This window comes from Pseudonaja textilis, chromosome 2 (genome assembly GCF_049901715.1).
Source record: "Pseudonaja textilis isolate UNSWEBS1 chromosome 2, rPseTex1.2, whole genome shotgun sequence".
Taxonomy (NCBI): domain Eukaryota; kingdom Metazoa; phylum Chordata; class Lepidosauria; order Squamata; family Elapidae; genus Pseudonaja; species Pseudonaja textilis.
The window spans coordinates 73814365-74037920 of record NC_141991.1 but is presented as its reverse complement, the minus strand read 5'-3'; the positions used below and the strand labels follow the sequence as shown (position 1 = coordinate 74037920).

General features: G+C 38.0%; 5 protein-coding genes across 9 annotated transcripts; 2 read left to right on the top strand and 3 right to left on the bottom strand.

Annotated features, from left to right (window-relative positions):
- Positions 1-9367: 9367 nt before the first annotated feature.
- On the top strand, positions 9368-23513 carry LTC4S (leukotriene C4 synthase). The gene is made up of 5 exons (XM_026696582.2): positions 9368-9671; positions 13309-13408; positions 17223-17293; positions 19556-19637; positions 21199-23513. Exons 1-5 carry the CDS (start codon positions 9614-9616, stop codon positions 21290-21292), a joined length of 405 nt encoding a protein of 134 aa, XP_026552367.1. The 5' UTR covers positions 9368-9613; the 3' UTR covers positions 21293-23513.
- Positions 23514-24994: 1481 nt separating this feature from the next.
- Positions 24995-141263, bottom strand: MGAT4B (alpha-1,3-mannosyl-glycoprotein 4-beta-N-acetylglucosaminyltransferase B). 2 transcript variants are annotated; one of them, XM_087924306.1, is made up of 16 exons: positions 141073-141263; positions 65809-65988; positions 64313-64453; positions 62448-62581; positions 57169-57215; positions 52998-53111; positions 52290-52365; positions 50123-50237; positions 48831-48961; positions 45468-45590; positions 43308-43415; positions 40439-40632; positions 36158-36236; positions 35058-35145; positions 29256-29368; positions 24995-26344 (listed from the first exon to the last, which is right to left on the bottom strand). In XM_087924306.1, exons 1-16 carry the CDS (start codon positions 141167-141169, stop codon positions 26321-26323), a joined length of 1764 nt encoding a protein of 587 aa, XP_087780432.1. In that variant the 5' UTR covers positions 141170-141263; the 3' UTR covers positions 24995-26320. The 2 variants fall into 2 exon arrangements, with proteins under 2 accessions (XP_087780432.1, XP_026552365.1); XM_026696580.2 differs by lacking the exon at positions 45468-45590.
- Positions 141264-164197: 22934 nt separating this feature from the next.
- Positions 164198-174815, top strand: SQSTM1 (sequestosome 1). Of its 2 annotated transcripts, XM_026696586.2 has the most exons (8): positions 164198-164501; positions 168474-168569; positions 170599-170825; positions 170940-171096; positions 171351-171437; positions 172087-172319; positions 172780-172987; positions 173622-174815. In XM_026696586.2, the coding sequence occupies exons 1-8, from the start codon at positions 164318-164320 to the stop codon at positions 173780-173782; spliced, it is 1353 nt and encodes a 450-aa protein (XP_026552371.1). In that variant the 5' UTR covers positions 164198-164317; the 3' UTR covers positions 173783-174815. The 2 variants fall into 2 exon arrangements, with proteins under 2 accessions (XP_026552371.1, XP_087780429.1); XM_087924303.1 differs by lacking the exon at positions 171351-171437.
- MRNIP (MRN complex interacting protein) lies at positions 174258-183279 on the bottom strand. 2 transcript variants are annotated; one of them, XM_087924305.1, is made up of 5 exons: positions 183053-183279; positions 181180-181239; positions 179206-179303; positions 178568-178640; positions 174258-174939 (listed from the first exon to the last, which is right to left on the bottom strand). In XM_087924305.1, exons 1-5 carry the CDS (start codon positions 183110-183112, stop codon positions 174439-174441), a joined length of 792 nt encoding a protein of 263 aa, XP_087780431.1. In that variant the 5' UTR covers positions 183113-183279; the 3' UTR covers positions 174258-174438. The 2 variants fall into 2 exon arrangements, with proteins under 2 accessions (XP_087780431.1, XP_087780430.1); XM_087924304.1 differs by lacking the exon at positions 181180-181239 and having other exon boundaries at positions 183053-183232.
- Positions 183280-184877: 1598 nt separating this feature from the next.
- Positions 184878-223038, bottom strand: TBC1D9B (TBC1 domain family member 9B). 2 transcript variants are annotated; one of them, XM_087924300.1, is made up of 22 exons: positions 222729-223038; positions 217135-217245; positions 216708-216826; positions 215323-215551; positions 214752-215010; positions 212058-212265; positions 211641-211850; positions 209221-209373; positions 205618-205768; positions 204964-205178; positions 204003-204120; positions 202447-202732; positions 201523-201652; positions 200809-200907; positions 199314-199382; positions 198161-198398; positions 195809-195874; positions 191381-191452; positions 191008-191058; positions 188477-188530; positions 188258-188361; positions 184878-187131 (listed from the first exon to the last, which is right to left on the bottom strand). In XM_087924300.1, exons 1-22 carry the CDS (start codon positions 222844-222846, stop codon positions 186472-186474), a joined length of 3720 nt encoding a protein of 1239 aa, XP_087780426.1. In that variant the 5' UTR covers positions 222847-223038; the 3' UTR covers positions 184878-186471. The 2 variants fall into 2 exon arrangements, with proteins under 2 accessions (XP_087780426.1, XP_026552372.1); XM_026696587.2 differs by lacking the exon at positions 191008-191058.
- Between the last annotated feature and the right edge of the window lie 518 nt (positions 223039-223556).

The following is a 223556-nucleotide window of genomic DNA, read 5'->3' as shown; positions in this document are numbered from 1 at the left end:
CGTCCTTTCAGAGGTTTGAGGGAAGGCTCTGAGCTTCGGGAGGCTGAAAAATGTGTTTTTTTATTTAAAACGAGCAAAAAATGGTTTTTCGGCCTCCCAAGGCTTCAGAGGCTTCCCTCAAGCCTCCAGAAGGGCGAAAACAGCCTCCCCTGGGCTCCAGAGGCTGAAAACAGGCACTTCTGGTATTTCCAGAAGGCCCATTTTTCAGCCTCCCGAGGCTGCAGAGGCTTTCCTCGAGCCTCCGGGAGGAGAAAAACTGCCTCAAATGGACGAAAAATCAGTTGGGAGGTGCGCACATGAGCAGTGCAGGTAAGGGGGTGGGGGTGTTGCATGTGCAGGGGGCATTGCATTGTGGGTGCTGGTGCACGCGGTATCGCGCGCATGCGCACTTTTGGCACACCACAACAAAAAGGTTCACCATCGCTGGTTTAAGGCTTCCATTTGTCGTGTATGCATTTCCATGTCAACATTATGTATATATTTTAAATTGTATTTTTATTCTTTAACAGAGTGCTAGACAATGATTAATGCCAGTTTTATATAGCTTTGGCCATGAAAATTAATGCAACAGTTTTGGAAAAGCCTTGTCTTTCTTGCGTTTTTTTTTTTTAAAAAAAACTGTACTTTAGAATGTAACTGAGGAAATAATCAGAAGATAAATGAGAACTGGGCGGTTTTTTGTTTTGTTTTCTCGGAAACAGACTGGCTCTCATTTTAACCTTCAATTAATCTAGAATTCAGCAATTTGTCTTTTAGCTGGCATCCATTGCTATATGCATGTTATACCTGTGCTCTAAACCAGCGGTCTCCAACTGGTAGTCTGTGGACCACTGGTGGTCTGCGAGAAAATTTTGGTGGTCCCCAGAAAAATTATTTGCATTTTTTATATTGCACTAAATCAGGGGTCTTCAAACTACAGCTCCTGGGCCCTACGTGCAATGAACATTTGTTTTGCTGCAGTCTCCCACTTTGGGGGTTTTCTGTGCGGGTCGAAGCGGGGGCAGAAATTTCAACTTGGGGTCTGCTTCAGCTTCCTGGTGCGGGCTTTGGGCGAAGGCTGGAGGGAAGTGCCGCTGGTGGCAAAGAGCCAGCAGGACTGCATCATGGCCTGGAACTGGTTGACCATCTCAGCTCACTGAGATGGTCAACTCCCACAGGTCTTCCCTCTGCTTGGAAAGCCTATGCTTGTAGTCCTCAGGTGCTTCTCCTGAGCCCCCTTCTTGGTCAGATCCAATTTGAACTGAGCCAGCTGTTTTGCCAACTCTTTCTCCTGGTGGCTGCTTGTTGGGGCCTGGCCGGCAGGCAACAAATAGCCAAGAGGGGAAGGGTGAGTAGAGGCCGATGAGGCGCCCCTCAATGTGAGTGACATCGAGTTGGCCACGCCTACCCAGTCACATGATCACCTGGCCACGCCCACCCAGCCAGTCATTAGGCAGATCATATTAGTGGTCCACGGGATTTAAAATTATGAATTTAGTGGTCCCTGAGGTCAGAAAGGTTGGAGAGCCCTGCTCTAAACTCTGTGCTGGCTTCCATTTAGGCTCCCGGTGCAATTCAATGTGCTGGCTGTCACCTCTGAAATAAAATCACATGACTTGGCATCAGGGATCTACAGGACTCCTAACTGGAATTGTAAACTCAACCCAGATGTCCTAAAAGAAACTTGGTCTCCCATTTCTTGAGGTATGGGCTGGAAGAGCTTAGGGACAGCTTCTTGCTAGCAAATGCCTGTATTATGAATATTCCCCCCTCCCTTATAAGTTAGATTGTGCAGCCCATTCTGACCTTCCCATTCTGACGCTCCTGAAAAATTTGAGTATGCAGTACAGCTTGTACTGTACTTTTATCCATTATTTCCTGTTTCAAGCTGTGGGATAATGTTTTGCATCGGAACAATGAACAATATGTACCATTTCTTTCTTCTTTTTTATTGGTTTTTAAAAACAAACATAAACAAACAAAACATAAAAACATCAAGCTATCTTCCATAGGTGTACATACAGTGTGCCAGTTGGTTTACAAATTGTTTTGTGCTTCCATTTCGTAGTCTTCAATCACAATTATATTGCATATAATCTCATATTGTCAATCAAAAATTAAATACCTTAGTATCATTATTACTGAATCATTTGACTATACTTTTATTCATTCAGGTTTTACAAGATAATCATAATTTTATTTTATAACAGTTCATATTATCATCCCAAATCTATCCTAAAATCATTTTGTAGATATAATAAGAAAGAAGTACATCTTTATATATTTATTATTTTCTAAAAGTCTACATATTTCATTACTGTATTTTATTGTCTAACCATTGATAGAAAAGATCCCAAATTTTATAAAATTGTTTATCCTCTTGTTCTCTAATTTCAAATGTCAATCTACTCATTTCAGCACATTCCAATATTTTCTTATTGATTTCCTCCTGTGATGGTATTTTCTCATTTTTCCAGTTTTTATCAAATACAATCCTAGCTGCTGTTAATACATTTACAATCAGGTATTTCAAATCTTTACTATATATTTCAGGTAAAATTCCCAATAAAAATATCTCTGGTTTCAAGTCTATATGTTTTTTTGTCATTTTTTCCAACCACGTGTGGATTTTAGTCCAGTATTTTTTAGCATCCGCACAAGTCCACCACATATGGTAATATGAGCCAGGTGTCTGATGACATTTCCAACATTTTTCGGATTTATTCTTGAACATTCTTGCTACTCTTGTTGGGGGAAAATGCCATCTGTAAAACATCTTATACAATTTTTTTTTATATGCTGTTGACATTGTCATTTTATAATTTTGAGACCACAATTTTTGCCATTTCTCTAAATCAATCCCATATCCAAAATTCTTCCCCCAAGCAATCATAGTTTCTTTAACTTCTTGTTCTTCTAGTTTAATTTCTAATAAATATCCATACAATTTTTTAATCACCTTTTCCTCAGTACCTGTCAAAATCTTATCTAAGTCAGTCAGTTTATCATAGAAACCTTCTGTTTTAGAATCTTTATCATACCTTGAATGTATTTGCGCATATGAAAACCAATTCATCTTTATACCTTGTACCTTGTTCACCCTTTTCATTCAATATTTCACCATATCTAACTGTTTGTTCCTTTTTGTATATTATAGGATACGAAAATACTTCAATAGTCGATAACCAGACTGGAATTTTCAAATAACATTGTCTTTTAATCTTCTCCCAGTTTAACCACAGAGACTCCCGTATATAATGTCTTCTAAAATACCCCTGTGTTTTAGTTCCTTTATACCATAAAAAAGCATGCCACCGCAACAACAAATCATGTCCTTCTAATGTCAACAATCTAGCATTTCTTAGTGTTATCCATTCCTTAACCCACATCAGATTTGTAGCTTGGTAATACAACTCCCAATTAGGCAAACCAAATCCTCCTCTAATTCTAGCATCTTGCAAGAGTTTTAACTTTATTCTCGCTTTCTTACCTTGCCATATATACTTCAACACAATTTTATTTAAATCTTCAAAGTACTCTTTTCCAAGCCTAATTGGAATTGTTTGAAACAAATATAAAATTCTGGGTAATATATTCATCTTGATTGTTGAAATTCTCCCTATTAGTGACAATTGTAAATTTTCCCATTTCGCCAAATCTAGCGCTATCTGCTGTTTAAGTTTAATCTAATTATTCTCTTTTAATGTACTACATCTTGCTGTCAAATATATCCCCAAGTACTTAATCTTATTCATGACATGAATTTTCAATAGGTCTGCCAGTTCTTCCTTTTGTCTTAATAGCATATTCTTTGTCAAAATCTTTGTCTTTATTTATTTTCAAACCAGCCACCTTTCCATGTCTCTATCTTTTCTATCAATTTTGATGCTGTTTCTAAAGGGTCTTCTAAGATGAAAACCAGATCATCTGCAAATGCTTGCAAATTAAATTCTTCCTTTTTGATTTTCATTCCTTTTATATTCTTTTCATCTCTAATATTTCTGTTTAGCACTTCCAAAGTTAACACAAACAACAAAGGTGATAGTGGGCACTCTTGTCTTGTTCCTTTTCTTATATTGATAGAGTCTGTCAGTTCTCCCTCTATCTTTACCTCTGCCGTTTGCTTATAGTATATAGCTTCTATTGCTTGAATAAATTTTCTAGCAAAACCCATCTGTTCCAACAATAATAACATGAATTTCCAATTCACATTATCAAATGCCTTCTGTGCATCTAGAAATATCAGAGCCATTTGTTTTTCAGGATGTGCCTCGTAGTATTCCAAGGTGTCCATGATTACTCTCATATTGTCTTTAATTTGTCTCTTTGGCAGAAATCCATTTTGATCAGGATGGATAAAATTATTAAGTCTTTCTGCCAATATTGAAGCAAAGATTTTATAATCTGCATTTAGTAGAGAAATGGGTCTATAGTTCTTAATTTATAATGGGTCGGCCTCCTCTTTTGGAATAAATGTAATATAGGCTTCTGACCATGATTTAGGTATCTTCTTCTTTAACATAACTTCATTCATAACTTGTAGCAATGGAAGAGTCAACGATTCTTGTAATGTTTTATAAAATTCTGCCAGAAGTCCATCTGGGCCTGGTGCCTTTCCATTGTTTTGCTTCTTGAGTGCTTCGGTTAACTCCATCATCGTTATATTGCTTTCTAATGTTTTTTCAGTCTCTTTAAGTATCTGAGGTAAATTAGCATTCTGTAAGTACTGTTTAACTCTTTCCTCATCAATATTCTCTTCCATATATAATTTCCCATAGAAGTCTCGAATGATTTCCTTCTTCTCTTTGCTACCATGGCAAACTTGGCCTTGGTCATCTATTAATTGCAATATTTTCCTTGATTCTTTCTCCTTTCTCAATTTGTATGCTAACCATCTACCTGGTTTATTTGCGTCTTCAAAGTAGTTCTGTTTAACACCTCTAATTTTCTGTGCTAATTCTTCTTTTTCTATTTGACCCATTTTGTGTTTAACTATATCCATTTTTAGCTTGATGTCCTTTTTCTGTGGCATTTTCTGTTGCTCTTTTTCAAGTCTTTTATGCTCATCCTCTAGGGCCTTAGAGGCTAGTCTTTTCATAGTATTCCTTTTCCTTGTATAGTCTATTATCAAGTCTCTAACATATGCTTTCATTGTATACCATAGATTCTGAATTGATGTATCTTCTTTTTTGTTTTCTCTAAAGAAAAAAGCCAATTCTTTCTCCATCCACTGGGTGAAGTCTTTTCCTTTAAAATAGTATTATTTAACGTCCATCTAGATCTTCTTTTTTGTCCTTTCCATTTAATTGTCATTGGATTGTGATCTGCCCAAGTACTTGTTTCAATATTTATTTCTTGAATGTTAGTTATTAATTCTGTTGACATCCATATCATATCTATTCTGGACCATGATAAGTGTCTATTTGAATAGAAGGTGTATTGTTTAGTTTTAGCATTTCTTTCTCTCCATGTATCTTTTAAGTTTATTTCATCTACCATTTTAAAAAAAGATTTAGGGAGAGTCTTTCTGTTTTGCTTTATTATTTTCTGTGCTGTATAGTCCAATTTATTGTCTACAATTCCATTAAAATCTCCCATCATAACTATATTAGCATAGTCCAGTTCGATTATTTTCATATGTAATTTTTTGTAGAATTCTTCTTGTTTGTCATTCGGAGCATAGATTGCAATCGGGAGTGTTTTCATATTATTGTCCATTATTTCCACCATTAGTATTCTTCCATCATCATCGGTATAAATCAATTTTGCTGGGGTGGTCTCTTTAATATATAGAACCACTCCCCCTTTCTTACATTGTGTCAAGGAAGTAAATATTTTCCCTAATTTTGTTCATAAACAATATGTACTATTTCTATTTAGAACATTTGTATAGTCACCCATCTTCTGGACAACATGCAAAAGATGAAAAGCAAAAAACCATAACATAACATAACATGCAAAATAACCCACACCCACATCTAAACTATTCCATTTTCAAACCATAAAAACAAATTCACCACCAGGGCTGGTTCAAACTCCCAACCCAAATGCCTGAGGGAACTGCAGCTGAGCCTCGAAAGGGGCTGAAAGGGACCCCCAGAAAGGGGTCCATCCTTGTGCTCCTTTGTCTCTTGGTGGCTCTTGAGCAGCGTATCCTTCTGAGCTAGGAACAACTTCCCACCCAAAAACACTTGTCCGTTTCTTTTTTGTATGCATAATGCATGCCAAGGGCCACAGAGAAAGTAGCCACTAAAAGGATGGCATCGCAAAGTGAATCAAACTTTTTTCTTTTTAATCCCTTGGAAATTTTAAGGCTTAAAAACCTACCAATGAAGGAGAATATTTGCAGTTTGAAATGAGGAGTCCTTGGTGCTCCCTGAGCTTGGTCGTTTTCTTGCAGACATTTCCTCAACCAAATTAGGTAATATCAGTGCTAGTAAGGAATGGGGTTTACTCTCAGTTTATATTCTAGTGGCTTGCCCTCTCAGTGTTGGTGGGGATGGTCTTGGAGAACCTTTGGTTGGACTGTTTACCGTTAGCTTGTTTGACAATTCCTTGACTGGGTATTGTTTCTCTCTTGATTGTTGGTCTGATGTAAATCTTGGTGTTAATCATCTGGGTGTTGATTTCTGGTCAGGGGTTGTTTTGTTCTTTTTGTTCCTTTTTGGCTTATCTTCTTTTGCACAGTATCTAGACATACATTTACATACTGTGCAAAAGAGATTATTAACAAGCCACAAAGGGAATGAAAAGCCACTAGAATATAAACTCAGAGCAAATGCCATTCCTTACTAGCACTGATAATGTTACCTAGTGTGGGTAATGAAACATCTGCAAGAAAACCACCAAGCTCAGAGAGCACCAAGAACCCCTCCCTTAAAAAGATGTAAGGTATTTTATCCCTTAAACCGTCCCCAGTGACACTGCTTGTGCTGAGAAAGCATGACCAGTGTATCAGGTTTTAATTAAAAGGAGTAAAGGAAGGAAGGAACACATGTGAAAAAACCCATGCTATACTGTCAATTTCATGAATTAATAACAAGTATTCCTTCCTTCTCCTTTCAGAAAAGAGTCCATTTAAATATTCATCAAATCCTTGTTAATTATTAACTGCTACAAATTAACCATAGATTGTTTCTTCCAATGTATTCTTAGCTAGAGTTTTTACTTGAAGGAACCATAACTTGCTCTTCATTTCCTAGAATTCCAACTGACTTCAGATGAAACCAAAAACATTTTAATTCCGACTTTACACTTCCAGATAACAACATGTGCTATTCCTTTTCAGCTATTTTTACACTGAGGTTCATTCTGATTCATTTGCCAGCTCAGTGAAACCCACAAACCCAACATTCAGTCTCCAAATTGTTTATTTGTGATGGTCTGCAGAGCCTCACACACAAAACACATTAGCAACATTTTCAAGGTGAAAGACTTCCTCTGGTAACCAAATACAAGCTGTATCTACTTTACAAGAACAAAGGGACTCTCATTAGAAGCAGATAATTGGCTACAAGTAAGGTGTCCAGCAACTCTGTACTCAGATACATTTGAATCGTGGTAAAATAAGCATACATATTAGAAAAATATGTACCACATTTTTAAAAATCTACCGTGCTATGCACTAGGCCATGCAGAAACTTCTCTATTTTTCTTGACTCCCAAATGACAACATGGACAACTTACATAATTTATGTAACTTGCATAAAAAAATGATGTAAATGGTATAAAGTTTGTAATTATGCAATTAACAAATTATGCAAATAATGTCAGTAATAGACATTTTCACTTGTGGACGTTCTTGTTTAGCAGACTTTTTTTTCTCACCTTGTCTATCAAATCAAGATTTTATGGCATTGATCAATTCCATATATTAAGGATATACCTTGAGAAAAATATTTAACAACTGTTACTTTTTGTAGAGCAAAGGCGGTATAATCTATGAGTCTCCATGTTATTGAAGAAGAAATAAGTGAGAGGCAGGCATATTTAATATACCTAATTAACATAATGCAGCCCTACCTTTCTATCTTTCCTTCTTTCCAGGCAGATAGACACATTCTCAAACTCAATGTGTCAAGTTATTACCACTTTCCAATTTTTGTTTTCTAAAGACACTCTGGTTTGGCTAACAAGAATGGGATTAAATTCACTGCTTGCATAGAATTTACTGGAGACTATTTAATGCACAACACAAACTTGAGAACGTTTCTATCCAGCTTCTTGCTAAATATATGCCTTTTTTTGACCTTTCAAGACAGTCAACTTGGGCCAGCAGTGATGGCTTCTCCGTCCAACAAAGGATGGGCTAGAAAGACGCATAGGATTCAGAGGCTGTCTCATTAAATCATTCAAGGTATAGTGCTCAGTTGCATATTAACCAGCATTATATTAAAAAATACTGAACAAAGGACCTGAAAGGCACTAGGGAAGACTCCATAATAGTTATCCCTACTGAGGTGTTAAATGAATATTAAATGCTTTTTTCCAAAGTGTTAAAATAATTTTAAGAACAAAGACTCTTTTTTCAAAGCAAGCTGACCTTATGTAAAAAACCAGAACATTTAAATATGTTGTTCCAAGGGTTATGTAAATTTGAAGACTACTTCTTGCCTGTGCCTTTCAATTACTGATTAAGTGCTCAAACTAGTATCCACAGTTTAACGTGGAAGATTCAACTTCCTTAATAAAAGTTACATTTCACATGGAGCACAGGTATAAGGACCAAAAGCTTTGAGAGAATAAATCGTTTGTAGTATTCCTGGATACACAAAAGATGCGCCTTAAATAAAACAGCAGCAATTACAGAAGTAGCATCAGAGGAGACCCCAGTTAAAGTGGGAGGCTAATGTTCCTTTAGACAATTAGGCAATTTCCTCACCTCTGCCAATGTATATAAGAGAAGGGGAGGAGGAAGACCAAACTAACTTTGGGAAGTGACACAAGTGAAAATGACCAAAGAGGAAATTAGATCAAGCTGTGTGGAGAAACACCAATGTTTCTCTGTGGTGTTTAACCATCTTCAGGTCATTCATAAAAGAGAGACAGCACTTCTTAGTCATTCTCATATTCAAATGTGTATATTCTGTCTTTTCATTCCACCCCTGCCACGCCAAACACACAGACTACTTTGAATGGAATTTGCATTGCTTTAGCCAGAAAGAATAACAAGGTTAATGTGGGGGAAGAGTGTTCCTTATCATCCCCTTTGCCTGGTTCCTCAACTTTCTTTGTGTGATTGGTTGAGCAACTATGTTCCAAAAGATAGCATAGAAATGGACCAGTTTTTGTAATCTGCTCCATAAAAAGGCTACTTATAAGCAATGTTATAAAATGTTCAGATGATCACTTCTCCCAGACATAAAAGGGCAAGCTGCAAGAAACGTTTGCTTTTATAAGCCCACAAAGCTTATCTTTTCTCCAAAGAAAAACATAATTGATGTACATGTTGGGATCCATTTATAGCACCAGCGAGCAAGGAGTTAACTAACCAGCCCTTTAAAAGAGGAAATGAAGGCGTCCACTGTCTAATTATACTGAAAGCACTGCACAATTATGACTAAAAGCAGAGAAGTATCAAGGAGTGTCTAACTTTGAGCTGATTTACTTTCCTGGTGCCTTTTGAAGATTTAAGATGTTGCACAATATAGCTCTGCTGTCCACTGTTACTGTTTTGGGTGTGCTGGAACAAGGTAAGGGATGCATTCTGCTGTTACAGAAACAAATTGAACGTAGCTTTACACACTGTAAATAAAACCTGGGTTGTTAAGCTATGAGATGTATATTGTATAAGAAATTTAGCAGTAGGTTAGCCACAGAGCCAAAATGATTTGTGATATTCTAGTAAGTCTTTTATAAAAGTAAAAAGTAGCTCATGGTTCCTTTCAACTATTTGGAGGGGCAAAAGCCAAAGACTGGGTTATAGAAACAGTGATTGTGTATTGCCAGTAGTAGAGATGTTTAGTTTGTCTAGTACGAGAACAAAAACTAGAAAAAGAAAATACTTCTCCCCAAATCAAGGGAACATTTTGCTATTAAATGTAACCTTATTCCATAAAGCACCTTCTTGAGTTCAATGGGACACAATTTAAGCAGGGGACAAGCCCCAGAAGATAAACCAAACTATTGTACTGTACTCAGTAAGATAAACATAACTTTTTGTGTGAAGTTGAGATGCGAAAGCCATCCTTTGCTTGCAGCCTCTCTCATATTGCAGAATGTTTTTCTGCCACGTGCTCTGTTTCTCCCCATTGCCCATTTTATAACTGTCTCACTCCAATGGGACTAGCCTGCCCTACTTGTGCTGGCAGAAGGGGCATGCTGTGGAACCTATCAGTCAACTTCAGCTGGTGGGGGGTCCAGAAGAAGAACCTGTCCTGCTATGGATTTTGCCCTCTGGAACTTCATGGTCCCTGAGGCGACATCCGCATCCACCCTTTTGGCCTTCTGGAAGGGCATGAAGACCTGGCTGTGCCAAATGACCTGGAGCTCCAATGGGGATGTGGCATTTTGGAGATGGCTAATGGGGTAGATAACACCCCAGTCACCCCACCTCCTCCCTTCCTATCCACCTTGGTCAATTTAATTTTAATTGAATTTTGAATTTAAGATTTCTATGTATTGCTTTAATGTTTTACACCATCGTTTTATTGAATGGTTATACACTGCTTAGAATCACCTTTGGTGGGATGGGAAACATATTTAACGAATAATTTTATGGAATCATAGACTGGAAGAGTTGGAATTTACCTTGGAGATCACCTAGCCCAAGTGCCTAATCAATACCCAAAATCCATTGCCAGGGCATTCCTAGCCGAAAGCTACCTAGTCACCCACCATTTAAATGCCCCGAGGAAAGATATCACCACCTCCCAAAGCAGTCTGTTCTGTTGCCAAACAATTTAACTGTTTAGCATTTATTTTTCCTGCTATCTAGCCAAAATTTACTTCTTTATAATTTAAATCCACCCTATTCTGTACTCTTGAGTACTTCTGTCCCATTTTCTACATAAGAACTTTTCAGTTATTGAATAACTATCAAGTCTTCACACATTCTTCTCTCCTGAAAGATAAACATCCCCAACTGCTCCTCTTGAGTTTTTCTGGCCAGGTTTCTTATTGTCTTGGTTACTCCTCTTCTGGACCCACTCCAGTGAGTCAACTGTTCTTCCTAAGTTGCTGGACCCACAACTGGCCCTAATATTCTTGGGGCTGTTTAACAAATGCAGAACCAAAAGGACAAAGAACAACCATTTTTCTATTGCCCTTTCTCATACTTGCCCTGGGCAGATTACAAGGCTGGTGAAAAAGAAAAGATGGAAGTTGTGAGGAGAATATTGGTTTGGGACAAAGTTCCCTAAGTGTGCTGTGTTGGAGCTTTCCCTTCAGGTGACAACCAAGAGGAGGTAATAAGGAAAGCTGTCCTGAAATATGCTTTATGTTTCCTACGATATCTTGGCAGACTTCAAATTCAATACAGCAATTGATCCATGTGTACCAATGTATTTGATACCCTCTGTTTCCCTTCTTCTTGCATATAACAATACCTTGTCTAACATTTCCTAGTGTAACCTGACTCTGCACATCACAGTGAACAGCAATTCAAAACATATTAATAAAATGCACCTTTAAACGAAATGTTCGTTTTTATTTGGGTTTGAACCTGGGGTGGTTTTAATACTCAAATATTGCACTTTTTTAATGCTATGGTTTTAATTTCCATTTGAGGATTAAAAATGGAAAGAAGCATAGATCATATCACACTATAAATTTGTGTAAGGCTGCAAATTACAACTTGTTTTCTGGCTTCTGTTACGGATTTTGATTTCAGCATTTTACTGGAATGTTTTACTGACTGACTTGCTATTTAGAGGTCACTAAAGGGTTTCTTGCCACTCCCAAATGGTTGGAATGCAATGCTCGTCTTTTAGAATTGCCCCCAGTCTGAGGGAAGAGTGCAGTTTTTAAAGGTGTGGAGTCAAAGCTTTGCAATTTGTTCCTTCCAGTTTGTTCCTACAATTTGAATATTAGCATATGAAGTGGTTAGGTAAAACACAAACACACACTTGGTTAAACATTTCTAGGGACACCTTTGTCGGTATTTTTGTCATGTTTTCTTTAATTTTCACTTGTGGTGTTGATATATAATATTTTTTAAAAAACACATTACATTAACCCTTTAAAATGGCATGTTTGTGGGCTCTAGGGGTGATAAAATATATTGTTTTATTTATTTCAAGTGTTTCTTAAAGGCTCCACAACTATTAGTTATAAGGCTACATGCAAAAGAAATATGGTCTTTTAAATTTAAAATATAAAATATAAAATGAAACATTGAAATAGATGCCACATTTTTAAAAAAATACAGCAGAAATAAAGTTAAATAACATCATAGGACAGCAGCAGAAAAGAGAAATGACAGGAGAGGAAAGAGTTTTCAGAGGTGGGGGTGGATGAGTTTCCCCACTTGGGAAGGGATGGTCTCATTGAAGGTAATCTTCCACTCTTGCTCAACACAAGAGTCTGGGCCTCTACTCTGTCAATCATCTTCCTAGCCATTGAAGAATCTGCCATAGCAGATTGCCCATAGCAAGTAAGCCAAAGCAAAAGTGCCTGGTCTAGTGGTGAAAGCACCAGACTAGAAAGTGAGCGATTATGAGTTCTAGTCCCTCTTTAGATGTGAAAGCCAGATGGGTAACTTTGGGCCAGTCTTTCTCACAACCCAATCTACCTCACAGGATTGTTGTGGTAGGGAAAATACGAGGAGGAAGTACTAGGTTATTGAGTTATTTGTAAAAATAATAAAGGCAGGATACAAAAAAAAAAACCCATTTCCTTCTTCTGACCCTGTAGTGTCTATTCAGGGTAGAGTTATTGCTACTAGATGGAGATGAGATTTACTGGCCAGATGCCCTTCCTGACACCTACATGGGAGTTCTCAGCAGATATTTTTTATTCGCACCTTAGGAAAGAAACATCTGCTGCTACCTAGGATTGAACCCTCAACCTTTTGAGTTGGAGGCAAGAGTCTTCACCATTAGGTCTATAGAAATAAATAGAATAAAATGTGCACAAATGTAAAATAGAATCCTTTTGCAGAAATGTGGGTACTTTGACCACTTGAAGGTAAAGTTCTATCCATCCTATTAATGTTGAAAGGGAAGAAGAAGCCGATAAGAATCAAATGATGTCTGGGGGTCCTTCTGAGGCTTTCTTGGGTTCTGCTCTTGTGTATTCAGTGTGAGCTGTGTTTGCTGATACAAATGACTGAGCTGTTTTCCTTCACAAGGAGAAATAATGAGCTTTTCTTTACCTTTTGTTTACCTCCAGCCTATTTTGCCATTCAGGTGATCGCCTTTCGGAGGAAGTTCAAAGTCTCTCCTCCCATCATTTCAGGCCCACCAGAATTTGAAAGGATCTTCAGAGCACAGTAAGTTAAATTCTGTTTTTTTTTTAAAAAAGAATATGTGTTGCGTTTGAAATGCATTTAAGAAGAAACAAAGTATTCCCTTTCAAGGTAAATGATGTTATGCAAAGTTCATAAAAGATGGAAAAACTCAAATAAGATGAACTGGGGAGAGGGAGAGAAGAAAGCATAACTAGATCTAGTTTATAGTAACATGTTTGCTACAGCTTTTCATGGTTTTCTGACTTGGTGACTTCATGCTTTTTGTTCTTTAAAAGTACTCTTTTTTCTCTTTTTTTTTAGGATTTCATCCACTCCATCCAACTGTGACTTTCTCAGCTTTCTTCCTCTCAATCACTTGACTCTCTCTTCATATATTTCCTCTGTGGTTTGATTTTCATTCGTTCTGTCTGTATGGTCAAGCCACGTCAGATTTCTTTTTTATTCCGAGGCCTTGCTACTACATTCAACTTCCTTTCATTTTTCTGATGAATTTATTTTCAGACCACAGTCTTGAAATCAACTTTGGGCATTAAAATGTCACCCTTCTAATTCTAGACCAAGGGGAGGATTTTGACAAATATTGGTTATGTGGAGTAATTGGGAAGTCTGGGGAATGCCTCTGGCCTCTTCCTCTATTTTGGTTTCCACAAATGTGTTCAAACTGTGTTAGAGTATTGCACATTCTAAGCAGAAAATGCCCGTAACAATTCTCTCTAATGACATAAGATGGAACACAATGTTCAGAAGTTTAGAAGAACAGAGTTTGAAGGGACCTTGGAAGTCTTCTAAGGTCAAGCAGGAGACCTATTACCATTCCAGACAGGTAGCATTCCAGTCTCTTCTTAAATGCCTCCAGGGATGAAGCACCCACAACTTCTGGAGGCAAGCTGTTCCACTGGTTAATTGTCCTCACTGTTAAGAAGTTTCTTTTTAATTTCAGGTTGCTTCTCTCTTTGATTAGGTTCCACCCAATGTTTCTTGTCTTATCTTCTGGTGAGTTTGGTGACTGCTATGATGTCACCCCAATCCTTCTTTTCACTAGAAAATGTGCTCCTTCCTCACATTTTCGAGAGAACATAATTTCAGAAGCAAAGCTTTAGAGTCAGTCTAGTTGCTAAAGCATCAGGCTAGAAACCAGGAGGCTGTGAGTTCTAATCCTACCCTGGCAAGAAGTCTGGCAGGAGACTTTGGACTGGTCAGCCCAACCTATCTCAAGGGATTTTTGTGGGGAAAAGAGGAGGAGGAGGAGGAAGGAATCTTAGGTATCCTCACTGCCTTAAGTTAATCATAAAAATAATAACAGTGGGATATAAATAAATAATTATTCAAGGCATGGTAAAGCTTTTCATGAGTGGCTAATGGTAGCTGTCCTGCCTAATTTCCACATGGCTGTAACTGTGTTTGGTGAGAAAAGGTAAACACATAAAGGTTCTCATAACAAAAAGCTGTTTTGTGATAACTAACTGCAGTCTACACATTTCAGGCAAACATCCATCTCCTTTCCAAAGTACCAATGGGAGAGGCTGATTTGCACTCAGCAAAGAGAGAGAGGAAATGAGAGCGTTGTTTTCAAGGCTGTGGCTTTTTTTTTTTTTTTTTGCTAAAATAACCTGCTTTCCATAGCTTGTTCAAAATATGGGATGCTCCAGATAACCTGCTCCAACATGGGGCAGCCTTCAAATTTCCTAGCCAGCATGACCTCTGCTGGGAATTCTGGGAGGTGATGCCCACACATCTGGAGGGTGGTCAGGGTGAGAAACACAGCCCCAGACCCATCAAGTCAAATAAAAGTGTCCAGTTCCTTGCATCTGTTCATAAACTGAAGCATTTGTTGTTTGCTGTTGTGGGAAGAAAAATCTGGCCCAGTTCCAAACTGGGAGAAAGACACTAGAAATAAAATCAAGGCTGGCTGGTTGGAAGGAAAGGCTTCCAGAAACTTCAGTGATAGCAGCATGTTTCTGGAGTGGCTCACAATGGCTGAGTGAGTGGATGGGTCTTTATAGGATTCTGGGGTTTTGTGACTGAGATGCTCTAATAGCTTTATACAGTAGAGTGAGCCTTGTGTCTTTTACAAGCCTTTTGGCTGAAGGTGTTTTGTTTATGAATAGATTGGCCCAGTCTTTCTGAATAGATACAAAATCTGCATTCCTAAAGCCAGCCTCTTCAACCTCTTACAAGCTGGCAGGAAAACTGGGGCTGCTCTCTGCCTTTCTTAAGATTTTTCTCCGTTTCTCCTTGGGGAAATGTAATATTCTGCCTCTTTTAATATTATCTCAAATATTTAACTCTCGAGGTGGTGGGGGTGCTTCCCACACTAGCTTTAAAATCAATGGACTGAATTTTCAAACTACTCTCTTCTGATTTTGGCTCTTCCAATGAGAGGTGCACTTACTAATCATCTGTTTGAATTATTGCCACAAGATATTTCTAAGATGACTGGCAGCTCCAAAATGTGATTTTGATTGGTTCAAACTGCTGCCAGAGGAAATATATATTCCATTCATACTGAGTGAACTGCACTGACTTCTTGCTGATTTCTTGACATCATTTAACTTGCTATTAATCCTTGCAGTTCAGCCTCACTCACAGATCAGCTGATGAAGTTCTGTTTTCATCTTCCTGTTTTGTCATTTGGTTAGGGAGAGCTTTTTCTTGGAAATACTTACACTTTTCAAATTTACCCTCTAGGACAAGTTACTTAAAATTGTTTCACTTTTCTTTGAAGGGAGGAAATGATCAAAAGGTCAGATCAGGTCAGAAAATGAAACTCCTTCTATCTGATCTATTGCAGCTCAGGTAGTATTAAATAAGGTAGGTAGGAGGCCATACATGGAAGTGAGCAGTTCTGCTTCCTTTATGCCAGTGTTGGAACAGAAACCAGCTTCCCGTATTCACCTACAAGATCCTCCATGCTAGACACCATGATCTAACAGACATATCACTCTCCCATTTAGTGGTACCTTATCTACAATTGGAGACTCAATTTTGAGTGCCTTTGACATGCTTTGGCAATAAACTCTAGAATATGGGATTTTTTTAAAAAAAATAATAGAACCACCTCCCCCACCACCCCCAACCTGCAACAGCTAGGGAATACCATCTTCAAATGGGCTACAAATGCTTACTTTGTTATCTTTCCAGCAGCAGACAAAGCTCATTTGATTTTCCTTCACCTCTTAATTGCCTTGTGTGCAGAGTATTTTATTCTTGTGATGCTTCCTTGTAACTATTTTTGTTGCCAAAAGAGACTCTGCTACAGAATGATAAAGATTAGAACCAATTACGAGCAATTCCTCTTCAAAACTTATCTTTTCTATAAAACCTCTGAGGCAAATCTACAGTTTCTATGTAATTATCTCAATACTGTAAATATCACATCTTCAGGTTTTTTTTAACCTCCATTTCAGTCCCATTTTTTTCCTTGTCTCTATAATTTAGAATGTAAGCCCACTCTTAAAAGGAAAACCTTTTATTTCTATAATCAAAATGAATTTTCAATTGTTACCACCCACCGGGCATGCAATTCAGCAATAAGGATACAAACATAGTGATTTTTTTTTTTTAGACTGGAACAAAAAAAATCCACTTTTCAGAAGTAGGGAAATAATGCATGGTTGCAAAAATATTGTGGCTGCAAAACTGCATAGATGGAAGTGTGTACATGTGTTTGTCTATAGTGGTTTGAGATGAATTTGTGATTGGATGCAGAAATGGGCTAAAATGACCATAGAGGTCCAGAAAATGAGAATCGGAGCAAATCTGACAGATTTATTCAGTCCCAATTATTTTTTCCCCATCAGTGGCAATCTGATTGTTTTCTCCTTTGTTTTACCAGAGCAAACTGCTCAGAATATTTCCCAATATTTCTGTCCCTGTTATGGGTGGCTGGAATCTTTTCCCATCAAGGTAAGAAATAAAATCCTAATTCAGAATCACTCAACTGCAATGTCCTTTCTGCAGGTAAAACTATGGAATAATAAGTGAGAAGCTGAGAACGTTTTAAAAGACCTCCACAGCTTTTTTGTTTTTTTTTTTATTGTTAATGTTTATCTAATGTAACTGCATTGCAAATAAAGAGTTAAGTATTAAACGCTGGTAGCTGGGTAGAGTTCTAATCAAGGCAGGCACCACGCTTGCAGTGGAAGAGATGATGGGCCTTGGGTTTCCCTGGAGTATTTTCTGTACCTACTACTTGCTATCACCTGCACAAAGGCTCCCACTTCTCTTGTTTGCCTCAAAATGCTGTGGGGCATCTATGGCAACCTGATGCTTCCCACTGTTCATCTAAAATGCACCACTTGTAAATGATGTAACAGGCCAACACACGTGATTAGAGTTAGTCCTCAACTTACGACCACAATTGAGACCAAAATTGGTTGCTGAGCGAGACGTTTGTGAATTTTGCCCCATTTTACAACTTTTCTTGCCGCAGTTGTTAAGGGGATCAGAGAAGTTGTTAAGCTAGTAACATGGTTATTAAGTGAATCTGGATTCCCCATTGACGTTGTCTGTCAGAAGGTCACAAAATGAGACCACATGATCCCAGGACATTGCAACCATCATAAATGTGAGTCAGTTGCCAAGCACCTGAATTTTGATCATGTGACTATGGGGATGCTGCAATGGTTATAAGTATGAAAAACAGTCATGTCACTTTTTTAGTACTATTGTAACTTTGAACAGTCACTAAATGAATTGTTGTAAGTTGAGAACTAATTGTATGTGTGAGATACTATTACTACTGAAGTATGCAGTTATTGTGTCTTGCCATACTCCCAGATTTGTCAGAGGTTTCATGAGGAGTTTGGGTAAAACAGATCCCATCTGCATCAGGCTAATGTAAGGAAGAACAAACACTATATTCTATAGGCTCAAGCTACATGGGAAGCCAAGAATTAATGCTATTGCTTCTTCCTAAAAATCTTTACAGTTGTGCTGATATATAATCGGAGGATCCAGGGGAGGGATTCAAATTTTTTAACAACTGGTTCTGTGGGCGTGGCTTAGGTGGTGGGCGTGGCTTGGTGGTCATGTTATTGGCTGGGCGTGGCCAACTCAATATCACTCACTTCGAGGCATGCATCTCCTCGCCTAGCCTCTCATGACTGTGGAGATGCTGCAACAGTCGTAAGTGTGAAAAATGGTCATAAGTCACTATTTCAGTGCCATTCTAACTTTGAATGGTCACTCCACACAAGCAAAGTACCAGCAAAGGAGGAGAAAAAAAACTCCAGAGAAGTTCCAGAGACAGGAAGTCTAGTCCTGCCAAGAATGTAATAAGGGTTAACGGAGAGGCAGTTTCTGTAAGCAACAACAGAATGTTTCCTTCCTGCCTTCCTTACAGGATTAGCCCAGTTTTATTCTAACAACCGGTTCTCTGAACTACTTAGAATGTTAACAACTGGTTCTAGCAAATAGGTGCGAACTGGTAGAATCCCAACTCTGGGAGGATCTAGATAATAGTACTCCTTTACATGATTTAATTCCCACAGACCTGGCTACATTAAGTCTGTCAAAGCAAGCAGCAAAGCAAGAACATCTTTGGTGTTTTTCTTTCCAAATATGTTTATGATATTGGTTTTGTTAATGTCCCCCCCGCCCCATTTTTCAGAAAGGTATACTTCCTAGAGTCACTTTGGCAATTGAGACAGTTTACAAAGAAATTAATTAAAATATAAAGTTGATAAGAGAAATTGCGATTTAAGGTTTCTTTTAATAATTTGTCAGTTGTCACAAAAGATCTTTTTTAGCAGTGACTTTTGCAGAATTTTACTGTATGTTTCATTGTTAAGGCAAGGCCGGTGGGAGTCCCTTTAAACTGTAAAAGTGTCTGCCACCCCAAGTAGCTGGTGGATGAGTATCTAAGCAATTTTGTTTTTTGGCTGGGGAAAAGACAAAACTATCCCCTTCACTGTGTGTGTGTGTGTGTGTGTGTGTGTGTGTGTATTTAGTAGTGGTAATTATGCCTCCCTTAACACTCCATCAATGCAAAAATGATTATGTATCCCAGCATCAGTCTGCAAACCTGATTTGCTGTATTTGTGTCCTGCCCTTGAGTTGCCTCAGGAAAAACTTTTTTTTAAGAAAAAAAAAGCCCTTTGTTGTATTTCTTATTGAAATTAGTATTTGATAAACTTTCTAAATACCTGATTACTTCTTTCTCTGTAGTTTTGGCTGCATTCTGTGGAGTAATTTACCTGTATGCTCGCTATCAATACTTTAGAGGATATGCACATTCTGCTGAAAGAAGGTGAGGAATCCTTGTGTGAAATACCTCAAGTAGGCTGTCTTTCAGAGGAGTAATTTTTTTGATGTTCAAACTAGATTTTGTAGCCTTGAGAGCAACGCAGATCCATCTCTGCTTTAGGCTAAAGGCAGGTAACACAGTGTAAGATGTTTTCCAGTACAAAAACCACCCCTTGCATAAAACAAATTAGGTGATTTTCCCCCCTCCCCTAACTTCCTGTCTCCTAATAGCCCCCAGGAATATATTAATTTTATATTTAACCCCATGAGCTCTCAAGGAGTATAGATTTGACAAAGATTAAGCACTTTGTTGATAATTAAGACAAAGAAAACACAGCATCTCGGAACATCTCTTTAATTCCACATCAATGGTGGGGAATTTGGCCCCTTTATGACTTGTGGACCAACTTCCTCAGGAATTCTGGGAGTTGAAGTCTACAAGTCATAAAGGGGCCATAATTTCCCACCCTTGTTCTATATCATTTACCCCTTATAATGTTTTAAGAAAAGAAAAGAAACTGCCAGAAACTGCCTATCATTCTGTGGTTAGTCCTAGAAGATAAGATGCATTTCTATAATCTAGGTCACGGGTTGCCAACCTTTTGGACCTCAGGGTCCACCAAACTCATAATTTAAATCCCGCAGACCAGAGACCCTGGGAAAATCCCCAAAAAAGTCATCAAGAAAATTCCCCACCCCGTGTTCCTACCAATCGATCGTTCTTTATTTGGGATTTCAGGATACTGTCTCTAGCTCCGTTCTCGGGGGGAGGGGGGAGAGACTTTTGGCTTCATGCAAGGAAAGCAGCAGAAGCAGCAGAAGTCTTTCTTTCTCTCCCCCAAACTCCACCAGAAATGAGTCTTTGCTGGCACAGCCTCTTGGAGCAGGATGCCTCGCAGGGTTCCAAAGACTCATTTCTGGTGGAAAGACAGACTTTTGCTGCTTTCCTTGCATGCAGCCAAAAGAAGAAGAAAGAAGCAGAAAGAAGCAGTGGCCAGGCCAGGCACATGGGGCAAGTTTCCCCCTCCATCCTTTCCCCCCTCCCCTCACTACCTCGTGTTGTTTACAATGCGATGCAAGCCTTGTGTTCCCACAGGCCATGTGGGCGGCACAGCCTTGTGTTCTGCGAAGCCTGGATGAATTGCTTTGGGAGGTGCTTTGGGGCTGACATTTCTCTGCGGGCCACCAACATTTTCTCATGGACCACCAGTGGTCCCCAGCCCACTGGTTGACGAGCACTGATACAGGTAGAATATCCCATGTCTGGTGAACTTGGAAAGACAAATGTTTGGACTTGAGAGGTTATTTTGGGAAAAACAATCAAAGCCAAGGATGTGGGTTCAGTTTGTTACCATCCCACAACACTAGTAGTTGCAAGTCAGTCAGTTGATTTTGCTAAATGGCATTTTTTAAATCTTTCCCCAGTAATGCAGCTCATATCTGCAGGGTTTGTCTCAGTCTATTTACCAGGTTACTATGAAAGTTATTTGTGAGAACACTGGCATTACTGTGGCAACAGCTAGCCTCAATTAACTCTAGCTGTTTTTTTCTCTCTATTTGCACAGATTGGGCCCCATGTATTTCAGCGCTGCAGTTCTTTTCATTCTTATTGGCTTGTCCATGGTGGGATTACTCGTCCATTTTGTGCGATACTTCTGATTTCTCAACAGTGCTTTGAAATCCCTTTCAACTGACAAAATACTCAGTGATTTGCGCCTTAGTTGTCAACTTTCATTTCTCCTTTTTCCCCCCAAATTAAAATAGTTTTGCACACCAGCCTTTTCAAACTATAATTTTATAGAAATCTATTTTTGTTTTCTGTTAATGTTTCCCCATAGTGGTATTGTTATATCTATTTCCTGTGGTTAAAAAAAAAAAAGTTAAGTTGTAACAGATATACTTACAAAGTAAAATTCTGAATAATACATGATATACCATTAGGCTAGTCTGATGCTTTGAACAAGGACCGTGAGGTATCAAGGTTTGGATTTAGTGCTGTTGGAATCAAAGGCTTATATTAAGATGTTATGCTCACGTTATACTGGAAGACAACCAGAATTAAATTAGTCAAACTAATTTGAAATGATTGGTTAGGAACCATGGATGAAACTGAGGTTTCTTTTAAAGAACCCTTATTGGGCTTTTCTCAGAAAAGGCACATCCAGTTGCAGGAATTGGGTTAGATATGAATAAGCTGATGAAAAGGTTTACTTTTTTATTGTAGTTTTCAATTATTAAGCTAATTTTGTCTTCATTATTATTCTAATTGTTTTCACCTCACAGGAGGTTGTTAGTTCAATCCTAGGTAGCTTTGACAGATATTTCTCTCTGTGGGTGTAATGAGAAAATATCTGCTGTGAGCTCCGCATAGGCAGTGGGAAGGGCATCTGGCCATTTAAATGCTCAGCTCCATTCAGTTGCCCCGACCCAACACGATGAAAGGGACTAAGGGGTCATTAAAAGAAAAAGAAAAATCTAATTGTCTCGATTTTATTCTTTTCTCTCTCATTTTCATATTGTTTGAAAAGAGTTAAAAGAGTACCTATAATTCCCAATCCTTTAACTATAGCTCCATCCCACATACTGGGGTGGATCCAATCTGGTGAAGGAAGAGTCAAGTCCTAGGAGACACTATTATGGAGTGACTTGGGGCTTCTTTATCCTCTTTACTACCATGCGAAGTTGGAAGAAGTCATGGAAGTTCACAATGTGGTGAATATACTGATGATCCCCATCTCCATTTTGGGCAAATTGAAGAAGCAGAAGGTATCCTGTGCAGTGCCTAGAGGCTGTCAGGATTTGGATGTGGAGAAACGGGCTCACAATCCATCAAAACACCTGCTAATTTAGAAGCCAATATTTTCTATGTAACATTTTAAAGCTTATTGAAGTTAAACCACAGGGAGAACAGATGGGCAACTTGAGAATCCTGCTGAATTCATGTCTATGGTGATTCTCAGTCATCCAGGTCATGGTTGTCTCAAAGGTGCTTTTCAAAAGGCAACTAGACTGGTTTTGTTTTTTCCATGAAGATGCTTCACTTTTCATCCAAGAAGCTTTCTCAGTTCAGAACCAAAGTGAACTGAACTGAAGAACTGAGGAAACTTCTTAGATGAGAAGTGAAACATCTTCAAGGGGAAAAAAACAAGTCCAGTTGCCTTTTGAAAAGCACCTTTGGGACTCCTGAAGTTATAGTACCCTCTAGAGGAGCAGTTGGCCATGACTAAGAAAACCTTTGCTTAGCTTAAGCTAAGGTACCAGATTAATGGAGGTCCCACTGGAAGATTGGCAAGGTAGAAATGTAGCAATGTGTGCCAAATTCTATATTTTTATGTAATAGCTGCACAGTGAAATGCATTTCAGTATTTGGCAAACTAGTTCAGTTAACTTCGAACTTCAAAATACTGATAGAACTCTCTGTTCTTGGCTAGAATCACCTGATGTAAACAAGGCACTGCTTGCCCTTGTGTGGCCTTTCAAGGATAAGAGAAGATAAAAGGCAAACTTCTCCTTGTTCTTGGTAAGGATAGGTGGACAATCGGATAACATACAACAATCCACACTGTTCTTGGCAGAGATGAGCAGACATACTGTATAGAGGTGTGATTACAAGGGCTTCTGATTGGTTTTTATATAGTAGATCATAGGTATATGATCTACTGTATAAAAACCAATCAGAAGCCCTTGTAGAGTGGAACTTTAGAACAGACCAAATCTGGGAGTTAATGTACATTTGCTGACCTGGAGAAGTTTCCTGACTAACAGCAGAAATGCAAGGTTTCTTTGTCTTATACATTAGTATTATGCTCTTTGTAAGTTGTATTTGATCGTTTCTTCCTTTGTTTTTCATATTGCCTTGGAATAAAACCTTGATTATCCATATTATGTCCTTATTTCCCTTGAATCCAAAAGTAGATGCAGCTCAAACAGAGCAGCCACCTTCCTGCAATAGGATGTATGGGTAACTCTTGAGTTGTAATAGCAGTCAGGACTGCAATACTGATCACTGAGTGATGTGGTTGTGAAAGCAACAGCAATCCCAGTTAGTGTCATAACCCAGAGACTATGTGGGTCATTAAGAGAGGATTCAACTGAAATCCTAGGCAAACAGTGCTGCAGGAGGGTTCTGCTGAACATGGGTGAGATGGCAGGCACTTTGGAACATGGGTGGGTGGGTGGATGCTGTGGAATAGAAGATTCCTGGGACCTCATCCTCTGCAGAAGAACTCTTGGGAGAAAAAGGGTGGGGTTGACTTTGGCCTTCCCTGCTGGTTTCTCCTTTGACTCTGCTTGTGGGAAGCTGTCAGGGAAGAATGCAAACGAAGATCATGTGGCTATAGCTCACTAGCAATATTGCAATCATAACTTGGGCACCTGAGTGCTCAGATTGTGATTATATAATGGGGCGGGGGGGACATTGCAGTAGTCAGAACTCCCGATGACTAGTCATAAATCCCCCTTGCTCAGCGCCATCATAATTAAACAGAACTGACATAATCCAAGGACCAACTTTAGTGAGGACAGCAAGTCATAGTCGGGTCATCTCTTGTTTAAATTACTGTAATTCACTCTATCCAGGGTTGCCCTTGGCTGCTGAGCAAACATCAGCAGGTCTAAACTACAGCAGCCCATATTTATATTGATCAGTCCTATTACTGATAAATCACACCACTGAGTATCTGCTACAAAGGATATAAGCATGCACAAGCCTCTGATTTATCAAATCACTACCTGCCATTTGTATGCTACCTGCCTCTGTTTATATTTTCCCTTTCATATCTATTTGAGGCCCAGAAGGCTTTTGGAAATAAAAGTGATGCTGGAAGATAGCGGCGTATTTTAGGGCATGCCAGTTTCCTATTTCTTTTAATTAAAATAATGTCTTGGAAATATAAAATGTCAACTGAATCAGAAAGACTAGTGAGTGGCCTAAAGATGCCTAAAAATATACTGATATTCCCCCAGTGCTAAGTTGGGAATTGTACTTCTAGATCTTTTTGACAAATTGGAGAAATCGCTAGATTCAGACAAAGTTAACTAAGAGTTTTAAAAAATAGCAAACATGAAGTTGCAGTTCTTCTCACAAAATATGTTCCAGGTCTTTAAAATCTTACCGAAGAACTGAAAAATGACCAATATAAAAGATTTGATAAATTATAGGCCTGTTAGATTGCTTTGCTTAAATCGGTTGAAAAGAGTAACTTTAGTAACTTTCATGTCAGATAAATGTTCTGCAATTCAAGCAGAAAATTTTTCCCAGTGCCCAATACAGTAGATGAGATGGGCATTCAGTTGGATCCAGCAAGGCTGCTAGTTAAGTAAGATTATGCAAGTTCATGGCCTAGGAAAGATGAAGGTGAATTATAAATTATAAAAACATTTATTATGGGGAAAAAACACCTATCTTCTTGTTTATAATGGGTATTTTTAAGGAAGTAAAATGCCCAGTTTTGGTATGCTAATATTCTTCATATTGCACAGACACTGGCATGCAGAGAAAATGGCTAAGTTTTGCTTTTAATAGAAGTTTTCCCCCTTGCAAAAATATCTCTTGGCTAGCTATACCTTCATGCAAAAAGACAAATCATTCACATACTTATAATATACCTGCAAAATATTTTCAGTTTGTCAGAGTTATCTGCTTAAGGAAAATGCAGTAAAACACTTTCTACAGTGTACCTTTATATATATATGTGTGTGTGTGTGTGTGTGTCTGTGAGTGTATGTGTATTCACACACACACACACACTCTTGAAAAAAACCAAATGTATCCAATAATTAAAAAATACAGCACATGAAAGTAGTATAATGCATTCCAGTGTATAGTTAAAGACATCGGGTTTTTGCTTTAAACTCTAACCCCTATCCTTTGAGAATTGACCGAAAGTTTTCTTCTTTTTTAAAATTCACATCAACCGGTACATTACAGAGAGATGGATTTAAAGGGGTAAACTTTGTACTGATTCCCAAGGCATGAAGAGACTGGAGAGTTTAACATGATCTGTATTTATGAAAGAGGCAGGTTCAACCATGGGTGGCTCTTGCACGTTGTTGTTTTCTTTTTCTATCCCTGCCATTTGCCACCTCTGCAATTTTTGAGAAGGGTCCTCCTTTGCATTTTGTTTTCAGGTGTGGACACAGCAAAGGTTACTTGAAAAGTTGGAGGTCAAGTATTATTATATCTTGACTGTTTTCCATAAGTGCTCAACTGTCAAGTTTCGCTTTTGTTCGCTTCACATTCCATAAACCTGCACTTCTAAATGTACCTTTTAATGATACATTCTGGATTAAATGTTCAGGGAGGAAGAAAGAAATATAGGAACAAGACTCAAGAGAACAAAAAACAAACCTTCTACACTGAAAGTTCATCCCTATGTTTCTATGTTTGTGTTCTAGCTGCAAAGGCAACTGACTGTAAGGTAAGCCAGCAATGGTGCTTCTTGTAAGAGTCTCAGCACCCATGTGTGAAAAATTCTTCTCTTCCTCATTTAAGAATGGTAAGAAAACTCCAAGGTTCTCCCAAATTTCACCACAAGATTTTTCTTCCTGTTCTTGGGGCAGGAGGTGCTCTTTACGGATCTAGCTTCGCTTCATTAGTAGCCCATTCATTCTGATGCATCTTCACTGCCTTGGAAGAATGGAAGAGCTAGAAAGCCATTGGATATGTTACTCCCTGTATCTTCAAGGTCAGTCTGCTTTTTTCAGGAATATCTGAAAGTACATGAATAACAAAAGAAAGCTGATCAGAATTCAGCCAGTCAGCATTTGGGCTTATAAAGGATCTCTCTTACAAAAGAGTAAGTTGCATAACAAAACTACTGTCCAAACTACAAGTTATCTCTTTATGTATAATGTGGAAGGATATCATTATCTGACAGAGTTCAGTGGTTACTGTAAACCCTAAAATAGATCCAAATACTGCTTGTTTACAGAACATGCTGAATCATAAACTATGATTACAAGCCACAGTGGTTATGTTCATGTAACCACCTAAATGAAACACACAATGGCTTAATATGATGCCCTGGTTTACTTAACTTCTTAAAATGTAGTGTGCTGCTGACTTTCCTATAGTTGTTGTTTAAGTTATAGGGGTGGCTCTTAAATTTTATTGTATTAAACTTTATGGTGTCGTGACTATAACAACAGAACAATAATAGACTATCCAGAGCAACTTGGTAACCCCAAGTGTGATAATCTTATTACCGATATTATTAGATTCCCAATAGCTGTTGAAAGAATTAAATCTTCTCCAGCTGTGTGGGTTTTTTTTTTTGCATGCATTCCAGATGCCAATTCCTATCACCCCAGTCAGCTGTCTGGATATAAGGGAATTGGAACATTGCTAGGAACAGTGGGAGGGGAAGCTACTGTTGAAAGCCAAGTAGCCTCTGATAGCATGGCAGCTGATGAGGCTGCACCTAAGAAACGGTGCACTTCCACTGACCACAAACTACTAGATATAAATGCCACATGGAGCAAGCAACCAGATTTTTGTCCTTGAAGACAATATTTTTTCCCGCCATGTTCCTGATTGGCAATATAATAAGAATCTTCAAAGGTCAAGAAATGAAGGCGGGGGATGTTCTTGTAGACTATAGCCATAATGACCCAATGGCTTCAGTGACTTCATTGGATGAAATGGATCTTAGGACGCTCCTTCTAATCTCGAGCAACCATCTGGAGAGGTTTTCCTGGAAAGCAAAAGAACTTTCTAAAGCAGCAACTGGATTCTTTTTGCGGCAGGCGGTTAGCAGGTGTGTCAATTTCAGGAGCTTCCAAGGCCTGAGACAGGCAGGGGGAGGAAGACGGGAAAAGAACTACCAAACACTGGAGGAAAATGTGGCTGAGGTGCCAAGGCAAAGGGGACAAGAGGCTCCTCCTGGGACACTAGACATCTTCTTCTCCACAGATGTAGGGACTTGGTGTGTTGTGGCTCCGAGCAGGGTCTGCCTACTACTCCTGCCACCCTATGCCTTCATATTGGTGAAAGTAGCTGCCCAGCAAGAAGTAGATCAGAAGTGATTGTGAGTATAAGCATGTTATTTCTACCGGCAGCTTTCAAAAGTAGTGACCTCAATATCATGCTCTCTTTCTGGCTCCAAAGAAGGGCCCCTTTCTCCTCCTGATCAACTCTATAGCACAGGCACCTCCCCCTGAGAATCAGAACTCTAGGGAAGCTGCACTCCCACTCTTTCCATCTTTCAACTTCTGGCTATTGGCAACTGGGACACCACCCCTCTAATTTGCTCATGACCTACACTTTAAGAATCCCTGGTTTATGGCATTGTATGAGTAAATGTGCCATCTGGTAGACTTTGCTATTAAATCTTTTTTTCATAAATTATGCCTGTGACGCTTCCAGGTAGGCTGCATTTTCTAAGATAAGGAAACCAGAAAGATTACATTTAACTGCTTGGAGATTCATATTCATAACCATTTAAAGGCAGAAATAAAATCTATGAATGCACCAACCAGAAACGTCTACCTACAGCTGTGAAGAATGTCTGTGGACAAATGTTACGTACCAGTTCAGTACACAGAGTTAGTTTTCAGTTACTGATGATAATTGGGGCCAGAATTTCCATTGCTAAGTGACACGGTCATAAAATGCAATATTACCTGACTGCATCATTTAGCTATGACAATCCCAACATTCCCATTGCTGTTATTAAGCAAGGATTGTGGGTTTTTTAACTAAATCCCAGGCAGCTTACAAGAAGGCTAGCAGTCAGACAGTGGTGGAAGAACAGTGGGGTCGGGAGTTGCTTCTGCCAGCTGAGGGAGGTTGCGAAGAAGGGTGACTTGTTACTTTCCCTGCCATGTTCCCCATTAAATAGCCAGCAAGGAAAGTCACATGACTTGGCAATCACATGATGCTGCAACCATCATAAGTGCCAGCTGGTTGCCAAACATCCAAATCACATTCATGTGACCATGGGGGTGCTGGGATGGTCAGAACTTTGAGGACTGGTTGTAAGTCTCCTTTTCTGGAGCTGTCATAAGTTTGAACAGTGACTAAATAAGTGGTAAACCAAGGACTACCTATACACCCTGGAGACAATTGTTCCAAGTACCCACAGCAGCTGAGGCCTCCATGCGACACCACAGCTAATGTTATGGCCAGTTTGCAAAACCACCGAATCTCACCCCTGGCTGACCCCTCCCACCCTGCCCCACCCAGGAGTCCCCACCCGGCCCGTTCTGGATGTGAGGTAAGTGCAGTGCTTTCGTGGAGGCTCAGGAAGAGTGAAAAACGGGCCTCCCAGAAGTTCCAGAAGGATGGAAACAGGCCTGGTGGAGGCCGTTTTTGCCCTCCCGGAGGCTTGAGGAAAGCCTCTGGAGCCCGGGGAGTGAGAAAATGCTCCCCTCCACTGTGGTGCAGGAGGCCGACTAGGCCACACCCACCCAACAACCAGGCAGAGAACTCATTGCTGAAAGTTTTGAAGCCCACCTCTGGGTAAAGATGCAATTTTAGATGCTTTGGTGCATGGCTGGAATGAATAAACAATTCCTCCTTATTGTGCAGTCAGGTAAGGCTGCAACTGAAAGGACCCTGTGGGAGAAAACAGTGTTTGTACCCTCCTCCTCATTTAATAGCTTGACCAGAATGGCCAATTACCTCACTCAAGATTATCCACACGGGAGAGTCAGTCTGGATGGAGAGTCGTATTGCTTCCAGAGGGCCAAAGGAAGGGTCCACTTCTCCTTCAGCGATGCCCTTTGAAAACGAGCCTGTGAGAAGATAGATAGCAGGACTTTAGCCAGATATGAACTCTCTATGAACCTGTTCCAGCATAAGTAGCCATTCTTCTATATCACTAGGCAGGTTTTGGCACTTCCATTTCAATCAGTCTTGGGCACAATTTTAATTATGAAGCCACCATCTTCCTCTTTGAAGAAGAACTATATCAATATCTGCAATAGCTGGAGTTGATGTTTCCTTTATTTTGTCATGATGGACTCTTAATACTATGTTCTCTTTTTAAAGAAAATCTAGATCTCAATCAATTGTAATCCAATGAACAGATTATTATTATTAATTACTGTGTTTGCACAGATGCCATAGTGTCATGGGTTAGTGTTAACAGAACACACAGCACCCCGTGACATTCCTCAATAGGTATTGCATGTTGTTAGGTTAACTCACAAGTCCTGAACATTATCAGCTACATATCGCAGTTTAGGCAAAAGGCTCCCTACTGGGCTGGATTACAGCATTCTTTCCATCGGACCCCTTCCTTTCCAATGACTGCCAAGCAGGTGGCAGTGGAGGTAAATTTGTAGATGTGCTGTACAACTGTGTCCTTTATAAATGCCAAAAGAGGAAATGCTACTTGAATTTCTAGTACACTATATCTCAAGAGAACCTTTGCAAATGACAGATTTCTAGAGGTAAAAAGAACCTGCAAACAAAACAGAAGTTAGCCTGACAACATTGTCTACTGTAATTTCCCCCCCCACCCCCAAAAAAGGCTGCAGGCAATAAAGACACAGTAAATATTGTCTACTGGAACGTCTTCGATCAGACAAGTGCTAAGGGATGGGTGACTATGTTTACAAAGCCTTCCTAGTTGCCCGGAAGAGGGCACTGCTTAATCACTTGTCACCATGTTTCCTTTTGTTCCTCAAGGCCCTTTTGTAAAGGTCTCTCTCTCTCTCTCTCTCTCTCTCTCTCTCTCTCTCTCTCTCTCTCTCTCTCACACACACACACACACACACACACACACACATACACACACACACACAAAGAGAAAATGGGGAGGTAAAAAGGAGTGTTAAAATGGCATCCTTTTAGATACATACTTTAACCAGCATCATTTTGTGTTGTTACTGAGTGAGTGATGTTTGAGCAGAGTTTTATTGGGTAGGGTATGGAACATTAAACAATTAAGAGAGAACAAAAAGTGAAGAGAGTAAAGGTGATTAAAAATGGAAAGCTTGCATGTAAATGGATTGGCAGTAATGAAGAAATGGGATAGACTGAGGATGGTAAAGAAGTTACAGGCTCACACAAGAAGACAAAGAACAGACTGGACCTGGCCTTGGACCCAACTGGGAGGCTGTACAAGCACACTGAAGTTCTTGGATTGCACTGAAATTGGCAACAGACTGATGGCCAATGTGGTGAAAAGATTCTTTACTCCTTAGGAGTAAGCCACAGCTCCTGGGTGTAAGTGCCTGCAGTGCTTGCTAAGCAAAAAGGCTGTTCCAACTAAAGGGCTATGTGGGGGTTGGAGAAGGAGATAGCAGATACAGGAGGATAGCAAAGAGAAGTCTGCAGAGGAAGTACCTGTTGGAATTACTCCTAATAGGTCTGTATAAACAGACTCCCATCCTTTATGCTGCCTGGTCAGGACTTGGCTCATTTTCCAGGCACAGAATAGAACTCGTTCCTCATATTGGAAGCCTTACTTAGAGGAAAGGAAGGCGTCAGAGACTTCCCAAGCAAGGAATTGCCTGCATGCCAAAACAACCAGACCCAGGAACTGTTTTTCCCTTGTGCCAGAGCTCTGCTGAACATCTAATTCTCACAGTACTGTTTTATGTCTAAGTATATTTAGACTTAGAATAACTTTATTGTCACTGAATGTTCACTAATTGGCATACATTAAAATGAAATTTCATTGCATACAGCTCTCAAGGGGTCTCCACCTCCAATAAATACCACATAAACATGACAAAATAAATAAACAAATAAAGCATATACCCAAATATATTATATGACACAGAGAAACAACACAGTCTAGCTCAGATGTATACATGTACATGGCAAGAGAAGAAATCTTGTGAGTTTACCAGACGGATGGCATAGGCCATAGGGAACATGTTTCCCTATGTCATACGGTTATAATATTATTATCCTTGCCATCTGCTTTACCACCCTTTTATTGGTATCATTATTATGATTATTATTACCACCCTGTTGCTTTGCATGTACACTGAGAACTTTTGCACTCAGTGGATGCAAGGGAGTGGAGACAAATTCCTTGTGTGTCTAATCACACTTACCAAATAAACTATTCTAAAATATGTGCACAGGTGAGGTTGGAATGTACATGGATACTGTTGGTGCAAGAGGAGGAGGAGAAGCCTCAAAATGCTGCTGCCAAACCTATTTACTTCCTGGGTTTTGATACTTTATTTTGAGAATTTAATATTGAGTTTCTGGATTGGACTACCGATGCTCCAATGAGTCTTTTTTCTCTCTCTGATAAAACCCCTCAATCTAAGTGCTTAAGAGTCTGGTTAGAAAAAACTATAGTAGGTTTTCTACATTTTTAGAGAATCCAGTCTTTGCTTTCTGTTAGTGGGCAGTTCCCCAGCTGTCTGTCTACAAGGGTCTCTGCCACAATCAGGAATGATAGATTCCCCCTGGGTTCCTTCTCTTATAGTATGCGATCAGCAAGGACTGCTCTTTTTTCTTTGGAACGGCATTATCTTCTGAAATTCATTTTGCTCCCTGTGATGTCTTGAATTTCAGCTGCTGCAACAGCCACATTGCTCAGGCCAGGGAATAAGGATGCACCTGATCTTACAAGATACCCCAGTGATGATCAAATGTCATGCTCTACAGGTCACTGGATTCAAGGGCCCTTATGCGAGCTTGGGCTGTAAAAGCAAGTGGGGTTGCTATACTGTTCATCCTGCTGCCCATTGGTGTCCCTTTCTGAACTCCTAGGTCTTATTACTTGGTTGGTGGTAGAGTATCACAGCTGTTGGTTCTGAAGGATTTCAATTGCCATGCAATGGAGTAAGGATAATTTAAGGAGCATGCAGGAATTGATGACCCCTATGGCAACCAGATGCTTGTCTCAGGTGATTTCAAGCAATGCACACAAAATGGTCATGTTTAGATCTACGGTTTACTTTGGAACAGTTGGCATGTGATCTTAAAATGAAGGATATTGTGATTACTTGTCTATCATTGTCATAATATTTGCGAATGAGAGCGAGGCTTAGTATTACCTGTGACCTCCAGAAGGATAGGGGATTGATTAGGATAGTCCACCCCAAATGTTTAATGTATCTTATCGGTTTTAAGCAGGTTGCTTGCTGACTTCTAGACTATGGCGCTTCTGAGGGTGCTGAATGAGACTGCATCTAAGCAGACTCCATCTGTTGAATGCAAGGAGCACACTGATATATAGCAGAACTGATCGTTAATTGCCATGGCATAAATCCAAAGGTGAATAAAACTGAGCAGGCATATAACCCCAGGTTCATACCTGTGTTGTGTTGATAAAATTGAGGTGTCATTATTTCCCTACATTTATTGCACTGTTAGAATGTTGTACAGCAGCTCTGTTGGTGTCCTTTTCCCTCTAAGGGAAGGACATGGATAAAAGTTGCCTGCAGGCTGTATGACATGTCTGTATAACATTTTGCTGATTAATTTACCAAGTCTGGAGTTCAATGAGGTATCCAGAGTAGCATATTAAAGGTCATTTGGGATTCATTTGAGCTTCTGGTTTTTGACAAAAAGGAGGATAGGGCATGCAGTAATATAAGCTCAGCCTCTTGTGAATTGGATTCTTGCTCCACTTTATGCAGACAGGGTAAGAGACAGATTCATGAAGTGATGAATTGTTTTGGGGGAGTGGAGATGGTATTGACTAAAAGAAGCAGGGGTGTCTCCTGGAGAAACCATCTTTCAATCTAAGTATCTCAGACCTCCTTTGCCTGATCTGCAATCTTCCCTTTTTAGGAAATGTTTTGGAGATGTTGATGTGATGCCTGTTAAAGAGGCTGCTAGATGAAGCCAATTAATCAATCTCTTCTGAACAAGATTCAGTTACGAGTATTGGATGGAAACTGCATCGATCATACCAATGCATGATATTTATCAGGACCTAAATGAGGCAAATACAGTCTTCTTGGTCTTGTTCATCCTCTCAATCATGTTAATGGTCTGTTTCTGGACAACCTGGAAGAGATGCACTGTTTTACAGTGGATCTGATCCTCCTGGGAAGTTCCAGTTGGTATCACAATGGGATGAGTGGTTGAGCACTTAACTCCTCTTCTGTGGAGTGCCACAAGGTTTAGCTGTCTCATGCATGCTTTATGACGTACACATTAAAATATTGGGAAAGATACAGAGGTGGTATTCAGCAGGTTCTGACCAGTTCTGGAAAACAGGTAGCAGAAATTTTGAGTAGTTCGGAGAACCAGCAAATACCACCTCTGACTGGAGATTTTATAGTATCCTTCCCCTGCCAAGCCCAACAAGCCACACCCACAGAACCTGTATTAAAAAAATTTGAATCCCACCACTGGGTCACAGATCATATGTTGATTTGAGCTGAAGAAGTATCAACATGTTGATGACACCCAACTATATCTACATCACAGGCTGAATTAGAAGGGCTGATGAATCTTCACCAGGGATTTAGAGACTGTAAAAGATTGCACTGGAAGAACCAAGTTTAAATATTACAAAATTGGCTGTTGAAAAAACACTGGTCTCCTTTTCTTCCCCTAATGGCTAGTGGCTTCCCTTAAAGTTCATAATCTGGATGTTTTTCTGGACTCACAATTCCTCCTTGGTCAGTGGGTGGACTGATGGTCAGGAGAAACCTAACCAAATTTGGCTGGTGTTCCAGTTGTGACCTTTCCTGGGGCAGGAGATGGTGAAGATACTCACGGGCTCATCATCCTGATGTATGATTACTGCAATATGCTTCACTTAGGTCTCTTTGCAACTACTTGTAAACTGCAGCTCGAGACGTGAGAGCTGGTCTACTATTATAATATTGATTTTGTACTTGCTGCATTGGCTGCCAAAAGATTTCAAAGAACAATAAAAAAAAACACTGGCTTTTACTTAAAAAGCTCCATGTGGCGTGTTCCCAGATACCTAGCAGATTGTTTCATTTGAATTGAATCTGCCCACTATCATTTGCTCACCAGGAAGTGACAGATGTGGGATCTCAGGATTAAGATTTTGGGGGTTTGCACTGCCCCCACATTGGATATCTTTAGAAGGACTGTTAAAACTGAACTCTTTTCCTAAGACTTCTGGGGCCCGCTTTTAACAGTTGTGGCACACTTTCTCTTTTCTTAATGTCTATGAGTTGTTGAGCTTGTTGTTAAAAAATGATTATTAGAAAATCTGCAGCAAGGTAGCTTATTATTAGATGGATAACTAAGTACATGTTTAGGAGTGTTGCAAGGGTTTATTGTTTGTCTGTTTTACTGTGAGGTACTCAGAATCATTAGATGGGGCAATATACTCAATACTGATAATGAATTCATTTTTTTCTCACTCTAAATGCCAGGGCAATTAATGACAAATGCTAATGAATTCAGAAGAAGCTTATCTTACCTCTTCCTGGCCATCACACTCTGTATTTGTGTCATATGAATAGCAATAAAACCATCTACAGTCGGCAGGGTATTGTTGGACTTGAACCAGCAATTTACCTATCTGTATGTAGCCATCAGACGTCCTGTGGTATTTGAATGCTGTTGCTCTTCCCTCCTGCAGAGCTTCCTTATCTGACTGGAGACTCTGTTCAGGGAAACAGACAATCTTTGCAAAAAGGCAGCTATAAGGATTTAGGAAGCCTGCTGTGTATACAGTGTGAAATGCCCTGACAATAAATCACCAGGCAATACTTATGGCTTTGGAGAAAGAGAGCATTATTCTAACAGTCAGTGTCAGAAGAACCTTTTATGCCTTTCAAGGACTCATAAAAGACGACTGAAGGATACAGAATAAGGATCAGACTTGAAAACCTTTTTCTCTGTTATAGGCTATGCAATTTACGTTGAGAATAATGAAGCAGACTTGCTTTGAGGTTTGCAATGTAGTCTCGGGACATTAGAATTTAGATTCTGATTATACTTTGCAACCCCAGATAGATAACTGGCTACAAAATAATAATCTGCCTTATACTTATAACAATCTATGATGCCTTCAACTTTCTAATCAGATAACCTATAGTCTTTGACTTAATGATCCCTTATTGACCATTTGAAGTCATGAGGAAACCCCCCCCTCACCTGAAGTAGTTATGACCCAATTCTGAAGTTCCAATGGCTGGGCCCTCCCTACCGTCATGTGATTGAATTTTGGGTGTATGCAAACAGTCTGCATTTATGCCCATTTGCAACATTCTGCAGTCACGTGAACACAATGGCACTTATTTCCAGTTTTTGGCAAAAATACCCCATAGCAAACAACATGTTAATTTAACAATCTTGGATCTGCTTGATGCCCAAGGCGATTCAGAAATTTTTGAAGGAGAATAGTTTCAGAGTTCCATCGTGGAGCTATTTTGGTGAAAGTGCTGGCCTAGAAACAAGAAGATCTGAATTCCAGGCCTCCCTCAGGCCTAAAAGCCATCGTTGGCTCGATCTCTCAGCCCAACCTACATTGCAGGATTGTAAATGTTGTGAGGAAAAAAGGAGGAGAAAGGAACATTGGGAATGTTTGCTGACTTGCGTTGATCAAAATATATAAAAAGGCAAGATAAAAATCTAATAATAATAATTAACAACAGTATACTCAGCAAACTTACATCAAAGGGCAAGACTTCCACTGTCGTGTTGAATAATTTGTCTTCAGGGTGTTCAATGTTGCCACTACGGAAGAAAAACCTGTGCAACAGGAATGAACAATGATTGCAGAGCCCCCACAGTGGTAAAAACATAAACTTCATCTCATCAATGACTTTGGCTAAACTCAATAATAACCATCTCTGTAAAGTATTTTTGAGAAAGAAAAGTACTATACAATATAAGCATTATATGATACCAACAGTTACAGATCAACTATTTGTCCATTCTCACAAATTAAGCACTGTACTGCATTTGAAAAGATCTATCAGCAGTAAGAAGCACAAATATCATGATAAAAGTGACTTTTTCAACAAAACTGAAACTGGAGAAACATATTACTGGAAATACGTTCTGAATATGGGAGCACATTGGAAAGAAAAGGGCCACAAAGGGAAGTTGTTCCCACTTTTTTAATTTATAGAGAGAAATTTAATTCAGAGAAATTTAAACCAATGGATTTCTAAAAATGACGTTAATATTATTCCTATAGTTCCTGAAGATATAGTTTAAGCTTCAGGCAAAGATAGCAGAGAGAGAAGCTATGCACACCAGACAAAAGAATTGAGGAGAGATGCTGTGAACATAATGGAATTAGGCCAAGACAGGGGAAAAGAAGAGGAAAGATATATATTGCTGCAAATGATAGTCAATACCATTGTAGTGAAAATTCTTTGAAAGAAATGTTTTTGCAAATGCAGGCGCATGCACAAAAGCACTTCTCTTTGAATCAATAGAGAAGCTCCAATTTCCTCCAAGCTCATAGAGCTGCTTTCCATTTGCTTGCAGCTGTCGCTATAAGTGCACAATTCTTTTGAAGAATTTGCATATGATTATAGTATTGCAGGCTAACTTTGCCCACAGCCAAGTTTGATCCTGACCAGCTCAGTGTTGACTCAGCCTTGCATCCTTCCAAGGTCGGTAAAATGAGAGCCCAGATTGTTATGCTGACTCTGTAAACCACTTAGAGAGGGTTATAAAACACTGCGAAGTGGTATATAAGTCTAAGTAATATTGCTATCAACATCATAATCAGCATCAGGATCAACATCATATCATCCAATCCACTGAAGGTTCAATGCCTTTTCATTGAAGGCTATGGACCATACTGTACACACCAGACCAATACTGTTTGGTAGATAGATGTTTTGTGATTTCCCAGTCTAGGGATGAGAGAGAGCAACTTGCCCAAAATCTCCCAGCCAAATTCTGAGCCTATGAGAGGACAAGAACAGAGTCTGTCTGCTTCTCCTCTAGTCCCGTAATCAAAATCACCAGACAGGCTCTCAGTCCTAAGATGCTAAGATTGAACTTAAGCAAAAGGAAAATCTCAATCATTTAATGTCTGGCAAAATATCTTTTTCAAAGAATATCTGTCCTTTTAAAAATGTGCCCTAGTAATTTTTTTTATCTGTGTGAATCTGCACCCTACCAGCCTCAACATTTTCAGGAGGACAACACTTTTAAGATATCTGCAGAAAAAAACCCAGGAAATATATCTGTATGGAACAAAGCAACATTAACTGTACCCCACTATTCTTTCAGAGAAAGCCAATTTGTGTAACAAAATTAAAGACAATCCTAATACAAGAAAAATCAATAAAGGCAGTAATTTTATAACCTAAGAAGTCCAAAAGGGTAGAACAAAGGAATGCTTCTACACCAGGTATGTCAAACTCACGTTGTCACGGTGTCGTCACATGACACATCGGGACTTTTTCCCCCTCCGCTAAATCAGGCATGGGCATGGCCAGTGCATGACGCATCCAGCCTGTAGGCCTGGAGTTTGACAGTTCTGCTCTACACAAATGGAGAACTTAATAATCATTCTGCGACTTTACTTCCTCGTTTCCTGAAAGGTTCTTGCTTCCCTGAATCCTGCATAGATCATAGGAATGGATCCTAGTAATAAGAGTGATGGATATTTCTAATTCTCCACTTTTATTGAATTTTATTGAATACTGGTCTATGGCCCAGAAGCCTTGTTTAGAATGGTTCATTCCTTTTTGTCACTCCCTCCCCCAATTAAAAAAAAAAATCAATTTCTATGCATATGCTTCAGTGAGAATTTCGGGCAACATTTTGGCAGTAAGGTTGCTCAAATTCATTTAAGTCATTATTCTGTAGGATCTATGGAGGTTATAGAAGTAAAGTCTTGTGACATGGCCTGGCAGGCATTGGTACCATCTTCCTTGAAGGAGGAACTAATGCATCCACTATACAGAAACTCTTCCTTCAGCTGGCTGTGTAATACAACCACCATACAGTTTCCAAACTTACTACTAATTACTTCAATGAGGGTGTGTTGCACAACTCATCTTTCTTTTTTTGGATGGGGAGAAACAAGGTGAAGCTGAAGCCCAGTGAATTTTCCCAGATATCATCTGTATTTTATTTACTCCAGTGATAACTCTGGTTCAGGTAGCATTCACCCTGAAGTAGCAGGTATATGATTTGGGGATTCCCTTAGAATCACAGCTGCTCTTTGATGGACAGGTGGAATCTTTACCCAGCTTTAGTTGATGTACCCTTCCTGGAGAAGGTGACCCAGGCCCTTGCCCTCTCCTGGAAAGATTGGTACAATGCACACTACATGGGGAAGTCTCTAAAGATTATTTAATAATCACCATTGATACAAAATACCAGCCCGTGTGTTACTCATAACATCTGTATTGCAGGCACTACATTCCTTGTGAATAGCCTTATGATACCATTCAAACTGCTGGTGTTAATTTACAAAGCCTACATTACTTGGTATTCAAATACCCGCTTGACCATCTACCTCAAAGAGCTCCTCACCACCCAGTGTGCTTATCCTAGGGGGCCTGGCTGTAAGTCCTTGCTCATGGGAGATTCTGTGAGAAATCTGTGCTTTTCCGTGACAACAACACCCTTCAAAACAGAGATTCTCTCCAGAGATTTGGATAGTCCCTTTGCTTCTAGGCTTCAGCAGGCTTTGAAAGCAGAACTATTTAGAAGAACATCTGAGGGCTGGCACTGAGTCTTTGGATACTATTCATATTTGCTGTAATGTTATTATTAATATTTAATGTTATTGGTGGATTTAGCATGTTCCTCTCTGAGTTATTGTTATGTGTCCTGATTTTAATTGTGCAGTGCCACGAATCTTTGGGAAATATAATAAATAAATAAACATTATTTGCTTTCTGAAGCCACAATTGTAATCTATAGTTTAGACAAGTTTCCCTAGGGATGGTACTGCTCAGCCTAGTTGCCAGTAAGGCCCTATCTGTTATGAGTACTTGCCAAAATTCAGACTGAAGAATTGAAAATAAATTTAATGTTGAATAAGGCACATAGGAAAGGAAAAAGTATTCATGAAGTCCAAGGTGAAGGACAAGAAAGGCTTCGTTGTGTTTTGGCTGTACCAAAAACAAATATATCTTCTTGACAACAGTACACACTTGCATTTTGTATGCATTTTGGGGAGAAGAATATAAGGAAAAAATTTCTTGCAACATTTGAACCCTTCCTCCTATTACAGGTCTATGTCTGCCCAGAGGCTCCTGATCATGTTGGGTTAAGATTGTAGAACTTTACATACAGTTATTTTTGGATGTCAAGAGCCAGACTCATTTAATGCTGAACTAGTCTCTCTCATTATATCTCATTGTTATATCTTCCAGAAGCTTTAGGGCAGTTTTATCCATCCTGGGAATCTCCAGATGTGTTGGACTGCAACCTTCACTAACTCCAAAGCTTGTGTTAGAGACTGTAGGAACAGCATTTCACCATGACTTGGGAGCTTAAGACTATACTAGTTGCTTTTCTGTACATTTTAAGCAGTATCAGTATGTGAAAAATAACTTGTGTCAGATATAATCTAATTATGAGAAAATATATGCAAGATAAAAAAAAACTCTAATCAAGGCTCCTTAGTTTCAAATAGCAATTACTGCTTTTATATAAAAGAAACAAATATGTCAAGCAGGAAGCTTGGAGGATGGAAAGCCAATGTGATATGGGCACCACCAACAAGCCAGATGTAGAGCTTCTGTAGTAATTTTGAGCAAGCCAACGATTTTATCATGTACCTTAAGATTGTTTTGTCTTAGGTAATGCAGAAAGACTCAAAAGAAAAAGACAAGAGTTGGAGCATGCTGGGAAGAAATGAAATGACATGCAATCTGCTTTTCCGTTGAATTATTTCTCAGCAGAACAAGGGACTTTCAACCACAAGCTAAACTTCCCCCTTTCTTGCTTCCCAGAGCCTTGAAGCTTACCGTTCAATACGGAGTGGCTTAAAGAAGCGAAACCGTATAAAGTCACCCGCTGTGGGAGTAAATGCCCAGAAGAAGTCTTCTCTCAGGTAGGCCTTCTCCAAGGAGAAGTGCTGGTAGGTCTTCAGGCTTGTGCTCACTTCTGCAGGAGGGTTCATGTGCTCTTTCCGAAGAGACTGCTTTCCAAAATCTTTGTCCTCAACATACAAAATAAAAGGAGAACTGAAATGATTTCTTTGAGGAACATACCCTTTTTATATTACACATCTGTGGAAAATATGATTAAGACATACTACAAAAACCCTTATGCAGAAACAAGTCCTACTGACCCGCTACTGCTTTAAATATTGTGAAAACATTACAGTGGAATGAGTTTTTGCAGTGGTTAGGTCAAATGCAGTTACGTCATAGCAACAGTATGTTTGCACAATTTAAGGCTTTGGCTGGTTTAATCAGCATCTTCAGATTCTTCTTCCTCTACTGTTTCCAGCCAGGTCAACCACTGGTTAACCTGGAACAAAGCTTTGCCTTTCCGTGGAAACTCTTGAGTAATTTCTTCTGCCTGATGCTCTAAAAGGATTTTAAGGGACAGGTTTAACTTTTTTTTTCCAACCCAAATCTTTATGACTTTATTCGGTATATTAATTGTTTCTTTTGACAAAATCATTATCCAGCCTGCTGGTCGGGTACAAAGCCTTTACTTTGTCTTTTAGTTTTCTTCCTCCTTTGCTCTGCATGGCCAATCTATCACAAACTCATGTCTTTTTCTCTGCATATCACTACTGACACATATCCCTGCACAAAGGGTGAGTTTCTGCCATCTTCGGTCTCATGAGGGCTATTCCTTTTTTCCTTTTGAGCTATCATGGTCACAATCTTGAAAAAAGGCACGAACAAGGCAGCTTAAAAATGCTTTTGATATAACATGGATTTGAGTCTGTAGAAATCCTAAACATTAACAAATGAACAAATGTTGAAGTGTTCCTTTTCTCACAGCACTAAGTTACCACTAGTAAATGAGAAGGGGGAATTTCAGTGTATATTTACTGTTATATTTTCTTTTAATTCTGATCATGTGAACTAAGTTTTAGGAACAAATATATAAATTGAAGTAAAATAACTATCCCTTCATTAATTAAATCATTATACAATATAAAAGGAAGAAGCAGCACTCACGGAACTTCCCAAATTCAAGTATACATAAAATGTATAAGCCCAATACAGGGAGTTTTCAACTTATGACCACAAGTCATAAGGGAGATCAGAACGTCAGTTGTAAGTCACTGCAGTCATAAGTTGAGGATGTGATCAATTTGATTTTACATCTGTTTTTATTATGGTCATAAAGCAAGTCATTAAGTTTTTTAAGCAAATCCAACATCCCAAATGGGCATTTTTTGCCAGAAACCAGCAAAAAAACCCTAATAAATCATGGTCACATGACCATGGAGCACTGCAAGTGGTCATAAATGAGAGCTGATTTCCAAGCACCCCAAACACAATTATGTATGTGGGGGGCATGGAGTATGGCAGAGATAGCAACTCTAACTTAAGTAGCTTTTTTGAAGTCTGTTGTAACTTCAAATGGTCATTAAATTTGTTGTAAGTTGAGGGCTATTTGTATATTAGGCCCCTTCATCCTCTCTCCTTTACTTTCAGACTTGATACTGTAGTGTTAAGGCTTTGACAAATGGCAAAATACATAGCTAATTATCCTAGCCCCTCTCTCTTTTCATCAAAGTGGATAAGCTCCAATTCCCTTGCCTCTTGACCTGATGCCTCTTTTTTCTTTCCGAACCATTTACAATTTGCACCATATTCTATCACTGAAGCATCTACTTTCTCTTTGCAGAATAGCACAGGTGGCCTTTACTCCTCAGGGAATAGACCTGTTATCAGGCAGCACCTGTTTTTCCAAAACAGCTTCACATATTCAAAACCCATTGCATTTTACACACACATCTGTTAAGGTACATAAATTGTGTATGCACATGAATACACATACCCCTTATACAGATTCACAAGTAAATTTTATTTATTATTAAATACACTTATATGGCCACCCAACCTCACAATAGCTGACAGCAGGATCACTAAGCTACATCAGGAGTTTCCTGTCCTCCAGGAAGTTATTTTTACTTTCAAAACATTTTTCTCCCCCCATCTATCTTGAAATTGGCTCCATTCCTGGACATCCAGGATGTGTAGCATTACAAGATTCTTCACTGGAATCCGGATTTAGTAAAATTTAAGCTCAAAGAAAAAAAATACTGCAAGTCTGCTAGTTTGAAGCACAATTGGTTCAGCCAGACTTCATGCATTCTACAATCTTCTTTTACTCCACCCGAGCCACTTTCAGCAATGCAGGGAATAAAAGCAAGAACTTTTTAGGTATTTCTCACTTAACAATTTCATTTAGTTAGAATTGGGATTGGCAACTTGACTGTTAAGAAAAGTGGCTGTTAAGTGAAACTAATTGTACTTCAACATTCCTTTGCTTTACAGACCTGCAAAGCTCATAAGAGGGAAGATTGATTGTAAAGTTGCTTTTTCATTTACTATCATTTCCAAATGGTTGCTACATGAGGCAATCGTTAAATGAGGACTACGTATACTGCTTGAATAATTAGTTAACATAAAGTAGGGGTGTCAAACTCATGGTCCATGGACCAGATGCGTCACACACTGACCGTGCCCCTTTCCAGTTTAGCAAAGGAGAAAGAAGTCCCGATACATCATGTGACGACACTGTGACAAGGCGAGCTTGACACCCCTGATATAAAGCAACAAACATTTTTTTCTGCCACTTGCATCTCTCTTATCTCTCCTTCTCCCCTCCCTCATTTCCATAACTGTGACAGTCTCTACTCACTTTTAACTTTTGTATTTTACCAGCCAGAGAGGAATGGGTTCCTACATGTTGGAAGAGTGAAGGCTTGAAGCGGATTCTTAGGTTTGCCTTCTGTCTATCACAATGTTTCTGGGGAGAAAAACAGCACAGCAGGATGAAACAAACATTTAATCTTTCAGTTTTGAAGAACAAAGCACAGAATGGAAAATAGTTTATTACTTTCACTTAGGTTCATCTTGTCCTCTCCCCATTTTGCATTCCGAGCCCACAGGTTCATGACAATACTAAACTGGCTTGTCCTCCTCCACTCCAAGTATACTGAAATGTTATGAACACAAATATATTGCCCCCAAAATGAGTATCTTAGAAAATGCCTTGCTAAATTCAAATGTTAGGTCTATCTTTATTGGGACCCAGATGGTGTGATTGTTCCAAACAAACCTTAACTCTTCCTCTCACCTGACTTCTAAATTAATAGCTATTTTTAACAGCTGTATGGACTGAAATGAATTAACCAATTTGAATTGCAATTAAAAATGAAAATTCCACAGAAATCCTTTCTTAAATACTAACATAAAATTAAGATATTTTAATACTAGAATATTGTTTTAGTGTTAAAAGGCACTTAAATACATGCACAGTTTTTCAGTTCAAATAGATTTCTATAAAGCTCTTAAGCTGTTGATTCACTTCTGATTTCTTATATGGATATTAAAGGAGAATTTATTGTTAATTTTCAAGGAAAATATTGTCAGGGTTGTTTGAAGATGGATAATAGAAACAGAAAAATCTTTGACATCTGTAACCATTTAGCTGGTATAGAATCTCAAAAATCTGTTATTAATTTTTGGGATTATTAAGTAGCAGTTTAAAAAGGTTAACTATATTTCCTCCTGTTTTCTTGCTTATTTTAAAAATAATTCTTTAACATATTCTCCATTTGCCTCGTTCAAGAGATCCAAACTTCCTTATGACTGACTAGATATAAACTTTTCTACATTCTTTTCCTTTTTAGTTACCTAATTTCCATATACACACATATATAAAGACATACATAAATATACAATGCACTCTAATTGACGTATCCTGTTAATTTTAATTATTAACTTTTTTTCTAGCAGAAGTTTAATCCATAAATATAAAGAATTACACTGTTAACACTAATTTTTCTCAAAATCAATCTATCAGATCTGTCTTTTGCAGGTCAAATTGAAAATATATTAGGGTCTACTTTCCCAACCTGAGACTCTAACCATGCTAGGAATAAAGCTGTAGAAATTTTCCAGCCTGAATTACTGGCTGGAACTACTGAAACCTGTAAGGAAAAAAATCCAAGGGATATTCCATCTTTAACCTTTGATGGGGTCACATTCAAGACTGATACACAATCTGGGATTATTTCTGGATTCACAGTTCCCCCTCAAGATCAAGTAGAAGCTGTGTTCATGAAACTGTGAACCTTTGTCCGGCTCCATCTGGTGCACCAGTTGTGCTCTTTTCTAGATTGCGAGGCCCTTCATTCAAGTCCTAGTCACTTCATAGCTCAACTATTACAATGTGCTCTATACAGGGCTGCCTTTGAAGACCACTGTGAACCCTCTAATGTCCAGAATGCAATGGCATGGGTAGTGGTGGGCATGACGTGGTATGCCCATGTGACACCTCTGTTGCAAATTGAATTGCTTGTCAGTCTGCTTCCATGTGTGCTGATTGTGACCTATAAAGCACTTCATGGCACAGGGCCTGCTTGTTTGGTGGACCGCTTATCTCCTGTGGTGTCAGTCAGACTAATTCAATCCAACACAGTTGGCATGCCCTGGATCCTTTCAAATAAGTAATATAATCAATTAGGCCCTTGAAAATGTGCTTTTCTGCCTCAGCACCTGCCATGTTTAGTGACATTCCTTCAGGTGGCATTCTGAAAAGACCTGGCTGTTCTCCCATGCCTTAGGTTAGGGTGCCTGTAGCTCTTGCTGAATTGTGGCTGGCTGGGTTACCCAGATCTAACATTGGTTGTTCTTGTTTGTTTCTTTTATTTTTTTCCATAATTATTTATTATATTTTTATTCAATTGCTTTTACTGTGAACTGTCTAGGTTTGGTTTATAGATGGGGGGTGCCAGAATTATTCAGTTTCAAGTTAAAATAAGTTCTTTTTGTTTTTGAATTTTACCTCACTTACCAAGGGTCTGAACATTTCATTAAAATATGCTAATAGGATTATTTTCAAAAATGGAAGACCAACTCTTATGTTTGTGGGGGAAGGGAAGAATGTTGCTTCTTCATCCAGAAATATTGATATAATCTGAAATGATCAAATCATAAATCAATGTATATTACTGCTGGCTATTTCTGTGTTCAGACTCACTGCAATTACATGAAAATGTAGTCTTGACCAACTATTTTCACTCTTCACTTTACTTCATTTCCTACCTAACCTAATAAATAACACTTGAGAAAAAAAAAGCGTATATACTATTTTTTCAAAAAGTCTAAACTGGCCTACTAAAGGTATTGCCTTGGGTTGGATTATGGAATCCACAAAGGGTGTTAATGTTTTGCTGTGATTCCATGATATGAAATCTTGTTTATAGCTGGCTGCAGGAAAGAGTGACACACTTTTTTAGTAGACAGAAATGAATCTTTCAGGCTTGGAGACAGGGAAATCCTATTCAATATAAATGGAAACAAGACTATTCTGTCCTGGACAGAATTCACCTTTTGAATAAGCTTGTTAACCCACTAAAATCTAGTGGGTGAGTTAATCAGTATTAACTGTTAATCTAGTTAATCAGTATTAACTGTACCTTGGTTCAAAAGAACGAGATTTAGAAAAGCTGCCCTCCCATGCCTGTACAACCTGCAGTAGTTGGGATTGCAAAATCATTTCTTGCAGTTCTGTTCCGTATAAATCTCCTAATCTAACTCTCATTACTTTAGAAAATTAAAAACCAGACTTTGTTCATAAGAGCATTCTTGACTATTGCAAGCAAGTAGCTTTTGCTTTCTTGGGGATAAGTGGGACACTGCATAAACAGCAGATCTATTTTCCCCCTAGTGTTCTGTTGCTATCCTTGTTACTTGTGCAGTAATGAAAGGAGTAATGACAGCAAGCAAGGGTTGGTAAACTGTAATGTTATTTTTCATACAAAAGGAACAATGGAGTTCCACAGAAGGCAAAGCACTTATCCCAAAGCTTCCGGTCAGGCGTATTTTCCATTTGGGAAATAAATCCTACAAATTACTGATTTGATGATGTTAACAGCAGGATTTACAAGAGAAAAATCTGAAGACAGAAGTCTGGTGTGAGAACTTAGTCATATAACCATAAGAAGAAGCAGAAATCTATGTTGGAACTAGATTATATATTTAAAGAGACAATGATTTATACATTCTTGGAAGCCCTTGGAAAGTGTCATAAAGGAAAATAACTGGGTAGAAAAAAAATATGAGCTTGGATACAACATGACACTGAAATACTATCTATATTCAAGGCTTTCTAACCGAGAAAAAGCATGTAGCAACAACTCATCTCTGGCACTTAGCAAAACACAAGGCTTTTAGTCATTAGGGAGGGAATTGAAAATAGAACTGCCGATATAATGTCCTCATACAAATTGATAGCAAGATCATACATGTTTATAATTCTACTCATTATACCTAAAAACATTAAGGAAAGGTTATTCAGTGAAAAAATATGTTGTAGAAAAAAAAGATAAAAAGTATGGAAAATTATTACAGGAAAGGGAAAAAAAGAGACAAAATGGGCGACCAAAATTATTCTTGGGTTGAAGCAGCTCCTACCACTCCACAAGGAAATATTACAGTAACTGAGCTCTTCAGCCTGGAAGAAAGGCAGATAATTGAAGAGACATCCAAGGTATAAAATTGTAAGTGACACAGATAACACGGGCGGAATTTTCTCCCTCTTTCCAGTATTATACTCAAAATCATCCCTTGGAACCATCCATAACAGGCCACAAGGACTTCAAAATGCTGTTGCATATGTCATTATGTTGTTGTGCAAATGATGCAATTAGATAATGACTTCTGCTGCTATCCTATGAACAGCCATAACTGAAATTAAATTCAGGATCAAAAGAAACAGATACTTCTTTCACACAGCACATTTTTAAATCATGGAATTTATCTTTGTAACATTGGACAATCTGGTTCATTTTAGAATGAGGCCAGGCAAGTTTGTATGAAGGAATATTGAATATCGATAGCTGCCTGCTAACTCTTGAATCATAGACAGTATGCTTTGCATAATGGTGTAGGAAACCACAGTGGAAGGAGATTATTTTCCCTCAGTTCAGGCTTAGGAACATCCCAGATGCAATAATGTAATCCAGAATGCTAAACTATTTAGGCCTTTGGGCTGATACAGCAAATTTGGATCTTATCTTAAAATTAATCCAATTCTTGTATTAAATTCTAAGCGTAACTAAATTAAAAGAATGTATGCATTTTGTTCTGTAGGAAATGCCAGGTTCTACATCTGGGCACAGGTGATCTGTAACTCTTGAAAAATTGAAGGACAGCATTTAGAGAAATAACACAAGCATATATTAGTGATCACCCCACACTAGTCCCCTCAAAATTTTGCATTGCCTGCGAGGTCACCAAGATAGACTATTCTGAATGAGGATTAATTCAAGTCTTGTTTCCCAAAGTATACTGTACATGTATTGTCCAACTTCTGTGTATTAGCTTCTAGAATTAGCAATGTCCTTTTAAAATCTGTAATAGTCAATATAATTTTTGATCACTTCCACTGTTCATTTGCCTTCATCCTATTCAATATTCTTTCAATGTCAACAAAATAGTAGCCAAAATAGTGGACAATTCAGGCAAAGGAAAAAGCCTTCTTATGGTAAAGATTGCTTTAAATGGAATATAATTATATAGGGGGAAGCAGCAAATATATCATTTTTTCCAAGAAAATATATATTTGCTATTGTAATAGGGTAAATAGTATAAGATAAATGCACTGAGGTCCTAGGAGTTGATTCTTTCATTTATAAAGCAAAGCCCAAGTCCCTGTCTTTATTGTCTCATAGCCATATTTATTTTTCCCAGGACTTTTAATAATTGAAATATTATAGTTTCCTGTGATCACATGTTGTAGAGCTCTAGAAATTATTATTGACCTATTAAAATTGTAGTAGAATATCCATAATATTCTAACAAAGTTTTAACAAATATAGCAAAGTTTTCTGCTATTCTCTTTATACCAACAGAAAAGGCTATTTTTTTAAAAAAAAATACTCTGAGCAGTTTCCCACAAGAAAACATCTCTAGGACTGGATTAATGGCCCATTGCTTTTGGAATTATTCTCCCTTCAACTAAAACAAAGGATGGAGACAATCTTTTTTATTTCTGTAAAATAATAAAGATAAAAATATGGAATAAGGAAAAGATTCAGTGCACATTTTAAAAATATTTACTGCATAAAACCATTCAGAATTTGACAACATTTATGAACAAACATTTTTGCATAAAAAAGAACAAACTATTTCTTTGAATAGAGGACTAACTTACTGCATCTTTCTCTGGATTGCAAACTTTTACCCAGAGGATATGATCAAGAAGCCAATCGATGGGTTTATCCTTATAGAACATAAGTATGAATTCCACAATCAGACTCAGATCCAAGGACTTGAACATCTTTCCTGAAAGCATATTTGGATAAAAAAAGGTTAAATATAATCTTAAGACTAGCATAACTTAACATTTAATAAAACTATACTCTCTCTAGATCAACAAAAGATAACATCCTCCTTACTCTAGGAATTCTTGAAAGACAACAATATATATACTGCATCTATCTTGATCATGTCAAGGGAATTAGGAATCAGCATTGAAACCTTTCCAAAATGCTCTAACCAGAAAAGACTTGGAACAGTATTCTCATCCAGAATGGTTTTCAGGTCAGGAAATGGTGGGGGAACAGTCCCAAGTTTTATTACGTGTGTCAGTTCTTTTCCTGCCTCACAGTAGGTCAGGTTCTGCAATTCCTGGCAACAAGGATTTTACAGAAGTAGAAAATGTTTGCTAGATAAAATTGAATCATTTATAATCTAAACAACTCTATATGCGATGGTGCTGTCTTCCAGAAGTTATTTCTGCATTTTTGAATTTATAGTTTTATATGCAATTTCCCCCCACATATAGGAATTTTTGTATGAGATGTAATTTAATTTTTGAACAAGATTAGGCAAGGCATTGGTGGCCAAATCAATCCAAATAATTGGCCTTTGAGCTGTATCTGCAGTAATGCTTCTTTTCACAAGGAGGCAATTCTGCTTATAAAATTGTTTCATAAGGATCAAAATTATGTCCTTGTTCAGTTGCACAACAATGCAAATGCCATAACTTACGAACAGTGGGAACAGGGACTACCAGTTTGATTCATCCATAAAAGCTGAAGATTCAGAGTAAGTTAAAATCTCTTTCTTCATATCTCCACTAATAAATATTTATAATAACTTCTTGTTCATTCCTATTTTTAACTAAACCTTCCTAGAAAGCTTTTCTACAGTATTTAATAAATCATCAATAAAAGATTTGTCACACATAAAAAGCAAAGGTAAATTAGAGATGTTAGTCTTACTGTATTCCTGTATGTTCTGAGAAAGGACCAGTGTAGTAGATGCTACCCTGAATTTCATTTTTATCCAAAGTCACACAATTGAAAGCATTCATGGTCTTTTCTTGCCTTAGCAAGCTGTTCCAGAGAAATATTCTTTCCACTATTATAGGAGCAATACGGTGCCTTGCATTAACCCAAAACAACACTCCAAGCTACAGCCAGACATGGGAAATGAGTTTACCGATAAAACCAAGCTGGGAAAACTCCAAGATCATCCATTCTTCAGACGGTTGCTGCAAAGCAAAGTTCTTCATTGTGCTGAGATAGTTTGGCTTGGCTACAATATCATCTTCTAGCTGCATAAGAGAGGGAAATGTATAGCTGCATAAGAGACAGATCTTGAACTGAGAACTTGTATGCCGCTGAAGAAAAGCTTTCTAAAAAGTGGAGACAGGAAAGATACCTCTGGCTAAAGATGGGCTCTTTAGCAGTGTTTATTTTCAAGGGATGAAGGAAAATAGCTCCATGTTGAAAAATCCCAATATGAAAAATCCCAGACAGGACACTTTGTAACCATTAAATTATTTTTTTTAATCTATTATCTGAAAGCATATTTTGTCATCAATAGCAGCATACTGATCAGCAGGCCATTATTGGGAGGAAGCCCTAGCCTTGATTCATGATCCACTTTCTGATGAGCACGACTGATTATTTGCTTGCCTTCACTTTGGTGTCTCCTTATCTATGGTATTGTTGCAGATCAAATTACCACAGCTTTATGATCCTGCTTTGTGTTTTATTAATACCATTTAATACCTTGCTATTTTGGTTGAGTGCCATCTCACTTCTGTGGTTACCAGGTACCTTTTCTCAGTTTTTAGCTGTCTTCCTAATGGTTGAGGCTTTTTGTTCTTTATGTTTATTTATGCCAACTTTATGGTTACAGCTGTCATGATTAATGCCCACATACCTTTGTGGTGAAGACTGTTGCCTTGAGCATATCCTAGTTGTAATAGATATGAGTCACTCCTTTGATATGTCATTCGTTTCATATGTCGCTCCTTCAAATGCAAGTTTCATTTTTTCTGCTAAGCTTAGATTTTTATTTTATACAGATCTTATAAAAATAAAAATATGAAAAACTTTGCCTGGCATGACTGTATGTGAAGAATGGAGAAGACTACAGTTCATACCCTTATCAGTACATGCTCTATGGCTGTGTGCTATTGGAGATAAGTATGTTGGATATGCTATTGTGGAAAATATAGCATTCTTCTGAAACTCAGTCAGTGTCCATCAGTCTAGCTTTTTAAAAAGTGATCAGAATTATTCGTTTATATATGTGATGTTGGCTACATATTCTATGCATAACAGTACTTACCAACATATCTAAAACCTCGTGTAAAACTTCTTAAATTAATTCCTGTAGCATCAGTGTTGATATGCTTGGTTTCTAAACATAATATTTCATTCTGCCATTCTGCTATAGTCTTTCAAAGGTAAAAAAAAAAAAAGCCAAACTTATATTACAGCAAGTAAATTTCATGAGGCCAATAGAAGCCAGATGGCAAGGAAAGCTCTAGATGTTCCCAAGGAAGCCAAATCAATGTTGAAATCAAAATTATCAGGCCTGAAGTAATACCTACTAGGGGCAAATGAAATAAAGGAACTAATAGCACTATTTAAACCATATAACTAATCTGCCAGCTGAAAGTGTTCTTACAAACACAGTGAGGGACCACTATCTCATTGGTTCCCCATATTCTAGTCCAGAGGCAGAAGCTAGAAAATGAAATTTCCCACTATTAGCAGCAGGAAAGCAGCAGTATTGATCAGAGGTACAATCAAGGAGCTAAACTTGAAGTCTTTCTACTCCATAATTACTCTGAGAAGGATTATCAGAAAAGACTTTCATTTCCTCTACAAAAAGATCCCTGTCAAAACCAGTTTCTCTGCTGCTATTAGCATCAGTGCAAGAGTGACCTTTATTCAGGGCTCCTGATATAAGGAGAAAGAGAAAGACTCTGTGTGGACCTCCAATAATTCTGGCCCTGCTCACCCAACAACTATCCACATAGCTGTTGAAGGGTTTGGAAAGAGCAAATCCCCCAAAGTTAGTTCTTTAAAGCTGCTTTTTCCTCTTTACACCACAAGGTACAATAACCCTTGCTCCAATGAATGGACTTTTATCCAAGAGATTGAGCAAATATTGCCTTCTAAAGTTTTTGAATTAATTTCTCACAAATCTTTGCCAGTTGTTTTGAAGCTGGATTGAGGGGAACTACAGTTTTTTAAAAAATATGGCAGAATCTAGGTTGCCTGTTCTGGGTTTGAGGCACAATATTTCTTACTTGGAAAAAAACTGGATGCAGACATGAAACATATCCTTTGAGCATCATAAAACTTACCTGAACATAATATATGCCTTTGGATTGTGCATACATCATTAAAAAGCAGTAATCTAAGTTCTGTTTAGTTCTCCACCTACAACAGCACACAAAACAAATTACTGTTATTTTGTTGGGAGGCCAGAGGTATTTTCTGAGTAGATATCATCTACATCTGGCAAAAGATTAATCAGCCACAAGATTTTAGTCAAATATGAAGACTTCTATGGTAGTTTTATTTTAAGCCCAGAGCTATAACATTACTTTGAATTCAAGTGACATTCCCATTGCTCCCACTGCTTCCCCCCAGTAAGCGATGGAGATATATTGCATCAACAGTGGGATTGTGGTAGGAGCAAAGAATTAAATATCTGTATTATGCTACGCTTAATCATCTGTACCTCCAAAACCTGTCAAGCAAACCCAGTTATATTCATAACATCAGATGCAATTTGATGATATTATATGTTCCACTGGAGTTAGGTAAAATGACAGAAACAAATATTCACATAACATTAAAATAATTTATTTGGGTGCATGAAGGGTTTGTTTTTAAGTGGAAGAAACATACATACTAGCAAGCACCCAAAGATTATTTATTACACTTTTTCTGAATGCCATCTGCTTTCTTCTAAACAAGTTTAAATAGCCATAACAAAGCCATGTAATAAAATATAACAAGCCTTGCTAGCCTAGCATATTACTTCAAATCAAATTGCCTGCAATTACCTGACTCTTTCTTTAGGGTCACCGAAAGATTCTCGCAGTCGGGAGAAATCTGGGTAGAAGTGTGGAGAAGGTGAAATAACCTCTAAAAGACCAGAATGTATTTCACTGGGGAATCTGAGAAAGAGGAAGAGGTAAGGCAAACAATTGTTATCTTCTGTAATAAGGAAAATGGAATTTAACCATGGTAATGACTAACAGCCTAAAACCTAAGACATATCTCCAGGAAATATTAACAACTTTGATTTGAACAAAGGTGTGATAGGAGATGCTATGCTTTGAAGCCCTATTTAAAGTTGGGGGAAAAAAAACATAAATAAGGATATTTATGTCCTTTTTTTAAAAGCCCTTCCTGCTTGCTCTTCTCAACTGTAGCTTTCTTGATCCACTGACCTTCAGTCTTTAGCTGCTGAAATTTATCAAGCCAGATGGAAGCAGATGTTAGATTCTTCAATGATATTCATGCCTCTTTGCACACTGGTTGGTTTGAAAGCTTGTTGTTTCTGAAGCTGCTCTAGGATTATTTTTAATGATAACCTCTGCAGATTATATACCCATTACCCTGATCATTATACAAGAAACTAAATTGTAAGATTAGGTCATCACTTAATAGCTTATTCATTGTGTTAAATCTTTACTGAATAAATGCAAGGAAAACATGATTTATAGTATAGAGAAAGAACGAATGGTTAAATCAAGGAAAAGAAAGCACAGTCATTCAAGACTATGGCAACTCTGATTAACCTCTTATACATGTACACTGTTATTTTTTCTTCAGGAATACCCACTCAAAAGGAAAACTGGTGATGAGCTTAACCTTACTAAATATGTTTTTCTGGAAAAGCTCAAAAGGGTTATCACAGCATTTTTAGCTCAGAAAGCATTCAATTCCTACCTTCTCAACTAAATCAGACTGAGAGACCAACTTTGCATACTCCAACTGTGTTGTACTGCAATTCCCATCTTTCTAGATATTTCTCATGAAATGATAATTAAAACTGAATTCCAAACAGACTACAGAGACCAGGTTAAATATTTAGGTGCATTTCCTCTTTATTTTGTCTATTTGGCCTTTTTTTTCCTTACCTCACAGTACAGTCAATCCCTACTTACTGTCTGGTAGCCTAAATGTAGTCTTCAGTCTTTGATTTTGTACCCACCTATAAACCCAAGCGTGTACTTGGAAACTTTCATCTTAATATTTTGCCAATATGCAAATGTTTTTTAACTATAGGCAGCAATAATGTCCCCTTCAGATTAGATTACCATTCAGTAATAGTTAGTTTCTAACACATCAGTTTGGAAAAACCAATAGTCTACAATCATAGGTGCTTGCTGCAAACTAAAATTATATTAAAATGATGATGTATGCATGGTAACATCATGACACAAATTCTACTTTTTTGCATTTGTGCTCAAACTTGAGCAACATGTCTAACATGCACATGTTAATCTGGGAAATGAAGAAAGCTAGTAATAAGTATAGTCAAGGATACAGATCTAAACTGGATAGCTTTTGAGTACTTTATAAAAAAAATCTTTTGGATCCCAAAGTATGTAGATACCTTTTTAATTAAAAAAAATCCTAGCATAACTCAGGCATTTGGTACCTTGGTCATATTGGTTGGAAAAAGATGGTAATGGAAGAAGGAATATCTAAACAACTGATGCTTCATAAATGTGTAGGATATAAGGATATAAAATATGAACATTTATTAATTAGAGAACATCACATTTCAATAAAAATGGCAAACAAAACCAAATATATCTTGGTTCAGGTAAGTTCATAGAATTACATCAATATAATAATAAACCCTTGAACTCTCAAGGGGTCTGTGACTTTTTTAATGTCTTAAATATCTAATTTGACAAATGAGTACTATTGCTGAGAGACAAAGAATAGACTGTCTACATTTAGCCTAATTAAAAAGTACAACCCTCCTATTTCCTGCTGATATTCTTGTTTAAATTAATTTTCCTCTGCAATATTTGATCTGTGACTTCTTATTGCTAATATTGTTTTCTTGCTGCACAGCAATTTCTTTTTCCTCTCTGTGTCATCTAAGACTTGTGTTTCCCCTTCCAGTGCACTTCAGCCTATTAAATTTAAAGAAGATAAAGCAAGCAATTTTACAGGGGGGAGAAAAAGCAAATTCGTAAGTTAATCAAAGGAAAAGTTTGAGGTGCTTAACCTCAGCAGGTAGTAGCACCACCCCAATATTATTTGGATTTGAAAACTAAGTAGTTTTGGTTCTTGTTAATAATGAATAGGAGACCACCAGAAATAAGGTGGTTACACGTTAGACTAGGATCACGCAAAGAGGGAGAAACAGAACTATTTCTCTACTGTTACCAGGTAAATTACATACATGATGTTATCAGGAGTTAAGTGACTCAAGGTTATTTTTACTGTTAATCAAAAGTACCTTAGACCATCACATACATCAGTGTCTATTACATATAAATTGTCTATGTTTTATGTATTTATTAAACCAATTTATATGGCCATCCATCTAGCAAATGGCAAATCTGGGTGGTGTACAACAGAGCTAAATCAATTAATAAATACATTATAAAGTAAAAACTAAACTAAAATGGATAATAGACAATGATATGTTAAAAATAGCAATGCCAGTTCATCTGTCCGATGGGGTCTCCAGGCGTGTTAGCATAACTAAAACTTGAGGGACGTCTGGAAGCTCAACAGTGACAAGGCCAACCTCATCTTAGGAGGGAGAAGATTCCACAACATGGATGCTACTGAAGAAAAGGCCTACTATCTAGGATTCACCAAATGAAGGTCTCTAAGTGACAAACCCCTTAATGTGACCTCCTGATGGATCTGGAAGGACAAGCAGATAAAACCAGGAAAAGGCAGTCTGCCAAATAACCCAGTCCCATGACACAAAGGGCTTTAAAAGTCAACACTGGCACCTACAATTGGACCCAGAAACAAACTGCTAACTAATACAGCTTATAAAACAGATACAAGAAGTGCTCTACCAGAAACACATGCAACTGCTTATACTGCCACATTTTTCAACAGCTGAATTTCAGGATATTCTTCAAGAATAGCCCTATGTATAGTACACTGCAGTAATCTAACAGGGAGGTGTCCAGGATGTGACTGACTGTGAGTAGTTTCCCCCTATCTAAGAATGGGAACAACTGTTGCACAAATATGAAATTGTGCAATGGCCCTTCTAGCCACAAATGTCACTTGTTCTTCCATTTTCTTGGTAATGCTGTGCCATGAAGCAAAACAATACAGAGAGAACAATCAGGAATTACACCGCAAAACACAAGTGGTGGGTTCTTCTATATTGAAACCACCATGCTCCCATCTCAATTATTAAATCTCTGACCACAATGCAGAACTGGAGCTAGGTCATCTCAACTCTCTCCACTATCCTCCTCAAGTTCTGATCTTAGCTACTGCTATTAATAGACAGCTTGCAGAATGGAATAGTAGTAATGAAGTCAGGGGCTCTTCTATTGCCATTATCTTCTAATCTTCCTGTCCTCTGGTATCTGCAGCTAATTCCTGCCCATCATCCTTTTCAACTCTGCTAATAATTAAAATAATCCACCAGTGTCACCTTCCAAATCACTTTAAAAATACCTGATCAAATGAAGAAACTATGACACTGGAAAAAAATACACCAAGAGAGAAATTAACTGTTAAATCAATGTGGAACTCAGGAGAAACCAGAGATGCAAATCTGATAGGAGGACAGGAGAAAGAATATGATCTAATGGAGGATATGGCAGAATTGAAATGAACTTTACAGAAAACATTAATTCACTCTGAGTTCAGGACTGTTGACTACTATCTGCCTTTCATGCTGTGATATATATATAAAACATAGTTTGCCTCAGGCTCATGTAAATCTAAGTTAGCAGCACTCGGTATATAGCCTGTAACCAGCATAAAAAGACATCTTACTTTTCCTAATAATGTTTCCTGACAAAAAGTAATGCAGCAGCAGGGAAAAGATAACTGGATTGTTCCATGACTGATGAAAACTAGCAACTGGTTTTAAACAGACCATGAAAAAGTCATTCAATTCAGTCCAAATTATTAAAATAAACCAATAACACAATGTACAATATTGAAACCTATTCTATCAAACCAAGAAAATCCCATACAATGAAATTGCAGAAGAATACTTACAAGCTTCTGATATTTTCTGCAACTCCTGTGGTGTATTGTGGATCTGTCTGTAAGAAAAATTTCAATAACAAAAGACAATAAACAAACACAGGTTAAGAAGTCACTGATGTATTGATATTGTATCTAAAATAATCAGTTCTGCTATGCCAAAATTTCTTTGGAAGTGCTACTTTGTATATTTCATTTTAAATCCAGTTAAAGCAAGAATGAAAATGTTTGCTAGGCTATTACATGAGCAAAGTTCTGGGGTCAAACATATCACCAACTGTAGTAATTAACAAAGGCAATATAACATATATCAACTTTAAGAAATTTCAGTTTGCATTAATATATAGAAGGCAACCATCCCAATCTATCTTTCATCCCAATCTACTAATACAGATGGATATCACACTCTGAGAAAAGCTAATGCAAAATAGTTCCTCACTATAATACCAATTCACACTATATTTTAAGGTATTTAGTAATAAGCAACAGATTAATGACCTATGAACCCCTACATGATATGATGAGTTTACATGCCATCACATCATTGTTAAGTTTTAGTGACTATATTCTCCGTAAGGATCTACCCTTCAGCATTTTCAACAGGACACTCATCACCACCTTGCTGCTGGCTATTGTCTCAGCTTTCCTTCCACCTTTCCTAGTATTTGAGCCTTCTCCTGAGTGCTAAGATTTCACATAGTGTGTGTCCAAAGTAGGATAATTTGAGCCTGAGCATTAATGTGTTGAATGAGAACTCAGGATTAATTTGTTGGATGATCCATTTGTTTGCTCTCTTGGCTTCTTAATTTCCTCACAATCCAGGAATTTTTCACACAAAAAAGCATGAGCAACAGTGCAACATGGCCTTAAGCAGAATCCCTTTATGGCAAAGTCCCTTGTAAAGAGATAGAAGCTGACTTGTGAGTAACAGCAAACAAACACAGAACTCCAAAAATACTGAAAATCTGCTGCAGTTTATTCTTCCCAGATGCTTAAGCATTCAGGGTCTGGGGCAGAAAACAAACAGTCTGTTTGGCATGTCAGCAGCACTCAAAATTAAATTCTCAAAATAAAATATCAAACTAAGGGAGAAAAATGGGACAGGCAGCAGCAGTTGAGGCTCATTATCCTGCTTTCCACCAGCAGACTCAATGTTTTATAATACAGTTGAGTTAATATTGTTCCCAAATCCACGTAGCCTTGACAATGTTGATGCAAGCACCCACTTAAAGCCAAAGAGTTTCTAATTTTTCTCTCTTGCTAGCACTTTCCTGCAAAGCCCATGGTCCTCTTTTTTTTTTCCAGATCAACCGGATATTGATCTATTGGTTGTGACAGGAATTCACTGAGTTTGTCACCAGAGTCTGACAATGTGGACTGGGAAAGAGTGATTGGCCCAATGTCGCACAGCAGGCTTTCATCCCTAGGGCAGGACTAGAACTCACAATCTTCTGATTTTTAACCCTGTGCTTTAACCACTAAACCAAACTATATCAAGGCAGTATTGGAACTGCCGATGAGAAGAGCAGACACAGTCAGAAATCATGTGTAGGCTACTATTTATCTCTTTAAAATACAAACACAAATTACAAGTCATCACATTATGTAGCTGATAACTAGAATTACTTGTTTGTGAGATGGGTGGCTATATAATTATGAAAAATAAATAAATGCTGCAATTCAGGTGGAACTAGATAACTTATATACCCTCTACTGGAATATCAGTGGTTTTGTAGATAGTGCAGCTGTAATGTAATAATTAGGGTTGTTTTTTTAAAGTGTCAGATTTGGCAAAGGAATCTCAGCAGTTAGTACTGTTCATCTAAAAAAGAAATACTACAGTTCCTTGTTACCTGTGGTTCCATTCTCAGTGGTTAGGCATATATTCACAGTTGTTGAGAGATAAGATTTTGGTTTCTGTAGTAAAGAGTTTTACATTCTAATAGTTGTTTTTTGGTATTTTATGGAGGTGCAAAAATGGCAATGGACTTCTACTCATATATAAAATATGAGTTTTCAGGATTTTAGGATTGGAATTGAGAGTGCTAGGCTGGAATGAATAAGATTATTTGCATGTTTATTGGATCTGCATAACTATTACTTTTTAAAATATGTATTCAGCCAAGCAGGATAGTCTTATTACAAAAGAAGAGAACTTCCTATCACCTAAACAGGTACTCTACAGTTAGAGCACCACCTGTGCACTCAACTCCCAGAATTCCTCAGCTATTACTGAGAATTATGGGACTTAAACCATGCATCTGGAAGTGGCTGGGATTAGGGAATTCTAGCTAAGAGAATTCCTTCCTCTAAGCAATATACCCAAACTCACTTTTTACTTAGTGCAATGCCCAACAGTTTTATCTGGCTTTACTAATAAAAAACTTGATATTTCTTTTTGGTTTTTCTGTTTTCTTCTACACTAGGATCCTATGTGCTATTGAATCAGAAGCAAAGCTTTTGATTGTTCAAAGCTGGTACAGTCCAGCATTTCCTTCATGCATTTCGTCTACAAATACACCATCTTAACATGAGTCTGAGTAGCGGACCTAATGGATGGAAAATGGGGAATGTATCTTTTGGATTTTCCCATTCTCTATATTTTGTAATATACTACCTGAATTTAGCCAAATGTTTGTACACTGTTTTGCATTATTTTAGTAATTGTTGATGTAGTATATAGTAAAATGAATTTTTAAAAATGCCAAAAAAATCATAAAATGTCAGGTGCCAGGGCAACTAGATCAACCCCAAATCTTCCTCTATTCTCCTGGCTGATAATAACAGCAATAAAGTAAGAGCAGCAGCTTGACTAAAGAACTATTCAAGTATTTTTATAGTGCACTTTTTTCCACTACTGACTCTATAAACATCCTTAATGGAGGTTAAGCATGATTAAGTCGTTCTATGTTTACTGGCAAGGTAAATGTCAACCTTGTGAAATAGACAAGACAGGAAGCATGGCCAAATTAGCTAATTCCACTTAATAGTACAGTTGCTTCAAAAGAGAATCCTGGCTGGCTGAAAGTTCATTTCTCCCCCTGTCCCCTTTATGGCCTAAGACAGCGACCCCCCAACTTTTTGGGCACCAAGGACTGGTTCTGTGGAGAGGTTTTTCTGCAGACTGGGCATGGTTTCGCATGCTGCCTGTATCCTGTGGATGGGGCTTTGCTTGTTTGTGCAGCCTGGTTTCTGGCATGGTGCAGCCCATTGCCAGAGTACAGATTGGGGTTTTGGGATCCATGGCCTAAGAAACTATGGAGAGCTCCTTATGAGCTACTTGGCTGATTGTTCCCTTGGCTGTTTCTCTTCTCCCTGTTTCCCAAGGTGATTCCCACATACCATTACAGTAAGGCTTTTTGCTAATGGTAAAGTTCACATTGTCATCTGTATAATCTAACATATGAATTAACTAAAAGTATAGCTACTTCTTCTCTTAATTCCCTTTATCTTCTCCTATGATAAAAGATTAGCCAAAGTTATGAGAAAATATTATATCTCCTGCACTGAAATTCTGCTTGCTAGTCAATGAGAGAAAGGTAAGTATTTAAGGTTTGGATGTTTTTGTGACAGACCTGTGGAGAGGTGCTGACTCCTGCAAGCTATTGCAATTATTCAGTGATTATTACTGTTCAGTAGTAGTACAAATTTATTTATGAGATTTTTATCCCACCTTTATTACTTCAGAAGTAACTGAAGGTGGCAAACATACATAATATTCCTTGCTCCTCCTATTTTCCCCACAACAACAATCCTGAAAGGTGGGTTGAGCTGAGAGAGAGTGACTGGCCCAGAGTCAGCCAGCTGGCTTTCATTGAACGTTCTGAGCCAATGAGCCTAAACCTATTGCCCCTGTTGTGTCCCTGATATACACATATTGGGAGTAAGGCTGACAAAACCAAAATGGCTGCGCCAGTGAGTTCACTTGGGCTACACATCTAAAATTGTGCTCAAAGTCCAGCTGTCCCTATTGTCACTACTATCTAACTGAGCCACAACAGTTGTGATGGTTTCTCCCAAACCTTCTTTATATGCTTGAATTTATTGTCCAAATTAGAGGTGACATAACTTTATACTAAGAATATTTTTTTCCTTTCTGAACAGAGAACATTTTTCCCTTAACTATGTGGAGCAAAATATTAAACACGACAATCACATCCTAACAAAAAAATGTTGGAAATAAAAACTGAAAGTGAGCATTCAAATTAGTTTTTCTTTTTACAATAGCAGAATGCAAGAGGTTCTGTTGCTTTAAAGATTTTTGAAAAGAAAACAATTGTATTTCAAACTGGGGATAAATAACCACAGTGGGAACACAGTAAGAAAACATGCATATACACATGCATTTAAATCAGGGTGGGATGCTACCAGTTCTGCCCGGCTCTGTAGAACCGGTAGCTCTGAAAAGCAGCAGAACCTGTTTCTGTGTCTGCTGCTGTTTGGTCTACTTGCCCACCCGGGCTCTTACCTGACCCTTATTTCCTGCTTTTTCAATCTCAGCTGCTTTGCGTGGCACAGCTGAGGCTGAGAAATCAGTAAAAAAGGCTTTTTTCGAACGCTGCGCACCCATGCACAGCACTTATCAGCTGTCTGGGAGGCACAGCTTTTGTTGTATTACACACGTGCACAAAATGTAAGTAACAAACCCGTAGTAACACTGGTTGAATCCTACCCCTGATTTAAATCATAACTGCAGCCATTGTTTATTAATATGTTATGGTCATGCTAATTCTAAAGTTCAAAATCTGTTTTGATTAAAGGCATTCATTTAGAAAAAGCACATGCCTCACTTTCAGCTCAGTTCTCAGTTCTATTATTATCTTTTTTTTTTTTTTTTGCAATAAATCCTGAGAGAATATCACCAAGGCTCTTTTGGAGATAGCATTTCAGTAAACAATTCCCGCAAACTCTCTAAGAACAAACATGAACCAACCCAATGCAACTGAGATTAAAAGGACATATACAAATGTTGGTAAGGCAGTAAACAGCCTTCTGCTAACATATTGACCTTCCACAGCTGAATACGCCCAAGCATTGTTTCACATTTGAAACAGTCTACTGGGACCCATTGACAGGATATGGCTGATGATCCTTGTCGGACAGCAACCTGAAGTTAGACTTTTCTCTCTGTGCCAAAGGAAAAGTTGGCTCATAACCATGTGAAAATCATCCTACTATCTTATGACTATCTGTGGCTTCCCAGTTCAGTGCCAGGTTTCTGTCAAGCACACAAAATGAAGATATAGAGCTATGAAAAACAGATTCAAAAGCTAAAGGATCACTCACGTTACCTCAGCAATCATGACGACAATGACAGAATCTTCCTTCTCCTGCTGGTTGAGCTCAGAGATCAAGGAGTTCAGGGTATCTGTCAAATATGAGTGGACCTCCCTTTTGACGCTGGGGATCCCCATGACTATTGATACTGTAAAGGAGTAGAAACAAAGCAGATGTGAAATTGTCTTGCCAGCAACCAAACACTTTCTCACTATCTCACACCACTTTAAAAGGAGTTCAATTCTCAGTTCTGTCAGTTGACCTATATTCTTGGGTATAAACTAATAAATAAGGACATTCTATGTCAATCATCACAGCAGTTGCAAGGAAAATTTCTTTTTTAAAAAAACAGTGTTTTTTTAAAAAAAGAACAAACCTCAAGAAGAAAATCTTATATTTCATACCAGTATTTCAAAATGTTAAGTTCTGCAGTATCACCCTGTTGTGGCACACTTTTCATTTATGTTCTGTTAGGCTGGTTGATAATGCAATAACCAAGCAATTATGAGTTACTTAACAAAGCACTGTCCTTAAAAATACTGAGTTAGCATTGGGTAAGAATTAAGCAGCTCACTGGGGAGGGAAGAAAAGGATGAAAACAGGATTGGTTGGGGATAAAGCAAGGTGAAGAGATACCGAAAAGAGAAGGGAGGGGAGGAGAAGAGTAGAGAGGAAAAGAAAGGGTTAATAATATTATAATATATATAATTGATTCCGCAATACTACAAAACTAAATAAATTCACAATCTGAATGATATACCTTGTGTTTACACACATGGTAAACCATAGGTTTTTTAAAACATCTGCAGAATAAAAAATAATTGTCTGGGATATTTTACACACACACACACACACACACAGTCTTAAACTACAAGTTACATATCATAGTATTTATTTGAATTGATCAGTTGCCTTACTCCAAGGCCTCTAAGTTCATATAGAAACTTAAACCAAGGATTTTAAAACTTTGCTATACCCAATCCTCAGAATGATAAATGGATTTGTGTAATAGGACTACATTCACATTTGTTTTCTATCAATATTTTTTTCCTTGGTAATACCAATTATAGAGAACACTGACTTGGATAACTGGGATTGTTATGCAAAATTTTCTTTAAGCATTACATACATACTTACTTATAGCTTTTAGCATCAGTAATACTGTTGGAGATTGCTAAGAGAAGCTGAACAAAATGACATTCTGTTACTTAAATAACCATTTACAGGGTATAATATTACAGGTAGTCCTTGAGTTACAACAGTTCATTTAGTGACTGTTCAAAATAACAGCACTTTAAAAAGTGACTCCTGACCAATTTTCACAATTACTACCATTGCAGTATCTCCTGGTCACGTGATGAAAATTCAGACTCTTGCCAACTGATTCATATTTATGACTGTTGCAGTGTCCTGGGGTCATGAATTGTCTTTTGCAACATTCTGACAAGCAAAATCAATGGAGAAGCCAGGTTCACTTAACAACTGTGTTACTGATTTAATAACTGCAGTGATTCACTTAACAACTGTGGCAAGAAAGGCCCTAAAATGGGACAAAACTCACTTAACAAATGTCTCACTTGGCAACAGAAATTTTGAGCTCAATTGTCAAGGACTACCTGCACTGCAATTTTTGGCCCTACTAGATAGAGAAATGTAGCAATATGGAAAAGCGTATGCTCACCTGCTATCTTTGAGGCAAAACTCTTTAAGCATTGGGACTAACACTGCTATTGATCCCTGTGAGGGCAAGACCCAGTTTGAGAACTCCCACCTTAAACCACAAACAAGCAAAAGTCATATTTTGGCAGAGCGTTGTTGTGGGATTCCGGCTAGGATTAGGAAAGAATAACCACTGTCTGAACCGTTGGCACCTCCTTACCTCCAGTACGCCCTTGTCCCAGGTGAATGGCTGGCTGCAGGCTGTTCTCCTTTGACAACAAATGCGGCAAATGATGGAAGATGGTTGGAAGATGCAGCACATTCTTGTTAGTGATATTCCACAGTTTTAGTTTTGTTTCATCTGGGGGAAAACAGGGGAAACCCCATGGATGATATATTCCACACATTCTGCTGGACAGAACCATTTCATACACTATGTCACCACAGATTGCGATAACCATTTTGTGAAACAGTACTTTTTCTTTTGTATCCTCTCATTTCATTTAAGTTCAGCATGAGTTCCTAAAGTCCTAAACAGCCTCGCTTCACTCTTCCTCCGGAAGAGAAACTTATCAAATCAATAAAGAAGGATATTTGTAGCTCAGGATTGAAATGTGGGGATGTCCCTTGTGCTCTCTGAGCTAAGTTATTTTCTTGCAGATGTTTCATTATCCAAACTAAGTAACAGCATCAGTTTATCAAATCTCAGAGCCCTAATTTTCCTTAATATTTATTAGAGCCATGCAGCTGTTTAATTTAGTTCACCAAAATTGCTTCAGGACTCACTGATAGCACATTTTGGATATTGAATCTATAACATACAGATCCCCAAAGTTATGTTCTAAATCTGGGCCACTTGTACCCATGAAAATAAGTTTTTAATTGGAAAAGAACCCAGTGTAGGTAAGGATCTGAAATCCAATGGTAAATGACACTACTTTCATGTTTTAGAAACATACATGTTTCTAAATGTTTTCTTTTAGAAAACATCTTACACTTCAATTCAAATGAGAAAATTTTTCTATTATACACCTTTTGAGTGCAATTATAGCCTTTACACACCTTCATTTTAAATATTTTAACACAGCCTTTTCAAGCAGCAGAGACTAAACTCTCCATATAGCCTCTCTTCTATGCCAATGTAACAGCTTTGCTTTAGGAGCTGCCCTGATTGGCAGCTCGTTTCTGAGTGCAATTCAAGGAGTTGGTTGCTTCTTATAAAGCCCTACATGGCACAGAGCCTAGTTACTTGAGGGACTGCCTGTCTCCCACAATATCTGCTTGGCGGGTTTACATAATCCAGATTCATTCACAATCCATTATAAAGGACCATGGAAGTCTGTCTTCTTTGTAGCAGCACCTGTACTCTGGAATGAGGTTCCCCCGAGATTCGGAATTTCAAAGGTCAGAAGATGTGGCTCTTTTCCTAGGCCTTTAGCAAGAATGACTGGTGCCCCTTTCTAAGAATATTTTAAACAATTTTCACATCCTTTTCATGCATGGCGAGTATCCTGATTCAATGCATTTTCATAAACTTTAAGCCCCCGTCATTACATTCAGTGACCTACAAAACATCTGCATAGCAAATGTCCTTTTCTATTCGGCCACTATGGATGCTTCCAGGCTTGATGGATTCCAATTGCCAGACCTTCCAGCCTTTGGCATCAGGTTGAGGCAGACCTCTCTACAGCTCATCTTTTTAAAAGCCAGATTTACCAGATAAACTGCTCCACGTCCGATTTATGTCCCGTAGGGCCTGCTTTTCCGAGATGGCTCTCTTTATTTCATCTAGGACTACATTCAGCTCCTTTGACCGCTTGAGGCTTTCCTGTTCTGCAGCATGCAAACGGTCTCTCAGGGCTAGGAACTCTCGCTGGTAGATATCCACAACATCACCTGAAATGAGATGAGAAAAAAGTAGCACTGTGGTAAATGGGAGGAAGGTCATTTTGGGGAGTAATGTTTAAAAATGTACAGTTTTGCAAGTTTTTCATATTCTTTCCAAGAAGGAAGCATGGAGCAGGAAGGATAAAAACATCTTTTTTCTTTTGCTAATTTTGAATGAATAAATATATTTTGGCCCAGACAGAGACATACTAATTAGAGCAATGGGTTTCCAAATCAAGTAAAATCTAATAAATACACTAGATTCTTTAAAAAAATCTAATATATGTTATTCTATTTATGTTTTGTGCTTCTAGGCAGAAGTTCAGATATGGCAGATCATTTTAGAAACAGCCCACGACAAAGTTATACTGGAGTTAAATGGTTATATATAAACCAGATTCCTTTGAAAGTCACCTTGACCAGCAAGCTTGCCACACAATATATATAATTGCTCTGTCAGAGTACTTATGGGGAGAAAAGCGAGAAGCACAATTAGATATTGCACTAATTTTATTCATTGGTTTAACTATTAATGGTGAACAGGACCAATTATTGGTTCATGCACAGTTAGTTGCAACAGGCTGAGTATAGAGAGGAAAATAATAGCGGAAATGTTATGGTTCGGAAAGAAGGGGAAGCCACACCAGAGCATTTCACGAACACGCTTTATTCAGGGGAATAAAGGGGGCTGTCGCGTCTGCATGCTAACAAGCAGACCTTCCAGCGAACAGCGACTGGCTCGACCTAGCAGCCGGCTTTTATAGCCGGCTGTCGAAGGGAGCCAGCCAATGGGGGCTGCAAACGCCCCCGCAGGATGAACGGACCTGATAGGGAACTGGTGTCAGTCCCGGGGACATAACACCCCTTCCCCCCAGATACAAACACGAATAGTCTTTTAAGTAAGCGGGTGGTTTGTGCGAGCGCCCTGACCGGCGCAGTTCTGGCGAGTCACAAGGTGGCACAGAGTTCGAGGAATCAGGAATTGGATTTGCTGGAAAACAGGATCGACCTGTGATCTGGTCTGGAGTCTGGGAGTGGTCACAGTCCTCGGGTTGGATTGTTAAATTGTCATTGTCACTCAACCCGGTGGTGTCGTTGGTCGGCATGGCTGATAACTCTGGCGGACGGTCCCGGTCTACCGTCCGTTCCCTCGGTTCAGCTGGTGGAGACTGGTCACTCTGGAGGTCCCAGCTAGGATTCGGGAGCGGCGACTGGAGAGTCACTGGAGTCTCCGGGTCAGTGTTGGCATGCCCGCCTTGGCGACTTCTTATCTGGTCCAGATGCCTCCGCCAGATGCGCCCGTCCTCCAACTGGATGCGGTATGATCTTGGACCGGTGATGGCCACGATCTTCCCGGGTACCCACAGCAGATCACCTGCGTAGTTCCTGACAAACACTTGGTCCTGTAATACAAAACTTCTGACCCTACTGTTAGAACCAATTGGTGTGTCAGGGCAGTAGTGGGGATGCAGTCTATCTAGCACTGTCCTTAGGCGTCTGCCCATCAATAGCTCGGCTGGAGACTTGTTTGTACATGGGGTTGAGTGTTGGCTTAACAGAAAGCGAGAGAGTCTGGAGTGCCAGTCGTCTTGCGTGAATCTTGCTAACGCCTCTTTTGCTGACCTAACGGCTCTCTCTGCCAGCCCATTGCTAGCGGGATGAAAAGGGGCTGTTAGGATATGCCGGATGCCCAGGTTGGTGATATACCGGCTGAACTCGGTGGATGTAAATTGGGGGCCATTGTCTGAGACTATGGTGTCAGGCAACCCGTGCGTGACAAATAAGCGGGTCAGAGCCTGGGCAATTGCTCGAGTGGTGGTTGTGAGTAGGAGGGCCACATCGATCCATTTGGAGAATGAATCCACGACCACCAAGAAGGTCTTGCCGTGGAAGGGCCCGGCCAAGTCAATGTGCAACCGCGACCACGGTGCGTTGGCACTTTCCCATTTGGATGGGGTGGTGATCGGTGGTGCTGGCCTGGATTCCTGACAGGGATGGCAGGAGCTTACCCATTTCGCAATCTCGTCGTCCATGCCCGGCCACCAGACGTAACTCCGAGCCAACGCTTTCATCCGGACGATGCCAGGGTGTCCCTCGTGTAACGCCTTCAGGACGGGTGTGCGCAGCGGTTTTGGAATGACAACTCTGGTTCCCCACAACAGGCAACCCTGTAAACTGGAAAGTTCTTGCTGGCGGGTTTTAAATGGTGAGAAGTCAGCTGAGAGATTATTGCCCGGCCACCCCCTCCGTACCCAGTCCAGAACCTGGGCGATAAGTTTGTCTTTTTTGGAGTGGAGGGCGATGTCGCCAGCGGTGACTGGGATGTTGAATTCACTGGCATCGAAAATGGAATGGACCGAGGCCGGGTCCTCCACGGGTGCCGGCAACGGGCAGCGGCTGAGGGCGTCTGCGTGGCTAAGGTTTTTTCCTGGGCAGTGAACCAGTTTGTACGAGTAAGCCGCCAGGAATAAGGTCCACCTAGTCATCCTGGGTGACAAGACTTGCGGTGTTTGTTTTTCTCCTGAGAGGAGCCCCAACAGTGATTTGTGATCTGTGACAAGTTCGAAGTTGTGACCAAAAAGAAATTCATGGAATTTTTTGACCGCAGCAACGGCGGCTAGGGCCTCTTTGTCAATTTGGCTGTAGTTACGCTCGGTTGTTGAAAAGGTTCTAGAAAAGAATGCAATGGGAGCTTCGGAGCCGTTGGGGAGTCGGTGGCTTAAAACAGCCCCAATCCCGAAAGGTGAGGCATCTGCAGCTAAGACTAGAGGGAGGCGCTGGTCGAATTGTATTAGGACAGCGTCCGAAGTGAGTAGCGATTTGACTGCCTTAAAGGCGTATTCCTCTTTGGGTCCCCAGTGCCATGGAGTGTTTTTGTCTAGCAGTCTATGTAACGGTTTGGCTACTGACGCTTTGTGGGGTAGGAACGATGCATAGAAGTTTAGCAGACCCAGGAAAGCTTGTAATTCTGCCTTAGAAGAAGGAGTGGGTGCCTCGTGAATGGCTTTGACTTTAGATTCCACCGGGTGGATGCCTGAGGCGTCTATTCTATACCCAAGAAAGTCCACCTGCTTAGTGGCGATGGCACACTTCTCCCTTTTTAGTTTGAGGCCATGCTGCCTGAACCTATCCAATACCGCTCTGACTCTAAGGAAAAGTTGGGGTCTGTCCCTGGCTGAAACCAAGATATCATCAAAGTACGGAACCATGCCCGGGAGGCCTTGCAGTATCCGTTCCATTAATGACTGGAATATGCCTGGGGCGACGCTAACGCCAAATTGGAGGCGCTTGCATCGAAAAGCCCCTCTGTGGATGACAATAGTTTGCAATTCTGCCGTTTGGTTATCCACAGGAAATTGCTGATAAGCCTGTGACATATCCAATTTGGCGAATATGGTTCCCGGTTCAAATGTGCGCAGTAAGTGTTGGATTACTGGGACTGGGTACGCGCTAGTCTGTAGATAGCGGTTAATTGTGGTCTTATAGTCCGAACACATTCTTATACTGCCATCTTTTTTTAGGGGTGTGACAATTGGTGTCTCCCATTTAGCAAAATCCGTGGGCTCTATCACCCCTTGTTTGAGCAATCTGTCCAGTTCTGCATCCAGCTTAGAGCGCAGAGCAAATGGTACTCTACGTGGTTTTAATCGGATGGGAACTGCCTGGGGGTCCACCGAAAAGGAAATAGGCGTACCTTTATAACAACCCAATTCATTGCTGAACACATCAGCATAGTCTGAAAATAGTGAGTCGATATCGGAAGGTGAGACAGCATGTACTCCCGTTAAGCTAAGGCCGAGATAGGGGAACCAATCCAACCCCAAAAGACTAGGGAGGGCACCATCTACCACCACTAAAGGCAGATGGCCTTTAAAGGATTTGAATTTAACGAGGAACTTGCCTGTTCCGAGTACTGGAATATTCTTTCCCTGATAGTCCCTCAAGGTGAGACGACTCTTCTGTAGCTGCTTCCTGGACAGGCTGGGTCGTATTTTCTTAAGTGTGCTCCATGAGATGATCGAGAGCGCTGACCCGGTATCGACTTCCATAAGGCAGGGTTTACCTTCTAAATGAATAGAGAGTGTGATTTTATTAGGTGTCAAAAAGGTGTGGTTAGCTTGGTAACACGTATAACAATTTTCTACTTGCCTTGGTGGCCCCGGAGGGGCGTAAGAGGACGACTTTTGTGGCGTCGCATGTGCTGCTTGGCAGGCCCTGGCGATGTGGCCATTCTTGCCGCAATTGTTGCAGGTGGCGTTCCTGAACCTGCAAGTCGTTCTGGCATGGGAACCCCCGCAGGATAGGCACAACAGGACGTGTTTAGGCGCGTTGCCGTTTCTAGGTCTAGCTCCTACCTGTGGCTGCTTGAATGGTTTGAGGCGATGGACTTCTGAGTGTTCGGTGGGGTCTTCTTCGCTCACCGCTTCCTCGGAATGTACAGTGACCGGACTGGTCTTGGGTGCGCTCCCTTGTATTTCAGCGGCTGACTGGGTCGCTAGCTCTGCGGCCAAGGCTTCTTCGATTGCTTGGGCGAGGTTAAGGTCTTTCCTGGCCAGCAAACGTCTCTGTAACCTTACGTCTCTGACTCCACAGACGAGTTGATCAAGGAGCATGTCGTCTAGGTAGTTTTTAAATTCGCAGTGGAGAGCTGCGGTTCTCAGGGCGGCCATATACTGATTGATAGATTCCCCGTCTGTTTGTTTCCTCATACGAAAGGCAAAACGTCTCGCTATCTGTGATGGCTTCGGGGAATAATGATTGGAGAGTGTCTCCAATAGCTCGGACCAAGGGACGCTCTTTAATTCTCTTGGGGCGAATAGCGCTGTGGCAGTATCAAATACTGCGGCCCCGCAGTAACTCAGGAAGTATGATTTCTTCCTGTTTTCTGTGGCATCGGCCAGACCGATGGCATCAATGTAGTGATTGAAGCGGTTTCTGTAAGAGTCCCACTTGTCTTCATCTGGCTTAAATGGCGGGAACGCCGGATTTGAATTCATATTGGGTTTTCAGTCTGTTGGTAGACTGACCAATCTCACTGGGAATACAAGGCCCTGATAAGTGTGGCAGCTGTAGTTCGCAGTGCTGCTCCAGCTCAGTGCTTTCAGCTCTTTGACGCTCTCTCTGGGTTTCACGCTCTATGAGGTTTTGGCGGCTAAGGCTGTAGCGCCGTAACTGTCTCCAGTTTGAATTTCGCGCCCTTACAAGGGCGTAGGCGGCTATAGCTGTAGCGCCGTGCTGACAGCTATTCAAATTGCGCGCCTAATGTGTTCGGGCGGCTGTGAGCGCAGCGCCGAAACTTCACTAACAACAGAATCCGAACATCAGCAGTTGGATTCTGTGCTCAAAGTGCTGGGCGGCTGAGGTTCTCAGTGCCCTACTTTCTCACGTAGCTTTTTTTAACTGAGCGGCTACACGCTCCACTTTCACTTCGGCAATCAACGACTTACCGAGCTCTCAGCGGCGCGGCTGCGGTTCAGCGTTTTGGTGTGTGTTTCAGCTCTTTTGGTATTTTGCTGCTGGTTGGCCAGATCCCATCCTCGTCGCCAATGTTATGGTTCGGAAAGAAGGGGAAGCCACACCAGAGCATTTCACGAACACGCTTTATTCAGGGGAATAAAGGGGGCTGTCGCGTCTGCATGCTAACAAGCAGACCTTCCAGCGAGCAGCGACTGGCTCGACCTAGCAGCCGGCTTTTATAGCCGGCTGTCGAAGGGAGCCAGCCAATGGGGGCTGCAAACGCCCCCGCAGGATGAACAGACCTGATAGGGAACTGGTGTCAGTCCCGGGGACATAACAGGAAAAGAATACAGTTAGAACTGATTTTGGATTATCTCTGAGCATCCCAAATAAGCAGATAAATATCTTCACATAAATACAGCAGTATCTAAGCACAAACTGTCCTGTTTACATGAGCATATATTCAGTTAATACACAATACATTCATGTATGGACAGGTCAGTTAAACTTGATTCTGTATAAGAGACTAGAACCCTTTCTAGTAAATCCTAGCATTTTTAATTTGTCAAAAGAAGTATTTCAGAAAATACTAAATGGTAACTAATTTCTCTTGGATTAAGTTCAAGAAGAGTGAGGATATTATTGGTTTTTTTTTAATAAAAAGGAAATGGTGTTCAAAATAAGACAGATAAAGGAGAAACCCCCATATGGTACTGCAAAAAGGCTTTCCTATGACAGGAAAATCATTCTGTAAAACTCAAGATGTTTTGAGGAGTCAATACAGACCTATACTTGAAATAACTTTTCAAAAGTGTTCCAAAGTTAAACTAGTTCTCAATATTCAAAGGAGGATTTATTTGTGGTAAATTATATTGTAATTATTATTGCTATAGCACAAATGTGTTTGAGAGTAGCTGTTGGAGAATCACAAAAATGGTCTCTGCAAAAAAATCTAAACGGTCTGTTGTTTATTTCCTAAAGTTATGATACCCTGTGTACAACTTAGGGGCCCGGGATTTTAGCAATGAGCAGTTTAAGAAGAAAGCGGGGAAACCAAGGGACTAAAATAAAATTTTAGGCATTTTAATATAAAAAATGTACAAGAGTAAAAAACAAGAGTCCATCATTCCACTATCAGTATTCTGTGGTGGGTTAGCTGTGGCTTAAAAACTGGAGGTGGAAGGTCTGTTTTCCAGGTATGTATGAAGTGACAGCTGCTTCACAAGCAGGCCAAGCATAAATAATTAAAGAAAGATCCAGGACCTCAGACTGCCCCCTTAGCCAGATGGTTCACAAGACAGCTTTTGGAGAAAGAATGGAGTGAGTATTTAATTATTTCTGTAGGCTGTTAAGGATTCTCCTAACTCTGCTAAATATAATAATACTATTGAGCTAGAGGAACATGATGAGCAAAATCAAATTCACATGATTTTTCAGCAGATGACAGTACATCAGCTACAACTCCTCTCAGCCTTGATTTTATGTTTTACAGTCTTCCTTTTTATCTCAGTTCCTTTTTCCCTGACTTAAATTAGCTGTGAGTGAAAACCAGAAGATGGCTCGGCCAGACACTGCTGGCATAGAAAAAGGAAGTATACTTCATTCAAAGCATTTATGACCAAGGTAATTCTACGTAATGGAGAATAATCAGATACTTGGTAGCTTCAGCAAAGCTAAAACTAAGGTTCATAGTTGACAAAAAAATGTTATCAACACATTAGCCCTCTCTATCCAAATGATTACCATGTTTTCCCAAAAATAAGACCAGGTCTTATATTAATTTTTGCTTTAAAAGATGCATTGGGGCTTATTTTTCAGTTAGACCTTATTTTGGGGGAAATACAGTACTAAATGTGTCCATCTGTCTGACAGATCTTAACTGGGGCTTATTTTGTGGGTAGGGCTTATATTACAAGCATCCTGAAAAATCAAGCTAGGGCTTATTTTCCTGTTGGGTCTTATCTTCAGGAAAACACGGTAGTTAAAGAGTTATTGTATATTCATCCATAAAGGGAATGGTAAAGAATTTTATTACAGGTGAAATATTTCTAAGATTGACTGTCTCACTATCTATCTATCTATCTATCTATCTATCTATCTATCTATCTATCATCTATCTATCTGCCTATCTTAGAACACAATTGTTCAAAACTCACAACAAAACCTAAACATTAAAAAAAACATAAAAAGCAGAACAAAAATACTGTGCTTCAGCTGCTCTCCTGGGATTACTGCAACAATCTCACTCTGCCTCAGTGTCCATTTGAACTGGAGCTACCTCTTTATGGCTTTTCAGAAGGCTAAAATGGCGGAAGTCTGTCAGATTGCTGCATAAAGAGCGTTTATGTGTTATACAATGTTTTGCACATTGTATAATTATGACCTGATATGTCTGGCTAACCCTGGTTTATTTGTGGCTTGGGATTTTTTTTGGGGGGGGGGAAAGATCCACAAAATGCACAAACAACATTCTAGAATGGTCTACAATAGATGTGAAAATCATTTCTGCTGCTAATAAAAATAAATCTAGGAACCCATTGCCCAATCTCTAAGCAAGGAAACCTTTGAGATACCATGCTTGCTGATGGTTCTTCTGAATTTCCCAGAGAAATACAGAATGTAATTCAATTTAAAGAAAGGTTTCTAGAGACTGTGAAGAAATTTATTTTGAAATAAAGTCCAAAGACTTCCCCCAGTTGTATCTTAAGGAACAAAGGGCATATATAGTATTGTAAGCAACTACCTCTGCTTTAGTTTATGGACATTAAGGCCACATAGATGGAAAGATTAAGTTTGATTAAGTCATTTGATATTTCTTCCTCATATTAGTAAATCAACCAACGTTCATATATTACTTATGCAAGCTATGGCGGGAATGAAAGGGACTCATCCTTGTTACATTAGATCTCTCAGTTGGCTTCCTCTTGATCCCCCTAAACTACCTAAATCCATGCCCTATTTTGTTTGGCTTGGATGCAAGTTTGTTCCTTTTGACCCAGATCCTAGTTTAGTTAAAAACCTTGGGTGAGAACTTACACTATTCTACACTATTCTACACTATTATTCTCATTTTCAATCAAAGGGAGATTTGCAGTATCATCTGCAATGCATATCAATGATACCTGACATTAACTGGCAGATGACTTTTCCCAACAATTTCATTTTTTTTCTTTTTAATGTTAAATGTATAAGGGAGGAGACTGAGCCCTGAAGTAAACAGAATGCTAAAGCATATTAGTTATACTTAGTACAAGAAATACAGAATGGGTATTGAATGGTTATTCATTTGAAGCTGGAGTTATACTATATTTGATGCTCAACGAGGAGATGCTCCCCTAAGGAGCAGGCTGTGTGTAAGGTGCCTTTTCACCACTTTGGAATTGGTACATCAAATATGGCCTTACCTAGAACAAGGGGGTAATGAAAATGGTTCCTCATATACTCTTGTCATCTCCTATATGCATTTTGAAATTCCTTTTACATGGGGCTGGTATTCAAGACCATCAGTAAAGTGTAGCAACCTACATGCTTATTGGACAATCTAACTACTACCACTGCAGTGGCCATTGACATGCTTCAAAGTGCAATATTTGGCACCCATGAAACTTACTTACATGGGTCAAGGCTGGGATACCTTGGAGTGCCTATCGCATATCAACTCTGCCCAGGGGCATAGGCCTAATGAAAATCTCCATCTAACAAGTATTGTGACAAGAGGGGCTGAAGCAAGCATTCTCTGTGGGGGTTCCTCCTCCCCCCCACTTCCTCCTCAGGCAAGAGAGGTTCTCATTCTCATGCTTTCCAGGGACTTGTAAACATGTCATTGTTCCAGAAATGCTTTGCAACTTGAAAGCAGTAAGCTCCCAGCATCAGAAGTGCTGTATTACTTGTAATTTTTAAACTATTTTTGTATGCTGCTTAGAGTCTCTTAATCTGAAGTATTTTGGAAATCCATAAATAAAATATTGAGAAAGACAGTTCTTCATGAGTGCAAAAGAAAGTGGCTCTTCATAATATTAATAAGTTTAAATTAATGAAGTTGCTAACTTGACTCACAAGATAAATTTTCCAATCTTAAAATTTGATACTGCTTTTATTAGAGTAATACAGTAATATTTACTTGATGAAATTTGCATTTTTGTAAAAAATACGGACTCTGAAATAAAGTCAAGAATGCTATTTTTTCCCTTCCAGATCTCTTATACAAACCCTTGAAAGAGTACAGGAGCACAAATAAAGATTATTTAGCAACATAAAAAAGTTTCAAACCCTTCAGAAGATCTATAGCACATAAAAGTCACTGATTATGTATTGTTTGCCTGTTTCAATATAGTGTTGTATTTTTCATTAAACTGCAAGCTGAGATGCCTACTAAAATATTTCCTTTCATTAACTATAGTAGACACACATCAAATGTGAAACTCTGCTGGTTTGAAAGGTTAAAGGCCCAAATCCTGATCTCATAGCTCTAGTTTATTTTTGTTTGAATAGTTTTCATTGAAGAATTCTTACAAAGTTAAAAGGATAAACATAGAACAATATAAAGAAACAGATAGAAAAGAGAAAAAAAAGCTTTAACTCTATAAAGAGCAAAAAAATAGAAAACAAAAAACAAAAATAGGTAAAGAAGCATCTTCTAATCTTCACACAATTATAAACATATTTAAAACCATTTATCCTCTTTAAAATTATAAAATAATGTTTGCTTTGATTGCAGTGCAGATGTTAATTATAGGTAGCATTGTAATTATAGAAGACAATATAAACTCTGGGGGTTTTTTTCTGTTATTCTTCCACCCACATGGCAAACAATTGAGATGAAAATTTTATCTTGCATACTGTAATGCTGGATTTATATTCCGGAAATTGTTTTGAACATTCATGTATATAAGCCAGCATTTTCAAAATCTCAGATAGATCTTTGGCTGAAGTACTTTTTGCAAAGTACACAGTTTACCCTTGACCCAATTGCCTTCTTTTCCAAATGGGCATATTCAACAATCCCACTTATTTTTACTAAGGTCTACTATATAAAACGGTTGGACAAAATTACCCTTCTGATCACTGGACAACAATTAATTTTTTCCTTTAGTAGGAAGGCAGGGCTAAGGAGAAATTGCTACTATCCTGGGAGCAACAGGAATTGACTTGAACTATGTTGATGTTTGATTATAAGCAACAAATCATCACAATGCTCAAAACACAGAAAAGTATTTTCCATCTTGTGCTGTCCCAGCCAGTCTATGGGAATTGGATAGTTACTTAGGAATTATGAGCTGTCCTCCACCCACCCTTGCTGTAAACATGGAGCCTGATTCCCAACAACCGCCTTTCAATGTCCAACCTTATGGAGAAGCCAAGATACCTCAGAAAGTCTACGACCTCAGAAAGAGTAAGAAGCTTACCGAACCCATGGAAGAACACTTGAAGAACGATAGGCAGCAGCCATATCACTGCTACACATACTCATGGGCGAAGCTTGAGAAGATCTGTGATGCCTCAATACATAAGCTGCCCCTGAGAAACTCTGTACATTGCTAGATGATCTAGATGCCCTTTTCGCACGGTGGAGACACAGCGAAAACAATCTCAAATCCATCCAGTCAAGACTGGGTGATGCCAAACTTCTAACACACATCCAATACTTTGAGGAGTTTCACAAGGAACGCGAAGACTGTGTTGAGGAAAGCAAGATAGCCCTCCAGGCAGCGTTCCACAATGTGCTTCGGAAGGGAGTAGTGTCAAGGAAGCAGGCCACATCCGACATAGCTCCTCGATCACATGTGTCTTTCTCCCTCCATTCTAAACAGGCTAGATTGCAGGCAGGTTCTAGTGTCTCGTGCCAATTCTCTGCTGCCAGCTCTCACCATCCCTCCAGAGCATCCTCCCATCGTAGTGGCACATCTAAGGAGCAAGTTACGCCGAAAGAGCTTTAGAAGCCCAAGTTGAAGCTGCAGCAGCAGAGACAGATTTACGTATTACAACAAAGGTGGTATGGCAGAAAGCTGAAATGGCCAATCAACAAGCAGAAATGGCCAAACAACACGCAAAAATGGCCAAACAACAAGCAGAAATAGCCAAACAACAGGCAGAAATAGCCAAAACTCAGGCCCAAGTCGAGTTACTCGAATGACAAAGAGAGACGGAAGCGAAAATAGCATGGGCCACAGCAGGGCAGAAGGCAGCCAACGCTGCCTCCCTCAACTTCCACCCCGAAGACTTGGGAGAAGAGAGCCCAGATACACAGGTCAAGGCCTACGTAGATGAGCAGTACTCACTTCGAAACAAGCAGATGGAACCGCCTCAGTTGCCTAACAGTCTCCCACAACCAGGGAAACACTGGAATGAATCTCAACCACAGACTTTACACATCAGTTACGTAACTGGCGTTGTATGACCTAAAGTTCAAGATTTACTTCCCTCCAACATCAAACCTTCCCCAACTGATGTTGTACGTACTAAGGTCCGAGATTCTCTTCCCAGCAACAGCAACCCTACTCCTGAGCAAATTTGCCCACCAGTGCTCACAACAACTTCTCAACAAGTTGACATGCAACCAATCACAATTGCCACACTCAATCCTCAGGCTAAAAAGTTCTCACCACAACCGCTAAACAACTCTGACGCACAGCGTGGAACCTACACCCTACTTCAGAAAGTACTACCTACATATGTGGGGGCGGATGCCGACCTCCTCATAAAGTACTCTCTGGCGAACCACGTACCATCCACAACACATGCCCTCGAGCCAGAACACCACACCTACAATGATGTCATACAAAAAGATGACTCGCCCTCACAGAGAAATAACAGAGAACCATGTGGAAGGTTAGACTTAGCAGCCAGCAGTGTGTACAAATTAAGTGACAAGCCAGGCAGAGAATACCTACTATGGAAGCCTGTTTTCACAAGTACCGCCCAAAGCAAATAGCTGCTTCCCGGTGAAGAACTTAAATTTCTGTTGGCATGGCTAGGACCACGGTCTAGCTACATGGTGAAAAACATTTACATAGGCTTACTTAATGACCCAGACACCGCTCAAAAACGAGCGTGGGATGCTTTGAACTGGAAATATGGTGAAAACATATTGATGGAATATTCATTCCTAGAATGACCGCGCTGCATCCAGACTCTGAGCCGCCACTGCAGATATCTCATAGCCCTCCTTCAGACAAGGAGCCTCAATGTAACACAGAAGCATGCAGGGCTCCTTGGCAGACTGCCACACTGCAACCAAAACCAAGGATGAGTGTCAACTGCACAGCATTGTGTGCCGACTCACCATGCCCTTGTTCATGTCTTCCCATCTGTTTAGCCAAAGTGTGACCTGAAGGATGCCCTGAAGATGCAGTGAAAATATATGTGTGTATAGACACTCAAAGCACCTGCACCCTAGCCAAACCTGCATTCTTCAACCTCTTTGAGGTGCAACAGAACAAACTTCCTTTCACTGTATCAATATGCCATGGACCAAGAAGCACGGCAAGGAGGAGAGCTACTGGACTCTGCATAGAGTCTTTGGATGGAAGTTCCCAGTTCCCACTACCGCCCGTATTTGAATGTGATGGGGTACCGAATGACCGCAGTCAGATTGCAACATCTGAGGTCATAAGCAGCATGCCTCACCTACAGCAGCTGGCTCAGCACTTCCCCATTCTATATCCGGAGGCTGATATCCTACTCCTGCTGGGAAATAATGCCCCACATGCCTTTCTCTTCTCCGAGTCAGTCGGCAGCCCTGTAGACAGCCCAGTAGCCATCAAATCTCCACTAGGATGGGGGATCGTAGGAATTGTCAGTGACACTCAGATGCAGGCTCCAACCCAGGCAATTGCCTTGGCACCATAAAAAAAAAAAAAAAAGAATGACGTTCCAGCCTAAAAGGCTGCCATCGATCAGTACACGTTCGCTAGGACACCCTAAATTACTGCCAACAACCACCAGACGTCCACTAAGATGCTCTAAACAGGAATATGCCTCCACAACACCCTTTCCAGCAGCTTCCCGATGCCCTTTGACACCGTGGAAGCAAGAGTACCGTTCCAACCCTAAAAGGCCGCCAGAAGCGATCTCCAAACTTTCACCTTTGCCACCAAGAGTACCTGTACACCCTAAAAGACCACCAGAGGTGACCAGCAGACTTGCACCAAGAGGCCGAACTTGAAGATTGAACCTCAAGCTTTGCATGCTTTGCTTTGTTTGATGCTTTATTATGATGCTTGATGTTTTTCTCTTAGTTATACAGCTAACTGTTTATCTTAATTATATAGTTATACGCTGTTCAGTTAGTATTACTGTTTACTGATTATCTTAGTTTACAATTTTTTTTTTTTTCTCTTCTCTTAATAGTGAAATTTACAATTCCAGGTGCGGAGTGTGCTGTCCCAGCCAGTCTATGGAAATTGGATAGTTACTTAGGAAGTATGAGCTATCCCCTTAAGGGAATGCATCATGGGAAATGTAGTTCATGTCATGTGGCCACATCTATAATCCTGATTGGTCACTAAATTGACCCTCGAGGGGTTGGGGGAGGTTTCCCTCCATTCTTGCCTGGACTCATGAACTGATAGTAGCTTTTTCTACCACTACGAGATTGGTTAGGAGATAACCATCTTTTACCTGTAAGGCTGATATACAAAGGATTGGTCATTAAAGAAGAACTTCATCACAAATGTGAGTTATGAAGATACATGATGTACCAATAAATGTACTTTGTTATGGATGTTTTGTGGAATCTATCTATCTGCATCTGCACAGCTAGAAATCCACCTCTGTGCAAGAGACAGAAAACATCTTTTATAGACAATTCCCTCCCACTCTTTCTTTTGGAAGGGGATCTACTGGTAAATGGAAGGAATCTTATGATAAATCCAATTACCATTCTAGGTTACTGAAGTAAGTTGATACTTTACTACAGGGATATGTCACAATATTTATCTAGCAATGAGGGCTGAGGACTTTATTACAGCACATTTCAAAACTATTACTGCATTTGTAATAGTGTATGTGAGAATGACCTTGGCAGACAGAAGGAAGTTCTACAGCCTAGGCAATAGTCTGATAAGAGGCAGCTCAGTCCTAACATGGTGGGGAGAAAGCATTTCAAAAGGAATTCTCTCAAACTTTCTGGAGACTAAAAGAAGAGAAGAGAAATACTTTCAGTCATGCAAGACTCTTTGATATAACCTTACAATAAATAGGATTATAGGTCATCCTCGAGTTACAATTGTAATTTGGAACTGCTGACACTAAGCGATGTGGTTGTAAAGTATGTGACTGCATACTTAGTGGCTTAGCAACATGAAATGCAAGACATATGGGTCATTAAGCAGAGGGAGCCCCAGATAAGAAGTGAGGAGAGTGAGGGCTGGCACAGGGGGTTGGAGGCCTTGGGAGTCCTGGTGGAACCTGCATACAAATTGGGGCAGAGGGTTGCTGTAGTGGTGCAAGTGGTATGAATCAGAAAGACTGGGGAAGGACGGCACGGTGTGTGTGTGTTGTCACCAGTGAAACATTCTTTTTTCTAACAGCTAATATATGGGCTATTGACCAGCCCTCTTGGTCCAAAAAAGCTGATAAAAGGATTTTCTAGATGTGCTTGAGATATATTTTACATGTCCTATACCTGTCTGACTTTTATAAGGCATGTTCCTAAGCATAAGATAGAATTGGATAGAAGTTAGGCAGCATATTTTTTGCAACAAAGAAATATGAGCTCACCTTAGACCATTACTAAGTAGTAATCTCTCTAGCTCCTGTATTCTCCTGGTTAATGTTATAGTCACCAGGAATACTCTTTTCTAGTACTATAAGTGGGATCTGCCTGATGACTTACACAGTGAACCGAGAGTCCATTAGGAAGGTAATGTATATAACAGAGGTAAATAAGGGCGAATGCTTAGGGATGTGAGAGGTAAAAGTCCTAGGGAACATAATTTAACTAACAGAAAGCTACTCACAGTCATTTCAGAAACTGCATTTGTGCAAAATGCTAAGTTCAAATGGGATGGGAATTTTTTTGGTTCAACCAGGGCAGAACTGCAGTCAATATTTAGCATACTGTATGGACCAGGCCACCAATTTAAGCTATAATATGTTTTATTTCTTTTCTTTATACTATATTACATGAACATAGGTCTGGCCTTTCATTAAGCCACATTAGCCATTATGAATCCAGAATGAAACTAGAACTAAATTTGGTGATATAGTTTGAAGAAATGTGTTATTGAGCAGTATACAATACTGTTCTCTAGCACCATAACATACAAATAGGAGAGGAAATGAAAAAAATACCAAATATGTCCAAAATACCAAAAAGAAGAGCATCTTAATAAGCACAATACTAAAAAAGAAGGTTTTTTTCAATCACAGAATACACTACTTCAAGAAAGAGTCCATACATATAAAAAGATCTGGAGCACATCAAGCAAAGTATTTTGCAAGTTAGTGAATGAACTGTACCGACTTGAAAACCTACGCATCTGACATTGTTCCAGGTTTTGCAGCTTGGCACGTTTGCTACTTAGCTTTTAGTGTCTTGAATTTCAAAGCAAACATTCACCAAAATATCTCCAGCCACCTGGCTAATATATTACTGAACTATTTACACAAAAAGATCTGGCAGACCTTGGACCCTGAAGGAATAGTTCTTCAGTAGGATCAAGAACACTGTCCATGGCAACAGAGTAGTGCCCTTGATCTAAATTATTCACATCTAATTATTGATCTTTTTTCATTTCATATATACTTTATTTAAACATATAAATAGTCCCAGGTGAAAATATTGCAGTTGCAATGTCCTGGCTTGTTTCAGAAATATTAACCTCAATCTAATAAACTTTCCAAAATGGATCCTCTGGACCGTTACAGAAAATTTAAAACACATGACAGAGAAAATTCGGGAACCCAAACCAGCAAGAACAATAGTGAACAGCTCGTTGTACTTTTCAGTCTTGTTGCATGCTGTTTAATGTACACCTTTAACAAATTAAAATCTGGTACAGCGATATAACAGGGATAAAAATCAGGAATTGGACATAGAAGGTGACTCTGGTCTACCACTTCCTCTTCCAGCCTTTCCTCCATAATGGCAAAATATCATGTATGTATCCCCTCCCAATTAAGTATAGCTTCCACTCAAGCAGATTAAAAGAAGAATTTGAATAATGTGCAGAGGACAGTAAGCTTATATTTAAATAGTGTTATAAAAGCTGCTACAGGGAAAAGGGCTGAGAATGGCAGAAAGTAGCTTGTCTCAAACCAACCAGCAGGTTCATGACTAAGGCAATGATGGAGGAAGAGCAACCTTGTGCTTTTGCTGGAATCAGCTGGTGTGGCTTGTTTCTGAGAATGTCTTAGGAACATCTCAGGATTTGTCTCTTGAAAATATTGAAATATAACTTTAAAAGACGATTACATAAACTTTATGACATTTTAAACAATGAAGTTGCAATTTCAAGGCATTCACAAATCAAGCAGGACTTAAAAAGAGTCAAAAGTTCATGAATTAATCCAACTATACTCAGTAGGAATCCAGGCTACTTGTTCAAGACCAGAAACAGATCTTAGGCAAAGAACTTCTTTTAAAAACCCTTTGTTCAGTTAGATAATCATACCATATTTTATGCTTCAGCATTAAATTTAGTCCAGGTAATTTACATAAACCAAATAAATACAATGTATTATTTGTGCGTCAAAGGTAATCACCTCAAATAAATCCATTTTTGGAGGTAATAAAAATTTACTTTTACAATTACAAAAAATTGTATTTTTAGCTAGAAAGCAAACCCTAGCTAGCTGTCCAAAGACAGTTTTGCTTGCATATTCATAAAGCTGAAAGGAATCCTACAAAATTAAAGCTTGAATTCTGAGGTTAGCAGTGGAATTGTCAATTTTCTTGTAACTCAAGGAATTACTTTACAGTAATAAATTAGATACGTAAGTCACGACTATTCTACTTCCAGCTTCTTATGAAAATATTGTCAAGCTGTTCTTAGTAGTTTTAGCCATTTTTTTCAATGCTATTATATAAGAGCAGGAAAACAATTCTGTAAAAAAGCCATGTATAATATAATTTTAGTAGATTGGTGCACATTGTACTGAGTAATATACCATTCAAATGACCAACAAGAATTTAATTTCAATCAACAAAATGTTTTTCAAACATTAACCTTCAAACCTACCAAAGCACAGCATGATTAAGATAGTAACCAACCAGTACAGCTTTCTACAAAAATGCTTACACTTTTTGTGCAGATAGACTTCTTGCCTCAAAGCTTAGCATACAAAATGCCTAAAACCAGGGGTTGGATTCTACCGGTTCGGACCAGTTCTATAGAACCATTTGTTACGATTCTGCGCAGTTCGGAGAACCGGTAAATCGTGCCCCTGGCTGGCCCCACCTTTCTCCACCCACCCCTCCCCTCCCCCTGCATGCCCAACATTGCTGTCTGCATTCTCCCCCGCACAGACACTCCTTAAGGTTTTTTTTTCCTAGCAATGAACATTTGTTCCAAAGAACAGCTGTGCTGGCATTCCCGTCTCTGTCTTCCTGCTTCGCCCAGGAGGCTTCCCTGAGGCCCAGGGGACAAAAGGGGGCACAGGGGTCTGTGCACCCTCCCTGATCCATTTTTGGCCTTTTGGGCCTCAGAGAAGCCTCCTGGGAACAAAAACGCTCCCCCATGAGGCTTCCCTGAGGCCCAGGAGGCCAAAAAATGTGGGGGGGTTTCAAAAAAAAAGAAAGAAGCCATGCCCACTCAGTCACATGTCCATGTCCACCTAGCCACGCTCACCTAGCCATGCCCACAGAACCAGTTGTAAAAATATTTGCATCCCACCCCTGCCTGAAACTGATGAGAACATATGTGAAACTTTGGGTTACTATATCTGAATTAGTTGTCTGGACTGAATGTCCAGTCTCTTCCTAAAAACCTCCAGTGATGAAGCATCCACAACTTCTGTGAGCAAGCTGTTCACTGGTTAATTGTCTTCGCTATCAGGAAGTTTCTCCTTAATTCCAGGTTGCTTCTCTCCTTAATTAGTTTCTTGTCCTGCTTACAGGTGCTTTGGTAAATAAAATAACCCCTTCTTCTTTGTGGCAACCTCTCAGATACTGGAATACTTCTATCATTCCCCCTACTCCTTCTTTTCTCTAGACTAGCCCACCCGAATCCTGCGGCTGTTCTTCATATGTTTTAGTCTCCAGGCCCTTAATCATCTTAGTTGCTCTCATATTTAAATGATCATCTACTAGGACTCAAAGGTCCTTCTCACAGTTAGGTTTTACCTAATCTGTACTTGTACCTTCGGTTTTTACTTCCCAGGTGTAAAAGCTTGCTTTTCTCCACATTAAATTTCATGTTGTTGAATAGGACTCTTTGTTTAAGCCTGTCAAGATCTTTTGGGATCCTGAGCTTGTCTTCTGGGGTGTTGGTTAGTCCTGCCAGCTTGGTGTCATCGGCAGATTTGATAAGTTCCCCTTCTCTTTCCTCATCTAAGTCATTTATGAAGATATTGAAAAGTATAGGGCCAAAGGTGGAACTCTGTGGCACCTCACTGCTTCCTTCTCCCATGTAGATGTAGTACCATTAAAGATGACTGACTCATTGAGTGTGGTTAGTCAGCCAGTTACTATTTCATCTGGTGGTGATACTGTCTATGCTACATTTTTCTAGCTTCCCAAGAAGTAGTTTGTGATCTACTTTGTCGAATGCTGTACTGAAGTCTAAGTATACTATCTCCAAAACATTTTGCTGGTCTGCTAATTTAGTCAAGTTGGTCTAATTTAGTCAAGCTGCAAGTTGCACAGGACAGCCACAGTAAAGCAAGTGTGAGATAAAATAATATATCTTATATTAGAATATATTTCCAAAAAGCACATATATAAATGGGTTTAATTTAGTCTTAAAAGATACCTTCTACTATCTCTCACACTAGACTTCATTATAACTTTAGTGCCCTCCAGATATCTAAGACAACAATCCACAAAATCCAGTCCCTTGGCCATTCTGACTATAAAGGATATAAAGTCCAGAACATTTGGAGAATCCATTATTATTTAAATGATTATAAATTAAGACCCACTTATTTTGTTGATACTAAGAAAGTCTTTCTTCTTTGGTTGGTATCTTAAAACAGCATTATTAGCTCTTCATTGAAAGTTCATTCATTCAAGCACTTCAAAAGATTTTGTTTTTGTTTTTAATTTGTTTAGGGAGTAAAACATAATGGGACAGTACAGGTGGGCTTATTGAAAGAAAAAGTAGATTATAGTATCATGGCAATGTATTTATTTCAAAAAAGTTAGTGCTCAGCCAGTGACTCACCACAAAGTCTGCAAAAAGGGAACACAGTCTCAAATCAAATCACCTTCAGCCGGAGGTGATGGAGAATTTGGAATAAACCATTCCAGAAACGTGAAAGAGGGTAGCATAGGTAAAATTCCTAAGGCTCTGCAACTACACGTTACATCAGTTTGAAATGGAATGATGTACTGAAGATGATGAGCAAACACCGCTTTAAGAAAAGTTAGTATATAGATTCAAATTAAATTAAATTAAATTTTAAATAAAAAAATCTGACCTTTGAAAATATCACGTATAATAGTCTCTCTTTCCAACCTCCTCTAAAATACTTGTTAAACTTCAAAGTTACTGAATATTTTTTTTACTTTTGCAAACTCCTACATACCATTTGACATTCTACAGATTACTGTAATATGTTTAGCAGACATCATTTAAAAAGAGAGGATATTTTTCCAGAAAGAAAAACCCCTCTGCCTAAGACTGTTTTGAAATGGCCATTTTCAATGAGCAAGAATGCATTTTTAAAATTCAATCATTCAAAAGAAAAGAAATCATTATAATTTATAGACACAAAGTAAAGTAAAACAGGAACATTGTGTACAGGCAAAGAATAATATCAGTGCTTGCCTATTATCCCAAATTATTAATTTCACATGGGAATGTGTTGGTGTATTAAATGTTTGGTAATAAATTGTGCAAAGTATTTGGCATTTTCTACTTGAGCATTTACAAATTGATATTAGCAACCATGAAATCTTCAAGTAAGTATTTCTTTAGCTTAAGTACAATCATAACAGAGAAATGAAAAATACTGGTTTGAGCTTAATGTATTTATCTGAAAAGTCAACTATTTTTTCCAAATAATGTTCCCAAATGGAAGGATTATTTTTGATGAACTGAGAATATAGTAAGAAGGATAGACATATTTTTGAAATATTTACTTTGGTGGGAGAGTAATCTTAAATTCTGCATTTTCTTCCTTTGGATATAGTTTTTAGTACTACACATATTCTAGTAAACATCTTTAATCAAGCCTGAGAAAATATACAAGAGCAATATTTTGTCTTTGTTTTTTTAATTTATAAACTAAGCATCCAGCCTAGTACTGCTGTAAAATGGGTACAATAAAAAACAAAACAAGCAATACAAAGCTGTAGCATGAAATGTTTACAGTAGCACTACAGAATGACAAAATAGCCTACAGAACAGTCTTTACTACCAATCTAGAGCTGTGCAAGCAACTTCCAATGTTATTGCTCTTTTGGTGTTCAATGCAAAAACAAAAAAGGGACAAAAACAACAAACAAACTAAAAAATCCAGCCTGAAGTGTTAAAATTTGTTTTTCTATCATGGAAACCATTATTGTGGAAAAGAATTTACCCAATGAATTCTGACTGTTGTAGAGCTGTTAATTATGTAGAGCAGCTAACAGCACACCAGTTAAAAGACAATTGTCAATTCTTGTAATACAGATTAAATTGACTCTTGTCTTGTCCAATACATCTCTTAGATGTACAATTACTAGCTTTGTTTGCTTCCTGCCAAAGTATGCAACTTCAATTAATTTATCTAGAAACATTTCCTGAATTCAAGGCAATGCTATTTGTTTTGCTGGCGGCAGATCGGATACAGGATGAACTCTGAGAGGCAGAATGGGTAACAACATGGACTTAAGCATTCTTGACTGACATAGTTGACATACAGGTGAAACTCAAAAAATTAGAATATCATGCAAAAGTTCATTTATTTCAGTAATGCAACTTAAAAGGTGAACCTAATATATGAGATAGACTCATTACATGCAAAGCAAGACAGTTCAAGCTGTGATTTGTCATAATTGTGATGATGATGGCTTACAGCTCGTGAAAACCCCAAATCCACAATCTCAGAAAATTAGAATATTACATGCAATCAATAAAACAAAGATTGTACATAGAACAGTATCGGACCTCTGAAAAGTATAAGCATGCATATGTACTCAGTACTTGGTTTGGGCCCCTTTTGCAGCAATTACTGCCTCAATGTGGCATGGCATGGAAGCTATCAGCCTGCGGCACTGCTGAGGTGTTATGGAAGACCAGGATGCGTCAATAGCAGCCTTCAGCTCTTCTGCATTGTTCGGTCTCATGTCTCTCATCTTTCTCTTGGTAATGCCCATAGATTCTCTATGGGGTTCAGGTCAGGTGAGTTTGCTGGACAATCAAGAACAATAATCCCATGGTCATTGAACCAGGTTTTGGTGCTTTTGGCAGTGTGAGCAGGTGCCAAGTCCTGCTGGAAAATGAAGTCAGCATCCTCATAAAGCTCGTCTGGGGAAGGAAGCATGAAGTGCTCCAAAATCTCCTGGTAGATGGTTGCATTGACCCTGGACTTAATGAAGCACAGTGGACACCAGCAGATGACATGGCTCCCCAAATCAACACAGATTGTGGAAACTTCACACTGGACTTCAAGCATCTTGCAGTGTGTGCCTCTCCATTCTTCCTCCAGACTCTGGGTCCTTGGTTTCCAAATGAGATGCAAAAGTTGCTCTCATCAGAAAAGAGGACTTTGGACCACCGAGCAACAGACCAATTCTGTTTTTCTTTAGCCCAGGTAAGATGCTTCTGATGTTGTTTGTTGTTCAGGACTGGCTTGACAAGAGGAATACGACATTTGAAGCCCATGTCCAGGATCCGTCTGTGTGTGGTGGCTCTTGATGCACTGATTCCAGCCTCAGTCCACCCCCAACACTTTTAAATGGCCTTTTCCTGACAATCCTCTCCAGGCTGTGGTCATCCCTGCTGCTTGTGCACCTTTTTCTTCCATACTTTTCCCTTCCACATAACTTTCTATCAATGTGCTTTGATACAGCATCTTGGGAACATCCAACTTCTTTTGCAATTACCTTTTGAGGCTTTCCCTCCTTATGGAGGGTATCAATGATGGTTTTCTGCACAACTGTCAGGTCAGCAGTTTTTCCCATGATTGTGATTCCTACTGAACAAGACTGGGAGACCATTTAAAGGCCCAGGAACCCTTTGCAGGTGTTATGACTTAATTAGCTGATTGGAGTGGGACACTTTAAGCCTAGAATATTGAACCTTTTCACAATATTCTACTTTTCTGAGATTGTGGATTTGGGGTTTTCATGAGCACAGCCGATTGTATGAACAGCTGATTGTCGGGAGGGGGAAAAAAAGAAATACCTTAAGGGGCAAGCGTCAGCCGGGTGGGATGAGTGAGCATTGGGCGGGTGGGGCAAGCGAGCTAGTGGCGACCAGGCGACCGGGTTGGGAGCCTAGCCAGCCAAAATTTACTAATGGTTTGGTGACCCATGCCAAATCCTTGCTACACCACCACTGCTCCCAACAGTCTGGGTCCTCATTTTACCAACCTTGAAAGGATGGAAGGCTGAGTCTACCTTGAGCCAATTAGGATCAAACTCCAGGCTGCGGGCAGAGTCAGCCTGTAATACTGCATTCTATGCGTTCTAACCACTGCACCATCAGAACTCCTATACTTCCTTCAAAGGTTGTTTACTTATTTGTGTACAAGCACACAGAGCAGTTCTGCTTGGGCCAGAAATGATATGAAATTATTTTTCCTTTACAGAGAATTGGCACAGCTTCTGAAGCAGCATGTGAGCCTTTCAAAGGACACTGGTGTTTTTACAATTCAAAGAGAAATGCTTTGTTTGCACTAACAAACTCTGCAAACCACCTCTATCAAAGGTTTTTCAAATAGTATTTCATCAGCTTTTTGATTCCATGATTCCCCAGTCAGCCACATTTCCAATTCAGAACTTTACTGAAAGGTTTTTAAAATCCCATACTGAAATGCAACATGAAAGCACGCACAATTGACTGTTTCAAATATATTTAAAGAGCCACATTTTGAAGGAACTTTTTAAAAAACGTATTCCAATAATATGTACTGGATCAATAAAATCATCTATGTTCCCACCTTATACTTTGAATAACAATATTTAAAGCAGGGAAAAATAAATTAAGATATAAGAGCATACCAGAAAGAATCATGTTAAACCAGAAACTTCATTTTGCAACCATTAATCAAGTGCAGTTAGCAACAGTTTTAAAAAAATCACTGAGATAAATTAGCATTAGAAGCTTGTAAGACAAAATATCCTTCTGAAGTTCTGGAAAAGAAAAAGCAAGCTATAGGTAATCCTCAATTTATGACCACAACTGAGCCCAAAATTTATGTTGTTAAGTGAGAAATTTGTTAAGTGAGTTTGCTCCATTTTACGACTTTTCTTATCACATTTGTTAAGTGAATCACTGCAGTTCTTAAATTAGTAACACAGTTGTTAAGTGAATCTGGTTTCCCCGTTGACTTTGCTTGTCAGAAGGTCAAAAGGGGGATCCTAGGATCCCAGGACACGGCAACTGTCATAAATGTGAGTCAGTTGTCAACTATCCGAATGTAAGTCACATGACCACGGGAATGCTGCAATGGGTCATTAGTGTGAAAAATAATCATAAGTCACTTTTTTCAGTGCTATTGTAGCTTTGAACCATCACTAAATGAACTGCTGTAAATCGAGGACTAAGAGTATAGGGAATGCGACAGAAAGGAAGGCTGAATGGAAAGGGGATAGTTCAGGTAAAAGCCAGATCTGTTGGCATAAAGAGAGGGAAATGAAAGGAAGGGAATATTTTGACATAGTTTATATACTGAATTAAATAAATGTAAGGAAGAAATCACCTATACTTTCCTGCATTAGGAAACACAACAAATATTAGTGAAAATAATTAGCAAACATTAAGAAATAGGTAATAAATTTGATATTGCAGTAATTACTCTATAAAAATATGTAGTGCTAAGGAATAATAAAAATACTCTTTACCTACAGACCCTATGTCCCATCTGATTGACACCCTCATGTGAATTACAATGCTGGATTAGATGTCAGGAATCTTCTTTTATAGCGGTTACTCTTGACTAACTGTATCTCATTCTCATTTAGCACAGAGTAAAGTCAGTAAAGAGGGAAAAAGTACATAATCTGCTATCTTCCGTATGTGTTGATAAAAGCTAGTTAGGGTTTGGGTTTTCTTTAGAAAGAGGAAGTTAAAGAGACTTAATTACTTAGACTAGGAATATTTTGGCATGAGGCATTTATCATACAATTGCTCCGAGTTGTGTATATATCTATGTAAATGTGTGTGTGTATGATTTGTGTATGTATGTGTGTATGATCAGCATAATCTAATTATGTGTGTGCATTATAACATATATGTAATTATTTTTTTATTTTTAAAGAATGATTATATATATAATTAAAAAAAAAAATTTCTAGCTGACCTCAGTCAAACAAAATTTAAGCATTTAACCCAGATCTAGTTCAGGCTGTTGGAAGGAAAAAAATTGTTCTCAGAGGCTTATTCTTACAACTAAAGAGAAAGAAAAGTCTGCCATATGTCGCCAAGGCATATGACTATTACCTAATACACTATAAGTAATAAAGTGAATAACAGCAAACCAGAAAGCTCCATTACTAGGTCTCTTGACATTAGCAAACCTTGGCATTTTAGACAATTTGAACTATTTCTTGACAAATGTTGTCCCCAAGTCTAAACTTCAGAACTTGTTTGTTTTGTGGGCATCATGAAAAAACACTTTGGGAAATAAAGTGTGTGCATTGAAAAAGCCTCTAGTTGTACTGAATCCACAAAGGGCAATGCTAGACTGTCCATTCAGAAAAATGAGCCTCCATCAAACCATGAGAAGCTCACACCAGCATTGTCTGAAATTATTATTTTTTTTCATGCAAGAAATAATTGACTAAACACATCTGAGCCTCTGCAAAATAACTTGGAGTAAAAAAAAAGCACCTTTGTAAACTTACAACCATATAAAAGAAAATAGTATGTGTCGATAAAATCCTGAGCAAAATATCTATCAAGGATGTGAGCTTTACTTGCTTCACACATTTAATATTTTGTAAAAGTAAATAGGAGGATAGCTGGAAAGTTCTTGATTATGAGCAACTTTGGGAAACATATTTTTTTTAAATAGTTCCTTCTTCAGTAATATTTGACTCTATTAAAGTTTATATCAAACTGCTAATTTATTAGTCATTATATACTTGCCTTGACCATCTTTAATAATAAAGTTATTACTTCGCTGTAATTTCAATTAAAACATCAAGAAATTACTTGATTATTGGGGAATTCCGGTTTGTAGCGCTTTGGCGGCAGGCAGGAATCCGTGATCGTGAGCGGTTTCTGCCTGCGCTCGCCACACCTCGCCGTAGAGGTGGTGAAGACAGGGGAGACCTGGCAGGGTTGAGGGGAGTTGCACCTCTCCTCCTCAGCTGGCTAAACTCCCTTTTCCGAAGGTGGTAAGAGTGGCGGTTAGAAATGGCCGCCTCAAAGAAGCACTTAGCTGGAAAAGAAAGTGCAGGAGGAAGTTAAGAAGTGAAAGTTTTGGCTGACCGGGATAAGAAGCAACAACCAAGGTATCCTGGAATTTAAATTTTTAAAAAAGATACATCATTCCCAAGAAAGATTCGGAAGCGGTGAATGAAAGTGAAAGGTGTTTTTTTTCACTCTCCTTCCTAACGTTGACAGCGAACAGAAATGAATGAGAAATTGGAAAAACCCGCTTTGGCATCAATAGGTAATTAAACTGGATAATTAAATGTCAAGGGGATAATAAGGATTTCTGAACACTAAAAAAAAACAAAAACTTTTTTCTTGCTGTAAGTGGAAAGGGAGAGGAAAAGAATAAGAGTAGGATTCGGAAGGAGGAGACTGCCTAGAATTTAAAAGAATCTGTTTAAATCCTAACAAGACTTCTAAAAGATACATTTTAACTGGAATTTTGTAACTAAACAGTAACCCCAGGAAGAGAAAGTGAAAAAAGAAGAAAGTGTCAAAAGAAACAGCTTGTGTGTATCTGGATTGCTTGGTGACTTTGGGACTTTTGGAAATTATATCTGAATGACTAAAAACACTTGGGTGGTTGTTTGAAAAAAAAAATTTTTTACAAGGGCATCTCTTGTGGATGAACTGAAAATGGAATTTAAAAAATACAAAGAAGAGGAACAAGAAGGGAAGGACTCTTTTTCAATTCTCAGAAATGGCGATCTGTACCTACGAGAAACTACAAGAACGAACTGCACAACAAGAGGATTGGGACAAAGAAGAAGCCATCTTTAATGAACAAGTAACTTTACTTGGGGAAGAAAGGGGAAAGGAAGGAAAGAAAATGGAGACTTTAAGATTTAAAAAAACAACCAAAAAAGGGAAAAATAAGGTGAAAAGTGGATATGTTAGAAAGCAACAGAAAGGGGGAATACAGAAGAGGGAAATGGAGGTGGAGAGACAAAGGGGTAAAAAGGGAAGAGAGAAGAAGCAAAGGAGGAAGGAAGGGAAGAGAAACTTCAAAGGTGTGGAGCAAGATGTAAAGAAACAGGACTTATTTAGAGATAATGGGTAAAAGCTTAACTGAAAAAGTGATTCTGCAAAGGTACATAAGATTGTATTGTTATATTTGTATTAGAAATAATGTTAGAAAATTGGAAACAACATGCGATTAAAAAGTGGGATAAAATATTTAGTGTAATTCAGTGAAACTTTTGTGAACAAAAGAAAGTAAATGAAATAAATGAGAGAATTGAATTAAGAAGGAATTGGAACATTTTAATGACACAATGTTTTAAAATACAAGTGAAGTGGGGGGGAAATAATTATGGAAAGTTTATAAGTGTTCCCATAGAAGTATGATACTTATTTGAAAAGTAATGTGTAAAATGTTTAAGATTTAAATGAATATTAATATTAATGATAGATTTGAATTGTATGGGTTGTTGTTTTAATTATATTATATATTTATACTTTTTTATCTTTTTAAAATATAGTGTGTAACTTTAGAATGTACTAAGCAGAATCCAAATGGAAGTTATGTATTATACTAAGTGTTATAAATTTAGGGGAAAGAGATAAAGGTGTCATACTCCAATCAGTGATTACAGGAGAAATTTTGTTTAATGAGAAAAGATAATAGACAGCTGGAAACAGGACAAAGAATATAAGTATAATGATTTGAACTGAGATGAGATAAATAAAATAAAACTAAGAAAGTTAAAAGAGGGGAGAAGCTATATAGAAAATGTAGAATGGCAATAAGATATGGAATGGTATATAAAATGAGCATGAATTTGAATTTGTGTCTGTACGAAGAGATGTAACCCAGGATCAAGCTGCTTTCAAAAAAGATGTTTTATGTTTTTATGTTTTATGTTTTGTTTGTTTGTGTTTGTTTTTGAAAATCAATAAAATTTGTTTAACAAAAAAGAAATTACTTGATTATTGAGCTTCCGGTTTGGGCTTCTTTGGCGACGGACCGAAATCGCGATCGTCTGCAGTTTTGATCCATGCTCACCGCTGGAACTCCCCAAGCCACCCAGATTCGGGGCTGAAGCTACCCCATAGAGGTGGTGAAGAAGGGGGAACTGTCAGTGGGGTTGAGGAGAGCCACATCTCTCCTCCTTGGCTGGCCATTACTCCCTTTCCCAAAGGCGGTTGCAGCGGTGATCAGAAATGGCCACCTCAAAGAAGAACCCGACAGGACAAGATTGTGCAGGAGGAAGTTTAAAGGAGAAAGTTTGACTGACCAGGTTGAATCAAGAACATCTATTTAAGGTACCTGGAACCTGAATTTTAAAGACTAATACTATTCCTAAAAAAGATTTTAAGCTGCGAAAGAGAAAGGGAAAGGAAATGGAATTGGCTTTTTTTCCTCTAACATGGACAGTTTTAACTGACTTGGAACATTAAGAAGAAGAGATTCAGATAAGAAATTGATACTAATCCACTTTGACATTAATAGGTTATTTCTAGCTGAAAATAAAGTGTCAAAGGGATAAAGATTCTTGGATAATTTTAAAACTTTCTTTAAAAAAGAAAAGAAAGAAAGCAGCAGAGGGAAAAAGGAAAAAAGAGGGTGGAATCTGGAAAATGGAGGAGAGCACCTGGAACTTAAAAAAAAATTGATTGTGGAATTTTAACAAGGCTTGCAAAAGATACATTGTAGCTGAAACTTTGTTACAAGAGAACAAAGCCCTTGGAAAGAGAAAGTGAGAAAAGAAGCAAGAAACTGTTTTGGATTATTGGATGATTCCTGGAACTTTGGATGGAGGATCCTAATGAAATAAAATAAAATCAACTGGGAGTTGTTTAAAATTTTTTAAAATGGCATCACCCCTTGAAGAGTTAAAAATGAGACTTAAAGACCAAAAAGAAGAAGCACAAAACAGAAGAGGATCCTTTGGCTTCGTATTTCAATTTTTAGAAATGGAGATCTTGAACTATGAAAAACAACAAGAAACGCTGGCAGAACAAGAAGGGCGGGACAACAAAGAAGCCATCTTCAATGACCAAGCAATTTTAAGCGGGGTAAGAAAGGGAAAGGGGGGAAAGGGAGTTAAAAACTTAAGTACTGAAGCAATAACCAAAAAAAAAGAGTAATTTGAAAAGTAATCATAATATCAGGAAGAAGCAAAAGGGAGGATCACAGGAGGGAGAATCGGATAGAAAAGGGAATAAAAAGGGGAGGGAGAAGAAGAGTGGGAAGAGGGAAAGGAAAAGAAGCTACAAAAGACAGAAACAAGATATAGAGGTACAGGAAAAATATACAAAGGTATAAACCTATTTAAAAGACACAGAGACAATGGTTAAATTTTAACTTAAGGAGAGGATTCTGCAAAGGTGCATGGGATAGCATTGTTATATAATATGTTAGATGATTAAAGTGATAGAAAAAATTTCTATTGATGTGTAGTGGAATATTTGTTTGTAAAGAAAATAAGGCTTTCAATGATATAAAAAGAACATTTAAAAAAACTGAAAAGAAACATAGAAGATTTTTATCAGTTGATAAAGTGAATTTGAATAATAATAATAATAATAATAACAACTTTATTGACTACTGTTAATAACTATTTTTTGGTTTTTTATTTAAACACAGTAATAAATAAAATGTGAAATATAGATGATTAAAGTGAAAGACAACTGATATTACTAGGTAATGTTTGTTAAAAGAAATAGAAATGTAAAAGATTGTTATTAATATTAATGTCAGAGCTGTACTTAAATAGAATAAATATTCCATTTACTATTGTTATACATATATACACAGATATATATACATAAATACTTTTTTCTTTTAATAATTTAGTGTGTATTTTAAGGGAATGTACCAAGCAGAATTCGATTGAAAATAGATATGTGTTATAAAATAGAGGTTAGAAAATGAATGTTATAATTGTAAGGATGTAACTTAAATTTTTAAATAAGATTTGAAAAAGGATACAAAGGTGTTACACTCCAGTCCAGTAATTATAGGGGAAAATTTGTTTTATGAGAAAAGATAATATGAAATTGTAAACAGGACAGATGAAAGTATAAAAACATTGATTAGAAAGATTTTTAAAATTAGAAAAAGAAATGTAATTGAATTAAGAAAGGAATGAGATAATTTAAAATAAGGCTATAGGAAGTAAAGAAAGGGAAAAGCTATTGAAAAAATTGTGAAAATAGTTATAAGATATGGATTAGAATGTATAAGATAAATATGTATTGAGTTTATGTCTGTTTGGAGAAGTGATAACCCGGGGCCATGCTGTTCTCAAAAAAAGATATTTTATTTGTATTTGTATGTTTTGTGAAAACTTAAATAAAACTTTTATTAAAAAAAAAAGAAATTACTTGATTACATTATTTTTTCCATGATCTCAATAAAGAAAAGAACATCTCTTTTCTTTATATATTGCAATGAATATGCTTTACTGCATATAAAGGAATAACATTCTGATTTAGTATATTATGTAATTTACAAAATTCTGGTGTCTTGCATGTATATTCAAAAATCCTGCAATCAATTAAATATTTAGACACTAAAATAATTAAATCACAAACATATTTGATGAAACTGACCTATACTCCAACATATACAGTTGTTGTACTTTCTATGGGTAGAAATTAAATTTAGCTGAAGCAATATTATGACCTAGTGAACTTGATTAAAATCTCCAGCCAAAACTATCTGAATTTCTAATCGAATAAAAAAATGCTCAAAGCACTTAATATATGAGCCTTAGAAAGGTCATAATAATTAATAAATGCAGTGCGTTTAACAGAATATTTAATACTAATATTAAATAATACTGTTCTGCATCACTTATTTCAATACTCCATTACAGATTCTAAAGATCTGTTAATCAAGTAGAAAGTGAAATTGCCACTAATACATACTTGATCTATAAACTTGTAGATGTATTTTTCAATTAAAAAAAAACATCAGTTTCTTTTGGAAAAAAAGTTTTAAAATTTCAGCTTTTAAATTAGCCAATAAAATTTGACTCTCGATGAAAGGTCATTTAAAGCCTTCTACACCTAAAAACAAAATAAGTACAAAAGTGTGCATTAGAAGAAAAAAAGTCATACTATAGATCAAAAGAAAAAAGATAATTTCCTATGATCAGATCCCTTTGCCCATGGACCTTGAGGGACCCACTGTTTTTCAGAGAAACTGTGGAAGATGAAACGGCAGAGGAGATGTCTAGTGTTCCTGAAGGAAGCTGAAAAGGTAAATTGACAATACACAGGTAAAAACCCACTACTAAGGATTTCCTTGTGGCCATAATATCAGTATGGGAGTTTATAACTAAGCATGCACTATGGAACAAAACTCAGCAGCAGCATCTAATTATATTTAATCCAAAATCTTTGCTGAAAAACACAGTTCTAACACCACATTTTCTTTGATATTTCATCATTAATCATAAAGCGAATTTCACAATAAAAGAAGCTTAGCTATATCTCTTAATATCTTCCATAACTTATGTAAAAGACTTCAACATAAATAATGTATGGTACTAAGCTTTATGAAAAGTAATAAAAACAATTAATTTTTGGTTTAGTTCAGTGTGATTTTAAATTTCATTCTTTGAATGAAAATAGAAAGCTCTCCCTCGTCATCACGTCATACATGGCTTAAAGCATTACAGGCACCTTAACATATATAATCCTGTGGCTTTTAAAGCTGCACAAAGCATTTTAAATTACTCCTGTGAATTGAGTCTTCAAATCACATTAACAAAACTTATTTAATCCACTGAATCAAACCAATTATCTTTGATTTTGATATGCACACAAATACTTTTCTTACTTGAGGAAGAAGGTGGAGCCTCCTCGCTGACAAACCGTAGATCGCATCTCTCTGCAGCTATGGTCCGTACTCTTTCGTTGGAAAGCCCCCATCATTACGATTAGGGGCTGAAGCTGCCTTGGAGGGGTGGCAGAGTAAGGGGAAGCTGCAAGCCAGGTTGAGGGGAGCCGCATCTCCCCTCCTGGGCTTGGTCTTTCCCCTGCCCAAAGACGACTGCAGCGGTGGTTTAAAATGGCCACCCCGAAGAGGAGGACTCAGCTGGATTAAGATTTGTGCAGGAGGGAAGAAAGAGGTGGATAACACCTGAACCAGGACAATTGGATGATACAACTAAACAAAGATACCCTGGGATTAAGGTAACATGGAATTTTTAAGAAAAGAAAAGTGACCGGCGAAATTACAAAGGGACAGGAAAAAAAATAAGAAAGTATTTCTGACAGCTAAGTGGGGCTTTGAACCAGGAAAGGAAGAAGCCGGAACTAAAGATTTAACTAAATTGGACTAAAATATTTTGGCAATAAACAGGCATAAAATAAAGCTGGACTTAAGATTGTAAAAAAATAATAATAATAAAATTTACAAATTGGAGACTGGACTGTGTTGGAATATTGAAGTTCTAAAAACCCTAAATAAAAAATTAGGGGGAAAAGGTGAAGACTTTGTATAATGGAGAGTGCCACCTTTTGACAAAAACTTGAGCTCAAACATCCTGTTTCTGAATGAACTTGTGTGGATATAATATTAAAGAAATATTGAAACAAAGTAAGAATCTTAGAAAGTGAAAGCAGAACTAGAATAAAGAAAAAAGCAAGGAAAGACTGACTGTGGGATTGATTGATGTTTTTGGTATAGACCCTGGGCTGGAATAATTGAGAACTTTAGAAAATTGAAAGAAGAAAGAAGGAAAGTAAAAGTGGTTTTTTGTGGACTTTAATGATCATAAAATACAAGAATGTGTAATGATGGTATCTCTTCGGGAATTAAAAATGGAACTTAAAAATATGAGAGAATTACTACAGGAAAGAGGCGAATCACTTTGTTCTGTGTTAGAAAAAATGGAAATGGCGATTGAAGAACAAGAAGAAAGAGCTTCAGAGGAGGAGGAGTCGACTCAAGGAGAAGACATTTTAAATAGACAATTAACACAAAGAACGCTACAAAGAAGTGGGGAAAGAAGGAAGGTTAAAAAGTTGAGACTTAAGAAGGCAATCAAAAGGGGGAATACCTGTGAAGTCGGGAAAGACAGAAAGACCCAGCAGAAAAGGGGAAAGGAAGATATTAAGAAAGAGAGGGATATAAACTGGAATGAGAAAAGATATGGGGAAAAGAGGGGCAGGAGAAGCAGTAAGAAACAGATGCATGAAATAAAGAAATACAGAAATAGTAAAATGTTGAAAAGAAATTGTTTTTTCAGAGATAATTGTTGATGAATTAAAAAGTGGATTCTGCAGGGTGACAAAGGGGAAAAAGAATATTTCTGCAATTAAAAATATTTAGAAAATAGGGTAATATAGATATTGATAACTCTTATTAAAAATTAAGGGAGGAAATATGCTATGGAATCCAAATGAAATGATGTAATGATTATTATTGTAACTTCTTAAAAATAATGGTTTATTGGGAATCAAGATGAGGGAATAAAGGTATATTTTAACCATTGAGGTGTCACACTCAGTAGTAAAGCAGTAAAAGGGGGAAAACCTATACTTGTTTTTTTTCTTTAGTGTTAAAATTTGTATTAATTTAGAATTTATAAAAAGAATGTGTAATGGAAAGGGAATATGACAGACTAAAGAACCAACCAAATTAATAAGTCATATAGACTATTAAAAGCAAGGACAGACATTGGCAACCTATTATTATTATTATTATTATTATTATTATTATTATTATTATTATTATTGTTTATCTTTATTTTTAAAATAAATATTAAAGGATTATATTTGAAATAATTGAAATGAAACAAAAAGATGTTTCAATTGAGATTAATGAAGGAGGGTAGAATTAATGTGTTTGTTTCTCTCCTTACTGAAAATTTGGAATGGAAAAGGTAATAATAGAATTAAGTATGCATATACGAATGTATAATTGCTGTCATATTTGTATGTAAAGGTGATGACCCAGAAATATGTTGTCCACTAAAGAGATTTTTGTTTTTATGTGAAAAACTGAATAAAATTTGTCAAAACAAACAAACAAATATTTATCTTACTTGCATGTTTGAACTAAATTAATTTAACAACTTGAATCATACATTCTACTTGAATCAGCTCCACCCTTGGAATCATATGGCAAATTTGAATTAAATCAACACTTTAATTGTTCAGAAAAAATGAAATGAATAAACTCTTCAAATATAAACTGTTGGTTTTAACTTATAAAGCACTTTATGGCTTGGCGCTCAGTTACCTACAGGACCAAATTACTTTGACTACGTTGGAAGAGGCTTCCGGTTGTCACCCATTTTTAGAAGGGGAATGGGGGGTGGGGCTGAAAGTACAACTTTTTAGTGACAAGGCCAGGCCTGTAGAATAACTTCCAGTTGGAACACAGAGCTTTTCCACAGGGTTGATTCTATGTATTGTTTTGATATATTTTTAATATACATTTGAGATTTTATTGTCATTAATGTATTTTATTCTCTATAAAGGTCCATCAAGAGTCATTTTCTGACTGTGGTGGGATATTAATCTGATAAATAAATAAATAACAATAACAAACTAGAATTACAGCCTGATTGAGTAACTCTATACTGTAAGATGATGACCTGAATTTCAGTCAAGATCTTAAGGCTAATTGAGGACTGCTTGTCACAAAACAATGCTTCATGTAGGCAGAATCGTGACTTCACACAAAAGATTAGTACATATATTTATACATGTGGTGAATGCAACATCAGCATTAATCACAGGAAGAAAAACTTCTTTTGAAACTTCAGATGAACTGATTTCTTACACAAATAAGCTTCCAAGTGCAGTTCAAGATGCTGGTTATCAATTATTATTAATAATAAATATTAATATTAATGCCCTTCATAGCGTGGAATCTTGAGACTACTTGAGGATTTTTTCTCAGTTGATTCTCCCTATCTGTTCCAGTTAAGTAGAATGGGCAGGCTTTGGGTCCCATCATCTATGGAATGCTGGTTGGTGGGTCCTAGAAGACATGTCTTTTCTACTATAGTGGCCGCCTTATGGATCACATGGCCCCAGCCCAGCTAACTTTTTGGAAGTCCTCAAAGACCTGGCTGTGAGGCCCAGAAGACCAGTTTCATTTTTTATTTTTTTATATATATAAAACACAAAAACCATTAAAGAAACCAATTTAAATTAAAATAAAAACAATATAAAATTAATTTTAAAATTGGCAGGAAAACATACAAAGAGTGCATTTTATTAACTATCATAAAACTATCTACTAAGCTCTACTCTACTAAGAGTAGCTCCTATTTTTGGTCTGAAAAAAATGTTATGAACTCCTAGTTAGGGCCAAGAGACTTGAAATTCCCAAGAAGTGGGCCTTGGGTGGAGGCTTTTTACATTATACTTTTACATGATACCATACACCAAGGGGGCAGATTCAACTGGGGCTGAAATAGCATTTAAGGCTTATGGGAATAGCTTCCCCCAAGTCCAGATCAAGAAACCATCACTGTATTCTTCTTTTATTAAAACTTTTTTATGAAAAGAGGAAAAGAAAAAGGTAAAGTTCACCCAAGGTATTTCCAGTTAATCTTTTCTTTTCTACTTTGGATATCTATACTCATTTGAGAAGTACACAGAACAGACATAAATGTGACAGCCACATAATTTTTCTCCTCAGGGCAACAGGCAAATAATTGGAAAAGTTACGACATCTCCTGAATGAGGTTGACATCACCTCTACTTGCCCCCTCGTTCCCCTCAATTCCAGTCTTTGAACTGCAATCCTCATTACCTCTAGCTACCAAAGCCAGACTGACTGGCTATGTTCTGGGAGGTTCAACACATCTGAAGGCTGCACAAAGCAAGAGAAAACAATCTACAACACAGGGGCTCAGCTGCAGAAGAAAATGTCCCACATGGCATTCCCCAGTATGCTGTGTACTTGTCAAGTACTTTGTACTTAGGAAAGGAGCTACTTGGATCTCTGAACAGATCTTATGCTGATAGGACGATGTAACAGAAATGAGAATCTGTCAGAGCAATTTGCACACTCAACCAAAATGGAGTATAACTAAGACACTGAATTTTACAGGTAAATTCCCCCTTTTAAATTAAAATTAAAATGTGCAAGGATTATTACACCTATTTTCCCTGTAAGCTCCCCAATCTACCAGCTACCCCAGATACAACAAAATGTTCAACTATTGCATCCACCTTCCATCAAAAACATTTTTAAAGGGAAAGTATGAACATCCAATCTCAAAAAAACCTACTTTACTTATGGGCATATAGTGTGTCAAAACTTGAACAATATTTCAAGTTTTGGGAAAACTATTTATTTGTTGCAGAGTTTGATACTTTCTCTCCCACCCCCACTTAACATCTACATCAGAGGTCTCCAAACTTGACAACTTTAAGACTTCTGGACTTCAACTCCCAGAATTCTCCAGCCAGCTAGGGAGTTGAATCCACAAGTCTTAAAGTTGCCAAGTTTGGAGACCTCTGATCTATAGGAGCCATTGAATGAGGTAATATGATGGTTTGGAGTGAGATATCATTATGATACCCAGTTAGAGAGCTCCATCCAAGGCCATCTCAGTGATGCCAATCAAGTCTTGTCACAATGCTTGGAAGATGTGAGGACACAGATGGGGTGCAACAGGCTTCAGCTCAACCTAATCAAGATTAGGTGGTTTTGGTCTTTGGACTTGATTCTGGATGTGGTGGGAGTGCAGACAAAACTAGTGCACAATATGAAGGTCCCCCTGGTCTGGTGGCTCCTGCTTGAAGAGTAGGTTGCACCTTTACACAGCTTCATGTGTGTCAATTGTCCCTTTAATGATATGTACATGTGAATGACCTTGGGAGATGGAAGAGTTGCAGACTTGATATCAACAGAAGGAATGTGGACATGGCAAATATCTAGGAAGGGACCCACCTAGTTTCTTGGACTGTAAAGGCAGGGGGTAGTGGTGAGAAATGTACTTTCTGACTTACAAAATTCTGTTAATGTAAACTTACAGAAAAGTTAGAGCTAGTACTTCTGGGTGTGCTTCTTGTCTAGATTACTTCGCAAGGCTGACATAGCTGTTCCTGGACTAGGGGGCCTGCTCATGGTCATTCATGCCCTTCTGACCTCTTGTTTGGACTACTGCAGCAAGCTACCCTTATAGCAGTGATCCCCGACCTTTCCAGCTTTGGGGTGAGGAGAGGGATGGTTCTGCATGCTCACACGCACAGCTCCATTTTCACAAGCAGTGGGCATGTATGCACCTGCCACTGGCACAAATGGAGCTTCATGCACAAGAGCACCTGCCTGCCACTTACTGTGGCCTGATTCCAAAGGGGTCATGGCCCGGGGGTTGGGGTCCCCTAACTTATGGGATTGTCTCTCTCTAGTTGTTTCTACGAGTCCTGTTTGATCTGGAAGGAGAGACGTGTTGCAGGTTCCATCAACCAAGGAGTATTGGCTGGCAGAGCTCTGAAGAAGCGCCTTTTCTGTCACAGCACCTGCCCTCTGGAACATCATCCCTCGTGAGATTAGGTTGGATCTCATCCTGATGGCCTTTCCTAAGCTTTAAAATCTGGTTCTGTGCCCAAGGCCGGGGTCTCCGTTGTGAGATATAGCTCTTTTCTTGGTTATGTTTTTTTAAAATTATTCAGTGGCTTCTTTGTGTTTATTTTTTGTTTTATTTTAATGTTTCTATATTTTACTTTTTTTAGTTATCAGTTGACCTGAGTCATGTACTTTAGATAGGAATTATATAAATAGAATGAATGAATAAATAAATACTTGCACAACTGAATTTGCTTTTTTTTTCCTTTGGTGGGGAGAAAATAGAGACATTATATCGTATTTTTATTCCACTCTTTATTCTTTCTGCAATTTGCATGTGAACCAATAAAAATCTAATTAGTAGTTGGAATCCAGTTTTTAATCATAACTTAGCCAAAAAAGCCCATTGCATTTTTTAAATTAAAGGATAATTAAAAGTTGTGTTTGTGATCTGAACAAGTAGCTACATATAAGTTGTATTTTTAAAACAAATAACCAAAATGCAATATCAATTCTTTTTTAAAAAAACTCTGCTTGCACAGCAAGTCACACTGAAACACAAGAAAGCTCAAAGGTACTACTGTATTTAACCTTTGTCCAAATAAAACAGGATCAAAATTCCTATTTTGTGCACACAGGATGCACCTAATGACTTCTCTAAAAGATGGCCTGGGCAATTAAAATGCTAGCAATGTGAATTAACGTTTTTTGCACTATCATTAGAGCTAGTTTTTGAAAATCAATTAATAAACTATTATTCTTTTGATTTTCTTAATGTTTCATATAACCAGAAATATTATTTTTAAACATTTGGTCTAAAGATATATCAAGAGGAAAGATAGACTCTTATTTACAGCAGCATATTTAAGAGCTTTTGCAAATGTGTATAAAACTCAGCAAAGCTGTATTCCGTAAATTAACAGGAGAAACCAGGCAGAGGGACAGTTGCAAGGGATTGTAAAACAAGATAAAGACAGGCCCTTTAATGAAAAAATTACTCTTAAAGTAGAGAAAAAGAGATAGCAGCATGGATTCAATAAATTTCCTCTGTGTTAATGTCAGCTCTTACCAGCTTCTTTGAGAACCCAATTGTTTTCTCTATTTTAGCTAATGAGCTGTCTGAAGTATATTTTTTCTTTGCAGACAACTTCTTAAATATTTCCTTCCAATGCAGCAAAAGGACTTACAGGCAGATGGGAATAAAAATGCGATGAAATCATGGGTCAAAAGGCTTCTCCCACTATGAAGAAAATTGTCTTGGCAGCACTAGGATGAGAATAACCACCATATCCAACAACCTATAATGAGGTTTTCCAAAATAGCAGGCTACAAGAAATTTTGTGGATATGTTAACAGGTGGCACTGGGAAAGCAATGCAGCCAGAGATATTCTGTGAGGGAAAACTGAGTAAAATCTGACCTGAGGGCAGCATGGCGTCAGTGAAGCAGGTCTGAAAAATAATTTTATTTTCATTTTCAAGAAAGAGTTTTCTTTCTTTTTATTCCTTGCAGGGAGGTAGTTGAGCTAGGGAATTAAATTTATAAAATTTAAAAAATAGAGACTTCAGCAGGAGAGCAGGCTAGTATAGCAGCAAGCAGTGTTTGTCCTCAAAACAGCTCGATAATTCAAAAATTATCATTCTTGGCACAGATGATGCCCTCTAAAAACCAAAACCACAACTGGTTTTTTAGCTCCACCACAGCAGAAAGAACACATCTTCCAAATATTAGACTTGAGCCAAACTTCAAATGCTGGTAATTAGATTTACTCCACTGTGCTTCTTTGTCCTACACTAACCAAGAATTAAGGCTGGATCGTCTTGTACATTTACCTCACAACAGGACACAATTGCAAAAGGAGAGAAAACTAAACAGAAAAAAAAGTTTTGGAATTGTTTATTTATTTGATTTATTTGATTTATCAATCGCTTACAAGATACTAGGTATAAGTATAAACATGAGTAAGAATACAGGAAATAGGTACGAATAAATGGGGACAATAGGACAGGGACAGTAGGCACAATGGTGCACTTATGCATGCCCCTTACAGACCTCTTAGGAATGGGGTGAGGTCAATAGTGGATAGTTTAAGGTTAAAGGAGTGGGGGTTAGAGGATGTAACAACAGACTCAGGTAGTGCATTCCAGGCATTGACCACTCTTTTGCTGAAGTCATATTTTCTGCAATCAAGTTTGGGGCGGTTTACATTGAGTTTGTATCTATTGTGTGCTCTTGTATTGTTGCGGCTGAAGCTGAAGTAGTCATTGACTGATAGGACATTGTAGCAGAATTGTCTTTCAAATAGTCAGATGTTATAAAGCAAGGTATTTTAACACTAAAATTGTGTTTTATCTTTATCTTTATGCTGTACTGAGGTTTGTTTGGGAGTTACGTAACATGGCACTAATTTGAACACACTGAATTCTGGCAGCTTTTTTGATTCCCGCATCCCATGCATTTAAATTTAAACTTAAACTTAACATTTAAACTTCCTCTTTCCTGGTTTCCTACCTAATTATTTGAAAAATTACAGTAGAATTAAAAACTTTCCACCAAGGGCCAATGCTGAATGAAAACCTGAAAGGGAGAGAAGAAGAGGAAGCAAATCTCTGCACTTGCAGTTATGAACTTCAGTGACCCAATCAGGTGGCAAGCTGCTAGGAGCCAGATACTAACAAATCAGCAGAGACTATTTCTCTATGTTAGAAATTTCTGGCACACAACGTACCTGTTTCTTCTCATGCCCACCCTCCAGCAACTCACCAAGCTGTTTTTTTTTTCCTCTGGTTCTGTGGCTGCTACTATTACCAGCCTGAAGGAGCCTCTGTGTGCTCCTTCTCACATATGTGCTGGTCACGTACTCTTATTATGTGTGTGTACTTCAATATACTGTTTTCTGGAAAACAATATACAAAATCCATACTTTAATGTAAAAATCACTGTCATTCCTGTCCTTTCTGTGTAAAGGACAGTTGCTATAGAGTTAAACTACTTGCTCTAAAGATTTAAAGGCATTGTTCCTTCTTCACTCTAAAAATTTTCTTAAGTTGAATTTTATGTATTGTTTTCAACATGTTTAAGACACTCTTTGCTCAAGTTTATTATAAGTACTCTGGGAGAAAATCTGAAGAAACCCCCTCCTGCAAGCTCTTATTTGTTTCAGTAAGAATTCTGAGGTAAGTGATTGAAAGAACTGGTGGAAGTGTCACATTTGTTTTCCCCATGCAAACTTCCTTCCTGACTTTCTCTTCTAAATCATTATGAATGAGACTCTGTTCCAATGTTTTATTAATTGCTCTTTAACTGTGATATATTTTGCTTGCCTTTCTTTAGGAACTTTAAAAAGAAATATGTACTGCAATTTCTTGGCTCCACTAAGAATTACATTGCCCAACTTGACTCTGCCAATGGCCTCCACCTCATCAGTCCTCACAACACAAACCATTACTATAATTCAAATGAAAAGTATATTGTCCTAATCCAGTTTTTGACCATATATGAATTTTTTTAATGTCCAAAGCTGGTAGATAACTGATCTGTTCAAAATCAAAGGAACCAGTGAATCATAATATCTGCACTGTAATTAGATCAAATCATAAAACCTACTCCAAGTATCTGTAGAATTGATATCTGTAGATTTCAGACCCACAAAACAGTTGATGTTGGACTTAATCTTATTTTCTTTATAAATTGCATTTGCAGGTCAGGTCTTTACCTCTTTATCTGATGCCTTTCATATATAGACACGCTTTAAGGCAAGGCATTTTTCTCCAGACTCCAAAACCAGCATTAAGCCCATATGTGGAAGAGGGGGGAAAACTCTGTTGAGATGGATTTACAGGGAGAAGTGATTGGAAAAGAAGAGCTAAACATTCTTAATCCCACTGAAGCTCTTGGTGATTCATCAAATGCACATTTGGGATGGAAAGGGCTTTTTCAGCAAAATGTGGAAGTCAGCAAAGAACCAAACTAAACATGAAGCAGGAAATTTTCTCAGAGTACATACCCGTATATAAAATTGCTGTTTCAGAAATGCTCCAATATTTTTCTCTTTTTCATTATTATTCTTTTGAGTTTTTCTTACAGTTCTTAACTCTTCCAATTTGTCCTCATGAAAACAGGTCGTGTTATGAGTGTCCCTGGTCCCAAGCTTCTACAGGTAAAGTTAAAGTTGAATCAATTCTCCTGAGTCCCAGGCCAAAATGGTAACTAATACATCATATTGTTCTTGCTCAACTGACTCTAGGATTTTCTGAAACTGGAAAGTGGTGCGATATTGTGCAAAAGGAATAGATCTACTTATATCATCTTTAACCAATGTCATAAAAAGAAGCATTACAAAATAAACATTTCTGCACTTCTAGGAAATAAATGATGAACTGAAGACAATTTTGTGAAAAGCAGAGTTGATGACTGCTGCGAATAAAATCAGTGAGTAAACCAGGTCTTCTGAACAGGAAGAAGGCTTAAAATTGTCTATAAGTGCTTTGGACAACTGCCCTCTGCAAGGAAACTGCAAGGAAGTAATCTCCAGCAGGTTTAGAACTCTGGGAGATGGTCATTTTGCTCAAGTTTGCTTATCAGTCTGGAACCCACATTACGTATCTGATATAAGCACAGTTGAGAAAGTCCAGAAATATTTCATAAGAAGAGTTCTCCATCCTCTTCTCATTGTAGAATACCTTATGCCACCAGACTTGAAATTCTAGACCTAGAAAACCTTGAATTAAGCCATCTTCAGTCTGATCTAAGTATGGTATATAAAATCATACATTGCAATGACTTACCTGTCAATGAATACTTCAGCTTCAACCATTACAGCACAAGAACACACAATAGATACAAACTCAAGGTTAACTGCACCAAACTTGATTGCTGAAAATACAACTTCAGCAACAGAGTGGTCAATGTCTGGAATACTCTATCTGACTCTGTGGTTTCTTCCCCAAACTGCAAAAACTTTAACCTTAGACTTTCTACTATTGACCTCACCCCTTTCCTAAGAGGTCTGTAGGGGGCGTGCATAAGCACACCAACGTGCCTACCATCCCTGTCCTATTGTTTCTTTTTATTTTTCTTATATGTATCCATTTCATGTATTCATAACTATGTATATACCTATACCTATTATCTTGTAAGTGATTGACAAATCCAAATCAATAAAATAAATAAAAAATAAAGTTGCCTTTGAAAGGACACTAAGTTTCCATGCTTCCTTTTACAATGACTTTCAGAAATTCCTTGAACTGTTTTTCAGTTATAAGGAACCTTTAGATTGACAAGTTTGATAGTGAGCTTTCTTTGATCCTTAATGAAAGATTTTAACTACAAATTTAAGAACCTAAAAAAAATTAGAATAAACTGCAAAAGGGTGGTTGAAACTTTGATTTTAGAAAGTTACAAATGGACTAATGATCCAGATAAATTTGAAATAAGATTTTGGAATTAATTATAAAGAATGCTTTTGGGAAAACAACCTACCTAGAACTAAGGAGAAATTTCCTAACAATTAGAACAATGAAGCAGTGAAACAAATTGTCTCCAGAAATTGTGGGTGATCCATGCTGAGATTGGACCATTTGTCTGAAATTGTATGGAGTTTCCTGGTTGAGCAAGGGATGGAATGAGAAGACCTCAAAGTCCCATTCAACTCTGTTATTCTGCTAAAATGTGCAAAATGTGTTTATTTTGAATTTAGAAACAATAATAAAAAATTTAAAAACTGGATACTTGAGAGAAGCAGAGGGAACTAAAGATTATAATTAAAGCAGAAGAATACTCATACTTGATTTACAAGTACAGAATGAAGCAAACTATTTTAATTGGACATATTGAAGGATATTTTTGAATAATGGATCCAAACTTTCTTTTAAGAGTGCCTTCCTCTATAGGTAGACTCTGTTTAAAAGATGCTATGGAAGAGATATATGTTTTACCTAAAAGATCAAAGCTGAGTTGAAAGTAGATTTAAAAATGACAGAGGGCAGGAATGATATAGAAAAGGATATTAAACTGGACATACAAAAGAAACTAGCTATCTTAATAATTAAATTAAAAGAGATAGAAAAAACTTCTGAAGAAACCAACCACTCTTTTTCTAATAATAAATTAATTAAAACTTCCAAAATGCAACTTTTATATTTTAAGACACTTTTGTTTCTTCCCTGAATCACTTCATCATTAGATAAAATCTACTTTTCTACACTCCCCATTTCTTTACCTTACACTTCTGAGTTTGTTTATTCTTACAAGTTAATGTTCTTGTAATAGTCCTGCAAGTTAAGTACATGCTCAGAAAATGATTTCTTGGGAAATTATGTCTGTTTGGGACATCTTCATATTTCAGAAAAAACGCAAATTATATTTTGCAAATATCAAGGCAGATTTCCAAACAATGAAACTACGTCAGTGAAAAAAGTAATAAGATAATTATCTGCTGAAAGGATGAGAGTTAATGCAACCAAGATAATTATCTGGATCCTTCTTTATTCCATTAAGGACTTTCATCTGTATCTGAGGACACTATAAGCGGATTGCTTGAGCATTATTTTCTATTGTAGTCATTCCTGGTTGGAATTATCTCTATAGTATTGTATCGAACAAAGATTACATACTTTTCAGGATTAGCTCTTCCCCTAATACTTTTCCTCTAAAAGCTTCCTCATTAGATTTCAAGGAAAGTGTTGTATACCTACACTGCTAAAATCAATAAATAAAATACAATAAAATAGGGTGGAATTTAAGACTCCAGAAATAAACTACAGACTAAGAAAGGATAATATATAACTTCTTAAGAGACTGTCATTTTATCTGAACAATGACTTAGCGCCAGAAATATATTTTGTTGAACTATTTGATCTGGTGATAGAATTCTGCTATAACATTGATACCATTTAGTTGAAGGATACATGTTATGGAAGCATATAGTAAGGGAAGCAAATGATAATTGAGTCATTTCATAAGTAGAAGGGTGTCCAATTAAAGGATACAACATCTTTTCCTCAAAACAAATTCTGAAAACAAAAGACTTGGCTAACTGTGTATTATATTTTTTATTAATCGTTTTATTTATAATGTGCCCTCCACTAGATCAGGGTTCAATCATGGTAGAAATTAATAATTAAAAATTAAGCAGCAGTTAAGATTATACAAAAAGAATAAAATAAATATATATCCAAAATCACAATGAAAATAGTATTGTACAATTATAAAAGCTTAAGCCTATCTACCATTTAACTTTACTAATACAATTTACAGTAATTTAGCCTACTGCTATTCTCAGAATCTGCTTACAACCACTTCCACCGATCAATCTACTTTATTGAATAAACAAGTTTTCAAATCATATTTAAATGCATCCAAGGTACGTGAGATGGGGTGGTGGAGGAGGTGGAAGGCAGAGAGAGAATTCTGTAATTGAAGTTCCTGAAATGCATGCAAATCTGATGGAGCAACACACAAAAAGGAAGCAGAAAGAAGCCCCTGTTGCATGGATCATGTTTAAATAGATCCTACCAAGGCAGCATCTTAAACAGACAGTGGGGAAAGGCCAATTTTAGGGGAGCGGCTAACAGGGAGCCAGGGTAAAGCCCTAGATAACATTGACAAAAACGATGGAGTCCAAAGCAAAGGATGCAACAAAAGTTTCTGACCAAAGTTTGCTTAGTTTAGTTTACTTTATTGTCATTGCACCTCATACAACAAAACTAAATGCCATCTTCAGTGTACATTATAACTATAAAAATAAAATACAAATACACATCCTTCGCATTCTATACAATTGAATTGAAAACTCCAGATATTGCATTAATAAGTTAGCACTTAAAGAGAGGATAAAGGAAGATCTGCCCATAGATCAAGCAAAAGACCACGAAGGTCTGGATCAGGGGTGGGATTCAAAATTCTTTTACGACTGGTTCTGTGGGCATGGCTTGGTGGATGTGGCAGGGGAAGGATACTGTAAAATCTCTAGTCAGAGGTGCTTTTGCCGGTTCTCCAAACTACTCAAAATTTCTGCTACCAGTTCTCCAGAACTGGTCAGAACCTGCTGAATACCACCTCTGGTCTGGATTAATAAATGCCCCATGTCACTGGACAGGAACCATCAAATCTACCAGATATTAAGAAATATTTTTGAATCATCCATGGCAAAGTATGGAAAAGTCAAGAAAGAAAGCTTGTTTATCTCAAAAAAAAAAAAAAAGTTATAAACCTGGGTATCATTGGTACTGATATAGTATGTAAATTCTAAATGTGAAAGTAGGCAATCAAGAAGCACATATAAGGAAATACATTGTCATTACTGAAAGCCAGATAAAAATGCTTAATCAGCTACTTTTAAACTATTAACTATCTATTGATCTTCCCTCCTTATACTATTAAAAAATCCATTCTTTACTATTTAATTAATGGTGTAGCTTTAGACTAATGGCTGAATCTAAAATAAGGATCAGTGAGGCTCATTTTATTTATAATGCTGGAAGCTAAAGTATTGCTCTGACTCACTGAATTCCCAGTTAAATGCCTTAAGAATATGACAAAGGAGGGAAAATTGCTTGCTTCTCTTATTTCACATAGGAATCTTATCAGATACATCATCTTCTACCCTGTTAAATTCAGGAGAAAGGTCTGGAGTCCATTAATTGCATAATTTCACTTTATTTACTCTAACATTTAGCGAATCTCCTCCAAACAAAAAGCAGATAAGCTACTGTGCAAAGTGAGACATGCGTAGGGAATCTTCTAATTGTATTTTTGTATTTTTATAAATGTATTTCTTAGCAAAATAAATACATTCTTGTTTCTTTCCTAGAATATACACCTAATTACTAAGTTACACAGTGAGCAACAATGCTGATATTTTAATGAATAGCTAACTTAAGAACCTAATTTTTGGTGGAAAGATGTAGGAGGAAGGTTGCTGGCTGTATTCATTTTTGTGCATGTTAACATTAACCAGATGTTATGCATATCCTTTATTAACATGTTTTTGAAATGTTTCAGTATGATTTAGCTAACCTCGGCTGATTGCAAAAGGTAAACAAATTTAATTCTGGTTTGTACTTGAAAGAATGACTACCAAGGAGTCCCAGGGCAGCAGGTGAGACTAGCAGGTTCCAAGTGTCCCTATAGATATACCGTAGTACAGTAAACAACTTTCATATGATTGCAAAGCAAACCTGACAAATCAGGGAAATGGGATATCACTCTGCAAGAACTTGACAATATGCCACACAGAAGAAAGTCAAGCTCTTTTTTATCTCATTCCATAGTGCAGGACACAGAATGTCGGAGTTTAGTTATAGGAAGGTAGATGTGGATTGAACAGCACTTGGATAGGAGAGGTAATAGAGAGAGAGGATACTTACAGAGTAGGATGATGGAGCCCATTAAATGGCTTGTGTGATGTGTTGTCACCACAGTGGGGTGTGGGGAGTTATTATATTATTTTATTATTATGTGATTATTCCCCTATTAGTTTTATTGTTTTATATGTGAGGTTTTTATATTCTTGTAAGCCACTTTGAGTTGCCATGTGCAAATAGGTGGCAATATAAATTTCCTAAAATAAATCACCCTTCTCTCTATACGTGAACCACCCTTCTTTGCCTGCTATTCTCAATATGGCACATCTACTATAATGATTTTTAAAAGCTACACTAACCTTAACTTTAGCATACCACAGAAAGCCATGCCATCCAAAGCTCAGGTTGTGCCTTTCTAGTTCTAATAGCTGCTTTGATTTCAATGATCATATGAAGTCATCAGGAACTGAGCTCTGCTCCATGCAATCCTTACCTTTTATCTAATATCTCATGGAAGAAGAACAGTCTTGTAATTATCTATGTAGAGGGGGTGAAAGGGGAAAGCCAGCCCCATACACAGTTATTAATTAACCTCACTGAATACAATGGAACTCCTAAATAACTGTTTATACAGTACACAAAAGGTCCCTCTCCTCCATAGGAAATAACATAATCCTAAATGCACTTCTTCCCATTTTTTAAAGGTAGATTTTCTTTACATATACACCTATCAGTCTAGAGTAAGGAGATGCCTACATCAAACAAAGAGATAGTTTGGTTCAAGAGTTCTCACATCATGAAAATTATTTAGCAAATATATTTTTGCAACTCCACAACTTTATCTGATTGAGTTATTTGCATAGTTAGTTATATTGGCTTCTGAAGCAAGGAAAAAGGAAGGAGGAAGAGAAAAAGAGACATGAATGATAACAAAGACCAATTTCCTTTAAATTCTCCATTAGGAATTTATTTTACCTTCTGCCAGAGCAAGCTGAAAAGCCACTTATAAAACTGTTAATACAGCTCTTTTTCCCCACATAAACTATGAACATTTCTTTAGACATTTCTTACAAGAAGTTAACTCTTATACAGTACAGATACCCAGTAAGCAGTCCTTCTCCATATCACTCCACAAGCAAATCTGAAATCAATAGAAGAACAACCTTCAGGAAGAAAAACAAGTGTATCAGTAATTCAGTTGGCTCTTAAATCTCTCACTGGATTGAGAGGTGCTGAGCCTAACTGTCCCCTATTAGCAATACTGTCAGCAATTGCCTTGGGTTTCATTAGAGGTGCAGGACTTCTGAAGGGAGAAGCTGCTGATAGCACTGGGTATATTTTTAATTACAGGAAACATATTCCTGAATGATCTTATTTTAAGCAGTACTAATATGTACAGCATCTTACCTGCAGATTATTTACAAACTAGGTGACCTTCATTTTCATAGTTCAATACACAATATATTAGCCAATTAAAAACTAAGCATTTGTTTTTAATTTTAATCTCACAGTCCAGGAATGGGATTGGCAAAATACTTAACAGAGTACAAAAACCACAGTCCTGGTTTCAAGTTATTAATAATTTCAATTATTTTACATTACAATCGTTTAGCATGGAAGTCTACAGTGAATCTCAGATAATTAAGTTCCATTTTGTCTTAATTTCCAATTGTATGCCATACATGCAGCATCCTATTTCCTATTGTTAGATACATTGGTAAGAAAGGGATAATAACTGTGGTGGATTGTGAATTAGAATATTCGGATTTAAATGATTACTTAAACATGAAGGTCAACTATTGGTGATCTTGAGTAAGTCATTACTTCTTAGCCTAATGAATCACCCAGGCTTTTAAGAAGAGAAAAATGGGACAAAGCTACTGAAAATAAGATGGAATAAAAACAGAACAAATAAGAAGAATGTTTTGTGTGAAGCAAAGAATTTAGCAGGGTTAGGTTAAAATTTCTTCATGTTGCACACCTATCCAAAGACCATGTATAGTTTACAACAGGGGTCGCCAACCTTTTGGACCTCAGAGACCACCAAACTCATAATTTTAGATCCCAGGGACCACTAACTGGTTCTGTGGGTGTGGCCTAATTTGTGGGTGTGGCTTGGTGGTCATGTGACTGGCTGGGCATGGCTTGTATGTAAATATTATAAATATTTATATAAATATTGATTTTTTTATTAAAAAAATAGCAACTTTTACCCCAAATCAGGCAAAGCAGGCAAGCAAATTGAGTTGCTCACAGAATCACAGATTCATTCAGAGATCTATCTATCTGCCATCGGCTAGCTCAGTCTGTCACATAAAATTTGCTTGCAAGCAAACTCACAAAATTAATTCACAACACACCATGTATGTAAATATTGATTTTTTTATTTAAAAAAAGAGCAACTTTTATCCAAAATCAGGCAAAGCAGGCAGATTGAGTTGCTCACAGAATCATTCAGTGATCTATCTATTTGCCACTGGCTAGCTCAATCTCTCAAATTTGCTTGCCGTGAATCTGCACTGAATTTCCTTGCAAGCAAACCTTCAGTCCTAAGGGAGGTTCGACTGTACTTAAAAGCAGAGCCAAAGAGCTAAAGACTAGCTAGAAAGTAAGAAATCCAACCATTTCCTGCTTTCTAGCTAATCTAAATCTCCTGGCACAGCAGAACAGATGATGGTCGGAAAAAGGAAAAATAGAAATTTAGCAGGCAAGTTTACCGGGTAAGGAGTGGGTGGGTGGGGAGGGTTCCCGCAGACCATATGGGCGGTGCATCCTTGTTTTTCTGCGCAGCCTGGATTAATTGCTTTGGGGGGGTGCTCTGGGGGTGAGATTTCTCTGTGGCCCACCAAAATTTTCTCATGGCCCACCGGTTGATGACCGCTGGTTTACAACACCCAAGCCACATAAGGTCCAAAAACCACCCAAGCCACATAAGGTCCAGTTAAAAAAATTATAAGAAGCAAAGTACAAACTGGGTCAAAGCCCCAAAAGTCAATTCAAGAAAGAGACACAAGGTACGGTTCAAAACAGCTGCTCACAAAGGCTACTCCCAAATAGAGTTTTTTATGTAAAAATTTAAAACAAAAGTCTTCAAGAGTGTTTCACTCCAGCACAGATGGCGTTAATCAAACTCAGACCATGCTTTTCTCAATCTCACACTTTCATTGTTCTGCTCTTCACAACTTTTAGGTGGAACATTTCTTTGTTATTCATGCTCTTTGTTGCCTATTGCCTTTCTACTATCATCACTGAGCCTCTGATACCATAAAAATCTTATTTAAGTGACCGCTTTGAAGAATCAGCACCTGTTAAATCCAAGAGTTTGTTAATAAAGAGTTTGAGTAATTTATATAAGATGACAAAGATGACATTTGTATCATGTTTATGCAAATCATGTGAGAGCCGGTTTGATATAGTGTGTAAAGACACTTCGTTAGGAACTAGGAAACTGTGAGTTCTAGTCCCTCCACAGGCACAAATCCAACTAGGTGGCCTTGGATCAGGGGTCGGCAACCTTAAACACAGGGAGCCAATAATTTAATAACCAGTGTGACTAGGTGGGTGTGGCCAACTCTACGTCACTCATTCCCACTCAGTCACTTCCTGCTCTGGAATATGGAGCGAGTCTCTATCCCCCGCCATTATCCTTATCGTCTCTGGCCAGTCAAGGAGTGACAGGGAGAGGAGTGGAGGGACCAGCCAGTGGTGGGATCAGCTCACAGGGAGCTGCAGCAGAGGGCCGAAAGAGCCGCATGTGGCTCCAGGGCCACAGGTTGCAGACCCCTGCCTTGGATCAATCATTATCTCTCAGTCCTAGGAAGCAGGCAATAGCAAACCACTTCCAGAATATTGCCAAACAAACCCTGTGAACTTGTCCAGGCAGTCACTAGGTGTCAAAATTGACTCAAAGGCACACCACACACACACACACACACACACACACACACACACACACACACAGTAGATTAACATAAACATAAAATGTCAACCATATAATTATGCAAATGGGTGAAACTGGATAAATTGTCTGGACAGCACTCAGAAGCAATGGACTGTTTTTTTAAAGAGATCAATGGGCATCCATTCCTTTAGCAATTAAGAATGTAAATTTGGTCTACTGCATTTGAATTCCATGAAAGCGAGATTTGTTACTGAGGTTTTACTGTATATTTATTACTTTTATTTTGAGAACTTCCTTTGTGTTTTCCTTCAACAATTCATTTTGTATTAACAATACTGTATCTCTAGTATTCTGAATTGGTGTGGTGTGTTCTTTCTTGATAACTGTCCATCTTTTCCATTACTTATATGCATTCCTTTGCTTTGTGTTTTGATCTTCACTAAGCTTTTTCAGCAATCGCTTTGGCTTCTTCTGTCTTTCTTTCATTTTTGCAATTGTGTTTCAATTCTTTACTTTACATAAACTACCATTTATAGGTTTCTTTTTTCATTATCTTAATCTACCATAGAAAACTTCATATCATTGCTCTATTAAATTTTGTTTTCTTAAAGTCTACAATCTTTCTCTTGTATTTGCAAATTGATCCTATGTAGTAATCAGCAAAACTGAACAAATTACAGTATATGCAATGTATAAATTAAAGTATATGCAATGTATCAGAGATCAGAGTTTGATAGCTGTAAGATATAGTCGCCAGAATCCAGAATTTAAAATCTCATCTAGTAATACCACTAAATGAAAAGTTACTGGTTCCCTCTGTCTTGGTTGATATTCTTATCAAATGTATTATACTTGGTCAATAAAACATTTCCTTGGCAGGCATTCCATCAAATAAATCTTGTAACATGGCTATTGTTGGGAAATCAGATTATATATTAGATCAAACATAGGGCAGATTTGGGTGAGGGGTGGAAATAAGGATTTATGGAGGAACAGAAAGCCAAGACAGCAGAAGAGAACAATAGAAAGAGATACAAAAGAGGAAGACAACTCCACTGACAAAGATTGTTTCTCAATAGTAGGAAATAAAGAGACACATGTGAGTTTATTTTTTACTTTTTAAAAAGGATGAGAATTATTGGGAAATTGCCAATTAAAAATAGTCAGATTTTTCACTAGCAAAAATGTCCTTTTAATTGCAGTCACATATCCAAATATTTATAGCAACCATTGCAATATAGTTCTTTTAAGAAATACCTTTCAGAAAATAAAATATTAAAACATAATCTAAGCTTAATGTTTATTTTTTCATTTAGACTGAATTGTTTGTTGAATAATAATGTTACTAAAAAAAATTAAAAGGAGATAAAATGATAATGTAGAAGAGAGGACAATGTTAAAAAAGAAAAAAAGCTTCAATTTTCTCAGATTAACACAATATTAAGAAACAAGGTCTGGAAAATAAGGAAGAAGAGAATATTCCATATCTTTTGCAAAAGTGATAGTGACATACATAAACATATGAAAATATGGCAAAGATAATCCTAAACAATCCTAAAAAATGTCATCCCCTGGTGTATGAATGATAGATAATAGATGGGCGATATTTTCTAGTCATGGCCAGCAAATTTCTTTTTTTAATACTTGGGCCCTGGAAAAGTGATGGAGCATTCCTGATGTGATAAAGGCCCTTTTCTTAGATGGCAGGGGGGAGGGGATGGTTTCATATGTGCAACCTAATCCTGCACATGTGCAAATAGAGTTTTGCATGCTTACCTGCGGCTTGTGTGACCTGGTTTCCAACAGGCCATGGACCGGTAGCAGTCTGTGAACCAGGGGTTGGACCCCTGCTGAAGATTCTAGGCAATAGACAGACTTTTCTAAACATTTGTACCTAATCAGTGTTACTGAAATGTTTGTCAGTCTAGATAATATTAACTCAACAGAGTCTAATCTTCTACTGAGTCACATATTCCAGAGACACAAATATAGAAAAGCTTATTGCTATTTACAATATTTGTTTCTCCTCACTGCACGTTTATTTAGAAATCTTTGAAGCAGCATCAACCATGATATCAGTGGAAATATAATAGCCTGCCATGATATCACAAATGATGTGAAAGCCAAGAAAAGATAAAAATTACTAATCATAATGTTGTGTTTTTGTTTGTAGTTCATAGCAATCCATGAAGCACCATAGTTCATCAAATGCCACCCCATAATCTTATAGATGACATGGCAAATTATTGCTTAAGCTTAAAATGAATGTTCTCCAGAAAAAAACCCCTTTCAATAATTTGATTATACAATAAATATCCGAACAATAAATTCCTTAGCAAAATTAATACATGCAGTAGAACTATGATGTGCATTCAAAGGACACAACGTGATTTGGAGGACATTCAGATTTGCAGGTGGAACATGTTGAGGACATGTTAAAATGTTCCCAACAGAAGCTACATGCAGGCACATGCATGTTCTGAATCACATTCTGCCACTGACCCTGGATCTCTGCAAACCATAACACACACATAGTTTAATAGGTTGCAAGAATAATCTTGAGAGACAACAGGAAGAGTTGCAACCTAGACAACAGAGTAAGTCTAAGTCAAAGAAGTTTAAGTCCAAACCAGGAATAGGCTAGAGAAAACTCCCTAGTATTCTGGAGTTAAAGGAAAGGGAGAAGGAAAAGTTTTCACACTTGCAAGTGTTACAATAACCGTTCAATAGGCAGTATTAATATTCTTGGTTTTGGTTCTATGGTCTGGACTGCCTTGAAGGGCTGACACATGGTTAATATGTAAAATTATTTGGAATATTATCCATCCCTCCACAAAGAGTCACTGCAGTTTTATACTGGATCAAAAATGATTCCAGAGATCCATGTTCATTTTCCAGAACAAACTTGCACTTTCCACTAAATCTACATTGAATAGGCAGCCTGAGCTAATTGTAACTACATTTTCAGGTGTTTATCCAGATCAAAAATGTATGAAACATTGGGTAATACAGCTGTTTGTGTAGGTTAGCTTGGCTTTTAGGCTCAGGTTCAGTAGCAGTTTATTCAGTAGGTTCAGTAGTCTATTAAATTTTACCTTTGACTCCAAAAGTTGCTTACCTAGTAAATTGTGTGTCTTGACTCCTGGCAACTACATAAGCTTTTAGTTCTTCCACTAGCAAAATCTGAGCAACAGTTATCTTTCATAATTCCATTATCTGATCAGTTAACATATATGCACATGCGTAAAAACCAGTTTAGAACTTGAGTGATTCCATCTTTAGAGGAGGTACATGGAAGGGAAGGCTATGGAAGTAACCATTTGCTGACAAAAGGACTGCATAGGATATTTATCCATGATATTTAGCGTCATTATTAGGTGTGTCATTGCACAGGTATATAATGAAGAATATTTTGAAAATTTACATGTCATGATCAAAGGATGTGACAATCAATTGCAAATAAAAATAAAACCGCTAACCATGTGATGAAGGCACCTCATAGCTATGCATCATATAAAAAAGGCTACAACTGTAGAGGACTTTTTCAGTTCCTTTATTTTTCTCAGATTAAAAAAAAAAACTATCTGGTTGACCCAACCCAAATTAAAATTCAGTGCAAGACTGACTGGCAGTTATTTGAAAAGTTGCAGTTGCTATCCAAGAATGGCACATTACCGAAAGCAAAAGTTCACATACAGCTCTTTTGTCACACATAGATATATACTTTAAATAATTTTTTTCAAGAAATAAAAGAACAAGTAACATGCTTTTGTCTTATTCATTTAATTAGGTTCCCTATCTAATTATCTGGCAGAGAACAGATCATGTTTTAGGTCATATTTGGGCATCACATTAATCCACTTATTGTTTTAGTGAGAGATTTAGTAAATAAAGGACAAGCCATACATTGTTCCATTTCTATGATTCACAAATTACAATGCCCGAATTCATACAACATGCAAAACAAAAACACCACACTAAGGTTTAGTACAATGTAGGAACCTAGTTTCTATTGTACCTATTCATAATAAATCAGAATAGATCTGGAAGGGACTTTGGAGGTCTTCTAGTCCAGCCCCCTGTTCAAGCAGGAACTACCAGTTTGGGTGATTTATGAGGTCGAGTGATTTACGATGTGCTTCCCTGCATGCTGGATGCAGAGAAGCAGCCTTTCAAAAAGCCCTTTTTTCCTGCTTTTTAAACTGCAGCTGTGCCTCGCACCGCAGCTGAAGTTGAAAAATCAGGAAATAAAGGTCAGGTAAGAGCCCGGGCGGGCAGGTGGGCAAAAACATCAGCAGACATAGAACCGGTTCTATGTCTGCTGCTCTTCAGAGCTACCGGTTCTACAGAGGTGGAAAGAAACAGTAGAAACCCACCCCTGGGAATACTGCTATCATGTGTGTCATTCCCCCTCCAGTCCTTCTTTTCTCTAGACTAGCAAACCCAAATCCTGCAACCGTTCTTCACATGTTTTAATCTCCCGGTCTTTAATCATCTTAGTTGTTCTTCTTTTCACTTTTTCCAAAGTCTCAACATCTTTTTTGTAATATGGTGACCAAAACCAGTTACTGTTTTTGAGCCAGGTTTGCCTAATCTGTACAGGTTAAAAACCTTTGGTTTTTCCTTCTCGGGTGTAAAACCTTGCTTTTCTCCACATTAAAAATTCATTTTGTTCTCCACATTAAAAATTCATTTTATTCAAATCTGTCAAGATCTTTTGGGATTCTCAGCTTGTCTTCTGGGGTGTTGGCTATTCCTGCCAGCTTAGAGTCATCTGCAAATTTGATGAGTTCCCCTACTATTCCCTCATCTAAGTCCTTTACAAAGACATTGAAGAGTACTGGGTCTAAGACAGAAACTTGTGGCACCCTACTGCTTACTTGCCTCCATCTAGTTATCATTAAGTACCACTCGTTGAATGCAGTTTGTCAGCCAGTTACAAATCCATCGGGTGGTGTTGCTGTCTATTCCACATTTTTCTAGCTTAACAAGGAGTAGTTTGTGGGCTACTTTGTCAAATGCCTTGCTGAAGTCTAACTATGCTATGTCCACAGCATTTCGCTGGCCTACTAATTTGTCAAAGAATGAAATAAGATTGGTTTGGCATGATCTGTTTTTAACAAACCTACGCTCGCTATTAATTATAACTTTGTTTCTAGATCCATTTTTAATTATTTTTTCCAGTATCTTCCCAGGTATTAATGTTAGGTTGAGAATGTTTTTATATTTCCTGGATCTCTATCCAAGGTAGCTTACATTGTTTCTGCCCATAAAACAGGTCATTTGCTTTTGATACATTTATGTATGTACAGATGTTAACCAATATACCCTGCTAGTCCCAGAGCTCACCAAAATATTTTCATCTAACCCTTTCGTGCAATTTGTGCAATTACCTCTACAGCATTTCAGTGAAAACATAGCCAGAGTTCAGAATGCCAGCAAAGGATTTATAATACAACTGTTCGACTGTTACACAAGATTTATTTTGTAAATCATGGGAAACACAAATAAAGATGAGAAGATTCACCTTCATTGGCATAATGAAGAATCGCTATTTGAATACTAGTGCTGCAACATAGCTTATTGACAATATGTTATTACTCTGTTTTGCAACTACCCATTGCTTATTAACTGAAGTTGGGAAATGAGTTTCATCCCATCTTTTATCGTACTTGCTTCACAATCGGGAGTCATTTGTTCTCCCTGTCTCTGCTTGTTCTAACTCCTTTTCTGTAGAAACTAAAGCAAGGTGACCTTGATGAAAATATTGAAGTTTCAAAAGGAGCTGAAGTATTTTTAAACTGTGCAATGATATAACATTTGGAAGTAGTTCAGGCAGATGTCTTCCTAATTCACCTAAGTATATAAAGGAGGAGGAGATAGGGTACAATCAGACTTGCAAGATTCTGTTATTATAGCCAATCTCAATGAATGTCTTTTTTTAGTGTGCCTGTGGAGTTAATTTCCTGTTCTGGTCTACCTAGTGAGGCTGACATTTTCCTCTATGGTGAAAGCTTTAATTTTTTACAGTAAATCCAAACGGAATAGGTAACATAAAGGAACAAAATACTTGAAGATATCAGTAGGGGTCCAAGTTATCTCAAATTCCAATTTTAAAAAGATTAATAAAGTGTAAAGCAAGGGTCGTGAAGGAAAATTCTCCCCTATTTCCTGAATTTTGACAACACCCATTCTATGCATACTAACATACTCCAAAATGTAATTTACCCATTTACTCTACACAGTCTGCAAGCTAAACATCTCAGGGATCGTAAGATGTTTTATAATTTCTCCTTTACAGATTTAGCTCCAAACACAGAGAGATGAATGTTCATTCTGGCACTTCATTCTGTCTCCTGACCTCTGCAGATACTTCAAAACTCCTTGGTTTCCTGATGCTGAAGGAGAGAAAAGGACAAGAGACAAAAGGTGTGCAGCAGGAATAAATGAAAGAGCTGTTGGATTCACCGTATACAGTAGGGGGGGTCAAACTCAAGGCCTGTGGGCCGGAACTGGCCCATGGGGTGCTTAGATCTGGCCCACCGAGCTGCCCTGAAAACAGTGACGGACTGGCCTGCAGTGCCTCTGCCAGTGAAAACAGAACTTGGGAGGGCTGCACGTTTTCACCCATTTTTGGCCTCCTACACCCATCTGCCAGTGAAAACGGAGCTTGGGGGGCGGCATACAGCTCTGTTTTCTCTGGCAGAGCACTCGGGTCCCCACAGGCACCGACACAAGTGATGTTGAGCTAGCCACAGCCACTGTGACCACCCCCACCCCCCGAGGTCAAACAAAACCCTGATGCAGCCCCTTGGTATACAGTATTTGTCTTCTGGATAAAAATCACCTCTAGAACCTGCCTAGAAAGGCTTTCTTCCTTTTAGTTCAGTTTTAGATTTATTTATTTATTTATTTTTATTTAGTTTAGTTTGTCGAGTATGTATGAGAAAATAAGTATGAACATAACATATAAACGTATAAGTATAAACAGGTATAAGTATATTCATAATTGTTAGTGTTTGGGGACAAACCCCCAAGCAGAGTGCACAGCAGCAGTCAAGCCAGGCAGCCAAATGAGAGAGAGGCTGGGCCCAAGAGTATACACACACTGGAGACAAAAACACTCTTTGTAGTTTTAAATAGTCATTTAATTCACACAGAGATTAAGAAGTGTCATTCAGTCCATATGTCATTATCCAGTATATCCATCCAGTTACCTAGTCCATTAACAGTAAATACAATGTCTTTATCTGCTTGTAAATCTTCTCCTCCCGATACCTTTCTCTCAAAGACAACGCTGAGTATGCACAGCTCACCAAGTAAACAGTCCTTTTGTTCAGTAGAAATGGTATCTTGCACAGTAGCCAACAAGCAGACGTCTCATACAGGAGTAAAACAGCAGGCAGCAGAGATCAGAGAGACCAGCAGACCAGCGACCAGTAACACCAGGAAACAGTAACCAGGAACCAGACCAATAACCAGGAAGTGTTACGTCTCTCTCACTGCCTTATTACTGCTGCTTGCAACCGCACCCTTAATTATCAGATTACATTGCAGTTTTTGTGCTTAAAGCTACAAACACTTAAACCTAGGTTTATATATTTATTCACCCAAACTAGTTGGTGTATGCATATACCCAACAATAATAAATGAGTATGAATAAATGTGAACAGTAGGACAGGGACGGTAGGCACGCTGGTGTGTTTATGCACGTCCCCTCACAGACCTCTTAGGAATGGAGTGGGGTTCACGTTAGACAGCTTAAGGTTAAAGTTTTGGGGGTTTGAGGATGTAACAACAGAGTCAGGTAGTGAGTTCCGGCACTGACCACTCTGTTGCTGAAGTTGTATTTTCTGCAATCAAGTTTGGAGCGGTTTACTTTGAGTTTATATCTATTGTTTGTCTCTGTGTTATTGTAGTTGAAGCTGAAGTAGTCATTGACAGGTAGGACATTGTAGCAGACAATTTTGTGTACTAAACTTAGGTCAGACTGTAGGCAGCATAGTTCTAAGTTGTCTAGGTCCAAAATTTCAAGCCTGGTGGCATAAGGTAATCTATTGCAAGCCGAGGAGTGGAGTACTCTTCTCATGAATTACCTCTGGACTTGTTCAATTGTATTAATGTCCGTTATACAGTGTGAATTCCAGGCAGATGAGCTGTATTCTAGAACTGGTCTGGTGAAGGTTTTATATGCCCTGGTTTGCAGTTCAATGTTACCAGAGAAGAAGCTTCTCAAAATTAGGTTAACAATTCTTAATTATCTTATATCTTATAAGATATCTTAGATGAAGATATCTCTCTTCCCTCATGTTTGCCTTGCTCGCCTGCTGCTAGCAAGGCTTTGGAGCTGAGAGTACTTCTGAAATTAAAGTAATCCAACTACCTCAGTAGGCTTATTCTGCCCTTGTTTGCTTGCCAAGTGCTACCAGCATACTCCGCACTTCATTATGTAGTGCAAGAAAGAAAGGCAAGTCCCAACCCAGAGGGTTTGGCAAAAGCTTTATCTCTGGATTATGTGTTTAGAATGCAACACTGTATAAGAGGATTCGTCATAGAAAAGAATATATTATAGAATTCTCTGTAAATATTCTAGTGATCTGGGAAAGCAATAACATTTAGTATTGAGGTGGGGATATGGAACGGCTGAGGCTGCAAGAATTTTCTTTTAACTTCTGAAGGAAAAAGAACGGGGGAAGTTAAATTTAAAAAAAACTGAGAACAGTCATGGAAAATGGTCCTGTGACTTAAATTTAAGACTTCAAGACTTCATTGTCAGGCTTGGAGGAAAGGAATTGGATGTTTGTATACACAATCTTCTCACTTACAATGGAAGTTGAAAAGCAAAGTATATTCAAAGATTTTCCAGCCTTTGGGCTTATGATAATATAGAATTTTCATATATAGGAGAGAAAAATGTAGGAAAAAGGGTAGCTTAATCATACAGAAGAGTAAGAAGAATGTATTCAATTTCAGTTTGAAAAACAAATAGTACTACTGGAGGAACAAAGGGGATAGTAAAAGAGCAGGGGCAATTTGATCTAACAGGTGTCTGGGGAAGAATTTGCTTGAGTTCAACCATCACCCAAACTGAACAAACAGCTCAACAGTGCATAGCAGAAAAAATATGCAGTAAAATGAGGAACTGGAGACTAGAATACACACAAAGTACGTGATTCCAGAACACTATTTTAGAACAGCAAATAATTTCCTGTCTTAATTGTTGTGTGCTAAGTCTCAAAGAGAAAATAGAAAGAATGAGAGGAAGAAATGCATATTAATTTATTATTCTCTCTCCTTTATTCTATCCATTTATTTTACTCAAATATACTGTACCTTGGAATATAAATTATAAATAGTGAAGAATTCCTAAAACCAAGTAGCTATAGGTTAATTTACAAAATTAGTGTGGGACAGTACTAGTATAAGAGAAATATATCTACAGGAAATAAAAATTAATAAAGTCTCAATATAATAATAATAACAATAACTATAAGGACAATAATAAAGATTTGAAACTGTGAGTACAAATGCTGTTTATGGGTATGTGTAGACCACATGCAACAACCCAAATATTCATTGATTCTGCAGTTACTATACATAAAAATGTTACCTAAAGCAGTGCCCCACCAACCTTTTGGGCATCAGGGACCATGGAGAGAGGTTTTTCCGTGGACCGGACGTTGTATGGTTTTCACGTGCTGCCTGCATTCAGCAGATGGAGCTTCGCTTGTTTGCATGGCCCAGTTTCTAGCATGCCACAGACCGGTGCCGGTCCACAGACTGGGGATTGGGGACTCCTGATCTAAAGCACTTGATCCACCAAGTATTTCCAAGTCAATCCTCACTGGAAATTTTCTACTAAATTCTTTTAAAACTAACCTGCATGATACAAAACTTAATGTGCTTATGATGGTAGGGAAGAGAAGGTATGTCCTATTAATCTAATTTCAGAGTATAATTTTCCAATGTGCAAATGTTTGAAATGGATTCCCCTGAAAGTTAACTTCTGCCTTAATTACCTAAGTACAAATATGGGTTTCAACTTTTCACAATTTCCATATACTGTAATCAGTTATGAGGTATTATGAGTAATTATAATTAACTGTTGTTTGATATGAACCAATCTTTTCTTCTACTTTAATTTTAAAATATCTTATAACCATGTCACTATTACAAATGGTATAAAATGTAACTATTATTGGAGCCTTTTAAAAGACTTGTTTTGTTTTTACATCCTTGCTAAGTAGGATTAGCATAGAAATACTCTAATCCTTTACTACTAGTTTAAAAAACTATACAAATAACATCAAATACTAAACAGCTAGAATAATGTCAGTTGCATTCTTCTGCTCTTTGAAACGTGAGAAAACAAATTATGAAAAGGTTGAGTATGAGCCAAGCTTAGTGTAACATATCTCAGAGATAGTTTGTTGCAAGTCATAAGTTAACTCTCACATGGAGGCTTTGGAAAGAAATGTTATAATGAGAATATTTGCTACAAGTGTTTGCACCTAGGAAACAAACCTCTAATTTGCCAAAATAAATCTTTCAGGGCCTGAAATAATGCAGTCAAGAAATTGCATTTTTAAAGCTGTTTACCTATCTTCCAACAAACCACTGTCCCAACATTGAATCAATCTATTAATGAGCAAGATTAACTGAAAAATTACCAACCACTTTCTACTATATATTTATGCTTTGTGAAGTAATATTCATATAACTCCTCCACTCTTGCACTATTGCTTCTGATGATACATTCCTAGAATCCTTAAGAAAGTGCAATGGGTGCATAAATCAATGTTTAGTATATTGTCATATTTTCAAAACCTTAGTTTTTCAAATGCAAAGCTCTCTAGGAAAATGTTATCAGCTCAGAAAATATAACAAGTGGTCTTAATTTTGCCATTCTTCTTTCCTAAATAGTTATAACAAATGGAGTCCTGTATCATCAAGAATCTGAGATTGAGCTGAAATTCCTGCTTTACTAGGTTAAAAATTCCAATGATGATGAAGAAGAAGAAGAAGAAGAAGAAGAAGAAGAAGAAGAAGAAGAAGAAGAAGAAGAAGAAGAAGAAGAAGAAGAAGAAGAAGAAGAAGAAGAAGAAGAAGAAGAAGAAGAGGAGCAGCAGCACCAACAACAACAATGACGTTATCAGTTCTTCTGTTGCCAGGTTATAATCTGGAGATAATGATTTTTGTGCAATCAGATATTTCCACAAAGCTTAAATTCAGTGCATAGTAGCAAGATTCTGAACCATGAGCTACTTTTGTGAAATGGAAATGAGTAGCTACTCAGCCCTGCAGATCCACTTGCAGCTTCCCAGTGAGCCCCCAGCTTTGACATCAAGCCTTATCCTCCTGCTATTTGTAGCCTTATCCACCTCTTAAAGAGTCAGGGTATCTGAATGCATTTTTCTGAACTGTACATCTATAGGTCATACAAGGATGAAATGGTTTTCTCTAAACCTGAAGTCTTTTCTGTGTTATTTCAACAGCAGTTCATCCAAAGGCAATTGTATATTTGAAAAGCTGTGTGAATGAATGAAAGAAGTAATTCCATGTATAACCTACATTTAATGTATAAGTTTTCTGCCCATTTTGGTTTTTTTGGATCCTTACCACTTGCTTATTTGCTTATAATCAGTGCATATCTATAATATTACAGGAACATTATTATTTCCATATTATGAAAAGACAACTAACACATTGATAAAACTACTGGTGTTTTACTACTTAGAACCATTACTCCAAGTACAGATAGTTCTCACTTAATGATCAGGATTGGAATGAGAAACCTCATTGTTAAGTGGTATAGTTGTGAAGTGAGATATCATGCGACTGTGATAGGCTTATGACCTCATTTCCACTTTAGTCCTTAAGTGAGTCACTGCAGGTTGTTAAACAAGACAAAAAAGATTTTATTACTTCCTTCGCTGCTTGACAGAAGCCAACTATGGAATGTCCTATGAAGGATGCTACAACTGTCATAATAATACATGAAAATTGCCAATTACCCAATTGCCATCAATAATCACAAGGATGCTGTAATAGTTGTAAGAGCAAGAACAAGTCACTTTTTTTTCAGTGCCATCATAACTTTGAATGGTCATAAGCTGAGGACTCTGTGTATAACTGTACCTATAGCCACATGTGTGTATTTAAGGCTGCCAGTTTTGGGGAACATTTTCTAAAGTTACTGCCAAAATAGAAAAAAAAAAAGCCCAATTCCAGCTTGCTATAGCTAGCAGCAGTTGGTAGTTGGTAATTTTGAAAAAAGTTCTTGGAAGTATATAGACAACTGCCAGTTCAATACAAGCTAGTAGTTGCAAAAAAAAAAAAAGGCAAATGTAATGTTCAGCTATAACAACAGAAATTATTTCAAAATTGCTAGAAGGAATAATTCCATTTTATTCTGCTTCAGTCAGATTCCACTTCAAGTACCATGTCCAAACCTAGGCACCACATTAAAAGAAATGCTCGGAGAAATTGGAACAAGTACCAAAATAGCAATAACAGTGATAGGAAAGCTAGGAACTGAGTCTTAGAAAGAGAGATTGAAGGCATTATGTTTAGCCTTAAGAAAAGATGACTAAAGGAGGACATATTAGCACTCTTCAAGTACCTGAGAGGATCTCACATGGAACAGAAGATCTGTTTTCTCTTGCTTTTGTGTGCAGGATATGGAATATTGGATTTAAGTTACAGGAAGCAGATTCTCGCTTAATGTTGGGAAATACTTTCTAACAGAAGGAACTATTCAACTATGGAAACCAATTAGCCAGAAAGGTGGTGGGCTTCCTTTTACTGAATATCTTTAAGTGGAGCTAAGCAGTTGTCTGGGCTGCTATAATGTGAGATCCTGAACTCAATAAGGAATTGAATACAATGACTCTTTTCAATTTATGAATCTGTGATCAAGTAATTATCTCTCACCCAGACTAATATCACTTGTAAGAAGGCATTCAGGGAATCTATGCCACAAGTTTAAAGTTATGAATATATACATCTCTATATTAGCTTATTCAAAAACTGATCAATACTTATTTCTGCTACAGAAAACTGAGTCAGAGAAGCACTACCATTGTTAGTTTGTTCTAATTTTTCTGACCACCTTCCCCTCATATAACTTTTGCTCCTGCAGGTAAGGAATCTCAATGAGGTTAGTAAAATAACACATTCATATTAAATAATAGAATATTAAAGAAACTTTGTTTCTTTTCATATCAGAATTGTGATATGGTTATTATTCTGGTTCAACCAGCCTAGAGGCAGAAGAGACAGTGAATGGGGTGGGGGGGAAGACTATTAATGCAGTGTTAGGATAGTAAGAGATTTTATTCATTCAGCAGGTATTCCCAACAGTGATGATGGACTACAGAAAATCTCATTACAAAAATGACATTGATTGAGAAAGTTAAATGCAATAAAGCAGGCACTACCAATAAATCTAACTTTACTGCAGAAGAGGAAATGATACCTCTGTCACCTAATCTGTGAACTCTAGAAACACAAAAAAACCATGAGGAACAGAAAAGCTTTAGACAAAAGTACTGAAATGAAATGTGAAAGTAAATAGGTCTCAGTTATTAACCTATTCCATATTTAAGGTACAAGGTGAGAAATGAAGAGAAAATGACTTCATCAGTCAAACTCATTTTGCAGGAGGTTTTGTTTTCTTGTTATTTCTTTAAAATGACCAAATTAAGAAAACATAAAATGTCTATCTCCAAAATTTATTAGGAATTACATAACACACCATAGGCACCAATGTGCACCAAATACCCCCTTTTTTAATCTTCAAAGTACCTTAAAGAAGGACAAATTTTCAACAGACCAGAATATTGAAACATCTCATCATAATCTGCTTTCATAATTATACAAAATGCCTCAGGATGATACCAGATCAGATATTCCTAGGAAATAACTCCTACGTCAATGCCTCACTTTAAAGTGTCCTCATAGATCTAGTTATCATTGTTTGGTGAGGAGGGAATATGGGTTTGTCTTGATAAAAGGAACACACATTGCAACTTGGTAAGGGAAATGCAAGAATTAGTAGCATAAGTAGTGAAGAACATACGGACCACAGGGAGACATTAGGAAAGCTTGTAAAACTACCTAACTGAGGAGAGAGAGCAGATATGCTATTCCTGGAGATGAAAGAAAAAATGGGAAGGAAGTCTCATGATCGAAAGAGAAACAGAGAAATGAGTGACTTGGAGAAATGGATCTTGGATGCTATGAGTGTTGAGCCAAAGCAATAGAGTTGGAGGGGGTGAGCAAATGATTCAAAGGAACATAATTGTGCTTTGGGACTTTTAGGCCAGTTCTCTTTGACAACCAGACAGTTTCCTTTGCCCTTTTGTGTGTGGGTACCCTGCCCCTTCCCAATCATTTCATTTTTTTCACTGTAATAGTAATTTGGCAATGCATCCATTATATCTTCCCAAAAACCAAATGTTCTGTTTCCAAAAAGGATCTGTTACTTATTGTATATTAAGTGAGGCATAATTCTACCCATATTTTTGTTTTACCGTATTGGATAAATGGGTACATTTGTTCCATGTAATAAATTGTATATGTAAAAACAAATACAGCTGACTGACATTCTTAATAAATGTTTACCAGTTAGCAGCAGTAATAAAGTTGTAAATAAGCAAAGAAAACACAATGTGTTTGAACTGGTACTAATTTTGATAAATGATTTGCTGTGTTTTTTTCAGAAGCCATGGCATGGAGTTACTCTTTTGTGCAAAAAGATTGCTACTATAGAATTGTGTGCTTCAAAGGTTTAATTGTTACCTGACCACTGCAGTATTTTCCCATTTCTAGATCATCATTCACACCTGTCAGTGCAAGCAGTTGCCTAGCTAAAGTCAGGTATGCCTGATAGCCCATTAAATGGCTTCAGTCCAGTTTCTAATGAACAAGTTTCAACCGTGGGCACCATCATGCTGCTTCATTTTGACACCTGATGCACAAAAAACATCAGTGACTCATAATTTTTCTCCTGTAAGTCAACATAGCTCTGGCAATTTTTAGGTATTAAAAATAATTGTAACTCTGTGCTGCTAAACGAAAATTGGAATCTAGCTAATTTTCTTTTAAATATTTCATCACAAACCAGCAAACAAAAGCACTTGTGGAGCAGAGGTGTAACATGTATTGCTCTATGGGCATATATAACTCCCCACACTGCTGTTTTTTGCACCAGCTGAAGCATCCACATACTCTTCCAAGGTAGCCCCTTTTAGAACACATTACAGAAATCCAAATATGAAGTGACTTGAGTTACAGTAAGCAGAGTCCTATGATCTAAGAATGGGCACAACTGGCACACACAACACGAACCCATACAAAGTCCCTCTTAACCACAATTGCTCTCTGCTCTTTCATCAGGAGTCATGAGTCTAGGGGAACCCTAAATTGCACATCCAGTAGTGCCACTCGAACCAGCACAAAAGGTGGTATAATCCTATAACCAGAAGGCCCCAAAATCCAAAGTCACTCAAGTCTTTCCAGAATTCATCTAAACCTCTTGTTCCCCAACCATAATGTAACAGCCTCCAGGCACCATAATCCTTTGCAGTATTGCTTAATTTGCCAGGATCAAGGATATATAATGGAGTATCATCAGTATACTCATAATACTTCACCCTGTGGTGATGATGGATGAACAGTCTCATGTAGATGTAGAATAGGAGAGGGGAGAGTACCAAGCGTTGCAGTATCCCACCCAGCAGGAGTCGATGTCAGGAATTTTTTCTCCCCAACCACCACTGACTATAGAATTGGCCCTGCAGAAAGGATGTGAACTTTCACAACATGTGCTGCCCATCCCAATCCTGAAGCAATCCTGAAGGATACCATGGTAGATGGTAACAAAAGCTACAGAGAGGTCAAGAAAGGCAAGGATAGATGCACTACCTTCACCACGCCCTTGCCAGGGATCATTCAAAGTGCAATCAATGCCATTTCTGTCCCATATCATGACCTGCAGCCCAAATGAAAAGAATTCAGATAATCTGGTTTCATTTCATGTTCTCTGAAAATGCTGTGCTACCACCTTCTCAATCCTCAAAATGGAGATTAGATGCTGGATGGAAATTTAGTATAGTGGGGCCCAGTGATTGGCTTCTTGAAGTGGGGGCTGGCAAAGGAACAATCTCCTCCCTCAAGGAAGCATTAACCATTGCTAGAACTCATTCACATGCTCTCCCCCTCCCAACCAGGCTTGTTTATCCACAACGAGGGGTGTGAATCTAAACAGCAAGTGGCTAAGCTCACAGCCCTAAGAATCCTGTCCAATTCCTCATGTCCAGCTGGTCAAACTACTTCCAGGTAACAGGGCAAGACTCCTCCCTAAGCATCCCCCACAAGACCTACAACTGAGTTAGTGCCCAGCTGAGAACAAATCCGAGTACTTTTATCCAACAGATGCTGGGAAAATTCCTCCACATGCCCCAGCCAAAGGTTCTCTGAGCCATCCATACCCAGGTTGTCTGAAATAGATCCATGGGAGTAATTAGAAAAAACTATTGTAGTTTGGGGGGCTCCAAGAGATGGGCCTTCACCATCATAGGGTGCACCCTATGGAACATTGTCGCTCTCCCATCCCTGAAATCAGATTAGCTCCATCCCTGTTATTATTTCAGAAGTCTCTCAAGATCTGGTTGTGTCACCAGGCCTCGGTCCTCAGGGAGCTGGAGAATTTCTTAAATAGCTGCGTTGTGTTTAATATTTCACTGTCCTTTTGTGGATTGTATACAGTATTTTAAATTTCTAGGGTTTCTTATTTTTAATAATGATTTTTTATATGTTTAAAATGATGGTTTTCACATATTTGTTGCTTTTATTGATTGTTGTATGCTACTCAGAGTTATTTTCTTCGAAATGGCAAGCCATATAAATATGATAAATAAATAAGTTATTTTAAATGCCAAGTATAATTTGATATACTAGAATAGCCTCTTCCAATCAGATTATGCTTGATGGGAGTTGTCATCTATTGCATCTGACAAGGCATTCAAGAAGACACTAAACAGTGATAGAAACAAATGATGAAGAAAGGTTGAGCTGTTCATATGCCACACCTGAACTGCTTTGCCTGCAATAGGAAACACCTTATGTAAATAGTTTAACTCTTTACATCAGGGCTGTCAAACCCTCGTCTCGCCGGCCAGATCGTCACATGCTGGCCACGCCCATGCCCAGTTTGGCAAAGGGGAAAAAAGTCCCGATACATCACATGATGCCACCGTGACAATGTAAGTTTGACACCCCTGCTTCTGAAGTGGGGAGGAGTTAAGTGTTCAATGGAGAGCCAAAATTACAAAATCAGAACAAAAGCCATAGTTGTATAAAAGTTTGCTATTGTTACGAAAGTGAAATGAGAAGACTATTCAGCTTCTCCTTCAATTGAGACAAGAAGAGTTTGTTTTTGTTGCCTTTCCTACATTTCCTCAGCCTCTTACAATCTCCTTTTTTCTTATGCCCCATGCTCACAGTCCATAACTATGAGAAAGAGACCAGATAAAACTTTACAGGGATTGTTTTCAGCAACGCACTGAATCACAAACCAGCTAGTAGACCAGGCCTGAATGTCATATCGAACTGCATCCGAAAGGAAAATCTGCAGTATCACAGATATTATTAGAGCAAAGGCCTCTCACATAGACCAGCAGAAGAAACAGAGTGATTATGCTTCCTGTCACCTGCTCCAATACTTTCTTGCCAACTGCCCAAACAATGAAAAAATAAGTCTTCTCTGGAAACTCCCACAACAGTCTCTAACTGCACAAGCAGCAGAATTCACATTCACACTTGTTGGGAGTTTTAAGTACATAAAAACTGAATTACAACTCCTTTAACAATAGTAAGGTTCAAAGTTACCTATTTTCTGTCTTGTTCCATTCTGGTTAACCTGTGTCTTGCCTATAAATATCAAACCATCTTTTTTTTTCTGAGAGACTGCCTCTAGTCTTACAGTTTTTACTCCCCAGTTCTAGCTATGTCTCTACAATCTGTAATTCAGGCAACAAGTACTCTACAGCTTCATCCATACCACTGACTTGGGACTTCTCTGTAAGCTTTAGTTAAAAGCTAGAGGTATTGATTATTTCAGCAGCTCTCATTTCCATTATGCTTAAATTACTGGAATATTTTTTTTAAAAGCTTCCTGATAAAAAGTATTGTCAGCCAAAGTCTGTCAACACATAATGTGCAAACTCTAAAAGTTTACTCCAAGTTGCAAAGATGTTAACTAGTAGATATACAAATATTAAAATACAAAGGTCATAAAGGAATAAAATGCATTATCTCTTTTCACTTTTATACTTTGTCAAGATTCTTATAATTGCAAACTTGCCTCCTCCTCCTAAATATTGCAAAATAGAGGAAAGTATTCTCAGCTAATTTTAACTTGTCATTCCCATGTACCTAGGCATGCTCAATAATTTTTTCTTAGATTCAACTTAATTCTTGTTATGATTGATTTGAACTATTTAATATGCAGTGATCAACATAACTCAAATCCGAATTCCCATTCAGGTCATCTTGCCATCACATCAGTGGCCATTGTACCACTGCCACCAACCATTGATTGAGGTAAAAAATGCACGATGTAATCCTTTATATGCTCCCAAGGAAGACAGCCTCTACCTGAATTTTCTGCTCCCTGGGTTTTCCAGTCTGTGCCAGTTCAAGCACTTCTCTCTAGCTTCTCTGCTTCATTTCATTGTAGGCAAATTGCTTCACTCCAAGTAGCTACTGTTCAAGAATACCCCACCTTTCCAGGCACTGGTCTCTGCCAGTGTCATTAAAAAAAAAAAAACCAGGTTCACCAGGGGTAAAAAGCTTTTGGCAAGTTCCTTTTTAAAGGATCTGTCCTTTTTTTTTTTAAAGTAAAATCTCAACACTTCTGCCACTTTCTTCTTCTGGTTGAAGTCACACTTCCATTCAAAAGTGTTGTATTTGCTTTCTTTCAGTTTTTTTAACCAGCTAAGAAGGAGAAGAAGAAAAAAAAAGCAGGGGAACCCACCAATTAGGAGCTGTCAGAAACACAGTCCAAATGACACATCATGCTGTGGCCAAATTGAAGGAAATCTGGAAAGGACTTTTTAAAGCTGAGTTTCAGCCTAACTACTTTACATTTCCCAACCCTGTTTGTTACAAGAACATTTAGAAGGCAAAAGTACTATATAAGACAGCTTCAGTTTCTAAAGAAAAGGTGAGCTATGATTACAGCAAACAAATAACTAAAATATTCAACATTTACCTACTATCAGGGGTGGAATGCTACTGGCTCTGCCTGGTTCTATAGAACCGACAGCTCTGAAGAGCAGCAGACACAGAACCGGTTCTATGTTTGCTGCTGTTTGGCCGACCCACCTGCCCAGGTTCTTACCTGTTATTTCCTCCTTTTTCAACCTCAGCTGCTTTGCACAGCAAAGCTGAGGTTTCAGCTGAGGTTGAAAAAGCAGGAAAAAAAATGGCTTTTCAAACGCTGCGCACCTGCGTGCAGCACTTCAGCTGTCCGGGCGGCAAAGCTTAAGGTTTTTTTACACGTGCGCGCAGTGTAGTCACCAAACTGTAGTAACACTGGTTGAATCCCATCCCTGCCTACTCAATACTGGTAGTCTCCTGCTATTTGAAAATAATGTGCTTATTTTTCTTAAACTTAAATAAAAAAACCTGAAAGACGTACAACTCTAAATAACAAAAGGAGAAAAATACTAGAATTCACTATCTTACAACATGAAATGATTACTAATTAAACAGCAAGAATAAAGTGTAAGAAGACTGTTTTCATTTCAATGCCATTCATATGAGTATTACCTAAGCTGCATTTTTTTTTTATTTTAATAGAAAATTACATGTCATTGTCTTTTACAACCATTACAAATAGGAGCAGAAATCAGTTTTTTCCAGTGTTTAAAATAACAGGGGAACAAAGAAGGGCACATATAATGTTTTCAAGAAGGCCTAGATAGCAATAGACAGAAATCTCTCTACTGGTATCATTCTCCAAATCTGTTTATTTAAAACTCTGTAGGGAGGAGGTTTTAATGGGATTTATACCATAGCTGAAAGAACCTTTTAGTTGATGAGTAATGCAAGGGAAGCAAGGAAGGGCATCCCCAGCCCAAACCCATTATGCAGAGCTACAAAGACACATTGTTTAAATGGGTAGGGGGAGTAAAATAGCCTCCAGACAGATGGATGATATGGCCCTAATGACTTCTAAAATGTAGAAACTAGCAGGCAAAGTAGAGGCACTAAGTTAATAAAGAAGCTAAGCAGTAGGCAAAGCACAATATCCATTAGCCTTGCCCGAATGAAACCCATTGACAAGAAGGACTACTCCTTAAGTAGTTTGACTGATGCTAGGTTTAGCAACAGCCTCCAGACTCTAACCTTCACAACAACCATATTAACATTCATTAAAAAGAAAGGTTTGTTTTCTAGCAGCACAGTAACAGCATAAAGCTCAATAAAAAGGCAAAACTAGAGGAAATCACTGGATGGGTTCAACAACACATTAAAGCATGCCAAAACCAAGAAACCACATCATTGCCTGCTAGTGTATTGAGTTAAACCATTCTGCACCTGTCCTATGTTTGTGCAAAGTGATGCCATCCTAAAGTCTGCTATCCCCTCCCCACTAATCCTGTTTTATCTGTAGTGAATCCCTGCCAAATTCTGTGGTCCTGATTTGCAGGTGCAACAATTGTTTGGGGTTTTTTTCCTTACAAAGTGATTGGGTTTTTGTTTTGTTTTGTTGTTCTTTCAGTTTGCTCTAATCATCCTAGTCGCCAGACCACAGGTCTGACATTATATATTTTACAAACCTTGAAGCTATGGTAGGGTGGTGTCAGTTTTCAGTAGAAAATCTAATGGATGAAATAATGACTGAAGATGAATACAACAGTCTGCATGCCAGAGGCAACGAGTTCCTAAAGCATGATTATGTTAAATCTGGAAGTTTGGACCTTAAAGTGATGGAGAAATTTAGCTTATATAACAGTCCTTTACGTAGTATAAACATTGCCAGTGTAGCAATGAAGAACAGATTATTATCACTGATACCTGCTTTTGTAAATTAATGCTACTGGAGAAGGGGACAGCAGGTATAACAAGTTAAACTGGGACATTTTAAGATGAAAATCATCCCCAAAACCCTTATTGAAAATCTTCAAGTAAAGAAGAATAAAGAAAATTACAGCATAATACTGCTGGAAAATGTAAGGTGAAATATAAGAAGCAGAGTCAGCTTTCCATGGTATTCACAGTGTATTACTTCAGATTGAAAGGTAAAAAGTATCTCTAAATGCAAGGAGGCTCACACATAGCACCTGTCTGGATCTGCTTTAGTACAATGCACCTTTTCCTGCATTCAGCTAAATCTCAGATACAGAGGGAAGTGATATAAGGAGTTCAGATAGGTGCATGAAACACCTTTCTGCCTTCAAAGGCAAAGAACTCTACTAGTACAAGGTTGTCCTCAATTTATCATCATTCATTTAGCAACTGTTCAAAGTTACAATGGTACTGGGGGGTGGGGTGGGGTGGGGGGAAGTGACTGACAACCAGTCCTCACACTTACAACCTTTCAGAATCCCCATGGTCAGGTGGATCAAAATGCAAGCATTCGGCAACCAGCATGTATTTACAATGGTTGCAGCACCTGATGCCCAATTGTCTGACCTTCCCAGACAATGTCTGACAAGCGAAGTCAATGGGGTAAGCCAGATTCATTTAAGGGACGGTAGGACTTACTTAACAACTACAGTGATTTGCTTCACAACCATGGCAAACAAGCTCGTCAAATTGGATGTGACTCACTTATTATCGCCTATCAATGGAAATTCTGGTCCTAACAATGGCTACCTGTATGTGCACTTATATGGTGCATCACTTTTACATAAATTTATGTTTTACAATACTGATTTGGGAATTAGATTCATATCATTCCCTATTACACTTCATAGCAACACTTATTGTACACGAAGGAAGTGAAAGGGGTGGGGGTAAACCCTCTCTTTTCTTGAGTTGATAGTATTTATACCAGTCCTGATACTTTGAAAAATGTTGCTTTCTAAAAGCAAATCTGTCCTTCAACTCTGTACAGGCTTTTCCAACTCTCTTATCATAACAGATGAAGATCCATGTAGCTATTTAACTTAGTGCCTGTGATGTAACAAGCAAACAAGCTTGCCAAATTCAATAAGACAATAAATCTTTATAATCAGCTTACTATTTCATATAGAATATTAAAAAATATTGACATTCATGTAAATATCAAGAATGTTGATAGGAAAACTGATAGAAAATATATTTCATGTGTGCCATTTTAATTTTCTAAGCTAAAAAAAACCTGCTGAAAAATTACCGTTTCATAATTCTAATAAAAAGCTTGCATTTGTTTCTCTACAAAGAATGTCCTCTATGTTGTTATGATCATTTAGTGTTTAAATGATTCTCCTGAAATAAAAGGCCCGAAGTCCCATTGTAAAACTTACTGTTCCAGGATGTGTTGAAAGTCACACAAAAGGGCAATATTACCAAGTCCATTAATTCAATTTCAGAGCTGGCAGATAAAATAACCTCAAGGTACTGATGCAAATCAACTGTTAACATATTTTCATAATTAACCGATATTTGTTTTTAAAAGTCTTGTCAGTTAATGGTGCAGGGTTGTTTGTTGTTTTTTGACAATATTGTAGTTTTAAGAACAATGGCATGGCATCCATCCAAAGAACTGATGGTGATTTTATACCGACACAGGTGTCTAACATAGCTGTCTGGCAGTAGATATCAATGCTAAGTATATGTAATACAGGACCATTATATGGAACAGGGGCAATCACTGTCCTTCATGGTCCTTTATTTTAGTTTAAAAAATGCAAAGTGTTGAGTAGCCCTAAGAATAATAAACAAGTAACAATCAGAGAACCCATTTTTATACTTTCCTAACTTAGTTAACAGAAGCATCAGTTTTCCTATACATGAATCTTAGAATAAAATTCCTGAATTATTATTTAACACATTTACAACTTCAAAAACTATGTGCAATATAGTCTTTAAAACCTTATTAACACACCTCAGACATGATTCCTTCTTATAACTGCCTTCCTCGTTGGGCCATTGCCACTAATTTTCATTTTCTTTTATTGCTACAAAGAGACTCACAATTCCAGCTGATGAACACATTTCTCATGAAATATTTCAAATAATATAAACAAAAGGGATAAGTCTTTTTAAAAAGTATATTCCAGTTCAATACAGAGCCATACTAATAAAAACAAAGGGGGGAAATAGAATCAAGGGCACCAGATAAAATGTTCCAGTCCTGTAAACTACAGCATAGGACTCAATTGATGGTCTTGCTTTGTTTATGCTTGCTTCCAATGCTTCAAAGTTTAGGGACACCAGGTACACAAAGAAAGAATCATATGTTATCCTTGATCAAACCTGGGTTAAAAAAAAAATACACCTAATAAACATCCTGTGTAACTGAATAAGATTTGTAGATGCTTTCCTAGGGAAATATTAAGTGCAAACATGGATATTGCCCACAACAGCAATAAGGGAGGGTGTGGAAGAAAAAGGAGACAGGCAACTACCTGTTCCAGGAAAATGATAGGAGGGGATTTCTCTCCATTTTCTACCATAGCTCTCCAATGAACGAGAAGCTCCTAAACGGCGGCGAGGGGGCGAAGGTCATTGATCACTTGCTGGCAGGGCCAAAACGCACAGGGGCTCTCATCTCAGATGAAAAGAAGGAGAAGGAAGGAGAAGTATCTCCCAATCATGTTTTGGGTGCTCTGAGGAATAACCCAAAAAGGACGGATGTGGACAGAGCAGCCCTTTTGCAAAAAAAAAAAAAAGAAAGAAAGAAAGAAAGAAAGAAAGAAAGAAAGAAAGAAAGAAAGAAAGAAAGAAAGAAAGAAAGAAAGAAAGAAGGGGGATGCGAGAGAGAATCAGGACAGGAGATGGTGGTTCAACTGAAGAACTCGGGGTGGGGGAGCATTCCGAGATCCCATTCAAGTTCCGGGGAAGGGTGTCTCCCTCAAGCAACGGGAGAAGGAGGGGACCGAGGCAGCAGGTTTCGGGCTCCCTCCCTTAGGCTGGGACGTTGGTCTGGGTTGCTCTCCGGATGGGCCGGGGGGTCTCTGCCCTCACCCGGGCCAGGCGCAGTGCGCAAGGCGGGAGCGCTCCTCTCTCCCTCCCTCGCGAGCCCCTTCCTTACCTTTGTGCCCGCCGAAGGCCCCGTACCACGAAAGCGAGAAGAGCGCGCAAAGGCAGCCGAGCAGCAGCGTGAGGAAGGTGCCATTGCGGAGCCTCATGTCCTCCGTCTCCTCGGCGATGGCTGTGGCTGGGGAGGCCGCATGTCCCGGGCTCTTCGCGGCGGCCTCAGTCTCCCGGGCCCCGGTGAGGAGCGGAGGCGGCGGCAAGGGCTGCCAGTGCCCAGGCGGGCGAGCGGGAGGGACTCACCGCCGCCCCCGCCTCCTCCTCCTCCTCCTCCTTCTTCTGCGCCTCCGCCCGCTGCCCTCATGCACTGGCCGCGCCCCACCGGGCCGCCGGCTTTAGCGGGCAGCAAAGGCTCTTCTCTCAGTCCTTTGACTTTGTCCGGGCCTGGAGCAGACAGTGGGCTGCTCTGCCGACGCCGACGCCGCCAAGAAAAGGAAGGGAAGGGAAGGGAAGGGGCGGAGGTGGTACCATCCTGTTAAAGGAGCCGCGCGCGCGCGCGCGCTTCTCGTCAGGCAGCCCGAGCGCTGCCCACAGCGGCAGACACGTGCAAGCCGTCCGCGGGTGCGCCGGCTACTTCGCTTCTGTGGGGTGAGGTAGCGTAGCGAGCCCGGTGCGCTGGCGACGGACTTGAGGAAGGCGACTGCGCGCGGACGGAGCAGTGGCTGCCCTGCCAATCCCCTACTCAAGCAAAGAACGGGTCGAACCGAGCGGCGCTGGGAGTTGGGGTGGGACAGGAGTCGGGAGGCTCCTTAGGATGGACTGAATGGATTCTTTTGCCTCGCCAAACGTGGAAGGTGCCGGCGGTGTGTGAGGGGGGAGGGGACCGTGAGCAACGTTTGACACGGCGACGCGACCCTGGTTCACGCGTCCATATAAACAAACCACTTGGCTTTCGCAATAGCAGGCGGTGACTTCAACTGGCGAATGGAACGACGCGGGGCCACAAAAATGACTTGCCCAACTTTTGGAATGGTCTCCAAAGGCCACGGTTTTCCGAGGAGAAGTGCGCGGTTTCCGATCCCAGATCTCAGAAATCAAATCAAACTAATGCCTGAGCCTCTTCTCAGCAAGCAGCGCAGGCTGGAAGCCGAGTCACAGTGCTGAGTTGAAACATTTCAATTAGCTTTTCCCATCCACTGTTGGTGTCTTCAACATGCTGGTTAGGGAATTCTAAGATCTGAAATCCTATCGGGAAGCCACCAGGTTAGGGAAGCTAGTTTGGATATTTCACATTTCAAGTTTATGAATGGGATCAGTTTCAGGGAAGAACATAAGACTGAATCTTGAAATGGGGAAAAATGATTTTACTGCATTTAGATTCTGGACTGAAGAAAAATAAAACTAAGGAAACTGCAAAAGATAAGAGTTTTAGTAAGTAAGGATCCCACAGCAGGAGAAGGTATGGGGGAAATGCTCAAGTTTGGGTAGGAATTCTTGAAAAAGGAAATATTACAATGTAATAGCAATGGGAGTGGGGAGTAAATTGAAGGCAGAAGTACCCAGTGTGGCCATGTCAGGAAAGAATCAATAAAGATAGAAAAACAAAAAGAACAAGCACAGGAGGTGAAAAGGCAAAGAAAAATACACACTAGGACTGCACAATGCTTCAGAGGGTACTTTGCTTGAACAAAGGTTTGTGTAAAGTATGCTTTTGAAGTTATTTCACAATTTGTGAAGAGGCTGGGAAAGAATATTAGACATAAACAACAAAGAGTTGGCATCTATTATAAGGTGTTTGATCTATAAATGGCAACTAAGTCCAGGTGGCAAGAAATATTTGAACAGATTTTAAGACAGTGATTATTAGATGTCAGCTTGAATTTATCAAGAATGGATATTGTCAGACTTTTATTTTACTTTTATTGGGTAATTTCCAATTTAAAATGTGAGAATGTTGTATTAAAGATACCTTGATTTCAACAAAGTATTTGACAAAGTACCTGATGAATTTTGATTAGCCAGCTCATTAATTATTATCAGGTTGGATGACATGACAATGAAATGGATAAAAGGAGACAAAGTGACACACACAAAAAATCACATTCAGTGTTCATCATAGTTTCTCATCAAATTGAAGAGAGGTATGAAGAGAAATGCCACAAAGTTTAGCCTGGGATTCAGAATTTAATGATTTAAATTAAAAGAAGAGGGGCAATTTACTGATGTCACAAAACTGGTGAGATAGCAAAAAAGATAAAATTTTATATGATCTTAATAGATTAGAAAAATTGGATGAAAATAACAGATGAACCAGAGCAGAGACAAATGCAATGTTTTTAACAGAAATCAAAAGCATAGTTATGGAATGGGGTACGTCTGACTTGGCATAGCACTTGTGAAAAAGATCTTGGAATATTATAAATGGAATATGAGTCAGCAGTATAGCTACAAAATATGACTACAAAAAAGTTGATGCACTGTTAACAGAAGTAAAAAATTTCAAACCACAGGAAGGAAGTGTTTACATTTATGTTGCATTGTTAAACCCCACTTTGAGAATTGTGTCCAGTTCTAGATACTACATTGTAAGAAAGTTTCAGTCAAAGTGGGGTAGGTATGGAAAAGCGCAAGAATGTCTAAGGGAGTAGAAACTAAGTCACGTGAAAAATAGGTCTTAAAAACTTAGAATTATTAGCCACTAGAAAGAAAGACTGAAGGAAATACTATCCAGGTACTTGAATAATATAAAACACCTGAAAAGATGAGGCACAGAAGGTCAAGATTTTTTCTCTTACCAAAAGGACTGAACTCAGTCTTAAATGATTGGAAAGTATTTGGGGGGGAGGGATTATTACAGAAGAAGTCTGAACAGTATGGACAATTGAACCAATTATCCAGAGAGAAGGTGAGATGCCCCTCATTTAAGCGTTCAAGCAGAAGGAACTAGGCAGCCATCTATGAGAGTACTTTTATTTGGAATCCTTCACAGAGCAGAAGGCTGGATTCTGGGAACTAAATATCTTCTTTAACTCTTTTAATAGTGTGATTCTAGAAAAGGTCATTCCTTTCCTGCCATTCTTTTTCTGCTAAATAATGATGGGTTAAAAAAAAAAAACCTGTCCCCCCCACATCAATCATTGATGCTGATATAGAGATAAGCAAGAATGCAGGATTCAATATGGGTCAGTCACCAGAGGTTTACTCATCCGAGCTTTCAGACTTGTGCTGGATCCCATCCTCAGGGAACTTCCCTCCAACAGAATGTGTGCTTCGGGCTATTGTATCTGTAGTATTTAGAATAAAATAGCACAGAATAGCCCAAAGCGCACATTCTGGTGAGAAAGAAGTTCCCTGAGGGTGGGATTGAGCACAAGCCTGAAAGCTCGGAAGACTAAACGTCCTGGGACGTGTATATTTGCCTTCATTTGTGATAAGCATGAGTGTTACCTAAGCTAGGTAGTACATTGGTTCTGGTTGTAATTTGCAACACTCTAAGCCAGTGGCGGTGAACCTTTTCAGCACCGAGTACCAGAACAGGAGCATGCGCATGTACATGTGCACACCAGAAACCAAAAGAGCAGCTCCACAGTGCGTGCATGCGGGAATACAGGAAGCTGGAAGTTTAGCTTTCTGGCACATGCATGCACACCAGCCACCTGGTCTTCTGGTTTCTAATGCATATGCGTGCGCGAAGACCAGCTGACTGGCACATGCATGAGCGCCAGGGAGCTGCTCTTCTGATTTCTGGTGCTCCTGTGCAAAGACCAGCTGGCCAACGCACATGTGCGTGCTGGAACCCAGAAGAGCAACAGGCAACGGCTGGCATGCCCAGAGAGATGGCTCTGTGTGCCACTTCTGGAACCGTGTAGCATAGGTTCACCATCACGGCTCGTAAGCTGACGCCCAAAGAGATGGGTTGCTCCACAGACAGGAATTCAGTTTCACCCAATGAACTCCTATGAGAGGACATGGAGTGGACACTAATTCAGTTGGCTACTGCAAACCCCAGAGTTACCTAGGCTGTCACTTTCTTTGCCTGAAGCTACTGAAGGTCTATCCTCAGCTGAGCAGCTAAGCTATCAATGTAACAATTCATTCACATGAATCAGAATAAACTGGCTGCTTTCTGAAGATGAGAACACCCACCCCCATGTAATTAAAACTAACTATATTTACAAGTGGTAGCTTTTCACTGGAATGGCTTAGTTACCATTTAGGGTGTGGTCATAACATTTGACTAAACCTAAATATTTATATTAAAAACCATGGAACTTTTAATAAGAGCTGGACAAGAAACCGTTAAGGAAACATAAGAATATATTTCTAAGGACATGTGTACTCTGATAAGCAGATATACTGTAGGAAAATTAAATAAGATATTATTAACAACCTATTCTCCAAAGCACCTGAAGCCGTGGTGGGATTCAATATTTTTTTTACTACAAGTTCTGTGGGTGTGGCTTGGTGGGCATGGCAGGGGAAGGATACTGTAAAATCTCCGGTCAGAGGTGGGATTTTCCGGTTCTCCAAACTACTACAAATTTCCACTACCGGTTCTCCAGAACTGCTCAGAACCTGCTGAATACCACCTTGACCTGAAGGCAGGACAAAAAAGCAATGGATGGAAACTAATCAAGGAGAGAACCATCCTAAGAACTGAAGAGAAATTTCCTGACAGAACAATTAATCAGCCTCCAGAAGTTGTGAATGTTCCAACACTGGAAGTTTTTAAGAAGAGACTGGACAGCCATTTATTTGTCTGAAGTGGTGTAGGGCTTCCTGCTTGAGCAGGGGTTGGACTAGAAGATTTCCAAGGTCTCTTCCAACACTGTTATTACGTAAAAGAATTCCCACGATGGCTATGAATCAAATGTAAGATTTATTTTAGTGAAATCAGAGTTCAACTGCTTGTACTTCTTTCTTTTTTTTTCAAAACCACAAAGTGTAACGGACTACATGTTTTATTAGCTTTCCCAAGATTTACTAATTTCTTCTCCTGATCTCTTCATGGGACTCAGGCTGACTACTATGGTAGTGGTCAGGAAGAAGCCCCTTGTCCTTCTCCCCTGCCTGCCCCAATTCCATCTGCTTGGCAAAGAGGACTCGGCGCCTGCATTTGCAGGTGAGAGAATGCACTTGCATTCTCTCATCAGTGGTAGGGCTGCTTTGCTTTGCTTTGCTTTGAGTCCCAGAGGTTCTGTCTCTTTCTCTTCATTCAGTTTTTGCCTGAATTTGCACAACACACTGGACCATCTCTAGCCAGTTGTATTTTAACCTAAGTATTAATGGGAACCCAAGCATTGAATGTTGATTAGAAGGCAACACTAGCTTAGTCTTTTTATAAAAACCCATGTTTTGGTAACTTCTTGCTAAGATTAATGTTATAAACAGAGCTATCCTGAAACTGAACTAGATGGACATTTCCAATCCCAATTCATAGTGCTGGTTTCACTCTATAAACTTCTTCATGGCTTGGAATGTCCTTTCCTGTACATATTCAAATGTATATCTTAAATTCCTATTTGGAGGGCTTGTTCTGGGTGGTCACCACATTGAATGTAGAGATAAGTAATCTGGAAGTAATCTGGGAGCAGGCTTTTACAGTGGCAATCCTCCAATTTTGGAATTCTCTCCTGAGCAAGGGATGTCTATAGCAGGGGTGTCAATTCCATTGAGGGCCACATCAGGGTTTATTTATTTATTTTTATTTATTTTTTTATTTTGTCAATTGCTTACAAGATAATAGGTATAAGTAAAAACATAGTTATGAATACATGGATACATATAAGGAAAAATATATATAAAAGAAACAATAGATCAGGGACGGTAGGCACGTTGGTGAGCTTATGCACGCCCCCTACAAACCTCTTAGGAAAGGGGTGAGATCAATAGTAAACAGTCTAAGGTTAAAGTTTTTGGGGTTTGGGGAAGAAACCACAGAGTCAGGTAGAGTATTCCAGACATTGACCACTCTGTTGCTGAAGTCGTATTTCCTGCAATCAAGTTTGGTGCGATTAACCTTGAGTTTGTATCTATTGTTTGCTCTTGTGCTGTTATGGTGGAAGCTGAAGTATTCATTGACAGGTAGGACATTGCAATGTATGATTTTATATACTATACTTAGATCAGACCGAAGGTGGCGTAGTTCTAGGTTTTCTAGGTCTAGAATTTCGAGTCTGGTGGCATAAGGTATTCTGCAACAAGTAGAGGAGTGGAGAACTCTTCTTGTGAAATATTTCTGGACTTTCTCAACTGTGTTAGTATCAGATACATCATGTGGGTTCCAGACTGATGAGCTGTATTTGAGTATTGGTCTAGCAAATGTTTTGTATGCTCTAGTTATTAGTGTATTATTACCAGAGATAAAGCTACGTAAGATTAGGTTAACAACTCTTAATGCCTTTTTGGTATGTAGTTACAGTGGGCTGTAGCACTTAGGTCATTTGAGATGAGTACTCCAGGATCCTTGACAGAGTTTGGATCATCAACAAGGTCTTGACTATTCAGCCTGTATTTTATTTTCTGATTTTTTTTGCCAATATGTAGAACAGAGCATTTATTTGTTGAGATTTGAAGTTGCCATTTGTTTGACCATTCTGATACATAGTCAAGGTCTTTTTGAAGGGTAGCACTATTGTCTGTGGTGTTGAATAGCTTTACATCATCAGCGAAGAGAACGCAGTTGCTCTTGATATGATCACAGAGGTCATTTATGTAGAGTATGAAAAGAGTTGGTCCTAGAACACTGCCTTGGGGGACACCACTGTTGACAGGTACAGAATTTGATAGGACGCTCCGAATTTTGACCATTTGTTGTTTGTTTGACAGGAATGCTTCTATCCAGTTATGCAGGTGTCCAGAGATACCCTAAGATTTTAGTTTTAGGAGTAGTTTGTCGTGTACCACTGAATCAAAGGCTTTACAGAAGTCTATGTAGATTGTGTCTATTGCTTTGCCCTGATCGAGTTGTGTAGTCCATATGTTTTTGCAGTGTAAGAGTTGCAGATTACAGGATAGTTTTTTTCCTAAAACCAAATTGTTTATTAGAGAGTAGGTTGTTTGTTTCTAAGTGGAGGATAATAGATTGGTTAATAATTGATTCCATGACTTTACAGGTGACGCAGCATAAAGAGATTGGTCTGTAATTTTCAACTAGGCTGGGGTCTCCCTTTTTGAAGATCAGGATGACATGGCTTGTGACCATAGTTTTGGCAAGGAGCTGGTCCTGAAATATTTTTCAGAGATTATGCTTAGAGGTTTGGCTATGGCAGTGGGTAGCTTTTTAAAGAAGTAGATACATATTCCATCCAGTCCGATAGATAGAGATGGTTTTAGATTGCATAGTGCTTTTTCAACATTGTCTTCTGTAAAATCGATATGTATTAGATCATTGTAGTTGTCTGTGTTTCAACTAGGAAATATTGGGCATGATCCATTGCTGTTTACAAATACTGAGCCAAAGAATGTGTTAAAAAGGATGGCTTTAATGGTGTCATCATTGCAGTCTTTACCATTTTAGGGGTGGGATGGACCTTGAGTCTTAGTTTGTTGTTTGTTGTTTACAAAATTGTAGAAAGTGTGGGTGGAATTGGTGTGTAGAATGTTTTCTTCTTGTTTAATGTGATAATTGGTGCATTCAGTTTTTATCTGGTGCATAAATTTTTGTATTGGCTTTTGAAGTTGGCAATGCGACCAGATTTGTTTTTCTGCCAAAGTGATTTCTTTTTGGATTGAAGCTTCCTTATTGTTTCGGGTAATTTGTTTTTTTCTGGTTTTGGGAGTTGTTATTGGTACATATAGTTTGATGACTTTTTTGACTTCAAGTAAAAATATGTTGTAATGGTCTTCTACAGTATTGCATCCAGAGAATAGAAATTGCCAATTAAGGGATGAGAGATCATTGTTTATAAGATCATAGTTGCCTTTTTTGAAGTTATAATTGGGGATTCCATCATTGTGATGATTTTTGTGTGGACATATGTTGAGACAAAAGTCTATCAAGTTGTGGTCACTGTTGGAAAAGGGTTCTTTAAATTGTATTCCATAAATTGAATTCAAACTATTGCAGATGAGATCGAGGCAGTTGTTAAGTCTAGTGTTGTTGGTTACTAGTTGTTCTAGTCCCAGATTTGTTACTGCATTGTAGAAGGTTGCATGTGTGAGTTCAGTTGTACATTTGTTTAGGGTCCAGTTAATATGAGGTAGATTGAAGTCACCAAGAAAGATAAAAGCGTGTGGGCAGGATGCTGCCCATGTTAGTAGTGTATTTAGCTTGTTTGCATGTTCAATGTCATAATCAGGGGCTCTGTAACATAGTAAGAACTGAAATGTTTGTTTGTTTGTTTGTTTGTTTGTGTTTGACCTTGGTGGACTGGGGTGGGTGTAGCCAGGGTGGGTATGGCCAGCTCAACATCACTTGTGGTGGGGGCACCTATGGTAGGCCAAGCACTCTGCCATCAAAAACAGGCTCCCAAGCTGTATTTTTGACTGCGACAGCCTCCTGCAACCCTCTGGCAGTGAAAACGGAACTCAGGGAGGCCACACGCAGCCCTCCCAAGCTCTGTTTTCACTGGCAGAGGCACTGCAGGCCGGTCCTTTGCTGTACCTAGGACAGCCCCACAGAGCACATCTAAGCACCTCACTGGCCAGATCTGGCTCCCGGGCCTTGAGTTTGACACCCCTGATCTACAGCAAGCTTCATATATCAAAAGTATAGATGGAAGAATGAAACTTTTACTCTTGAGCGTATAAGTGTGTTTTTCAGACATTATGAATAGCTCACCTCATTTGGCTATGATACACACACACACATACATATACATACATACATACATACATACATACATACAGAGAGAGAGAAGTAACAAAAGATTATGAGTTTGTCACGTGGCAATTTATTTCGAGTGCAATGGTCAGACACAACAATAGTTGTTCATAGCATGCTTTTTGATTGGAAAGTATGATGCGTAAGGCTTCATCGTGCTTTGATGCCATTCTTGTACACATTAGTAGTAGACTCTTCATCACTGGAGGCTTTTAAGATACCTTATGATTATCTGTTGGGAACTGCCTGGTAGATGCCTGCATTGAGTTAAGTGGCTGAATTAAATGAGCTGTAGGTTCCTTCCAGCTCGTAAATCTGTACTGGTTCCTGGGGATAGTAGAATGCCAATATTGGTGGGCCTTTGGTTGGATATAGCATTTATCTACTTATGAAATGGTTCCCTTCAGTTTTTCTGGTGAAATAACAATAATAGGATTTTGCAAAGTAGCTCGACAATCTCATAGCACAATGAGCATTATAACTCAAACATGGCAGGCAAAGCAAAAAGTGGATTCTGGAATTCTTTCCAAATGAATCAAAACAGCTCCACTCTTGGTTACATGACCAGGAAAAAGAAGGGAGGAAGTTTAAAATACTAGCAGCATGCTGATCTGCTGTCCAATAGCATTTCCCAATAGGGATTTTTTTGGTAGAATGTTTTGCTTCACAATCCCAAAACAAATGTAGCCTATTTTCATACTCAAGTGTTTATTTTGCCAAATTCTCCCAATTACATACACCAAATTTGGTCCCATTCGGTTCAGTTTTTGGAGTCCTGTGCCCTTTGTTGTACTTTCTTTTTTCCAATATTTCATTGGGTTGGAAAGAGTAACAAGTAAAAACTCTCTTAAATTGAACTCAGAACCTGGTGATTTCATGTTCATGTCCATAGAGGTTCTTGACAAGCTGGAAGTGGTTTGCTACTGTTTTCTTCTGCAGTATTCAGTTAACCATGGTTTAATCAATCCAATTGTTTGAGTATGCATATTTAACCTGGTTACTGAATTAAATTATTTTGTCTTTATAGAACACCCTGAACCATAAATCAACTGAATACTCTGCCTTCTCACACTGTGCAAAGCCATAAGTGGCATTTACCTAGCTTAGTATATTGTGTGAATATGTAGTAATTGTTTGTCTTTCAATGGTCTAATTGTGTGGTATAAAAGTAGCTTTGGAACCATATGCTATTTTGGCTGGTTTGGGCAGATCATTGGGCTAAAATATAGTTAGGTCTGTGATTCAGTATCTGTTCTCAAACATAACCTATTCTGTATCATAAAGAGGATTTTTTTTCTTGATCCCAACTGATCCCATCCCTCTTCCCAAGAAGAGGGTCAACAGAAGGTCACCATTTCATTTAAAAGAATGGTAAGAAATGTTAATGGTTTAGATGCTAACTTTAGCTTCTTTTGTTATTTCAAATCTGCTCTGAACATGCAAATCTCTTTCCTATCCCACCCTTGATGATAGCACATCCGTCATGTGTCAGAGGCATCTGGAACACACTGATATTGCTAAAAGTTATTTGCATGCACAGTCACACAGCATGTCTAGATACTTTTTTTTCAAGTCTGTTTTGCAAAAGAGAAGGCTACTAGAAATAGCCTGCTAACACAAGGGACCTGTTACTATGGTAAATGTGAACCAAGTGAGGCAAGAGAGCACAGAATAAAAACAAGCTTTGGATAATTGCATGCAACATCCCACAGCAGCCCTACAGATATAGATTAGTAAAGTGCAGAAACTGCCTTCAGAGCTAAGGAGGAATTGTGATGATAATATCAACCTTATTTAGTTGCAGGGGGGTATGGTAGAGAAGGAAGGAGGAGGGGAAGCACTTTCCTGTTGGACTAAAATTTGCTGGATCTCTTCATGCAGTCAAGACTGGAGACCAATTTCTCTCTTTACAGGTGAAGTTTTCATACAGGGTGGAAGTATTCTATCTTACAGACTAAACTTTACAAAGCCAATACAGTAGATTAAACAAATATTGTATGCATGAAACCTAGCTATGAATGTAGTGCTAACTTTAATTTAACATACTTTTTGTGAGCTTTAACTGGGATTAATAGTTCCAAATTCAAATAGGCATCCAAATTAGTTGCACATGCATGGCTGTCTGTCTTTCAATTGTCTACCTTCTTTTCCACTGCTGTCAGTCAATCATGGCTATAATCCCTGGCTATTTAATTGGGAGAGGAAACTGTAAAAACACCTGTCAAAGAATCAGGGTGCCACTCTTTTCTTTTGTTCCAAAATAGTTTAGTTGACAAGGGGACAAATACACTACAATAATGATCTGAACAGTCTTGATGTTTCCTGGTGCCTTCATGGACACATCTATGCTGTTTTCTTGACCACAATATTGCAGATTCTTTCTCTCTCTCTCCCTCCCTCCCTCCCTCCCTCTTTCTAGTCTAACCTACAGTTCTGGTATTTCTTAGGTATTAATCAAGTCTGACCCAGTTTAGCTTTCCAGACCACTCAAGGTCAGTTAGTCAGTTTCTAACAGAGAGAGCAGGAAATAAGCAATGCAACATACAGCATATAAGATGTTTTTCCTAAAATTTGGCCAAGTATACCAAGCTTCATACACATCTAATAAAAGTCATGATGATGTAAGGTGCTTCACGATACCATCATGAAAGTAACATGAACCGCATAATTTGTGTTAGTCATATAATGATATAAATGATACAAAGTACAGGTAATCCTCATTTACTTGTTCACGTCTGTTCAAAGTTATGAAGGTGCTGAACAAATGGTACTCACAACTGGACTTCAGAGTTCCAACCTTTCAGCATCTCTGTGGTCACAAGATCACAATTTGGGCACTTAGCAACCAGCTCAACTTACCAGATGCAGCATCTCATGGTCACGTGACATGGGAATCACTTAACAATCTGCAACGCTTGCTTAAACACAGCAACAGGGATCGCCAGAATTGTTGTCATGAAGTGATGCAGTCACATGACATTGCACTTTATGACTGCATTGTTTAGTGATAAAAATCCCAATTCTAGTTACCGTTCTTAACTAAGGACTACCTGTATGGCATTTGCATCATAAGGTAATAAAATGCATAAGACCACCTGTCTTGTTAGAGCTTGAAAATAAATCAATTAATGGTAATGTTACAGCAGTAGACAGAACTGTATCCGTTTACTTCTGGCTTCAAGTTGCTACATAGCTAAAAAAAAAAAGAGGAACAATTCAGGTTACATTGTTGTACTAAAGTAAAAGAAGCAGAAAAAAACTGTTGTCTGTATTTTCTTCTTTGCACTCTGATGAAAATAGCAGAGACCAGAGAGAGAATAGTCTTCTATCTTGAGATCCTGTGTAAGCCTCAGTTAAATCAGTAGCACCATCTACTGTTCTTATTATAAACTTTGAAATAGGGAAAACGATATGCTTCATATTGTCCTATAGATATTTAATTATTAGCACCAAGCAATAGAACAGTAATATTTATAACTCCATAATGTGAACGGAGACAGAATTAAAATCTTGTTATTGTAGCAGGGGTCAAAGGGAGGACAAAATAATCAGATTAAGAAAAAGACAGGCACAAATTATTTGTCTGAGGGTTGCAACCAAAGAGAGAGGAGAGATTATTAATATCATTTATCATTTATTAATATGAATCTCTCTTGTTAGCACACCACAGTGCTATTTTAGGGTGAGTTACTGTTTCAGCACAATTCTACAAAATCCTATAACAATTGGCTATAGGGATTCATGTGTCGGTATCTTCAAGACTGGATTTCTGTAATGCCTTTAATGTGGGTCTGATCTTGGGGTTTGTCCTGTAGAATGCAGTGGCTGGGATGCACATACAAAGGTGCGCATATTAAATCAGGACTAGATCAGGACTACTGAGTAAGACTGAAGAAGTTGTTATTATCACATAAATCCTTTCTAGTATTGTTATACCAGCAGCCTTTGTGAAAAGCTATTGGATACCTTCATAGAATAATTTGAAAAGTTTATTTATGGTAACTGCACAGTGAGATGAAAAAGAAAGCCACAAATGTCCAACACAATAGCCAACTGATAAGTGTGAGACCTGGCAATAGTTAAGAGCAGGAAAGGTGAAGAATGAGACAGGGATTAATTCCGGCTGCACAAGACCAAGACTGAAGAACAAAAGCCTTGGTAAGGCTACCCTTGGAATATTGCATCCAGCTTTGGTCATCACAATGTAAAAAAGATGTTGAGGCTCTAGAAAGAGTGCAGAGAAGAGCAACAAAGATGATCAGGAGACTGGAGGTTAAAACATATAAAGAAGGGCTGCTGGAACTGGGTATATCTAGTCTGATGAAAAGAAGGGCTGCGGTGACATGGAAGCAGTGTCCCGCTATCTCAGGGGCTGCCACAAAGAAGAGGGGGTCAAGCTATTCTCCAAGCTATTCTCTTCTCTTGTCCTGAGGGCAGGACAAGAAGCAATGAGCAGAAACTAATCAAGGAGAGAAACAACCTAGAACTAAGGAGAAATTTCCTGACAGTTGGAACCAATTAACCAGCAGAACAAGTTGCCTCCAGAAGTTGTGAAAGCTCCAACACTGGAGGTTTTTAAGAAGAGATTGGATAGCCATTTGTCTGACGTGGTGTCGGGTTTCCTGCCTGAGCAGGGGGTTGGACAAAAAGACCTCCAAGGTCCCTTCCAACTTGGTTATTCTATTCTATTCTAAATGTATACAAAGCTAGAATTGAGAAGTCAGCAACTGACAGCAAATACTGGCAAACAAGCTGAAGAAACAGTGGGCCGTTTAGTTAGTTGCTGCAAGAAGATCACACCGACCTGATGTATATGAAAGTCAAACTCAGCCAAAGAACTGGCTGCTGTGATTTCACATTGCTGGTTATAAAATGGAGGCATGGATGGAGGGACGGAAGGAAGGATGGAGGGATAGACAGACAGGCAGACAAACAGATATAGATTTTCATACCTGCCCACTCTATTAGAGTCTGGGTGAATTACAAAGTCCAGGTACTGGATGATAGAAACACACCAAAAATTTGTATCCACCTTGCTTGAAAAGAAAGGACAGAACTTCAATAAGGAGGTTCCAACGTCAATGGTCTGAGGCAAAGTTTACTTTCCCAATAAATACTCTGGCCTCCTCCAACCTTTGGCAAAATGTTTTTAAAGAACTGTGATGCTAGTCTGAAGCTCCTTTCATGGACTTCTACAATATCTTTCTAGGAAAGCCTGAAAACCAGGGCAGAAATAAAAACTAAATAAAAACTAGAAATAAAAAATAAAAACAGAAATAAAAACTTGGGTGGGGGTTGGACTGATGACCTACAAGGTCCCTTCCAACTCTGATTATCTGTTATTTGTTACTAAGAATAATTTGGGCTATTTACTGGTATTTTTTACTCCTGGTCTGCAAAATTAAACCTGGGTTTCTCTTATTTATTGTCTAAGATAAGCAAGAAATATGTTCTTGTATTGGGGTGTGTGGTGTCAATTTGGAGAAGAAAGCCTCTGGGTTAGAGAAAGAAGATTCCAGAATTCCTGTTTCCTTTGACTCTGGATGGTTATCTAGAGAGCCGTTTGTATGCAATTCAAATCAAGAAAAGAGGGAAGAGGAAAATTATTGTTAGTTACATGAAACAATCGTAACACAGTTTAATCAAGCAATGTACAGTGCTCTACAAATATTATATTTTCCTGTCTTCACGTTACAGATCACTGAAACCTTAATGCATTTAGAATATTGGAGTATCTATTCTACACTACCCTGTTTCTCCAACAATACGGCCTCCCCCAATAGGAAGTCCCAGCATGTTTTATAGGCATGAAATGAAATTAAGCCCCTCCCCCAAATTAAGGCCTATATTAAAACATGCAAAATGGGGGGGGGGGGAATGGTGGGGGGGCTTACCGTTAGGAAGTACTTTTGTTGCACACCCGGATATGGTGCTGCCTGTGTTGACCCTGATACAAAGTGCCCCACCAATGCCGAGGTCAACATCCAAGCCATCGCCGCCCATCGCCGGGGGGAGAATTAAGTCACCTCCGAAAAGACGGCCTAGCCATTTGGGGGGCGGGGTCAAAAAAATAAAATAAGACCCAGCCTTATTATATGAGAAACACGTTAGGTTCTCCCCATGATTCCTCTAGAGGAAAAATCCAACTGGAGATCCCAATACAATGACTTAAAAATTGGATTTAATATCAGAAAACCAAGAGCATCTTGATGGTAAATGTGAGATTTGCAGTAGGTAGGAGGAAAAAAAATAAAAAATCTTTTGCAAATATGCTATTTTTCCAATTCTGGGACCTGCCCTATTATGGTTTAGAGGCACTGCTTTGTAATCATTCCCTTCCTTCCCGAGAGTGTAATTCCATTTGGTGGCAATGAGCAGAGGTCAGCTGGGGTATGTGTTTCTCTCTTTGGGATTCCACAGAATTTGGCTCTTTTACAACTGTTATTTGATATCTCCATGGAGTCCTGGGACAGGGAACCCACTGATTTGGGATAAGGTGTCATTGGTATACGGATTATACACAGCTATACAATTCCAGGCTGGAAATACAGTAAATGTCAACCTTGTGACTGGAACTAGATGTATAGGAATAAGCTGAAGTTGAACATCAAGTCAATGTCACTTTTATCCAAAAAACATCTGGCTTTTTAAATACTCTTGTTCTATTTCTGGGTGGGGGAACACTTCCTGTGAAGGAGCAAGTCCATCACTTGAAGGGCCTCCAAGACCCTTGGCTTTGCCTTGATTTAGCTGGTGTGCCAATTGCAGTCTTTCCTGTAGCAATAGGTCCTGGTGGCTGTAATTCACACCCTTACAATCACCAAGGCTGACTGCAATGTTGTGTTCCTGGGAGTGTTTTGGAAGCCATGACAGTAGCAATGTTGCTATTAACAGGTGAAAGGTGACATTGTTTTAGCGGTCACTGCATTGCTCTCCATTAGGTTTCGATTTCTAAGTACAAGTCAAAATAGCACTTAGCAATGCCTATAGCACTTAAGACTTATAGTCTTATAAGACTTTTACAGCACTAAGCGGTTTACAGAGTCAGCATATTGCTCCCAACAATTTGGCTCCTCATTTTACTGACCTCAGAAGGATGGAAAAACTGAGTCAACTTTGAGCTGATCAGGATCGAACTGCTGGGAAAGTCAGCTTGCAATATTTTATTTTAATCACTGCACCTCCACAGCTCATAGTGTCTTAATCTTTTATAAAGTCATACGGTATATGGCTTGGCACCAGTATTTTGATGTCTGTCTTTTTCTAGATAGAACTAATCTCTGTGGTTCATTGTTCCTGATTTGAGATGTAGAAGGTTGCCCTGAACTTCAGGATTTTGATGAGAGGGGAAGAGAACAGATCTCTTAATTTCTGCTTCTATGGAAAAGTTTATGCTAGAAATTTGAGTATTGCCCATTTGGATGTGCCTTTAAGAGGATGGATGGTGTTGTTTTGCAATGAATTACTTGTTTAGGATGCAATTAAGGTCAGGGTATTGAAATGGATATGGCCTTTTAAAAATGCAATTTGTATATTTTTTGTTATAGGCTAATACATTTGTTAACTGCCAGGAGTCCTCACAGAGTAAGCAGTATATACTTACCTTAAATAAACTATAAGAATAAATACTTCTTCACATGTGCTCTATAAAACGAGCATCTATTCTAAACTGTTGCCACATGCATGACGTCACTGAGGCAGGATGCTGCTCACAGACACTCTTTGTAATATCTGAAGATCATTTATGTAAGAGGCAATACTGGGACTAGATAGAAAATTCTAATCAAATTAAAGGTCAAACTTTCCATCTTATGCCTACACACAGGGGTGGGATACGACAGGGTTAACTACTGGTTCGGGATTTACGAGGTTTGGTGATTTATGATGTGCTTTCCTGCACTCTGCAAGCCGCACGCCTGTAAATTGTCATCAGCACGCTGCGTGCAGAGAAGCAGCCTTTGAAACAGCCCTCTTTTCCTGCTTTTTTAACTGCAGCTGTGCCTCGTTCGGCACCTGACGTTGAAAAAGCAGGAAACAAAAGTCAGGTAAGAGCCCGGTGGGCAGGTGGGCAAAAACGTCAGCAGACATAGAACCGGTTCTATGTCTGCTGCTTTTCAGAGCTACTGGTTCTACAAAGGTGGACAGAACCAGTAGAAACCCACCCCTGCCTACATACCAAGAAGAAATGCAACTGAAATCAGAAGAACCTATATTAGGGCTTAGTAAAGATAACAGAATAACAGAGTTGGAAGAGACCTTGGAGGTGTAGTCCAACCCCCTGCTCTGGCAGGAAACCCTGCACCATTTCAGACAAAGATGTATAAGAGTATACTTCTGGGCTGTACTTGGATGGGTTTAAGCCTCAATTACTCCTAGAGTAGTGCTGCCAATTATGAATTAAGATTATTCACATTTAAGAAAAACTGTTTTTCTCCACATTCAGTAAAGCACATTAGCTTTCCTTTTCATAAAATGAACATGGAACACGAAAAAGCATTTTATGCACTTATGTGGAAGGTTCATTTCCAAATGCTTTGAATAAATATATTGTTTTATTTTCTGTTGATTTTGTACACCATGCAGAGAGGGTGAATAATCTGTCCCTATTTTTAAAGCAAGTAAATAAAAATGAATTTAAAAAGCTAGGAAAAATAGAATGACCTCTTAAAGCACAAAACCTGTCCTATGATTTTTGCCATTTTAAAAATTTTACCGCAATTATTTCAAAATACATAAAAAACAATTAAAAACCAACAGTCTAATGTATTATGTTACCAAAGCAAACAAAGAAAAATAATATGACAAAAGAATTAGCATTTTAAATTCATGTAATTCAATATCACATTTCTTTAAATATAATATATCAAATTACGGAAAGATTTGTTTGTTCTTGTAAAATGTAAAAGGAAAACGTACTGTATCACTTTTTATTAACAGAAAAAATGGCTTTTTCAATTAGTTTGATAGTAACACATTTCCTGAGTTCATGATATCCATAGTACCAATATTTTTCCAGTCACTCAATAGAATTATCTTAGTAGCTATTCCCCATATTAGATATAAACAAAGTTCCTCAAAACAGTCAAATTCCATGATTTTGAAATACTATTCAAAATAGCACTCATATCTTTAACATAAAAACATCCATCTATTAATTTACTTATGTATTTCTTACAACATAACAATATATTTTGGTTGGTTGCACAGCAACCTAGATGTTTAAATTGGATTTAACATTTTTACTTACCTATTGAGTCATTATTATTGGTATTATTATTTTCCAAAAGTGAACCACTAATGGACAAGTCCAAATCTGATGGATTAACATACAGTGGTAGCTCAGTACTCAATTGCTTTGAAACTTGTTGAATTTAGTACCTGACGCTTTTTGATGCAAAAATTTTGTCCTGGTACTTCTCATTTCTTTGGCATTCAACGTGCAAACTAGAACTTGTTGATGTCAGTTGCCTCATCACTAATACATTATTCCTTATGGAAAAATTTTGTTTGGTACTCATCGCACCTCCTGGAACCAATTAATGACGGGTACTGAGGTATCTCTATATTTTTAAATTATTTACATGACCAATAGAAAATCTCAAGTCTATAATTTTTGATGCATTCTTTGAGGTATCCATACCCTTGGAATAGAATCTTTTGATGAATTAATTGTAATTTCAAGTGTAAAGAAGCAACTTAATATGTATTTTAAAATAGAAATATTCCATAATGTATTCACGAGTATTAGCATCAAAATCCAATACTTTTCCAAGCATAACACGGAAAACTTAGAAAGATTTTGGTATCAGAACAGAATTTCTTGCATTCACTTCATTTTAAAGATGTTCATTCTCCTACTTTTGGAATTACAATAGATGCTTTTGAGAAGTAGATCTATTGTTTACATGCTAATCTTAAAATATGAACTGTGGCATCCAGGATATCCTAGAATTGTTTATTCTCCTCAGGACGTTTTTTAAAAAATATACATAAACTTGATTATAGTTCTTTATAACTTAAGACAGACTGATACTGTAAATAAAACATTGGTTACACAAATGAGCATTTCTTTTATGTTTTGCAATATTATAGCTAATAGCACATATAAAACTAATAAATAATTGTTGAAGTTTCTATAGATTTTTTCTTTCCTTCCAGGAAATGTGAATTACTGGACTTAGTAATACCCACATGACTATTAAACCAGATTTCTTTGATCCTCCAGTAAAAATGGATCTGCCACCAGTGAACCAGAAATGGACATTTGAAGCAAAACAGATTAAGACTTCCATTACCTTTCCCAATCATAAGATTTTCAGCAGCTTTCAATGAATGTTTATTTACTCTTTAAAAATCTATAAGCCCTGTATAATGTTCTGTATTATATGACTTTGTTCAGAAAGTCACTTTGCTACTTTGGGAGAAAAAAGTTATAACATTCTATTATAACTAAGATTTTGGGGAAAAAAAGTGTCATTTTCAATTCCTTTTACCTATTGTTCTTTATGAAAATTACGGTCATATTTCTATCTCCTTTTTAAACAGTTTTGCCTTTGCTTTAACAGAAACACTAACGGTGGTAAAGTAACACCCAAATTACTAAGTTAAGCAAAGATCCAATCATGCTAGTCTTATGCCTGTAGTACTCGGAGCGGACACATCTGTAACATTGCTTGTCTGTCAAACAATGAGGATCCTTAAAATTGTTTTAAAAAAACAATTTAAGTCTCTTAAATGTTAATAACTTGGCATAGAGTGAGAACATTCCAGTAAATTCTGGAATATTGTCCGTGACACTGCTTGAATCAAAGGTGGCAATTACCAGGATGTAGGCGTTATCTAATCTCAGCCTAGAGCTCCCTCCACAGGTTTTGTGGAGAACAGAAATTGTTCATGGGACTCAGTTGAGTCATTCTTGCAACATTTACATTCCTCCAGGCAGTGCAGAAGGGACTAGAAGAGATTCAGGTGGGTGTCAAGTCCCAAACCAAAAATGACTGATGGACATTCTACCAAGCCGAGTTCTTTTATTGTTTCATACCTATAGCCAAAGTTTTGCCAAACTGAGCACTCTACTAACTGCATCTACTACATTAACTGAGTTGCCTTTACTCCCCTGGAATGCACCCCTCCCTCCTGGAAATCTACCTCCTCACTACATTCCATCACAGATGGCCTCCTTGTGGCTAAACATTTCCATCACATAGATTTTCTGTCAGGAAGTCCAAATGTTTAAACATGAAACACTTTAGAGGTTGGAGGTAGGAGGAAAAGTTTTGCAAGCTTAACATGTCCCTTCTGAGAAATTTTAAAAAATGCCTTTCAGTCATTAATTACCAATCTTCAGCAGATTGAAGTATCAAATAGTTAGTTTTTCAATTGGTCCTTCATCTATAGGAGCAATGCAACATACAAAGTGAATTTCATTTGGTTTTTGTTTAGTATTTTATGGTCTCTTTAATTAACAGTGGTTAAAAAGACAATTTAATGAGAGGTGCAATTTATTTCCAAGCCAGGGAAAAACTCTGTTTTTATAGGAACCAAACTAGATTAAGGAATGGAGGCCATATTTTTTAATCCATGCATCGATTTTTACTTTTATCTGGCCCTGTTCATGTATTTTTAACAAAAAAGATGGGTAGGCAAGAGAAATATCAGCCCCAAAGATATGGAATACTCCATTTTCTTAGTAATAGTTGAGACCACTTGTGGCTTAACTATTCAAGAATTGTAGGCTCTCATATAGAATATCAGAATTGGAAGGGACTTTGGAGGTCTTCTAGTCCAGCTCCCTACAAACCAGCAGACCCTACGCAAGCTCGAGACAAATAAATACCAAGCCCATCCCTGTAGCTATTTTATAATTCAAGTTTATTATACAAAGAAATAGCTGAGAATCCTGGTAAACTATGGGTTAATGTATTATGTACGTACAGCCATGCCTACATAAGCTGTGGGGTACAGATTAGGCAGGTACTATTTTTTTCTAGCTAGGGCAGTAAGAAAGGGGAGGACTTCAAGCAGTCATCAGACTTTGAATGAGTCATTATCAGCTGAGCTAATTTCCCTTTGTAATAGGAACGCTAAAGTACACTTTCTTTTGAATCTTCTGGAAGATAAATGATGTCATAACAAGTAATATAGGCAGGAGATCAAGGAAGAGCTTTTCCTAACTAAGCTTTTCTCTCACTTGTAGAAAATAATATGCCACCAGAATTCCCAGTGACTCTGAGTAGTTTACAAACTCTTGAAAGCATTTAAAAACGAATAACACAAAAACAATAAAACCAAAGGAACAAAGAAGGCAGAGAAAACAAATCCAGATGTAACATGGAAAAAAGTTGCATCAATCCTTGACAAAGGCCAGGGCGAAAAGCCACATCTTCAGGGCCGTTTAAAATAACAGTTGGGAGGGGGACGTTTGAATCTAAGGGGAGAAACTCATTTCAAAGGGCAGGTGCTCCAATAGGGAGGTTGTGCTTTCAGGATCCTGATAAATTACATTGTTTAATCAAAGGAACCCAGAGCATGCCAATCTTGCCAGATTAAACTGGCCAGGCACACACTTTGGGAGACAAGCAGTCTCAAATTAATCAGCCTTTAAGTCATGTATGGTAGGGCCCCCGCAAACCTTGGTCTAAGGACCAGCACCGGGCTGTGGCATGCCAGAAACCGGGCCATGCAAACCAGTTAAGTCCTATCCACGGGGTGCAGGCAGCATGCAAAACCATGCCCCTCTGGTCTACAGAAAAACCTCTCCCTAGAACCCATCCCTGGTGTCTAAAAGTTTGGGGGGCGCTGATGCAGGGCTTTATATGTAGTGACCAGCATCTTGAATCACACCCAGAAGCAAGAAAGACACTTAAAAATGGAAAAGCAAGTATTAATAGTAGAAATTGAAGGCTACAGGGCAGGAAATCTAAGGGATCTGATATGTTGGTCAGTTTGGGGAAGCTAGGCAGATCATTGTCAGTGTACCTGAGGCGAGTTCTATTAGGCAAACTGGGTTTTTCTGGAGGGCAGCAGAGCTGGGGAAGTTCATTGTTAAGGAAATTGAGCATCAAGGCTATCAATTGATAAACAGATGATGGGATTGCCATGCTTTTGTAAGGTTGCCAGGTGCTGTAAGTAGAGGCTTCAATGCTTTGTGGTCTAACGGGATTGCAGGCAGTTTTATCTGAGACAGGGTCAAGTTTGGTTTGCTGGGATTAAGCAAAAAGAGCATTTGGGTTCCCCTCTGGTCATATCTAAAGGGGGGCAGGGGGGCAATCATTTTTAGTGCCTTTGAATCTATGTTGACACCTGATGTTTGCCTGGACAAATCCTGGCATTGTCAAGATTTTTAGTAGTAGTTTGCCTTGCCTCCTTCCTAGGGTTGCAAGGCTGGCCCATGTCATTTTAGTTGGCTTAATGCCAAAAAACGGATTAGAATTTATGGTACCAATAGATGAGAATATTTGTAGCTCAAGATTGAACCGTAGAGGGCTTGGCGTTGTTTGAGTTTGGTTATTTTGAGACTTTTCATTACTCAAACTAGGTAACATCTTCATCGTTAGTAGGGAGTGGGGTTTGCTTTCATTTTTTTTAAAAAAATCCTCGATTGGGCTGCTCCTGTGAGCGAACAGTAAGTAAGCCCGCATTAATCGAGAATCACTCCGAGCTAAACGGATGGACGATTCAGCACCCCCTAATTCCTTCCATACGTGATTACTCCAAAGCGAGCTGCGCTCGGATATGCTTACTGCCCAGTGAAAAGCAAAATAATCCCCGGTCCGGTAACGGAAGTGGCTGTGAAGGGTCGCCACCAATCTGTTGCAGGTAGCGAGAGAAACTCTCTGCCACCGGTCGGGGGCCAAGGCCTGAAAAACCTTTGCACTCCGGCGTTTGTTTTTTTTCTGTCACGGCGTGAGTCAGCAAATCGGGAAAAGGGAAGTCGGGCGTCCCGATTCGTCGGAGCGACTCTCGTTCCCCCTCCCGTTGCGAGGCCCCGAGGCCTGCTCTCCCTTCTCACGTTGGAAAGCGAAGGAAATGCTGAGTAACGCTCGCCCTGTGGAAGGCTCGCTAGGCCGAAAGTTTTGATTCGCCACCGCCATCCTGCTGAAGGGGGGGGGGGAGGGAAGGCCGGGGCCAATCACGGCGTTGCAATCTCCTCTCGTGCCCTCCTTTTTCCTCACAAAAACCCAGGAAAGGTTCCCGACGGAGGGGCGGGGCGGGGCGCTCAGCATATCGCCCGTTGGTACCTATTGTTTGTTATTCTCGCTTCGCCAGTGCTGCCGGGACTTTCCCACCTGAGCCCCGCCCCCTTTTCCCGTGGGTTGCGGCGCCCATAAATAGCCGGGGCGGGTCGTCATCAGCAGCCAGCGGAGAAAGGAGGTTGTTCGCGTTGGGGTTGAGACGCCTCTGCTCCTCCTCAGCCGGCCTCCCCGAAGCGCCAATTGTTGCTGCGCCACAGAAACCCAGCGCCGCTGCGGTCGCCGCGATGGCTCAGCTGACGATCAAGGCCTACCTGCTGGGCAAGGAAGAGACCACCCGCGAGATCCGGCGCTTCGCCGTCGACCTTCCCGCCCGCTACCAGCTGATCCGGGACAAGGTCGCCGAGCTTTTCCAGGGGCAGCTTCGCAATTCTGCCGCCGCCACGGGAGCCTTTCAGATGTACTATAAGGGTGAGCGATGGAGGAGGGATCGATGGGCCGGGGAGGCGGCGAGGCTGCGTCGTTTCTCTCTTTCCCCAACCTCCAATATGGAGCCTTCCTTAAATAACGGCTTCTGGCTCTCTTGAGAGCGGCACCCCAAAGTCTGATATTTACTGGGGCTTTTAGCGCTTCCTTCTCTTCGGGTTAGGTAGGCTTATAGTGCCGGATGGTAAGAAACCCTAAATGCGAGTATATTTAAATAAAAGGGTGAAACCCAGAAATTTTCAAGCCTTTCCCTACATTTTAGGAAGCTGCCATGTACGATATTCCTTTCTCTTCCTATTTTCCTAACAGCAGCAACCACGATAACACGGGTTGAGCCTAGAGAGCCTGACTGGCCCAAGGCCAGCCAGTTGGCTTTCACATCTAAAGCAGGACTAGAACTCAGAGTCTTCCACTTTTTAGGCCAGCAACTTAGCTTCTAAATCAAACTGTTGCCTGAAGTCATATACTAAAGCTCAGCGTCTAAACTAAACAATTGTAGTGATTCACTTAACTATGGCATAAACATTGTAAAAACTCACTTAACTGTCTTGCTTAGTAGTGAAAAATGTGGGATCAATTGTTGTAAGTCAAGGATACTTATAGCAGTTTATAAAAAAGTTAGTTGATATAATATCCTGGTCCAAATTCCAAGCTTTAATAGGTGATCCACAAAGGACAAGAATAAACAATTATGATTTCACATGGGTAAAGGAAATTGTGTCATGTAGTGGTTAAAGGTCCAATGCCCTTAATATGTTGTGACCATTCTTTCTAAACTTTGCTGCCCTAAAAGTAGTCCTGTTTCCTCATCAGAATGGAACAGACCCAAGCCTCAAGGTTTGCCAAAAGGCATAAATTCTGTTTCATATTTTTTGCTATTGTACCGTATATTATGCACAAATTCCAGAAACTCTGGCTTAAATTCTTAGTTTTAAATTAAAACTAATTAGTTTTGGGGGAAAGTAACTTCAGATATTTGGGACTCTTCCCAAGCCTATAGTGAGATCTTATTAGAGATATGTAGAAAGATATGTATGCTGGAGAATGACCTTGAACTCACTTTTAGCAAAAACTGGACAAAAGCAAAATCATGTAGCTTTGACCTGTAGTGGGTAAATTTTCCTTGTGAATGAAGGGATTGTGTTAGATCAGGGGTGAGGTGCTGACTCAGGAATTCTGGGAGTTGAAGTAAAAAAATAATAAAAGGGGCCATAGTTTCTCATCTGTTAAGATGATTGGGGAGTGTAACTGTGGAAAGGCACTGGAATGGTTACATTTCTCTTGATAGGAAAGGGTTGGAGCTTACATTAGATGCTTTATTTAAATGATGTTTTCATCATTTCCCCCCTCTATTATGGAAACCACTGCATGAATTAATTCAGAATAATAACTAATGGTTGTTTCACAGAAGAATACATTTTCTTCTTTGTTTTTCATTCTAGTAGACATCTTACTACTAGCTTTTCTAGAGAGTTTTTGAGAGTTACTTCTACCACAATTTGCAAGGGTATGTATGACTGAGCTTTAGTTTGCCATCCAAAAGTTACAAAAAGAACCTAATACCTGCTTTTCCAGATAAAGATAAATACAGATAAAAATGTTACTAAGATCCATATAAAATGCTACTTTAAGTTTTACTCCTTTTAAAAGCCTCTTTAAAGCTTGTTGGAGTCTTTTTTTTTCCATCCTAGCTTTTTCTTCAAAATGCAGGGGTCTGCTTTTTTTTTTCTTTTCAAATTGAGTGTTGATTCATTGGTTGCAACTGGAATTGCCCAACCAGCTTGTCACTGGAGCATGTGTCCTGGGAGAAAATTACTGATCCAACATCACTCAGCCTGCTTTTATGCCTAAATCAGGACTGGAACTCTCAGTCTCTTCAATTTCTAGACAAGTGCCTTAATCACTAGTCAAAACTGACTCTAGTTCATGGATATCAAACTCATGGCATCACATTGCCATCATGTGACATTTCATAACTTTTTTCCCTTTGTGGAGCTGGGGTGGGTGTGGCTTGTGTGTGACACATCTGGCCCACAGGTTGCCTGTGAAAAAAATGGAAAAAAATGAAAGGGTGGGATTTGGAAAAATGGAGGAGACCACCTGGAATTGAAAGGAATTAACAGTGAAACTTTAACAAGATTCCTAAAAGATACATTTTAACTGAAACTTTGTAACAAGAGAACCCCAGGAAGAGAAAGTGGAAAAAAGAAGCAAGAAGTAACAGCTTTGCATTATTTGGATTACTTGGTGATTTTTTGAATTTTTGGCTATTGGATCGCAAGGTTTAAAATCGGGTGGTTGTTTAAAAGTTTTTAAAATGGTATCACTCTTGGAAGAATTGAGAATGGAACTTAAAAAACAGAAAGAACAGGCACAAGAAGGAAGAGGTTCTTTTGGCTTCGTATTTCTATTTTTAGAAATGGAGGTCCTGAACTATGAGAAACAAGAAGAAATGTCTGTAGAACAAGAAGGGCAGGACAAAGAAGAAGCCATCTTCAATGACCAAGTATTTCTATGTGGAGAAAAAAAGGAAAGTAGGGAAAGAGAGTGAAAAATTTAAGATTTGAAAAAAACAACCCCAAAAAGAATAGTTTGGAAAGTAATTACAACATTAGGAAGAAACAGAAGAGAGGATTACAGAAGAGAGAATCAGAATTAGAGAGAGAAGGGGTCAAAAAGAGAAGGGAGAAGAAGAGGGGGAAGAGGGAAAGGAAAAGAAATTATAAAGGACCAGAAACAGAACATAGAGGAACAGGGAAAACGTACAAGGATTAAGGGTATAAGCCTATTTAGAAGACACAGAGATAATGGGTGAAAACTTAATTGAAAGGGGGATTCTGCAAGAGTACATAAGATAGTATTGTTATATTAGAAATAGAAATGAACGTTGAAAATATGAAACGTGTGATTAAAATGATAGATAAAATACTCAATGTAATGGAATGTTTAATAAATAAATGAAATAACAAGAATGAGAGAATGAAATTAGGAAAGGAGGGGAACATTTTAATTATTATAAATGTGTTATAAAAATATAAGTGAAGAATATGAAAGAAACATGAAAAAATTATGGAAATATAAGTGTTCCTAGAAGTATGATACCCTATTGAAAAGAAATGTTAAAGATGTCAAAGATTATAACTAACATTAATGATAGAGCTGAATTGGAATAGAATAAGTATTTTATTTATTCTTGTTACATGTATCTGTGTATTTTAAGAATGTACCAAGCAGAATTTGACTGGAAGTTATGTATTGAATGTTATAATTGTAAAGGTATAAATTGAAGTTTAAGAGTTGAATGGATAAAAATTAAAAGATATAAAGGTGTCATACTCCAATTAGTAACTACAGGGAAAAATTTTGTTTAATGAGAAAAGAAAATATGAAATTGAACAGGACAGACAAAAGTATAAATATAACGACTAGAAAGATATTGAAACTTAGAAAAAAGTATATATAATTGAATTTAGGAAGGAATGAGAATTAAAAGTAAGATTGAGAAAACTAAGGGAAGGGGGAAATTATTGGGAAAATGTTAAAATAGTAATAAGATATGGAATAGAACACAAAGATGAATATGAAATTGAATTTGTGTCTGTATGGAGAAGTGATAACCCGGGACCATGCTATTCTCAAAAAAAGAAATTTTACTTGTATTATGTTTTGTGAAAACCCAAATAAAATTTTTATTTTAAAAAAAGGTAGATGCAGAACTACTAGTAGTAATCAATTTTATAATGCAATGATCCAAATGAAACAGCTGGAGGAATGATTAATCAGTGTTGTTTTGCTGCCTTTTTAAACTTATTCGACATAAACTTTTAAGGTTCAACACAATCATGTTTCCTGCTTTCTATTGATGACTTTCTAGGTGGCATGTTACATAAGAATTGTTCAGACTGTAATTGTATATCTTTTCTATCAAATAATAAATGAATTATTATTTACTTTCAGATGAAGATGGTGATATGATCGCTTTTTCCAGTGATGAGGAATTGAAGTTGGTTCCACCTTCTGTGAAAGCTGGATTTTTTCGGATTTATGTTAAAGGTAACATTGATTTTGTTTGTGGAAGTTGCACTCATGCATTCATGCTATGCAGTTGGTTCAAAATAAAGAACCTGCACTACACGGATAATTTTCAATTCAGAATCCTTATCCTCTTATTGGAAATATTTCAGGCTAAGCAGAAAGCAGAGAAAATTAAAGAAAATGGTGGATATGAAATTAAAATATAAGTAGTCCTTGGATTACAATTGGGACTGGAATGTCCGTCACTAAGTGATGTGGGCATTAAATGATTGATGCCCAATGTTATGATCCTTTTTGCTGTGGGTGTTAAGTGAATCTGGATTCCCCCATTGACTTTGTTGAAAGCCCCCTGGGAATGGTGATCACATGGTCCTGGGATGCTGTAGACATTATACATTCATGCCATGTGCCTGAATTTTGATTATGGGACTATGGGGACATTGTAACAGTCTTTAAGTGTTAGGATCAGTCATAAGACACTTTTTTCCAAATGTAACTTCAGATGGTTGTTAAATGAATGGCTGTAAGTTGAGGATTACAGTGGCAACTCCTCACTTTTGTCAATTATTCCTGCAATTATAATTTCTAAAAATAATTTCTTGTTCCAGCAACTAAGCCAAGATAATTAGGACATTGTAGCTTTTCTATAGAAGCGATCTATAGCAAGAAGTAATTTGTTGATGTAAAAGTAAAGCAGTGGATATTTTTCTTGTTACCTTACATTCAGTCTTATTTCCAACTGATTATGTAACTCAGGAAGCTTTGAAACAGAAGAAATATTTTGAACACTTAATTAGAATGGCCCGTAAATGATGGGCAATGAAAAATGGGTTTCATTCAGTTATCCTGGAAGAAAGCAGCAGCAGCTGCCTTGGGAAATACAAAAAAAGCAATCATTAAAGTCTGCTTCTGGCATTGAGTTAGGCTCTGGTTCCTTTGTCTTCTGGTAGATATTGTACTATGGCTGACATTAAAACAAAAATGCTGTTAATTGCATAGCATCAGCAGGCATGATTTGAAGGAAAAACAGTTTTAGTCGCCCAAAGCAAAGAACCGTATATATGATATGAAGCAATTTTTCCTGCGAATAAAATTCGTGGTTCACTCATCTGTTGCAGAATGAGTCATTTAAGAACTTTTTAGATTTTTAATTGCATTATATTGCAGGCAGTTTTTAGCTAAGTGATTTCAAAATGCTAAAATAAAGTTTGCATTTTTAGGGTACCTTCTTACACTAAACTGGATTGTTATATAGAAATTTTTAAGAAGTGAAGGTGTGGGGGAGAGATGATAGAAAAAGGCTATTCTAGATTTCCTTCATGAAATGTTTATTCCAGACCTAGGGTCTTTCATGGGAAGATGGTCCTGTTATAGGTAAAATTGGAAGCTGAGATGGCTAGACTCAGAGCCCACTAAATGGAAAACAAACATGCCTTGTTGTGATTTGTGAACTTAAGACATATCTATTTGTATTATGGTAGACACTCCTCTCAATAGCAGGTACATTTAGCCTGTGGGAGGGCGGGGATTAAACCTTACTTTATATTACCTTTTAATTGTCCTGCAATATGGATAACTTTTTAGTCTTGGGTAAGGTAGTCTTCAACTTTGCAGCCATGATTGAGTCCAAAATTTATATTGCTAAACACGGCAGTTAAGTGAATTTTGCAACATTTTATGACCTCTTTTGCCAAAGTTGTTAAGTGAAACACTGCAGTTATTAAGTAAATCATTTAGTCGTGAAGCAAATCTAGCTTCCCCCCACTGATTTTGCTTGTCAAAAGCCAGCTGGGAAGATTACAACTGGTGATCATGTAACCCAAGGACATTGCAATTGTCATAAATACTAGTTGCCCAAAACCCTAAATTTGATCACATGACCATAGGGATGCTGCAGTGGTCCTTAATTATGAAAAAGTTACATCCCATTTTTTAGTGCTGTTGCAATTTTGAACAGATGCTAAACCAATTGTAACTCAAGGACTACCTGTTATCATTTGATCAGCATGGTTTCAGTTGAACAATCGCTTATGTTGGTGTCTTTCAGAAAAAAAGGAGCTTAAGCATGTGAACCGTCATTCCTGCAACAAGGAGCATTCTCTAAACCTCGTGCATCCTAATGTGATCTGTGATGGTTGTGAGGGCCCAGTTGTGGGTGCAAGATTCAAATGTGCAGTTTGTCCAGACTATGACCTGTGCAGCATTTGTGAGGGGAAAGGTGTCCATAAGGAGCATAACATGGTCATGTTTCCAAGTCCATTCCACCAGCTTGAGGTTAGTATTATGAAGAAAGGCAGAGATACACAAAGATAACTGTAAAAATTATAAAGTCATTTTGTGGTTTATATTAAAGCTGCTGTGGCTTAAAAACATTTGTTTACTCTTTAGTGGCTTCTTCAGGGCCGCTGGCTTCGTAAAATGAGACATGATGCTTGCTCCTTTCCCTGGTTGCGCGGTAGGGGATACCCACGTTTTGCCCATCAGCACCAGAATTCTGGCCAGGCACAAGCCAGTACTACTACTCAAAATGATGCTCCAGAATGTGGTAAGAATTAAAAGTTGCAGTAACAGGAGGCTTTAAATGCAAAACAAATGAGCAAATATCTGATACCTGTCTAATTATTTCCTTGCAAATGCTATGTTTATATAAAAGTTCTACATCTTAAAAAGAAACTTAAAATTATGTATCTAATTTTATACATGTGTGCACACACCCCTCCCCAATTGGGATTGATAATCTCCTAAAGTTCTTGTCTTGAACAATTCATATAGATGTATCATATTTTTGCTTTATAAAAGAAACCACTAGCAATGAAGCTCAAGATTCCAGTGTCAACTTCCTGAAGAATGTTGGAGAAAGTGTTGCTGCATTCCTGGGTCCACTTGGTAAACAATTCCTTCCACTGTGTATTTTTATTTTTAAAATAGACTTATTTGTAAAATTTATTTACTGCCCAACTTACCACAAGGTAGTTCTGGGAGGTTTCAAATTCTAAATATTGGTTTTCATGTCCTTCTTGTGGACTTCCCAGAAAGCAAACTTTTTATTAATTTGGGTCACCCAAATAATTTCACCGAAAAATATAAAATACCATGGGTGAATTATGTAAGATACCAGAAGTAGAGTTTTTAAAAATATATTATCAACTATGATCATATCCTTTGAATGTGATCAACAGTGATTAAGTGTACTGTGACAATATGATGCATAAATAGTATCTAGTACACTTGAAACTCTCATGAATTAATGTGTAATATGAGAATGAATTGGCGCTCACGCATCAAGTATTGGAGAATATCTGATGCAACACCTGCTTGATGTAATCTAGTTACTCATTTTTATGTTCTCCCAAATGATGGTTTATTTGGAAATATGTTGCCTATGAAGTAAGGGATGGATGACAGAAGAATTAATCTCCAAATTTGAGAAAACATGATAGAACTAGAGTAATGAACACGTAGACAGAAAATTAGGGGTGCCCATGAATATACTGCAGTATGTCATTAACATAATACATGTCAACTGCTTTTTTAGGCATTGAAGTGGATATTGATGTAGAACATGAGGGTCAAAGAAGCAAAGTATCACCTGCACAACCTAGTTCTGAGAAGAGCTGCTCCAAACCTAGCAGTCTTACTGAGCAAACCAAACCAGAAGCAAATTCTGAAAATAATCCAGACATAAGTGATGTTCTTGCAAACCAAATGCAGGAGATGATAGTATGTTCTCCACCTGCACAGATGGAAGAAGAGAATATTTTGTCACAGGTACAAGAAATGTCAGTTTTGCACATATAAATATATGTTAATTGGTGCTCCAAGAATATTGAAGCTTTTGGGATATGATAAAGTTTTTAACTGCAAGAGAAAAGTAACTTGTTAATACTTATTAGCAATAAAGCACACTTTATTATATTTAATCTGAAGCTTATTCATACTAGATCATACTATGAAATGGCTGAACTGCCATCAGGCATGGAGTGAAATGGAATTGAATATCCAAGTTCTCTGGAACACACCATGCCTGAATTGCAAAAATTTTCTTGTCCTTAGATTCTGGGAGGAGTGATAGTTCTGTGTTTGTTGTAGGATTTACTATTTGTTGCAATATAGATACAGAGGTCTGCTTCTTTTGAATTAGTAAAAAGCAAATCACCATTTTTAGATGCAATTGGGAATATAGCTAATAAAAGTAGGCTTGCTAACATTTTGTTTTTGTATATTCCAGGAGCAAAGTGAATCCAGTGGTAGTTCAGGGGGAGATGAGGACTGGACCCATTTATCTTCAAAGGAAGTAGACCCTTCAACTGGTGAATTGCAGTCATTACAAATGCTAGAGGAAGACAGCCCAAGATCTCTAAATCCAGTTGAAACTCCCACTAATCCTGGACCAACGGGCTTGCGAGAAGCTGCGATCTACCCTCATCTTCCACCTGGTAATAAGAACTAAGAAGGCTCCAAAATTGTTTTATAGAAATTGTGACCTAATAAGCTTGGATACAAACTAAACCATAATAAATATTTTTGTAAAATACTATTAAAGCATTGGCAGAAATATAGCAGCATCATTTAGGCTTGCGCAGTTCAAAAATAGCTAAGCTGCTTTAGTGAAGAGCCAATGTGCTGTGCATGAAATCCTTTACCCAAATAGTAGTCCGATTTTAAGAAAGGTCTAACACAATGTCTACCTTTACAAGTCACAATAATTTTATAAAACATCTGACACACTTATTGCCTAAATTATTATGGAATGGTAATAAAAACATCCTTTAGCTAGAAAATCAATTTAGGAATATTTAAAAGATCTACTTTCAATCTGAAATTTTAACTTTTATGGCTGATTATCTGATTCCTTTTAAGATTTGCATTTTGTTTAAATCAATACCAATTATGATTATCAAATGAGATTAAGATTTGTTCTATAAAGTGACTTTTTTTAAAAAAATGACAATATTGGCAATAATTGTTGAATTTAATTAAATTCAGGTGTGGAATAGCAAATTTCAGGTATGTGATTACAATTTTTATGAGCCAATGAATATGACATGCTGCAATTCAACCTTTTTACAGAAGCGGATCCTCGCCTGATTGAATCCTTGTCCCAGATGCTCTCGATGGGATTCTCCGATAATGGAGGCTGGTTGACTCACCTGTTGCATTCCAAGAACTACGACATTGGGGCAGCCCTGGATGCTATCCAGTATGCCAAGCAACCATCCGCTTCCAAATAGCTCTTGTATAACTTGTAGTACTTAACACACATTGTTAAATCCTCTTTTTATACCTTTCTCCTTTCTGTAATCTGATTGTAATTCCATATTCTTAGATATCATAATCACGCTAACTTTCCAAATTTAGTTCGTTCTTACACACTGAGTAAGGTTTAATATGTACACAAGAAATAGAATTAGTATAAAGTTATGGCAAGTTGTGGCAATGGTACGGTCAGAGGGCAAGGGTATTTTCTTTTCACATTGATGAGTCTTCCATGTTTAGTTACCATCATGGAGCCATTTGATTGTTAGAAATTTTATTTTAGTGCTTCTGTATTGAATTTATAACAAGTTTGTTTAAATAGAGGCATATCAATTTATTAAAATAGAGACCAGTAATAATGTTAGCTTTTCTAAGCTATCACTTGTTCAAAGATTTGATTTTTGTAAAAAGCCTTTGCTTTCCATGCCTCTTTATCAATAACGGTTGTCCCATTAACAATACAGCATAGCTCCACAGATAATTAAAGCCTTTTTGTGCCATGCCTAAAACAATATGACTGAAATATAGTCCACTTTATTATTCAACATTGAAGTGTTTGATTTTAAATGCAGGCCATATTGCTATTTAAAACCATCTCAGTGGAAAAATCAGCAAATCTCACTGAAGAGCCTTAAATATCATCATCAAAATCCTCTCCTGTGGAAAAAAGACTTCCGTAAAGGTTGTTTGATTTAACAGGAGCACAAGACCCTGAAGAAGTGGTAAATTCTGCAGGTTGTGCCTTATCTTGACAAGTAGCTGAACCTGCAGAGTATTTGCTGCTTTTCCCTAGGTGATCAGAATTAGAGACTTCTTTTGCTCTGTCAAAGCAGGTAAATACATTCTGTTGTGGTTTGAGATGCCAGTTACTACAACCAGCACTAGAAGTGGCTCTTTTATCACTTGTGCCAGCAGCAGGTGTTTTGTCTGACGTCCTTTGCCTTCCACCTGTCACGTCAATATAACTCTTGTCAGATAAAAGGAATTTATTCCATTTTGAAAGTCCAATTACTTTTGATTCTGGCTGTCGATTATTTCTTTGTAGCACATGGTCTTCAGTCACAGGACTTGCACTGTCACATAAATCATCTTTGCAGCTTTTTACATTAACCATGGCTAAGTGTCTCCTATCCTACAATAAACAAAAAATGCAACAATGTCAATTCTTAAATGCTGAAAGGAGAAACCATCTGCTGACAGTTATCTTTATAGTTTTCAGAGCTTATTCTCTAGCCATTTCAACTTATGTGATGGTGATTGCAGTTTGAACTGTAAAGGTGGTGTTAATACCATAGTAACCCTCTAGAATTGTCAGGCCTATCAGGGTCATCGATTGGTGAAAAATATTCTCTCACAAAATTAAAATTTCAACTAGGTGTTACACTGGTTACACAGTACAGCAGGGGTCCCCAACTGGAGCTAGTCTAGTACTGGGCCATGGCCTGTTTGGAAACAGGCTGGCAAGCAGCAGGTAAGTGCACACAGTTCCAATTGTGCAAGCAGCGGATGTGCATGTGTGCAAAGCTCCATTTGCATGAGTGGTGGGCAAGCAAATGAAGCTGCCTATGCATGCACTCGCCAGGAACCCCCCTTTGCAGGTATGTAAAGCCAGAAAGCCAGACTTCTACTGCAGCAGTTGAGGACTGCTGCAGTAGAAGTATGTGTTAGTGGGGGAGCTTCACCCTCCAAACCGCTCTATTAGGGAATCCTTCCTAATATTCCACTGAGAATCTGGTATTCTGTAACTTAAATCCAGTACTCCTTGTCGAGTGGTTAATGCCAATGTTACCCAGCAAATTTCCATAGTTGAAAGTGGACTGAACTTGGGACTCTGCATCACAGTTAAAAAGACAGGAATGCAAACCAACCTAGATAAAAGAATACCTCAAAATTTCTGCCATTCCCTGCCAACAAAACAATTGAGACACCTGCCACTGTATATAACCTATATTTTTCTAATTCACAAACTCAAGATGCTCTTACTAATCACTATTGCAGAAGTAAAGGAAGCATTATATACATTCACCGAGAAAGGAATTATGTAAAAAGGATAATTTCTATATACAGGTAGTTCTCAATGTATGATTGTCCAGCACTCATTGTGTTTGCAACCAGTCCTTGGAGCAACTCTAGAGTCACATCATATCCCAGCAACTCTAGTCACATGTTTGTGATCAGAATACTTGCCAGCTGTTTCACACAACCACTTGGATTGAATTGGAACATCTAGTTCACGGATGTTCCAATCTATTTCCTCAAATTGTTCAACATTCACAGGAAATCATGGAAGCAAGCTCATATTAGGTCATCTGTGGCTTTGGAGTACACTGATCACACCCAGCTGTATTGTTGCTTACATACAATTCAAGACATATGAAGTGAATACTGCCCAAGTTTGACAATAGGCTGGATGATGGAGAACAAGCTGAAAATGAATTCAGATAAGACGGAGACAAGCAGGTTAAAGTTTAGACTGTTTGGGATAATACTTTTTAAAATGGAGCACAGCTGTCACTTGGTTTATAGGTTGTGATTTTGGCAAGATACTTATGTCTAGTGCCAGCTATGTTTCTGTCAGACTTCTCTAGTCTAGAAATGAACATTCAAGGCACAAATTGAGTTCTGATTAATAAAACTTATTAAGAAAGGGGTTAGTTATATACAGGGGCTCAAGTTGCTTTCAGATATTACTATTAAATAAAGGCAATTCAAAACCATAAGCTGGTTTTTTTTTCATCTACCTTTTCAACAAATGAAGGAGGAATCATAAGGATGGAAGGTTCTTTGAGGTCTTCCAGTCCAACATGCTCCTGAGTCCAAGAATCCTCATGTCATCCTGAACAAAATTTTTTGGAAAATTTCCTCTAATGGAGATCCTGCGACTTCAGGAGGCAGAATGCTCCCATATTTGGTAATTCTCAGGAAATTCCTTGTTTATTTTTTGGATTGTTCACCGTAAAGCTACTATCGGTTGGTTCTTGTCTTACAATGGGTGTTTTGGAAAATAAACCTACAGTCTTCCATGTGATTTCCCTTCATCTTTGGAAGGCTACTATCATCTCTTCCCCAGACTAAACATCTCAAGTACTGTATGTGACCCTGGAAGATTCACAACATTCAAAAAATGTGTTTAATATGTAAATATTTTAAAACACACAAAGCACCAAATAGTTAACAAACCTCTCAACACAGCCAAGAAACAAGCTCAATCTCAAGCTCGATCTCAGGCTCGGATCCAGAACCAGGTCTTCAAAACCTTACAAAAGGCCAGCAGGGTAGGGACCAACCTAATCTTGGGCAGGATGACAATTTAAAGGGCAGGCACTGTGGTCCTTCTTTGGGGCCCCACTAACCAACACTTTTTTGCTGACAGAACCCACAACACATATTTCCTGCTGGACCAGACAGACAGAAACAATAGGGAAGAGATGGCCTTGTAAATAAACCAAGCCCTTAGTCATGAAGGGCTTTCAAAGTAACTACCAGCACCTTGAATTGCATGCTGTGCAAAGTAGTAATCAATGCAGCTTGTGAAGCTGTGGTGTCACGTGTGCTGAAAAACTGGCACCATTAGTTGTCCATTCTGCCACATTCTGTATTAGCTGGAGTTTCACAAATGCTCTTTGGGACCTGACCCGTATAGATCATGTTGCAGTAGTCAAATTTTCATGAGGGCATAAGAGACTGATCGGGCCTCTGTCCAGGAATAGATGCAACTACCTTTTTTTTTTTTACTATTTGTAGGGTTTGGCCTCCAAGTCTATGACCATCTTCACTATTCTTTTGCATTCTTTGCAGTTCCTCAACATTATTTTTATGTTGTGATGACCAGATCTGGACATATTTCCAGATGTGGTAAAACCACTGCAACATAGAATAGTATTACCATTTCTAGCAATCTTGACAACATACATCTATTATTGCAACCCAATACAGTATTGGCCTATGGCACACTTCTGGCTCAGGCTTAATCTGTGGTCAGTTAAGATACCCCAATCATTCTCACAAGTACTATTTGCCAAGCTAGGTACTCTCTATCTTGCCTCTCCTTAGAAGGCAAACCAACCCACTTGGATATCATTCACACAACAGCTGTTAGACTTAACCTGAGATTCACTGTCCCTGTCCCTACCTGAGCCTGTGAGATTTGCTGAGCACTCATATCTTTGTTATGCCCAATCTTGACTACTGCTATATGTGAACCTTTTCTTGAGAAATACTCACAAATTGCACTTGGTACATCACATAGCAGCTAAACTACAAATTGGTGCAAAGTACAGGGATTCTATGAAGCTCGTCTTAAAACTTCCAAACTGATTGCCAGCACAAACTGCAATTGTAGGTGGCTTCGATTTCAATTATCCAACGGACCTCATTACAAATCACTCTAAATCTGTTATTAATAACAGCAACAGAGCCCTGCCTGAAGATGTTATCACTTTGAACAATTTCGTGCTTTGTTCCCAGGCTATAGAACTTACTTGCTTTTAAGCTGCTATTGACCCTATTCTCTTAGCATTTAGCAAATCCACAAAGGCACATCTCTTTTGACCATTCTTGAATGATGAAACTACTTATTTGATGATTTTTTTACAACCTGCATTGTTAAAAAGTCTCTTTTCGTTTTTAAATATTGTAACCATCTTGTATGTCAAGGAAACAAAAAAAGAGAGACTCAAATAAAATCATGATTTTACTTGATTAACAGTTTATAATTTTATTCTTTGTAATTATGCTATTTCTAAATCAAAAAGTCTTACCTGCCAGCCTGTTTTTTCTTTGATGTCAACAGCCATATTCTCATCACTTATTTGGCCTGATTCTTCTTTATACCTAGAGGTAGATCACATTTAACTACTATATATAACTGTATATTTATATACATATGGAAAAAAGCAAGCTGTCAAATCAGGAATAACTGATGTTTAAGTGTACAAACAGGAAAAATGTGCAAACTACCTATAATCTTACATTTTAGTAAGGGAATAAAGGAAATCTATTGATCCTTGTAATGAGAAGTTTCAGTGATATGCATAAATGCTGCCAAGCAAAAGCAAATCTGCATCAAATTACAATGACACCAAACTTACTGCACACAAAATAACATGTATACAAATAGAAATAACATTTGCATGATTATGTCATGTGTGTTATATATCTCATCCCCTAGAACAAGGGCCCCCAATCTACAGGCCACAGCCCATTACCGGGCATTGGCCTATTTGCAACCAGGCCAAGTTTGAGTTGCATATGCATGCTGGCCCATTACACGCATGGACCTGTTCCCCTCTTCTTCCTCTAACCAGGCTGCCAAGCCAGAAATGTTGGGGACTGCTGCTCTAGAACACTTTTGAGCATAAATATAGAAAAAAGAGCAATCAAAATGTTAATACTGTACCTAAGTTTGCTTACAGGTGCATGATCATGTTCTCCTTGCAGCAAGTTTAGCTTCTGCACATGGTGTCTGCAATCAACCCCAGAGCCCTGGCCAAAAACCTAAATAGGTTGAAATCCCATTAAAATTCTATGTTATATTTTCCTTCAATTCTTGAATGCTAAACTGAAAATTAAAGAATATAATTTTACCTGAGTACAACTGTTCCAAGCACACGAGGAAAGAAAACAAGTTATGTAATGTAATGTATGTGTGTATGTATGTATGCACGTATGTATGGTATTCAGCTTTGTTCGGGTATTTTCCCATGACATTATAGTTGTGCTTTTAAAGTTGTAGCAACATTTCGGCAGAATCTCATCTGCCATCATCAGGCTCTACAGAAGTTACAGAAGCCTGATGATGGCAGATGAGATTCTACTGAATCTTCTGCCGAGATTCTTTAAAAGCACAACTATAATGACGTGGGAAAATACCCAACAAAGCTGAATACCACTATATAAATACCAGAAAACTTGAAACACACACACACACACACACACACATATATATATATATATATATATGTATATATATATATATGTATATATGTATATATATGTATATGTATGCCTTTTCAACCCAGGCACCTCAGATGTGCCAACTTACAGAGTTCTGGGATCCATGATTCCCAAAGGAATTAAACTTGGGGAAGTTGTGGTTGCTTTAGTGCTGAGTGCCGTTTCTTCAATGCTGCTGCTGCACAATCATGGTCAACTGAGATCATGCCATTTTTCATTTTCAACATTCCCTATCAGCTTCCTGTAAATTCATGGGAAGGCCATGGGTGCTCACATCACATTTCCTCAATCATTCTCCTGCCCGAGAGCAGCCAAGTACTTACCTGCCTGCTGAGGAGGGAGGGAGAGTGGAAGAGAGGAAGATTTCCAGCACTTACTACTAGCTTTCCATAAGAACACCCAGTTGGAAAGCCAACAGGAAGTCATTCCTGCTCCCACTGATATATTTTGCCTATCCATAGTTATTCTGTTTCTCTGTTTAGACAAGAAAATATCTTGGAAATGTTGACATTAGAAAGCTCATATTACAAAGTTCAGTTTACCATTTCATAGCTGGACAAAACATTAGCTAGCACTTTTTGCCATAATCACCATGTAATGTTAATTCTTTTTTATGCTATACTGTGCTGCATTATACTACGGCACATATAATTGAATGTATATCTTGCTTTTCTTCTTGAACAAGTATACCTGTTAGTTAACAATAATTAAATTACAAATGTTTTAAAAAGCAAGTTAAAGTTCTAGTCAAGTGTAAAGCAAAAGAGAAAATTAAAAGAAATTTGTATATTCTAATGTCAAGAATGTGGGGCCAAAGATAATTTCCAGAGGATAACTGATGATTCCTTATCTCATATCAGAACACCAAAATATGGCAGCAGGGGCAACTTCAAAAGGGCTCCCTGCCAGATTTTAACATAACAGAAAGATGATCCCTTAGCTAGTTAGATTCTAAATTGTTCAGTATTTCAAAAGTTAAAATCAGCACCTTAAATTGTCACCTATTAGAAAGATGAACCTAGTATAAATCTTTCAGTACATATATCACACAATCTCTATATTTGGGCCAGTAGAAGCATAGCTGCCATATTTTGCACTCTTTACACTTGTCCATGTATTAACAGTATTCTATGAAGATGTGTGTATAAGAAAGAAAAATAAAGCATCATTAAACTTTAATGCTCATGTTATATGAGCATTTTCACAAAACTTCTTTTTGCAAGATGACAAAGTTTTATTTAATATTAGAAAACTAATACATATAAAATCAAAAGTAACTTCTGTGAACTTCAGTGAGACTGACCCATAGGTAATTTGCTAAAGAATTGAAGACTAATATTAAAGAAGAGTTGTTATCAAGAAGCTGTTCCACTATTAGTGTTAACTTTAATAAAGAAACATGGGTTGGGTTACGTACCCTAAGAATTGACTGCTTTTCATCACATATTTTGCAGTTCCATTTTTTGCTTTTTTTAACCTAAGAAAGAATTTTAAGTATAATTACTATATTTGAATTAATAGATACAGATAATCAGAGTTGGAAGGGACCTTGTAGGTCATCTAGTCCAACCCCCGCCCCCCTGCTCAAGTGGGAGATCCTACACCAAATGGCAGTCCAATCTCTTCTTGAAAGTCTCAACTGATGGCAATCCCACAACTACCGAGGGCAAGCTGTTCCATTGGTTGATTGTTCTCTAATCGTTACTCCAGTTCCTGTTCAGATTGTGTTCAGGATTTCCAAAGATAAAGATTGAATTTACATATAGACACAAAAAATGGTCTTTCCCCAAATAGCTCTAAATTTACAATCTAGTGACTAAACCCTCCACTTCTAAGATATAATTCTACTGTGCATCATAATCTGTCTAAATTATGCAAATTAAATATACTTATTTAGCTAATATAATTTACACTAGTTAAAATTATGTCATGTGCAACAGAAATGTTGATGCAAAACTTTACATACTTTGACACCAGTTTAAAATGTAACTTTTCACCGACAAAAGTTACATTTTAAATTTTTGACTAAAACTGTAACAACTTTGTTACTTTTTCTTACCATAGATCCCATCACAGAATTTTTAATTGTTTTGTTTTAAATATATGTGGTTTTAGAGATTTATTACATGTATTATTATTATTTAAACTTTTCTTTCAACATACTATTTATGTTTAAATTTTTCCACACTTTGAGGTCCTTTTTAACAGTCAATATGTCTGTTAGAAATTCCTAATTTTCTGCTTCATTTTAAGTATTTAAATATTTAAGTTTTAAGTTCAGTGGAATTTACAAAAACAGTAAATTCAGAAATCTTCTCTATAATTTAAATCTGTTGTAAATATATAATGAAATAGGATCAAGATTCTTCTGTCTATAGTATTGTCACTACACAGCATAACTCAGCAGGCAGCTTCATCCAGCTGACCTTCTTGGAAGGGTCAGATTTAGTTAACACTTGGTTAAAAGATCACCAGGAAATCTCAGGAGGCACTGACAAACCATTTCCATATTGTCTGGAAAAATTGCATGGACCTGTCTGTGAGTTCAACAACTCAAGAGATTTCAACTTTTTATATGGTGTTGTATGTGCAATCTGCAAAATATGCCATTATGAGAAAAATCAACCAAAGTACCTTATAAGTATAGAAGTGGGAAAACTGACAGTAAATTAAGGACATATATTACATGGCAATTAACTTGCTGTCTGGGAGACAATCACTAAGTAAGACAATCACTCTCATCCCTTATTCATGTTGTTAGTTGTGGATTAGGGGAATGGGTGTTCAAAGCAACTGAAGGACCAGATTGGAAAAGGCTCAGTGAAACTAAAGTCTATTTGATTTTATGCATCAGGCTATTGCCAAACAAATTTTTCTCTAATTCCAGGTGCATTATGAAGATCTGCCATTTGTTCAAGAACAAGGGTGGGCAATTATGGTCCCCTTTATGACCTGTGGACTTCAACTCCCAGAATTGCTGCCTCCCAGCATGGCTGGCTCAGGAATTCTGGGAGTTAAAAGTCCACTGCTGGTAAAGGGGCCCTAATTGCCCACCCAAGAAAAGCATCCCAATCTTGAAAATGGAGGCCTTTCCGCCCTACAATTCCTATACCTCCCGCCAACCTGGAGTACTATTTTTTTTTCTTTAAGGAAATGAAATATTTCTGCTGTTCTAATAATCTGGTAGGATTTCATTTCCTTGGTTCGGTTCAAATTAGCCTTTTCCGTTTACAAATAACAATAAAAAAAAGTATCCCGCGCTACAGCCAGTCGCTCTCCCCGTTTCTGACCTGCTGCACTTGAAAGATGTTACAGGAACAGCACCTCAGCACTTGAAACTGTTGAGCCATTAAAAAAGGGGTGGGGTGAGGGGGAATTGTCTGGGGCTTTCGAGCGAAAACAAAACAAAACAAAACTTCCTTCTTCTGAGACCAGACACCAATCCACCAATATCGTGTCGTAAGCCGATCTCTCTGCTTCGCTTCGCTCCTCTCGGTGAGGGCTTTAGGCGGGAAAACGCGCGACGCGCCACCCACAGTCCTCCGCCTTGCACATGCCTTAAACCCTTTTGTATTGGTTTAAAAGGGACTGTTTTGATGCGAGCCCATTGGCTGAGAGCAACGGGGGGGTGGGGCTTCAAAGCCCGGATGAAACGCAAAGAGCTGCTGTGTCTGCGGAGGCCTGGTCTGAGTTCTGCTTTTCGACCTTAGCGAGGAAACGGAGTACGTCCCCGCGCGCGTCCTCCGTAAAGGTGAAGTTTTCTTAAAATTAGATGTATTTATTTGGAAAAATGCGTGACTGATAAAAGGAGAATATTTGTAGTTTAGTGCTGAAATGAGGAGGAGTGTTTGGCGCTTGGGCCAGTTTCTTACCCTTCCCAATAACGGGCACATCTTTTGATTTTGGGAATAATCTCGTTCTACGATTTATTACATTCTTCAGCATAAAAATGTTTTCCAAACAGTTGTTAAACATCTTGACATTAACAATCACACATTTGAGGGGGTCCTTGATGCTCTCTGAGCTTGTTTTATTGCAGAGGTTTCATTACCTAAACTAGGTAACGTGACCAACACTGTTATCATAAATTATTACTATTATAAATATTATAAACTAGTAACAGCAGATGTTACCTAGTTTGGGTAATAAAATGTCTGCAAGAAAATAACCAAGCTCAGAGAGCACTTGAGACCTTCAAGAGATTGTTTTGCCATTTGTCAGAAATGGTGCAGGGTCTCCCACTTGGGCGAGGGGGTTGGACTAGATGACCTATAAGATCCCTTCCAACTCTGAGTCAATCTGTTATCTGTTAGCACCAAGGACCCCTCAAATGTGCGATGTCAAGATGTTTAACAATTGTTCTGCAAACGTTTTTATACTAAAGAATGTAATAAATTGTAGAATGTGATTCCCAAGGAATGAGTAAAAGGTGCACTCCTCCTAGGAAGGGTAACAAACTGATGTCAGAATACTGCTTGTTGTACTATATCACAAATAGATTACGGTTTTGAGAGAGAATGGCTTAGGCAGCCAGGTAACAGATCATGTATTAAAATTTTTAGCTCAGATATAATGTATAATTATTAAGTAATGCTATTCAGTGTTGGAATGTGGATTTGGGATGAGAGCAGAGTCACACAGCATCTTTGTTCCAATTGTTTGCATGCAAAAATTATTGCAGGAGATAGCTGTGAAGATCTAAAAGGAATGGGAAATCTGGACAAATCTTCCAAAGAAGTAGTAACCCAACTCTTTTAATCTTGTGAAATATCAACAGAAAGGTTCTTAAAACATTGATCAGATGACCACTAGTCTAGAATGAGAAGTTGAAAAAAGTTTATTCTTATCTCAGATAATAACTGTATAGATGTCCTAGGTCAATGAATGAAAAAGCATTAATGGGTCTCTTCCCATTATGAAAGGCACTGCTTTTGCAAATCTCAAAGCTAATCCATAACATTAAAAAGTTGAGTTAAGCTTTAGCCTAATTAAGTCAGGATTTAAATCATTTAATTACTTACAGAACTTTTGCTATGTATTTGAAAAATGAAATGTGGAACATAATAGCATTTATCTTAAGCAGATAATCTGATGATAAATTAAAATGAAAACAAATTTATGACTGGTTTGATTCATTTATTGAATATATACATGATTGATCAGACAAATGATGTAAAATTACATGTATGTTTTTTGTGTGTAAATATATAATTAAAACATAATAAATTATCAAGAATTAGTAAAAGCCAATGTCATTATTATCTGCTTTCAGATACATGAATATGAAATTTGAGACTTAAATATACAGAATACGCCACAATCAGAATAACACTGGATATTGCACCTACTGGTGTATTCCATGGATACACATATTCAAGATCTTTAGACTTTTCTCCTTCTGAACAGCCAATGTGACAACACTAATGGCTGGTTCAGCAATTACCATACACGGCATTTATACAATTTAAATGTAATTCATGTAACTAGTGTACAGAGCATGTATACAAATATAAACAAATAATGCTTCTTGAGAGTGAATGCCTTCCCATAGGGAAGCTATCAATCCAAAATGGAGCTCCAGTTTTCTTCCAATCCACAAATGATTTTGTAGAGGATGGGTCCTGTATCTGAATATTTATACTACACCATCAGAACACGAGGTGATCTAAACCTCACCTATTAATATACATTACATATACAATTGCAATATTTCCATTGTACTGCAATTCAAATGATGTACAACATTTGGGTCACCACATAGCAAGTAAGTTATGCATTTACATTTGCATTTCCTATGGATGTATTTACAAACAAAAAAGACCTACTTCGGATCACAGAGAAAAACATGACTTACAGAGGCTTTCTAATTATGCCAGCAATCAAAGATAACAGACTGTAAGTAATTAGCTCAGGCTATGTACTATCTCAAATTAAGAAGAAACAATAAAATGGTCAGACAGTTAAGTCTTTTGTGTCTTGTGATCCTCAGGACTCTGCTCCATTCTCAATGGCTATTACACTCCTTTCTTTCAGGGAAATTAAAAATGAACATGGCACTGAAGAGTTAAAAAGGGGCTAAAAGATATTAGTAAATATCTGTCTTTGAAATTTTGAAAGTTATATACTGTACTGATTAATATTAATGAATCACTTGGGATAGAAACCAGCTGTCCCAAGACATTGGGGCATTTTGAATTGCAAGATGCCAAGAGTAAGAGAATACAACATATTTACATTCAACAAGTTACTTCACTGAATTTATCAATTCCTAGCAAGGTTTATTTAGGCAGGAATATCTACAGCATTTTGAATGTCTGTGTTAGGACATAGGGAAAAGATAGAAAGCAGGGCTGCACTTCTAAATAATTACCAAGAAATCCAAAGAAAAGGGAGCTATAGCATAGGTGTGCCTGAAATTAAGCTGCATTACAGAAAGACAAGCAGAGGCACACATGCATAATTTACTATAGTAATTTTAACCCAAGAGGCTATTCAATTCTATCCTTTCATGCTTTTGAGAATTTAATGTTATTTCGGCAAGCAAGTTATCCTCCAGGGAAGCTCACATATCAAAGAATCAGTATGATAAACTCCTTATTCAGTTCCCTTAATTAATGCATAGTTACTGGTGTTGGTTTAAAAAAAACCCTGTCCACCCATTAGGTTCCTAGACCTGCCTCTTGCCCAATCTTGGCCTTATTCCTCAAGTTCAGCCTGATACTGAGGGGAGTTCATAATCACTGGATGAACTGAATTGTCTTTCAATTTTCCTTTGCTCCTTGATTTTCTGTGCAACATCAGTTTTCTTCTCAAAGTAGTTTACTAAGACTGATTCTGTAAGGATAGAGGCTAAGATCTGTTCAAAGGAGATGGACCAGTCTGTATCAATGGTGCTACCACATCGTGCAGCTGAGCTGCCTGCCTCACAACCAACTAGAACTGTATCATCCGCAATATCTTCACACTGTAAGGAGCCTGTGCTAATCATAGAATATGAAGACATGGACATATCATCTTTAGTTTCATCATCTGAAAACAACTGTATGGGTGATCCTGGACCTTCACCTCCTCCATCTACAAAAATCTGATTTCCCTGTTGGTTTTTCTCAATTTGAATGTCCCCAGAAGCTTTGCCTTCTGGAGTAGCCTGAGAATATTGCTCTAGAATTGAACTCTGACTTTGATCAGAAGCTGGAGACTCTTTACTTACAGGGTCCTTTTTAACAGGCTGATTAGAAAACTTTTTGCCAACCTCTCCAATTTGTAGGAGAAGGCTGGCAACAGTGGCAATGGCATGGTATAGTTCTTGCTCCAAAGAATCTTCGCTGAACATGTTATATAGGGTCTTGCACAATTCTATAAACTGTTCCTTAAAAGAAAGAAAGACATATGATGGCAATTAATAAGGTGAAAAATCTTCAAACAGAAAATGCAAAGCTAATGCCCACTTCTAATAGATGTTCTCTTAATCCTCTCAAGTTAACATCCCAGCCATAGCATTGTAAATTCCCATTTGAGATATTAACATTGTAAAAATCTAGATAATAAAGTATTACATATTAATAATCCAGACCAGAAACACCTACTAGTAGCTGCGATATATTTATAGGCATTGATAACATATGACCGAGTCTTTAACTCTAAAATTTGTTGGTCAAATTCATCAACCAATGATAAAATACACAATATTTTCACTTTGTAAGAAAGTCATCTGGTTTAGACAATTAGAATGGAGGTAAGTGTGCATGTACAACAGAGTATATTAATGATGTTTGATTTTAAAATGTACTTCTATTTTTAGATTGGGGTGAATTTAAAGCTATTTTCCATAATCATAAGTTGTATACCAAGTTATCTTATATAATATGTATAGAGTCTACTTTGTTTTGTATATTTTATTCATAATGCTAAAATGCTAAACAAGATGTTAATTCATTTTTTCTGTTATCACCATTGTAGTATTTGGCATCCTTTCAATATATCTCTTCTATCCTTGTTTTGGTGATGCTGATGTAAGAGTTAAAATAATCTCTCAATAAAAGAAGCTACTTTTTTATTGTTTTCATTCCATAATTTTATGGAATGCAAATGTTGAGTGCAAATTATAAGGGTATGTTTTTTTCAGTCCATTTTATAGGGAGGGAGAGAGCATGAGTGAGCAAAAAGAAAAGGAAGAGATTCAAGCTTCAAACTCTCACCTCTACTGTAATAAATTATCCTATAACAAATTATCCTTCAAAAGTAATACTATTCAAATATGGCACAGGTCAAATCACTTCAGTTTCTTCCTTAGTCCTGATAACATGACAATTTTCCTTAAAGGGAATAATAATACCTCAAATACATACCAACATACCTACCTATCTACCTACATAACAACTCAATAAAAAAGTTACAGCACTAAAGTTTTCAAACTTTCTAACTTAATCTAACATTCTAAAAATCTCCTTCAAAGACATCATTTTAAATCCATAGATTCTCCAGTAACTTTCTACCTGACTCATCTTAGGAAGATCTTTGATTGTTTCTTGTCTGGCATCTTTCTCCTTGGCCCACATTCGCAAGTGATATCTGTAATCATGAGGATTTGTGCCTCTCTCTGCAAGGAAAATTAATTCAATATAAATAATGTATATTATGAATTCTTGCTCAGGGATTTCTTTTAGAGCAGGACATCTTTAAGGAAACTACCAACAATAAGAACACTTCGTTACCTTGATCTTTGGATTCCTCATCTCTTCCTGATTTATTTTCCTGATTATCTGTTTCTATAAAATCAAGAACATTAAGAATAATGGCCATTTTTATTTAGAAGCAGGGCATTACAAACAGTACAAATAAATGTTTATCCTAATATTGCATATAGACTGAAATAGATGTTAATGATGATTCTGGATATAGACTAAGTTAAGGAAAGAGTACTATAGTTACTGTAGAAAAAAAATACAACAAAAGTACAACAAAAAAGTACAACAAGTACAATAGGTGAGGTCTCAAACTCAATTTCCTTTGCCCTGAACATGGCTTTTCCTTTTAAAAGCTGTTCCTGCTTTTTTAAACTACAAAGGGAAACTTAATTTAACAAAATATTTGTCAGCAAAACACTTTCAACTTAGAATTAAAAAAGAGGGGGGCAGCATTGCTGAACAAGAGTAGGTTAAATGGGTTGTTTTTTTCTTTCAGGGTTATGGTTTTTATCATTTCATTTTTTAAATGCCCACTGTGAAAATAAATCTAACTATAGGAGAAGAAAAGCCCGGGGATTCTCACTTTCAGATACTTTTATTACAAAAACATCAGGTTTCCCCACCCTGAGACCCTTCAGTTCCTTGAATTCCTATACATAAGAATTCTCTTGTAATTCTGATACATCTAAAGCGTATTGAGATGGAGAAGACAGTCCTGCATTTAAATACTTTTAATCCTGATACACTGGGGGAATGGGAAGATAGGGAGATGAGCAAAAACATAAGTTAAGTGAAATAAGCAGTACAGTGATGTACTGGTAGGACATACTTCAGATAAAATTACAAAGTACAAATAAAGGGTTTAATTAAAAAAACAGTTGAATTAATATGCAATGTAATGTGGTCACAACTGATGTCCTATGTTAATGATATGCTTTAAATGGGACCAGGGAAGTCCTTTCTTACAAAGTACCTTTAAATACAATAAAAACAGCCTTTAGAGCTATAAGACATTTGATTATCTGACTGAACACAAAGCACAAAACATGATATATGGTATAGTTATCCCAGAAAGCCTGACTTTTTCTTTTTGAAAATGAAAGGTTGTACCAGATGATCCATAAAATATAAGCAGTGTTTATATTAATACAATATTACCAAGGTCTTCTGGAAGGAGAAACTACATCAGCCACATATCTGACATGGCAAGAAAAAGCAAAAAAAGCAAAAAGAAAAGACTGCAACATCAGTGTTCAATGATCAACAGGAAAAAAATGGATTAAATCTCAAAACCTAGTTTCAAATAAAAGCATTTCCTTCTAGAGAAAAAAAAATCTCAATGCTTTCACCTGGAAGCATATGGAAACACTGCTCCTAATAAAAGGAAATAAAAGGTCCTCCATGCAGGGGGCAGGAGAAGGTCCCCTTTGGTGCCTTGCTCCAGGTCAGTATCAAAGAATCTGAAGTCTCCTCCACAACAGACTCTGGAGCTTTGTGAGGGGAAAAGGGACTCGTGCCCTGCAATTCCTTCATGACAACAAATGGAGTCCCAAGTCTGAGATTAACAAGCACTTGGGCGTTTTCTAAAGTAAATCCAAATGTGTGGAACAAATTATGGAGTGATTTTCATCGGTGTGTGTGTGTGTTTGTGTGTGTGTGTGTGTGTGTGTGTGTTTAAAGAGCCTCCAATGGAAACAGGGTTAGAATCATCACTGACATTCTGTGATCAAGCAAAAAAAGAGGGCTCACGTCAGATGGTCAGATAGAGATTTCTGTATTTTCAAATGACATTTTTAGCTTTTCTTTCAAGTGATGTTGCAGTTGATTCATGATGTCCCAGAGAAGATTGCAATGAGTTGGGCATTAGACATTAAGTTGATTTTCTTTACACACTTCACTTATTTCTGCTTCTTGGTAGTGTGGGGTATTTTTGCTTGCTAATGGGAATTTCAATTACCTTGTAGCCTGCATTTGGTCTTGGGTAAGATCAATATTCCAACTCTAAACCCAAGAACCCCCTCTGCCAATAACAGGTCTTTCTGACAGCTGCAACACAAATGGCCACAGAGGTGGACAGCCCAGTGGATGGAGGGAAGGGTATGGTCACACAGTAGATCTACCAGGCCAACTGGAGCTCAGCAGATTGTTGAACTCAAAACATCTCTTCCATGCACTGGGAACGAATGTCTGGAAGGGAGTCTTCTATCATGATAGCTGGGAAAGGGCACTTTACTGGTCAACTACCTTGGATTCACGTGCCTCAGCAGTGGACTTCAAATGAGATAGAATCTCCGTTGTTGGGACATACATCAAAGAAGAGATGCAGGACTGTCTTTGTGAATGAACACACGTATATGCCATTTTATACTGAAAACATTTTTCTTTGGGCAGTGGGTTAGAAACGGGAGTAAGATGACAAAGGAAATGAATGAAATACTACGGCTAATTGTTTAGCTGTAATATCTGTGGCTTGAAGACATTCTAAAGCAATTTCATCTTATATTAGGCAGGTCACTTTATCACATCAACGGCAGCCCATCTTAGTTGTTCAGACTAACCTTGCAAATCACAACGTAGGAAGAGATCCAGTTCTGAGACAAAAGGAGATACTAGAAAGCAAAGGGAAGAGAGAAATAAAGAAGAAAGGCTTTGAAGACAGGGCGAAATTCAGGAAGAATGAGCGTGAGTCAAAATATAGAATAACAGAGAGAAACCAAGAAAGGAACAAGTTACAAAAGATTTGAGCAAGTGCCTTGGGCTGTAAAAGGGGATAATTAATCTGACCTATGTTTCATATACAAATAACCACCATCCACCATAATTTATGATAGAAGCTAGAACAGTTGTGGGATAATATTCTGATGGAAGAGGAAATAAGAAAATTCTGCTTGGCTTCAATGTTCCCTAACAGATAAAATATCTCATTTTTACCTTCTGTAGCATTATTATCTGTGAAGTAGTTTGTAGCTTCCTGAGCAGACTCTGCCTCCTCTGAATTGAAAGCTATACAAAGAGAAAAAAAATGTTACCGGATACTCTTGTTTCCTTAAGAATTACTTAAGATAGCTCTATATACCTATCTCTGATTACAGTATTGGACTTCAGTTGACCGCCTATGTCCAATGGACTCTTTCCACTCAGAAAAGGCTCTGTGACCCAACAGAAACTTTCATAAACAAAAAAGCAGGGAGGGTTTTTTAACCGATTCCCCTTTTCTTCCACAACTTTTCTGTCCACCCTTCAAATTTGTTCCGGGGGATTTGGGAGTTCTGAAACAGCACTGGAGAGACAAGTGAGTAGTAGGAAAAAGAGGAAATCTGTAGGAACAAAAGTCGCCTTTTCAGAATGGGAAAGCTGCTGTTTTATTTGTTATTTAAGGTAATGTCTAACTACACAAATTAAAAACAAAGCAACCCTAACTAAGATTGAACAGTTCTCCAGGAAATGTAATTTTAGGGTAATGTAGAATTGATGTTAGACTTTACAAGTCTTAACTTGGCAACAATGCTCAGATTGGCTGAAATATTTCAGAGACACAACACAGCATAACTCAATTAGAATGTTTATTACAAACTGGAATACAATTACACTGAACAGTTGATTGCTCTCTGTAGTATGAAGATGCAGCTGTCCTCTTGCATCCATTGCAGCTTCTGGTCTTTCCATATTTCAATTAACTTTTGCTTACAGCCTTAAGTTGAACAGATATTGTTATAAGTGAAATCTCTGCCTCTCACTTTATTTCCCACAGGGGATGAATTTGTCTTGGGAGTTCCTATTAAGAGTTGTGGAAAGTTTTTCATGCATAAATCTATTGCTGCATCTGCTGATGCTAAATCCCAGCATGCTGAAGGTGATGCAAAGCCACCAAGAAGTACCCAGTATCTTTAAAAAACTGTCCCCCCAATATTCTACTCAGTTGGTATGAGTAGGTGGGGTTACTTCTCCACTTATTTTAATAGAGTGTGTTTCTCACCTATGTTACAACTGCTATTAGTAGAGCAATTGTAGCCGGGGAAATGTAAGTGCCTTATCTCTTCCTCATTATAAGAACGAACACAAATGAGTCTTGCATATTCTTCTTTTTAACTCTCAATTCCAAGCAGAACCCCAGCCACCTTACTTTCAATTAACCAGACTATCTTCAGGAGAAGTCAAGCCTATAATACTTTAATATACCTAATATACACTGCTCAAAAAAATAAAGGGAACACAAAAATAAGACATCCTAGATCTGAATGAATGAAATATTCTCATTAAATACTTTGTTCATTACATAGTTGAATGTGCTGACAACAAAATCACAACAAAAATTATCAATGGAAATCAAATTTAGCAACCCAGGGAGGTCTGGATTTGGAGTTACACTCAAAATTAAAGTGGAAAAAAACACTACAAGCTGATCCAACTTTGATGTAATGTCCTTAAAACAAGTCAAAATGAGGCTCAATAGTGTGTGTGGCCTCCACGTGCCTGTATGACCTCCCTACATTGCCTGGGCATGCTCCTGATGAGGCGGCGGATGGTCTCCTGAGGGATCTCCTCCCACACCTGGACTAAAACATCCCCAAACTCCTGGACAGTCTGTGGTGCAACGTGCCGTTGGTGGATGAAGCGAGTCCTAGATGTGCTCAATTGGATTCAGATCTGGGGAACGGATGGGCCAGTCCATAGCATCAATGCCTTTGTCTTGCAGGAACTGCTGACACACTCCAGCACATGAGGTCTAGCATTGTCTTGCATTAGGAAGAGCCCAGGGCCAACTGCACCAGCATATGGTCTCACAAGGGGTCTGAGGATCTCATCTCAGTACCTAATGGCAGTCAGGCTACCTCTGGCGAGCAAATGGAGGGCTGTACGGCCCCCTAAAGAAATGCCACCCCACCCCATTACTGACCCACTGCCAAACCGGTCATGCTGGAGGATGTTGCAGACAGACCCTGTCACGTCTGTCACATGTGCTCAGCGTGAACCTACTTTCATCTGTGAAGAGCACAGGACGCCAGTGGCGAATTTGCCAATCTTGGTGTTCTCTGGCAAATGCCAAACATCCTGCATGGTGTTGGGCTGTAAGCACAACCCCCACCTGTGGACGTCGGGCCCTCATACAACCCTCATGGAGTCTGTTTCTGACCGTTTGAGCAGCCACATGCACATTTGTGGCCCGCTGGAAGTCATTTTGCAGGGCTCTGGCAGTGCTCCTCCTGTCCCTCCTTGCACAAAGGCGGAGGTAGCGGTCCTGATGCTGGGTTGTTGCCCTCCTATGGCTTCCTCCACGTCTCCTGATATACTGCCCTGTCTCCTGGTAGCGCCTCCATGCTGTGGACACTACGCTGACAGACACAACAAACCTTCTTGCCACAGCTCGCATTGATGTGCCACCCTGGATGAGCTGTACTACCTGAACCACTTGTGTGGGTTGTAGTTTCTGTCTCATGCTACCACTAGAGTGAAAGCACCGCCAGCATTCAAAAGTGACCAAACGATCAGCCAGAAAGCATAGGAACTGAGAAGTGGTCTGTGGTCACCACCTGCAGAACCACTCCTTTATTGGGGATGTCTTGCTAACTGCCTATGCTTTCCACCTGTTGTCTATTCCATTTGCACAACAGCATGTGAAATTGATTGTCAATCAGTGTTGCTACCTAAGTGGACAGTTTGATTTCACAGAAGTGTGATTGACTCGGAGTTACATTGTGTTGTTTAAGTGTTCCCTTTATTTTTTTGAGCAGTGTAAATAAGATATCTATCACCAGTGCACCAGTCAGAGAAGCCAGGCTATCCCAAAGAATCGTAACTGGTGTAACAGCCTAACAAGGTAAAATAGGATATTACAGAGAATATCTGAGATTTGTAATGACAAAGATGAATCCACCTGCCAGTCAAAGTACACTGCTTCCCTTGAATTTGACAAAGAAAAGAACTCTGATGAATCTCAGTAGCTTTGTGTTAATTAGTATGGAATGGCAGGGTTATATGAAATCATGGCACAAATGTCACCAGGTGAAACACAGATCCACTAATACGCCCTCTGAAAACAGTCATCCAAGTTTAAGTGAGATCAGTGGGAAACATCCACACCTAATACAGAGTCCTTCTTGATGACTATATTGGCCAAAAAACTGGAGGAAGGACAAGGAGAATTAACAGGGTCCTTCCTCCAACAAAATAATTCTACAGGAAAAACAAGACAATACTATGTCAAAGCTAAGCATTAATCATGATTTTTTTTTTTAATAGAAAATAGGTTAGTTTAGCTATTACACAGTCAGAACTGAAGAAGCTTCTTGGATGAGAAGCAAAAAGTCTTCAAGGAAAAACTAAGCCCAGTTGCCCTTTGGAAAAACACCTTTGAAGCAGTTTGTAAGAAAGGACTACTAATACTTCAGCTATATTTAAAGCAAAATTTCTTCTATTTAAATTTTGATAATCTCTCTGTCTACTTTTCTTCCCTCAACTCAGATATATACTCAGGAGCTAAATGGAGTCTGTGAAGAGAAGAGCATGTTAGAAAGTGCTTGTGTCAACTGCCTGTGTTACAATTGGATTTCACACGGTGATTAGGCTTCAACACTAGCACTACACTACGGTCCTCGGAATACTTCCACAATTTTAATAGGTCTACACACCCAAAAGAGAGGCACTGTCTACATTTCACTAGGAATTGGTTTGACCTCCCTCCAATTTTTCTTTCTGTAGAAAAAGATACGACATAAATGGAAACAAACCCAACAGCCAAAGCATTGAACCAAAATGTACAAATTATTCTGCAAAGCTATTAAAATTAGGCAGGGATGAAAAAGCTCACAGAAAATTAAAACTAGAAAGTCCTATGCCTTATGAATATATTAATGAGTATGTTCACTAATAACCACATCACCAATTAATTCATACGAATTAAGTCAATTACGATTTACAAGACAAATTATATATAATTAAAAGCTGTCTTGAGGCTACATGTCATTCATTAAATTCTGTACATAGAATAATTCTGTTGTCTTCTTTTATGGTAATGGGCCAATCCTAACTAAGAATATTGTGTGAAGAACTAATGGTTGAACTCACCTAGGCCCATCTCTTAACAAAGCATATAAAGAAAACACTGCCATTTCTGCCTATGGGCTTTTTCTTCATTAATTTGAATTGGATGGAGAAATTAAAGCCTCTCTACCTACGGTACATACACTAAATCTCTACATACCTATACTAAAATTGGTATTATTATCCATGTTCTTATGGGTGGAATATGGTAATCACTTATAGGTACGATCAGTCTAGTAAATTTAATAGAACAGCCTTAAGAAATTTGTAAAGCCCTTAACTCCCACCAACAGAAAAGAAGTAAAAGAAGTGGATCACCTGGAGGCAAATGTAGTTTGTAAAGGAGTTTCAACTTCTCTGTCAGATCACCATGATACATTCCACCTGTTGGGATCAGAAAAATACCTAGATTTAGTAGTTCATAGATAGCCTTTTTTTCTGATGGATTCTTATGCCTAACAAATATGGCGTGGAAATTTAGCTGGTAAAGTTCTTTCTATTATGATTATTTATGTATATTTATTTATATATGAATATTTTTGAGGTTAAAACTTGTTCTTATGCTTTCTCTCTCAATATGATTGATTTTCATTTATTTATTTACATCGATATATTTATATGCCACCTCTTCTAGCAATTCTAGATGGCTTATAGTCTATGACACAGAGTTAAACTCGTGTCATTTTACCGTCACATGATGTTTTGGAATGTTTTCCCTTTTGCAGAGCTGGGATGGGTGTGGCCTGTGCATGACACCTCTGGCCCTCGGGCCACCAGTTTGACCCCTCTGGTTTATGAAATTGAAACATCTATAAAATCACCATTTAAAAACCTCACAGTAAAAAACATTGTAAGCAGTATTAATAAAAACCATTGGATACCCAAGAACTATCTTTGCCATGTTTCCTAGAGAACAAAATAGCAGAGGTCCATCTGATCTCAGGAGACATGCTACTCCAGAGAGAGAAAGGCCAATAGTAGGAATGGCATTCTATGGATTCCAACCTGCCTAGGTTCTTTTAGATTGATACCCAAACCATTCATTCTCTCACTGGTACAGGCAAACTCTACTTGGAGAAGGTGCTTCCATAACCTGGACTCAAGCTGTATATAGCTTTACAACTTTCAGCCACTCATTTAACAATTGTTTGAAGTTACCAATCTTCTCTGCTAGTTCTTCAGAAAGTCAGCGGGGAAGTTGATAGGAAAGGTTGCAAGCTGCTACCACCTGCTAAATGATTTCCCCTCCCTTCCCCACATACATATAAGATTTTGGAATTAACTATAACAAATAAATAGTTTCTCATGGGAAAGAGACTGATTTTGGCCACCTTGGCTATTGTAAGCCATAACAAAGATAAGTTACTTCATGGTTTTAGAAAGAAGACTACAGGGGACTAAAAATTCCAAGCAGAAGGAAAAAAAAGACCCTGTTATTGATTTCATTACTGAAATCAAAACGTTTTGTGTCATTTTGTGACACTGAAAGTCACAAAATGACACAAAACATTATAGTATCAGAAATATTAAAGGAGGTTGTTGAAGAATGGAGCCAGAAATTAGTCATTACAATATCATTACAATAATGATGTCTGCTTCTATGGATAAACTATGTCCAAAATGTGATAATGAAGGAATGACAGATGTGGAACAAATTTTATCTGACAAGATAGAAAAGCTATGCAAAGTGGAACTGCAAATCACAAGCAAAAAAAATGATTTTGAAAATGACACTTTACTGGGCGAAAATTTAAAGGGAAATACAAATGATAAACCAAGAGAATGGTCTGGAAAATGTTTTCTTATTGGATTTACGAAAGAGGCTTGTTAAGAAATCTGTGTGATGGGATCAAGAAAAATAAAAAAAATCAAAATCTATGACAATATTGATTGATTAAATATTAAGACTGTTAGAAACAAAAGAAAGGAATAGAAAGTTATTTTATTTGATCAATGGTAAAATAAAACAATTTTTGCAACGTTCTGATAACTCATTATGGACTTTTGCTGATTGAAAAAACGTTTAATAGATTTACTTATAGATAGCAATAACTGTCAATCAATAATAAGTATTCTAACTATAAACATAAAAGAAATTTGGTTGAGAGATACAAGTTTGTTCAAAGACATTGAGTTTATATTGAATAATGGAATAATTTGAACTTGAGTCAGATCCTAACCCTCATCCTACTCCTGAGCTACAGATATTTGCTACTATTGCATGCTTCTGTCAATCAAATACAGATATTATACAAACAACTTAAAGCTGTAAATAGTTTTGGTTGGATTTCTGAATAGAAGATGAAATGGTCAGAAAGACTATTATTTTTATCCACCCTGTGGGGAAGATGAGTCACTCTAATAATGATAATGTGTTTTTAACTTTCTTCAGAAATTGTCATTGAATTTTGCAGTTTTGTTTGGGGTTGTTTGGGGCTACTGTATCTGAACTAGATGACCACCGGATGGCAATAAAGAATGAGAGTTTTCTGTATCTCTCTGTATTCTATAAAGGACTGCAGCCACTGATAAAGAGAGTCTCAGCTTCAAAGCTAGCTCAAAGACCTTTTTCACTTGATATCCAAATAGTTGTACCATTCGAGTGTTGTGTTACTTTTTACCAATGATTTAACATATCAGATTAGATACTATGCCAGAAAAGCTACTTACTCATGCCTGTTGCAAACTCTTTAAAGTTAATAAGGGAATCTTTGTTTTTATCCAGAAGTCGGAACATTCTTTCTGCAAGTACTGTCATGTGGAGTCCACAAGACCAAGGTGTAAGGGAAGCAAACAAGTCTTTGAACTGCTCAAGGTTGATGCGGTACTGCTCTAAGTAGGGCAGACTCTGGTCTCGTTGAGCAGCTGAAGTACGATTTCCCCAGTAACAGCTCATTAAGTATTTTGCCTATAAACAAAATTAATGATTTATTAGATCTGCATTCTGCCTTTATTTTGTACAATTCAAAGTAACATATAGACGCTTCATCTTCCTATTTCCCGAAAACAAAGCTGTGTGAGAGGTTGGGCTGAGAGTGAATGAGTGATGCTTTTTAAAAAAATCTATCAGCCTTGAAAACATAATTTAAAAGGATTAGGCATGGCTTTTAATCAGTTCTGAAATATGCAAGACAATGAAAATGGTAATTATAAAGAATCCAATCAATTTGCAAACAGAACGAAGCAGAAAATGTTCAATAATCCTCATCTGAAAATAAAATAGGGTTTTCTGGCAGTTCTAAAGAATTTGAAACGGCAGTTACCTGAAAAGTTGGTTCTAACACTGTAATGAACACTCTACAGTTTTTCTTTGTTTAACTGTGATAATCTGAAAGGCCTTGGTGAAAGCACAATAGTCTTCAATCTCTGTGTTTGGAAAATTAGGAATTCACGTTTGTTGGGTAGGAAAGACTATTATGGAACATTGCTAATTCTAAACAAAGCCCAGACAGAATCCAAGCCATGGTATTTTGTTCCTAGATACTCAGAACTTACATCTTTGATTGGCTGAAATATTGTTGTTGTTTTTTTGCCAAAGAAAAACTAAATAAATCTTATGTATTTGATTAGCAAGATGTGATGCAATGAAACAAAATGCTGAATCAGCCTAACAAAATAAGTTCTCTTTAAATTTTGTTAGATTTCCCTCTGTTTTCTCAACCGCAAAAATAAACCCAAATCAGATAATTTGGGTAAAAGTCTTTTTAATACAGCACCAGCTTGGATCCTGGCATCTCTGTAATTTAAAGGAGTTTTCATATGCATGCTTTATCTCTACTCGCAGCAATAATAAAGAGACGAATGTTTTGTCAAGGTCTCCCACCTTAAATACTACATAAAGATCTTCTAATTCTTGCATAGAAAAGCCAATGTCTCCAGATACAGCTCGGACCTGCAGAAATCATAGAAGCAAATATACCTTAGTTCTGTCAGCTGGGAATCTGGAAAGGATAGGTTTAGTAAAAGGAGGAATCCATCCTTTTAAAATCATGGCAAAGTAACTGTTGAAAAGGAAGAAGCATCTAATGATTTGAACATAATGTTGTCTGTATTCGTGAGGTACTGATCTGTCAGATCAGAAGATTCTAAAAACTGAATAACAAATAAAAAGAACAATTCTATTCTCTTGAACTGAGTCAATAAGCACAAAAAGATGGTCAAAAGTATTATATTTCCTGCACTCAGTGCACTATAATTTGCAGCAGGAACAGGAAATGGGTCGATTTTTTCTTCTGCTCAGCTTTTTTCTCAACATGTTCAATTGTCAAATTTCTACAAGGTCATTAGAGACAATTGCTTGACATCTGATGCTATCTGGAGGAAGGGATACCACAAAAAAAACAGACACAAACAGCAGCAAGAAAATGTGAAAGCCATTCTTCTCTTGAGATTCCCAGATAGAGCAATTTGGAGAATTGAAAGGTCACTATTTCCTCTTACATTTTCAGTAGGAGAAAATAAGACAGAAAATTAGCTAGTAGGCATCTATGGTAAATCTGCCAAGGTATTTTCTTAAAGAAGACTGAAATATTTTCAGCTGGCTATGGGATAAAAATTAAAAAAGAAATAACAATGTTGCTTATGAGGAAATTTTCGACTCTCAGTTGGTTGATACAGAAATTACCCTACTAACGAATTACTGAATTGTGAACTTTCGTTGATACAAATAAATCTGTCTGCACTCATAAGACAGGAGAAGGCAGGAAAGAGTGAGTTTATAGCACATTGGAATACATATTCCGCATGCTGAATACTAATGTGGCACATGGGAATGCATGTGCAGTGTGCTGGAAACTAATCCTTCTCCTGATTTCCAGAATATTTTAGGTTGGAGTTATAGAAGCTGTCAGTTTCCATATCTCTTATGCTGTCCCTTATCTAAGGCAAGAACTGCACTAGCATGTTTTTACCCTTATTGGATTTGAGAACAAAACGGACTTAATAGCCTCTCTGAATGTAACCTATTAGTAAGTAGGGCATTGTCTGTACCTGTATCAGAATCAACTAAAATGCCACTCGAATAAAGCTTTCAGAACAATTAATTGTAGAATAATGCCAAATGTTGTCGCCGTGAAATCTTCAGCTCAATACCAGTCTTAGGACTCATAATACTTCTAATCAATATACAAATTAGTGACATACCATTATACTACTATACTACAGACCTCACTGTAGAAAAGAAAGAATAACATGACTAGTAGTTATTTATCTAATTTACTTCTTGATATTATTTAGCTTAACCTAGCCTCAAAGATTCCAAACAGGAGAAACAAAATTAGTTAAAAATATAAGCTTATAAAAATATGGATATGACTTACCACACTTCTCTTAGCAGTGTCTTCTAAAGAATGGATTACCTTCAATCTTTGTTTAAAACGCATCTGTTCAATGTCATCTGCTTTCAAATGGCTGAATTTCTGCAGTGGAAATGAAAACTGGGGTTTATAACAAAACCCACCAAAAATACGTTTTGGGGGGGAAGGTCTACACTCATTTCCTGGAATTCCTCTATTAGCAATTATTTGACTAATGACAAAGCAATGCTTGCAGAAGTGATGGTGGCCAATCATAGCTCTGTAGCCATGTTTGGAAGCCATGGGGAAAATTGAGCTGATGGATTTATACTGCATAAATAAACCAAATCACTAGATGGTAACAAAGAGGCAGAGCTTTCAGTATCTCTTTGCTACCTCCTAATGTTCATCTGGAAGTCAGATTTGGAAGTTATAACAGAAAGTGAAGAGGGAAAATATATGTTAGCCAATGGTAGCAGCAGTAAGAACCACCTGAAAATATAAGATTGATTTTAGGGAGCCAAAACCCAAAACTAATTTAAAGAAAAATAGATTAAGGAATAAATACAACTAAATGATTTATCTATTGCATTCTTCATAAAACAGACAGTTGACACCCTTGAATTTGTGAATGCTTATATTAAAGACACATCTCTGATTAATAGTGATTACAAGGTCAGTATATAATTCATTTAAAAATATCATTGTAAAAGTATAAGATGTAGGTTATCTTTTGACCTCATAGGCTATTCTTATAAGTTCAAAAATATCAATTTCCACTGGTGGATCATCCCCACTCGTCAATAAAGCATGGAGGTGAGGAATAGGTGGGAAAATACTCTGTCGATTAACCACATTATCCAGGTACCTACAAAAAAATAAAAAAAAATCAATACAGAATTTTGGATTAGTGCATTATCTGAGGGCTATGGTCAGGAAGGTCTATATAATTTCTTTAATAAAATATATGTCTGAGACATCTTTCATGAAAAGCTGAATTGATTTTAAAACTAAAATAATTAAGATGACATTTAGGATGCAAGATACTTGATTCATCCATATATTATAATTAAATTATGTATTAATAACATGCTATATTATTGTGTAAATAATGTACTGTTTATACTGAAGCATTTCAGTCTTTGACAAAGGAAAAATGTAATATTCACATATAAGCCTATATATCCTCATAACTGTGACTCAAAATTACCTTGTAAACTACCTTTTTCAGGACATATTTTTGATGTGGCCCTCCTCTCATTCTCAGCCTGTAGCTGAGGCTACCTAATGTTATATTTATCTGCTCTAGCCATAAAGTATTGTTATCATTTTCTCCTGACACAAACAGAATTGTGCATGGTTTGTGACACCTTGGTGGTAACTGCAGTGATGATGTAGCAAAGCCTGAAATCAGTCTAGCTCCTGTTGCAGACATGGCACTTCCCCAGTTGATGATTTTTTTTCTACTGGGTATTTTGGTTTGAGCAATAGGAGATATTTAGACAACACATTATTTATGTATCATGTGGGCTTCTTATTTACATATGTAATGACATTAAAATATCTGCCTGGCAGGCATTTTGCATAATGCAGTGGTATTTCTAAAAAAGGAAAGTATCCCACCCACTCCCAGCTTAATTCTGAAACTAAAAACAAAGCTACCTGCCCAAGACAGTCATGGCTTCACCTTCGTCACAGCAATTTAACAGCTTGTCCATGTTGGCATCCAGGATGGCCAGGGATACCTGCAAGATGACCTTTATGCCTTCATAGAAGAAACAGTCAACAACGACCACTGCGCTTTCAAAAGGCATGACGCTAAGGAAAAGTGTGAGGAACCAAGATAGTGATATGCTGGAAATGACTCCTAAATCTTGCATCTTCTCGGACAGCTGGGGAAGGCAATCTCTTGTTAGTTCTTCAAAGATGCCTTGGTCTACTAGTGCACCTGAATAGGCAACAGAGACAGAAGTGTTATCTGCGGTCTTATGAGAGCAAGAGTGTGAAACAAGGTTCTATTATAAATGCTGATTTGTCCAAACCAAATAAATAAAATCTGGGATTCTTTGTAATGAGCTCACATAGGCATAATATTTGATGTGCAAACTAGCTTCACTATATATTACTTATCTTCAAGGAAGTGATTAACATCAGTTACAAAATCCTACTGCAAAGTTTGAATTGCGGCAGTTTCTTCATTAAGTGAAAACTACCTCCTGCAATAGAATCACAGAGTGATAAATATTAATCTGCTTTTGAGAAGGATACGCCATTTCTGATTTAGAATGTTTTTCAAGCTTCTTTACTGCCATGCATTTTGACAGCAAGATAAAACCTGAATTTGAAGATTCTGTATTGGATTTGTCTGCAATAATGTAACTTCTTTTTCATAAAATTATTAGGATTCCATATTTAGGTTTCATTTCTGAAGTATCACTATACCTCTTGCTGCTGAACACTGATAATGTTACTTCTCATACTATATGCTTCTGATTTTATTGACATTCTCTACAACTTCTTGGTAGACTCTTAAGATTGCCTGACCCCAAGTTATAATCATTCTAGTTCCTTAATTATTTTGAAAAGATGGTATCTTTTTCAGACTTGGGAAGAAACAATACTTTTTAAACTTTTGATTAAAATCAACTTTTGATACTGATTAAAATCTTATCAGGAAGTCTTATATACTGCAAAAAATAACATGGTAAAGCTCAAAAGAATATAAGGATGAGAACAGTTCAGGAGAAAATGATATATAGAGCTAAGAAGGATGTAGAAATATATTAATAGCTTTGGGATATCTGATTGGATTTCAAGAAGATATTTATCTATTATTTTAGTTAAGAACAGTATTACTAAATGGAGTTAATATAAACCTATAGAAACTCATTACATTTTGAGAGAATCACAAAAGAAATTTAATAAACTGGCTATGAAAATTCAAGAATTTCAACACTGGAACATTTTTAAGAAGTTTGAATAAGGTTTAATTATTATTCTTTTACTCAGACTTGAAAATAAAAAGACAGCTCTTATAATTAATTTGAACTGTGCAATTCTAACACTATTTTAATTATACAAAATCAGTGAAGCTAATCTTCTGAACATTCATCCACTTGTCCTAAAGGCAACTATCAATTATTTTGCAACGAAAGATCCCACTCTGATTGCTTCAGATTATTTTATGCCAATTAATCTCAACTTTCAAAGTGACTTACCAACCACTCTAGTGTTATAGTAATCTGGCAACATTCTCTCACACAGGGCTACAAGGAGCCAGAAAGCTTCTTCTTCATTACAATACAGAAGCAGTACTGATGTCACTATGTTCATGGCCTGACAAATATAACGACAAACATGCACATACAAAACCATTAATATTGGATAGGGAGCATATTTAAAAAGGCAAGTATTTATTTGCTTTCCAATTTGTCAGAGCCTCAGATATAAATTATAAATGAAGAGGGCATTGTACACCTCAGAATCATATCCTTGGCTCTATACAATTACTTTGAGAAAGTAGGTAACACCTGGAAACCTTAGTGTTAAATATTAAGCACAAGATAGAAACCTTTGTTATATAATAAATATTGTAATATATCTTGCAGTTTATTAATGCTACACCAGCTTTAGATGTAAAATCTAAGGAATCTTATATCAACCTTAACAGTTCAGAAATTAATCATTACTAATGCAAGCTTTTTTAATCTTAAAAATGTAAGTTATTTAACATTAATCTGTTAATAATTTCTAGTCAAGATTGTATAAACATCATTGCACCCAAATATTATGTAAAATTTTATAATAATAAAACAAGAGATAATAAAACATCCTCCCGAAAGTTCACTGGGGAAATGAAAGAGGAAGAGAGATGTTCTTATATGCCCTTATATAATCTCACTTATACTTTCTCCTCCTTTTTGTTTTTCTCCAGAACGTTTTCAGGGTACGATATCTTTTTCTCAAGAAGCATATGAAGATGGAAGGAGTCTACAAAACACAGACTGGGGAATCACACAGCCCAGCTTGCTCAACCATGCCCAAATAAGTGGTCTCAGAAGGCAATATATTCCTAGCCATGAAAGAAGGGAGAGGCTGAGCTCCAATTCAAACTATGGCCAAGCTGTGAGAAGGAGTGACATCAATCTACTAGGTAATCCAAATATATTGCTTTCTTACCTGGCAGTATCCAATTGTAGGATTCCGAAAAGCATATGCTGTTAGTACCCTTCTAAGTGCAGCAATTCCTAGTTCATTCTGAAAGGCAGGGTGCTCTGGCATTGAACGATGCAGGTCTCTTTCAATTTCTTCAGTGGCAAGGCTATACTTTCCCATAGATCGTTTCACCAAATCACTGTAATACCCAGGGTGAGTGGCCATCTCATTCCAGGCCCCTGTATTGACACACAAACATTATTTTTCTTGCCAACTGCACTCAAGATGTGATTCAGGCTGAGGCTTCTGCAAATGAAATATTTACTGCAGGTTATCAAGCCTTTTGCAGCTGGTTTACACTGAGAACTAAATGCATGATGTTAATAAAAATGATATATTTAGAAAGGTTATTTTAAAGACTAGTACTTATTTTGCATTCCCTTTTAGCAAACTTAAAAAAAATACTTTGAGGAAAAAAAGCTTCAACTGGCAACAGGCAACTGGCTTAGAACTAAGAAATGCTAACTCTGGGAACAATAATTGCTGACTTTTCAGATCCCCTGCAGTTTGGGGAGCAATTTCATTTTAATGGCTGTAGTACTATGCAACTGTGTAGCAGGGGAAAATATTTTCTCCTTATGTCAGGAATCTATTGTGCACATTTAGCAAACATGTCACCTGAAAACAGGAGCCATAGTTCTCCACGAAGACTCTCTGGAATTCCTTTTTGCACCAGCTCACGAGTCTTGGCTGTCCGGTACATACACATGCCCCTCCCATATTCAAAAAAATGAATGTTCCAAGATTCTTCTTTCATTGTCTCCTTTGCCTGGAGAGGAAAGGATAGAGGGGAACACACACCCCTGTTATGGATGTTGGGGAGAGGTATGATAATTTGGGTGTGATTATCATTATGAAATGCTGTGACTTACATACTAGCATCACAAATACATAAGCGCAATGACGTCAGAATTTTATAATGGTGCAAATACATAATGATAGCACATTCTGACATCATTGTGATCTGCTGCAGATACCGCAAGCCACTGGAAATTTCTGTAGCACCAAGTATTTTTCTTCTTCCCCTCCAGTGTAGCATTTTCATTCTATCAGTAATTTATAAACATTGATCTCTAATCGTAACTTACAAAAATACTGCAACAGAAATACATGAAATATGATATAAAAAAGTTTTCCTCTGATCTGATTAAAAAGGAATTCGAGTGCAAAATACTAGCATGGCTCTTGAACTGTATTATCTACCATAGCTTGGCATACTGTAAAATGAATTTGTTCTCAATCTATAACTGTGTCAGAACATAGATTAGCACTTTATACCATCTCAGAAGTTAAGATATTTAAAATTTAAGATTTCTTAGATGTTTAAAATATGGTTGCAAGCATGTCTTAATGAACACATTACTAACAGCTAGTTTGGGGAAGGTGCTGGAATAGAAACTAGGAGAGTATGACTTCTAATCTTCCCTTAGCTATAGAAAGAAGCCAGCTGAGTGACCTTGGGCAGTCCCTCTCTCTCAGCCCAATCTACCTCACAGGCTTGGGGAAAATATGAGAAAGTAGCTGCTATCTTTAGCTGTACAAAAAAGAAGCAGCTTATAAATCTAATAAAGTATTTCATACAAAGTAGCAAAATTAACTACATTTAATTCATCTGTAACACAAGACAATTCATCATATCCTAGATTAAAAATAAACATAGTTTTCAAAGGAAAACAGACACCAAGAATCAGCTGTTCCTGGCAGCTTTTGCACTATTCGATGGACTAGTTTTAAACAAAAATTCCTTAAATATATTTTTATATGAACAGTTCATGTTAATAGATTTGGTCTTATACAAACTTTATTTAGGGTTCAAATGCTTACTGATATCTTCATTGTTCAATTTATCTGTCAAAATTTGTATGGCCACCCTCTCACACAAAGTGACATACAATAAAACCCACTATTAAAACTTTCTGCAAAACCAATTAAAACAGTACAGACAGATTAAAAACAAAACCACGAGCAGAAGAATATCACCATCACGCAAGCTCCCTAACACCAAGAAATCAACAGGCTTATTGAAAACAACACTTGTTTTAAGACAGGGCTGTCAAACTCCCAGCCCACGGGCTGGATGCGTCACATGCTGGTCCCTCCCATGCCCAGTTTAGTGAAGGGGTGGAAAGTTCTGATACGTCACGTAACACAGCCATGACGACGTGAGTTTGACACCCCTGTTTTAAGGGGTTTCCAGAAGGCAACAAGGTTAGGGCTAACCTCACCTCACAAGAAATGGTGTTCCAATGGCAGAAAAGGCTTGTCTTCTAGGTCCCATTGCATGTTATTCTTTCACAGATGGGACCCACAGCAGGCCTCTCCTGCCAGATCTAATATGACAGGTAGATCACAAAGAGACAATTCCTCAAATAACCTGGCCGCATTTCATGTAGGGTTTTAAAAGTCCAAACTGGCAATAGGATTTGGATTTGAAAACAATCTAGCAATCAATGTAGAAATATAAAATGTGACTTCTTTAGGGCACACATAACTGCCTGTGCCGCATTTTATTGGTTGAAGCTTCCAGATACTTTTAGAGCAGCTCCATGTGGAATGCATTGGAACTGTCCATACAAGAAGTGACTAAGACATGAGTGACTGTGAGCACGATGTAACTCATGATCCAGGAAAGAGTGTAACTGGTACAGAACCCAAGGTTGTGCAAACACCCTCCTAGAAATGACTATCTGCTTCTTGACACCTCCACTCTCCGTTTGCAATTCAGGTATACCTGGGACAGTGCCATTCAAACTAGTATCAAAGATGGTAAAGTCTTAGATCCGGAAGGCCCTAAAACCCAGTCACTCAGTCGTGCCAGGATTCAGTTGAATCCTGTTGCTCCCTCACATTCACACCTCGCAGTCTTCAAGCATTGGGACAGGACATCCACAGCATTGCCTAGTTCACCAGGAGCGGAAAGATATAACTGAATATCAGCGCACTGATGATATTTCAGTTCCTGGTGTTAGATGATCTCCCGTAGCATTTCATGTAGATGACAGGAGCAGAGAGAGCACCAAACTTTGTAGTATCGCACATAGTACAGGATGAGACCAGGGTTTCTCACTCTAGATCAGTACTGATTGGTATTGGCCCCGAGGAAGGAAGAAAACTAGCACAATACTGTGTCACCCATTCCCAATCCCCAGAGCTGATTCAGAAGATACCATGCCTGACAATATTGAAAGCTAACAAGAGGTCAAATATAGCCAAGATTAACCTCATCCTGCACCCGCCACAGATCATCCAAAAGAACAGCCAATGCCATTTCTGTCATATCCAGATCTGAAGCCTAACTGAAAAAAGTTCAGATAATCCATTTCATCTACAGACCACTGAAGCTGCTGTATGACCACCTTCTCTATAATCTCACCTCAAAAAGGGGGGTTTAGACATTGGACAAAAATTGTCTGGTATGGTGGGATCCAGCAATGGCTTCTTGAGAAAAGGGCAAAGCAATACTTCCCTTAGAGAAGGAACCACCCTCTCTGGGTTGCCCTCCATAGAAGACAGATTTGTGGTAAGCACTTTCCAGCCAGCTCCCTTTAGAAATGCCAACCAACGGGACTCAGGAAAACATATTATTCCATTTTCTCAAAGCCAAAAAACACAAGGAGGAGGACATTTTCAAGATACATATGTTTGGTTAGAAAATTAAGTTGAAGTTGCATTTACTCATGTATGTTCCGCACATTTAGATGAATATATTTGAAATATTTCCCCATCTAAAAGTAAATCACTTAATACTGTAAGAATTTAATCTTTTTTTTACTTTTAAATATTTTTAATAAACTTTATTAGTCTTTTATATCTTTAAAAATCAAACCAAAAAATATACATATTATGACATTAACAGTATGTGACATCTATCTCATAAACTTCTAGTTTGTGCTTATTTACAAATACATACAATTTATGCAAATGCAAACCTTCAATCTATAGGTTGCTTATCATTAATTCTTTTATCATCCATTTGTCTTAATTCAATCCAATCATACTATTTTCCCCAAATTCTATAATATTCAGAGTCTTCTTTTTCTTGTAACAACAGGGTTAATTTATCAATCTCAGCACACACCATTATTTTTTGAATAATCAATTCGTCTGATGGTATATAATTGTGCTTAAGAATTTAATCTTATGAGTTGTTATAATTAAAAGGGTTTTAATTATACTATAAGCACTGCATTTTCTGAATGGATTAAAAAAACATTAATATACCCATTTTATTCCAGAGGATTCCTCTGAATTGGTCCCAAACAATTTCAACAGTCCTTGAGATGCTGTGGGTACTTCATCTGTGCAAAAATTCACAGGCTGATTGTTGAGAGGAGAAGCAGGACTGTCTGCAGGAGGACTATTAGGAGACATTTCCTAAAAAAGAAATGTACAACTCAAAACATGTGGAAATACAAGCAAGTTCAAAAGCAATTTGAAGACTATTTGGACTTCTAGTGCAATCAATAATGTTCTAGGAAGACATCCATTATGGCTACAATACATTATTGATGGTATTGCCATTAATGCCTTCGCCCTCATTTAAATCATCTAAGATATTCATAGATTATGGTATAGGATCATCATGTATATTACAGAGCGACAATTCTTTATTCATGATATATGTACCCATTAAGAAGCCATGGTTAAACCTGGAACTCCTACAAAATATAGGAACATAAAGCTTACTTTTGCAATGTGTTTGTAATTATATGTGTACCTTACAAATACAAGGTTTAAATCAATATCTAATAACAAGGGGGGGGGGAGAATAACTGATAGGTGTATTAATTCCCTGTCATTGTCGTTCTAATATACAATAACAATGAATTATCAATCCAGTTTTTACATGGAAAATAATTATTAGTAGGAAATTAATCTAAAATTTCAGTTAGCTTTTCTATTGCTAACAAAAGTCTGCTGCTATAGGAGATGACCAGGCCGACCCTGAGGAAGGGGACAAAGAAGTCATCAGTCATGAATCTCTTTGTGCTCACAAAAGATCTAAGCCCAGCCCACCTTGAATTCCTTTTTATTCTTAACTTTGGCTAATTTCTCTTGACTATTAGTAGTTCAGTTTCTTGCAAAGACCTTAAGCTTAAGATAAAGCTTTATATACATTTGAACTGCCTGGAGCTCCTGATTTTCCTGTTTTGCTTTCTTTCATAATCAATAAACAGCAACACTTCTATCTGAGGAAAACAACACATGTTAGATAGTAAGGGGCACTTAATATGAGTGTCTTTCTTCCGCAAGACTTGTCACAGCTATCTACTAGTTATCTGCACATGTAAGTATATGCATGGATAATACTTCTGGTAAAACAAAGTGATCATTACTTTAAATGCAGTGTAGAACCCATTAAACAGGCCTGGGGTACTTAGTGTGTAGTTCTGAGAGTAGCAACTACCAATTTAAGAAGCAGGGATGTATAAGTAACGTTTTCCTCCCATAGACAAGTCATCCTATATGATACCATATTGTGTGCAAATAGATTAGTGTCATCCAAGCAATCCAATATTGTTAAGATATTTAAATTCAGTATCTGGAGCAGTGAGGTTGTGCAGTGAGTCGGAACATACAGTTGTGGTTAATTGGCTGGAGAATGCTGGCTCCTGCATGAGGCAATCTGTGCTGTGATTGGTTACTGAGGATGTGGAGAGTTTCCCTTTTTTCTTTTGTGTGCTCTGTGATTTACCTCATGATGTTCCTGTTTGCCTGACTATCTAGTTTGTTGTATATATTGATATAAAATATATTTATTTGTATAAAACTATAAATTTGTGTCAGCATATCTGACTTCATTTGCACACTGGCTGCGCAATTCCCTGACAAATATTATTTATTCTGTCAGGTATCACTGAGGTCCTCAAGTTGACAGATCTCACCTGAACCCTCACTCTTTTAATGAGATACTAGCACTAAACTAGAGTCCCTCTGCTCTGGTTTATGTGGCTACCCAGGCAGTTAAATATGTACCCCATCCACACTTTCATTGATACTTCTTTTTATTCAAGGTTTATTTATTAAGCATTATTGGCTTTTCAATGTTAAAAAAATAATTTCAAACTGGTACCACAATGTGGAAAGCTCACTAATGATCAAAAACTTGGCTGCAGAAGGATGGACAGAATGGCCAAAACAAGCTGGGAAAAACAAAATGGTAAATGAATGAAAACAATTTGCAAGGCATTTCAGGCAGCCACTTGAGACAGGAGAAGAAATCTACATATGAAAGTTTCCTTGACTTCTGATCATGACAAAGAGATCTGAACAGGATTAGAAATCCTTTCCCTAAATAGCCAGTCAGTGCCTTAGTGACAGTCAAACCTAATCCACTGTTCACAAATTCCCAGATAAAATTAAGGGAATTCTAAATACAACATCAAAGGAATGGAATAGAATGGAATGGAATGTCAGTCAGAATGGAATGACTCCATATGCTCTAATCTCGAGCTACTTCTTTCCCCCAGCTACTTTAGATAAGAGATCTCAGTGGTTTTCCTTCTTGTTCTGGGAACTGAGGTAGTCAATGCTATCTAATCAGTTTGAAAGCCTTGTCAATAATAGAAATCACAGTCAACTGACAGAATTTTGTAAATATTTATAGAGGATCGTTTCAAGGCACATTGCTGGCACTGTACCTCAGAGGCATGGTCATCAATACTCTTCTTTTGCCCTATGTCACTGCATGTTTGCTTTGAAGGAGTCCTCTGTAGGAAATCAGAAATTCTCTGTACTAGGAAGTCTCGGTCCTTCAGGTTGGCAAAGAGGAAGGTCATTTTGCTTCGAGTGCTGATGGAAAGTGGGCTAGGCAAAATGCTGGAGCTGTCTGCTTTCTCAACAATTGTAACCTACAGCATACATAGAGGGATAAATGACGTATATCAAGATATGCATCTTGTTTCCATCACCCCAGAGAATTACTTATTTAACCAATGGACTAATATACTGAGGTTCAAAACCAAAATCCTACTACCTTTAAGGAAATCCTTCAAACTTAATCCAATAACTGAATGGTGGGCTCTCAAGGTAATTCATTATCAAAAACAACTTCTCACCTCCCTAAGTGGTATTATGAGATGGCATGCCTCTTCTGCCTTGCTAGCAAAACAGATATAGTTATTGGAAACAAACATCTGGCCGAGAATGTGGATTTTATTGAATGGGGTCCACAAAGTGCAGTCTGTGTGCCCATCAAGCCGTTCATCCTTGGGCAATCGAAAAGTAGCACGGTACCATTCATTTTTGGCTCTGGCATCCAGATCCCTAAAGAAAATGAAATATATATATATGCACACATGCCAATGGGGTAACTGAGAAATTCATTACAGTAGTCTTTTTCTAACATGTCCCCTTCAGATGCGTTGGACTTTACCTTCAATCATGCACAATCCTTTTTAAATATAATTTCAAAAATGAACTTCCACCAAACATAGATATAGTCATATTGAACCACTGATTGCCAAAAATCCTTAGTACAGATCCAGGTAGTCCTCAACTTACAACTGGTTGTTTAATGACCACTTGCAGTCACAATGGCCTCAGAACATGTGTCTTTTTGGCCATTCATGCCAGATTCTCCCAGTCACAGGACATTTCAGATGCTTGTTAACATGTTTGCATTTATAACTGGGTGCAAAATGCCCAGCAACCACGTGATCCCCATTTGCCATCTTCTCTCCTTGCCCCACCATACCTGGCAGCCTTCTCCATGATGTTCTACTTAATGACCCATGTGGTTGTTTAGTGGGAGAATCAGAATTGCAATCATTGAGAGAAATGGTCATGTGGCATCTCATTTAACAACCCCTTTGCTCAATGATCAAGATTTTCAGGCACCTGTACATGCTTTTCAGTAAGTAAGGAACTATAATAAAAATATCCTTTAAAGAACTGCTGTGGTTCCAAAGAAAGAACAATAGCACTATGAAGATAGTATGTCAATGGAAAGATCAGGCTAATACTGTAGGACATTTGGTCAGAGAAAGAAAAAGGACACTGCTTAGGGCAACGTAAATATTTAGATGGGATAAAAAAAAAGAAATAAGAACAGTGCAGAAATTTGGTTCAAATATATAGGGTATAGGTGGGCCACTAATTCTGGGAGAGAATTCATCTAGAAGGACAACCATTTTTGTTTTCCATAGAATTTGTCTTTATAAATTCAAGAGCATATAGCCTATATTGTCATTTTTTCCTTTTAGGTTGAATTGTCTTTCTTTGGGGTAAATGCATTAGCTGCAGCATGATTAGACATAGTTACTTTTTCCAGGACTGAATTCAGAGAAAACTAGTTTTGCAAGTTGGCAACAAGAAGCTATATATAATATTGCCTAAATAAATGAAAGATTAATCTTTCTCTGGCCCCAGAAAATCTCAAGTAGAAAAACAAATTAAAAATTATCCAAAAAAACTGTAATTATCTTGGCATGTGCATATGAGAGTCAGTCTCTTAAAAGATGTGAAGTCCTAGCTTTTCTCTCAGGCATTAGTGCCAGGTTATTAACGGAGCCTGAAATGTGCATTTTAGTATCGTGACCTATTTCTGTGGTGCTTTGATTACTGTATTGTGGTTATTGTAATTATATTTCTTTAATTTAGATTAGCTTTATAACATTAGTCTGTTGCATAATCTGTTTGCTGGCTAGTTACTTGTTTAAGATGGTCAGCTATGTAAATTATTTAAATAAAGAGAACTGGGAAAAAAAACCAGTGGTTTAATTATGGAGGTTCCATATGGGGACTTCCACCCATGACTCTATAGTTAGAAATATAATAAAATTCAATTGGAACAACAGAAAGAGCAATCCTATCTTCTTGAAATCAATTCCATATCTTCAACAAAATCAAAGATTTTATTCAAAGATTCTTGGATTACATAAACAATAAATTTTTTGGATATAAATAAGGCTGCATGGGAAGAAGAAAAATGCAAACTCAAATATCATCTACAAGTTTCTTATCTCCATTTTTTTCTGGCAGCTCTAGGAAAAATACAAGGACAGAAATTGAGCACGTGTTTATGAAAGACATTGGGAAGAAAATGAAGTTTGTATTTGAGATTTCAGTCAGACTTGTGTTCCTCCAATTCAGATCAAGAATGGCCCCAAAATAATTGGACAGATCAGAAATAATCTCCTTGGATTATTATCTGGTTGCATATTTTCATTTTTTTTTCATTTAAAACATGAAAATTGAAAAAATGCATTATTTTTGCAAATCGTACTAAAAAGCACAAAACAGAAAATATCCCATAGAAAAATAGGCAGAAAACAAATGATAAACACATACACAAGTACTACCTAATGCCTAGTTTCACCGTCTTATCAACTTAGCATCAACCACCACAGCTGAAATCAATGCTGGATATGTTTTCTTCCTCAAATGTGCCTACACCTTTGATGTGTGTATGAATATATGCATCTGTGCACGTATATACACTAGCCTCAAAGTATACTCCATAAGAAAGGAAATGCCAGGAAAAAATAACATTTTCACACTATAGAAAAAGGCATGTTATTTAGTTATGAAAAGACTTACACTTCATCAGGTTGGTGAAAGGCATTCTCTCTGTACAAAGGAAATATTAGTTTCTTTCTTTTGGGAAAACATAGTTTGTTTTTGTTCTTAAGTTACGTAAACATTTGAGGCTGTTTCTATTTGGACTTAAGCCAATCATAGAATGCCCGACACCTTGTCTGACGGTGTCCTAAAACCTTGGAAGACAAACACAGGTACTTATGCATGCTTACCTCTTGAGTGCTGAGATATTCTTGAGTGGCTTGCTGGGTTTGGGAAGCACCATATCCTCCGTGAAACTTTTATTATCAAATAGTTGACGCATGGCAATGTTAGCCAACTGTTCCATTAATTTGAACGTCTCATTGATACTGACGAACATAGAAAAGTAGAGTTCACTGTCTCTGGTACTCACTTTGATGCACTCAGGAAACAGAAGGGTAGCATTCTTCTCTAGCTGTGTTATATCTACCCACTGCACTATAAGGGTCACTGTAGAAACAAGTAAACCCAATTCATCAATTACTGTCAGAGAATTATATGGAAAATCTTTTAAAATAATTTACAGATATTTTATCAATACTGATGCCCGTTGCTGAACTCCAATAAAGCAATAAGATTAAAAGATGCTATTTCAGATCCACTCTATGGGAGAGATATGGGAGTTGTGAAATTTATTGTTAGAGTAGTAGGAGTGTTGTTGCAGTTCCCTAATCAAAAAGTAGGTTGAAAGAGGCAATGCTATCAGAATATAATAAATATCTGAAACATTAAACAATAAGAAACACCTCATTGACAGGTTACCTTCTTTGCCCAAAAGGAAGGAATAGAAGCAAAGGTGATTAACAGTGAGATACAGCCAGCCCTGTCTTGGCACACGCCCTTTCCAATAACTGCAAGAATAGTAATTGACAAGTTTCTCTACTTCAGGCATTCCAAACTGCTTGCGCATCTTCAGTTCTGCTTCCTTAAATTTGCCAGGATCTTCTTCCCCCTGTGGCTGTCGGTTCTTATTCTCTTCAGCAATAATTCCCTGAAGGAAAAAGTGACAAGGAAAAACGAGAGCTTTTTCATTTGTTGCATTAGTTAACCGTTAAACACAAATATTCCTCTATAAATTGCACTTCTTATGTATGCATGCACAATTTCCTAATGTTCAAAACTCCACATTCAATGCTCCAAAAACTATGTTAGCATATTCATGATTGTTAATAACATTATTGTGGCTTCAGACGGTTTATCCACCTGCCTGAATCATATATGGATTACCTTTATTTCTGTTATATGTCACCATAGATTGTACAGAAACATCTGAAATGCTTCCCTACCTATAAAGAAAGCGGTGCCGGAAGTAAAGGAACACGAAAGAAGATAACATTTACTGTCACTTTTTTCTGTGAACACACTGGCACACATAAAAAAATGGAATTCTGATGTCTTCTCTCAAAAGAGTCTGTCTGTCTGCCTATATACATACATACACATACTAATCATAGTCCATTTTGAATATATACAGTGTTTCCTCGAAAATAAGACCCACTCTGAAAACAAGCCCTAGAAAACAGGAAAACTGGATGTGCTGCGCAGATGCTTGACTCAGGGAAGCTCGTGGGAGGCTTGCGCAATGGCAAGAGCAGCAGGCAGAGGCATGGGGGAGGCAGGTGATCCCAATGCCCTGGAAGGGTCTTTGGTCAGCGTAGTTGCAGACAAGCCGAGAGATGGTGGGATGGAGCAGGTGGCATGTTGAGATCTCCTCTACCTCTGCCTGGCTCTGCTGCACACTTTTCGCCCAGAGGGAGAAATGACAGAAACTCAAAGCTTTGTTCTTGCAAAGGGGGCAGTTTGAAATGGAGTGATTAGCTTTGCAAGTAGACAAAGCCCCTGCCCCAAAGTAAGCCTGGGTACTTATTTTCAAGCCCCAAAATATTTTTCCCTCCTAATGGAAGTCAACATACGTTACAGCACTCTAATTACACAGTGAAATATTAAAGCAGCTAACTAGAAGCTTCAGGCAAAAATGATACAGTAGTAAGCAATCTCTATGGGTTGTCCTTGAAAAATCCCTATTTAATGTATACTATACTATGAGTATCTGTCCCACTGAATTTTACATAGACGTTTAAAATCTATAGCTCTCAACAGTTTGTCTTTCATTTATTAAGGAATGTGGCAAGAAGAACACCTCTTACATGTATTTTACCCTTGACAAAGGTAGTAATATCTTCTTCACTGTCAAAGATTGCAAGAGTCTGGAGCAAATTATTCTCTAGCCATTCCCAATGGCTTGTAATTTCCTGACGGTTTGAGCCTAGACAGAGATTAAGAACAACCACAGAGAAGATATAAGCAAAGCTTTCCTATAATAAAAGTGACACATACATAAAAAGATGAAAATGTTTATATTAGACAGTCATTTGTCAAGTCATTTTCTTTTAAATTTCTATTTGGATCAGGAGTTTTTGTCCCTCATTTAATTAAAGAGTTCTAAATTAAAGGTCTGAGTATCCATGTCACACACCCCTAATATATGAGTCGCTGAAACTGGGCAAAAGAGGAAATGTTCATCAGTTTGTGTTTAAAAACGTTTTGCTTATCTGGTTATGTATCAGAACTTACCACAAGCCACTGCCCAATATATCTGAGAATCTTGTGTTTGATGCAAGATCCTATAAGGAGCAACTCTAGCACTGGAGTCCAAAACCACATCCAAAGTTCCTACGAGCAGTCCTAAGCCAATGAAAATGCAGAAAAGAATGTTAGGGACATTATCTAATTAAAAAAAATCAATGTAATAATTTATATTGAACATAACATTTTAAAAGACAGTAAATTAAAAATTTGAACTCTAATTGGATGTTCCAATGATGAGGAAAAAACCCAGTTTGAAATAGTTACTGTTGGAAATTTACATGTTTCATTTTTAAAGGAAATAATATCAATAGGGATGGAAAGTTTTCCCCTTGTTGCGATTGTGGTTCTGATATGCAACCTATTAAATATATTGCGCAAGATTGCCCATAACATGCATTCTTTGGTTCCCTAGAAGGTCTACGTAAAGCAAAGCAAGATGCCTGGATAGCTGAATGAGGCCACTGCTGTACCCACTAGAAGTTTTGTATAAAATTTGTGTGTATGTTTACTTCTTTTCTGTCATGTTTCCATCATATGCTAAATAAATAAAGGAAATGATTTGCTTTTGTCTGACATGACCAAGAGAGATGGTGGAATCTACTTTCTTTGATATGTTCAAATTGAAACTAGATGAGTGTTTTTCAAACTTGGCAACTTTAAGATGCATGGACTTAAACTTTCAGAATTGGGAATGCAGGATGGGAATTCTAGGAATTGAAGGCTGCCATTTTAAAGCTTGAAAAACACTGGTCTAGACAATCATCTGCCAAGGTCTTTTTAACTTTGCAGTCCTGCATTGAGCAAGACATTGGGCTCAATAGCTTAAACGGCCGTTCCAATATTTTGATTTTATGCTGTTAGGAAAAAAAATGAGGGTACACTAAGTTTTAAAGAATAATTATTCAAAATTCTGAGAAAATAGCTAACGATAAATTTTGTACTGTTATGAAGACAATTGTCTAGCAAGTAACGTTTGTGCATGTTGCTAAAACCTGATGGTAGAAACTACCCAAAGCAGGAATGGGGAGCCTCTGGATTATGGGCCAAACGCAGCTTGTAAGAACTCCTCCGTAACTGAACTCTATTTACTACAGCAATTCGATTTTTAGAAAATATTCGACCAGAACCTTTCTAAAGCTTATAAACCAAATGGGGAACAAGTTTCAAATGTAGCAATACAACTTCCTCGCTATACCATATGACATGTTGACTGGTGTTATGGTTTATAATTCAGCTCAATGATTGCCATAAAATAATGTCAGCCTTACCAAATAGGAAACACAAGATAAACTAATTGTAAAACTACTTTAACAGAATCTTGTATGTCTGAAAGTAAAATTCTTCTGCCATCATCTTTACAACTTGACAACTTAGGGAGGGCTCCTTCTGAGCTTCTTGCTCCATCCCTTATGGGCTATGCTGTCTCTTATCTGACCTTTTTTTAATCAGGAACTCTTCAACCCTCTCCCAAGGTCTTTCTCACATACTACTATAGACAATGACTTCCACTAATCTACAGCGGCAAGAGATAATAAAGAAGAAGAGTAAAGGAGATTGGGAGACAATTATTGCATAGATAATAACTAATGATATGTTAAATGTATGTTAATAAAGCTCCATCTCCAATTTGAATTCAAACAACTCCTTTTTGTATTTGCCCACATGCAATTTCTAAATGACCAATTAAATGTATGCTTAATCCAAAAAAGATGGATTTACTCATCACACTAAACCAAAGCTTAGTATAATGTATGACTCATTCAGAGAGGATTCTCAGTGATCAATCTCCCAAGACAAAATGGCTGTCTTTTTTCATTTTCAAATACATTAAATCCACAGCTGAGCATCTTCCAGAAGGTCCCTATTTAGGTGGCCTAGTGGTGAAGATGTTTGCCTCCCACTCAAAAGGTTTAGAGTTCAATCCTAGGTAGCAGCACATGCTTCTTTCCTAGGGTGCAAAGAAAAAATATCTGCTGCAAATTCCAAACTCCCCACGTACATCAGGGAAGGGCATTTCATGTCTCTGAGATTAGATAAGAGAATTTCCAGTAACTGCTGAAAACATTTATACAATGGTAGGCTCATTTACTGATGAAGCAAATAAACTAGTGAACTGGTTTACTAGTTTACAAAATGGTCAAACAAAGCAGTTTTGAAACAAATAAAGCATCTGTAAACAAGCCATACATGTAATCTATCCAATTACTGTACTGTATACATCAAGAGTTTCTCTGGATAACCTAAGTTTCTCTGGATAACTAATGGCATCAACATGATTACATTACAAAACTAGTATTTGCTGCCTTGGCTTCTATTTCCACAATTATTTTTTGAAAGAAGAGTTTATATGACAAAACTTGTAACTACAATACTTATTGGTTGATAATAGAAAACTTAAATATTCAGTGGATTGTTATCTCCACCCAAATGAATTCAATTAAGTACACAAAGAAATAACTGTTTTACTATAGCTCTATAATGGGTATGAGTATGATTCAGTATATCTCGATACATGTTTTTAGACATATTACTGTTAATCTTCTCATCACTCCTTATCACCCATCCCTTCCCACTTGTGACTGTAACTGTAACTTTGTTGCTTGTATCCTTACGATCTATATTGACTGTTTCCTAGTATGATTTGATTGTTGATTGTACCCTATGACTATCATTAAGTGTTGTAACTTATGATTCTTGACTCTTAATGAATGTACCTTTTCTTTATGCATACTGAGAGTATTTACACCAAGACAAATTCCTTGTGTGTCCAATCACACTTGGCCAATAAAGTACTCTATTCTATTCTATTCTATTCTATTCTATTCTATTCTATTCTATTCTATTCTATTCTATTCTATTCTACACAGCATAACAGTACATCCAAGGGACAATGTTTCCATAACATTTTCCAATGGTATATTAAACCAAATTAGTCAAAGATCTGTCTAAATTTTAGTCACCCCAGGATAATTTAGCAAATGGCAATATTACCAATCATAGTAGCATATTAGCCATTTTGAAAGCAATTTAATTGCATGGTGTTTGTGTTTGTGTGTGTGCCTTTGAGACCGTGTGGGCTCCTGGCGACTGCCTGGTCAAGTCACTGCAGTTTTCTTGGCAAAATTTCCCAGAAGTGGTTTGCCACTGCCTCCATCCTAGGGCTGAGAGAGTCACCCAAAGCCAGGACTAGAACTGCTGAGTTTCTAATCACTGTATCCACTGGCTTTTTAACCACTGTATCGAAGTGGCTGACATTTTAGTACTAGATAAGTGACATACCAATTCTCCTTTTATTTGTTTGTTATTTTTTAGAACTACCTTGGAAATTTATTCAAGACAATAAAACTTGCAAGACTGTTTCTGGCCTCTGAGAAACATTCCCTCACTCCCCAGGGCTATAGCATCCTGACCTTGTCTGCCTTCAAAGGATTTACCTTGAAATAGGGCCTCCAAGCACCTACATTACTAATACAGTTGAATATTGTGAAATTGTTTGCCCCAACCTGATCCATAGGCTACTGGAATTTGGTTGTAATTCTTATATAATTTTAACCCTTATTAGCACTTAAGAACTGTACATGAGTCAAGTATATGAAAAATATACTTTAAAAAAAAATTAAATATGGTTTTACATTGTGTAAGCCGCCTTGAGTCACCATGGGTGAATAGGCAGCAATATAAATTCAATAAATAAACAAACATGGCTGTAATGGCTGACATTATAAAAATCAAAATTAAAATTACAAAATTACAAGCTCTATCAGACTTATTAGTTCATTGTTGCCTATAAGGAACATATTTACAAAATATGGAATCTGAACTTAAAATGTAGAGATATTTCTTTTATTAACATCCTACTTCTTCTACACAAGCTGAAACTGGCGTGTGTATTTTTCCTCATCCTATTTCTCTCCACAACAACCCTGTGAGTTAGGTTGAGTTGAGAAAGAGTGATCAGCAAAGTTACCTATACAGTTCCCATGTTGAGGGTGGACTAGATTTCTGAAGAAGAAAAATCTATCTTGTTTAAAGTTATCTACATTGTATCTGTGACTTTCTAGTTTTATATATTGTTACAGAAACATAGAAAACTGATAGCAGGAAAAGACCTAGTGGTCCAAGTTGGCTCTTTGATTTTTTTTTGTTTATATGTTTGTTATATAGTTTGTCTGTCTGTCCATCCATCCATCCATCCCTGGTAATCTATATCATATTTGTGAATTTCTAGTGCCAAGAAATTCATGTTAGCTATAGACACTGTGTACTATTCAGAAATTTCCTGGTTTTTTTTTAACTGCTTCTTCTTTTTCGCCCACAACCAAACACTCTCTCAAACGAAATGCATTTGAAAAACTAGAGACTTAAGTAAAATAAATAAATTACAGGATAAATATTGGTGATTGGCGGTGGTAGGAATCATCAATATTGAAGACCTTAAGCTAATGAAAATAGAATCTTTTGAAACGGGTGGCTATAACAAATTTAAATAATACTTCTGCAATTCAGAGCTTCCATTTTGAAAAAGAAAACCATAACTTTAAGTTGAACATAATCTTAGTATTTTATCTCTTAAAATAAAATCTTCAGCAACCCCAGATATTCCAATTTCTAAGTGACATATACCATCCTTTTACACGAACTGCTGGAGTCTAAAAGATAAACCCACAAAACATCTCCTCTATATTTCTAGGTAGATGCCTGGTACAAACCCGTAGAGATTCTCAGCCATCCGGGTCATAGTTGTCCCAAAGGTGCTTTTTCAAGAGGCCACAGGACTTCCTTGTTTTTTTTTTCTTGAGAGATGTTTTGCTTCTTATCCAAGAAGCTTCTTCAGCTCTGACAGGATAGTGGGTGGGTCATGTCAGAACTGAAGAAGCTTCTTGGATGAGAAGCAAAACATCTTCAAAGAAAAAAAAAAACCAAGGAAATACCAGGGTGGTGGCCTAGAGGTGGAGCTCTCGCCTCACAATTGGGAGGCTGTAAGTTTGATCCTAGGTAGAGGCTAATATTTGGAATAGACTCTCCTGCTCGAGCAGGGGGTTGGACTAGATGACCTCCAAGGTCCCTTCCAACTCTATTATTCTATGTTAAATCCAGTTGCCTCCTGAAAATGCACCTTTGGGTAGATACCTGGTACAAGGTAACCTAACGCACTCCCTAACAGAATACAATATCAGCTTTTCAGAAAAAGATGAGGATGCCAATTACTATAAAGACCACAGTTTTATCTTTCAAGCCTGTCAAACCGAAATGCTTGCGGGTTAACACTTTCTCCAGCCAGAAGCATCTCCACGAAAACCGACAGGAAGGGTGGGAGAGATCTTGCCAATCAAAGCCTCAGATAAAAAGGCCTCTCTGGAACCGCTCAAGGCTGCTCCGTTGACAGGCTTAAACCCTCTGCTGGCTTTCGTGGAGATCGGGGGGGGGGGGCAGACCTACTCAAGAGGATGCCGAACCCCCCCTGAACCTAGGCCCCGGCCGATCCGCACGTCGCCTCCTTCTCTCAGGGCGGACCTTTCGGGGCCACGGCGATACGGGCGGCGGCGGCGGTGGCCACTCCCTCCCTGCCGACCACTTACCCGTCAGGCCGCCCCCCTTGCCGTGGCCCCGCCGCCGCTGGAGGAGGAAGAAAGGGTTGGCCCGCTCGGTGATCCAGAGCGCGTTCGCCAGCAGCACCTCCTCGGGGCTCAGCCACATGATGATGGCGTTGCTGCTGCTGTTGCTGCTGCTGAGGCGGCCGCGCTGGCCCAGCCGCCGCCTCCGCCCTCCGCCCCCCGCTCAGGCTGCCTCCCCTCTCAGAACCGGCGCTCGGGCCAGCGGTCACAGGTGGTCACGGGGCCGCTTACGCTGCCGTCAGAACGAGCAAGTTCGGCGGCGTCTGTCGGCCGCGCCCCCTAGCGTCGCGGCTGGCACAGGGCATCCCAGGAGGCCGGGCATTTTCTCTCTCTCTCTCTCTCTCTCTCTTTTCCCCTCGTCGCCTGTAAGTCTATTGCGGCCAAACAAATCCCAACGTTGGGGGGCGTATCTATAAGACGGTTATTTTTCTTGAAAGCGATTCCGATGGTTGCATTTGCTTAGCACTGTCTAAAATCGAATTAAAACGAAAATCAGGCTGGCTTTTGCTGAGGGGAAAGTGGGCTATGACATCTGAGGTTGTTAGATAACGCGCTATATATAATGTTTTACATTACACTCCCCCCCCTAACTATATTATATAGTTATATAAGATCATATAATGCTCTAATCTGTGGATTGTCTAACCATGGTTAACTGTTTAGATTCTAGGGCTATGCAATGGTCGCAAATTGCACAGGAATCTAATCTTCAGGACTTTCCTTAGCCCAGAGTATCCTTGCTCTTCATAAAGCAGTCCTAACCATTTTAAGCTTCTGGATGAACTTAGTGGG

Excerpts from the sequence above, each read along its gene's own strand:
- LTC4S (XM_026696582.2), top strand. The coding sequence starts at position 9,614 with ATGTTGCACAATATAGCTCTGCTGTCCACTGTTACTGTTTTGGGTGTG. Across the intron at positions 13,409-17,222 it reads GAAAGGATCTTCAGAGCACA|AGCAAACTGCTCAGAATATT; the intron begins GTAAGTTAAATT and ends TTGTTTTACCAG. Across the intron at positions 17,294-19,555 it reads TGGAATCTTTTCCCATCAAG|TTTTGGCTGCATTCTGTGGA; the intron begins GTAAGAAATAAA and ends CTTTCTCTGTAG.
- MGAT4B (XM_087924306.1), bottom strand. The coding sequence starts at position 141,169 with ATGAGGCTCCGCAATGGCACCTTCCTCACGCTGCTGCTCGGCTGCCTT. Across the intron at positions 53,112-57,168 it reads GCAGAAAATATCAGAAGCTT|ATTCCCCAGTGAAATACATT; the intron begins GTAAGTATTCTT and ends CCTCTTTCTCAG. Across the intron at positions 50,238-52,289 it reads AAGGCATATATTATGTTCAG|CTAGAAGATGATATTGTAGC; the intron begins GTAAGTTTTATG and ends TCTCTTATGCAG.
- SQSTM1 (XM_026696586.2), top strand. The coding sequence starts at position 164,318 with ATGGCTCAGCTGACGATCAAGGCCTACCTGCTGGGCAAGGAAGAGACC. Across the intron at positions 172,320-172,779 it reads AAGAGAATATTTTGTCACAG|GAGCAAAGTGAATCCAGTGG; the intron begins GTACAAGAAATG and ends TGTATATTCCAG. Across the intron at positions 172,988-173,621 it reads CTACCCTCATCTTCCACCTG|AAGCGGATCCTCGCCTGATT; the intron begins GTAATAAGAACT and ends ACCTTTTTACAG.
- MRNIP (XM_087924305.1), bottom strand. The coding sequence starts at position 183,112 with ATGGCTCAACAGTTTCAAGTGCTGAGGTGCTGTTCCTGTAACATCTTT. Across the intron at positions 181,240-183,052 it reads ACATCTTTCAAGTGCAGCAG|GTTAAAAAAAGCAAAAAATG; the intron begins GTCAGAAACGGG and ends ATTCTTTCTTAG. Across the intron at positions 179,304-181,179 it reads AAAAGCAGTCAATTCTTAGG|GTTTTTGGCCAGGGCTCTGG; the intron begins GTACGTAACCCA and ends CAACCTATTTAG.
- TBC1D9B (XM_087924300.1), bottom strand. The coding sequence starts at position 222,846 with ATGTGGCTGAGCCCCGAGGAGGTGCTGCTGGCGAACGCGCTCTGGATC. Across the intron at positions 217,246-222,728 it reads CAAGGGGGGCGGCCTGACGG|GACTGCTCGTAGGAACTTTG; the intron begins GTAAGTGGTCGG and ends TCATTGGCTTAG. Across the intron at positions 202,733-204,002 it reads CTATAACACTAGAGTGGTTG|GTGCACTAGTAGACCAAGGC; the intron begins GTAAGTCACTTT and ends TTGCCTATTCAG.